Consider the following 288,358-nt stretch of genomic DNA (forward strand, 5'->3'; position numbering starts at 1 on the left):
TTTACATGGATTCTGGGTACTGAACTCAGATCCCAATGCTTGTTCAGCAATCACTCTACTAACTGACCTCCCCGGCCCAGCAATCCCTTTGTTATCCTCCCCCCCCACACACACACACCCAAAAGCATATCATGTCACATCTAGGTAAATATCCTGGTGTTTAGCATGTGACTAAATACATTGATTTTTGAGAATTAGCTGAGGCGTGACCTTCTCTCAAAAACAATGCCTTCTCCAATTGAAACTACAAAGCTGACTGGGTTTCATAAAAGCTAATGACGATACAGATACTGAAGACAGAAGTCAGTGCTAAGGCAAACTAGAATTCCTGAAACCCATGCACAGAGCTGTACTCTGTGTGTGGTTGCAAGACCACAGCTGTCCTGCACACCACACACAGATTAACTCTATAGCTGCAGACACTCCATTCTGCCTATCACACTGGCCTCCCATCCCCAATAGATGCATGCCCTTCAGTTCTGGCCCTCCTGTCCCACTGTGGTTAAGGGAGCCAAAGCAGCGGTGTTGTGAGAAATGCCATGAGTAACCTTATCTATGGGCAGAAGGCTGTGCAAAATACAGCACCTTCCTGCCAGCCCCCTAGGGAAGGTTTCACACTTGGGTTCTGTCACCCTATCTTAATTAAATACACAGGAAATGAAATCGATGAAGACATTTTCCGCTCTCTCATCTGCTAGTAAGAACACCTACTTGGTGCTCTGCAGTAACAGACTGAGAATTTGTTTGAATACAATCAAAAAAACTGACTAGCATGCATCCGTCTGTATGTCTGAAGCGCAATAACCTCACAGTACTCAGTTATTAGGCTGGGCCTAACATACAGGGGACTCTTCTGAACCCCTCTGGCCAGCCATCCCCCCTGGAGTTGGTCCAGCTCCTCCCGACCCAGGCTGATGAAGTCTCAAGTCTGGGAGGAGAGAGAAATCCTTTTCCTGTTGGGCTCCAGTCAAGTTCTTTCAGATAAATGCCTTCTCTCCACAGGCTTTTGGACCCACCGCCATCTTAGTCACTCAGTCTCCTCCTTCTAGAATCTTCCCCTTGCCCGGGTGTATTCTTGGTCTCGCAATCCTGTTCTCAATATGGATTCTCACTTCTTGATGAAAACTCTATTTTTTCTGCCTAGAATCACCCACTCACCTGACTCAGAGAGACATACAAGTTGCATACTATAAAAATATCCTTTGCCATGGCATGTGCATCCTTCATTCCTTCACATTTGGATAAAACAGCAGCACGTGACCATGTGACTAAAGTTCCTATCCCTTGGCTTTGGTCAAATGCCCTTCTTTGTCTATGACTTCCAAGATGAAAAGATTTTCACCAGAGACTTGAACATAACTAGCTGCTGTTACAGCCTTCACCAGAGGTAGTAACTAGCTGTTTTAAAAGCTATTCAGTCTCAACAAGACAGCCACCTTAAATCAGAGTCTGTATCTGCTAGTCACTTAGAAACTGAACTGTATGAACCACTGACGGATTAGAGATTTTACAGCCTCCATCTCAGAGAACAGAGAGAGTGGAGAGAGAACCCTCATCTCTTCTCCATGACTGCTTGGAGGGAGACCTGAGGACATCTGACATCCCTTTCACAGACTGTTAGCTGTTTTCACCTTTACAGTAGGCTGTAATCTGAGTCCCTTGGATGGTCCCACAGAACCACTTATCATTTTCCAAAGCATCCACATCAAGACTGAACCTGGCTGCTGGTACTCCTCCTGCTTTGATCTCCTTCCAAAAAGGGCTCCCGAGAATAACTCTCTAAAATCAACATGAGCTTCAGACCTCGCTCTCTCTGACAACTGGTCACGTGGTGACGATAAAACTCTCAACCAGCAGGCCTCTCACGGGTTCCAAAGCAACACACTGAACAGAGACAGGCAGACAAAGCCAGCTGCAAAAGATACCAAAGGCCTGGCTTCCTCCCAGAGGCCCTGGGTAGAGCAACCACAGCTCAGTGAAGGCTCTGGGTACTCTCTCAGGATTGCCCACTCCAACAGCCTTGGATTTCATGCTCATCACTCTTACATCTTCAAAGAGAAACGGTTTTCACTGGCATAATATGTAGGGACCCAGAGAGAGATTCCTTCTTAAATCTATCCTACAAATCTATCAACTTTGTTCTGACAGTTAAATCAGAACTAAATTGGACAAAGATATCACACAACAGACCAAAGGCTGTGAGTTGAATTAGTTATATACAACCAATTCTCCATCTGGAGCAAATGTCTGATACTGTTTTGATTTTTAATTTTTTTTTATGACTCATCTGTTTTATATGTGTGTAAGTATATCTTGCCTGCATTTATGTATGTACTCCACGTGTGTGCCTGATGCCTATAGCGAGCACAGCTGGTACTGGGTACCCTGGAACTGGTTGTGAGCCACTATGTGGGTGCTGGGAACCAAACCTGGGTTCTATGCAAGAGCAGCAAGTGCTCCCAACTGCTGAGCCACCGCTCCAGCCCCAATTATGTTCTGAAAGGCTTAAGTACTAGGTAAGAACTGTTTAATGTCATGAGGAGCTGGATACATTTGCTGGATAACAGGGCAACCTTCCAAAACACACCTGTGACTCCAGCAGGTGCAGGACTGAGGCAGGAGGATGGTGAATTCTAGGCCAGTGTAGACCACATAATGAGAATCTGTCTCAAAAAAATACTGAGGTGAACTCTGATACATGCTAAGACACATATGAACTTTGAAGACACTAAGCAAAGTGTAGGCCCATCACGAAGGGGCTGACTCATCTTAAGGGAGAGCTATTTAATGTGCATAATGTCTCAGCTGCAGGAGACGTGTGGCACGTGATGCCACCTGTGCATGTAAAGAGAGGAAAACATTGTATTTTAACACAAAATGATTAATTTTAAAAAGTCAGATATTTAAAAGAATCTTAAATTGTCTTGAAAAACAACAATGGTTTAAGAAAACAATCATGATGTAGTTCTAGCTCCCAGATAACAGGCTATTCTTTGAAAGTTCAGACTCGACTCCTTCAATTCCCTGCCCTCAACCTCAAGCCTGGTTACTGGGAAACAACCCATTTCCTCTCCTGTCCCCCCTTCCTCTTTCTAAATCCCCACAAGGAGTCACTATCTTTTCAAGTTTTCTAGCCAACCTGTACGAGTCCTTTGAATTTAAAACTTCCCACAATTCCCCACAGCCATCAGCGTTCTATGTAGGCCCTCTCCAACCTCATTCCTCACGACTTAGCTTGCTGCCACGAGCTCCAAGCTCTATGAGTCCCCACCTCTACAGTTTGTCACATGGTGCCTTGGAAACGCTTCCCTGTTTCTCCCCCATGTGATGAGCAGTGATTTTTCTAGAAGACTCTAGACAAAACTCAGAATGTCTAGACTACCCCAAAAAGTTAACTGCAAACTGCCTGACCATGCTGAGCATGAGGATGCAGTGTACACCTGACCAGGATGGACATGAGGATGCAGTGTACACCTGACCAGGATGGACATGAGGATGCAGTGTACACCTGACCAGGCTGGGCATGAGGATGCAGTGTACATTGACCAGGCTGGGCGTGAGGATGCAGTGTACATTGACCAGGATGGGCATGAGGATGCAGTGTACACCTGACCAGGATGGACGTGAGGATGCAGTATACACCTGACCAAGATGGACATGAGGATGCAGTGTACATTGACCAGGATGGGCATGAGGATGCAGTGTACACCTGACCAGGATGGACGTGAGGATGCAGTGTACACCTGACCAAGATGGACATGAGGATGCAGTGTACACCTGACCAGGCTGGGCATGAGATGCAGTGTACACCTGACCAGGCTGGGCATGAGGATGCAGTGTACATTGACCAGGCTGGGCATGAGGATGCAGTGTACATTGACCAGGATGGGCATGAGGATGCAGTGTACACTGACCAGGATGGACATGAGGATGCAGTGTACACCTGACCAGGATGGACGTGAGGATGCAGTGTACACCTGACCAGGATGGGCATGAGGATGCAGTGTACACTGACCAGGATGGACATGAGGATGCAGTGTACACCTGACCAGGATGGACGTGAGGATGCAGTGTACACCTGACCAGGATGGGCATGAGGATGCAGTGTACACCTGACCAGGATGGGCATGAGGGCACTAGTGTTCACTACATAGCACTGCATCTAGCTTCTGGTTCCCAAACCATCCCTGACACATCTGAACACTTGAGATAAGCAAGTCTGTGTCACTCAACTTCAGTCAACCCCAGACACTTTACATCATGTGCACTCTAGCTCTCCAGTCACACATCTCCAGTCCTCAGTGCCACTGCTATTCTGGTGGTGTGCGCAGGGAGGGAAAACATGCATGCTCTTGTCCACTAACATATTAAATGTAAGGCTGCTCAAATAAGTCAGTCTTACCCCTTTCTTCTAAGGAACTACCAGTTTGGATATCAAATTTTCAAATGAATATTAGTATCAGATGTCCTAGAAGCCCAGTGCTAAGCGTAGTTTCCAGAAGATTCTGGAATCAGAGGGGCTTGGAGGGTGACAATATTTCCTGAGAGTGTAGGTGTAGAGTGTAGGTACTGGGAATGGAATAAATGATCTAAGAAGTTTCTACATCTGCTGAAATCCAAAGAGAGAATTTGTAGAAAAAGAAGCAAGGACAAGAAAAAAAGAAAAGTAACAGGAAAAGGGAGAAAAAAAGTCAATTAACTAGACTTTTTGTCAACTGCCCAAGTACAGTGGTGAAAGCCAGGATGAGGTGTTTATAAATCTACTTAGATCTCCTGAGAAGAACACTCCCGTTCCTCCTTTTCTCTCTGCCTTTCTCTCTCTTACACCATGAACACACGGAAGAAGCTTGGTGTCTATTTAAGGAAAACTAAGAACTACCTCGAGTTTGCAGCCTTTCCATGCCCCCTCTGTCGCTTCTCGCCTGGGCTACGCAGAGGAGGGTCTCTCGGTCCTCCATTTCTGCGGTTTCTTCTCACACTCCTGGCCCTTTCTATCTCTTCCCATGCTTGCCCCCCACGTATGCTGCCATACCAGACTCCATTCCTGTAAGGCTGCCCTACTGATGTAAAGATGATACTGGCCACAATCCGACAATCAGATAGTTTTGTGTTACAAGGAACTTATCCACAAGAGTTCCTTCATCCCAGGGTATACAGACCGCTCTTTAGGAATGATGGTGTATACCTGTAAAGCCAGTGCCAGGGAAATAGGAAACAGGAGGATGAGGTTCAACAAGGCCAACCTCAGCTACAGTGAGTTCATGCCAACCTGGGCTACGTAAGATTCTAACTCAAAACAACAGCGACGACATCATCATCAAACAAAACAAAACTCTTTCATTTGGAACCACGGTAATTACTGCCATTTTGGTTTAGTGTCTCTTACGTATTTAGTAGACCTAAAATCTTGTTCTTGAAAGAAAAACAACAGGAAAATAACCATTACACCACACAGTAGAGGAAATGCAGACACAATTTAGGGGGATCTTGGTGTTTAATCTGTAAACGTCCTTGTTTCTTTCATTTACCCTCAAATCTTTATTGAAACCTTAGAATATGGTACGTCCCATACGAAGACCTACAAACTCTTTTCCTAATGTGAAAACTGATTATGCATTTTATAGATCTACAGGCATAGGAGAGTATTAAGTATGATCTCAATTTACCATTTACATGACAGTCATTTTAATTCTGTTTGTTATGTATAAATTCCAAGTTTAGTTAGCAGAAACTTAAGAGAATCATGCTTAACGTAGGAGGTAAGAAAGAAACAACAGTCTCACATACAGGCATTAAAAAAAACAGTCACCAGGAGGGAGGGGAAAGGCAGAGCAGGGCTGGTGAGATGGCTCGGAGGGTGAAGCCTGAGCATGATCTGACTCACTCAGGAGGTGGAGAGAACCAATGGCCACAAGCTGCTCTCTGACCTCCACGTGTGCTGTGGTGCACGTACTTGAGCACGCAGACAGACATGTAAAAACACATGTCCAGAAGAGTGGAGAACAGTCAGAAGCAGGATGTGGAAGGAAAAAAAAAAAAACAGTAAGAAGGTAAACAGATTTCACTTACAGTTAAAAGGCTCCCGAAAGTTAAGCGAGGCAGAAATCCTCCAGTAGAGGACATCATCCCTGGGATGCACGGAGGTTCTAAAAGGAATCAGGGAGACAGAAGATGTTAAGGTCAAAGAAAGGAACTTCCAGAATGCCAGCCACTTGTCCTCCCAATCTCGCGCAATCTAAAAAATGGAGCATCTGTGCAGATGTGATAATCCAATTTCCAAAGCTGTTCTACTCCACTTAAAAATGCCGTCTCCTTCACAACCCTGCAGGCAAAATGCTTCCATTCTGAACACCGTGCTCTCTCTCTTCAAACCCCAGCACCTGAGGGCTCTGGATGGCTCCAGATTCTCTCCTTCGACAGGAAGCAACTCCTTCTTCCTTCCCCCTCTTGCTGCAGGTCTGTCTGCCTCACTTCTCCAAACTACAGCCCCGCACCCACCCACCCCCAGCCTGGCCCTCAAGGTGGGGTCTCTTTGGTGAGAGGTTTCAATCTGGGTCTTGGCTGTGCATTTTCGACTCCTTAGGAGTCTCCCCTTGAATTCTCAGAACCAAATCGGCTTCTTTCCCGCCCCCCTCCTGTGCCCATTCTGACATGCTTGGTCTCTCTCCTCGTCCTGCTCATCATCCTGAGGCCTCTGTCCTTCCACCTGCCCTGCCTCTCCCCCACCTTCAGGGCCCTCCACTGAATCTATTGTCATCAGTGGCTTGATCACCACACTGGGTAGATCTCACTTCAATTTGTCTTCAGCACTACGACCAGCTTGATCTGCCTCAGATACCATGGGGATGGGGGTGGGAGAGGAGTGTGTTTTTCCCTTTTCAAATGTTAGCCTCACTCCTCCTTTTTAGAACAGACAGGACAGTGTGTAGGTTTCACAATCTGTTCCCAGATTCTTCGACATTCCCCTCTTGAAAATGTGAAACTTAGTTCCCCTGCTCTTGAATGTGGGTTGAACTTACAGCTCGTTTCTAAGGAATAGTGTGGGGCGAGACTCTCAGTGGATGGCTTCCAAAAGGAAGGTCCGAAGGCACTGCAGCACCTGCCTTGTTCCACTGGATCACTCGATCTGGGGGAGAAGCTGCCAGGTCTACGGAGGACACTCCTCTCCGCGGAGAGACTCGGGGAGAAACTGAGGTCGCCACAAGCCACCAGCACCAGAGAGTGCACCACTCTGGAAGAGGACCCTCCAGCCCAACCCAGCATGACGACTGGAACCTAACATTTTGACTTAGTACCAGAAGAGACCCCAGTCCCGAACTGCACCCCGCCCCCCGCCCCAGCACACTGCTAGAGAAAATCAGTGCTGACTGTTAGCTCCAATCTCTGAATTTGAGGGCGATTTGTTACCTTGTCAGGAGACTGATGCCAAGGAAATCAAGCCTCAAGTGTTTCAAAGCCATCTGTCGACCGCTGCCCTGTCCTCATCTCTGCATACAGACACCATTTTAGTCTAGGACGTCACTGTCACTGCCAAGGTGAGGTCAATTTAACCGATGCCACTAGCCCACCAAACTAACTTCAGCACGTTCTTGGGAGGGGGACGATATTAAAACAAGGTCCCATTATGTAGCCCTTGGCGGACCTGGAACTTGCTGTGCAGTCCAAGTTGGCTTTGATCTCAGACACCCACCTGCTCCTGCCCCTTGAGTGCTGGGAGCGAAGGTGCATCACTGGACCCAGCGATACTGTCTCTTGGGCTCAACTCAAGGTCTCTTTACAGGAGAACTCTTCATACTTTCAGATGTCTGTACATGTCACTTCTAGGACTATGGTCCAGTCAGTTAAGGTAGAAGCTGTGGCTTCTGTTACTTCATCATTTGTAGTGCTCTGGCAACTGAACCCCTGCAGGGTCCCACACACTGAGTCACTGAACTGCACCCCCAGCCCCTGCTACCGTATATTACCCATGTTAATGAACACATTCAACTTTTAGGAGTCATTTTTATGGTGTTTTCCTTTAAAAGAGAAGTTTGAAGATCTGGTAGCAATGTACATATGCACTAAAGTTTGCATGACTTCATCGAATGGTTTGAGAGAATAACTTGGCAGCACTTATTACCCCCCAAATCCAGATGGTTTATGAATAAGCAATTCCAATTATAACTGCTTGGAAGAGGGAAAAATTAAAAGTAACATGCATACATCAACAGAGGCAAAGTTAAATTAAATCAGGGCACGGCAGACTACCCTGGATCCATTTTACAAAATAAAATAGGTCAACATGTACTGACCTGCTCGAGAGAATATTAAGTGGAAAAAATGCAAGTTTCATAATAAGAAATGTGTAAAATCCATCAGAGGAAAACTTTAAAACATTCCAGAAAAGGCACAAATGAAGACTTAACCAAATAAGGGCTCTTACTTCCTGACAGAACAAGCTAACATAAAAATGTCAGTTCACTGTAAGTGAATTTATAAAATAAAAGTAATTTCCACAAATATACCAAGTTTCTAAGTGGATGACTGAGAATTTCATGTTGAAAAACAAATAAACAAGACACCCAAGCACTAGAGGGAGGATGGTATATTCTTCCAGGTGGTATAGTCTATCATAAAACCCCGTAACGGAAAGTGTGATGCAGACAGACAGACGGACAGACCAAGGACTTCACACACCCAAGTCAAAAATAGGCTCAGGGAGACATGCAGCTTTGTGCAAATTAAAGGAGACATGAAAATTACTTGACGAAAACTGACTTTTTGTTTTGTTTTGTTTTTTTGAGACAAGGTTTCTCTGTGTAGTTTTGGAGCCTGTCCTGGAACTCACTCTGTAGACCAGGCTGGCCTCGAACTCAGAGATCCGCCTGCCTATGCCTCCCGAGTGCTGACGAAAACTGAATTTTTAAGAAGTAGTGTTAGAAGACTGGAGAGCCATTTGGAGCTAAATAAAATCAGATCCCTACCCCGGACCACACACAAGAATAAGCTCCACATGATCACGGATCTACATGTGCAACAAGGAAGCTGTGCAAGTACTAAAGAGAGAACTGGTACGTTCTTAACCCTGGCGGGAGCAGGCTGCCTCACTAGGACGCAGAGGCAGTAAGTACCAAGACTCATCGGTCTGACTACAGATATACAGTCTTTCAATTTGAGAAGGCAGTATTGTGACTCACACCTGTAATCCCAGTACTCAGAAGACTGAGGCAGGAGGACTGTCAGAGGTTGAGAACAATCTAGGAGTTCCAGGCCAGCCAGGGCTAGACTGAGACCCTGTCTCAAAAGCAAACAAACAAAAAAAATGATTCATCAATCAAACGAAGAGAAAATTTAGTATGGCCAAAATAAAAAACACTGTAAACAAGCACAACAACAATAATAGTAATAAGTATTATTACTATTATTGTTTAGCACATCTAGGAAGACCTCCCTTCCCCTAAAGAGCAATTCTGAAACAGATTAGAAACACTTAAAAAGAATGTGAACACACATACACACACTGAAACAGAAGAGCACACTCTCAACTTCATACATCGTAAGAGAAATGCAGACTGACAGCAAACTGCAACACTATTCCTCAGCTGTCGGACTGAGGGTAGCCTGGCTCTTGGGACACATCTGGGCAGCACTCACACACCTGCTTCCCGGGCTGGGGGTAGCACAGGCGTTCAACAGAAGCATGTCACACAGGAAAGGAAGGACATGAGGACATGGGACCAGGTGTGGGGATGTACATCTCTGTCATCTGCATCCCAGTGCGCTGGAGGTCAGAGCAACAGAAGGCCATCCTGGGATACCTCACTAGATCCTATCTCAGAAACCAAAGGCACAGTCACAGGAGCCAGTTCCAACCGACCTACCGGCCAAATGAGGGGCCCTTGAGTGTAAGAAGAAATGACAACTTATTAAGGCCAATATAAAAACCTGCTAAGTCTAAACTGACATAAATGTGAAAGATCTGTGACAGGAAGCACTTCTTTGGAGAAGACCAATTAATGATTCTTCTTAAAGGTTTACCTTTAAAACCACAAGGTGCTGTCATAAGAATAACTGAGTCAGACCATGAGCATCAATGGGTCACAAAGCTTAGTAGCCAAAGACCCAGAAGCAGGCCAGCAAGATGGTTCAGTGGGTTACAGCACTTGACACCGTCAAGCTTGGCAGCCTGAGGACCACTCCTGTAAGCTGTCCTCTGGCCTCCACACGTCCTGCACATGCGTGAGTTCTCCTCCCAAATAAACATAATAGTTTTTAAATAAATGAAACTTGAAAAAAATTAGACATAGAAGTAATAGGATAGTAATAAAATCTAAAAAAGATTATCCCATGAACTTGTTTTTTATTTGAAAATGGTGGAAATAACTGACTTTAAAAAGAGAGCCAGGTGTTGGTGGCACACACCTTTAATCCCAGCACTTGGAAGGAAAAGGCTGGTGGGTCTCTGTGAGTTCAAGGCCAGCCTCAGCTACAAAGCGAGTTTCGGGACAGCCAGGGCAACACAGAGAAACCCTGTGAGAGAGAGAGGAGCTGGCTTTACCCATGGTATCAAAGTCAACAACCTTATGAGGGTGACACTATGTGATTCCAGCGTGATACAGTGAGGACATAATGTCCCTGGGTGGGACACATCTACCAAAGCACAAAACCTGAGTATCACAGGAGCAAACATCAAACAAACCAACTACAAGGAGACTCTCCACAGTGACTGGCTAGCATTCTGCAAACATGGTAACGCCATCAAAACAACACACAGGCATGGGAGGGGAGGGCAGAGCAGGGGCTGGAGGAGGGGTGTCTCACCCAGAGGGTGCTCCAAAAAGCATATGCAAACAGTTTTATAAGCCTCCTAATAAAAGTTTATTCTTGTGGTGTTACCCTACTCTGGGGATCATGCTTACCTCAGAGACACAGGATGCCAAATCAAAAGCCCATTGCTAAGGCGTGAGACACCTCCCCTCAAATTTGTGGTTGGAGATGTTCCGGAAATACCCAAAACAATATAGACTATTATCATTGCTCTCGGCTGCCTGACAGAACTTGATGGAAGGCCTCACTGTTGAAGACCGTTGCTGAAGATACCACATTCACCTGTCAAAGGACATGGAGAAAGCAAGTGGGTAGTGACCAGGAAGCTTCCTACCTCTAATACTAATTCTCAGAGTACCAGGATGCTGTGCAGATTGCCAGGGGGAAAGTCATCAACAGTCTTACCCAGCTGTGGACTCTGTGAACTGCAAACAGCACTGGACTACAAGACATGCCTATGGATGCAACGGAGGCCCAAATGTTAGGGAGGTGACCTATCGCCTTCTGACCGGACTTAAAGCCCACTCCACAGGAGGAGATACATGCCTGGGAACTACAAGTCTAACCAAGAAGCAGTGGTTGGGGAGCTCACAGGCCCTGGGGGTGAATCTACTATTATTACTTTGCTAAACGGGCAGGGTATCAACCTGCCCTCTCAACTCTTAGCTCTCTGCTTATAGATTAGTACAACCCTGAGGAGCTATGAACAGTTGGAGGCTTCTAGAAGAGAGAGAATCAGTTTCCTTAAAGGGAGTAGCTCCTCGCTGGTCAACTACACTCCAGATGGCCCCACAGTCACAAATGTCAAAGGGTTATTAAATTAGCCCAAAAAAAGGACATGAGGCGAGGGGGGGTGTAGGAAGCGAGGACGGATCTGGGAGAAGTTAAGGGGAAGAATCGGGGATGGCTATGATCAAAATCCACTGTATGAAATTACTTTTAAGATTAATATAAATATTTTTTTAAAAAATAAGCCGGGCGGTGGTGCGCACGCCTTTAATCCCAGCACTCGGGAGGCAGAGTCAGGCGGATCTCTGTGAGTTCGAGGCCAGCCTGGGCTACCAAGTGAGTTCCAGGAGAGGCGCAAAGCTACACAGAGAAACCCTGTCTCGAAAAACCAAAAAAAAAAAAAAAAAAAAAAAAAAAAGAAAAAAAAAGAAAAAGAAAAAGAAAAAGAAAAAGAAAAAATACCTGGTGGATAGCCACACCTGTTTGATTTCCCATCTTTTATTTGTATGTTTCTGTTGTTTTAGTGCGAGCCAGAGAACAGGGAGATGTACAGCACAAAGGTCTTTTGGGTATGACATGGGCATTGTTCGTAAGAACTCACTGGAGCTGTGGATGCTTACCCAGACCCACAAAGATGCAGGCTCTCAACACTGCATCATGGCTAGAGGAGAGGCCGTGGGAGAACACTGCACAGCTCCTCTCCTCTTGTCTTTGTAAGCACGATGCCTACTGGACACTAGGATTAACTGAACACTAATAACACTGGCCTTCAAGAGTAGATGCTCTTAATTAATCATTAACTTTGTGTTAACATGAAAACAAAAAAATCTGGCTGAGTTAATAATGATAATAATGTTAACGTTCATCTTTTATGAAACATATCTCAAAGAGAGTTATTTTAAATGAACATCATTCATCCTACAATTATGATCGCCCTTGGTATCTACATGGGATTGATTCCAAGAGACATCCCATACCTAGATCTGCAGATGCTAATGTCTACTCATCATGTGGCCTAGCATTTGCATATATTCTATGCACATTTTCCAATATACCTTAAATCACCTCTAGACATAAACACCTAATACAATGTACATGGCACATAAACAGGTATTCTGCATTGTTCAGGAAATGACCCAAAGGCTGTATGTATATGTTCAGTATAGATCAGTACAAATGCCAAGATTTTTTTCCCCCAACTATTTCTAACTGCTTGGTTGAAACCATAGATGTGAAACTTTAAAAAAAAAAAATCTATCACTCAAGATAATCACATTGCTATTACATGGAAACGATTAATAGCATAGATATTTAGAACATACTCCTAAGGTTTTCTTTTAACATTCACATAAAATCTGTGAAAACTCAGGTAACTTGTTTTAAAGAAAAACCAAATCCCCACAAAAATGGAAGCACAGTGTACTAGTATATGCCTACAATCACACCACTCTGGAAGCTGAGGCAAGAGGACTAAGATCCCAACCTGGGCTACGTATAAGACCATGCTTAAAAAACCTAAGTGCAGATATTATGCTAAGTGAGTATCCACCTCTACATATTTATTTTCCCATAGATTTTTTAAAGTCACTGTCTTACTTTAGACTTTTTTTAAAAATTCAATTTAATTCTAAGTCCCAAACCATCTTCTCTCTTTGTTCATATTATGGCCAGAATTTTTCATAGACTTCCTAGTTCCTTTCTTACTAACAGTGGTATAAATACATCTTCAAGGTACACACTGAGTTCTATTTGACACTTTCTGGACTTTTCTACCTGAATAAACTCCAAAATTCTCTCTCATCCCTAGAGGACAAAATATCCCTTTCTCCAAGAGGAAGACAAATCCTTCCAGCTTCCTTTGTGCTTTCCCAGGAGATTCCCTGGCTTCCTAAATATCAGCCCCATCACATCTCCCTCTCCCCACAGCAGCTCCACAAAGTATAACCAAAGTATCTACTAAGTTAAGGGGCACAAAGTGCATTTTCCCTATAGACTGCTTTGCCACACAACCTACCCTGATTCATTTATCGAATTCCTACCTCTTAGATAGTAATGGGAAGTAAGGGCTTAATCAAAATTAGTTGAGTAAGTAAGCAGGGTGGAGCACTCATCAGTGGAGTTAGTGACCTTTTAAAAAATAATGGGCTGAGGCATTAAGACTGCAAGGAGTCCATTGGAGGGCAGCCTGGGCTATTTCGTGACAAGGCCTATGTCACAAACAACAAACCACACACAGGGCCTGCTTCCTTTCCACCATATCAAGGCCACAGCAAGAAGGTATCACCATGAACCAGGAAGCTGGTCCTTCATCAGACAAGAATCTTACAGCGTCTTCATCTTGGGCTTCCAGAATGGGGATACACAAATTTTTGCTGCTTATGAGCCCAACCTCAGCCTGTGTGGGACACTGCACATACCAGCAGCCTGGGTGGGTAGCACACCCTTCAGAAAGTAATAATTAAGAAGGCTTCCTCCATTTTCCCTTCATGCCTCTTTCTCATTTCTCTAGGGCAAAAGAGCAGCATCCTGCCAAGCTAGTAAGACCAACAGTGTGCAAGCAACAGACAAGGGCCTCGACGCCCCAGATTCTGCGCTTCTCAGAACCAGTTTCGATCTCAGCTTTTCTCCAACGGTTACTGAAAGCTCCTCTTTCCTATCCCCTTCCAGACCTGTTCCAACTGGCTTCCCTCTGCCCAACTGCCAGGTTCTCCTACTGAGGACCGCAAAACCTATTCTCCTACCCCAAACAAAGCAACTCTGAGTTGGAAACAGCAAAATTCTCATAAATTTATGTAACACTGGTCTCTCAACCCGTTAAAGAATAGAAATTGAAAAGAGCACCTCTCAAAGTCCCAGTGTGAATATTACTGGAGGGCCCCTTCTACCAGATTTAAAATGTGGGAAATCTGCCCTTGAACGTGTACCCACTTCAGTTAGCTGAGATGCCAGACACTAGGCCTGGTGGCACTGATGAGGCTCAATGGAAACTCTACCAAAGTACAACAAGTTGTACCCCAGACCTGGGAAGGACCCTACTCAGTAATTCAGTTCTGAAGAGGTCAAACGGCAATCCACACCTGGTAACCAGGTGATGTCTAAGTCAAAACTACTATAAACTCCAACAGTAGTAGTCTTATGATGCTTGCATTCTATTTCCAAGTCTCCTTAGTTTTTGATAGGAGGAGGTCTATTACCTGTGGTCAGTTACGCCACTAACTAGCTATGTCATTTGAAGTCAACTGTATGATCTAGGACTAACAGAACTGAAGTCTCTTAGCTCTGAAGGTCATTACATCTAGACCATATTCTCATCCTTGACAGTGGTGTTTAACACAGATTTGACTGTCATGTTCTTCATACCAAATACAGTTCAAGCAATTTAAAAACATTACTTGAACCCAAACAACATTTTTGTTCAACAAATTCTTCGTTATAAACAATCCCGAAAGTTTTACTTAAAAGACAACTACAATCCTGGCAGAATGTCTTGAAACATGCTTCTGAGTTCCACTTGGATGTCTCCCGAAGAGAAGTAGACATTTCACATGTACTTTCTGTCCAACACGGAATTAACCTCTATAAACAAATTAAAACTTCAGAAATACTTCCTATTTGTTACTATGCATCAGGATACAACAATCTTAACATTAGAGTCAAAGTTGCCTTTAGCTTTAGAGGGTCCATCAGTTTGGGGGTAAGGATCATGTGGGAACTTCCAAAATGTTTCCAGGCTATGTATGTGTTCTGTGGGATGAAGAATCGAACCCACAGCCTCGTGAATACAAAGCAAACACTCAACCATTTACCTGCAGTCCTAGAAAGAGTAAGTGGGAAAGGCAGATAAACAGAACCCACACAGAAAAATAAGTAGGCATTTGGGAAACTGAGTAAGAAAAAGAGGGAGAGACAGAAAGAATGAGGGGAAAAAGGCCAAAATTGGGTATGCCAGAGCCACAGCGTACCAGCATCCCACAAAACTTTCAAGACACATTCCAAGCTTTTTGTTTGTTTTCTTTTGGGACAGAAAGTGTAACCAAAGAGATCATGTTTACTGGTATGTTTTAGTTAGGCTCCATACTGAAGACTAGGAGGACTCCACTGATGAAAAGTAACTCAAATGTCCACAATTCAAATACACTCGGGGGTTACCTGCAAAGTCTGTGAGCCCACAGGTTCCCAGAGAATCACCTCCCCAAGCTTAGAGCTCTTACTCCAGAAGGGTGCCACGGCATGTTAGCAAGTGTTACATAAACTCACACAATTAAAGGTCTGCCCTTGCAACCAAGTGATACCCTCCAACAATAATAAAATGCAATGAGTGCACAGGCATTTCCAGTCGCCTCTCTGGATGCTGCTGTGGCTTTCCTCAAGAATGCAGGGTGACTTTCTGGTTAACAGCCTGGGATCACTAGGACAGGGAATGTGCCTAGGACATCAGGTCACTACCACGTCCCCAACATAGGAAGGAATACTCCACAGCTGCCATCGGGAGGATCATCAAAGACACTGGAGACTAGGATTCCACACTGCAGTCTGGAATCGCAAATTATTTTTTTGGGTTTTGTGGTGCTGGGGGCTGAACCCAAGGCCCACACTATGCACAAGCTATCCCACTGAGCAGCACCTCCAGGCCTGACCTTGTATTTTTAAAAAATCTCTGGTCTTGAAAAAAAAATCCTGCAAATAATACGAAATGACTAACTAGGACACTGTTTCATTTAGGCGAAGAGGTCCTTGCTGCACCTGGCTCATTAGCTAGTTACAAGGATGGGCGGTTACCGGCAGAGCCCTCGGCTGCTCTTCCAGAATTAACTTAGCACCAGGAAAAATCTCAACTTGGAACTCCCTAAAAGTGGGAGCAAGGAGGGCTTTGGGCATACTTTCCCGTGAAAATAAAAGGAAGATACAAAACACACACACAGTAATGTTCTACAAAGCAAAAGCATAAGATAGAAAGTTCAAAGATGAAATCCAAAAAAGGGCTAGGAATGACCTTTAAAAATGTTTACTTCCTCCTCTCAAACATGAGCATTTTCAGGTAAGAAATGCTTCTGACAAGAGTTTATACACAGCATAAAATTCTGAAAAGGTTAAAAAAGCAAAGCAAAATGAACATAAATAACTCTAAGACAAAGGTGATTCATTAAGCCTTCTTACCACAGCTGTAACTAACCCCAATGGGAAGCACCACCACGCTTTTCAAGCATGGACAGTTATGTGCAGTAGATGTGTGCCACGATCCAAGATCGGCAAGCAGAAACAACTGCCAGTGGCCTTGACCACAGATAGATAAGCAGCCTGGTGTAGTTGTGAACAAAGAGATTCCTTACTGGCAAGAATTCCCCTGAAAATGGGACACAAGCACTCAAGGTCACAAGGCCAGGTCCAAGTTGTGCAAAAGAAAGACCTGGATAGGTTTTTGTTTTTTTTTTATTAAGTGAGTGTACAGGAATAGGTTGTTTTTTTTTTGTTTTTTTTTTTTTTTATTAAGTGAGTGTACAGGAAGTAGCAGAGACGCTAAGCTGGTTCCCAGAAACTCAGAGATTCAAACGCCATCACTGGAAAGGCTGTTTGTCTTTAGAAGCCACCTCCTCCTAGGAGCCAAAAGGCAGCAGAGATCTTCCAAATCCTGCTAGGTAACTTTTCCTGACCGCAGGATTCAACTTTAACTACCAGGACTGCACAGTGTTTAGAGAGTGCCTTCAGGACCCACCCAAACTCCAGGAGGAGAGAGAGGGACAACTGGGTGCGTATTCAAGCAGGGGAAATTATAAAGCTGTCACAATTCTTTTGTGACAGAGCCTGCATTAAATAGAATAAAACTGTGAAAAACTACAAAACTCAAAGAGCTAAATTATGAATGTGGATAATACTAATGACAAATAAATGTAATTAAGTGTTCTCACCATAGCAATAATTAAACTCATTTAAGGAATTCTGGATTCTCTCACCTTGGTCCCTACATCAAGACCCCTCTTCTCCATTATCAGCCATGTGCAATAACCATGCATTCCTGTGAGGGTCTGCAACCTTACCACTGTGCGAATAGGCCCTACTCAGCATCTGAGGGCCAGGAAGTCCTTTGTCCATCCAAACTCTCCCAAAGGAATAGAGAGGGAAGAGAGAGCTTTTCCCAGGGCCCCAGAGCTAACGGGAACAGCAGCAAGCGGAGTAATCAAGCCGAGACGAATCACTGTCAAAAGGACGGTCAGTATTATGCCTCAATGTTCAAACTAAGCTCAGGCACAGCCCAGGAAGAGAAAAGACAGAAAAAGGAAGAGAGTGTGGAGGTAGAATTGTGAAGATCCACACAGCAGTCTTGGCCAACCAGCACTCATCGTGAGATGCTGCATGCCTAGCCGGGACAGAAGCAGAGTTCTCACAGGTTATAGTAAACGAACTGAAAGAAAATGAGACAGATGCTCCCAAATACAGTTCTTTATTAAAAGACAAGAAAAACAGTAACTGTCCTTAACATCTTAACTCTAAAGCATAGGAGGATTTGTTGTTAATGTTTATGGTGATGGTGGTGGTGATGTGTGCATGGATGTGTATCCACAGGTACAGGTGTATGTGCAAGTATACACACAGGCATGTTCCTAGGCCAGAGGTCAGTCTTGGGTGTTCTTCCTGAGGTACTGTCACCATGGTTTTTTTTCTTCCCTTAGAGAGACAGATCTCTCATCAGGACCTAAGACTCACTGACTAGGTAGACTGGCCAGCCAGCAAGGAATCTACCCCAGTGCTAAGATTAGAAAAGTGTTCCATGATGTCTTCCACACGGGTTGGGGGTGAAGTCCTCATGCTGAGCACTTTACCAACCGAGTTATTCCCCCCAGTCTCCAGGGTTTTTTTTTTTTTGAAGTTCTAGAACAGTGGTTCTCAACCTTCCTAACGCTGCAACCCTTTAATACAGTTCGTGTTGTGGTGACCCCAACCATAAAATTATTTTCATTGCTACTTCATAACTGTAATTTTGCTATTGTTATGAATCATGATGTAAATATCTGTTTTCTGATGTTCTTCGGCCCTGTGGAAGGATCAGTTGACCTCCCCCCCAAAGGGGTTGAGACCCACAGGTTGAGAACTGCTGCTCTAGGGTAGGAAGACAAAGAGACACTCAAGGAAGGACTAGGAGAGAGAATCCTGTAGCAGCCCGTGACAACTGACCCTTTGGGTCCCAGCGCTCTCACCCTGTCAACCCCAGCACTTAAAACTGTGTCACAGATCTACCCGCAAAGAGCTAACTGTGTGTGTGGTTTATGCTTCTAATTCCTGCACTTGGGAGGCTGACACCAGAGGACTGCTGTGGAGTTTGAAGGTGGCTTGGCTACATAAGGGAGTTCCAGGGACTCCTGTGCCACAGTGTGAGGTCCTGACTCAAAATAAAATAAGATCTAAAGAGTCAACTGCAAAGAACATGTCCGGGTATCTGAGTCAATAAGTAACTCCATCCCCTTCATCAAACAGGAGAAAAAAGACTGTAGCTCTCAGTGGCATGTCTTTTCAAATACAGATTCAAACCTCTAGCCCTATCTATGAAAGTATAAAATCAATCATGTGCATACTAAATAAACTCCCGGAGTGTAAGTTTCAGTATTTCCTAAGAGCAGTTACAAAACACAGAATTTCAAGATAAAACTAAACCTTGTGCAGAGGAGCCCGTCTGGAGGCCGCAGCCCGCTGTGGCCCACACGAATCCATCAAATGCTCTCCGGAAGAAGCGACAGGCTCGCCTTCCAGAAACCTGGTTTAAACATGCTAACGATTATTAAACCTCATTTAAACATGCCAACGACTAATAAAGCCATCGAGAAGTGTAAGCACTGGTGCTGAGCAGAACTCTGGAAAGAGTCTGAGGTGAGTTAAACAACAGTACATGGGGACAGCTGCAGGAAATAAAGTCACAATCATTTTCTAAGAGAAAATTTTGTGCTGCTATAATTGGTTTTGTTAGTTAGTCTTCAAACGTTCTAAAATCTTAGAAGATCTCATCGTCACTACCAGTCCCCCCTCCCCCCAGGTCCCATCTGATTTCCCTCTCAGGTAAGGTTTTACCTATTTCCCTTGGGGATCGCTGTTCTTTCCCATGAATCCCCTCACGTTAAGATTATGCTGTGAAATCCCAGCTAGGCTCATTGCAGCCTTGGATCACCTCATCATTTGGAATGCCTCCAGACCCCTTGCCTCTTAGAATCCACACCACAGTGCCCCCCAGCACCCCAAGAACACTCCTCTGTCTGCTTTAAGGCAAGTCTCTGTCATCCCTGACCCTTGCTACCAGATACGGGCCCCACAGGCCTCTCGTTTAGAAGTCTCCAAGCTGCAACCGTGTCCACAGTCTGTGAACTATAGACTGAAGGTACTCTGACTTCCTATGTAACCTGCACATATAACATGGGGCCTCTCCTTCACGTAAACATGCTCTCCCCTAAGTCAGCTGTTCTCAGAGGACTTCTACGGCACTGCTATGGCTCTCTAGCACAGACCCAAAGCGATGGCATTTCAACTGGAAAAAATATCGGTGTGTCACAGACCCACTTTCTTCAGTGAGCTCCCAATACTGTTGCAGCTACTCCCCTGCAGCTCTATCTCAAAAGTCAATCTGCAGGGCTGGAGAGGACTCTGGTTAAGAGCACTGCCTGCTCTTCCAGAGGATGGAGGTCCAATTCCAAGCACCTACACGGCAACTCACAACCACCTATATAACTCCAGATGCAGGGCACCCTCTGGCTTGTGACACCCTCTTCTGGCTTCCTCGGGAACTGCATGTACATGGTACACGGACATACGTGCAGGAAAAATACCCATACACATAAAAAAAAAAAAAAAAAAAAGGAAGTTGGTCAGTATCTAATACATTAAAGTTAAACCAGCAGCTTACAATTTTGTCATTTACCATCAGAAATATTTTAGTATTTAGTAGCCCTAGCTCTCCTGAACTCGTTATGTAGGCCAGGCTGGTCTTAAACTCAGTGATTTGCCTACCTCTGCCTCCCAAGTGCTAGGATTAAAGGCATGGGCACTACACCTGGCTATTTTAATGTATCTTTATTGAGAATTCCCTGGCTACTCATGAATATATAATCTGAGTTAGAACAGACCCAAGGTCTTCTGAAAATATGGAATGTGCGCGTGTGTGCGTGTGTGTGTGTGTGTGTGTGTGTAAAATCACAAAGAGTAGACAAAAGTTACATAGTTTAATGTGTGGTCCTCTGTGCATTGCGACCAGCAATCCTGGGAATCTAAGTATGCATTACTGAGCCGACTCTAGGCCTACCTAGTCAGAAGGCATCAAAGCCGAAGATGTATGTTCTAACAAGCCCTCTGTGGTTGGGGAGCCACGGGTCCCAGGTTACCAACTCCATAAAGAACTAGAGCCAATCACTTCTTCATATTTATTTTTGTTTTTGAGGCAGTCTCACAATGTAGGTTTGCCTTGAACTCGTGATCCTCTGCCAGGATGATCACTGGAAACACACTCAGCTTCCTTAAATTCTTAAATGAACTTAATGACCACAGTCATTCACTGTAAACAGTTCCCAGTAGCTCAAAGTGATTCTTTAATGCTATACCTGAATCGAATTAGCTCTATGGGCTCTCATAGGCAAATGCACCTTGATTTTTGCTTTGTCAATCTAACAGCATCACCAGACACTTAGACAAAGGTAAATATAAACTGTCTGTACTAAGTAATTTATACTGAATATCTAAGCAGCAGCCTCCACATGGCTGACCTCTAACACGTCAAGTAACATGGGCTTCCTTTCGTTTGTTTAGTTCGGCATACTTCTGTTGCTATCAGTAGTGTTTGGTTCTGTCGTATTAAGGTTGTGTTTTGGTTTTGTTTCTAAGGCAACAGCAGGAATTACTGGAACACTTGGTTGACAGTTTGAGAAGTTTGCATTTATTTATTATTATTTGTACCCCATCAAAAAGATTCTGCTAGGCATGGTGGCACACACCTTTGATCCCAAAGGGATCCCTCTTGGGAGGCAGAAGCAGGTCAATCAGGTCTATGTGCTGAGCTCCAAGACAGCCAGCCAGGGCTTCACGGTCAGACCCTGTCTCAAATTAAGAAAAAAAAAAAGGAAGGAAAATAAAAAGAGAAAAAAGAATCACCCCAAAATTATTTAAAACCTAAAGAAAGACTAGACAGGAATTCCTCAAGGGAAGGTTGCCTGCCCCCTCCCCATTTCACATTTCACCTTGGAGTATTCCCTATGACTCCCGATTTTGAGTGACAGGTCAGTATTTCCAACTGTGTTGTACTTAATTCTGTAGTAAAACTAGTTTTTACTGTGGGACATACAGTGGGGCAGAGTGACAGGCTGACATCGGGAGTTCTAGAAGCAGCTATGGAATAAAGCAGGCTTAAAACACAGGCATACATTATAGCATCAAGCAGGCTCATCTGATGCACAAGAAAGAAAGAGCGGACTATGTACCATCCCCTGCAAACACTACCACGCACCTCAGCAGCATCGTCAAGCAGCAGCGGCAGCAGCACAGACTCCAACACACCTTCAAGCTCTTGTTCTAACCATGTCTGACACGTCCTAGCCAGTTCTCGTCTATTTCCTAGTAGTTATCTACACCGTTAAACACTTGCTTCTGCTTCTACCTCTACCTTAAATATCTTCTTGGAGAAGTTTCTAACTCTACCTTAAATATCTTCTTGGAGAAGTTTCTAACTGGGTGTTATGAGACTGAAGGGTTATGAAATAGAGTCCACTCCCGTTTTTATACGGAAGTTGTTTTCTCAATGTCACACCATGCTTGTGGCTGTATTTCTGGTCTTCTTTTTAGAATTATTAACAAATACTATTTCATGAGCTAAATTACCTAACTAATGTTCTTCAATGCATGGATTTTATTTTCTTTACTAGAAGTACAGGGACAGTCACAACACAACAGAAATACATACTTCCTTTTCTCTGTATGCATATTCTTCCCAGCCCCCTCCTGACCTGTACACCACATCTTGGGACTATTTTTAATCTGTCATCAAAGAAGGGTGACAGCTCCTGCTCTGAATCTTACGGGAAGGAGATCAAGGTCACACTTCACCAGAACGCCTCGGAAGAACTGTGACGTCAGAGTCCCTGTCCTCGGTCCTTTCTTCCACTCTTTCGCCTGCGCTCTGGGGCTGGAATGACGTGACTAGTAACTTAACAAATATTTGAGCGCTCCTGATGTTAAGCACTGCGCTAAGACCTGGAGACGTAACTGTTAGCAAGACAGATCCTGCTCGGCTCCTTGTAACACATAAAAACAAAACACCTGATTCACCTTGCGAGACACTCGTCTGGTTTATGCACCAATCACTCCCGTCCATTTGTAAATAATCACTCATCATTATAGCTATCCCCAACCTCTCCACTCTGCTCCTGGAAGGGAGAGACCACATAAAGTACAAGAACAGCTTATGTAATAACACACAAGTTCTACAGATGAGGGCCTCACCCAGGTCAGATAAAATGTCACCAGCAAGTACCTATACTCTGGGAATGAGAAGCATTTGTGCCATCGCCCTAGAATTTTCTTTTAAAGGTACACTACCTTAGCCTAGATGTTTGCTTGTTAACATGGTAGACTCCGAGAGAAGCAAATTCTCCATGCAGTCCCATACTGTAGCCACGAGTGGCTATCTACATTTGGATCAACTTCCAAGTTCAGTTCCTGCGTCACACAAGCCACATTTAAGATGTACGTCACTTGAGGGCCTCAATCAGGTTGCAGCTCTGAAAATCGCTTCGTCATCTCAGAAAGGCCTGCAGGGCAGAGGGGCTCTCACACACCTCTGTGTACTAAATCTGAAAATTACAGAGCAATGAAATCTGACGAAGCACCTGGGCCCTACCACAGCACATAAAAGCATATCCCCTGGTAATGGGTGCCATTTCTTTCTCCCCAAGTAAGTGGCAACAGCAGTGAGCTGCTCTCTCAGTATGTATTAGAAAAACCTTTGTCCAAGGGGCCAAAAAAAGGGCAAAGCCGGGAAACAAGTGAAAATCGTTGTCCGTCACTATCATCCTCTCTATTCCATTTACAAGAACGTTCGTGGTGCTGTATTCTGTGTCCTCACACAGTAATGTGCTGGTCATCTGACAGCTCATAGCAGAGGTGGTAAGGATGCTTCAGAATGAGAGGGAGGGAGGGGGCAAAGCAAATATGAGAGAATTTAATGGCGACCACTGCAAAGAATTTAGTGTCAATATGTGCCACCGATACGCTGATTTAAAAAAAAAAATCATTCCTTAACTTTGGAGAGAACAATTTCTTGTTAAAGACACCGAACGTGTAACAAATATGATAAGCTGTGTCTGACGAAGTGAAGCAAAGATGTGCACAAGACGTAATACATTACACTTATTTAAAATAAAATGTTGGGGGCTGGAGAGATGGCTCAGCAGTTGAGAGCACTGGCTGCTGTTCCAGAGGCCCCGAGTTCAATTCCCAGCACCCACATGGTGGCTCACAACTGTCTTTTACCATAGTCACATGGGACCTGACGCCATCTTCATACATGCAAACAAAACACCCACGTAGATAAATAATATTCACTTTTAAGAAAACGTTACTAAAAAGACAACAGGGTAAGTTTCTGAAGGAGTAATCAGAGAAGCAAACAAGCCCTCTTAAAAGAGCTATGCAAGGACCCCCTAAACCAACAGCTCTCAACCTACAGATTGTGACCCTTTCTTGGGGGGGGTGTCAATCGACCCTTTCACAGAGGGTCGCCTAAGACCATCGGAGAACACCGGTATTTACATTACGATTCATAACAGTCGCAAAATTACAGTTCTGAAGTAGCAAGGAAAATAATTTTATGATGAGGGCGTCACAGCATGAGGACCACTGTGCCTAAATGGTCGGACAATGTTGAAAAACTGTCACTCGTGGGGATGGCACCAGGATAGACAGAGAAGGAACACAACCGGAGAACGATTTATCGATTTATCCCAAACCAACGAAGTTCGTGTTTATGTTGCACTGGCCTGGGTGGGTCTTCAAGCTCGGTTCACCAAACTGCAAAGAACATGAACATTAACCTTGACACCTTGACCTCTAATATACTTACCCACGTCCACCACGCCGCAGGCTCTATGCGGGGGCAATCTTTAGTGTGCATATTCACATATTCAGAGTTCTTTAGGACCCAAAAGACAAGGGTGATCATGCAAATGGTCAGGAGAGTATTAGAACTCCGTGTTTAGGGGAAAATCTCAGTTTACTGCGTTGTTATCTCCTCGGAAATCAGCGAGCGTATTTTCCAAACACATAACCGGAACCCCCACCACATCTCAATGTTCCCACCAAGTTTATATAAACGAGAAACAATCAAACCAAGGAGACTTTTGTAAAAAGCAAAGATTCTGTACCCCAGAAAGTGTGTGCTTCCTCCACAATTTTCACGGCCGAACTTCTCAGACACTGTACCCCCCGGGGAGGGCACTTTTGGCCACATCCAAACGGTGACCGTCCTTATTCACGAACACGAGTAGAACACAGACGCCTCTTCTGGACTCTTCTTCAGGTTACACGTATGTTCAACAACAAACATGGAACTACTCCCAGGGATCCACCTGTTAACTTCAAATTGCTAAGAGCCCTCCCCCTTCCTCCAAGGTAAAGTTCTGGAATAGGTACCCTGAAGGCCTTAATGAATTTAGCAAATAGTTCTCCTCCCTTTCAAACAAGGGAACCTGCCCAGGTAAAAGCTTCAAGAAACCCGTGCACACAAACGCAGGCCCTCAGGCTAACATGCACTGCTCCCGGGCTGTTCACAAAGGTCAAGCAGCCCCAAAGTAATGGTTCCCAGTATGTGCTCTGGGATCTGCTCCCCCTGGATATACCAGTGAGGGGGTCCTCACACTCTCACCTCCGCCGGAACCTCCTGTGCTTCCATTTGCCCAAATGTAAAACTGCTACTTCCCCAGGTTACAGCCATGATTGCGCAGTCATCCTGTCTGGCACATAGAGGCCCCATTTAGTGATAGATCGACATGTTAACTATTGGGGCTATTTTTCACTCTTTGGTGCGTAAATATGGATGACTCAACAACTATCTAGTCTCTCAAACTGGCTACCTACGGATTTTCATTCCAACTGCGTCACACTTTACTGGAGAAGGAGGAGGTGAAGAAAATGGCCCTCACTCCTCACTCGATCTGGACTTCAGGTCCCTGGCTATGAGAGTGGGTGTCGGGATGAATCTGAAAGGTCGCGGGTCGGTTATACCGTGCAGCCTGGATGAAGAGCCAGACGGAGACACTCCTGTGGCCAGTGATCACACACCTGTGAGGTCCGTTCGATCCCTCCGCGGCTCCTCCAGCCCTGCGGGGGGGGACAGCTGACTCGCGGGGATGCCGTGACGACGATTCCAAACACTGCTCCAGGGGGACAACCGCGACCGGCCCGACCGGCCCGGCCCCCTCAAGGCCGTCTGCGGACCGTGCAGCGAGGGGCCGCGACCCTTCCCGCGCCCTCCCCCGCGCCGGGGCCGCCAGCGCCCAGCCCCCTCGCGGCCGCGGCACGTGACTCGACACGCGCCAGCTGCACGCGGGCTCCATCAAAACAAAAACAGAGGAGGCGGGACGGGCGGGGGCGCGCGCGCGCGCCCTCGCTCGCTCGCTCGCGCTCGCCACCGGGGCTCGGCCGCCACGGCCGCGCGCCTCCGCCAGGCCCCGGCGGGGGCGGGAGGGCAGAGGGCGCCACCCTGTTTACCGCCGGGCTCGGGCTCGGGCTCGGGCCCGGCGCCGGAAACGGTCTCCCGGGAGCGGGCGCGTGAGTGCGCACCCACCCGCGGCGCGGCCCTGCGTGGGCGGCGAGCGGCCTCGGCGGCTGCGTGTCACCCCCGTCACGACTCGTGCGCTACGCACTTCGCCCCCAAGCCTTCAGCTCCGGCGCTGCTGCGGACCCCCCCCCACCACCACCACCACCTCACGTGGCCGCCTCCTCCCTGACACGCCGCCGTTCCGAGCGGACCCTGGCGCTCGGGAAGCCTGTCCCCACCCCGCCTCGGACGTCACCCTCCTCGGACCACCCAACCCACACCTTCCGCCCCGGGCGCGCGCGGGAGGGGGTAGATGGCTCCAAGCTGTCAGGAGCCTACAGTGTGCCACATGACGAAGCTCGCCCTCGTCCTCGCCACTCACGCAGCAGCCTTGCTGCGAGCTGAAACAGACATATTGGGGGGGGGGGGAGGTGTCTTGACGTTTCCCTATTGATTTTTTACCCCCCCCCATACATAAGCATTAGACTCAGCTCTACCTACGCAGTGGCTTTGCCTCCCCACGGTCTCCTACCAAATCCAAGCGACTTATCAAAATCCAAATGCCCACCCCACACACCTGCTAGCTAACCTGCCTTCTGGAAACCCGAAGCCCCACCCATCCCGCCTGCGGGGGTGGTCCTGGGTTTGGAATGGGGAGGGGGGGAGGTGGAGGCGACACGATCACGGGTAGTCACAGAAAAGAGGGGGGGGACATGCACCCCTGGCCCTCCCACTCCCCATCTCCGGAGCAAGAGGACGCATCCTGCTTCCCTCCGCCAAAATAATCGCCCAAGTCAAAGCGCTGGTTTCCTAGGGGCTGCCTCTTCCCCCGGGAGAACCAAGGCGTCGCATCCCTCCCAATCGCACGCCCCCGGCCCTTACTTGTTGACAGCAGAGGTGGGGGGCGTGGGAGCCATGCGTGAGTTGCCTCCAGGTTCGGGATGTTGGTCTCCGCGGAGTGAAGAGGTGGGATCTCGAAATGGAAACAGTCCTCTCTCTCTCTCTCTCTCTCTCTCTCCCCCCCCACCCCCCGCGCGCCGGTCCCTCCCCTCCTCCTCCTCCTCCTCCTCCTCGTCTGTTTACCTCAAGTTTGAATTTTATCTGCGCAACATTAGCTGGAATGCGGACATTGAAAAAAAAAAACCACTCGCTCTCAACCCGGCAGCAGCTCCGGAGGAGCCATGTGGCATCAAGCCACCGCAAAGGGGAAAAAAAGTGCTCTTAGCAACACAAACATGGCGAAATAGCTCCGACATGCCCGTTTCACGCAGCAGCCCTACCTTCCTTCTCTCGCCCGCCGCCGAGCATCCTGGCCGGCAGCCGCAAGCCCCTTGCGGGGGGCGACGCGGGGCCCCGGGGGAGTGCGAGGGTGGACGTCAGCAGAGTCCACCGGGAAAATAGCTCGGATGACGCGCCAACCCATCTGCCCCACCGAGAGTGCGGGGACACCTTTTTTCACCCCCAAGGTGGGAGTCGAGCACCAAATTCCCGTCCCCCCGTCCTGCCGGGCCCGTTTCCCCCACCCTACAGAACTTACCGATGGTCTGAACATGACGCCGCTCTGCTCGCTGTCTGGTTCCTTCCTCCCGGAGCGAGGAGGAAAATGATGCGCACGTAGATTCCGAGAGCGTAGTCTTCTAGAATTTTCCCAGGATGGTCGCGGGGAGCGGTGGAGGCTCGGAGACAGGTGCGGGGCTGCCGGTTAAAAGTTGCTCTGCGCACGGTGGGCAACAGGGTCCCCGGAGCGGGCCGAGGACCCCCACTCCCTGCCCCCGGCGTCGCCCACTTGTCACGCCAGGCTGCTGCGTGCGCTCGGCTGCGGGAGAGGTGGCGTAGTTTCTTTTTCTCCCACCTCTTCTCACTCACTTGTTTTTGTAGCCGTGGGCTCCCCTAATGCTTTCCTCTCCACAATGTTGTTTCATTATATCATGTCCATCATGTGACACCGGAGAGGCCTCTCTATGGAAACTTAAAGGGGCTCCCACGTGACTGCAGCAGCAGCAACAGCAGCAGGACCGGCGGCGGCGGCGGCGGCCGCAGCGTTTGTACCACCACCCACCGGGAGCCCCGCGCAGCATCCCGAAGGGGCTTGTGGCGCTACAGAAGCCCAGATAAGGGAGCCACTGCATCCGGGAGCTGTGGCGTCGGTGCGTGCGTGGAGCCGGTGCTCATTACACAGCAAACGGAACAGGAGCGTCCTTAAATCCTTTCCTGCAGTCACCAAACCCACGCTCTGTTAAAATGACATTTCGTGGTTCCTACTTTATTTTCTCCAGAGAGCTGTGAGTTTCCTCTCAGGCCTGATTAAATTTTACCAAGTCAAAAAGAAAAGCCAGATTCGCCCCCCCCCCTCAGTGAGCTCACTCGCAGATCGCTGGTAGAATAGAATAGAAATGCCCAAACAATAACAACAAATAGAAGCGGACATTCGTTCCATAATTCCCATCACCACCAGTTTCGGAGCTTTCTGGAATTACATTCCTCCGGTAACTGTTGATGATGCTCTCGAGAGGCAGAATGCAACGCAGTTTTTTCTCTTCCGCAGCTATATTGGGGCTTTGTTGCTGACAACAGTAAAAACTTGTTTGTGTCAGGAAGTGAGGTATGAACCTGTAAGGAAGGTACAGACAAAACCAAAGTGGCAGTTTGGGTACTACTTTTCTGACCACATTCTTTCAAATGGTGACAAGATGACTGCTGTAAAATGCGTGTTTGGTTGGAAACAGGATGATCAGGAAAACATGCTTATCCCTTAATCATACTGTACATGCTACACACTAGAAATTATGTGTACATATCTATGCATGTGTGTGGATAGAAAGCAAGCACGCGCATTTTCATGATATTAGAAACCACCAATTCTGTCCCCGCGGCTAGCATTTAACTTAAGTATTAACGTTTAAAGGCTTATTCGAGTCCAGTGATGTATGAAAACTAACAGTTTGAAGTACTTAGTCTTACTGACTTGGCAGTCTGGGGGCCGGGGGGGGGGGGGGGGGCTGTTCTACTTTGAATTTGCAATTCTCTGTCTCAAAGTTTTATGGATCGTGGAAATATCCTATAGATCTAAAATAAACTACCATTTCTCTGTTGGTTTCCATTTTTATAAGGAAAATCAGATGGGCAGAATTGTGAAAAAGGAAAAAAAAAAAAAAAAAAAAAAACAACTGAGTAACCTGAAGAGTGGGATGGGAGATGATCTATCTACCTTCTGGCCTGGCCTTGTCTTTCTACCTCATCAGTTATAATAAACGATCGCACTAAATCCCTTCCAAGTCTATTAACCACCATTCTTTTGGCCTTCCAACCTCACATCTAATTCTTTCATCCTTTACCCCTCTTTTTCCTGAACCCCCCAGTTCAGGCCCTTTGCTTATGTGCCCAGCTCTGGCCTTCCCAAATACTTAACACCCCCCAACACACCACACCACCACCACCACCACCACCACCACCACCACCACCACCACCACCACCACCACCACCAGCTGGTTCACTTCTCAGCAACTCTACCCCCCTTACCTCTCTTTGACCTCCTTTAATCTCCACAGCGCCTGGCCCTTGACTTCACGGACTCATCTTACCTTTCTTCACCTGAAAGGTTCTGCCCTTTCTTGGGGTCTCCTTTACCCCCTCCTCTCTGGTCCCATCCCTTCTGCTGGCAAGCCCCAGCATTCCTCCACGGCTGGGCCTGGTCAGCTTGAACCTCATTTTGTTGGCTTGCCCGGGGCAGGGAGGGAGTGTGTGGTGCAAAGTGGGGCCAAGACTACCCCTGGACTAGACCCCTGCCTTGCCCCCCTCCGCCCCTCCCAAGCCCTGGTTGCGGCGCTTCCTGGGCGGATGGTTTGGACTTGCTGCGGCAGCTGCGGTTCTGCTGTGTCATGCAAGAAGGAGGCGGCGGCGGCGGCGGCGGCGGCCGGAGCTGGAGGGGGAGGAGGGGAGGAACCTGATCCTCGGTAGCGAAGGGCTGGAGGCAAACACCGAGCTCCCCCTGAGCCGCCCGGGAGCAGGGAGGGCTCTGCTACCCAGAGGGGCCCTCCCCGCGGGGCAGAGGGTAAGTTGGGCGGCGCAGGTGGTCGCCTTGGGAAGGGAGCGCGCAGGGGGGTTAGGTGGGACGGCGGGAGCTCTAGGAGCCACCGGGCCCTAAGGCGTCAAATGGCCAGCTAACAGAGACCCAGGCCATAGAAAAGACGTCCAGCCAGTAGCAGCAAGAATAACTATTTGACTAATGCCCTACAGTTGTCCCAGGTCACACGGTGGGTGGAGTTGTAGATCCCGAACTCAGGACCCAGCTAGAGGCAATGATTCAGGCTTGCAGGAACTTCATCCCAGCAGCCCTGGCGCTGTAGGACACCCTTGAATAGCAAAGGCCAACACACCCCAGGTTCCTGTCGTCTTTCTGGACTTTCTGGGTTGCCTTCTTCAAATCTAGGGGAAAGGATGGGAAACTGGTCCAACCTCACTTTAGCCACGGGGGGAAAAAAAAAAACAAAAACAACCCCGCTCTTGGCCAGTGGCCTTGGACAAGCAGCCTCTGGTGCAATTAAACAATCAATAGGAAAAAGCTTCATTCCCCACCCCCCACCCCCAAGCTCCATCGACCAAGGTAATTCATGGGGCTTAAAGGAGAAAGAATATGTGGTATATTTTGCACTGCCCAAGCCGTCAGTCCGTCTGCCACTACACAAACGCCACCTGTGCACTCCAGGGTTCACCCTGCCTTCAGAGGGGGCTTCTGAGAGACACAACATACTGCAACACGTTCCAAGAGGAGACCACCCTGAACTCCCGACAGACAATTTCACCCGTTTCTCCCCAAGGGAATCGGAAACCTAGACTTGAGAGCAGTGGACTGTAGAGACAGGCTGGGCACCTAGGAACATTTCTCTTTTCACCTGCCTACAATATTATTATTATTATTATTATTATTATTATTATTATTATTATTATTATTATTATTCCTTTCCATGTCCCTCCTGGAAACCTCAAGAAGCACTTTCTGAAACATGTCAGTCGTCCATTTGGAAGGAAGGGGTTGAGGGGATTAACGGAAAGGCTAAGGACTGTCTCAGAAGCACATGCGGTTGCTAGGGAACTCAAGCTCGTCCCGCTCGCTAATCACCAGTGTGGTACAGGGAAATCAAACTGCTCGGGGTGTTATTAAAATGAATGGCATTTGGTTAAAGGCTTCTTTGCTTGTGTTGTAGCATCCTGGATTATTATCGATTGCCTCACACCCACATATCTTGTTTTCCTAATTTGATTTCTGTATTTGCGTCACTGCCAGGGACACTCAGACTAGACCAGTCAGGTTCACTTCCTGTTTCTCAGAACTGGTTTATATTTGGTCTTGTTGCACTAACTGGTAAGACATTATCACGCTGATCCTCTTGGAAAGGAATTTTTGCTTTCCGTTGAAAACAAATTATCCCAATTAAATGCTAATTCTCATGGAAAACGTCATTGCAGGAGGGTTAAGGCACTGCCAGGGTACTTTATTAGCCATTTGAGAAAGCCATTCTTGACATGTAAAGCCAAGAAAAATCCACCCCACCCCACCCCCACCAAGAAAATCTTCATTCCTCAGCTTTGGAACTAAAACAAACTAAAGAAGAGAAAATATTTAAGTATGATATTTCCAAAATGAAGCATAAAAAAAAGTACACATTGAAGCCGGAGGAGTCATTTCGACTAAATAAGGCACAGAATTGAATGCAGGCCAGGCCCAGGAAGGACAAATAAGTATGGATTGGCACTGTGGCCCTAGGAGAACACAGTGTGATTGCAAGGCTACTTTACAAATGGGAAACCCCATCACCTTGTGAACTAAATGTCTCTTTTTCTGATTCCTCTATGTCCCTGATAAGGCAGGCCTTACTTTTTATATTTTTGCTTCCAGCTCCTTCCTCTTTATAACAAGAATATCACCAAGGCAATAACAGAGAGATAAGACTATGTAAATAGGTGGGTTCTGATGGAGCTAATTTGTTTGATGAAAAATAGAGTGCATATGGCATTTGAAGAAAGATACTTCTCCACTTCTGGACACTGGATGAGCCTGGGCAGCCATTTGGGGCCTTTGCATGTTGGTGTCTTTATGGAAGCTTACTAAAAGATCTTGACGTTGCCTTGCGTTTAATTCCTTTTTTTTTTTTTTTTTTTTTTTTTTTTTGCATTCAACCTTTAATACCTAGCTGTAGAGATTGGGATGTGTGTTCACATGACTGATGATTTGGTGGTAGTGGTTGAGTTTTAATGTCAGTTGCCACATGAGTAAGAGCTACCTTGTTTCCTTTGCATTTCTTCTCTCTTTCCCTTGTAGTGGCTCAGAAGCAACAGGCTAAAAAGTACAAAAGTTTGGGAGACTAGGCAAAGGCCTTCCAGTTATTCCAGATGCCGTTAACCCCCAGTGGCTCAATGAGCACAGGGATGGAATGATGAAGGAAGGACTATCCAAAACAGTTATCAACTGGGTTCTGATGGAGCCACACAGTGTTTTAATTAGCAACGGATATAAACATGCCCGGTTGTAATTTAGAATCCCTCCAATTCAAGATATTAAAAAAAAAAATAGTGTGAGGACATGTGAGATTTGTGCTGGAAAGAGAGGTCCTGACTTTGAAACCCAGTTCTGCTGCTCAGTTCATTACTGAGCGCTTGCCGTGGCCCTAGAAATGCAAAGATAAACATAGTCCATGCCCTACAGGATCTTACACTACAGTGAGGAGACAACTGAAAACACAGTTGGTCATGAAATAGTGAGGTGATATCTAAGGAGAGCTGCAGAAGTGTTAAGTGAAGTAAGCCAGGTGTACGAACAAAATAGAGGACAATTTAGACCGGAAAAAAAGAAGAAGAAGAAAAAGAAAAACCGCACGTCAAGTACTTAACTTAGGTAAAAAGGCACACCCAAGGAACTGAGCCTAGAGGATGGTGGCCAGCAATAGAAGATGCTCCACAAATATTTACATTGCATGAATGCATGGCAGAAGTCCTGAAAGATAAATAGACTTTTGTAGCGGTGAAAGGCTCTATCTTTCTAAGAAGTTTGGACTTACTGTAAGGCCGATGGAAAGCTGTTGATTAATTTTTTTTTTAATTTATTTATTATGTATACAGAAGAGGGCGCCAGATCTCATTACAGATGATTGTGAGCCACCATATGGTTGCTGGGAATTGAACTCAGGACCTCTGGAAGAACAGTAGGTGCTCTTAACCTCTGAGCCATCTCTCCAGCCCTTGTTGATTAATTTTTAATATTTATTTATTTAATGTGTATCTGTGTGTACCTGAGTGTATGAGTGTACACCGTATGCATATAGGAGCCAGGACAGGTCAGGAGAGGGTGTGAGATATCCATGGAGCTGGCTAACAGGCAGCTGTGAGCCACCATGTGGGTACTGGGAACCGAACCTGGGTCTTCTGCAAGAGCAGTAAGTGCTCTTAACTGCTGAGCCATCTCTCCAGCCTCTTAAATTGTTTATGTTGATTAATTTTAAGGAATATTCTGACATAATCAAATGGCCACTTTAGAAAGATCACTGCTGTTGGGAGAATTCGTTAGTGAAATAATTTGTTCAGCATCCAAAGGAAAAAAAAAAGAGGGGTGGTGGCCAGGGACATGAACCTCTTATACTAAGACAGCATGAAGAGGAGTCTAGAGAAGGAAAGAGTTCAATAACTAAGACGAATGAGTCTGATTATTGATTTTATCTGTGTGACTGAGACACGGTGGGAGAATTATGGCTTGGGTAAACAGGGTGGTAGAGACATCAGTCACCAAGATAGGGACCCTAGGAAGAAAAGAAGGTCACAGTGAGAAGGAACTAGTTCAATTTTAAACCTACTAGGTTTGAAGTATCCACGGGATATCCAAGTCAGGCTATGTACTACTTACCGGAGGAAGCTGAAACTCAGGAGGCATCTGTGTTAGAGTCATCAGAATAAGGGAGAGTTCACGGTTGTGGATGAATCCCCAAAAGAGAAAGGACAGAGGACAAGAAGGGGGCCTGACATAAGCGCCGTGGAAACGCCATTTTCAAAGGTGAGGAAGGAAGGGTCCTACGGAGATATCTGGGGAAGAAGGAACAAGGAGGTTTAGATGACTGCGTTGGATTGAGGGGCATGTGAGAACAGAGGAAGTTGTGGGAGGAAGTTCTCTCAGGAAGGACTAAAGGGCATGTCAGGGAGAAAATGAAGGTACTGGGAAGAGAGTGTTTGAATTCATGGACTGTAAAGCTACAAGTATATGATAAAAAAATAAAATAAAATAAGGAAATGAGAGAACTCTGGATTCTTCTGGGCTTCTTCAAGTTGTCTAGCATCACCATCCACCAATTACTTGAGCTGAACAAATGTGTAGACCTTCTTGGTTCTTCTGTTTCTCTAACGTGCACATCCAATTCAGGAGGACTTCAAGGCAACTCTACCTCTAACACATTTCCCAAACTTTATCTTTCTGTCTCCTTTGCTACCAACTTAGTCCAAAACAGCATCCTGGCTCTATGCTGTTACTATGGTTTTCTTAAAAAAAAAGAAAAGAAAGAAAGGAAGAAAGAGAGAGAGAAAGAAAAAATGAAAGACAAGAGTCTCACTTACTATGTAGCCTGAGCTGGCTTCAAAGTTGTGATCCTCCTGCCTCAGCCTTTTTTGTGTTGTGATTACAAGTGTGTGCCACCCTCCCAGGTTCTAATGAGTGATTTGTTGTTGTTGTTGTTGTTGTTGTTGTTTTCAAGACAGGGTTTCTCTGTGTAGTTTTGGTGCTTGTCCTGGATCTTGCTCTGTAGAGCAGGCTGGCCTCAAACTCACAGAGATCCATCTGGCCCTGCCTCCTGAGTGCTGGGATTAAAGGCATGGGCCACCACCGCCCAGCTGGGTGATTGTTCTTTTTCTCTTCAGCACAGCTAAACCACTGATTCAAGCCAGGCATCATGAGACATACATCATAGCTTATCATATGGCTTCTCCTCTTAGAATCCTTCCATATCATCTGCTTGCACTTGGAATACAGTCCAGGCTCCTTTCCTGGCCTTTCATGCCCTATGTGGCATCCTAGACTATCTCTCCAGCTCAGTCTCTCAGGTTCCAGACCCACCATGCTTCGGATATTTTCTTTTCAGGGATATTCTTTTGATCCTTCCGTTTTTGTTTGTTTGTTTGTTTTTGTTGTTGTTGTTGTTGTTGTTTTAGAACATCATCTCCTCCAAGAGGGCTTCCTCCACCTGAAGTGTCCTTTCCCATCCCCTTTCTAACCCCGCCCCCTTACTGCGTCTTTCACAGTAACATAATTTAAGTTACCAAAGCCACACTACCTTTTGCTTTATTGCATATAGTTGAGGGCTTCTAAAATGTAAACCCAGTGACCCAAGATTCTTGCCACAAAGTGGGAGCTTAACACTGTCCATTGGGTGTTCATAGAAGGGAAAGAAGAGAGTGACAGATTAGTAGAAATTAGAGATATCAAGAACCACCTTCTAGAAGCAGGTAAGTTCAGGAAGCTGAGGCGGGAGGATCAGGAGTTCAAGGTCAATCTGGGCTATATAGTAAGACTCTTGTCTCGAAAGAAAAGAAAGAAAGAATGGAAGGAAGGAAGGAGGGAAGGAGGGAAGGAGGGAAGGAAACTGGCATCTAGTGTATTGAGGAATGATGGTTGATGAGGAAGCAGTAAGCTTTTAGGGTTTCAGAAGTAGAAGAGTTCCTAGCTGTGTTACCCTGGGCATTAATAAATACTCTGTGCTTCAGTGGGCTGTTAGGGAAATGAAATGAAATGGTATAGGCAGATGATAAAGAGATCCTGTCAAGCTGGTTTAGGAAGTCAGGAATTCTAAGGGTCAATTCATAACCTCCAAATGTGAGATCACTTTTCATATAACTCTTAGTACTTATTATTAGAATAAAAAATTGAGAGCCCTTGAGACGGTTCAGTGATTAAAGTCCCTTCTTCCAAACCTTATGAACTGAGTTTAATCCCTGGTACCCACACACTAGAAAGAGAGAACCACCTCCTGTAAGTCATCCCCTGACCTCCATACACATGCCACAGCACAAATATGGTCCCCTCCCCATGAACATACAAAGTGTAGCAAAAGCATGGCGAATTGTGACTTAAAAAAATAGTCTACAGCCATACAACCCTGAACACGCTCAGCTTTTGTATAATAATAAAAACACCAGGATTTCTGACTGAGCCTAGAAGTTACAATTACTTCAGACAAAATCAAGAACCACCCCTAATTCTGGAAAGTTGGGCAAAGTATATAACAAACAGATTGAAACCAAAATATACAAAAGAAAAGTTAAAGTGTGCTAAAATACTTACCTGCTTTCTCAACATAAGAAGCATGACCATTGCAAATGCAATGAGAAAAATTTTCAAGTATCTGGTTGTCTAGGCAGATGGGGGAAGCAGACGTGTTCTTAGTAATTGGATGAGGAAGTTGGCATGACCTCTGTAGAGGGCATCCTGACAGTGTTTATCACTTTTCAAACATGCAAAGCCTTTGACCTCACAAGTCTACTTTTGTATCTCTACCCAATAGACAGATTCACACATATATTGAAGGATGACTCTTCCAGGACCTTCACCAAAGCATTATTTATAGTCATTAAAGACTGAAGAAGCCACCAAATAGAGAAGTGGTTAAACACAGAACAGTGTGTCGATGGAAGGGAAGGGTAGACACTGCCGGACATATTGATAGGAACCGAGCCCCACAATACATTACTAAGTAATAAAAAAAAATCAGATAAAGAACATGTGTATTTTGCTGCCCCCCCTTTTTTTTTTAAGGGAGATTTACATTTTTTGGTCTGAAACACATTATCAAGGGGAAGATGAAGGTGAACAGGCCAAAAACATGTGTGGAGAGACTATTCTGAAGGGTGTTTCAGAGACGTGTGAGGAAGGATGGCTACCAAGTGAAGACAGTGGCATGAACAAGGGGAGAATAACCAAAGCCCCCAGAGCTGTTTTAAATAGTTTAATGGTAGACAGGACATGGTGAGCCACACAAAAGGAGATGCTGTCATGGTCACAATGGACTTGGGGATTCTTCCCAGATCAGACGTGTGAGCAGAGGCGTCAGTGACTGAGATGAGAACTCTTACAACAGCCACAAGATTGGGGAGACATTGGAAGTTCTGCCCCAGTGAAGATGTCTACTGTAGTAGACCTGGAGACAGGAGTCTGAAGCTCAGATGTACTATAGGAATTGGATTTATGAACTTAGGAGATCGCCTAGGGTGAGCAAAAATAAGATGAAATAAAATAAAATAAAATAAAAATGCGTTCAATATAGAGATTGAATAGAAAAGAAAATTGGCAATGGAGACAGAATCAGAACCCAGAGAAGGAGAACTAAAAGGCTGTAGGGCCCAAGGTACCAAAAGGAGACTGTGTCATGGATTAACTCTCAACACCACCAAAGGTCAAGAATGATTAGCATAGATCAGTAGTCTTCCTCCTAAGTCCTAATGTCTTCAAGAATTAGGATGTCTGCACATTTTTGTATGCCCAGCATCTTACACATAATAAACAACTAGTAAACTTCTGTGAAATGGGAGAGAAACAGGAATCCACAGATAGACAGACAGAGACTGTCGAATTTATGTTTCGATCTCAGGAAATAAACCAGACTGAGGATGAAGCTTAGGAGTAGAACTTACCTACCATGTAGAAAGCCCTGGCTTTGCCTCCCAGCACCACGAAATAAATTCGTAAGTAAATAAATAAATAAGATTCATTTGAGGTTCACCACAAGGAATCTTAGGAAAGAGATAATCCTGTGCACTTTTTATTTGCGAGCTGATAGGCAGATGAATTGCTCATGGGAACCACAATCCTTTATATTAAGTGCCTTCTCAAAACACTCTGATAAGTAATTCCTGTGTCTGGGACACCTTAGTCACTTCTGTATTTCTTTAGGTCCTAGACAACAAAAGGAACAGTCTGTTTTACCCTATCCAGAGTCAGGGGCTCTCATCTGGAAAATCCATTTGGGGTTGCTACAGTTCCAGACGACACTGTAGGCACCTGTAGAAGCCCAGCCTCAGTTTCCTATCAAAGAGAAGAATGACTCTAGGCAGGAAGAATGTTGTCCTCCTAGACACCCCCATAGGCTTCTCAGGCTGCAGAGAAATCAACAGAGAAGCGGAATGGTTTCATTCTGAGAATGTGGATATCTTTGATGGAAGAGTGCTGTGGGCATGGGGTGGACTCAGTTGGAAAAATATTTGTCTAGCTTGCACAGAGCACTGGGTTCAAACCTGAATATCCCACAAAACAAAACAAACTAGAGAGAGCACACTAGAATACAAGCTCTTGGGAAATAGAGACAATACAATCAGATGTTCACGGAACTCTGAGCCAGCTGAGGCTATGTGAGAACCTGTCTTGAAAAAAGAGAAAGAAATAAAGAAAGGAAGGAAGGAAGGAAGGAAGGAGGAGGAGGAGAAGAAGGAGAAGGAGGAGGAGGAGGAGGAGAAGGAGGAGGAGGGGGAGGAGGAGGAGGAGGAGGAGGAGGAGGAGGAGGAGGAGGAGGAGGAGAAGAAGAAGAAGAAGAAGAAGAAGAAGAAGAAGAAGAAGAAGAAGAAGAAGAAGAAGAAGAAGAAGATCATCATCATCATTGGATCAGAAACTTTAGGAACTTGGGGCAGGAGGTAGCCCTTGTTCTTAACTGCCAAGCCCAAGAACCCGATTTTGAATCACAGTGCCTACATTGAGTAGCTCACAACCACAATCACCTATGACTCTACCACCAGGGTATCTGGCACCCTTTTCTAGTCTCTAAGAGCACCTGTACACATGTGGTATACACACACACACACACACACACACACACACACACACACACAAACACACACACCTTACACACCTTAGTGAAAATGAAATAAAAAAAAAAAGAAAAAAGCTTTAGAAACTAATAGAACTAACTTTAACAATATCGAAAGGCCTGTGACATCCTGACATTGTTATGATCGGTGATTAGCAAACTTTCTCTACAAAGGATGAGATAGGAAATAGTTTAGGCTTCTCTGTCTCTGTTCCAAATTCTTAATGCTGCCATTGCAGTGAGAAGCAGACATCACAAATACACGAACAAAGCTGAGCATGGTGTGCATACCCACAATCTCAGCACTTGGCACTCCGGAAGTGAGTAAAGCTGAAAGTCTCAAGTTCAGGGCCGACCTGGGTTGTGGAGCAAGATGGCTGAAGACAGAAAGACTGAAGAAAGGGAGAGGGGAAGGAGGAACTATTGAATAAGCATGGCCATGTTTCAGTGGAACTATTTATGGATAACAAAATTTGGATTTCATACAATCCTCCCATGTCATGAGGTTTTCATTCCTCTTTTAATATTTTTTCCAACCATTTTTTAAACTATGAAAACAATTCTCAGTTTACAGGCCACACAGCAACAGGGTGTGGGCTGCATATGGGCTGCATGGGGAGTAGTTTTGCAACCTCTGGTTTAGATAAGTGTGAACATCTTGTTATGAAAAAGCTGTTCAGCTTTGGGCTTCCCAAAACAATAATTTGCTTCATTTCTAGATCTCTTCACCTTTATTTTCACTTCTCAAATTTGTATGGACATAGATGTCTTTCTGTTGATCTGCACCTGAGTTACTCGGGAACAAAAATTTCCCCCAGGAACAGTAGTCTTTGCGTGTTGCACTCTTCCTTGTAATGTACATGTCAGTGACGGTTGCAGTATTTTAGCCAGCACGTGATAATGGCCCCATAATATTATGATGGGGTTGAAAAATTTTTGTTGCTTAGTGCTGGAGCAGGAGACATTATCAACACAGGTAGGATGATGCTGGTGTCAGTAAGCCTACTACATTTCTGATCATATAAAAGTATAGCAGTACAGTTGTGCAGTGCATAACGCTTGACAGTTACTATAAAGGACTGTGGCATGGGCTATGTGCTTACTGAGCTATACTTTGTGTTACTTCATTATTTCAGAGTATACACCTACCAATAAATATGACTACTGTAAGATAGTGTGCCATTTATACCAGCATCAATCTCATATATCTTTTTCTTATGCTTGATTTAATATAACTTTTCATTTATTGTGCTCTGTGAGCAATAAAGTGTTTTATATATTGTAGTTGGTTTTCTTTTCTTTTTTTTTTTACACTCTTTGGAGGGCCTGCTACCTAGCTTCCAAATAATACACAGGGAGGCCTATTCTTTCTTATAAATGCCCGGCCTTAACTTGGTTAATTTCTAGCCAGTTCTTCTTAACTTATCGCATCTACCTTTTGTCTCTATTTCTGTATATTTTTTCTTTCCTTCGTATTCCATGTCTGGCTGTGTAGCTGGATGGCTGGCCCCTGGAGTCCTTCTTCTCTTGCTCCTAGATCCCACTGCTTGATCTCCCTTCCCAGATCCCTCCTATTTATTCTCTCTGCCTGCCAGCCCTGCCTATCCTTTCTCCTGCCTTGCTATTGGCTGGTCAGCTCTTTATTAGACCAACCAGGTGTTTTGACAGGCAAAGTAACACAGCTTCACAGAGTTAAACAAATGCACCATAAAAGAATGCAACACATCTTTGCATCATTAAACAAATGTTCCACAGCATAAATGAATGTAACATATCTCAAAATAATATTCCACAACAATATATGTGTTTGTGTTATATATGTGTATATATATACATATATAATAGGCATATGTATATTATATTATGTCTACTTTATGTGTATACATACACACATATATACACATATACATACATATATATGTATGTATATATGTATCATGTAACCCAAGTGAATAGTAATCTAGATAATGTAGGCTTTTGTGGGTGCTCTCTGTTTACCAAATAACAAAACCACTCAAGAACATTTCTTGGATCATGTCTCCATCATTAAATGTCTCTTGACTGTTTTATATGATAAGGAATTCTTCCTCATTGACTTTATAAATACATAAAACCAAGATAAAACAGCAACTCTAATCAGTCTTGTGTGTGTGTTAGTTACTTTTCTATTACTGTGATGAGATACCATGACCAAGGCAACTTATAGAAGAAATAGCTTATTGGGGCTTACAATTTCAGACAGTCCATGACCATCATGCCTGGGAGCATGGCAGCAGGCAGGCAAGCCTGGCACTAGAGAAGTAGCAGGAGGCAGAGAGAGAACACACTGGGAATGACCCAAGACTTTTGAAACCTCAAGGTCTGGCCCCCCTCCAGTGACACACCTCCTTCAACAAGGCCACAACCCCTGATCCTTCCCAAACGGTTCTACCAACTGAGAACCAAGCAATCAAACATATGAGCCTATGGGGGCCATTCTCATCTAATCCACCACAGTGTGCTTGTGAGTGTGTGCAGATGTGTGAGAGTGTTACACATGCATATTCAGGTATATGCATATGATTGCACGTGCTTGTAGAGGCCAGAGGTCAACCTCAGGTACTGATCCTCAGGAGCTGTCCAACTTGGGTATTTTTGTTGTTGTTGTTGCGTTTCCAGCTTGTTTTCTTTCTTTCTTTTTTTTTTTTTTTTTTTTTGTTTTGAGACCAGGTCTCTCACTGGTACCTTGTGCTCACCAACAAGCTCTACAGATCTATTTTTCTCCCCTTCCCAGTGGTGGGGTAACAAATTTGTGCCACTACATGCAGATTTTTATATGGGTGTTAGGAATTGTACTTAGGTCCTCATGCTTGTATGCCAAGCATTCTACCAGCTAAGCCATGTCTCCAACTCCCACTAATCATATTGTATGGCCATTGAGGTTGGTTTGGTTTTCTTGAGACAGGGTCTCACTGTGTAACTTTGGCTAGCCTGAAATTCACTATGTAGACCAGGCTGACCTAGAACTCACAGAGATCTATCTGTCTCTGTCTCCTAAGTATTGAGATTAAAGGCATGCACCACCACACCTGGCCCACTAATCATATATATATTTATACATATAATATACATATATATATTATCATATTAGTTCATTAGATTTGACAGCTGCTTTTACGTAGTGCTGTGCTGGGTATCTGGAGATAAAAGAGGCTAGAATGTTGATAGGTAGGTAAGCAGCTACTTAGAAAACCTAGTGGCTGGGAAAAAAAAATCAGTGAGAATTGCCTGGGTTTGTTACTGTTAAATGCATAAAGTGTGTCTTGAGGAGCAACTGAAGGCAGCCAGGGGAGGGGGAAGGTTGAGGTTTGAGCTCTTTTGCATTCCAGCTGTGTGACCTTGGGCTGGTTATATAAGCCATCTGAATTTCAGTTTCCTCATTTCAGACTGGGGATAATAATAACTACCTACGAAGGAGGCTGGGATTAAATAAGTTAGCATATATAAACCTGCTGCTCCCTGGGATCCAGTGAATAATTGGTAAACCGTAGCCGCTGTGGCCGGAGAGCAGCATACGGGTATCCAGCTTATTCACAGAAGCGCGAACAGGCAGGACAGAGTCACCTAGAAGCTACAGAGTCACAGACATGTCTAGAAACCCACAGACCCGATAAGGAACATTTGGGTGAAAATAAAAGCAGAAGTGATAGTGTCACAGAAGCATACAGTAAGGCAGCTGGCCAGCTGTCGTCCTTGGCAACCAGCTGCTGGGCTGTCTGTGAAGCTCCACCTACCTACAGGCCTAGCTCCCCAGCGTCCCCGCTCCAGCGCTCAAATGTCAATTGTAACTGGGTAAAAGGCACATGATGCTTCCTTCCAGCTGGGGCATCTGAAGCCCAGACACTTCAGTGTTCCTCCTATTATGCCCCCCTAATTCTGGACTTCTGCCCTAAGCTCTGTCTCTTCTTCCTCTGGTCCCTGGGTGTTGAATGCCAGTCTTCCCCTGAGCACTAGCCTCTTTCACCATGGCTTAGATGCCTTGTTGATCTCTGCTCTGACCAGCCGCCCTCCACAGGCATCTGTATTCAGCTGCTCACACCCTGCTGTGTCCCACCCCCCCACCCCCACCCCAGACCCATTCCAGGTGTCGCACCCTCAAGGGGCCAACCAGATAGAATAAGGCTGGTCTACTTGATAATAACAGCTTCCTTAGTTTTACCTTGGTGTGGGACAACAGGCTTTTCACAGCCTGGCTTTCTTATTCTAGGCCTCTGTATTTACAACCCATGCCATCTGGAGTACCCCCACCCCAGGGTCGGGGGTTCCTGTCTTCTCTCCCATGGATATGTATTATCAACAGTTTCTAGCATGTCTAGTGAGCCTTTGGTGGCATCATCAATAACGTTTTCCCAATACAGATGACCAAATTAGTGGCATAGGGCCATAACATAGGGGTGATAGCGAACTTGAATTTATTTAGAATCAACTGACAATATCATTCTGCTGAAAAACAAGCATTAAATAAGGTTGGCATAACCTGGATTTAAACTAACTCCCTATTGAAGAGGTGCTATTCTATGCTTAATTCTAACCAGCCAAGAAGAATGTGCTGGTGAAACAGAAGTGACGAACAGTTACTGCTGCACTCTTGAAATGGAGATAGCCAGAGAAGGGGGCTCTGCACTCACCAGCTGACCTGGACAAGATTAAGAGAGCATGCGCCGCATGCCGGGAACCTTTGGCTGGCCAGGAACTAAGAAAGTTCTAGAGGAGTAAAATGTCTGAAGAAGTACCTTTCCATACAATTAATGATTTCAGGTTAATGAAAAGGGAATTGTTAAAAGAAAAAAAAAAAACAAAAAACAAAAAACAAAAACAGTGTTGTTGCTTGTTCAAGTAGCGGTCTGATCAGTTCCTGGTTTTAACAGGTTTGTGCCAAAGGCAGGAGAGAGGGCAGGCGGCACGTTTGCTTAATTTGAAGCTGCGACAAGTTTGCTTTATTTGAAACAAGCCTGCATCCTAAGACCTCAGGTGGGAGGGAGGGATTTAGCTCAATTGGTAGAGTGCTTGCCTAGCCCGTGTGAAACCCTGGGTTCACACTGAATCTGGTGATGCATGTCTGTTACCTCAGCACTCTGGGGGTGCAGATAGGGAGGATCAGAAGTTCAAACAAGTTTGAGGCCAGACTGAGATACATGTGACCCTGCCTCAAAAAAAATTTTTTTAACCCTCAAAGAACCCCAGTCCCCTCAGTAGATGCCTGAAACCATGGAGATTAAGAAACCCTGTGTATACTGTGGCTATTTCCTATGCATACTTGTGATAAAATTTCACTTATAAATTAGGGACAGTAGCTGATATAGCAACGTATTAGACAAGATATTTTTTAAAACATGTACATTGTCTATTTTAGGAATGTTCTAGTTGACATTTTGGGATAACAGTTAGAAGCATAACCACAGGAAAAAAAATTAGATGAATGGAACCACTGTATAAATGGGCCATCTCCAAACGTAGGGTTCAGACCTGTGAGAACAATAATGTACAAGCTAAGGTCCACAGGCAGCTGGAGTCTGGGGAAAGAATTGAAGACAATGAATGGGGTTTTTGTCTGTATGGTGGAATAGACCCAGTGTCTTATGCATGCTAGCGAGTGTCCTGACCCTGAGCTGCATGCATCCTCAGCCCTTTGTTTTGTTTACGTTCACAGTAAAGAATGATGGCGAAGGAGCAATGCTGCTGAATGGGGCAGACTCACGTCGATGAATGAAAACTGGTTCATTCAACTAGCTTCTTCTGGATCCTAAAGTGTAGCTCCTTCCCCTGATACGTTCTCATTCATATTCCCATTCCCCACCTCTTCCTTCTACCCAGGATCTTGTGCTATGGAGCTGAGCCTGACCTGGAACACATGATTCTACCTCAGCACCCCCACTTGTTGGGATTGCGGGGGTGAACCCTGTAGTTACTAGCTGTTTTGCTACATGTTGGTTTGTCAGGCTTTTGTGTTGGACTTTTGAGACAGGATCACACTACGTAGCCTAAGCCAGCCTCAGACTCAAAGCAACCTTTCCACCAGGCTTGGCATTCACTGTTGGTCATTAGACTCAGACCCTTATTCATGGGAATCATGTTTTCTGACACTGACCTATATATACCCCAGGCCACGTTAAAAATATGTCTTTGTGTGTGATCATGTGTGTGTGGGCACATGTGTACAGGTGCGTGTGTGTTTGTATGGAGGATTACTTTTTGAAACCATGTTTCTTCGTCACCTAGGGCTCAGCTCTTGGGCGAGGCTGGATGGCCAGTGAGTACCAGGGACCCACCTGTCTCTGCCTCCCCAGTTCTGGGATTACAAGCACATGGCACCGTGTCTGGCTTTTTAAGACATAGATTCTGGGGATCAAACATAGCTCTTCATGCTAGTGTGGCAAGCGCTGTACCCAGTGGACCATCTCCCAACCCCCTGTGTTCCTAAATGCTGATTATACTCTTACTAGGTGTGCTCAATGTGAAAGTATTTTCTAAGGAGGCTCAATGTCATGAATTGCCTTGCACCCTACTGCAAACTGGCTGTAGAAGGCAGAGGTTTGAAGTCTTGTCATCTAGGTCTGTCGTGACCAATAGCTCCTGGCAGATAAGGGACCTACTTTGTATTCTGAAAGTGGTAGTTCTACCAGTGGCCACCAGAATGTTGGAAAGAATCAGGAGTTTGGAGGTCACATTGAGAAGTAAATCGTCCTGTGAAGGATGAAGAGGCAGTCAAATGGGAACTACTGAGGAATTTTTACAAAGGAGCAAATAGTACAGACATGACTGAAACCAGAAAGCAGACTCTGGTCCAAAATTCTCAAGACCCCCATGTCTTTAAAAAAAAAAAAAATCCCCAAGACAATGAAAAGAGACCATTGCAAGCCATGCCACCTTATGTGTGTGCCACAGAGCAAGAGTGAATGGAGATGGGATGTGTGTTGGAAAGGCCAGGCATGGTGTATGAAGGGGCATTATCTCAGATGGGGTCAGATGATAGTGCCTTACCCTCAGTGGGACACTTTAAACCATGCCTAGCACATCGGAGTATGTGTCACTGTGCCCTGCCTTTGAACAGAATCAACTGGGTGACTGACTTAGAGCCAGCTGTTCCAGGGTCCAACTTACTCAGCTTTGACTGGTCCCATGGAAGGCTCCTCCGGGAAAGTCGTTAGAGGTTTGGAAACACAGAACAGGAAAAGACATTTCGGAGTGGTCAGGTGAAATCCTGGTCAGTACATGCCTATATAAGACAAAGAATGGTCTAAACAGAGAAGAAGGCAGGCAGGAGCCTGAGAGAACTGATTGGAACCATTTGCTGTCAAGCCCATCTTTGGAACCTAGGCTAGGACGACATTTTGACCTTCAGCAGAGAAGGAATTGTTCCAGCTACGAATCACCAGAGCTTTAGAAACCATCATGTACCCAAGTGATTAATAGGCAACACGGCCTTCCAGGGGGAGGACCACATCTTTAGTGTTTACAGTGTTAGTGGCAGTGAAATATGAATCTCTGAGTGGCGTGACACCAGTTTCTATTGCAAAAGAGATCCGGATATACAGATGCATACAGCCTTAGTCATCCTCTTACGTATGCCCTACCCCCACCCTTCCTTGTAGCCCCTGCAGAGCTCTGACTCCTCTTTCTTGCCCAGAGGACAAATCATGTGGCCCAGACTAAGCCAATCAGTGAAAGGTATCCCTTAGTAGCTGATTCGGGCATGGACCTGCGACCGAAGTTTCTCCCACCGAAGAGAAGGTCAGGACTTTTGCTGAGAATGCTGAACTGAGTCCTGGAATTGAAAACAGAAGTGTGAAACTCTGAGAGTTTGGGAACACCGTGGTGGGACCACGAGGGAGAGAGTGTTCAGAAAGGAACCATCACCCGGGTCTAAAATGAAGAGATGACAAGGGAGCTGTGGGGTCCTGCCGACGCCTTCCCTGGCAGAGTGTGTGGTTTACATGTGTAAGGCATTGGGGTCGACCCACAGTACTCGCCCCCCGACCAGTCAGTTAGTGGTAAGAGCCTTTGTGCCTCCTAACACATCAGCAAGAACTTCAAAGTGATATAAGGATATAAGCACATGGATAAAGTCCCAGAGAAATAACTGTACTTATTCTCGATTGTGAGTATAAACCAGTATTATAGGGAGCAATTGAGCATCGCGTGTTTAAAACCTTAGCATATACAGGAAGGCATGGTGGCCCAGACCTGTAATTCGAGCATCTGAGAGGCTGAGACCAGAAGATCACAAGTTCAAGGCCAGCCCGAGTTCTACAGTTAGACCCTACCTGGATGGAAAAAAGGAGGAAGACCCAATACCAACAACAATGAAAACCCTCTTAAAACATATGAACCGTTTACTACATAACATAGGACTTTCATTTCTCAAGACTTTCTCCAAAGAAAATAATCAGACATGCCCACAAAATTGAATGTGGAATATATTATTTGGAGATAACCTAAGAGTCTAAGAGGAACCATTTGATTGTAATGCACTCCTATGAATATAGGCACATGATAAAAGCAGGTTTCAGAAGGTGTCACGACATCACAAAATGTTATCTGGTTACATGTATGTACGTATGTACATATGTATGCACGTATGTATGTATGTATTTCTCTTGAGGCAGGGTCTCTCTATATAGCTCTGGCTGTCCTGAAACTCACTCTGTAGACCAGGCTGGCTTTGAACTCACAGAGATCCATCTGCTTCTGTCTCCCGAGTGCTGGGTAGAAGTGTGTCCCATCAGCCTAGCCTGGCTTGGGTATATATTTTTAAATGTGTTTTCTCAGGGGTTGGGGGAGGGGGACAGACTGGAGAGTTATGCAGTAAAATGTATTTAGTGACAATGCCTTGGTAGTAAGAGTGAGTTCATTTTCTTTATGATTTCTGTACATTCTAGACTGACTTAGTATTTTAAATCTACACGCAAGCTCCTATAATCAGAGAAAGAAAAAGATTTACCAAAAAGAAACTTACTATGAAATGGGAGCCCATGATGAATGAATTTAAATGAGATTTCAATTTCAATGAGATTCAAATTTAAATGAAATCCAAAGCTTCTGATCCATATATGCTACAAAAAGAATTTCCAGCTATGATGTGTTATGAGGAATTTTGCCGAGGGAAGTACCACATCTTGGGATTATGCAACTTGGCTAAAAAAAATTTTTTTTCAGTTTTTTTTGTTTTGTTTTGTTTTCATTTTGTTTTTAGTCTGGGTCATGCTATACAGCCCAGGCTGACCTCAAACTTAAGATACTTCTGTCTCCCGCTTCTCAAGGGCTGAGTTTACATACTTGTCCCATTAGGTCCTGCCAACTTTGCCAATGATTTAAAAAAGAAAAGTGAATTCCAGAACCTCCGGACTGATAAACTAACCACTTAGGAAAAGAAAGTTAGTATCTACATGAACCAGCGGGGGTTTCATTGAAGTTAAGTACTTGTAAAGTACTGTGATTTCCTCATCCCCACATGCTTTAAACCTCAAAACCCTCATTCCAGACCTCCAAGGTAGGTAGTACATTATCCCCTTCAGGCAGAAGCCTTAGATGTCAAGTGCTGGGCGCGTGGTCTTCTCCTCCCTTCCAGTAGCTGAGGCTACTTAGGTGGGGACGATTAGAGGCATGTTTATCATACCTGGCATTGTAGAGAGATTTCTGTGGGATCCTGATGGATGACAGAAAACATTAAGGGACAGTATTATACCATAGCATTAGATGAAGGGATTACACACAAAAATTATAGGTTAATAAAACCTAGTTTACTGAGAGGTTTCAAATTGGTTTCAGTAACAATTGCACTTACTGTGTGCAGAGTTCTATGCTGAAATGCTTTCTATCTGTTCTCATCCCCAGCACGGGAGAAGCAAGTGTTATCTCCATTTTACAGGTGATAAACCAAAGCTCAAGAGTGACATATGTCCATGCTCCTGACCGTGTGTTAGTAAGCATGGGGGTTAAGGCTGAGTCACAGAAAATCGGAGCTCGGCATCCATAATTGATACTTCTATCAATGTATCTTCATTTGGTCCTTGGCTCCAGTAATAGCTCAATTCATTTCTTTTACTAAAAGAAAGGTTTATTTATCTGCGTAACAGCTCAAAATGACACATGCGATTGGAAGAGATGGCCAACAAGAAACCTAGTCTACTGAGCCCTTACACACAGAACCCTCAGAACTGCTCTATCTATAAACAGGGTAGGAATATCTCCCCCACCCCCACTCCTCCTGCCCCACCCCACCCTGCTCTCAGGTGAGTCAGGATCCCAAAAACAAAGCCAGAATTCAAATGTAGATCTGCCTGGCTCTCAAACCCTTGCTACTTTTACTACCAGCTAAATAAACCAATGTGTAAATACAGTATTTAGGGGGTGGGGAGTAAATGTTGCAATTGGCTTTAGAATATTAAATGTATGAAATGTAAGGTTCGGGTTGTTTTTCAACATTTAAAGTGCAGGTAGATCTATTGCTGGGTCTGATGGAGCATGCGGAGGCAGGAAGACTGCAACGGAGGCTAGCAGGGCGCTATAGTGAGTTGCAGGCCAGCCTGGGCGAGAGGGTGAGATTTGGGCTCAAAGATAAACCAAACCTCAAGATCTGAATTGCTTATGAAGCACCTCACGCCAGCAGCGGCTGTCAGAACAGCCCTGTGATTTTTAGTTAGTGTGACAGGAGGAACTATGTCCTGGATGGCGGAGATGCCTGCTTAGGTCTGGACACTGCTTATACCAGCTGGGGACAGTTGTACTTGAGTGCCAAGCTTTCCAAACCACTTTGACATGTAAGGCTACGGATATCTAAAGGAAGCAAGCCGGCTGGCGAACATATACGTTAAACTGGATTATTTCATAAATGTGAAGTGGGGAAACGGGAGGGCCAGTTGAAAACCTTCAGCTAGCAGGGACGGAGCTACATGGAGGATATTTTTACGTTGCGCAAGGGTCGAGAGGAGAAGACAGCTGTGGCTGGAAGGAGGCGGATGCGGGAGGGCAAGTGCAAAGCCAAAATATTATTGCACCTTGCATATTGTTTGGGAGACGTAAGTGCTGAGCTGGATACTTTAAACGTAGCAGGCACTCAAGAAATATACACTGCGCTGAACTGGACTTGCTGGCATGCAAAAACTCAAGGTTGTCTTGTGGCCAGAGGCTAGACAGCTACCTGGTATTCTCAGGTGGGTGTCTTTCCACCTCGCCCAGCTCCTGGTTCTCAAGCTTCTGACACCTCCAGATTCTGGGATTTCAGGCATGCGTCACAGTGACACCTCGCTCTATGCATGCTAGGCAAGCAGTCTTCCAACTGAGCTAGATCTCCAGCCCCTCATCCCGTGTTCTAATTACAAAGCCTATTGTAGTCCTCATCCTATCCAAGGGAGGACTGTTGGTCGCTTTTTTTTCATGGAAGGTCACTTATGTCTCTATTGTAGACCCCACTTGGTCCTTTTCCATGCATCTCTCCAGGAGCTCCTGTCCAGCTTCCTCTTGTGGCTCTTTTTTAACCACTATCTGCATCCTCTTCTTCAGGGTTCTGGCTCACTCACTGTACGCCATCCTCAGGCTGTCTCGGGGATTATGGTGACTTATCTGAACCCTTACATTCATGCCGTACTCTGTCTGTCTTTGTCTGCAAACTTGCTCATTCACACGGGGCATCCTGCAGTCCTCCAAGCTTGGTATGCCGCTAATGGTCTCCTCTGCAGTCGCTCCCTTCCCGAGTTTAACTTTTGTTAGTGTTGCTGACTGCCACCATGGCCTCCTCCACTCTCAAACCTCTATCTGATCAATCTCTGTGTCCTCAGGGCTGCTTCTGAGTCTCCTTTGATCTGGCACTCCCCTGCCGCTGTGGTGATTCGGACCTCGGTTCCGTTTTGAGACTCTTCCAGTGGGCTCCAGTTGGCTTTCCTGGTCCTGTTTTCTCCTTACTCCAGCTCACCCTTTACCACCCCACACGCTGTTACATGTTTCAGTATGAGTGACCACTGCTCTTCTCTCTTCAGGAACTCTTGATGATTACTTACTGTCCTCAGTGTAAACGGAAGCTTCTTAGCTGCGAATCAGACTTCTTCCCATTATAGGGACCACCTACCTCACTACCCCCACTAGCCCACACCAGACTTCATTCTCTTCAGTAAACACCATTCTCTTATTCATACCCCTTTATATTTTTCCTCATCTTGTTCCCCTGACCAAAAAAAAAAAAAAAAAAAAAAAAAACAAGCCTGTTTTGGACAACTCAACTACTCCTTCGATGTCCCATCCAAGCTTTGGCTCACCAGGAGAAAAAGCCTTCTTTGGCTTCTCAGCAGTGAGTTCAGGTGATGTTATGTTGTAAGCTATTACGGCAGCTATTCGGTTTTTTAATTATATATATATATGGGGTCAGATCCATGGCTTGATACTAGGAAAGAGCTCTACCACCTAGGCAATGTCTCCAACCCCTGATATATGGTATTTAAAGCAATAATACCAGGTATGGTGGCTCATGGATATGATTTCGGGAGGCTGATAGAGAATTGCCGTCAGTCTGAGGCTAGCCAGGGCTACATAGTGAGTTACAGGCTGGCTTTGACTGCAGAGTGGCACTTTTCCTCAAAAAGGGAAACAAAGATGTGTTGTGTGTGGGGGTGGGGGGAAGAAGGAGAAGAAAGAAGCTTATCAGAGTGAGACCTTGTTTCAAGAGAGAGAGAGCCAAGGAAGGAAGGAACCAGAGTGAGGTCTTGTCTCAAAAAGAGAGAAAACAGAAAGAGAGGAAGGAAGGAAAGAAAGCCAACAAGCAGTGGGCCTGGTGACAGTTGTGTGGGGACAAAGCCAAAGTGACTTCCAACACAGAGATCGGAAGGGCCCAGCGAGGGCCGGAAAGGGCACAACCAGCCAGGCAGGAAGGAGGACAGGGCTGTGTGGAAGGCAGGCAGCTGTAGAGGGTCTTTCCATAAGAGGAAGTGAGCACAGGTCCCATGATCTTCCAAGAGGCTGCTGGGAAGGTGAGATGACCAAGAATTGGTCTTGGACTTGACGTCACAGAAGTCATTCGACCTTCACAGCCGAGATACTCTGTAGTCTTCACGTCATGTTTTTAGTGGTGTGATCGGGTGAATAGTGCATTCGGTTAGCTTTAAGAGGGAAAATAGATGCTTGTTAAAATGAGTGGCAGGTTCGACAAAGGGAAAAGCTGTTTTGTAGATTGGTCAGGAGCTGACAGGTCAGTGAGGTACTCTGAGACAAGGATGGGGCTGAACGTGTAAACCTTCCCTTGAATGACAATGGAGTCCGGAGTTGGAGTCCAGAGCTTTAGTCCCCGAAGGCTCTCCATGACTTCTTCCCTGAGTATACCATTTTCTTCCCTGGCCGGTTCACTCGGGCCTTCTCACGTGGGAGCTGCTGGGGGAAGAGCCATTGCAGCAGGGATCTGGGCTAGGGTTTTCAGAAACCATTGCTAACACTTCTTGCTAGTATGTGGGGTTGCTGATAAGGCCTGCCAGACTGGCCCTCACCCTTTTCAGGACAGGGCAGCACTAAGCCTGAGTACTCCAGAAGAGGTGGGCAGGAAAAACCTGTCCTGTCCAACTGAGTGTATTTGAACATGTTGTACTTTGAAATATTGCAGTATAAAAGTATTAATTTAATAATGGAGATGGGTTAAGCAACCACCTAGGTTTGATGAATGACGAGACCGGGCTTAATGGTAACTCCCTAGACTTTAGCTGTTATGGAACTGGGAAACTGCAGACCTCGAGGAGACCGGATTGGGGCTGATTTTCTGCCATTCTTTTGTGATATCTCATATGGAGTCTAAGTTCCCAGACGGACTATGGGTACAGATATAGCATATACAGACTACGTTTTCTACGGAGATGACGATGAATTAGACATTTCTCTTTATAGAGTTATTTATGGGTTTGTCTAGTGCCTGGCTCAGATGCTCCTGATACACGATCTCTATAGTTCTCCAGCTGCATACAGTTCTCTGTCTTACTTGTCTGTGTCTTTGCACATCATGTTCCCTGTACCGGGAACAACCACAGCCTCTTCCTGGAATGATCGGCTCTGGGAGGAGGCCATCTTCACCCACTCTGCCACCCAGATCCCCACTCAGTGCTCCCAAAACCACAGCTCCAGTTCCACCCCCACTGCAGTACGCAGCGTTTGTGGAATCTTCCCACACTCTCCCTGGCACATACGTTTCTTGAAGTCTATGATCTTTTACCTGGTTTTACCCTTTGCGTTTAGAATAGCGTTTGTGTGCTCTGAGGAACCAAGTTTGTTTAGAAGTGTGACTGAATAAGTGAGTAAATGAAGTAATACATGGAAGGTATGAAATTGGTACCTCCCAACGGAGACCAATATGATTTAGGTCACACAGGTGGGGTGACACATGCCTGTAATCTCAGGACTAGAAGTTCAAGAGGATGCTTTGCTCCACAGTAAGTTTAAGGCTAGCCTGCTCTACTTCAGAGCTAGTCTGAAAAAAAAAAGAAAGAAAATCGATAATTTTATGTCTCTGCAGAATTTTAATAATACAATGGTACTTCCAAAATTCAGTTAAGATGGCATGACCATTGGCATATAACAGTGTGTGTGTGTGTGTGTGTGTGTGTGTGTGTGTGTGTGTGTGTGTGTCACAGATTACACACTGTGGAGTAAGGTGAAGTCTGGGCTCCTGAAGAGCAGAGCTGGGTGGTGGAGAAACTGATTCATTTAGATCTAGGTTTGTGCAAAAGATTTGATCTGAGGAACTGGAAGTATTTTGTTCCACGTTATTTAACCACGGTATTTTTTCACTTTGAAATTTAAGAATGAAGTAAGCATCTCTAGACATGGTGATTTAAGGCAACAAAACATGAAGAACAAACCAGCCTGGACTCCTTCAAAGTGAAATTCCACTGAACCAGCCCTGCCTGTCACTCCAACCCCCCTGGATTTCTTTTATGCCCAATCTGTAAAATGCTAATGGCCCTTTTTATTGGTTACATTCTAAAAGCATTGTCAGGGTGCTTTAGAGAGTCTAGCTGGTTATGGTGTCTTCTTGGAAGATAAGCATTATACATGAATGAGGTATTATTATTTAGTTTCACCTTTTCGGTCCTATTAAATGAGAATTAGATGAAACCCTGCTTTAAGCAATAGCCAGCAGGTAAATGATTATTGACCTGAGTACAATGAGATTAAGAAGAGATCTCCAGCTGTAACTGTAAGTCAGACTGTCTGTGACCCGATGGATTGGTGTGTGCTGTTCACCACTGTCCTCTGTACTCTGGTCAGGAGCTGAAGTCAGATAAGCCTTTGGGTTCAGGCCTGGAATGCGTTTCAGAGAACCTAGGATGACCTGGAAGGATTATGCTTTGGAAATAACGTTCCCACTAGTGAAGTCACACAGCTAGTTTTCTTGTGGACTTGGGGCCTAAATGAACCATCAAGCCTCTGTTTCCCCTTCAGGCACTTGGGAGAGGCTAGCTGATTCGTGTGGTAGTCTCTGGCTAGTTAGCATTGATTGGTGCCTGTGTGCATGGCTGCGCAGCTTCGGGCCACAGCTTTCCTGTGTTCTTGGAATTCAGGATCATGGTAGCAGGAGAAGGAGTTATGGAAATCCTGCTTGTGGGGTGTAAATGTAAATTTTGCTTCTTATTATTGAAGGTAGGCTGGTGAGTAAAGGCACCAGCCATGCACACCTACTAGCCTGAGTTTAGTTCCTGGGACCCACACTAAGATGGAATTAGAAAACTGACCTCATATCATGAAAGTCTGAGAACACAAAAGGACCAGGGAAGATGCAGAGTAACAGGGCTGCTGGTGAAGAGCACATCTGTGCAGCACAGGTGTGTCTGCCTTGGTGTGTGTGTGTGTGTGTGTGTGTGTGTGTGTATGTGTGTGTGTGTGGCGCATATCTATGCTTCTCTGGTTTTTCCTCTTGCAACGCTTCCTGCCCCTTCCCCTTGCCAAACCCTTTCTTGTGCCTGTCCCCCAGGACTTGGCTCACCTTCACTCCCCAGGACCAACCTTCAGTAGTGCTTGCCGTTGTGGTCATCTGTTTTCCACCTGACCCATTTATTTTGGCTTCTGGATTTTGCTTTCAGAGAGGCTCCCTGCTTGCATAGCTGCTTGGCCAGCTGTGGGGCCAGCTGCCTGTTCCAGATTCCAAGGTGACCAAACTCCTCCCCTCCCTCTTGACTGCTTCCACGATATTAGCCGTGACAATAGGGGAGAGGAAGTGAGCGTGAGGAGCAGATCTGTCCCAGCTGAGGTCATTCCTGTGACGGGCTGTTCAAGAACTCAGATGTGCCTTCATCCATCACAGTGGGCCTTGGACCAGGAAGCTGGCGTGGACCTTTGAGACCTAGAAGGAGGCTATACAAGGAAGATTTGGTTTATTTTACACCTTTAGCCAAATCCAGCATTAGTTAGTAGACTACTCTGACATGCCAGCTTTGTCTCCCCAAAGTCCTGCTGTGAGTCAACTGTGCTAAGGTCCAAGAGGTAGAGATCCCTTTGAAATATTCTCCATCTCATGAAGGTAACCTTCATGAGGGCCCCATCCCCCACTTTGGGGGAGGAAGACTAAGGATATGGTATGTCTTCTTCCCCCTCCAAAGCAAATTTTTGAAATGGTTGGCTGTGTGTGTTGGTTCCGTTCACATCTCAGTTCACACGGAGCTGATTTTCAACAAACTGATTCTGAATTCCTGGTGCATCTGTGGGATCCTTGGTCTTTCATTTTTGATCTCTAAACAGTGTTTGCCTTTGTTGACCCAGCCTACTTGCTGAAATGTGTGTTACCCTCGACATCCCTTACCCTGTTTCTGTGGATGTGCCTTCTTCCTGTTTTGGGGGGAATCCTTTCTCTGCTCAGGCTTTCAGCTTTGGTATTCCTCGGGAGTCTTGACTGGACCTTTTTCTTTTTCCTAACACATCCTTCCAGACTGTCTCATTCACCCTCGTGAATACACTTGTTCTGTGTTGTATTAGTTTGCTTCTCTGTTGCTGTGACAAAACACTGACAAAGAGCAACTTGGGGAGGGAAGGGTTTATTTCAGTTTATAAACCACATGCTTCCTCTGGCTCGCTCAGTTGCCTTTTGTGTGTAGTCCAGGCCCACCTGACTAGGGAAGGCACCGCCCACAGTGGACTGGACCCTGCTACAGCAATGAGCACCAAGAAACTCACCTAAAGACATACCCAAGGGCCAATCTGAGGAAGGCAATTCCTCAACTGAGGTTTCCTGTTCTGAAGTATGTCTAGGTTTGTGTCAAGTTGACAAATTTTAACCAGCAAAGTTGTGTTGATGATTTCTAAACCTGTTTCATCCAGTTTCTAGATCTAGCTGCCTGCCTTTGCTCTGTGAATATCCCTAGGCATCATAAACATGACCAAGGCATGTGTCTCTGCCTCCCCTGCAACGTCTCTATCTCGTCTTCCATATTTTTGTTGTCTTAATGAATGACATCATAGTTCACCCTGTCTATATCCCGGTCTTGACAGCTGCCTCTACAAAATGCCAACATATAATCCACCACACTCTTCAGTAGATTCCATGTTCCCTGGAATATGCGTTGTCAGCTTCTGTGGCACATGGGCCTCTTTGCTTTGCCAAGCTCACCCCGGCGGATCTGGCTGATGTGCTCTGTCTTAGCTGTATTGACGATATCTATATGTATATCTATATGTATATCTATATGTATATCTATATCTATATCTATATGACTCCTCATAGAGAAAGGGGATTTTGAGGAATCAGAAAGACTTGCCGCCCACAGTGGAGCACCTTTGGGCCAAATGTTTGCAAAGAATTTGGAACAGGAGCCGCATGCCACAGAGAGCTGTGCACTAGACCTCTGGCTTCCACACACAGCCCTCTCCTCCATCCTCAGTCCCAGGCTTTCCCAGCCTCTCCCGTGCACTTGTTAAACATTTAGTGTTACTTACCTGTCTTTCTTTTTAGAAAATGCCTGTCTCACTCTAGTAACTTTCTCTCTGCTGTGACCAAATCCCTGACAGCAGGGAAAAGGGGTATAGCCCATCACGGCAGGGAAGGCAAGGCAGGAGGACTGTGAGGCAACCGGTCACATTATGTCCCCAGCCACCAGAGAGAGATGAAGGCTGGTGCTCAGCGGCCTCTCCTTTTTATTCAGTTCAGGATTCCATCCCATGGAATGGTGCCATCTGAATTCAGAGTACATCTTCCCTGTTCAGTTAACCTCTCTGGGAACTCCATCATAAGATGCACCCAGAAGTGTGTTTCCATGGTGATTCTAAATCCAGTCAAGGTGACCGAAGATTAACCATCAAACAAACACTCGAGAAGGTATGCTTCACGGTGGTAGAGAGTTGGTTTTGGTTAGCACTACGTGCTCAATACTTGAAATGGTATATGGAAGACACTCACCCAAAATTTGCTGATTTAATTACCTTTAAAGGTTCTTTTGTTTTTAAGATGCTGAAATGTGCACAGGTCTCTGGGGGGATCTAATACAGGCCTGGTATACGTCCCTGTCCCCCTCGACATTTTTTTTTATTGATGACTAAGATGATAACGTTGACGGCATGCTGAGGAAATTGACGGATGACATTCAAGTAGAGGGTTAGTAACTGAGTGGGTACAGTCAGGATCCCCTCATCCCCAGTGCTGATGGATTGCTGTAGTGAATCATCTGGCACTGTGAAGTTAATGGGTACAAATATCAAGTCCTCAAAGATCCCTGAATCCAATTAAACAGGTACAGAGTGGGCGCGAGATGACTCGCAGGCACGCACGTCAGGAAGATTTAGAGCCTCCTGTTGATTGTAGGTGGTGAGTCAACACCGTGTGATGTCCGTTTCGAAAAAAATCAATCTCCTGTATTAATAGCAATAGAGCATTTGAGACTGGAGCTGACGCTCTAGTGCCCACCAGGGATCAGACCACATTTGCTCTGTTTTATGAATTCTGGGCTCAGACAGAGATACTGATAGACAGAAGCTCATCTGAGAAGAAAACAAAAGAATAACAAAGGTTCTGGTAAGCAGTGTTATTCAGAAACACAGAAAGGATCCAAGGCCATGTGTGAGCACATGTGTGGGTGTAGCAAATGGCATAGGTGACCATCTTCTGAACTCTGAGCTTTGAGAGGGTGTCCTGTGGTAGAGATTAAGTTTCTCCTGGGTAATCTCTATGTCAGATTGAGTGCCAGTAAGTAGTTACAAGCATGTGCATTTCAGCACCTTAGGGATTGATCGGGAATTAGATTTGTGAAGTCATCAAGTGGACAACTACAGGAAGGAATGAAGTCCTTGGATCTTTCTTCTTTATTACCAAACAAAAGGAAATGAACGCAGCCACATGGATGCATCTGAAACAGCATCTCAGTCTGTTTCCCAGGAAGGAAAACAAGAGCTTTGTGGGTAGCCCTCTGATGGCAAGAGGCAGATGTGATGATCCATTACCCCCGGCAAAGGCCTTGAGAATTCTTGCTCAGTTATTTTATTGTCATTTAAATAAGTGTTTGTTGAGTATCTATCCTGGGCCAGGTGCATCCAATGTGTTGAGGAGACAGAGGTGGCTTGGAGGATAAGCTGTTAGTAGTAGGGAGGGCGGGGGGTGGGGGTGGGGTGGGGGTGTAGAGATGGACAGGTAAGTAGATCTTCATGACAGTGCTGTGACATTTAACACAGGAGAAGACTGAGGCGTGAACTTGAAATAACTTTCCTAGAGTAACAAACTTTCAAGGTGGAAAACTGGGGCTCATGCCTGTGCAGTGGACACTAGCAGACACACTTGCCTGCTGCCCTGAGTTGACTTCACCAGCGCGCGCGCGCGCGCGCGCACACACACACACACACACACACACACACACACACACACGAACTGGAGCCCATGTGACTGGGCTCTGAGTCCAAGTTCAGTTTTTATTCACATGGCCTTGTTCCTTGGCTGATGTTGCATCCAAATGGGAAGAAATGGTCGCAGGGGTGCAAACGGGATTCTGTAGATCTTGTATCTATGGTGACTGGGGACCACCATGGTGAAATCTAGGACGTGCTTTAACACAGCCACCAACATGGTGTAGACCTTCTGTGTTTTAAGTGTTCCGGACTTTCAAGAGCAATAGAGTCAGCCTCTTGCCTTGTGTGAGGGGCTGCAGTCTGGGCAGCAGGAGATAAGGCCTGCAACTGCTAGAGACCGGACAGCAGCCTTGTCCCCTGAAGCCTTTTGAGATACGATTTAAATGCTTTTCTAGAAAGAAGAGGATAAAATGTGAAGGTTTGAATAAAACTAGTTACATTGAATACCTTGTAAATTAGCAGAGGAGGAATAGGGAACCTAATTGCTTAAACTGTCTAAGCCTTCTTACAATGAAAAAGAGTTCAGTCCAATATTCTTGTGCCTCCTAATTGAGTTGGGCTGGATCTGTGGCAGATCTGACCGAGAGAGAACGGCTATTAAATGAATGAAGTAGATGACCCCTTCCTCGATAATTACTGCTTATGCTAATGCAGGCTTGACCTATGTGATCAAAGCGATTGTGACTGTAAGCTACCCATCTCCTGTAATTTCTGGAGATTTGGTAATTTTGAAATGGGCTGCAGGCTGGGGTTTCTGCGGTCGGCGGCGGAGCTGCTAAAGGTCAGTGCATTCTTTCCTTCCGGTGGGTGGGACTTGGGCCTGCTTGTCTCCAGGGCTTCGGTTCCTGTTGTCAAGTGTGGGGACCTAGTGGCTTCAGATGGTTTCTTGGCCTTTGGTGGATGTCTGTCTTCTTGGCTTCCAGTCCCTGGAAACGTTTATTCGGCTGGTGGCGAGAGAGTTTCGTCATGCTTTATTTATTTCGGTGGTTCCTATTTCTTTGTAATACCCTTCCATTTAAGTCTGCTTTCGAGTTGTCAACTAATCTGCTTTTATGTCTGCACAAATCCTCCTGTTAGAGCTCTCATGTAACCTTATAGAAGCACTTAGCTATGTGACGCACAGTAGGTGCTACTTCGGATGCCATTGCAGTGTTAGTAGCCAAGAACAGGGGTCTGTTTGGGAAATTAGGCTTAAATGTTTCATTGCATTTAGTATTTAAATAAATTATTTTTAATTACAATGGAGTGGTGTTCTTATAAACATATATATATTTTTTCATTTTATCACTCAGTCAGTAAAACTTGGAAAATTATTTTCTTGCATATTCCATTCTTTAAACCTGAAGGTAAATTGCTTTAAAGAGACTGCATTCCAAGCAAATGGCTTTTCATAAAGCTAAGAGCAAATGAATAGAGTGGGCTCTCCTGGCATTTTGGGATGCATGTCTAATTAGAGCTCTCAGTATTTCAAACCTATAATTTGCTAAAGTTGAGGTTTTTAATTCCAAATGTTGAGCCCACTGGGTCGGAACAAGTGACCCTTGCTGGAAAGACGTCAAAATTCAACTGTCTTGGATTGACTTCCAGCTTGTCACGAAATCAAAAATGTTGTCTATTCCCAGACTTAAAGCTGCATGGGCTCCTTTCATTTGATTAAGATCCAGGCAGAAGGGAAGCAGTTGTCTCCTAAGTGATACTGATACTAGGGTCTGTCTGTAGAAGGAGGCTCCACCTCAGCTGACTCCATCTCCAAACCAGTCAACACTGTATACATCTTCTGAGGGGTAGAGGAGCCCCAGGTAGGGATCAGCCGTACAACAGACTTGATATATTGTCCAGCTCAAGGCTGGGTCCTAGGCACTGAGGACAATGGCAGACATTGTCAGTTGCCATTATTCATAACTTGAAACCGATCATGTCAGACTCGGAATAACTAGATTATTATGTGACCCTGAACAAGCAATTTAATCTGGGTTTTTTGTTTGTTTGTTTGTTTTTTATTGTTTGTGATGCTGGATATTGAACCCAGGGCCTTGTGCATGATAAGCAAGCATCTCATCTCTGAACTGGATCTCCAGCCCTTTAGCCTATTTTCTAATTGTGTAAAAAAGATTTGATTTGATTTTTAGTTACATGTATATACATGGGTCTGTGCCGGTTAATGCATTTGATCAAGTTGGCCAGAAGAGGGAGGTGGATCTCCTGGAGCTGGAATTACAAGTGGTTGTGAGCCGCCTGATGTGGGTGCTGGGAACTGAACTCTGGTCATCTGCAAGAGCAGTACATGCCCTTAATGGCTGATCATAACTTTTTCTAAAGCAATGATTTCACAGGGTTATTGTGTTTATTATTAAATGGTTGGCATTATGTCGGTCCAAGTGTAGATGGGAGTTATGTGAGGAATAGAATAAGTCATGGAAACTCAGACAGGCAGGTGAGCCCACACTAGCATTATCTGCCTCTAGATACTTGTTAACCAGAAAGTTTCACTCTCAGGTGCATGGCTACATCTGCCTCTGCCTTTTTTCCTCAAGTCTACATTCAAACAATATTCTTGTGACCATCTGTCAATAGAGTTCATAACATATTTCATAATGATTTATTTAGGAGAAAAAGATGAGAAAAAAGCAGAGGGAAAATTAGATGAATAAGATGTCTTTATTTCAAAATAATTTCAAAATAGCTGTCCAGTTATCAAAGTATAAAACATTTAGAAGATATAATTGTATATATAATTATTAAATATGCTTATTTTTCAAGGCTATTTGGTTTTACATTTTTTTTATTGGTCTTAGACTGACTGTGATGGTCTCATCAAATGACTAGCACTGGAACATTGTATTGACGACCAATACACTAAAAATATCCGTTAACTACCTCTTTCCTTACCTCTCCTGTCCTTGCCTATGTTTCTGAATGTGATTCAATTTGCTAACTCCTTGCCCTCACTGGGTATTGGATGGATAAGAGGAAAGAGAGGCATTCCCCTGAGGTCTGAAGGAAGGAGTCTCCCAAGCCGTCAGAAGCCAACAAGGTAGTAAGATGCAGGAAGTTTTTGCTAAGAAACCTTCCGACATCTGCAGGCTATCTGATTGAAATCTGAGGTGTGGGATTTCAGTGCAGAGGTGACTTTGGAGGAGAAACTTGGTGCCAACTGGATCTGTTGGTTTTTTTTTTTTTTTTGTGTGTTATGTAAGAAGAAGAAATGTTAACTGTTTACTCTCAGATTGCAAATCTGAGATGATCCCATTACAGCAAACGGCAAAGTCTCTAAACCCCAAACTTTACTTTAGGACTATGTTTTGCATAAACTGTCTTCTGTACTCACTGAAATGAAATATGATTAAATACTGCAGGATTCACTGTGCCCCATTATATTTAAAAAGTACAGGGTCACTGTAATCACTGCATCAGAAGTGAATTCTAGGCAAACTGTAAAAGCAATATTGTTTAATAAAAAAGTCTATCTTTTAAAATACATTTTCATGATTATCAGGAATATGCACAGAGCTGAGGGTACAATTCACTGGTAGAACATGTGCACAGCTTACATGAGACTTTGGGTCAAACCTCCAGCACCACAGAAAAGAAAAAGATGAAGAAAAAACTTGTGCATTGTAAGATATGTAGCTATATGGTGAGTATACAGTCAAACAAAAGGAAAATATGATCACCAAATCCTCACAATCTTATGACACACACATTATCACCATCAACATCTTATTGTATTTCCTTTATCTTTCCCCTTAAAAAAAGTTTCTCAAGGCTGGGCAATGGTTTTAATGCTTTTAATCCCAGCACTTGGGAGGCAGAGGCAGGCAGATCTCTGTGAGTTCAAGGCCAGCCTGGTCTACCAAGTGAGTTCTAGGATAGCCAGGGCTACACAGAGAAACCCTGTCTTGGAAAATTTTTAAAAAGTTAATACTCTGTAATCTAGGATGGCCCAGACCTCACTGGAATCCTCCTACCTCAGCCTCCTGAGTAATCTTAATTACAGGTGTGAGCCACCATGGTCAGGCTTTTTCCCCTTTTAATGGGTATTTATACATACACACAAATAGACTCATGTACACATATCACACACACATTCCAAATTTTTCACTACCTATAAATGTGAGCTCACATTTTATCTTAGAAAATTTAAAACATAAATCCAAGTTAGTAGAGAGCATAATGAACCATTGTGCCTATTAGCCTGTGGCCAGCCTGTCAGAATCCCTGTACTCCCCTGTTTATTTTTCATTATCTATCTGTCCGTCTATTTATCTATCTATCTATCTATCTATCTATCTATCTATCTATTATCTATCTACCTACCTACCTATCTATCTTTGGTTTTACATGACAGGGTTTCTCTGTTTAGCTTTAGAGCCTGTCCTGGAACTTGCTCTGTGGACCAGGCTGGCTTTGAACTCACAGAGATCTGCCTGCCTCTGCCTCCTGAGTGCTGGGATTAAAGGTGTGCACTGCCACCGCCACCACCACCTGGCTCCCCTATTTATTTTTTATATTTGTGGAGCTGGGGATCAAAACTAAGACTTCAGTCATGCTTGGCAAGCATCCTGTCCCTCACCTGAAGTCCCAGCCCTACTCATGTTATTTTGAAGCAAATTCCAGATGTTGTATCATTTTATCCATAAATATTCCAATATGGATCTTTAAAAAAGAGACTTTATGAAACATAATCATTATTAAACTTACATGAACAATTCTTTAAAAGTATTAAATATTCAGCATTCTAATTTTTAGTTGTTTCAGTAATGTTTGAACTTAAAGCAGGACACAAGCGTACGCACGCGCGCGCGCGCACACACACACACACACACACACACACATGCTGAGTAAAGGACTAGAAAGGCACTCATGTCTATTACAGAGGAATAGCTGCACAGGCTGTGGTATCCACATAATGGAGTTCACTGAAGCTGTAACTGGAATTGGGGATGGATATGTATGTGTGTGTGTGTGTGTGTGTGTGTGTGTGTGCGCGTGTGTGTGTGTGTGTGTGTGTGTGTGTGTATACATATATATATTCCATCCGGAGTTGGAGACCAGCTTCAACAACACAATGAGATCATGTCTCAGAACAACAAAAACAATTGGATGGTCTATCCCAACTGACTTTATGCTAAGGACCAACTAACTGAAAAAAACAGTTTTTAACCGTGCTTGGTAATCCTAATGTTAGTGGCAATTGTTAATGTTGCTATTGTGGGTCATGTGAGATAGGCCAAGTAAGTGGGCTCTGTTGCTCAGCAGTTAGAGATAAATATTCAAATTCTGTTCTACTTGGTTCTCCTTGAGACAGGACTCGTACTATGAGGAATGTGATGACCACTCTTATATGTTAACTTGGAATTAACCAAGGGACTAGGTGCACCTGTGAGGGATTTTTTTTTCCTTAATTAAATCATTTGAAATGAGAAGACTCCTTTTTAAACCAGCTCTTTTGAGGTGGGAAGATCCACCTTTAATGTGGGCCACGCCTTCTGCTGTCAGCCTGTACAAAGAACACGGAAGAAGGAAATTTGGGCTCTCTGCCTGTGTGCTCTCACTCTCGCTGGCCAGTCCATTCACTGGCATTAGATCCTCCTCTGCCTCTGCCTCCCAAGTCCTGGGATTAAAGGCATGCACCACACCCAACTCCAGTTCTTTACAGTCATGTATAATGCTGCTCAAAGCATCATCATCATTATAGATGGCATCTTATGTATTCAAGACCGGCCTTGTACTCTGTATAGCCAATGATGCTTGAACTTCTGTGCCTCCTGCCTCCACTTCTACGTGCCACCACATCTGTTTTATGCAGTTCTGGGGATTGAACCCAGGGCTTTGTGCATGTTTGGCAAGCATTCTACCAACTGAGCTACATCTCCAGCCTTGTCTATGGGCTCAGTACATATTTCTTTTAAGTGTAATGAACTAACTCAATGGAAGGAACATTTTTAAGCTCCTGATTAGTATAGTCAAATAGCCCTTCAGAAAGGTCGTGTTACCTGGCACGTGGCAGAGTGGGAGAGAGGCAGGACTCACTGTGTTCTAGACTTGTACACTAACCTGCCTCTGCTCATCTGATGCATTAGCTAGCACTAACCATTGACTTTCTCTGCTTGTCCTTTTTCATTTTCTTACAGAGAAACATTAACAGAATTACAAATACCTTCTGGAAAATTTCCATTGATGGAACATTCTCATGTTTACATTGCGAATTATGTTTCAACAGAGATTAGAAGGGCCATATCAAATTTAATATATTACTTATAGTTAATGTTTCAAATGATTAATGCTTCACTTGTATACATAGCCATCACACAGGTATTAAGGTACTAATTTGCGTAGCTTTTGGTAGCTACCTTTGAGGTTTCTCAAGTTTTTAATTATCACCTTTCCCTTACAGACTCACTGTATGTGCAATGTTTTCCCCAGATGTAGTTTGAGAAGTTAACAAACCCTGTCAACATTACTTTATACCTACATCTCCCTATGAGGGCTATAAAAGCCCAGAGAAGTAGCTAGGAGGCAGAATCACCTCCTGCTGGAGTTGAGAGATTTTAAAGTTCATCTGGCCTCACCCCTCCATTTTATACTTGGGAAAACTAAGGCAAAGGGCAGTTATGTAACTTTATTAAAGTCGGACAGCCTCTTGGAGACAAAAGCCCAAGCCTGATTCAGCGTGGTGTCCTTTCCACGCAGCTTCTCAGAATGAGCAAAACTCCAAAGAAAATCAGGGTTAGGGAACTGGAATTCAGGATTGCCTCCTTTCAAAATTCTAGAGTATCGTTTTTTTCATTAAAAATTTAAAGAAAATGGACCAGTAGCCACAGTAGAAACCCAGGTAAAAGAGCACTTCTGTTGTTTGGAAAGCTAGCCAGTAAGCACAGGGCTTCTGACACTGGGGTTTACAGCAATCTAAATACGCAGCCTCCAGGGCCTTGGGTTTGTACCTGTGGCTGTTGCAATCACGTTGTCTCATTGAGCTTGAACCCAAATCTCCAGCACAAGGAGGTTCTGTGCCTTGCCCAAGAAGCCTTCAACTGAGGATTTGAACCGAGGCTGTCACAGAAACATGGGGCTGCTGTGATTGTCTGCTCTCCACTTCCCTTTCCCTACAGATCCAAAGCTCCTTTAAAAAATCTATTCATTTGAGCTGGGGAGATGGCTCAGTGGGTAAAGCCCTCACCACCCAAATATGAGGACCCGAATTTGAATCCCAGAGCCCCTGTCAGAGCTGGATATGGTCATGTGTGTCGGTCCTCCTAGCAGTCTTTTGATGACATGGGGGGTGGGGTGGGGTAGAGACAGAATTCCCAGAAGCTCGTTAGCCAGTTAGATTGACAAATGCAGAGGCAAACAGTAAGAAACCTTTCCACAAACATGGCGGAAGGTGAGGTTGACCTCTGCCCTCCACATGTATGCCATGGGACCCCACACACACACACCATCCACATATTCACACACACATGCACACGCACACATATCTAGGTGCAAAGATTTTAAAAACATATTCCTTAGCCATGATGGAACTTGGGGCAAAAATTTTAGGGATAGTTTTCAGCCCTTTGTCTGCCACTCGGGGCGTGTGATTTTTTTGTTTTCGTCCCTCATCTGTAACATGGATGAGCTACTGTCTACCTCCAAGGGTGGTTGGAGTTACAAGTACGTAAGATAATGGTGTGGGTTGTTAACAGAGTATCTGACACATGGTAAATATTCAGTAACTGTCACCAGCGGGGCCATTGTCATCGGTGGGGTTATTAATGTCCTCCTAGTCCTGTCGCCATTGGTCTTTCTTTTCCTCCATATTGACCTCTTTTCTTAATGGGAAACTCCTGGAAGGGGTGACACATTTCCCAGGGGGCTGGTGAGTCATCGGTTGTTTTTCTCCGGACAATATTAAACAGAAGCCTATTACAAGGGAGAAGTGGGAGACGCAGATGAGGGGTGAGCAGCCCCCGGAGGTGATTAGGGCGCTCCGCTTCCAGACTAGGCAGGGCGAGTATACAGAATAGCTCTTTGGAGTCGGGGTGCCGGTGGATGGGACTTTATTAGGATTCTAGAGGGCTGAGCAGAAAATGAGAGAATGAGAGCAGCCATTATCTGCAGGCTTTGTGTCCTGTCCAAGGACTCCCAGGCCCCGTGGCCACCTGCTTATCCAGACTGCAGTCTTACAAGCAAGCAACAACCTTCCATAGACAGTTCTGTTTACTGTGCCTGGAAACAGGCCTCATGCCATGGAAAAGTACCTCGCTGTACCCGTAAGCTCCGGACACATATTGCGCAACACGAAAGATCTTATTAAAATGTCTTGTTCCGGCTGGGATGTAGCTCGGTAGTAGAGCATTAACCTAGCAGGTCTCCGGCCGTGGGTTCATCCTCTGGCACCAGAAAAAAAAACTAAAAACGAGTCTTGTTGACCTGTACACACTCTGTCTTGAGCCTGTGTCTAAGAGCCATTCCCGACTAGTCCTTTCGCTGTGCCCAGTGGCAGGCAGTGGCGGCCTCCACTCTCCAGAGTCCTGGCCAGTCACTGATGTGAAGGCCCACTTTCCCCTCCCTCTGGGCGCTCTTCATCTCCTTTCATCTGTCACTTTTCATCATCGGAGAGAGGTGGTAAGCATGAGATCCCATATAGAATGGGACAAAGGGGGTGGCTGGGAGAAAGCAGCATCTCTCTCCCGCCGGGCCTCTCACAGCCTCTCCTTTCTGTTCATCTACTCAGAAAACAGCAAGGGCTAGCTCTTCCCTGTCAGCCACCTCGCTAGGTCTTTTGATGCAAAGGCAAACAGGACAGTCAGATGTGCGTCTTCTGGTAGGAGTTGATGGCCACAGATAAGGGAGCCGAGCAGATGGCTGCAGGGAATTCTGGAAAGTGATAAGTACTGCAAACAGGAAGAAGGAAAAGCCAGGGTCACCAGATCACATTTGAACTAAGAACTGAGGGAAGAACAGGGAAGGGCTGTTGTGAGGAAAGCAGAGAACAGGAGAGCAAGTTCTCCGTGGAATGGGGACCCAGTTTACATGTCCATTAATCCTTATTTATAGAACACTGCGAAAGTGCTTGTCCTAGCCAGGCACTCATCTGAGAGGATTATACATTTCAACCTCCTCCCCAACACAATCTTCACAAGCCCAGACCCTCTTTTTTGTTGTTGTTTGTTTGTTTGTTTTTCGAGACAGGGTTTCTCTGTGTAGCTCTAGTTATCCTGGAACTCACTCTGTAGACTAGGCTGGCCTCGAACTCAGAGATCTGCCTGCCTCTGCCTCCCGAGTACTGGGGTTAAGTCCTTTTCATAAAGGGAAACTGAGGCACAGAAGAAGGAGAGAAGTTGCTAGAAGTCACAAAGCTAGAGAATAGTAAAATCTGGACTCTAACCTGTCTACCTGGCTCTAGAGTCTGTATCCCCACTGCTCGGTAGGAGGACAGTGGGACATGAAGCCAAGTGGGGCTGATTCCCAGGGTGTGATGGAATCACACAGGAGTCTTGTGCAGAGGAACGGCAGGTACCTTTGTTCAGAGATATCTGTCCCATTCCATACATGGATATCCATGCATCTCTGTGTGTCCATGCCCTTAGGTTTGTGCCTGCTTGGTTGTAGTTATGCTTGATTCTAAACTTTGAAACAGTTCTCATTTGTGGGAAAGAAGGGCAGGTTCAATATAAAGTATGCTGTAGTTCAAGATGATATCTTATCAAATAATGTTTTGGTCATGAGTAACCGCTTCTATTTTTAAAGCTCACAAATACTTGCCCATTCTAGGGCTCTGGCAGTACTTGAATGTGTGATTCTGCTTCCTGTGAGCAACAAGTCAACCTTTAGGTTGAACGAGTCATTGGTTTTTAGTTTATTCACAACGTGGAGCTACCACTGCTAGGACCTAATTCCAGAACATTCCTGCCACCAGAAAGAAACCCCTTCTATCTTCTATCTCTATGGGTATGGGTATGTTCATCTCATGTAAGTGGGGTTCCACAGTCTGACCTCTGTGACTGGCCTCTCTCAGTTAGCTTACTTTTCCAGACCCTGTCATGATGTTGCACACATCCATCCTTCATTCCTTTTTGTGGCTGAATACTGTTCCATGTGTGAGCCTACCACATTTGACTTATACATCTGTCAGCCGATATGGTTGTTCAATTTCTGGTCTATTAAGAAGAATGGTGCTATGCACGTGTGTGTGTGTGTGTGTGTGTGTGTGTGTGTGTGTGTGTGTGTAAAACATTTTACAGTTCTCCTGAGTATATACATATATATATATATATATATATATATATATATATATATATATATATACCAATTGCCTGGTGTTGTAATTCTATGTTTAACTTGTGTTTTGCTTTTTTTTTTTTCAATGTCTTATGTAGCCCAGGTTGGCCTTGAACTTGATATATAGCCGAGGCTGGCTTTGAACATCTAGTCCTCCTTCCTCTGCCTCCTGAGTACTGGGATTGCAGACATTAGCTTAACAAGTCAACTTTGGTCACAGTATATTACTTTAGCTCCTCATTATTTGGAAAATGGAAAATGCAAGACCAAATGTCCAGGAGCATCCTGTTGTATGAGGTGCTGGATTAGTAGTGGTGCCTCATTCTTAGGGCTTCATGAGTCAATACCCTGAAAGTCATTGCTGTTTGTGGGATATACTCTCCAGATAGATCTTTCCAAGGCCACCTTTTACGTTTCTTTCCTGTATAACAGATGGCTGTAACTATGAGGAAGTTGCCTCTAAGGTAAGTGAGGGCTCTAAATTGAACAGCCAGCTTTTCCAGGGATTTCTCAGAGCATCATGGACAGTCTGCAGAATCTCTGAGATTATGGAGCCTCCTGAGACTAATGTTAATGCTTGTTTGTGTGTTCATTGTATGCTTAGAACACAGCCAAATGTCTCACAGCTTTTCCCTAGACCTACTCTCCATTTGTTATATGTGGTCCTCAAGGGCTTGAAATGTGTTATGAGAATGAGAGATGCTGTTCGGGGCTGGGATGAGGCTGTTGCTAGAGTGCTTGTCTAGCATGCACAAAGCCTTGGGTTCAATCCTCAGCACCACATTAAGCAGGTGAGGTGGCACTGCCTGTGATCCTAGGATTTGGAAAGTGGAGGAAGGAGGACCAGGAGTTTGAGGTCATCTTCAAAGACTCAGTATGAAATACTGTCATATTTTGTCCATGTTCAGTAAACTATAGGATGAAAATTAAATACACCTGTTTGCTTTCTACTTCTCTTAACCAGCTACTCAAAAACTTGAAATCATATGTGTGGCTCTCATTGTGGCTTATGGTCTGTTTGTACTGGACAGCCCTTGTTCTAGATTATTCCTCCAAGTAATTTGATCAGCTGGACGGTATTATCATTTCTACATTATCGGTGAGGAAATGGAGGCTTTAGAGAGCTTAAGTAAATTGCCTGTGATCACACAGCTGTGGCTTAAGTGCAAATCTGTCTCCAAGCCTCAATTCCTACCCATTATTCTATACCCTTTACCCCCAAGTCCAGAAACACAAGCCTGTCCTACAGAAGCAGCTCTGATGCTTAGTTATGGCAAACAGCTGTTCCAAGTCTCTTGGAAAGCAGAGGGGGAAAGGTCAGGTTCTGCAGAGGAGAACTGAGGAATTACAGAGGAATGTTTCTTAAATACAAACTATAAAGTTTGGGGTCCCACACCCAGGAGAGGAGGGTTACGAAATAACTTCTGAGCTTCCTTTAATGTCCTGTTCCTATCAGGTGCCTCTGCCTGACAGGAATCCTGTGGAGGTTCTCTCAGGGAGATGTATGGAAGTGAGGAGAATCCATGATCCTACTTCATCCTCCCCCTTACCCCACCTCTTGCAGGAACGTCTAAGCCTTTCATTTGAATTTATGAACACCTCGGTGGGACATTCTTCACAGTAATCCTGTCCTCCTCTCAGTTGCTGTACAAGCACACAGAGACTGTGAGGGAAGGAACAGCCATTCCCGTCGTGACCCCCACCCCCACCCTGCCGTCGTCAGCCAGTCTTTAGAGTACAGGGTCACTGTCAGCCGAACCTTCCTCTTCCTGAGGGCATCTCAAGTGTCACTCGTGAAATCTCAGGTCTGCTTCATTAATGAGTAGGGGTGTATAAGGAACCAGATGAACAAGCCATGGAGAGCAAACCAGTATGCATCATTCCTCCATGGTCTCTGTCTGCTTCAGTTCCTGCTTCAGGTTCCTGCCTTGAGCTCCCCCTGTCTTCTCTTGATGATGAACTGTGAGCTTTGAGCTAAAATAAATCCTTTTTGCTCCTAGTTAATTTTGGTCAGCGTTTTATCACTGCAATAAAAAAAAAATAAACTAAGACATGTCCCAAGAGGGACCAGCCTAGAACAGGCTTTCTTTTGGGCCACCAACCAGCTCCCAAATCATGACGTGGAGACTTATTATTAGTTTTGAATGCTCGGCCTTAGCTTAACCTTTATTTTAATCTGTTACTAGTTTTTAAATCTACACCTTAATTTTATTCTCATTTAACATGTACCTGCATATGACATGTTTTGTGAGTGTAATTTACTTGTTTACTTTCAGATTTCAAAGAGGAAGCCCAACCTAGCACACAAGTCCAGAAGCACACTGGCCCTTTAGCTCTGTTTTCCTAGTTTGGAAGTGAGGGAATGACTAGGGTAATTGGGAATGAGACTTGGCCACGGAGCCTCATCCCCCAGTCATAGTCTTAGGGACTAGAAGTCTTACTGGGAGCTATTAAAAAAGGAAGGAAAACTCAAAACACACTTATTTTTTTTCTCTTTTCTTTATTTCCTTGGACTACAAGTTTATACCAAGAAACATGGCGACTTAATGGCTATAAAGTGCAACTCAAAGACCAAACACTCAAAGCTAAAATGTGTCTCGAGGGCTACTGGCCTTTGTTGCTGTTGTTTGCTGTTTACTTTTTAATTCAGATTCTCAGTCAAGTGTTCGCACTGGCTTAATAGCTACATGGAAAATAAATTCCAGCCCTTGGTCCATTGCATTTTTCCTTTTTGCCTAGTCATTCTGACTTAAAATCCCGCAGCTGTTTCCAATGCAGCTCAGCTGAGATGAGAGTGAACCATAGCAAGAAGTCAGAGAGAGGGAAGGCTGTTGGGAAGGGTGCGGAGAGCCCGGAATCAGATGATGTGAGGTCAAGCTCTGATACGACTTAGCAACAAAGCCCTAGGGAATCTGAGTTCCAGGAACATTGACTGGACACCTACTGTGTTCAAGGGACTGGAAATGGGTACTGTCAAAGCTGCAAAGATATGCCCTCCCAACAACAAGAGAAAACCACATAGCTCTTCTAAGAACGTTACTGGAGCCCCCCCCCCCCCCGCCCCAACAACCACCACATTGGCTATGAGTCTCAACGCCCACTTGCATTAAGAAAAAGCAATACAGATAAATGGGGGGAAAAATGAACTTATGCACAGGTTTGGTTATAGCTGGAAAGACAGGCATTCTCAGCCTGCTTACGGCCTTGCTCATAGGCATGTCACAATTTTTACAAAATATGAAACAAAGGCCAGAATGTCTGCTTGTGGAGAGCAGCTTTCTCCCAGCGTCTTCACTTGAAGCGTAGAAATTTTCTCGAGGAATCTTCCTGTTTTAGTGTCATCCAAAAGGAAAGACAGCATATTCACTGAGCTGTGGCTTAGTGTAGCACCAGATATGGTGGTGATAAAGGAACTGAGGAAGACAGAAGTAAGTCAGCATAATTCTAGCCGGGGAGCTGGAGATGGCGTTGAGAAGGAGCTACTTGGAATGGTCCCAGAAGCACGGGTAGGCTTTGTGGGTGGGACTGGGACAGCTTGAGACAGAAGGTACAAGAAGAGGAGACAATGTCAGCAAAGGTGTACAGTAGGAAAGTGCAGAGCTGGTTTGGGAAACTTGTTAGACCGGAAGGCAGCGTGCTTCTGGATAAGAATGGCTGGCGAGTTTTGACCAGTAGATTAGAATTGTGGTAAGGCTCAGATTTCATTTGGAAGACTCTGGACCTTCCTGGTGTTGGAGAACAGGGAAATGGCAGAGATACGGAACAGCCCTGGTTTTTGTCAACGTGGCACAAGCTAGAGTCCTCTGGAAAGAGGAACCTGAATTGAGAAAATGCCTCCATCAGATTGTCCTATAGGCAAGTCCATAGAGGCATTTTCGTGATCAGTGATTAATTTGGGAGGGCCCAGCCCACTGTGGGTGGTGCCACCCCTGGGCAGGTAGTTCTGGGGTGTATAAGGAACCAGATGAACAAACCATGGAGAGCAAACCAGTATGCATCATTCCTCCATGGTCTCTGTCTGCTTTAGTTCCTGCTTCAGGTTCCTGCCTTGAGCTCCCCCTGTCTTCTCTTGATGATGAACTGTGAGCTTTGAGCTAAAATAAATCTTTTCTACTCCTAGTTGATTTTGGTCAGCGTTTTATCACTGCAATAAAAAAATAAACTAAGACATGTCCCAAGAGGACCAGCCTAGAACAGGCTTTCTTTTGGGCCACCAACCAGCTCCCAAATCATGACGTGGAGACTTATTATTAGTTTTGAATGCTCAGCCTTAGCTTAGCTCTCATTTTAATCTGTTTCTCTTTATCTATGTTTTTGCCTCAGGGTTTTTTCTTTCTTTCTTTCTTTCTTTCTTTCTTTCTTTCTTTCTTTCTTTCTTTCTTTCTTTCTTTCTTCCTTCCTTTCTCTCTCTCTCTCTTTCTTTCTTTCTTTCTTTCTTTCTTTTTTCTTTCTGTAAGCTCTACTTTCACTGCTTCTTGTGTCTAGCTGGCTGGTGGCTGCCTGGCTGGCTGGCCCCGGACATCTCCCTCTTTTTCTCGTTCTCTTCATTCTTTTCTCTCATTCTCTTCTCTTCTCCTACTTATTCTGTCTGCCCGCCAGCCCTACCTATCCCTCCTCTGCCAAGCTATTGGCCATTCAGCTCTTTATTAGACCAATCAGGTGCATTAGGCAGGCAAGGTGAAACAGCAACACATCTTTACATAGTTAAACAATTGCAACATAAACAATTTAACACACCTTTACACAGCTGAAGTAATATCTCATAGCATAAATAAATGTAACACATCTTTCCTCGGTTAAAGTAATATTCCTCAGCATAAACAAATGTAACACACCTCACAGTTAAAGTAATTTCCACAACAGTCTCAGGTGGTCTGGTTGGGAGGGGAAAGACTTGTAGATGGCCCAGGATAGTGTTGAAATAGAGTTGGGGTTGTAGGAATGACAGAGGAAAAGTCCGAAAGAAACGGATGGAGGAAGCACTGGCAGGGTGTTGACAGCCACTAGTTTGAGACTGTAGAAGGTTCTGAACACCAGTGAGTCAGAGGATGGAGATGCTGAGATTGTAGGCAGCTTGCCAGGGAAGATGCTGTGTTTGGTTTGAGTGTAGTTAGTCTGTTCTGAATATGCTGGATAACAGAACCATATGAAACATGAGCCAGTTCTGACTTCGCCCTACTCGAGGCTCCTACAGGAGCTCCACAGTGCCTTCTTGTCTTGCTCAGCTCAGAGCAATCTTTACAACGTTTCGTCAAGGCTTCCTTGCCCTAGCTGCTCTTTTCCTTCCGTCCTCACACGGGCCTCGGTGATACTGGTCCTACGTCACGCATCTGCTTAGGGCTCCAGTGCTGTTGCTCACCTGAAACCATCTTTCTTCAGTTCTCAGTACCTTACTCTTTCCTTCCCTTGGCTCTCGTTCAAATGCCATTTATTATTGTTATTGTGGTAGTTGAATGTAATTGTCCCCCATAAGCTCACTGGGAGTGGCACTATTAGGAGATGTGGCTTTGTTGGACTAGGTATGGCTTTGTTGGGGGAAGTGTATCACTGTGGGGGTGGGCTTTGAGTTCTTATATATGTTCAAGCCACTCCCAAGTGTCTCAGAACACTTCCTGTTGCCTGTGGGGTCAAGATATATAGCCTTCCCTACTCCCATCTCCTTCTGCAGCACCATGTCTGTCTGTATGCCACCATGTCCTGCCATGATGATAATGGACTGAACCTCTGAAACTGGAAGACACCCAATTAAATGTTTTCCTTAATGAGAGTTGCCGTGGTCATGGTGTCTCTTCACACCAATAGAGACCCTAAGACAGTTGATGATGATGATGATGATGATGATGATGATGATGCAATTTGGGGGACTGAACCCAGGGTCTTGACTATGATAATCAAGAATTTTGCCACTAAGCTATATACCCAATATTTTATTTATTTTTTAATTATTTCTGTTTATGTTTTTTAATTTTGGGACAAGATCTCACTAAATTGCTCAGGCTATCATTCAGCTTGTGATCCTCCTGCCTCAGTTTCCCTTACAGCCAGGGTTACAGGTGTGTGCCACAATGCACAGCTAAATGCTCCCCTTTTAGAAAGCCCTCCCCAGTCACCTTCTGTAAAACCGTGATGCTGGCTCTCCCTTGCTGCTGTTGCCTCCCTCACCTGCCTACCGTCTGACACAATGTTTATTATCATAGTTTGGAAACTGAAGCTGTAAAAACTACATCTAATTAAATAATCCAGTGTTTTCAAGAGTGCAGCGGGGGCTTGCTCCTCTCACACATCGGTCTTGGGACTGGGCATGATAAACAATTTGGAAAGCAATTTGGCAGCAAGCATGAAGAACTGTAAAATGTTCATGGCCTACAACTTTTTATGTTTTGGAAAAAGTCAGTTCTAAGAAGATCGTCTCAGATCCGGGAAAGAAAGCGTGAAGTTTATAATGTCATGAGCTGGAGAGGTTCAAGACGTCAAAGAACAGAAGATAGTTGAACAAAATGAATTACTCCTCCTTTACTCTCTGATATATTATTCCCTTGTTGGAAGGATGGTTATGAAGATGGTTATGAAGTTATGGTTATGAAGGATGGTTAGCAGCTAGGAAAAGTCTTCCCTAACAATTCTGTATTTAAGAAATGGGATCCATAGTTGCATAGCTATGGTTCAGTTGTCCTTAAATATGCATACAAAAAGATGAAGGATGTAGCATGAATCCTAATTGGTCTTAATCATAAAAACCCAAAGCTAGATATCAGGGTAAATGCTTGAAAGATCAGTAAAGGAGCCAGCCACTAGAGAGACTTCTTACCTCTACTGAATCCTCAGCCTGAAAGAGAGCTGAGCTCCTGTCTCCTCCTTATATTCCTCTCTCTGCCCAGCCATATCACTTCCTGTCTGCACCTCCCTAGTGCTGGGGTTAAAGGTGTGAGGTCCCAAGAGCTGGGATCAAAGGTGTATGCCACCCCTGCCTGGCTCTGTTTCTGTTTTAGACTGGATCAATCTTGTGTAGTCCAGGGTGGCCTTGAACTCACAAACATACTTGGTGATCTCCAAGCCAGTGAGAGTATCTGTCTCAAGAGCAAAAGGTTGCTGATGCCTGAAGAACTGAACCAGAGATTGTCCTCTGGCATACACACACACACACACACACACACACACACAGTGGTGGTTTGAATGAGAATGGTCCTCATAGGCTCATATACAGAATGCTTGATACCCAGTGGGTGAACTGTTTAGAAAGGATTAGGAGATATCGCCTTTTTGGAGGAAGCGTGGCACTGGGGGTGGGCTTTGAGGTTTACCAGTTAGCTCTCTCTAATGGTTGTCTCAGGATGTGAGTTGTCTCAGGATGGAGCTCCCGCTCCAATGCCATGCCTGCCTGCCTGCTGCGATGCTCTCCACCATGATGGTCATGGACTAAACTAACCTCTGAAATTGTACGTCCCCAAACACTTTCTTTTATGGTGTTTTGTCCTAACAGTAGAAATGTAACTAAGACACACGATGAAGAAATTTAACCTAAGTTCTGATAGTAAATGCATGGTTAATTGAATTATGGATTTTTTTCTTAAGTCTTTTGAATTTTCTGTATTTCGGTTATATTCTAAATACAGAAAGTTAATAGATTTTTTTAAGCCAGCCATTTAAAAAGTATTATAATCTGAGGTGCTACACAACTCACTGACACTGCATGACTGAGTCTCCATGGCAGGGGAGTTCCCAGGCCTTTTCTGGAACCTGTCTATAGCATCAAGGGTCAGTGGTGCAGCTGGCCCTATAGCCCATTAGCACCCCCAAGGCTCAGTATCCCTTCATTCCTAACTGCTTCTTCTGCTCTTCCCCATGCCGTTGGCTATGCCCTTCTTACCCTGAAGGTCAACACCAAGGGGCAAGGAAGGCAGAAAGCAAACAACTTATACTTTGCAACTTGACACTTACAAACTAAGCCTCCTCTTTAATGACTCTTTAATTTGTTCTCAGTTTAGCGACTCCTACCCCGTTTAGAGGTTCCCACTTGACGGTTTTCCACAGTGCAGGTTATTGGATAACATATGTGTTTTAGCATGACTAAAGAACTGCAATCATTTGATTTGATTTGATTTTTGAGGATGGGGCCTCCCACGTAACCCAGGCCATCCTTGTACTTGCTTCATAGCTGAGGATCACCTTGAACTTCTGATCTTCCTGCTTCTTCCTCCCAAATGTTGGGACCACAGCATACACCATCATACGAGATTTACACAGTGCTGAGGATACCCAGGGCTTTGTGCATGCGAAGCAAGCACTCTACCAACTGAGCACATCCCCAGGCCTGTTTTTATTTTATTAGAAACAAAACAGGTTTATTGAGTACACTGCAAGGGCCTGCAAGCTGGCCAGTAACAAGGTTGCTGCTTCCAGCCTAAGGTGATTTTAAAAAGAAAAAAAAAATCCAATGGTTACCCACTGAACACTAGGTAAATTCTTGGCCTATATTATGTCCTTTTATTCTTACTAACCAGAAAAATAAGTGTTACACATTGGGAGGAGTAGAGAGGTTAAATAATTTGCCTAAATTCACTTACACAGAAAGTTATCATGGTGAAATTTCAACCCTCATGTTGCTGACCTCCAGGCCTGTGCCCTTAGATGCTTCATCAACTATTAAAATAGGCTGTATTAACTTATTTTATGGACATTGCCCAGGTGAACAAAGATGTAAGTCAACCTAAAACTCACAATCGGTTGATGCCAAGGGCAAGTGTCTGTGTAGCCCAACTCACTTCTCCTTGCTTCAGATTTTCCTGATGGATAACCACTGTCTCAACAACTAGGAGACTTTAGAACGAGCAGGGTTTTTTCTTCAAAGCACTCTGAAACCTTTTCATTTGTGTGCGTGAGAGTATGGGCACACACATCCCATGGTCCATGGATGGAGTCAAGGGGGCAAATTGATTCTTGCCCATTGCAGGAATATAGCAGAATCACTGTATGGGGTAGCTATTAGAGTGATGAGCGGTTTTTACAAGTACTTTGACCTTGAAGAATCCTTGTGGAAAACAGTATTTGTTTTGCTGAAGGGGCTTTGCAGCCATCCCATGACTTTGGTCACAAGACACCTCAGGCACACCTGAGGCTCTTGTGTCATTGTGTATTGTACATGATACATAATAAAGGACTAGAGTCACGGAGGCATGTGATGCTCTCCTTCACTAAGACGTGTAAATTAAGATTAGGAACCTTGGTATGAGGAAATACTTTGGGTAACTTTCAATAAATACGCCCTTATATGGCTGTTCGGAGTTCAGTGCCTCAGAAGAGGCTGGACCTTTCTGCTGCCACATAGGCCTTAGAATTTCATCTTGGGAGTCCCTTCTTTCTTCAACCACTCCTCTACACAGTGCACCCCGACATTTGTCTTCCACCTTGTGGAGTTGTCAACCTGTCTGCTGGCTGTGCACTCCAAGCTGTCTGGCCCTTGAGAGCTTTTGGTGATTTTCCTATCTCTGCCTTCCCCCTCAACAGGAGTGCTGGGACTGCAGATGTGCACTGCCACACCCAGTTTTTTTTTTTTTTTATGTGGGTTTCAGGGATAGGACATGGGTCTCAAGCATGTACACCAAGCACTTTTGCGGGAGGAGCCATATGGCTGGCTGGCTGAACAACTCTAAGTAGGTTAACCGTTTTGGTTATCTGTACTATCCCAAGCACTCGCTGACCAACTAAAATTAATTTCCTCTGCTTTGATTAATAGTCTCCGTTGAGGGATTTAGAAGTTCTCCTCTGGAACAGAAAGCAACTTTTTTTATGAAGTAAAATTCTTAGTTGTTAAATATTAAGTCAGGTCTTTAAAAATGGTTATTTGGACTTTAAGAATTGAGTCTATTAATAGGAGACATGTACGTTATCAAAAGGAATGTTCCCACAAGTTATGACTAACACTCTTTCAGAGGAAATCTCTAACAAAAAGAGATTTTCCATATAACAAGCCATTTATTTCAAGCAACAAAGTTTAATAAAAATCTGAAATAAATTTTTTGTAACAGGAATTGAATAGAATTTCTCGGAAAACATCACTCATAATGGCCACCATTCCAATAGCTCACCAGTGTTCTTGTGTGCCTCTTGTGGCTAAAAGGCTAGGTATTTAGGCCATTTTAGTTCCTGACCCAGGTGTGAGTAGCCAGAGCTGGACCTCCCTCATTAAGAAACATTTTTGGCAGCTTCCTGTGATCCAGATGTTGATATTCATTGTGCATGCTCAGACACAAGTAAATTACACTCGAAAAAACCATAGCTAGACTAAAAGACTAAGACATAGGGTTAAGGAGATGGACCAATTGATAAAGTGCTTGCCTTGCTCTGAGTTCGATCCCAAGAACCCACAGGAAAAAGCCAGTTGTGGTGGTATGTGGTTGTAATCCCAGCACTTGGAGGGTGGAGACAAGAGGAGCTACCGGGCTAGCCTGCTCGGTCTACTTGGTGAGGCCCGGCCCAGTGAGAGACCCTGTCACAAGTAAGAAAGTGGATGGTGACTGAGGAATGGCAGCTGAGGTTGACCTCTGGCCCCCATCCACATGCACACACAGGAGCATGCACACACATATGCCGACGGAAGGGAAAGAGACCGGCAAACCGATGAAGGAGCTGGTGGAGAAACACTGTTAAAGAAAACACCAAGTCTGTTTCATTGGCAGTTTCCATTTTCCTGTCATGCTGGGAGAGTGACATTTTATACAGAAGCTGCGAGTTCAGCTCTCCTCTTTGTGCGAAAGGAAAGATGAAAGACAGTTTGAATAGCTGCCCATGATTAATTCCACTGGAGAACTGGTTCTGTGAGAGGCGAAATGTTGGAAACCTGAAAGGTCTGAGGTGGTGTGTTTTCCTGGATAGTTTGGACTTCCTTCACAGTCCTTCCTTCTCACCCAGCCTGTAAACCTTCCCGGGTGGCTTTGGGAGCTCAGCCGGTGGAGCTGTCCTTGGTCTGAGGAGTCAGAGGAGTCAGATCCTCCAGGATCTCTGACTGTCTGGGGGGGGGGGGGGGTGAGGCTGCTGTGTTTTTCTGGTCTGTCAGACTCCCCTCCCCACCATGGAGAACACATTGGAGTTTGAGCTCATGAAAACCCTCAAACATCTTACCTCTGTTCATTTGAACTTCTCCCCACATTTGAGGAGAGTTTTCCTGCCTTCGATCAGTAAACAGGAACCTGAACTTCGGTTAGTTAGTAAAATCATATCAAATACCTATTTTGTGCATACCACAATTCTAAGTACCACAAAGGATCAAGATAACATCTCGGTCCTCAAGGATTTTGCATGCTGGTGAGAAGACACCCCCACATCAAATAGAAATTAATCAGCCCAAGCACCATACAGAGACAAATCAGAAACCAGCAGAGAGCCGTGGATGCCGAGTGTTTGAGATGGAAGGTGATGAGGAGTGAAGGAGGCTTTGGGGCAGAGAGGAAATTTGAGATAGGCCTTGAGGAAGAGGAGGCTGTCCAGAGTACCGCATATATACAGTCCTGTCGCCTAAAAACAAAGAAACACTACCATGTATATGACTTTATATAACACACATATATGACTTTATATAACACACGTATATGCCTTTAGAGAAGGTATTCTATATTAGAGAAAAAGATCTTGAGGACTGCTTAGCTATTTGTAAGGAGGGCTGTCTTCATTGCTTATCTGTTACTATAACAGAACACCACAAGCTAGGTCGTTTAAAAAGAAAAGATTCAAACAATACAGAAATCCATGTATAGCAACAATGGAAAGTTTGATTCACAGTTCTTGAGGTTCAGAAGCCCAAGAGCACAGGGCCTTGTGGTGCCTCGGACCATGGTTGCAAGGGCACTAGGATGGGATCAAGAGAGCCAAGAAAGCCAGATTTGATTTTCGGACAGCCCACTGTGGCAGAAGTGAACCCAGTGTCCCGAGAACTCACTGATTCCTGAGAGAAGAATGATGATCCATTCAGAAGGTTAGGACCTAAACCCCTTCCTCTAAGTCTCCGTCCAACACTGCTGCCCTGGGCTTAAGATTCAGATCTGTGGACTTTTGGTGAAAACATTGAAACCACAGCAGGTGTGCACATGTATGTATGCGTGTAAAGGTGGGCATGCACACGCGCAGTTGGTATTTGATGGTGGAGGGGCAGGAAAGACTAGAATTTCAGGGTTTTTTGTTTTGTTTTAAATTTCTATTGTTACTGCACATATATTTCTGTGTTGTTTGAATCCTTTTCTGGAGAGGATGCATTCATTCCTAATTTAGTATAATTTTTAAAAAAGTTTATTTAAAAAAATAGTTAAGACTTGGGTTTGTAGTTGTGAAGGAAGAGGTAGAAGAAGGTAGAACAGCTGGGAAAAATGCCTCCAGGTGGCAGCGCCCAGGGTACGTTTGGGGGTAGTGAGCAGCAGAAACAAGGGGCCAGCAGAGAAGGGACGTGGCGGCAGTTTGGTAGCTTGGCACTGGAGAGGAATGGAGTAGAAGACACGGGGGCCTGAGTCTTCTGTTTCTGACCAGGAGTGATGATGGGTCTCGGGAGGTTTGTCGGGAATAATCATCTGGCTGCAACAAGTATTAATTTATAAGCAGGAATACCGAAGTCCCAGCAAATGAGCTAATAAGAAGTAAATGCACTCGTCTTGTGCCCTGGGGAAGGTCCCAATATCCCCTACAGAGAACTGCAGAGTGAAGCCCGTTACTAGACTCATCAGCAAACTAAAAAAACAGAAATGCTGTCAGATACAGTGGTGACCAGCCACTTGTACTTGATCCTTATTATTAATTTCACCATAATCTTTGGGTTATTTGACATCCCTGATGAATGATTGAAATGTAAGAGAGAGCACTCCATCCCCAGTATATGAGAAAAGACTGAGTCAAGTTTGTAAAGCTGAATAACGATGACATGATTTCAAAAATGAGGATCCATAATGTGTCGCTTGTCCTTGTCTTGCATGGAATGACAAATTGACACTTTCTTAAACTTGTACTTATAATTATGGCATGCTACAAACACCATGTGCATATACATTGCAATTTTTTTTTGGTGGTTTTTCAAGACAGGGTTTCTCTGTGTAACAGTCCTGGCTGTCCTGGCATCTACTTTGTAGACCAGGCTGTCCTTGAACTCACGGAGATCCACCTGCCTCTGCCTCTGGAGTGCTGGGATTAAAGGCATGCACCACCACGCACTGCTACAATGAATTTTTTTCATAAACACAGATATTTGTACAACATCACAATGGAACAAAAATCTGTAGCTCCCTGGAGGCAGGAAGTACCTGGCAGACAAGAGTATCCTATGTGACGGGGCAATATCTGGTTGACCCTTGAATCAGGCATCGTGACTCATTCTCAGTGGTGAATTCTGGGTGAGGTAGCTTCCTTCTTGACTAATGAATAAAGAAGGACACTTCAGAGAGTTCTGGGGCTGAGTGAGGTTTAGAAAACACATACTTTGACTCCTGAAATGATCTTGTAACCAGAAACGCTACTTGAAGTAGAAACCAACAGTGGAAATTATTTAATTGGTTTTCACTTCCTTCCTTCTTTGGTTGTCTTAAGGACTTTTAGCCCTCAGTTTCCCCATCAGCTCACACTTCCTGCCACACTACCCCTAGCTGTCTGTACTCTTACAGAGAGACAGATGAAAAAAAAAGTTTTGAGATGGGGGGTCTTACTATATTCCTGATTGGCCTGGAACTTTCTATGTAGACCAGGCTGGCATTGAATTCACAGAAATTTGCCTGCCTCTGCCCCTGGAGTGCTGGGATTAAAGGCGTGCACCATTATGCTAGGCTAGCAGGTAAAACTCTCAATGGGCAGAGCTGAGTGTCCTTGCTTGGTGACAGGAAGACAAGTGGGGACAAGAAAAAAAAATAGAGTAATCTTTCAAAAGCACATGGGAAGAGATTCAGATTCCATAGGTTGCACATTCCCCTTTTTTCCTATTCTTTTCCACCAGTTCAGGGGCCTTCGTGGTATCTCTTCCCATCACAGGACAAGGACAGCAGGAGGTATGTGGCCCCTGTGCAATAGGAGAAGGCAAGGATGCGAGATGACTCTGTACTACCTGCTTTGACACATGCAGGCCTGCCTTATGAAGACACTCTTCACAATAGACAATGATCCTCAGTTTGTTGTCTAAGAATTTTCATGTAGTTTGGGGGCTGGAGGTTAATTGAGAGGTAGAAATTTTGTCTATCAAGAAGCCCTGGTCTAGATTCCCAATACCCCAAAACAAACAAGCCAACAACTAGGTATGGAGCTTGAGAGATGACTCAGCAGGTAAAGCCTGTGGCAAGCAAGCAGAGAGACTGGAAGTCAGATCCCCTGGCATCCGTGGGAGTGCCGGGTAGGCATAGTAGCCCACCTCGAATCCCAGATCCCAGGAAGGCAGAGAAAGGGGATTCCCAGAACAAGCTGGCCAGCTAGACAAGACATATTGATGAGCTCTGAGTTCAGTGGAGAGACCCTACCTCAATGAATAAGTGGAACACAGTCAAGGCTCCCAGGGTCAGTGCCAGCCTTGGGCTTCCACATGTAGGTGTATATATATGCCCTCCAAAACATGTATAATCATACACTTACACACAGAAAAAAACAACAACAGTAAAACAGGTAGGGTGGTGCACATCTGGAAACCTGGCATTTGAGAGGTAGTGCCGGGAGGATTTTGAGTTTAAGGCCAATCTGGGTTCCATAGCATGACCCTGTCTCAAAAACAAAAGTGAGTCTCCATTATCACATCCTTCTCAGAAAGATCTTGATAAGAACTGAGAACTCAATCCAGCAAACACTTACTACTACCAGCCAAGGTGACTAAAGCAGATAGTCCTCATCAGTGGGGCTATAGAAGAACAGGCTAGGCTTCCAGAATAATTCATTCCAGGCGGGCCTCTTCTCCATCTCTCTTCTCACTCTTTAGTTCTTGGTCTCTCTTCTCCATCCTGTTCCCTCCCTGGTAAGTAGGCACTATGTAAATTCTAAAGGGAGTACACTAACATCTGCTGCTGTGCTTGCTAGTGTGTAGGGGGGGGTGTGCGTGCGTGCGTGCGTGCATGGGTATGTGTGTGTGTGTCCCGCCTGTGTGTAAGAGTGGGGAAAAAGGAGAAAAAGCTTTATTCTGACACTCTCCTGTTATGTGAGCTTTTCCATAAATGACACCAGCTTCACCAAACACTAGGGGAAAAAAACATTTTTTTTCTTCTTTACCCTCCTTCTTTCCTCTTCCTCTGTCCCCACCTCCCCTCCCCCTCCCTCCCTCCTTCCCTCCCTCCCTCCCTCCCTCCCTTTCTCTCTAGTTCTTTCTTTCTTTTTTCTTTTTGAGACAGAATCTTGCTATGCAGCCTTGACTGGCCTTGAACTCACAGCAATCCTCCTGCCACAGCCACCCAACTTCTAGGATTACAGGTGTGACTTAGGGGAAAAAAATCTTTATAAGTGCAGAAATTAGTGTGAGAGAACTGAGTTTGCCGTCCCACTTTTTAAAAAAAATTAAACAAGATGCCTTAAGATCAGGCAAAAAAAAATTAAGAATGGCTAGATAGAAAATATTTTGGGCCCCCGCCCCACAAAACAAACAAACAAACAAACAACCCTGAGCCTTTAGCTCATCCGTTCGTGTATCTGCATGTCTGAGACAGCACACACAACTATCCTCAAAGCACAGGCTTCCTGTGAGGAGGCCGCTCCAGCTCCAGGTCCCCAGAAGCAAGGGAACAAACACCCTATTCATCCCTAGATGACATCAGCCAGTTTCTGCCTGGTCAGTGACCTAAAATGAGTTGGGAAACTTACCGTCTTCAGTTCATTGGTGCTCGCCCTCCGAGTTCTGGAGCAAAACTGAGTTTTCAATATAATTGGTATTTTTATTATACTTCATTTGGTCAAGGAACTAAATACTTATTGTAACAGATATATGTTTATAATTTAATTATGTGAAACAAATGATTGAGAGATAGAGTGACTATATAGGATTCTTAATAAATTCCCATTGTCATAAGATAGCGGATTTATTTATGTCTTTACCTTGTCTTTACCCGTCGTTGGTGGTGGTTTCTGAGGCAGGCTCTCACTGTATTGCCCACTCTAACCTGGAATTCCTGGACTCAAGCGACCCTCTTGTCTTAGCCTCCCAGCTAGCTGGGACTGTAGATACATACCAGCACCCCCAGGTGTATTGATCGATTTTTACGTGTTTTACATACTTCAGTATTTACATTTTTGTAATAAAAATGTCGTATGTTCCTCTCTTGGAAGAATGTTGTAAGTTTTTCTCCTTCGAACCAACAGCTTCACTAAGAAGCCCGGTGCTGTGTCCTAGATGATCGCCGTTGGGATAAAATGTTTCTATTTGTGAAGGACTGTGAAGCCTTCTTGTCCTTCGGGCCTTCTTCTCAACTTTTTTTTTTTTTTGTGGATTGTTTCCCTCATGTTAGCTTGCCAGCAATAAGCAAAAATATAGTTGGGACTGTGTCAAAGAAATTCACTGGCCACATTCATCCCTCTTCATCGGGGTTTCTTCAGCAGTGTCCCCATCCAGTGGCTGTGCCAGCCAGCAGAAACAGCTAGTTGTTGTCTGCAATGAAGAATAATTGGAAGCATGGTGCCTGTTTCTTTTCCTGTGAGTAACAATCCATCCATTTAACATTCTTTCGGTGCTCTTGAACTCTGTGGTAGAGCCTGTGTTCCCTGCTCAGTTGGGGCCAATCCGAGAAACGCCGGCCTTCCTGCCTGCTGCTGGCCCTATCCGTGTGGAGCAGTGACGGCCATCCGATGGCCTGGCTATTCTACCCAGAGCTAGTGGCCTGCCACACCAGCGTCAGGCTGGAAAATGCTGGGCTGCGGGGAGTCGTAGTGATAAGAGATAAAGTTAATGGCTATGATATTAATAATTTGTCCTCAATAACTTATGAAACGAGGCACAGAAAGACTGGACAGCTGTCCCCTTTTTTTCCTGGTGCCTGGACCACAGTCTTCATGCATCTTTTCTGGCCAAGGATCTTGATTTTGTAAACATTCCATAAAAGGTTGCATATTCCCATTTTGTATATTGAAATATGGTTTATGTATTGTTTGCTAATCAGAAACGTCTATTCATGTCTCTGTGCAGATAGTGAGCTTTGGAGTCTATAGTCCCGGCCATCCTTGCGTGTTATCTGTGCTGTATTCTAGAGAGTTCAGAAAGGAGGAGTACATCAAAGCCCACCATTGTGATTGTCGGTGCCATCACATACTCCTCATCTTTTGATTTCCTTTTTAATTTTTGTGCTTTGTTTTTAGTGCAAAGAGCTTACAATTTTTTTAACACCTTTTCATGTCTATATTTGTTCCACTGGGATTGGGCTCCCATACCTATACAAAATAATCAAAGAATGGTGGCTTAAGAAATAGCAATGCATTTTTCTCAAACATGAAAGATATTTGGAGATAGCAAGTCCAGGGCTGCTTTAGTGGCTCCTTGATCATCTGAGGGGCAGTTTTCTGTCTTCCTGTTCCGCGCCACCTTTAATAGGTGCCACTTATTTACCACGTCACCGTTGTAAGATGGCACATAGTGCTCCAGCTGTCCCGTATGGATTCCAGACAGGAAGAGAACAAAGAGAAGAACTGTTAATTGGAGAAGTTTCCAGTTCAATTCTACCTCAGCAGGCCCCACCCACTACATCCCTAACCTCAAATTATGTCAGAAGACTGGAGGGCTGGATTGTAGCTCGGGAGTGGAGTGCTTGCCTAGAGTCCACAAGGCCCTCAGTTCAGTCCTCAGTACTGCAAAGAAAAGCAGGGAAGGGGCGAGGTGAGGGACTATTATTCCAAACACATCGACGCCTCCAACTAAACCAAGGCAAATGTGTTTGGTGTGATATCCATCAGGCTCTGCCTTGAACTTCCATCATTTGTTCCTATTAAGTGCGTGTGGCCTTGAATTCCATCATTACCACAGCCCCCACTTTGGAATTGGCTTGGCATATATCTCCCAGACATTTATTTTCTGACTTTTCTAGTCACTTTTTTGAGATAATTTCCAAGTACATATCTTAATGTTTTAGCTCTGTCTCGCAGATCTTTTGAAAGGGAAACTCATTCCAATGCATATTTATTCATGTTCCTTCCTTCTTATGTTTATTAGTTTTTAAAATCTCATTGTTTCTCTTTTCCTTCTTCCTGTTTACTAACTAACATGATCATTTTCCCAGGTGTTTTCTGTGTTACCTGTTAGAGGATTTTTTTTTCTTTCTTCCTTTTTTTTTTTTTTTTTTTTTTTTTTTTTGTCTTGAATAAGTAAATCTAGCCATGTACCTTTGTCTCAGATTCGGCATCAATATGCTGAGGAACAAACATAATGTAGTTTTTTAGCAATGACACCAAAGGTTACTGGAGGCACTTGATAATTAAGGAAGTTCATTGTCCTCATTTCTTTTGATGTCATTCACAGAGAGCTACAGATATCCCACCTCACCCACACTCTTATAAGGAGCTAGACATCCCTGTCTGACCCAGCTAAGAAGTACTGACCTCAATTCTTAGATTCCTGTTCAGGGCTTCCTAATGGAGGAAGAAGTTAAGTTTTTATCCCAGAATTCCAAAATCCGCAGGGAACCATGTTTATAATCCCAGAACTCTGGATGCTGAGGTAAGAGGATTGATAGGAGTTGAAGGCCAGTTTGTGTGAGACCTTGTCTCAAAACAAACCAAAACAAAGCACCCAGCTGAGCATGAATGGTAAGAAGTATTTTTTATTTGTGTTTGGCTTTCTCTGCTGAATGCAGACCGATGATCAGGAACAGTGGGATTCTGGGTGGGACATCTCGTGGCTTGCTGTCTGTATTGGCTTTCCTGATTGAGGAGAGCTTTAATGTGGTTGAACATTCCGGTCCATCACCGCAGGGAAAGGGTTTATGGGTCAGGAGTGGGTGCAAGCTGGCTACATAATGACAGCAGAGAGGCAAAGAGGGGGACCAGCAAGGAGCTGTAGATGGGCTGGAGCCCTCAGAGGCCCATCCCTAGTGGTCTATATCCTCTCACTAGGCTCCACTACCTAAAAAGCCCACAGCCTCCCTAAACACCGCGACCAGCTAGGGTACGAGTGTTAAACACATGACCTTGTGGGGGATATATCACATTCAAACCATTCTACCTTTGCTTTTTTTGTTGTTTGTTGTTCTGGTTTTTTTGTTTGTTTGTTTTGTTTTTTTAGTGTGTCTCTGTGTGTGTGTCTGTGTGTGTTTGTGTGTGTGTGTGACAGAGAGAGACAGAGAGAGAGAGAGACAGAGAGAGAGAAGGACTTACTATGTAGCCTTGACTGGTCTGGAACACACTGTGTAGACCAGGCTAACCTCAAACTAACAGAGATCCACCTGCCTCTGCCTCCTAAGTGCTGGGATTAAAGGCATGCACCACCACTACCTGGCTGTTTTTTTGTTTTGTTTTGTTTTGTTTTGTTTTGTTTTTTCGAGACAGGATTTCTCTGTGTTGTTTTGGTGCCTGTCCTGGATCTTGCTCTGTAGACCAGGCTGGCCTTGAACTCACAGAGATCCACCTGGCTCTGCTTCCTGAGTGCTGGGATTAAAGGCATGTGCCACTGCTGCCCAGCTTTTTTTTTTTTTTTCAGTATTACATTTTGTGTGTGTGCATGTGTGCGCACACACACTTGCCTGAATGTGTATGGGTGTGTGGAGATGAGAAGACAGTTTGTGGGAATCGGGTCTGTTCTTTCCTTTTGCCATCTGAGTCCCAGGGATGGGCATCACATTTGGGAGCCAGCCCCTTTACCTGATGAGTCACTGTGGGCCTTACCCTTGTTCTTCGGGGTTGAAAAGTCTGTGAAAGGTTTGTGGAGCAGTCGCTTTGGGCTCTTTCAGGAGCTTGCAGATGAACTGTAGCTTTATGTTACTCAGGAAAATCACTTATCTTTTTTCTTTGCTTTCTACATTTTGTGAGTGTGATACTTGTGAAGGAAGTCTTTTGTCTCTTGTCTGGTTCCCAATTACACCTTCCACTTCCTGCCACAGCAGTACACTTGTTCCCAACAGCAGTCAAGGATCCTAAAATTAACCAAATGCTTCGAGTGTTACCAGTTAGATAGGAAAGCTGCTGATTTTTTTTTTTAAACTATGGGAACAGTATAAAAGGAGAAACCCAAGTTGTATTAAAGCCATACAGCTTCTACCCAACTTCTCTCTTCTCATTTGTTTTTCTTAAATTGTTTTAGATCTCATATAAGTATGATTTGACTGTAAACTGATGTAGACTTTGGTATATCTTGCAATGCTAATTCTATATGGCAAACTGCACTCTGAGAAAACACTTAGTAATATATGGGAAATAAGTAAATAACCTGTACATACAAGGAACGCTCCACCTTGAAATGCTTGGGTTCTGATATCTGCCCCTAGTGCGCTCACCCTCTATTGGATTGCAGAGGCACAGCTCCGCCCCGCCCCCATAGTATCCACCACTCCCCTAGCATCCACCACTCCCCATATCCCCTGTGTCATTGAGAAGAGAGGGACTAAGAACCAGTTCTGCTGCTGGAAACGTCTGTTTTCCCAACACCACCATCTTCCTCAACAATTCAGGCACAGAGACCATGTGTCATAAGAAGAGAATAATTAATAAATTAGTAAATTTTAAAGCCACCACGTTGCCTTTTAGGTATTTTCCTTTTGGTCTGATTGTGAAGGGAACTTGGCTTCCTACCAGTCTTAGGAGAAGGGAAAGCTTTGAGACTAAGAAAGAAAAGTGTCTCCCGAAAATAGGATAATTAGAGAAAAATAAAGATGTATGAGCTTGCTATCAAGTTTGAACATTAAGATGTATTTTGATATCATGTATGGATACTACTAATATCTGCTAAAACTAAAGCTTCAGGAGCTGAGAATTTATGCTCAGCACGTGCAAGGTCCTAGCCTCGCTCTTGGGTACTAAACACAAAGGCCAGGTGTGGTGGTATATGCCTGGAATCCCATCATTCTAGAGGCATAAAGGGTGAATCAGTGCGAGTTTAGACCAGCCTGGTGTGCAAGGGGAGTTCCAGGCCAGCCAGAGCTACATCGTAAGATGGTCTCAAATACAAAGTAAGGCTTTCGTGATTGGCTTTATGTCTACAGTTGTTGAATGTTTGATGATGAGTTTGGGGTTTTTGTTTGTTTGTTTGTTTACTATTCTTTCTATCTTTGGTGTATTTAACACAGACAGCTGCTTTAGAGTGATTGCTTCCTCTTAAAGGCAGCCCCCTAAAAGGGGCTTTATAAATAAATTCATCAGTATTATTCAAAACTGGCCGAAGTTCGATAACGTTAACAACACATTTCAAACCTGTACACAAATCCAATGGCTCACCCTTTGGTTGAGCTTGGAAGAGACATAGGCTCATAAAGTTTCATAAGTACCATTTGAAAATAAACATCGAAGTATTTCAGTTTGAGATGCTAGTACTTAAGCCGAGTTCGTGGTTCTTTGGCTGTTAGGTTTTTGTCCATTTTATAAAACCTAGATATTTTTACTTTCGTGTTATTTGGTCCCAGAGAACTAGATGGGAAATTAGGTGTGAACTCATCCCTGGAATGAGCTACTTATTTATTTCCTGTGTCTCTTGTTTTTTTGTTTGTTTGTTTGTTTGTTTGTTTGTTTTTGTTTTTTAGCTAAGGGAGAAGAAACCCAGAAACTACACTTAATATTTTCTAAAAGCACTTTGAGAAAGATCCATGTTTGAAAGATTTCTAATGTGTCATCTAGAACTCCGTTATAACGAAGAGTGCCATCTTTGCTAAGAACAAATACAGAACAAAGACTATAAATAAACGACTTGTTCTGAAAAGCCTGGGCCATAGTGTCACCTCTGTGAAATTCCTCACATAAGACATGCCAGTTCTCATTTCCTCCGCTGGCCTGGACTCATGATGATACAGGCTTGGAACTCCTGTGTCCACTGAATGCGCTAAAGCACAAAGATATGCACAGCCTTCCTTAGGGTACCATTTTCATGGTCTGAAAGCAGTACAAGAAAGGTTCTGAAATTGAAGTAGGGTCTGAATGCATTTGTTCCCATGAATCCTGGGTGATTGACGTGACAGTGGCGTGCTTTGTGACTTTTTTTTGGGTTGGTTTGCTTAGATTACAATCAAATAAGGTGAATATGGGGGGCCATGAGGAGGGACATGCACTATCAGGAAGATGTGAAGTGGTTTTACTACTCAAATAAAATTAAATTCTAGGAAATAAAATCCTTAAAGGGGCTGATTGTAGAGAAGAGGGAAGACAATACCTTATCATTAAAAATCAATCAGATATTTACTAAGTGCCTCTCTGAGGATTCCTTACGTTTCAGTCGTTGGTGGTTCTTGGATTACACAATACTTTCACATGCATTATCTTATTTGATCTTCCCAACTGGCAGGGAGGCCAGAGAGGGATCTAAAGACAAGGAAATTGCATCTCAGACTTAAGTGCTCCTGAAGACCTCCACAGAGCCGGAGCAGGGTGTGCGAGCATGGCCCGGGTGGTGGGTACCTCCAAACACTCTGTCCTCTGTCCCTCTGACCTCCACTAAGTACTGTGACATATTGTCTGTACGAAGGAGTCCAAAGGAGTAAGATTATGATCTGGACCCTCAAGGAGTTTATGGTCAGTTGGGAAAATAAAAGTTTGCCAATGAAACAAATAAAAGACTTTTGTTAATCAGGATAACACAGGTTGTAAACACAACAATTGGGTTATTTTAGTTGGAACATAAAGTACAATCAATTCTACCCTGTGCCCTGAAAATGAAAGCGAATCAAATGGATATTTCTAACATTTTCTAGGCAGACCATCAGTGTCTTTGGGAGAAGTTCCTCACTGGGAGGAAAGCCAGCGGGCACAGTCTTGTCCAGGCACATGGGGGCACATGGATATTTGGAGTCCTGGAGTTCTTACTTCCCTCTGCTGTGCTTTGTACTCAGGACTAGGAGCCTGTGGGAGGCCATCCTGGCCGCTGCTCGGCCCTTTAAACCATTAGAGAGGGTCTAGTTTTAGGGAGAGGACACTCTGCAGGGATGTCCAACCTCTTGACATCGTAACACGAGGGTGTCATCTACAAGTGTTGTAGGCCACATCCTTAGCTCTGTCGGATACTGTACAGCCTATAGGACACAGGTTGGACCTGTCTAAGAAGCTGAGTATGGACTTGTTTGTGTTGAAAGGGACTGTGGACGTGAAGGGTCTGCAGAAACTGGTCATTTTCATTTTCTCATGTCCCAGTGCTCAGACCTAACATTTTCCAAGCTTGTCTTTGTCTCAGAAGCAGAATTCCATTCCAAGTATCTGTTCTTTGTCTTTTCAGCAGAGCAGGCCTGGGCCGAGACGGCTGTAGTCCAGTCACTGTGTGTCCCTGCCTTTGTGTGGCTCACTGAGAGAGGTACACTGCCTGGGAGGCCCCATGGGGACTGCCAAAGCTTCAGTGAGCAGCTGGCCATTGTTTTTTTCACAAAAAGTGCCCATGCCTAGCCAGGTTCAGCAGCCTCATAGACAGTTCCAAGTAATCGTCTTCCAGATGCTGATTGGTAAAGTGTCCTTTGGCCGGCATAGGGGTTATACCGTAAGGCTCTGCCTGCTGTCAGGGAGGTCTTAAACAGCCTATGTGGGCTGGGAGGCACCATGCTGAGTAAACATGACAACAGAAAAACTTTTGGAGGTACCATCTGTACCACCACCTCTCCACACTGAGCACTGAGTGCCCAGGTGAGTGCAAGCCTATTGATGATCAGGCCCAAGCGCCCAGCCACGCCCACTGGATCACAAGCCCAAGCATCCAGCCACGCCCACTGGTTCACTCAGGTCCTCAGTTTCATCCCTTGTCTTCCTCCTTGAGGACCGACATGGATTCATGCTGAGTCCCTTCAGCTTTCCTTTCCTCTTGTGGTTGTAAACACAGCCTCTGGAAACAACAGCTCTCTTACACACCAGCTATGCACCCTTGGGAAAGTTACCAGAGAATTCTTGACGCCTTCCATTCCTGATATGTGGCACCATGGTAATATATACCAGCTATATACATGATGACAGCTACCTCAAAAAGTTCCTGACCATGTTCATCCCGATGGAGAGCTGGGGAGAAGGCCTAGATGTGTTCTGTGGTGTTTGTTCTTCCCGTGCGTTCATCTGCGGCCCTTTGGAAGTCTTGCTCTGGATACTGCCTGAGTGGGAAGATAGATGCACTAGGTGCCCTCAGTGGGTGTATAGGATAAATCACTGCATAACTTGTTCGTTCAACAGGTGGGAAGGACTCAGCACGTACTTCGGAACGTGTGCCTGCCTGGAGGAGAGCCTCGGGGATGTGGAAAATTTCAATCCAATGATGCTGTAGAGCATTGCCGGCAGCACACAGTAAGTGCCTAGTGCCATAGAAGCGTTTTCGGCTTTAATTGTTAGGCTGGCAGAGTGAATGCTGAGACCAAGCGTGTGGCCGGAGGTTGAGGGCGAGGAGGTGGAGGTGCTCCTGGGGAAGTCTTCCAAGAGGCAGTATCCTTGAGCTCTAGTCTGATCAGGGAGTAGGCGTTTGCCAGTAAGAGAAGAGGGCTAAGAGTGTTCCAGGCAGAAGGAACATTGTGTGCAGAGTTAGGGAGGCGTGAAACAGCACAATCCACTCGGGGAACTCCGAGCAGGCAAGGAACAAGTGGCGCCCCGTCCTTACCGAGACATGCAGCGTGCATTTGTTAATGAGTATGAGAGGTTAGAGGCTGGGAAATGAAACACTGCTTGATCGTTCTGGCCTGAAGCGTTGACCAAACACCCATCGAGGCTGAAGTGGCTAAGGGGCTCTTAATCTTTTAATTGTTCCATGTAGTACTCGCCCAGTACAATCTCTGTACTGTGTCAACTCTCTCCCTTTCTTTCTTTCTTTCTTTCTTTCTTTCTTTCTTTCTTTCTTTCTTTCTTTCTTTCTTTCTTTCTTTCTTTCTTTCCTTCCTTATTTTAAAAATATATATAATTGAGACAGGGGTTTCATGTATCCCAGACTGGTCTCAAATCCCCTATGTAACCAAAGATAACCTTGACTTCTTCTTGTCCTCCCAAGTGCTGAGATTACAGGCATGTGCTAGCCATGCCCAGTTTTATGTTGTGATGAGGCTCCAAGCTTGGGCTTTGTGGGTGCTAGGCGAGCATTCTATCCACTGAGCCACATCCCAGCCCCTTCTTGTCTTCTGCTGTGAGTAAACTAGTTGTCTCCCTTTCCCCCCAGAGTGATGGAGATGGAATACAATGAAGCCGCTAGGATCCCAGAATGGGTACTAATGCTTTTGTGGGTAACACATTTATCAGATAAAAGGTCAGCAAAACCTGGTCTAAGGACCAGACCCAGTGCCCTGCCTGGGGCTGGATGACCCAGGATACTGTCAGTTGGGACATTTCATCCCTGCTGCACACAATCAGTCATCCTCCCACGGGTTGGCTTACGCTCAGCCGGCAGTGGCAGGTTCAAGAGAGAAAGTGGAAGTGCACACTTGAGGCTCAGCTTGGATTCGGCACAGTTACTTCTGTTACATTCCGGTAGCCGGCGAGAGGCAAAAGGCCAGCCTGGGTTGGAAGGGTCTGGAAATCACCTCCAGTTCTTGATTAGAGCTGCTGCAGACAGCAGGGAGACTGGAGGGGCAGAGTCAGGGCCGTGTTTGAAATTATAAGCAATCATAATCTAAAGCAGCATGCATTCCAACCAGGGATTTTTTTTTTTTAAAAAAAAGCCATCTCTGTGGTCTCCAGTGGAAAGATGTATTCATCATACATGTCTATTCAGTCCCACCCACAGCTATGAATCATCAGTGTCTTCCACTGAGTCGACCATTATCCTCCAGCACATGACAGGTACAGAGGAGGAGTAAAATGAGACGTGCCGTGCGAGACCCAGACCCACATTCAGATACCACCTGATGGATTTCACCAGGGAACCGGGCTCAATTTTAACCCATTAAAGGTATAAAGCAAACCATTATCACAGATGCACCCAGTGACTGAACTGAACAGCATTTGGGACTAATGTCTAAACAGACCTACACTAAATATTCTTGCTTCATCGTTCCATGCCCCACTACTGTTACAGGTGCTATTAAAATTGGCCACTGATGCATCTATATATAAATGTGACTGAACTGACAGCCACAGGAGAGCACTTTACCCATCAGCTGTTTGATGGCTCCCCCCCCCCCCCGTTAAGCTCTCTCTCTCTCTCTCTCTCTGTGTGTGTGTGTGTATGTACATGTTTGTGGGGTACATGTGCATTTGTGGGAGGATCAGAGGTAGACATCAAATATCTTTCACAACCACTCCCCACCTTATTTTTTTTTTTTTTTTTTTTTTTTGGTTTTTCGAGACAGGGTTTCTCTGTGTAGCTTTGCGCCTTTCCTGGAACTCGCTTTGGAGACCAGGCTGGCCTCGAACTCACAGAGATCCGCCTGGCTCTGCCTCCCGAGTGCTGGGATTAAAGGCGTGCGCCACCACCGCCCGGCATCCACCTTATTTTTTGAGACAAAGTGTCTCAGAACTTGAAACTTACCAGTTTAGCTGGATGGGCCGGCCAGTGAGCTCCAGGCCCCCTCCCGTCTCTGCCTCCCCACCACTGAGATTGCAGATGCATGCCATCATGCCAGACTTTAAAAGGGTACTGGGCATCCAATCCCAGGTCCTGGTACTCGCCACAGCAAGCATCCAACTGAGCCACCTTCCTAACTCATTTTCCTCTTCAGTTTTTCAAGACAGGGTATCATCACGTAGGCCCGTCAGCTTCAAACTTGTGGCAGGAGCTGCCATGAGATATTTTGTTTTTCAAGTTTATTGCCAGAAAATTTTCACTGTTATCAAACTTGTCTCAATAAGTAATGCATAGTATAAACAACAACAAGGATATCAAAAACCTCCCACAGCAGTCCTTTCCCTGATACCGGGGGATGTCAGAAGACAGAACTCATAGGTGGTACCTGTTTCCTAAGACTATCTTGAAAAGTGAAAAACAAAAACACAACTTCCAAACAATTCAAACAAAAACCACACGGCTTAGGTTTGAAAATATTCTTTCTGTTCCGACGCCCCTCAGGGTCCTTGGGCATCTGTAGGATGCTGACGTCTTGACACCAACTTCCATGGAGTTGCTGCTGTTAGAGATCTGTAGGAGCAGCGTCCGTGGGTGGAAGGAACATGCCAGATCTCAGGGAACTATTAGATGCCTGTTGACTCAGGCGGCAGGACCAGCTGTGAATGGGAATGTATTTTTACGTAGCTTCAGTGGAAAGGAACAGGGCTGTTGATGTTAGTGCCAAGGTGGGGACGGAACCTGCTGAGTTATTTGTGGATGATTTGGTTTATGGAGGATGGGAAGACAGGGCTGTCTTGGGAGGTACAGCTGAAGACTCTAAGCTCAGAAGTTAACTCTGGGCATAATGGCACATGCACTTGGGAGGTGGTGGAGGAGGAGGATCAGGAGTTCAAGGCCAGCCTGGGCAATGTGAGACACTGTCTCAAAATAAAAAGAAGAAGAAAAAAAAGATGTTTATTTGGGCAGGTCATTTAAAGATGGAATGGTAAATCTACCAGGTAGTGTTTTCAAAATTAGACCCCAACAAATGTTTATTTCTTTCATGTTTCTGTATCTCCCACCCACCTTAGGAATGTCAAAAAAAAAAAAAAAAAAAAGTCCTGCCAGCCAGCTGCCCCTGGAAAGAAGTCAAGTAGGATAAACTTCCTGTTGAGGGTGAAGGCACAGGGGCTGTCACTTCTGCAGCCCCTCCCTCCTCCCAGCTCCCAGGCTTCACTAAGATATCCCTTCCTGCCTTCGGAGGAAGCCTGTGTGTTCTCTCAGAGCTACCTTGGCATTCCTTGATGTCTTAGAGCAGCAGATGACCCCGGCTGAGCGAGACAGTCAGCAGAACAGCAGCTCTCGATGCTGCCTTTGGAAATTTCCATTCTTTGCTTGCAGCTCTGAAAAAAAAAAAAAAATCTAAAGAGCCCAGTAGCTGGGAAATTTCCACAATGGAAAATTTTAACATATTCTTTAGCTCTAAACTATGCAGGTTTATAGACATTATTTTTTTCCCTTCTGGTGATTTCCTTCTTTAACAATAATTTATGAACATGGTACCACTAGAGCTGTGGGAACAGGAGGGCAAGATGACCTAGGGGGTGGGCATAGCTTGCTTAGCAGGAGGCTGTGCCATATAAACGTGTGACCACTCACTGCACAGAAGCACAGATCACCGTGAGGCCCACTGGGTGGGACCTCATCCAAAGTAGAGCTAGCCTTGCCCAGGAGCACTGCAGGGAAATCTGTGTTAGAACCTTGAAGTGGAAAGTGCATGGATACAACTTGGGAACCTGACATGGTGAGTCATGTTACCAGCAAAAGCAAACTCAAGCAGATCCTTTGGACCACCGCTTCCCGAACCTAAATGGGAGCTGTAGGCTCTGATGCAGTAGGTTGAGGGTGGGCTCTCACCTGCGTTGCTGACTGATGCTGATCTCCAGGTGATGCTGAGGCTGCCCTTCTGAGGACCACAGGGTGAGGCATAGCAAGACCTTTGTCAGCATGCAGCCAGTCCCCTGGTGGCTGAACACTGCCAGAGGGTGGCTGGAGGTGAGCTCAAGTTACACAGCGGAGGTCTCAGAACGGAACTCAAAGTCCTCTGGAGAGATGTTCCACATCAGTCTGGATAAAGGGGCTCTGTTGGAATGTAGGGATGCACAGAGTGGCCAGAAGCCTTGGCTTGGAGAATTCTAGAAATCAGGACCTTTCCAGAGAAACCCGTGTTAAGCTGGTGATGATTCCTAAGCTGGGTCTAGGAGTATGGGAGAATGGCCAGTGAGCCAATCCTTAACACTAAGGGAAGGCTGTTAACCAGCATCTTGTGAAGAGAGGCATCCAGAGGGGCAGTTACTGCCATTGTTGTTCGCTATTACTGAAATAAAAGTTAAAAGGGAATTGGAGATTTTCTTAGCATCTATCTCACCATAAGAAGGGAGAGAGGGAGGGAGGGAAGGACGGAGGGAGGGAGGGGGGAGGAGGGGGAGGGGAAGGGAGGTAGCACCATTAATCTAGGATGTTCCTGCCTCATGATCTGTGATGTGTCTGCTCTGTGCATTTTTTTTTAAAGCAACACTTGTCCTATTTTTCACTTTCTGTTCCGTTGCGTTTAGGGTAGTTTATTAGTCCTTACTTTCCAAACTTTTCCAATGAAAGTTACACAGAGGACTGTGTGGAAGGAAAGGTGGAGGTCTGAGGTGACAGGCATGCAAATGTGACTAAAATCAGAGTGCAGTAATTGTGAGACAGATTTGATGACATGTCTCCCCTACTGTGCTCACACCATGACTTTGGGGATGGCTTAGAGATTTGAACATCTGCAGATTGGTGGATGATTTCTTCTAAGGATGCTTTTACCCTGAAGCAAGGTATGACTCAGCTAGAAAGGACATCCTGATGGCTTCGGTAGAGGAGACCAGATTGGTTTCCTTAGCACGAGGCTTGATGAGTCATTATTCACCTAAGAACTCTCTTAGGACCTGCAGTCAATCAATTTGCTTGATCCCTGTAAAGTCACATTTTTTATTTAAGGGAGTGCTTTTGTTTTATGCTTAGGTGAGAGTCACAGAACAACATTCACCATTTTAAAGGCAGCAATACACAGGCCTTTAGTGTCTTTGTGACATTATACAACTTCCCCTTGTATCCAGTTCCCAAACGTTTTTATCACCCCCAAAGGGAAGCCTCGTAGCCCTTAGGCTGATACTGCCTGGTGCTCACTCCCTCCCTCCTTCCGCAACGTGGCCACCACCGGTTTACTTTCTGTCTCTGTGGTTCCCAGGCTGGAGAGTTCACATAAGTGAATTCCAGCCATACGTAGCCCTTGGCTAACTCGAGTCTCCTTAAGAATAAACATTATGGTTATAAGGAAATCTACCACTATTGAGTGCTTATAACATGAGGCATGGAACTGTTACAACAAGTAGACACCATATTATACAAAGGAGGAAATTGGGATTCAGAGGGTTGCCTGAGGCCCATTCCTTTTGGCCAAGCAGGGAGAGACTTCCCTGGCCAGGCCCACTTTTCACTACTGCTCTTCCCAGTCGCTGTAGCTACAGCTCAGCTTCATTTCTCTTCTTGCAGACAGATGGGTAGACATTGCTTCTCAAGTTTAACAACTTCACAGAGCCTTCACTCACATTCTGAATGCAGCGTTAGTTGCTTACAGCTGCTTTTTCTCCAGCAGTGCAGCGAGTCCAGGCCAACTCTTCTGAAGAGCTCATTAAAACTGCTAAAATAAAGTCTTAGAAGCAGGTGCATTCATTAGCAGAAAATGCAGACGATTATGTTAATATCACATTCAGGTGACAAATTTAAAGGCATCAGAATCATGGAGGATAAAAGGCTTTTTTCGAGGCTCGGGTTACCGTCTTTCTTTGTGGGGCTCTTTGCTCGGGGAAGCATGTGACTGACTACAGCTGTCCAAAGTGGGGGACCTTCAGCGTTAGTTCACAAAAATAAAGCTGTTCTGTGACATCATGTTTCCTTTTATGATTTCTTGGGTCTCTAGTTATGAGAAGAAAGATGAGGAGTTGCCCTCATCTACTGCTGGGTCTAGCCCTCCCTTGATAACTTACTGTCCACTGGGCCCAAGGAAGGGAGGCGGCTGAAGAGATGATTCAGCTGTGTCGACAGGCTGGGAGATAGCACAGTAGCATGTTTCCACACATTTCCACACACGAGATCCTGGGTCCCTGGACTGGAAGAGTAAATCATTGTAGGCAATGGTTTTCAGTTTGGACCAAAAAGGATTTTTACTTTGCTCTTTTTTTTTTTTTTTCATTCAAAAAAACAAAACAAAAAAAAAAGTGAGCATGAAATAAGACAGTCTAATGTTTTATTTTGAGGTGTGCATATTTTTGTATTTGCCAAATTTTCTTTTGTTTTTTGTTTTTCGAGACGGGGTTTCTCTGTGTAGTTTTGATGCCTTGTCCTGGATCTCTCTCTGTAGACCAGGCTGGCCTCGAACTCACAGAGATCCGCCTGGCTCTGCCTCCTGAGTGCTGGGATTAAAGGTGTGCGCCACCACCGCCCAGCTGTATTTCCCAAATTTTCTATAATGAATTTTCAATTTTGAAATAAAAAATTACTTATTAACTTATAGTTTTTAAGTATTTAAAAATTACAAAGGAATACTTTGCCTTTCTTCCATCAATTGAATGTTCCTAGAAAATTGGAATAATATTTTGAGATATGAAAGCTGGACAAGAAAAGCTCCCAATTCCTTCCCTCTTCTCAACGTTAGGATATTTGTGGTCGTGTTGGTTTTCCCTTTGGAAAGGAAGGAGAAACAAATATGACTGGATATCAAGTTACTTAATAAAAAAATAATTGTGCAATAGATTACTGGATTTTATCAGGTAAGTGGACATATTCTGATAGGGATGCACCTGTCACTTGGAAAGGGGAAAAGGCTAAGAGACTTTTACAGGACACATGGACTTTATTTTAAAATTTTTAAGTTATACACTCACTCTGGGAAGGAAGCCTTTGACTAGTTACTCTCTCTCTCTCTCTCTCTCTCTCTCTCTCTCTCTCTCACACACACACACACACACACACACACACACACACACACACACATTGCTTAAAATGACTGTTTCTGACTGTAGAACGTAAATACTGAAGCTACAACACACTTACAGGGCATGTTTACAGACTGTGTGTGTGTGTGTGGTGTATGTGTGTGTGCACACTTGTGCATGCCCGCACATGATCGACAGTAACAAGCTGAGAGACTGCTTGTGTGTATGGTAATCCTGTCTTTCCCTTCATTCCTCTTCCTGTCTCCTTTTTCTTCCCCTGTACATTTCTGCTCCTCTCTTTCTTCACCGCCCGCATGGGTGGGTGGGTGAGTGAATATATACAGTATGTCGCGTACAGTAGTCCCTTCTCATACACAGGATGGGCTCTAGTGGTCAGTAGATTATGGTGGTATTGTGTTCCCCAAAATATTGTGCACCCTAATAAACTTATCTGGGGTCAGAGACAGAACAGCCACTAGATACAAAGGCTGGAAAATGGTGGCACTCACACCTTTAATCCTAGCACTCCAGAGGTAGAAATCCCTCTGGATCTCTGTGAGTTCAAGGCCACATTGGAAATGGCCAGGCATGGTGACACACGCCTTTAATCCCAGAAAGCGAGCCTTTAATCCCAGGGAGTGGTGGTAGAAAGCAGAAAGGTATATAAGGCGTGAGGACCAGAAACTAGAAGCATTTTGGCTGGTTAAGCTTTCAGGCTTCTAGCACCACAGTTCAGCTGAGAGCCATTTGGATATGAGGACACAGAAGCTTCCAGTCTGAGGAAACAGGATCAGCTGAGAAGTTGGCCAGGTGAGGTTAGCTGTGGCTTGTTCTGTCTCTCTGACCATCCAGCATTTCACCCCAATAACTGGACTCAGGCTTGATTTTATTAATAAGAACTGTTAAGATTCATGCTACAGTAGATGCCTGAAACCGTAGGACCAAGACCCATAATTTAATTCCCTTTCTGTCATGACTAAGCACTTCCTGTATGGGACAGCCATAACTGTCACAGTTTGGGATTGATAACAAAGCTAGCACACAGAGATTTCCTTTTTGTTTTCTACCATTTTATAGATAGATTTGTTTTTCCTGGAGGTCTCCAAAACCTCAGCATCTACTTTTTTCTTTCCTTAGCAAGTTAAGAAAGTCCACCTCTTCACTTAGAGGAAATCCTTTATGTCATCAGCACCATTATGCCTTGAAGCCATTAGTAAGTCAACTAAGGGTTACTTCAAAGAATCACTTTGATCTAGTGACAGTTAACATGCTAGCCACGGTGGCTGCTAAGTGTCTCACGTGCCACTTACAGTGTGGATGCACTGGGCAAAGGGATAATGCACATCTCAGGAGGGCATGGCGTGAACTCTCATCCTACTTCTCAGAACGGCATGCAATTTAAAATTTGTAATTTTTTCCTCTCTAGAACTGTCCATTTCATATTTTAAGACCAAGGATTCTGTGAGTAGCTGAAACCTAAAGAAAAGAAAACAGTTGTATACATGCAGGCATGCACACAGTCTTTCTGGTTAGGCATGCTCTAGATGAATCCCCACTCCCAGCTGCCACGCTCAGTGTGATTCACAGGGACTTCGCTGATGCAGCTCCTTCACTGCTGGACAGCTCCGCATCGCCTAGGAGCGCTTTCCCGCCCACCTCTCCTCCTTGGTTTAATTCTCAGAGCTGGCACTCTCACAGAAGCCTCTGATTCTACACAAAACGAGGATGGTGGCCAGTGGAGACTCGTACCACTCCAGTATGATGCAGCGTAAGAAGGGCAATCAGAGTTCAGAGCACAGACTCTGAAGATGAAGAGGAGAGGTCAACTCAAGTCCCTTTTCATGGACGTGTGTCCTCCAGAGCCATGCAGCCTGACTTTGAAACTTTGCCCACGACAAAAACTCATCCTATTTTTTTAACCTTGCTTTATTTAGGTGGACCATTAAAGCACACATACCATTATAAATACAGTGAGAAAAGAAGGAGGAAGAAGAGGAGGAGGAAGGGGAGGAGGAGGACCCTAATACTACCCGGTCTCAAGGAAGTATACCCCCTTAGGGTCCCTGAGAAAAGCGAAGAAGCTGAGTCATTTATTTGGCTAAAGGAGACTTATATTCCATTGGTCCAAGTTGCCCACCTCCAAGCCTGAGTATCTGAGCATCGTCCAGATGTCTTCCGGATTCATCCTTTTACCCCTCTAACTCACCTGTGCAACAAAAGAAATTCTGAGATTAGTTCATGCAGGGACCCTGTCTTAAATGACAGTCCAAGGCTTTCAAGAACTATTTAAGTTGAGCAAGCACCGTGTCCCCAAGTTCCCTAAATACTGTATACTGTGCTCCTCCTTTTAGAAGAATGTGGAAAGTTAAGCAGTATTTTGAAACAACTGGTTACAACAACACCAAGAACGCAGATAGCAGAGGAAAAGCTGCAGAGGTCAAGTGCCCTGAGCAATCAGCCAGACGTCCCATCCTTGCCCTTTGGCTACATAGGAGATTCTTGTAAAAGGAGTCACAGGATGGGAGTAGTGGTGAGATTTTGAGAAGCAAATTTGGGTGATGAGTTAGGAGAGGAGCAAAGACCGAACTGGGGTGTTGGCTAAGTGGGTAGATTCAGAGGACTTTAGATGATTATTATTTAATGTCTTGTAAAGACTTCCATACACTGAAGAGCACAGAGAAAACAGGAAGCTGCTACCTTCCATCACCCAAAGATGGCGGATGTTAGGGGAACATCATGTCACATCTAGAAATGAAAGCGGGCAGGAGACAGTGCGGCAGTGCTAGGGTGGAGGTCAGAGTTCAGCCTTTGGGAGTCAGTTCTCTCCTACCTTGCCGGTCCGAGGAATTGAACTGAGGTCATCAGGCTGGTGCAGCAAGCACTTTTACTTGCTACACCATTTTGTCAGCTCATTTATTTATTAGTTTGTTTGTTTGTTGACACAGGGTCTTGCCATGTAGCTGAAGCTAGCCTAGAATTCGCTAAGTAACCAGATTGGCTTTGAATGTGAAATTCTCCTGTCTCAGTCTCCTGAGTGCTAGGGTAGTTTAGAATTTTTAAAAGTGGCATACATTTGGGCTGTTATGTTTGGCTTTACTGATAGTCCTATAAGGAAACCCAAAACCTGACTTTTAAAAAACTCACCTGAAAGCTATGATAGGAAGGCAATTAATTAGAATTAATTAGAATTCTCAGTTGATAAGCAATTATAAAACTGAATTCAATAAACCTTGGGAATATTTGAATTTTCTTCTGTACACACATTTTCTAGTCCTTAGTTCAGCTCCTCTGTTCTGAATCATATCGCAGTAAGAGAGGGATGTTTCCTACTGTCTGCAGTTCAGAAAGCAGCTGTAAACCGGGACTTTTGACCATGTTAAATAATGCAAGCTGCTGCCCAGCTTGTGCATATAGTCGGGTCACTCTGGTTACTTGGACATCTCTTTTGATTGGTCAGTGCCTAGCTGTAGCAGTTATTAAACACTCCAGACTTATCCTTGGAATAGAAAATAGAAGGAAATCCAGATTTTGTCTTTTTTATTGTAAATAAAAGGAGGCCACAATGATGGCCCATTTTTACAAGCTACAACACTTTTCTGTGTGTGAAGGGTCTGCACGCATGCGTGTGCACATGTATGAGTGCACATGCATGTGGTTAAGTCGGAGGCTTCCAGTGGGTGTCTTCCTTGGTTCCTCTCTGCTTTAGCTTTTCGAACATGCTCTCTCTCACTGAACCTGGAACTCACTGATCCAGTTACACTGGCTGGCCAGTAAGCCTCAGGGGGCCTCCTGCCTCCATCTCCCCACTCCTGGGGTTACAGGCACTCACTGCCACACCCAGATTTTTATGGCGGCTGGGAATCTGAACTCCACCAGCTGAACTGCCTCCTCTGTGCCCAGTTGCACACTTTTTCTGAAAATATTAGATGTTTTCCCAAGTCAGGTTCTACTGAGTGTCACCATTTTGCTGCTCCGAACCCAGCATCTCATCAATGATAGACAAGCTCTCCCAGTGAGCTGCCTCAGGCCAAATGTTATTCTTTTAAATTTTGAATTTTTGGTATTTAAAATGTGCATCATTTTTAAATCCTGCTTATTTACTAAGGGCCCCCATCCTCTGTAAGATTGCTTTTGTTATGTAGCGCTGAAATGATTTTCTTTACTTATTCCTTTAGGAGAAGCAAAGAGAACACTCATCTCTGCTCCTAAGCAAGCTTTACTAAATTCGCATTAGGCAAAAATCTGACTGGAAAATTCCCAAGCTTTGCTTCTTCGTGTTGCAAATACCAAGAACCCTGTGGTCTCTGTGCTGTGTGTTATATTCAGAGAACATTAATGCTAATCCAAATGGTTGATTATTCCAGGTATTTGTGTTTGAGATTTGTATGGTAGTTCTCCCATCATTTGTATTGGATGAGTACTAATACACAATTACAGGCCATTTCCTGACTTACTCATCAACTTACATACAGGTCAAATAGGCCGAAGAAGAAAGCCACTGTCTCCTGGGTAACCCACAGAGCACAGTGAAGGTAATTGCTTCATCAAAATTACAGATATCCCAGTAACAATGACTGTTTGTTTCACTGACATTAGAATATTAGACTACCTCACCATTTTTTTCTGAAAAAAGATGTGTTAAATAATTTTAGTAAAGTAATGGTTTCATTTTTAATTAATCCCAAACTAAAAGTGGTTATATAACTAATCTCTTATTAGTGGTACTTGGGCCATAGTTTGAATCTGAAATCCACCCCCAGGCCCCCCCCCTCATGTTTTGATTGCTTGTCTCTCAGCTGGTGGTACCATTAAGGTAAGTTGGAGAACTTGCAGGAAGTGAGACTGAACTACCTGAGATAGGCCTGGGGGTGGGCCTTTGAGAGTGATAGCCTGGCCCCTGGTTGTAGCATGTTCTTTGCTTCCTGAAGGATCTCTCTCCTCTCCATGCTCCTGTTGCCACAGTCCCAACTCCTCCACTGCCTCCACAATAGGCTGAAGCCCTCCAAAACCATGAGCCAAAATAAAGCCCCCTATGCCAGACATGCCAGACACAAGTCTGTAATCCGGCTTGGGAGGCTGAGGCGGGAGGGTTGCCAGGTTTCCTGCCAGCCTGGGCTATGTAGGTCCAGACAAAACTGGGATACCATGTGAGTCTCTCTGTCTCTCAAACCACAGAATGACTTAGCTTAATTTCAGAAGGAGAGGCTGGGAAGATGACTCAGCAGTTAAGAACCCCGGCTGCTTTTCCAAAGGACCTAGGTTTGATTCTCAGAACGAATGTGGTGGCTCCCAACAACCTGTTCTCTATTCCCAGGCCATCTGACCCCTTCTGGCTTCTGAGGGAGACAAGGCATGCATGTGATATATTGACATACATTCAGGCAAATACCCATACATGTAAAATAAACAAACAAATACACAAAATTAGGAAAAAATAATTTGAAAAGGAAAGGAAGGAGAGGGAAAGGGAGAGAAGGGAGGGCGGAAGGGAGGGAGGGAGGCCAGAAGGAAGAAATGAAGGGAAGGAATCCGTGCTCTTTCGGTCGTCTCTGTCAGAGTCTGGTGAAGCTATGCAAACATAACGAATGCACATGGTACATACTAAGCAACCAATGCTTGGCTTAACCTGTTACTATATATAAGGAGCAGGAGCCACATCATATATAAAATGTTAAGGCTGTGCTTTAAAATCCTGCTCCCTCATTCTCCTAAATTTGTCAAGTGATAATCTCAGTTTTTTAATGGTTGAAATTTCAAACTTTGTTCAAAATCACTAATTTGATGCTTTAAGGAACAGACTAATTTGAATAAATTCAAAGTGACTAGGGTCTTAGGGTGAAAGTCATTTACCATGTGGACCACCACCAATTAATCAATTCATTGATCAGGCAGTCAATAAGTCCTCTATTCCAGCTAATACAGCTAGTACAAGGCTTCTTGGCCCTGCACTATTGACTTTGGGACTGGATAATTCTCTGCTGTTGGAAGTCTGTGTTTTGCATTATCGGGTGGCTAGCTGCATCCTTTAGGTACCAATGGCACTTCCCCCTCCAGTTCTGATAATCAAAAATGTCTCCAGCTGTTACCAGAGTTCTCCAAGGGAAGGAGGGGATTGGCACCTCCCCCAACCCGAGAGCTGGGGTGTACATCTTGCCTTTTTACTAGGTTGGGAAGACTGGAGGGGCTCAGACCCAGTCTGATTCATCACTCTATCACCCCTTCTCCACCAACTAACTTTAGTCTCTGGCACAGAAATGCTTCTTGAATGTTCTGAAAAGAACAAAATATCTCCAGGGTTCCTCTGCTGTCGTCAGCCCGGCACCAGCAGCTCAGAACAGGAATAAGGCAACCTGGATGACTCATCTAACATTTGGAGTGTTTGTGTGTGCACAAGAGACACGTGCACATGCGTGCAGAACCCCGAGAACAACCTCAGGTGTTATTCCTCAAGCTCTGCCCACCTTACTTATTTCCTTAATTACTTATCTCTCTTAAAAATTGTTTGTTTTGAGATGGCATGTCTTACTGGCCTGAAATTCACCAAGTACAGTAGGCAGGCTGGCCAGTGAGCTCCTGGGAGTCACAGGCCATCACACCCAGCTTCCCAGCCTTTTAAAACTTGAATTCTGTGGCTCATAGTGCTTCCAAGGCTGGCGTTTTATCACATGAGGTATCTCCCCATCTCCTTTCTAAGATTTTTACTATTTGACTAATCCGTCTATATTGTTTTATATCTGGGTTCGTAGAAGGCTCACCTACGTTTGAGTCATGTTTTGTGTAATGCTACTTTATCTAGAGGTGACACCAATCACTCTGGCCACCACTATTTATAATGGAAGCACTCAAGTCCTAGAAACATTCTTGGGCAGGAGTGGGAGGCATTTTAATCTCAGTCAGATTGCCTTCCTTGATTAAAAGAAACTCATAGACGTAGTTTATTAATGTGAAATCTGAAGTTCATATTCCTTCTTGTCATGTGAGATGTAGGATGTCTCAACAGCTCTTCGGTGATCTAAGTTAGTAATGATGCCTTACTTTGTATTCCTGGAAATTGCCAGAAGGCTTTAAAGGAAGAGGGAGAAAAAAAAGAGTGAGGAAACTTTCCCTGTGGGCAGTTGGGGAAAACAAAAATATTTTTGTGCTGTGGAGGTTTCTCAGGAAAGGAGGGTTGGCCAGCAAGTGGCTGCATCTGAGCAAGGGGAATTTCCACATTTGGGAAAACATGGTCGTAATTAATGACTTAGGGGAGCCAAGAAAGTGGACCTTGTTGGCAAAATATCATCTTTAATGGCCAAGTCATTGTCAACTGATAGGACCAGAAAATAAGGTTGTTTTAGAATGAAATCTTTATTTGTGGACGGTTGCCTGTAAGTCCTTTCTCTTGTGAGTCTAGTAAGAACTCCTGTCCTTGCAGTGGGCTTCTAGGATGGCTAATGGCTTCTTATCTCTAGTTTTGAACATGAAGTTTGGATCTAGCCAGTAGGATTGTATGTGTTCGAACAGAGATGATTATAGAAACTCTGGGGCAAGTGTAGGGAATGAGATTGCCTCCTCACAGAGCAGCCATTGTTAACTGAGTCATTGTTTCCATGACTCAGGCCTTGTGCTGAGAACATTGAAAAGTTACCTGGATTTGGCTTGAGTAAACCATAACTTGGGGAATTGGTGTTACTTGCCTAGGATCATGCTGTTTTCACCTCCACGCTTGCAGCCAGCTCTTCCTGTATGGAAAGCCAACCCCTGCGTTGGAGTGCTCTCGCTCTGGGTACAACCTTTTGCTCTTGAACCGCCATCCTGTTCTCTTCCCCACATAGCTTTGTTTAAACTACATCTGCTCTTGAATTGTGCTCAGCAGAGTGTCCATGGTTACCTCTCATCTCCTGGAGGAGAAATCAGCTAGCAGGTTCAGTAGCACACCCTTCTCCGTCTACTTAGAGAGGAATATATGTGCTCAGAATGTTTGTGACCTGTTTTGAGTCTTTCCTTCGTCTCAGTGATCAGTCTTATTAAAATGTGTATGATCCCCCTTGCCTCTTCTCTCATGATTTTTTTTTTCAAGATCAGAAATAGCTTGCCAGATTTCAACAGAATTTTCCAAGGAGAAGGTCATTTTTCAGAAAGGGAATAAAGCTTAAAAAGAAAAAAAAATCTCTGAATTTGAAATGTAGATGCAATATCTGGTACAACACCGATAAATTCCACAGATCATTTTGTGAATTGGAAGAGCTGCAGGTTAAATTACATCCTCCCTGAAGTAACAGTTCCCTGCCTTTGACCCGTATGACGCGCCTTCTAAAGTTAGCTCTGTCCTGCAACTGTTAGAAGTGTGCCAAAGCAAACGTAACTAGGGTTAAAGCGTCTAATTGTTCTTGATCGAGCCTCAGTGGGCATTGTAATTAATAGGAACATCACAGTCTTCAGCAATAACTTACTACGTTTCTTTTCAGTCACACTTGCAACGTGCCCATTAAAGCTTAACATCGCCTTTGGGATGGTTCTTAGGAACGGCCAGGTGGTGCTGACTTCATTTCAAGCTGGAGGAAGCTGAGGGGATGTATTTGTTTTCTACTGCTGTGGGACAAATTACCACAGATTTGAGAGATTGGAACGACACCCCAGGTATTCAGTGGACTTCACTATTCCATAGGTCCTAGGAATCAAGGTAGCCTTGGCTGGATTCTCTGCTTAAGGTTCCAAAGGTAGAAAGCAAGATATCATTTAGGTTTGGCTTTCATCTGGATGCCCTGGGGAAGAAAAACTGCTTGTACTGTCAGTTGCTCCTAGAGACCCTGGTATTCCTTGTCCTTGATGTTTCCATCTTCACGGCCAGCAAGCACCCTCACATCTTTCCCCCATGTGGACTCTCAGCTTGCTTTTCTACCAGCTGAGAAAAATGGTTCCTTTAAAGGACTTGCCTATTAGCCTGGGCCTACTTGGGTAATCTCCATTGGTTCAAGTAAACTCCTTCGAGACGAAAATCCCTCAACAGCAAGTCCCTAGATTTCAGTTTCTTTCACTGGCTAACCCTTCTAGGGCAGCCATCTTCACGGTTTCGCCTACTGTGGTAAAAATGGTCATCCAGTAAACCTGAGAATCAGTCTGGAAACAGGCTCTTGGTAGGGCTGAATCAAAGAGTTTATTTTATTTTATTCCCTTCATTATTTAGTTTTTAAACATACATATAGGTCTTATTTTTAAATGCATATGTATTTGGGGGTCTGCACCCTGATACTTTGCTACAATACACCATAAAAGAAACCTTTTGATAAGCACGCTGTGCTTCAAGGACTTGTGGATTTCTAAGAGTTAGAGACGAGGGTTAGGGTTGAAGCAGGGTGTCTCGTATGGAGAGGGGAACATGGTGCTGAAGAAGTACAGTTGGTGTAAAGAAGGGACAGAGGCTATGATTTTGATGAACCCAGAGCAGTAGTTCATTCCTGTTTTTTTAATTATATTCACTGAAGGTCTTAGGAGATGGTAATTCTTTTGTTATTTTCATGTTTTTGTTTGTCTTTTGCAGTACTAGGAATTGAACACAGAGCCTTGAACATGCTTGGCAAGTGCCCTATTGCTGGATTCCAGCTCCAGCCAATTTGTTACATCCTATGAACAATCCTAGTTCAAACATAAAGTGATTTTGTGTGTGCGAGCATGTGTGCACATGTGTGTGCTTTTTGAGTGACACTTGATTTTTCTTTTCTAAATACGGTGTGTTTTGGATATGTTGAATAAGCTTTACTGGGATGTTATGCCCCTACAGTGGTTATGAACGTCCCCCATTTTAATTTCCACATGCTATTACCTGTAGGTTACTAGAGGTCTACAGTGCAGGGTAGGTGTGTGGGCCCCACTAACTACTGATCTAAAAGTTTGAGCCCACAGTAGGCCGTCTAAGAAATGGGAAGGCCAGGAAAAGGCTAAGAAGATCATAGAAAGGGAGAAAGATGCCATATTCATTTTGTTGGTCTTTTCATTATTTTTGCTGGGAGAACTATTCAATGAACCTTTTCTATTTTAGTTAAGGAAGAGGAGATAGCTTTGGCCTTTGGAAAGAACAAATGTAAAAATATGAAAAATGTAAGAAAAAGGGAAAGCATTTCAGAGGCTAAAGATTCCTATCTTCTCTTGAGAACATTTAGGTTTTCTTCTTTCTGAAATTATGGCCAAAAATGCAGGGAGGGAGGACATTTCCCAGATGTTTCTTTCGGATTCTCCCAGATGTTCAGAAAATGGCGAAAATGCAGTCAGGCTGTCGCAGGGAGAAAGTTCAGCTGCTTTAGAAGACATTTAATAACGGTATTGAGTAACAGAACTTAGAGCACAAGTGATGTGTGCAGCTTTGGAAGAGAGGGCATGGGGAAAGATGCAGGGTCCGAGATATCAGTGTTGCAGTCAGTGATAATTTTATTGAGATATCCTAAAGCAACACACATTCTGTGTCTTTTAATTAAGTCATTTTTCTCCATAATGGATCATTCCAAGGATGCTTATAATACGTTACAGATGTTACGTGTACTCCCAAAGTTTGCACTTTAAAATCTCACCCTTCGTTCATTCATTCATTCATTCATTCATTCATAAACATCTGTGAGACCTTAGCATCATTTAAGTACCAGGAACACAGCAGTGAAAACAACAGATAAAGCCCCTGTTCACCGGAAGCTCATGTACTAAGATGAGGGGCTAGAAAACAAAGACATCCTTACTTTTCAGTGCAGGCTCCATGAGGAGGCGTGTTCTACATTCATTTCTGCCGCTGTGGCAAATGACCTGGTAGAAAGCAGCACACAGGAGGAAAGGGTTTATTTGACAATTCCAAGTCCGTCACTCTGGGGCCAGTCAAGACCGGAACTCAAGCGGTTAGTCACATTGACAGTCAAGAGCTAAGTGAGGACAAACACATCCTTGGACATTGAGAGATGGCTCAGCACTTGCTGAGCTTCCAGAGGACCTCAGTTTTGTTCCCAGTCCCAAACCCGGCCGCTCACAATGGCCTGTAACTCTAGCTGCAGGGACACTGAAACCTTCTCCCTGGAGTAAGGAGCAGAGCCTGTTAATTCCTTCCCAGTAGCCGTCCCTCTCTCCCTCCTTACTAGCAGAGCCCTGGCTTGCTTCGAATGACAGTACATCTAGCACCAAGTGATGAATCACAGTGGTATGATTCAGTCATAAAAATCCCATCCTCTTTTGATAGATACTCAATTTCCCCATCTTCTTTGCAGCTAAGGGAGTCTTATTCCTAGCTAATGAGATCTGAGGGAAAGCCTTTGGGGATACATGGAGCTGTCTGGAGTTCCATTACAACTCTTGGAACCGTGGTAGACGTCCTGATTTTAAGACAAAAGGCATGAAAATTAAAGATCAACACGTTAAGGATGGCAAGATAGAAAGAATCCCTGTGTCCTAAATAGTATGGTTGAGTGGTTGGAGCAATACCATTAATCATTTATTGATCTGCAGTCTTACATAACTCCAGGCAAGCCTTGAACTTGCTGTGTACTTGAGGATTGAGGATGAGTGAGGGCTTTGGCTCCTCCTGCCTTTCCCTCTCTAGTGTTAGGGTTCTGCACTGTCACTGTCCTGGTCATATGCGATGCTGGGGATCGAATCCAGGGCTTTGTGCATTCTAGACAAGCACTCTGTCCACTAAGCTACATTCCAGCCAAACATCTTGTTTATTAAAAATAATTAAAAAGTTAACCTCCCTTTTGGCCCATTATTTTATCTGATACAAGAAGTTTAAGAAAACAAACAAGAATTATCCTTTGACCATGCCAGTTTTGAGATGCCCTTTAGATATTTATGTGGAAGTAACTGTCCCGTGATTTACCTTGCACAATGGAATAAAAGTTCTAGACCCTTTAAATCTACACATAGAGACATGTAGCCTATGCTTATAATACTAGAATGAACTTGCAAATGTCAAGGTGAGCAGATTGCAGTGGTCATAAAGTCTCCAAATTAGAAGCTGGACATTTGTGTGTATAACTGACTCTTGGGAGATGGAAAGATGGCTCAGTGGTTAAGCACACAAACTGCTCTTGCAGAAAGACCCAAGTTCAGTTCCAAACTGAATGAGTCAGCTCACAACCACTTGTAACTCCAGCTCAAAGGAATCCAATACCTCTGTTTTCCCTGGGTGCCTGTATTCACCTGTACATACCCCCACACACACAGGCGGACATGCACACACACATAATTAAAAAATAAAAATACTTTTAAGCAACTGAATCCCCTAAAAACCAACCCCTCTGGTATGCTTAGGTTAGCAAGGTTGAAGTTAAAGCAGGAAACACAGTCAGGCTGCAATGGCAGAGAAAGCTCAGTCTGAGGGCCAGGAAGGTCCCTGTATTTCCAGTGACCTTCACCTTGCTGGTACAACAACACTGTCCCAGAGAACTCATTTCTGTTAGGATACTTCCTTACCTATGTTGCACAGCATTCATGTACTGCTGCGTCTCTCCCATTACATAACAAACAGCCTTGTGAAAATTCCTCACTAGCTTACCAAGGAACCTAAAGTACGCCAAATGGAGCTTTTAGCACAGTTTCTTCTTGCTGATAAAAATCACCATCCACAACCCGATTGCACCTGTCTCCATTAGAGCTCTTACCCAGGGTTGCGTTCTCAGTTTTGGTCATTACGTCTGCTGACACTAGAGCTTTTTCCCCTAAACAGTTTCTCTGTATACCAGATGGTTTTGACTCCATCTGCAGAAAATAACAAGTGGGGGGCTGTTGAGGGGTTTTGTTTGGTGGGGAGTGATTTTTTTTTGCCCGTGGCTTCTTACAAATAGCTATTGATGTGTGTGTGTGTGTGTGTGTGTGTGTGTGTGTGTGTGTGTGTGTGTGTGTACAAGTAACCAAGTCTAAAATATTGGCTTTTCAGGGTAAATATCCTTGTACTCTGCCCATCCTGTGAGTCTATGTTCTCCTCGGGTCCACTGGCTTGGCGTTTTCTGCTTTCTCATTCTCCCAGCTTATCAGTGGGGTGTGGGGTGGGGCCCTACGCCTTTCACTTTGTCTTTCCCTATTTATTCCAACCAGCTCTTGTATTTGTTAAGCACTGTTTTGGATCTGCATTAATTTTAAGTCCCTGAGGAGCACTGTGTTCCCAAACATTGTATTCTGCACTCTCATGCTCAGATCACTTTGTGTGACGCCAGACACCTCCTGGGATCCCAGGAAATGTTGTTTCTTTTTTAAAAAGATGGGCAATTACTCTCAGATGCCCATAAAATATCTTTCCTGGTTGAGTTCCTCATGCCTTTCTTTTAGCTTCACTGACTTAGGACAAAATATTGGCTAATAGACCCTGAGCCTGTGAGGGGACTTGCTAGTCTCTATGTATTTCTGCATAAGCAAGAATGAATATTGACTAGTCTTCTGGGAAAGAAACAGTGAAAAGCATTGGAACAGGAGAGCTCGTGGCTGTAAATGTGAGTTGCTGAGGATATGACAGCCCTGTCTCACCAAGTAGGCCTCAGTGCCTCACTGTGGGAAGCTGTTCTTTACCAGAGAATGGCCTTCCAGACAGATCCCTTTCCGCTAGCGGCATCTGCTGCAGGTAGGAGGAGGAGCTTCTGTCCGAATACCCAGCCAGCTGTGTCCACATTTCCCTTCACTCTGCTCCCCAGCTCTATCCATAACACTTGCACGTCTTCCTGCAAAGCAGAGTTGAGCTTGCCTCGGAATTCCGCCGGGGCAGAATAGGACCATGGACAGTGGTCCGGCTGCTAGGCCCCAGTCTGCGGGAAAGCCAGTTTTCCCCAAGCCAAGAAACTCTGGAAGAGGGTCTTTGCACAGGCGTGCTCTGTTTCCAGAGAGGCCACTTCTCTTACTCTCTTCCTTTGGGATAAGATTCTTCCAGAAGCCTGGACTCCCTACACTAAACTTGTGAGTCACACACACACACACACACACACACACACACACACACACACACACCTCATTTTTGCAAATGTAACTCCTAAAATGTTTAAATATATCTTTATTATGAAACATCTCAAACAAGCATTAAACGCTTTATCAGACATCTGCACTTAAAACACCCACCCGTACAGATCTTAGTATTTGAATTATTTGTGGGTCTGTTGTAAGAAGTCTTTAAGTATTGTTGAAGTTCCTTCCTATCTCAATCTCTTTCCTCCTCTCTCCCCAAAAGTAACTGTTATCTTGAAGTTGTTATAAATCATAAGTCATTCCCATGTATGCATTTATACTCTCATTATATGGATGTATTGATAAACAGTATATATACAGTACTGCTTTGTTTATAGAGTATAAAATATAAAATATATCATCATCATGTCCTTTTTATTCATCATCAGTTTTTAGATTCCATATTGCAGCCCAAAGAATAAACTCCTTTCTTACAACTGCTGTAAATCCGAGCCTCATTTGACTTCCTTCCAGTTACTCTATTCTCTTACTTCAAGAACTGGTGGGTTATTTTTTAGTTTACTGTTCGCTCTAGCAAACAAGGCTGCAGTTAACGTTTGTTGAGGAGCAATCCGCCAATCAGTATCCCTCCCTTCCTTCCCCTAGAATCCTGGAGCACCGCTGCTTCCCGTGTGTGACAACAAGCGTTGTCTTCAAACACTGGTAGGTGTTTCCTCGGGAGCACAACCACTTTGGCTGAGATTCACTAATACAGGCGGTGGACCCAAGAGTTGGGGCTACTGGGTCTCAGCATTGACTGTCGTGGAAGTTTTGATTTTGGTTTCCCGAGAGTTCTGCTTATCTATGTCTTTTAAATATCAGATATATTCAGAACTAAAGATTTTGTTGCCAATTTATAGATATGAATGGTGACATTTAAAGTTTTGTTTTACCCGAGTTTCTATTGAGAGAGAACATTTCCTTGTGTGTTTGGTCTTTAGGCTTCTCCTTCTTCTGGGATTTGTCTATCCAAATCTTTCAACAATTTTCTTTCTAGTTTTTTTTTAAATTGCTCTCTAAGATCATTATAGTTTTCAATACTAGCATGTTGATGGGAAAATACCTAAGTTTATCTTATTTACTTTGGTAATGACATCCTTTTAATTTTTATTTATTTATTTATTTTTCTATTATCAGCTTGATACAGTACAAATTCGTATCCTAATAGTGAAATGTTTCATTGAGGTCTGCCCAGTAACTGAGTAATTGACATCCTTTTATTTTGAATTGCTGAAATACAGTAGTACTGTCTTTCATGTTTTATACTTTTGTGCTTTATTTGATTTCTTTCCCATCCCAAGTGTGTAAAGATAATCTATAGTTTTTCCAAGGACTACATAACTTTAGTGTTCACGTTTAAGTCTTTCAATCAAGTTAAGCTGTTATGGGGTAAAATAGTATATACATATACAATTATTCCAACACATACCTATTCAATAGTTCACTTTTTTTCAATTCTGACTTCTTGTGCCATCTCTGATTTTAAATTTTGATATTTGGTAGAACATTGTCCAGACTTATATTTTTCTTCAATTTCTTGGCTATCATGGTAGACTATCTGGCCAACAGATGGCATCTCTTTCGACTTTCTAACTGGGAATCCCCATTGTTCTCAGGCATCTGTGGACCCTGAACCCATGCTGTGTAGTCTAAATCCATCGCATAGGATGGGTTCAATATCTTTCCAATGAGAACTAGATGGAATTATGTTAAAGTAAAAGTGGAGGAGGTTGGGAAGGGTCCTCTTATTTTAAAAAGTACATAGGAAAGAGACTTACACTTCCTATCTTTGTATAAAATTGGAGGGAAATACCAAGCCTGACACTGTCGCAGACGTCTTCCCACTGCAGGAGACGCCCTGGAAGCTGGCTCACTGAGACTGCCTGAATAAAAAGGTCCCAGGCCCTTATGATGTCATCATGGGACTGCAGTAACCAATGTTGGGTCTCTAGTGAGCTGAAATGATAAATTTCTCACTGCTGAAGTCACTTTATGTTGTATATTCTGTTATTTGCAGCTACTGTTTGAACTTTTATTTTTAAATTATATTTCTTTATCGTGTGTGTGTGTGTGTGTGTGTGTGTGTGTGTGTGTGTGTGTGTGTGTAGGTCAGAGGACTATTTTCAGGGGATGTTTTTCTTCTTCTCCCATGTGGCTCCCAGAGATTGCACTCGATTTGTCAGGTTGTTTTGTGACGAGTGCCTTACCATACTGAGCCGTCTTGCCCACCCCTGAGCTTATGTTCTAGATGTGGATTTTGTGATCATTGACATGTTTCCAATCAGATTGAATTTTTTTTTCAGTGTACATTGAAAGTAAATGTTGACTTGAGGAGACCTAACTCCTCACGGTAATGAATGTTCTGATTCATGAGCATCTTTAATATTCAATGTTTCTGTAGAACCTTTTGCATTTGGGGAGAGAGGGTGACACTAAGATTGGATCTTGTTATGTCGCCTCTTCCCTCTCAGCCTCCTGAGTGTTAGGATTGCAGGTGTTCTGAGCCTGCTTGGCTTTCTTCGTAGACAGTTAGAATACCCAAATGAGGAGAATTAATATTTCCGTTGCCATTCTGGGATAGCAGATAGATGCAGTCATAGGGATGTGTTGATTGTAATTTTCTGTCTTGTGTATCCCTAGTGGGAGGCTCACCAGCAGACGTCAGGCAACCTTCCGGGCTCTTTAACAAGCCTGTGTGGGTGGGGCTCTCAATCTAGCTCATATTGTTAATCACCAGACCTGGCTTTCCACCCATTCTCCTCTGATATCCTCCACCAGCTTTCAGACCCTCAGGCTACTCAGGGCTCTGTCTTCAGCCTCATTCTTCACTCTGCATTTCTGGCCCATAGAAAAATTTTATATAATGGACCAATTTTTTTCTTTTGTATTTTAATAACGGTTATGATGTGGATACAGTTGGTATGTATCCTCCGGGGGTTTGTGTGCTGAAATTTAACCCTCATTTTTGAGATATTAACAGAGTAGAAATTTAATTTAACTGCAATGTTTAGAAGTGGAGCCTTTGACAGGGATTAGATAAGGTCATCCATGTGGAGCCCTGGGACTAACACTGGTGGCTTTATAAGGGGGAGAAAAACCAACCAGGAAAGACAGACAGACAGACAGACAGACAGACAGACACACACACACACACACACACACCCCTTGTCTCTTGCTATATGACATCTTGTGCTCCTCTGGGAGTCTGACAACAAGCAAGGTGATGATCAGATGCAGGCTCTTCAACCTCAGAACCACCTCAACCCTAAGCTACATGAACTTTGATTCTTTATAAAGTGATTGAGCCTCACACATTTTTTTTTCTATAGTAAGGCAAACACAAGAACCACTGCCTTGTGTTAGGAGCCGAGCAGGCTTAGGTATAGAAACCTGAATTCGACCGTGCCTTTTGAAAAGGAATAGAGAAGTAGCTTCAGCCACTGCTGAAACTTGCCACAGTAATTATCACCAAAGACAGTGCTGCTGTGGTGGTTTGAAAGAGAATATCCTCCATGGGCACATGTACTCGAACATTTGGTCTCCAGTTGGTGGCACTGTTTGGGGAGATGGTGTGGCTTTGCTGGAGGAAGTACATCACTGTGGATGGGCTTTGAGAATTCAGTCTCATTCTATTTCTGGTTTGCTCTGTGTGTGTGTGTGTGTGTGTGTGTGTGTGTGTGTGTGTGTGTGTGTGTATGCTCTCCCTCTCCTTTCTTCCCCCTCTGTCTCTTTCTCTCTCTCTCTCTCCCTTCCCACTCCCTCTCTCCCTGTCTTTGTCTCTGTCTGTCTGTCTGTCTGTCTGTCTCTTTCCTTCATGTTTGTGGTTGAAGAGTGGTCCTTCAGCTTCGAGCTCCTGCTGCCATGCCTGCTGGCCATGATGGATGGATTCTTAACCCTCCGGAACTGTAAGCCCAAACAAACTCTATAAAGTTGCTTATAGCCATGGTACTTTATCACAGCAACAGAGCAGTAACTATGTAGCTTCTCAGAATTTTCCCAGTGTCCTTCAGGTCCTGGTGCTTTCTGAACACTAATGTTATTGCATTTGTCATCTGGCTAATGGAGAACAGTAGGAAATGCTATTTTCTACACCCGAGACAATGGAGGCCTCTTGCCTAATTGTAGTGGAGAATGACCACAGAGCTATGGTTCTGTGAGTTCTCCCAGACCTGAGGCTTGGCCTTGTTCATCCTGTGCCTTGAAGAAAGTGATGCTCTGTGAAAGCTTTTAAGCTGAGCCAACCACGTTTCAAGTCCACACCTAGCTTCCTTCAGACAAGATCCCATGGACCAAGGAGACTCCTGGTGAGTGTCTTCCAGGTCTGTGCAGTATCATGACCTAAGGAACAGAAAGAGGTAAGAGTGACAGGTGCTAATTTTTGACGAAGTGGGTAGGAAGGAATTGTCAGTGGTAGTTCATCTAGAAAGTGAATTTTGATTGAGGTCTAGATATTTTCTGTACTACTCTCTTTATATAAACTTAGTATGTAAATATAATCAAAATAGCAGTCATTAACATTGCAAAACTTATTTATTAAAATATGTAAAGCAGACAGCTGCAATGGTGGTGACGAACAAGCATAAAAATATTTTGTTTAACAGATTTTTTTTGAACTCCTACTATGTGCTCACACAGTACAGGAAGTAGACCTAAAAGGGTAAATAACACAGATCTCTGTACAGTTAAAAATTGGTGGACTGGGAAGATGGCTCAGCAGTTAGAGCACTGGCTGCTCTTTCAGAGGACCTAGATTCTATTCCCAGCACCCACATGGCTGCTCACAACCTCTTGTCACTCCAGTTCCAGGGACTCTGATGTCTACACTAGACACATATGTGGTACACAAACATACATACAGGCTACACACCCACACACATGAAATGATAATAATGATAATAATAATAATAATAATAATAATAATAATAATATTGAATTGGGCCTATGGGGAGTATAAAATTTGAAAGAGTATTCGTTTAGGGGGTAGAAGAGCGGTACAGTTGCTAAAAGCAGGCTCTGCTCTTGGAGCGGCCCTGAATTCACTTTCCAGCACCCAGATCAGGCTTCTCACAACTGCTGAAAATTCCAGCTCTCAGCTGTGCGGTAGTGGCACAAGTTCTTTAATCCCAGAACTCAAAAGCTGAGGCAGGTGGATCTCTGTGAGTTTTAGGCCAGCCTAGTCTACAAAAGTGAGTTCCAGGACAGCCAGTAATATTAAACAGAGAAACCTTTTCTCACAAAACAAACAAACAAACAAAATCCACTTCTCTTCTGACTGACTTAGGTACTGCACTCACACGCACATATCCCCCATGTGTGTACTCATACACACTCACACAGTCAAAAAAATCAAATAAAATCTTTTTCAGAATTGCTGTTCCCTTAGCTGGGCCTGGTGGTTGACATGACCATGGCCACAGTGCTTTGAGATGGGGCCTTTTGGTAGGTGGTCAAGAATAGGCTTACTACCGTGGAGCCCTGGTGACTGAACAGAGTGGGCTGGCTTTCTAAGAAGAGAGAGACCAGAAAACACACACATACCTTAGGTTATCATCAGATGCAGGCTCTTTGACTCCCAGAACTATAAGCCAAATGAATCTCTTTTCTTCATAAAGGTACCCAGCCTTGTGTATTTCATTAAAGCAATGCAAGCAAGGCCCATACAACAGCCATTACTTTGAGTTTAGAACAAGTGTTTCTAGGATGTAGGACAATACCTTGATCAGAAATATGAATTCATGTTGAAGCTGTAGGATTATGAGTCCAAGCCCAGCCTAGGCTACATTGTAAGAGCTGATCAGGAGGAAGAGGAAACAGATAAGAAGAGAAGGAAGGTAAATGTCAAGAGATGTTGTATGCCCATGTTCTTCGCAGCATTATGCGCTGTAGCCAAGAGGTGGAAGCTCCCTGTGTCCACCAGTAGAAGAACGGAGAAGTAAACAAGGTGTACATAGGATGTGACATCATTCAGCTTTAATACAGAAGGGGAACTCTGACCATTAGGATGTGGATGGACCTTGAGAACATTGTGCTGAGTGAAACAAGCTAATCACAGGAAAGAGAAGTTACTCTACACTTTCACTTATATGAGTGCCTAAAATAAATTCATGGAGCTGGAAAGTGAACCTTAGTTGCCAAAACCTTGCGGATGAGTGAAATGGGAGTCATTTAATGGGTGTATAGAGTTTCAGTTTTGCAAGAAGGAAAATTCATAGAGATCGGCTATGTAACAGTGACGAATAATATTTGACCACAAGATTTCAGTTTAAAAAATATAGAGTGTAGGCTTCCTGCAGGCAGGGGTCTGTGGTGTTCACAGTCAGTTTTCTAGCATCTAACAGAGAGACGGCTTGATGCGTAGTCGGTACTTGACTAATATTTTACCTGCCTTTGGCTTCTCCTCCCCCACTCAACATCCCTTGCAGCAGGACAAGGGCCAAATGGCTCTGGGAGCCAGTTCAGCAAACAAAGGCTCCTCTCTCAGGGCACAGAGGGGAAGAATTTCAAATATTTGTGATTTGATATTTGTCCTGGTCAGAGCAACTCTTCTTTACTCCTCAGTTATGCTCCTCGGAGCTCAGTTGGCATTTCAGCGTCCTAAAGATAGATCCCGTCTCTACTTCCTAAAGCAAAATAGAACTGCAATGGACTTTGTAAGAAAATAAAAAAAAGTGGAAGGAAGGCTGCGAGATGAAATCATGATTAGGCTGCTGGGCTCTGCCTGCAGCCCCACACAGGAGGAGGGTGAGGTAATTAGCGTGTATCTGCGGTTCCGTGCTTGTCTTTGTCCCTTCACGGGCTCTGTCTCCTTCTCTTGTGCTTTTTTTTTCCCCCACTTGGCCAAAAATAGAGAGACACAAAAAAGTTTTCTTGTACTTTCTTTGGCTTTTCTATTTTTTTTCCCTGATGTGTTTGGTTTCCTCTTGCATTGGTCCTTCCTTCCTTTTTTTTAAACACCTGCTGACATCGTGGCTCCCCCATCCACACCCCCTTTCTCAATATGGTTGTGCTCCATTTTGGAACCCTAGCTTGGTGCAGGGTGTCCGGGAGGGGCAGCATTGAGGGATGTATCGGTGGGATTCCAGTAGAAGGATTACTGTTTCCAGTGCAGGCATAGGGTGGGTCTTCTTGTCAGCCTCTGCTTGTTCTGGGTCCTGCATGTCTATGTCATTAGAATTCAGAATGGAACCTCTCTGAGGGCAAAAAGTATCAGAGGTCTTTGTCTCTTCATACTGTTGTGGGAACCAACTGAAGACCCTGACCACCATAGAACCAACCACACTCTTCAAGGCCTGTCAACTCGGTCATGTTACTTTTTAGATCTCACACTCCCCATCCCTTTCTAGTTTAATTTTGGTTGCTGTGATAAATAACCCGACAAAAAACAGTTTAGGGGAGAAAGGGTTTGTTTCTGCTCACAGTGCCAGGTGATAATCCATCACAGCAAGGAAGTCAGGCTAGCAGGAACTTAAAACAGCTGGTCATATCACATCCACAGTCGAAAGCAGAGAGAAATGAATGCATGCACGATTGCTTGCTTGTGATCAGCTCAACTTCTCCACTCTCACACAGCTCAAGACCTCCTGCCTAGGGATTGGTGCTGCCCACAGTGGACTGGTACCTCCCACACCATTTAACTTCAAAGACCATACCCATGGATGTGCGCATTGGACAACCCAACATAAGCAGCCCTTCACTGAGACCCTCTTCCAGATGATTCTAGTCTGAATCCCACCATCCAGACCTATGTAGCAGGCACCACTCTAAGCATTTTTACATATTATTAACACATTTGATTCTTTAGTAACTCAGGCCTGGGGAAGGGGGTTCAGTTCCACAGTTAATGTCACACAGCCTGGTTCCTGAGTCCACACTTTTAACCATTGTTCTTGGCTGCTTCTGCTTTGGATATAGTTCCCTCGATTTCCTTTGGCGATTTCATGCCTGTTACACACACACACACACACACACACACACACACACACACATATTTTTAATGTATTAGTGCTCTGTCTGTATGTATGCCTGCATGCCAGAAGAGGGCCCCAGATCTCATTATAGATGGTTGTGAACTGCCATGTGATTGCTGGGAATTGAACTCAGGACCTTTGGAAGGGCAGCCAGTGCTTTTAACCGCTCAGCCATCTCTCTAGGCCCCCTCATGTCTAGTTCTATGAAGTGTCTCCACCAATGTATAACATCTCATGTTGGGCAACAAGTATATCTCTCAGCCTTTCAGGCAGCACTTGGCACATCCATTAGCAGTTATATCCATAAGGCTCCACCCTGCAGAAGACATAGAATCTGACCTTTCTTTCCAGGAGCCGGAGAATGAGGAAACAGTTTTTAACACACAAACTTGAAGAACCAAAATTTCGGCCATGGTGTTAGCATCCTTGCATGAAGTACCCTGCCCCCGCGTAAACAGAGACATTCCCCTGAGGTCTGTCACCAGCCAGGATGAGTTTGCAAGGAGCCATCCAGGCTCTTGGGAACAGGGTCATGAATTTTTTAGATGATTGGCTGGAGTCAAGAGAGTGGTTTAGAGCTGCAGGACAGACCTTCCGGTGATGGTAGCACACTGGTCTGGAAAGAAGCCCATGACCTTGGCCTGTTTACCCTGGAAGACCATAACCAGGGCCTTGGACATCACGAGGTGCTAGCTAATCCCCTGACTCTACCTGTGTTCCTCTGGCTGGGCCCCAGATGGCTTTCCCTGGCGAGAAGAGGGAGGCGAGAAGGGACTTCCAGAAAGTCAGGAAGACCTTGGGCTGCTGCTCCCCTTACTCACTCTGGTATCTCATTGTCACACAAAGATTTAACTCCTCACCTCAGTCTGCTTCCTACTAGCAGTTCCCAGGGCCTCCGCCCACCTAGACCTTCCTCCCACAAGACTCTGGTGTCAGACTGGCTAGCACAAGCAGAAAGTGAATCCTGCGAAGAAATCAGCTGATAACATCTGAGTTAAGGCTTGTCTTCTGCATGATGCATGAGCATCTTCACAGAGACAGCAAAACCAAGAGGCTTAAAAACCAGGGCAATGGCATCTAGGAGTAGAGTCGGGCTCCTTGCTGTGCAGCAATTTGACTAGTGCCTGGGTGATTTGGGGCTGCTCTAACAAAACACTGTAGTCTGGGTGACTTATAATCTACAAAACGTGTTTTTCATGCTTCTGGAGGGTGGAGTTCAATATCAAGGCACTGGCAGGTTCCATATCTGGTGAGGGCCAGCTCTCTGGTTCACAGGCAGCTGGGGACAGACAATGGGGAGAGAAGGCGGCCCTCTGGGCCTGTTTTATTAAAGGCACTAACCCCTTTCACGAGAGCTCTGGCCTCATAACGTGGTAATATTACCATCTAAAGGCCCTTCTGCAAATGCCTCTACATTTTCCAACACATGAATGGGGGAGGAAGGGTTGCATTTTCTCCATAGCAACTGGTATCCCGTAACCCTCTTCACATTCTTTTTATTTTGTTTTGGTTTTCTGGTTTTTGGGGACAGGATCTTGCTATGTACCCTTGGCTGGCCTAGAACTCAAGATGTGAAACCAGGCTGGCCTCAGACTCTAGAGATCTGCCTGCCTCTGCCTCCCAAGTGCTGGGATTAAAGGTGTGGGCCACCGTGCCTTGCTCCTCAAGTTCTTGCTTCTAAAACTGGGCCTGGTTGACCAGGCCCACCAGAGACCTGGAATTCAAAGTAAAACTTCAACTTTAAGGCTGTAGCTTTGCATCTCTGCCCTGGCTGGTATGATTCACCCAGATCAAACATGCAGATGAGTTCTCTTTAGACACTAGCCAGGTTGAGTATACCCTAGACCACTAGGCTGCTCATCGAGGCTCTCAGAGGGCCTTCACCGGGAAAAGCTGCTTGCCCTCTGGGGGAGGAGAGTCTCTCCCATAGCTGCTGACTCTTCAGGTCAATGCACTCTTGACCCAGGAAGGAGACAAAGGTGTGTGTTAGGTCCTGAGGCCAGAGCCCTCAGGAATGAGGTTAGAGCCTTTACTCAAAAAGGCCCTGAGTTGCCACACCCCCTCTCCTCAAACCAGAGTTCAGTAAGAAAATGGCTGCCCGTGAACCAGAGGAAAACCCAGAGCACCTTGGGATTTGGGTAGATGGAAGGGGTCCCCAGAATCAGGAGAAAGGGGCTGTTCTTAGCCTAGGCAAAAGGAAGACGGGCAGGCTCAGAGCTGTGGTTGTGAGGCGGCTTGGGGAACCCTGGAATGGTGACAAGGTTTCAGAAAGCACCTTCACCAGCCTGCCCCCTTGCCCTACCCCAGGCTTCTCTGTGCCGCTTCTGGAGACCAGCCACCAAGGGACACCTTTTACTCTCAGACCTCTGCGGTTCTTCCTCGACCCCTTGCTCAAGATACTCCTCTCTTCCCTCCCTCAGGCCCAGACTGCTGGCATCTGACTCGCGTCCTGTGCAGGCTGCCATGTCTGGCTTTCCTGGGTTTATAATTGCCTCTGGTTAAAGTTTAAATAGATGGGTTTCAGCCCAAGAGAAAAATGTAAACAAGCCGTTTGTGCCGGCTCGGGCAGCTGGCTTTCAGGGCTCCTGAATTCTGCACTATGGGAAATTCACTTTGCTTTTCCCTAGCCCGGGGACTGAGCCTCCGCCGCCGCCGCCACGGGGTTTTCAGAGCGCTGAGTGCCTCTCCGAAGCCATTGAAGCCAGGAGAGGCTTTTAGAGGCCCCGCACTTTTCCCTTTTAACTCAATTAAGCCATCAGGATCCTGTTCCCACTCTAGCGAGTGGGTCTGGTACGCTGAGGTGAGAACAGGGCAGCAATCTGCCCTGGGCTGCCCGCCCAACAGGAAGGAAGGGAAGGGACTGTCATTTCCCAGCTGGGATTTTTTTTTTTTTTCTCTGAGGGGAGGAGGGGTTGAATTTGCTGCCTTGGGGTTTTTGGTGGATGGGAATGACCTCCAGTCAGGAAAATGGGGCCATTCTTGGCTGAGGAAGATGTCTGGATTTGGCTGTCTTTCCTCAGAAGTAAGCAGGTCTTTGTCTTTTTGTCAAGGCTTTGTTGGTCCTGGTGGTTTTTGTCTTAAGAATACCGACGTCTTATATTTCTCTGCTTTGTGAGTCTGTGTACTGGAGTCAGAATGGATTCAGCAATGCTTCGGGGTACTTTAATCAAGGCTTTAATTGGATCATTGCCTTCTCTACTCAAAAACCTTCAGTAAGTCCCATTTCTAGTTCCAACGCTTCTGCGGAAGCTGCTGTGGTCTGGCTCCCCCCCACCCCCACCCCCCATCCCCCTTCACCTTCAACTGTCCCAGCCCCAAGCTGAACTCGGCTGAACTGGCTTGAACCCTTCCACCCTACAGCATCACCCATTCCCTTCTGCAGCGTGGCAGTGCCCGAGCTGGCACCCGCGCGGCTGCCTCCCCGTGTTCTGTAGAGCTTCCCGCACTCCCCGCGAGGGCAGTGGGCCCTTCCTCCGGTTCCTGCCATGCAGCCTTGCCCGTCTGTTTCCCCAAACACTGTTTGATTGTATCAGGCAGCCAGTGTCTGTGTGTCAACTTCTCAGCCTTTATGATACTTGGTCCTCTGAGTGGAGGAGCGCTTTTCCATCCCTCCCACCCTGTCCAGTGTCAGATGTGGACCCAAAGTGTCCAGTAAATATTCAGTCTTTGGGGGACTGGAGTCCCCACTCAGGCCCTTACACATGCCGAATAAGCACAGTGCCACTGAGCTGCACCCCAGCCCAACATTCGTCTTTTTTTTCCAGCCCCTCTGAAGAGCTGTCTGTGTCCTAAAAATGCCTCTTGGAGTTGGGCTTGGGGACACATGCTTGTAACAAGCAAACAAAAATCCAAACCCCCAGACAAACAAGCAAGCCAACAGAAACTAGCTCTTGGGAGTAACACAAGAGTCAGGGTTCAAGTCTTCGTTCCCCGAGTGTCGGACTGCTTCCTAATTCTGATCCTTGCAACTGCTCCTTTCTCCGTGTGGAAAAAGAAGACAATAAAACCATTTACGGTTTGGGGGGTAAATTAAAACTGAGATCTTTCAAGCAAAGAATTGAGCCCTTTTCAGAGGCACGGCCTCACAGTGAGGAGCTGGCATCCAGGCCTGTGCTCCTGTTGCCCGAGGGGCCGATGCAAAAGACAGCTCCAGCTATACGGCGCTGCCCACGCTGCCCACAGGGAAGTGGCCTGGCCGAAGTGAGCAGCGTTCCCCCCCCCCGCCCCCCCAGATCTGCCAACACTGTGAGCAGTCTGCTGGCCTGGCCATCCCGGCCTGTGTGAAGGGTGGAGGTCATCTGACCCAGATTTATGCTGTCACACAGTCCATCTCCAGAGCCCTGGTGGCCTGGTACCAGAAATAGGTGGACAAGGTTTGGAAGAAGAAGATCAAAGACATCCTCATCCAGCATGACAGGACCTTGCTGGAGCTGACCTTGGTCAGTGTGAACCCAGTTTTCAGGCCCTGGTGCCTGTGCTCACTACCAGAAATCTTACCCACAAGCCCACCATGAGGATCAGGGTGCACCTTTGTAATAAGCACGCTGGGGTTTTAATGTGATAAGAGGAGGAGGAGGAGGAGGAGGGGGAGGAGGACACAGTTCCCTCCCGTCTTTACCTTCTCTTTATCCTCAGACCTCTTAAATATTGAAACATTTTCCTCTGAGATACAGATCTTACCCATCAATTTAAAGGCTACATGGTGCATTTTCCCACTTGCCAGCATGATCGTCCTCTGTATAAGTGCTCTTGCAAGGTTTTGAGAGACGCTTTTATTTATTTTTATTATTTATTTGTTTGTTTGCTTATTTTTGAGACGGGACCTCACTGTGTAGCCTCGCTGGTCTGGAGCCTGCCACGTAGTCCAGGTTGACCTTGAACTCACAGTGAACTCACAGCCTGCCTCAGATTCCGGAGTGCTGGGATTAAAGGTGTGTGCCATCATTCCCGACTCCTCTAGTGGGTAGCATTGGCCCTATGTATTCGTCACTCGAAGACACGTGGGCGAGAATGCGGAGGCACAAGGCAGCACTCCCCATTGCCTTCAGCTCCTGGTATGAGGTCAGTTCTTCTCTGCCAGTCTCAGAAGGGATGCCAATGAGGATACCCTTGTCTCTCTCCTTCCACCAAAGTCAGTTGCTTTTTCCCATGAGAGGGGCACATGGGTTCCACTTACTCTTTAGTACAGGTTAATACTCACGTGGAGCAGTTACTAAGATAAAGCTGAAGCAGCCAGTGTCTATGCTTCTGAAAGTTTCGGTCTAATGACTTGTTGCCAGAAGGAAGAGGAAATATCTAAACCAGGATTGCAGGAGGCAAAGGCAGAGACAGTGGTGTCTTGGGTAAAGCTCCAGAGAGTGGTGACCGCGCTGAGCCTGAGGAACAAGTGCATGGCCGTCAGTAGTCAGAACTCTCCAGGTAGTGCAGCCCAACTGCTCGCTCTTCTGCTCTTACATGACAGACAGCTTGAAGCCTTTGCCTCGGTCACCTTTAACCTGTACACCCAGCTTCTCCTCGGGCCAAGATCCCTAAGGGTTCCCAGCTTCCTTCACATCCGTTCTGATCACAGAATCGATGTTAGGGGCCACTGCTTTCATCCACAGGGATAGCTGGAGTGTGAGCTCCCAGTGGGAGGGTGGAAGAGTCAAGGTGTGTGTGTGTGTGTGTGTGTGTGTGTGTGTGACAGACAGACAGACAGACTCTGATTGAGAGCCTCTGGGTGAGCGTCCGTTTGGATGGGGCAGTAGATGTTTGTGTGCAGGTATTGCCACAGGAGGCAGAAGTGGAGCCTCCAGAGAAGGAAGCAGCAGCTATGTGCCTCACGGGCCAACTGCAGACAAGGGGAGCCTGACACGATCCCCGGCCAAAGCAAAACCAGAGCAGGAAGTTGCATCATGAGAGGAAGACTGCCAGTGTCACGTTGAAGGGACACAAATGTCACAAAACAAAATGTGTGAGTCTTACTTTGCCCGGACACACACTGTTACAATAGTTTCTTCTTTACAGCGATGTGAGGTTATTGAAATCATATTTGACAAAGCAAATAAGAACACTGAAAAGCAGAGATGGGAGATTGCCACTAGTTTAAGAGTTACACACACCATATTTTGTTAATTTGTATCAGCAACTCATTACAACTTAGCTCTATCCCTTAGTGTAAATGTTTTATTCTCCAGAACTTAGAAATATTAAAAACGGGTTATGAAATTATGAAAAACATTTAAAAGGATGAATTATTAGCATACACTGAGAAATTCTAACAAATATATTTTAATGATAGTGGTGTGACTCAAGACAGCAAGAAAGAGAGATCCCATGGGTGTTATTATGTTTTTTCATTTTGGTTCAAGTAGAAATGGTAGTCTCTTTACTAAAAAGAAGTAAATAGTTCATTTTCCCTTTGATTAGATCAGTGGTTCTCAACTTTCCTGATGCTGCAACCCTTTAATACAGTTCCTCACGTTGTGGTGACCCCCAACCACGAAATTATTTTTGTTGCTACTTCATAACTGTAATTTTGCTACCTTTAGAAATCATAATGTAATTATCTGATATGTAGGATATCTGATATTCGACCCCTGTGAAATTGTCATTCACCCCCACAAAGGGGTTGGGACTCACAGTTTGAGATGGATTAGATTCTTGTAACTACACACAGGAAAAGATTATAGGATTGTCTTTTAGGTGAGACAATTTTATAAAAGGTTGATGTAGCATTTGAATATACTTGGCATCTGGACCTATTGGCATTCTGTCACCTTCCTAGACTTGGAACGGCTTCAGATGATTAGCACATTTACCAGTATCACAAAGAGTTAAACGTATGTTGAGATTTTGGCAGTGAAGGAGGCAAGTTGTGGTACTTTGGCTACAGTGCAAACAGTGTTTCCCCGTTGGATACATTTTCAGCAAGAGTAACTGGGAAAGAGCTTGGGTGGACAGTGGAGAGAAAATCAGTCAGGCATGGAAGAGCAGACAGTGAGGAAGAAGGGGAACACTAAGGGACTCTTGCTTTCTCCATGTGGTGGGTATTCCGTTGATAATTACTGAAGGAAGAAATGAATGGATTGGGTAAAGGAGAAAGTATGAATGAATACCCAACTCAGAGCTTAGGTCTGGTTTCACAAGGGGGTTATGTCATTTTCACTATGACATTGCATTGGCAGTCTATAAAGATGTACAGTTTTCAGAAGTGTTAAGTGTGAAACATATTTATTTTTATTTTATATATGTATAAGCACTTTGCCAGTGTGTGTGTGTGTGTGTGTGTGTGTGTGTGTGTGTGTGTGTGTGTCTGTGTGTCTGTATGTGCCTGGTGCCCTCAGAAACCAGAAGAGGGTGTTGGATCTCTGGAATTGGAGTTATAGACTGTTGTAAGCCAATAGGTAGGTTCTGGGAACAGAACCTGTGTCCTCTAAAGAGCAGGAAACGACAACAATAACAACAACTGGGCTGGAGAAATGGCATTGCTTTATTAGCAGTTACTAGCAAGCTCTGCTCTTGCAAGGGGACGCTCCCCAGCACTGACATGATACCTCTCAGCTGCCTGCAACTCCAGCGCCAGGAGACATAGCACCTCTGGCCTCCTTGGGAACTTATACTCAAGAGCACAGAGCTCTTGCCCCGCATGTATATGTAACTTAAAGTAAAATAATAAATAAAAAAACCCAAGTTGCTAAAGATTTGGTTTAGATTTTGTTTGTTTCTTAGATTTTTTTTTCAAAAGTGTAAATTTGGTCTTACTTTAGGAACATAAAATTATGCATTAGGAAGAAATTGGTTTGCTCAAAATTATTAATTATTCAGAATTATAACTTATTCAAATGAATAAATCTAATATCTTTTTCATTTTAAAATCACAACTGATGAGTAGCTGCTGAACTTTAAGACACAAGATCAAATTTGACTTTTGTGTACTGAGAAGAAACCAGCAAAGACTTAGGGAAGGTACTGGAAACATGGCACAAACAGCATAACTAGAACGTTATCTTTTTTTCCTAGATCTATGACCCTCCATACACCATTTCCAGAAAATAATCCCAGGGAGAAAGGTGCAGAGGAAAAGGAGGAAGAAAACCCCAAACATTTATTGACTTTTTTTTTCTTAAGAACTTACATTTTTGGGAAGGCACAAATGTCACCACACCACAACATTTGCCCATTTCTCTCCTTTCTGGACTTATGTATCTCCAGAGGCCTTCCATCTGGATGTCTAGCTGGCCCTCTGTATCCATGGATCCTGCATCCTCGGAGTCAACCAACAGTGTTGAAGATACTGGGGAGATGGGGTGCATATATCCTTAACATTCATTGTAGATGTAACCGTCTTTTTAAATAAGAAACACAGAGCCGATTGCAGAGTTAAAAAGCCCAAGAGGTCAGAGCAATAGCTAAGAGCTAAAAACCTTACCCTTCACTGCTGCTGCTGTCCTCCTCAGCCAGAGAACTACTTCCTGTGTGTCTGTCTTCTTATAGACTTTCTGTTCTGCCTTCTCATTGGTTGTAAACCTAACCACATGACCTCCTCATCCCTGCCCATCTATACAGACCTCCAGATCTTCTATGGTTGGTATTGAGATTAAAGGCGTATGTCTCTATGCTGGTGGTATCCTTGAACACACAGAGATCTGCCTGTCATGTGATCGGGATTAAGGGCGTGTGCTACCACTGCCAGACTTCTGCTATGGCTTGCTATTACCTCTGATCCCCAGGCAACTTTATTTATTAACATACAAATAAAATCACATTTCAGTACAAATAAAATATCACCATAATTCATAGATTTTTTTCTTATTATTCCTGGATTGGACAGTCCAGCATAACAACAGTGTCACAGCATTTATATGGTGTGAGGTATTACAAAGTATCTAAAGAGGATTTAAACTATGAGGGAAGACATGCTTAGGATGTGTGCACACAGCTTGCCATTCTGTAGAAGGACTTGAACACCATCATGCTTTGGTCTCCCAAGGAGATCCCATAACTACCCCCCTGTGGATACTGGGGCCATTGCTATAGATCTGAAGCCTTGCTCTGAGAAGCTACAGGAGCTCCCTGACCCAGCTCATGCTCCAGGAAGCTCATCTTTTTCTGATGATGTTCCCAAGGAACGGGAAGAGAGAAGGTGAACTCAGAGATTCTCAGCTCCACTTTACATTGTAAATCTATAACTCTTTCCTTCAATGACTAGCTGGCCATTCTTAAATCGTGCTCTTCTGGGCCGAAGAGCGTAGCATCCCTGTCCCTGGAGATACAAAGGAACTTTGCTCTTTGCCCAAAATACCTCTCTTTCCCAGAGCGATTTCCCCTCCTCTGAGAAATGCTGTCGTGTGTCAGGATGCACTGCCCTTGAACTAGACAGCTTTCTCTACTTCTTTATCTGTCTAAATAAAGCTAACCTACATTTGCTGTCTAATTCATTCGGAGGCTTGCTGCTGCTATTTAAAGTACCCCTCAAGGCCCCTGAGAAAAACAAGATGCTTTATCTCCTGTAAGGAACTTAAGTTTGGCTGGTCATTTAAGGAATTCAAGAATCTTAAGAATCCATTCAGCCTTCTCCGATTCGGACACGAAGAACAAAGGAACTCTTCGGGTTTTTGGTTCCGAGCAGCTTTCATTGACTTGTACAGGGCTGGGATGAGTGGACAGAAAAAAGAGGGAGTTGAAAAGTAAGTGTGTGTGTGTGTGTGTGTGTGTGTGTGTGTGTGTGTGTGTGTGTGTGTGCTTGTCTCCAAGTTTCATGAAGTCTAACTTTCTGAAGATTAATCTGTCATTTTTCATTGTGGCCTCTGATGACTGATTGGGTCACTGTGGGTTTATTTACCCCCTCTGGGAACAACTGTGAAACTTTAAAGCCAGCTGCCCTCTCAGGGTACTGAATTTGAGTATTTGGTCTGTTGCGACCTCTCCTTTCAGACTTCATGGGCCGTTTCATTAGCGAACCCTGTATCCTTCATGTCCCAGAAAAGCAAATGGTGTGGAAATGGCTGCAGAACAGGACTCCACGGTGCATTTATGAAGGACTGGGCTCAGAGGCTCCAGATTTGCCGTTTGTTTCTTCACATCCAGATTTATGGGGTCTGTTGGCTTGCCTTGTGGGAGGGCGAGCGGGTACAACTCGGTTGTCGTAGCCATTAGTGCCCTGCTGCTACCTTCAGAGCCAGCTTATTATCAGCATCCACTTATCCAGCCAGGATGCTGTGACGTCCATTGCAGAGAGTGAGTCAGAAGCCACAAGCTAACAGGTCTATTCCTTCCCTCTGTCACCTAGGAAACCAACTCATCATCCACAGGAAATGCAGGCCCCGATGGGGAGTGTGCCCAGATCAGGTTAGAAAACTGGCAAGGAGGTTTTCAAAAGAGGTCAAATAATAATGTGCAGAATGTTGGTCTGAGGTGGGAAGTGGATCCAGCCTCAGAAGCGTAGATTGGGGCGGGGGCGCGCGGCTGTTCCACAGAAACAGCAAGAGAAATTAATCAGCTAAAAGCAAGCAAGATGTCTGCTTTATAAGAACTTGACCAAGGGCAAGAGATATACAGACATGATCTCATGCCCCCAGAAAACAGCAACTTTTGGCCCAGTAGCTGAGGGTCTTTGGAGGTGGGTATGCTTATACTGTAGGTGAAACGAGAAGGAGAAATTGGCAATGCACCCGATTAGGTGCTCTGTAGTTTAAAATCCCACAACGTGATCGTTATTCCTTGAGTTTAAAAACTGTGGGCAATATATTCCCCAGTTCTACCTTTCCAGGAGCCACACACTAGTGTCCCCTATGCTTTGCCACTGTTAGCTGGTGCTGTGTTTGTCCTGACTTTATACCAGTGATCCATTGTCTCTAGCATATCCTTCGGGTTGATCACAGTATCCAGACACCAGTGGGGATCAGTTTAACGTGGCTGAGAAAACTGACCTGTACAGCTTCATGTTCTTCAATAAGCTTGTTTCTAGGCAGATTTACACTCCCATTGCTCTGTGGGTGAGAGATCCTACATCAGGTTCATGCCTTCTCCCGTAATTTCCTGTTCTACACACAAAGGATTTCTGAGTGGGAAGCAAACCTCAATAATCATGTGGCCCAGCCACCTCATTTTTCATACCAGAGAGGTGAAGTGACTTGTCTAGGATGCGTAGTGACGTGGTGTGTAGGCTGGTGGCAGGGGACTTCTTCCTGAGGTAGAGATGGAAGGCTCAGATGGATCTGCAGGCGACATAGCTTTCTCTGAGACTGTTAAAATTAGTGAGCTACTTTGATTAATGTATAAAGTCCTAATTAGGAGGGACAGGTGGTCTGCCATGGGCTGCGTGGTGCATGCCAAGAGTATGATGCTATATCCTGAGTACTAGCTGAACAGGGAACAGTGACAGCCCCCAGTGTGTCTAGTGGAGGGCAAATCAGTGTTAAGAGTTTCAGTTGCTGCAGTCTTGGAAGAGTTGACGGACGTAAGACTATTTAGCCTGGAGCCTGGAGGATTTGTTATGGGAGAGGTGGGAGGAGGCATTGTCAAGCAGTTGAAGGGCTGTCTTGAAGACAGCTTGGATTTATTCTGTGCACCTGAGAAGATGGTAAGAAAGTGGTATGAGTTAGGAGGTGGTGGCTGGGCAGTGGTGGTGCATGCCTTTAATCCCAGCCCTTGGGAGGCAGAGGGCAAGCAGATCTCTGTGAGTTCGAGGCCAGCCTGGTCTACAGAGCAAGTTCTAAGGCAGCTAGGATTGTTACACAGAGAAACCCTGTCTCGAAAACAAACAAACAAGAAGTTTGAGGGTGGTAGAGTTTAGGAGTTTAGTTCCATATTAATAATTCTCTAATATTTCAAGCTGATGAAGTATGCTTGATCAAAGGAAAAAGCTATGGGGTAAGGATGTGGAGGATTTGCTGAATACCCTCTGTATGTCAGTTGTTCTGAGTACTAAGGATACGAACATGAGTGATAGCCACTTCTTGCAAGGAATTCGTAGTCCAGCGGAAGCTTACTGGGGATCCCGGGAATCTAGAATGCTCGGAAGAGACTCACACAGACAGCAGGTGCTTTGTGTTTGCTGGGTGAATGAAGACAATACTCGCTGCAGCAGTATACCTAAAAAACAAAAACAAAAACCAACGATCTCCTGGTTCAAACCCATGGGAAGGTTCTCTTGCTATGTAACATCCAAGATGTGTCGCACTGTTTCTAGGAATAGTTCAAAGACCCAGGGCCTTCTGTCTTGTGCTTCTGCCGTCTAAGTGTCCAGCTTGCAGAGTCACCCTCGGCATTACCTCGGCTGGCAAGTAGGGAGAACATGGAGTATTGGGGTTCTGGGTTTGGGCTAGACCTAGAAGTGATGCTCCTGTACTCTGCTCATAGTTATCTGCCGGAATTTGGTCCTGTGTCCGCACCTAGCCAAGAGGAAAATTAAAATACAACCTTGGGTGTGTGTGTGTAGCTCAGTAGTCGAGTGTGTGCTCTACATGCTCAAGGCTCTGTGATCTGTCCCCAGTAGCAACAGCAGCAGCGGCAACAATGCACACACAGGGCGAGGCTGGGCACACAATATATTCCCCAGCAAAAAGGGAAACAGGCTTTGATGCCTGAGTGACAGACCCTTTACAGTAGCCAATTCTGAGATTCTCTGACTATGGTGACAGAGCCAAGATAAGACCGGGGGAGGGGTCTGGGTTCTCCATTTTATCTATTTGTTTGCTTATTTTCTTTATATTATATTCAGTTAATTCCTTGCTTGACTAATTCAAGTCATAAGAGTTTATGGTATATACTATATTTTGTTATATGTATACATTGTAGAAAGGCTAAATCAGGCTAGTTAACATATATTCCCTCATATAATTATATTTTTTCCAGTGGTGAGACATTTTTAAAATGTTCATATTTAAGAGCAATGTCATCATGTCTCATGTTTACAGTGTGTCTTCCCATGGGAGGTCTTCTACTCAAGGTGTATTCAGGGACGTGCATTTGACTTTGCTTTGTGGTGGTGTGAATTGAATAGAGGGTCTGGCCTACGCTACAAACGTGCTCTATCATGGAGCGTCAGCCTCAGCCTTCAAGATACATTATTAGGTTGAAAAACGTGAGGTAGAAATGAAGCCGACTTCATGTATGAACAGGGAAGTGCTGTCTGTTTGGATTTGTTTGCATATACAAAACACAGGAAAGATATGCAAGAAACCATGGCGACCAGGCTGAGGGCTGAGGGAGGATGGCAGCATCGCTGGGAAGGAAGGCTCGTGTATTCATTTAAATATTTTCTTCTTATCTATTTATAAAAATGCATAATTAAAAATATCTCATCCTGTTGCAGAAGAGTGTTCCACGGACTGACCTCTTTTTGTTTTCAAATGAAGAGGAGCCAAGAACAGGACGCTTGGGAAGGTGAGCTGCATAGAACGCATAAGGCTGAGGTAAAAATCGTGTTGGCTGTAGAGGCTTTCTTGTTATAACAAGTCTGTCCTTGGCTAATTAGAGCTTTCGACAAAAAGCAAAAGAACATTAGAGCAGCGACCCGGCTTTATGTGGGATCATCTAGAAGTTTCTGAGTGCTTTTATATTGAACCTCTTTGTTGATTTTCATAACATTCCTGTCTTAGCTTTCCTCTACTGAAACAAAATACCTAAGATAATTAGCTTATAAAGAGAGAAGGTTTATTTTGGCTCATCATTGTAGAGGTTCTAGCTGGCCCCCTGTCTTTGGGCCTGGGGTGAGACAGACCCTGTGGTCGGAGTGAGTGACAGAGCGAAACTGTCTACCTCATGTCCTGGAAGCAAATAGAAAGAGGGGTGAAGTTCCCACAATCCCTTCTGAGGGCATGCCCTTAGTGATCCAAGGATCTTCCCTGAGACCCTGTCTGACAAGGATTTTACCACCCTGCACTACCTCTATGTTGGGACCAATCTTATCATTTAGATACTTGGGAGTGTCTAATGGATACTATATATATAGGGAACTATAGCAATCCCTAGTAACCATTAAAACTGAAGTGAATTTCTTGTTTGGTAAGGTATTTTTAAGACCAGGATATGAGCTTGTCTACAAATTCATGCTTGGCGTATCAGCCAATCCTTTTTATTTCAGGGTAGTATCATCATTGGAAGAATGGGATAAAAATGCTTGGTGTGTCATAGTATTTCCCCAAATATTTTCTCAGTAAATCTTTCCATTAGCTGTGCACATTAATCTGGACTAGTATTTTCTCAGCTTTAGAGATGAAACACAATGGTGACCACTATAAATAAAGAAACAAGATCCATGAAAACTGGGAAAGTAGGACTTTTGATATAGAGTGCACTGTTACTCATCCCTAGTTGAAAGACAGATACTTCAACAGAAAAATGGCCAAGAGTATAAGTGGGGGTGGGATCATACAAAGAGACCATAGTGACAATCCAATAAACTTTTAGAAGCATTTTTTTTTCTCCTCAAAATGGAGATAAAGGCAAAAAACATCCTTAGTTAATTGACATAAGTCCATGGGCCATTTGAATGGAGTATTGATATGTTTCTGGGAGAGATATTAGTCAGCATAATCTCAAGGTTAATAAGAAACATTAAAATGTTAAACATAATCTGTACTTCTGCTAATTATTCTGATAAAAGTATGTAGTGATTTATCACAAGTGACATTATTTTTCTGAGTCCAGCAAAAGATGGGTCAGATGATATAGAAAGGAAATAGAATGCCCAACTATTGCTTTAAAAAAAAATAAAGAAGAAGAAGCCAGGTGGTAGTGGTGTAATGGTGCATGTCTTTAATTCCAGCACTTGGGAAGCAGGCAGATCTCTGAGTTCGAGGCCAGTCTGGTCTACAGAATGAGTCCAGAACAGCCAGGGATACACAGAGAAACCCTGTCTTGAAAAACAAAACAAAACAAACAAAACAAAAAAGACGAGGAGCTGGGGAGATAGCTTCGTCTATGCAGCACTTCCTATCTAGACTTGCGGATCCTCTCCTGTTTAACTCCCATGTGGAAAGGCAGCCATGGAGGCATGTGTTTGTCAAACCCTATGATGGGGAGGCAGAGACTGGCGGTCCCTGGGGCTTGCCGGCTAGCCATCTTAGCCTAATTGTCAAGGCCCAGGTCCCAGTGAGAGACCTTGTCTCCAAAATCGGGGTGGACAGCTCCTGAAGAACTGTACCTGAGGCTGACCTCCGGCTGCCACAGGCACGTGCCCAAAAATCATGGTAAAGAACTGTGCGAAGAGAAAGAAAAGCATGACTTAGTAAAGTAGGCAGGGATGTGGATGTGCTTTATGAGTCAGCGAACTCTGAAAGACTGTTAGTAAGTCAGCTGCCAGGAGTGATTTAAGTTCCGGAAGCCATGTTGGTTCCTTGAGAGCTTTACGTCCGGGCTACAGGAGAACTTCAAGGCTGTGGATCTAAGTGGCCTTGGCCCTACAGAGCCACCCTGGTGTTCAGCAAATGTTTCAGAAGGATCTTTAAACACATCTGGCTTCCAAATGCTTGCATGGAATTTCAGCCCTCACCTGAATTCATATTTAGATTTCAGGTATTCAGTGTGGTTACTCGTTTCTTGGTGAGACATTCAAATGTGTTTCCATTTCTTAGATGGCTTTTCCTCATTTTTGCAGACTACTGGTCATCACATAGGCCCACCAGCATTTCCCACATGTCTTCAGTCTCTCGTCTTTCAGGATGAGCCCAATACTCCGTGGTAGAGCCCCTGGGTTCGATCACCAGTGGAGGAGATAAGTGAACCGTTTCTCCTTACCCACATGCAGCTTTGACGACTTTTCTCACGATTTCGATCTATTTTTCACCAGAATAAGCCTCTTCTTATCAGCACATCCAATGCTCTCCAGCGCTTTCCCAATTATCAGACAGATGGGGTTAGAATGTTACAAAACACCCAGCACTAAATACAGGCAACATGTCGGTGACGAAAAAGTAGTTAGCCAGGGCTGAAATTAACAACAGCCGACACTGCTACTGCCTGCTGGAGGCCAGGGAAGCTGAAATTCATGGCTTTTTTTTTTTTCCTTTTTGTGGAAGGGGACAGGGTTGCCAAGCTGCCAAGAATTTCTCCTGCCTTTGCTCATGATGCTCTGCTGAAGTACATTTGAGACATCAACCATCAAATTACATATAAATATGTAATCAACTAAAGTTATTTTTAGTCAGCTCAGTGGGCTTACATTGACTGAACGGGCTGAGGCTGCGGGTTTGAACCTACAGGGCTTATTTAACACATGAAGAAAATTCATCACCTAGATAGTCTGTCCCTGCAATCGAGCATGTCATGAACATGTGATCTTCAGGAGACCTAGCTATATACTGTGTAGAAGGCAGCCGTATCATTCTAGGTACAACCTCCCTAGGGCAATGCAAGTACCAACCTTCATAACAACGACCTTGGACTCTTCCATCTCAGAACCTCAATTAGCCATTCACCAAAGAGAAGATGCCTTAGTCATATGTTTAGAACATTTTTTTAAATGTATTTATAAGCACAGGTTGGATCACAATGTTCTCAAATGTAAAATACTTTTAAAAAAATCAAAAGAGGCCTTTTCCTCCCCCCAATGGAGAGTATTAGAAAACTAGAGGGAGGTATCTGATTCAGCTCACTGCCTGGGGACCTAATGACAATTAATTCCTATTGAGTGTGTGCCCTGAGATTTGCTGAGCTCAGGTCAGCATAGGATGCTCCATAGCTCTCCAAGCACTGAATGCTATAGATTCACAACCTAGCTTCCGAGGAAGAAAAGCAGAAAAGCAGCTCCCTATGTCCCTCTGTTTGAGGATCTGCCTCCCCCCGCCCCCCCTCCAGTCTAGAGCCCCAAGTAGTTCTGTAAAACAAGCAAACAAAACAACAATGACAACAACAAAACCCCACCATGTCCCTGGCCTCCTCACTCAGGTTTGCAGGGCTCCCTTGAGGTCTGTCCCCCACTGCTTCCCTCTCCCAGGCCTCTGAGTCAGCCTGTGAGTCACCTCACTCATTAGCCCAACTCAGAACGCCTCTCCATCCCCGGATCTCTTTTGTTTCCTTGCATCTAACAGCTTTCCTGGCAGCCCCCAAAATCCAGAGGCAGCCTTGAAGCTGGAGGGTGGGTTTCTACCGAGACGGTCTGCTCAGTGAAGAGAGACTGCTGGCAGACATGGAGGAGAATTAAGATGGAGACGGTGATGTGCACACTGTGGCTTTGGAGGGACGTCAGTGACCAGATTTAGCATCTGCGTCTCTGTCTGCTTATAGGACGGCACAAAGGTCACTGAATCTTGGTGCAACCCCCGCCCTCACCTTCTTTCTTTTTCAGACAGGGTGTCATTATGTAGCCCTGGCTGCTCCGGAACTTGCTATAGAGACCAGGCTGGTCTCAAGCTCACGGAGATTTGCCTGTCTCTGCCTCCCAAGTGCTGGGTCAGAGGGAGAGCCAGCCACACCCAGCTGCCCTTCCTTCCTCTCTAGTCTTTTTGCCTCCTCTCCTCCCACCCTTCCTTCTAGACACAAGCCCTCGGATGGTACCAGGAGGAAGCTTATGGACTGTTCCGGAGACAGACAGGAAGGGAGCAATCAGTGTCCTTAGGCCATGTGTACTCTTTTATCCAGTCTTTTCAGGTCTGTCTGTCCATCTCAATTCTCTCGACTGTACATCCCCCAATGCTTTCCCTCTTGTGGGAGGTAAACAGGCAAGGCTGGATGAGAGATGGAGTCATCCCTGGTGATGCCTCCTGGGTCTATCAAGACGCCCAGTGAAAGGATGTTAATAAGAACTCTAAATTCACTTGTAGGAACAGCAGCACCGTGGCACCGTTATTAATTCATTAATCATAAAGCCCTTTGTAAAGTGGGGAACATTCGACTTGGCTGAGTGTGACACTTTTCATTAAATTCAACGATTTAGTTTTGAAAGGCTCCTCAGAGACCACCTGCACTTCCCATCCTACGGCGATTACAAAGCACCTGTGAGGAACGAGCCTGTGTGGCTGCCCTGTGACTCCCAGTCACCTCAGAGGCTGGCTGTGATGCAGATTCCAGTTCAAGAGGCCAGGTGGAAGGTTGTCTTCTGCACATCTGTAAGTTCCCTGGAGGTCCCACTAGCCCAGGGATCACACGTGGATAGAAGGCTATCTTCTGCACATCTGTAAGTTCCCTGGAGGTCCCAGTAGCCCAGGGATCACATGTGGATAGAAGGTTGTCTTCTGCACATCTGTAAGTTCCCTGGAGGTCCCACTAGCCCAGGGATCACATGGGGCGTGACAAGACTCCAGGGGCTCTGAAGAAAAGGTGCAAGACTTACTGTCCCCAGGAATCAGCCTGCAGCTTAGGGACTCTGCCCTCCACATTCCTCCTCCTCAGCTGATGATATTTGTCCTCAAGGCCCAGGCAGTACCGGACATTCTTCCAGATCTCTTTCCTAGCATCACTCCCAGTGGAGGGTGTTAACAACGCAAGATTTATGTTTGGTATTAGTACAAGAAACAGGCCTCATAGATTTTCAGCCTTGACTGTGAGGTCTCATCTAGCTCAAATTACCAGGAAGCTTAGAATTCACATTTAGGCAGAACCTGAAATAAATAAACTGTTTGTTTGATTGTTACAGGGATCCCCACTTATTATTTGATAGGTCAATCTTTTGCTGATTTTTTCTACTGGGTCTTTTGCCTTTTAATTATTGACTTAGGATAACTCTTTATTATAATAATAAAGAGAATAAAGTCTTCCATATATATCTTTATTAAATTTGGAGTTTGGAAACTTAGCCTGTAGGCAAACATTAATTTTCTTGTTAATTTAGTCAGGCATCGTGACACACACTCATAGCTGCAATATTCATGAAGCTGAGGCGAGAATGATGGGTAATCTGAGGCTAGCCTTGGCTACACAGTGAATTCTAGGCCTACCTGGACCACAGCGTGAGCCCCTGTCTTGGGAACAATGTCTTCTTGCTAATCCTCTATTGCAATGCACTTCCGTCTCTGTGAACGGAAGTATTCAAGAGGACTACATGTTGCGGGGAACTGCTAAGCAGAAAGAGAAAGTACAAGTGCTGAACAAACACACACCATGCTCAGTTTGCTCTCAGAGCTTATATTAATCCAATAGCTTTATCGAGCCTTGTGCCAGGCTCAGGTGACTGATGTTGACAAATTCCGGTTTTGTTTTGTTCTGTGCTTAGTTTGTTTTTGGTTAAGCAAATGTTTGTCAGGCAATTGCAAGGACTCTCTGTAGTGTCCTCGGTCCTGGTTGTTCTGAGAATCACAGGGGAAAGTTTGAGGCTGTGCATGAAGAGCTTTCTCTGTGTAGATGAGCCCATGATGTGTGCCAGGCTTTGGCCTCCTCCACCGTCTCTCGCTCAGCCTTCAGCAGATGTACTCATCTCCCATTCTCCCACTCCTAACCATCTAAGCATGAAACCCCCGTAGCACCGAGGCAAGATGGCTGGGTGTCTCCTTATCCTCTCCGTGTGCTCGCATCTCTCTTGGGAAGCTAGGCTTGTTAAAGTTCACACATACGAAACCTCCTTTTTCAGTATTGGAGATCGAACCTGGGACCTCATGCCTGTTAGGTAAACTCTCTACCACTGACCACATCCAGCCCTCTTTTTTTACTTTTTGTTTTCTTTCTGTGTGTGTCTACGTATGTGCACATGTATATGTAGGTGTGGGTGTATGTGCACACGTATATGTAGGTGTGGGTGCGTGCGTGCATGAGAAGGGCAGAGGTCATGGTGGGTATCTTCTATCACTCCCCACCTAATTCTTTCACTGAATCTGGAGCTCACCAATTTGGCTAGACTGGCTGATCAGCAAAACTCAGGGATCCCCCTGTTTCAGCACCCCCAGTGTTGGGGTTATAGGCACATCGCTGAACCTGGCTTTTTATGTGGGTGTTAGGGATCCAAACTCAGAGTCTTATGTTAATGAGCACTATCCATGGAGCCGTCTTAACTCATTTTACTCTTTACTTTGAAACAATCTCATTAAGTTGCCAGAGTTGGATTTCAGCCCACTTTATAGCCGAGGCTGACTTTGAACTCGCCATCATCCTGCTTCAGCCTCCTGAGTAGCTGGAACTCTAGGTTTGTCGTCAGGCCTGGCTCTGTTTTATAGTACAAGCTCTACGCCTACTTGTATCATCATTTAGACTGACCAGTTTTTGCTTCAACTTGACTAGGAATTTTGTACCACTCTCCCGTCTATGGTTTTTAATGCATTTATGTTATCTCTACCACTGTCAGGGAATATCGGAAGATAATATTTTTTTTTTTTTTTGCCTCTGATGGATTTGGGGGTTTCGATAGAGTCAAAGGAAGGAACATCTAATGGCAAAATTGATCAACTCCCCAGGTAGAGAGTGTCCCCACCCCTTACTGCTACCCCGTTACCCTCTCTGCACACAAATCTGCCTTACAGCTCCTGCCACTGAGTGAACGTAAAATGAACAAGTCAATATTATTGAATCCCGTGCATTTGCCAAACACCGTGCTAAGTGCCTTCACATACATTTTCTCGTTTAATGGCTCCTTTGCTTACTGACTGCAGTGGACAAAGTGGAACTGGGCCTGTGCCTGCTCCTCCCCCTCTCTGTCTGAGCTAGCCTTCCGCTCACACTGAAACAAAATCCGTTCTTTCTGCATCTCATCCAGGTCTACGGCCCAAAGTTGGCCTCTCATTTCTAGAAGACCAAAGCTGCGATGATTTAGGAGAAAGTGAGTAGATGGGGGCTGAAGGGTGCCTGCTGCCTCACGCCACATCGTGTGCCCATGTGGCTGGGCCCCTGCCTCTGGCTTCTTTCCTAGATCAACTATCGGACTCGGGGGGACAAGGGTCGTCATCCACTCACCCCTCGCTTCGATTGCTGTCTGAACATATGTTACTTACCACTACCGCTAACCCCAAGCCCCCTGACAGAACAAACTCAAACAAGACCAAACAGTCCTGTCTCCTGGAGACACTGGACAGGTCGTATCCATCCCTCAGACGGCTGGCTGTTTTCTCCTCTCACTGTGATTCAGATCTTGGATTCCCCTAGGAAAGCGTTGCCTGGGTGAAGTTGTACCACCAGCAAGAAAGGAATCTTCTGGGACTCCGGGAGAAAGCTTCCTCCTTATCTCAGCTCTTAGGAATGGCTCTCCAGCTGCTGCCATAGCCATATGGGCCCAGCCCCAAGGCTGCTGCAGACCTCCCAGGTGTCTTAGAAAGAAGGAGGCAACCAGTGGTGTAGCCAGAGCTGAGCGGAGGCAGTGACCCATTTACAGAAGTATCCCAAAACACAGTGGCCAGCAGCCTGTGCTACAGTGCCTTGGCATGTGGCTAAGGTGCAGCCGGCCTAGGCTGGTGGAGTATAGAGCTACAGAGCCAAAGGAGACCCTGAAACAGGGCCCGTGTGCCGTCAGCGTGGGGTGACATTGTTATTCCAGAGGCTCCTGCCATTCTCCCTTTGTGCAGCAGGCATCTGAGTAACTGGTGGGCACTGAGCTGGAGGTGGGCACACATCTTGCCCTCCACAGCAGAAAGGCAAGTAGGAAACTGTGGGAGAGACACTTGAAACTTAAAGAAACTCATGCCGGGCGGTGGTGGCACACACCTTTAATCCCAGCACTCGGGAGGCAGAGCCAGGCGGATCTCTGTGAGTTCGAGGCCAACCTGGGCTACAGAGTTCCAGGAAAGGCACAAAGCTGTACAGAGAAACCCTGTCTCAAAAGAAAAAAAGAAAAAAAAACTTAAACTCAAAACTGTATAGTGGAGAGCACAGTCCTCCAAAATGTGTGAGAGATTGTACAAAAGGGTGCTACAATGGTTTCTGTTAACAACTTGACACAATGTACAACCATCTGGGAGGAGTCTCAATGAGGGATTGCCCAGATCCGTGCAGTGGTTTGAATGAGGATATTCCCCCATAGGCTCAGATGTTTGAATACTTGGTCCCCAGTTGGTGGTGCTGTTTGGGAGGCTTAGGAGGTGTGGATCTTATGTCCTGGAGGTCGGCGTTGAGAGCATAATATACTCATGTCATTTACGGTTCATTCTCTCTGCTTGCTGCTTGTTGTTTGAGATGGGAGCTATTCCTGCTGCCATGTCTGCCACCTGCCACCAAGATGCCTGCCATGAGGGACTCTTATGCCTCTGGAGTCTTACGATCAAGTAAATTCTTCTCTAACTTGCCTTGATCATGGCGGGTTTTTTTAACTTAAAAAAACAATTGTCTCTATTTTATGTGCATTGATGTTTTGCCTGCATGTATGTCTGTGTGAGGGTGTCAGATCCCCTGCAATTAGAGTTACAGACAATTGTGAGATGCCATGTGGGTGCTGGGAATTGAACCCCGTGTAGAAGAGCAGCCAGTGCTCTCAATCACTGAGCCATCCTTCCAGCCCCCATCGTGGTGTTTTAATCACAGCAACAGAAAAGTAACTAACACAATCAGGTTGGCCAGTGGGTATGTTTGTGACAGGCTTTTCCTAAGTGCATTCAGGAGGGGGAGACCCACCCTGAATGTGAGCAATGCTGTTCCCTGGGTTTGGGTCCTGGACAGAATAAACAGGGAGGGAGCTGAGCACAAGTAAGCAAGCATGGCTCAATTCTTTCTCTGCTCTTGACTGTGGATGTAATGAGTTGACTGCCTTAAGTTCCTGCCTCGAATCCACTGCAATGATACACTGTAACCTGGACCTGTGCGCCAGAATGAACCTCTTCTCCCTTACGTTGCTTTTTGGTCAAGGTAGTTCATCCCAGCAGCAGAAATGGAATCAGGACATGCAAGAAGAGGACACACCATGGAGCCAGGAGCAGGAAGCAGTGCCAAGGGGCAAAGGCCAGGGAGAAGCACAGAAGATGAGCAGCTGCCGTCAGAGAGGATGAGAGAGGACGTGTCTGGGAGGTGAGCCGGGTCAGTCCATAATGGTATGCTCTTGCTTGTCTTTTACAAGGTCTGAAGTCTATCTGAGGGAAGTGGGAGCCACTAACTGTCCTAGGATGAGGGAAGGACATTAACAGATGTTTGTTCTCTTAGCCCATGAGAGGGGTGGTGTGTGTGTGTGTGTGTGTGTGTGTGTGTGTGTGTGTGTGTGTGTGCATTTCCCCATCCATACTCTAGGGTCACATGTACCACACAGCTTCATTCCCAGCTCTATATCTGGCTTTTAATCAAACAAACTTTATACAAATGTCTATGGGAAAAGTGTGAGTTACTCTTTTTATTTCCCATTAATAATATTTTGGGTTTTTTAAATAAATTTTAAAAAGAAATGAATACTTCAAAAAATAGGCTTCATCCTGACTCTGGCTTTCCCAGCAGACATAATCAGAATCCTAAAGGAAGTCATAAGTTAATTATAATTAATAATAAATTATAATTATAATTAAATTATAATTAATAATAAAGTTAGGACTCTGTTCATAGTCAATCTTATTTCTATAATACCTAACATACAATGTCCAGCCCATAGTTTGTGGAGTACTCAAGCGGTCTCCCTTTTACATAGAATTATATAGGAATTAACATACACAGGAGAAAAAAAAAATCCATGATAGGTATAATCAAATTCTGACATTTTAATTCTAATATCTTATTTTTAACTGATTTTAATTGGCATGTAATAATTGCTTATATTTATGGGGTAGAGTGCGATGACTCAATCCATATATGCAGTGTGCATTGATCAAATCAGCAGGATCGGCCTTTCCCTCTCATTGGACATCTGTCACGTCCTGTGCTCAGAGCCTGCAAACGCCTCTCTTCTCGCTCTTTATAAAGTATGGAGTAACTTGCTGTAAACTGTGTCCGGCCTGTTGTGCTATCATTCCTTTCTAACTGGCATGCATTACTCAGTCTCCCTCTATCCTGCCTCTCCTACCCTCCAAAGCCTCTTTCTATGACGTTACTATGTTCGTTTTTGGAAAGTGGTTGTAAGATGGAGACTGTATGCACCGTACTATTAGGACCAGTGTGGAGAATTTTGCAGTCCTGAGACAAGGAACCGATGCCGGCCCAGGCAACACCAGAGGCAACAGGAATGCAGACAGGAGGGTCTGAGAGGTACAAAGCTGTTGCTTCAGGTGGGGGCGGCAGGCATTCTGATGACTCTAGGTTTGATAGGTGGGGGCAACAGCAAGAAAGGAAGACCTGTTGGGAGGAGCCTGGGGCAGAAACCCTTCCATTCCCTTGAGGACCACCTGGATGCCAGTGGAGCTGGGGGCTTTCTGGTGCAATGCAAAAGAGGCTTGATGAGGTCCCAGACCCTGGCGGCTAGAAAAGATGAGGCTCCTAACACCTGCCTGGTTGCTAAGACTGAGTCTGTGTGGAACCCAGGCTGCAAATGAGAGGTCTTCGGTACCTGCAGCCAAGCAGGGCCTGACAAGCTGTTTCCATGGAGACACAGAGCTGTGTGCAGACGTAGGCGGGTTGATCCATTCCAGAGCCTTGGGTCACAAGGCTGTAGCGGGCTAACAGGAAAAAGGCATGATTGATCAGGAAAGGATGTTCAAAACTATTGGCAGCTAATTGAGGTTGTGTTGTCATAATTCTAGATTAAGTCTAACAAATCAGCATCCTGCTAGCTACCACTTAGCGAGAGCACAAGGAAGCAGACACCAATTCAGGCTAACTCCAAATGTGCAGACACCCATCCCAGGCCATTCTGCATCCTTGAGCTCTTAAGCAGCTACATCTCTCTTCCAACTGTCTGAGACATAGGCAGCGATTGGGGGAAGTTAATCTCCTTTTCATTTGTCATAGGAATGGCAAAAATATGCCGGAAGCCTAAGCCTGGCTCTTGAAAAACTCAAATGCTGGCAAAGCCCCAAGCTGGATGTTGGGAAGCATTTTGAGAACTACTGTTCACAGACAGCCAGCAGCTTCCAGCACTCAGGAGATGGAGGCCAGGTGATTAGTGATTCAAAGACTGCTGCAGCTACATGAAAGCTTATCTCGAAACAAAAACTAACAAAAGAAAGCCAGCAGCAGTGAAGCCCCGAATGTGTGGTGTGTATATGTGTATGTCTTGAAATAGACATAGCATGGAGCTTACCACTGGACACTTTTAAGTGTACAATTTGATGACATAAAGTACATGCCTGATCTTGGACTGGAGATGTAGGTCATTGGTACAGCATGTGCTTAGAATACACCTGCCATGGGTTCCAAGTAGTACTTTTTTTTCAAGTATGCTTACAATCTTATGCATCCATTATCACCATCTACTTCCAAAATTTTATTTTGATTAAGCAACAACTCCCCATTAGATTTTGCTTTTGTTAATTTTGTGTTGTTATAACAAAATACCAGAGGTAGGGTACACTGTAAAGGAGAAAGGTTTATTTATCAGGAGTCTAGGGATTCAAGAGTATGATCCTGCCATCTGCCTGGTCTGTTGAGGACCTCATGGTAGATGGCTTCACAACAGTGGATGTGCATGTCGAGGAGGTCACATGGCAAGGTGGGATTCATTAACCCAGCATCAATCTGCATATAGGGGCAGAGCCTCCACATCCTGATTATTTTTCACCAGCCTCTACTACCTCATCACCACCACACTGGGGACCTAGGCTCCAGTATATGAATGACCTTCTGGGGGACTTCAAGATATTAAACAATGAGACTGTGCCCCAGAGTTTCTGCCGGCAGAGTGATGGTTAATCTTAATTGTCAGCTTGGTGGAATTTAAAATCACCATGGCACATCTGTGAGAGATTATCTAGACCAGCTCTACTGAGAGGGGAAGATCCACCCCAAAGGTGGGTGATACCATTCCGTGGGCTGGGATCATCTCAGACTGAACACTAAAGAGTAAGCAAACTGGACACGGGCATCCATCTCCCTCTGCATCCTGACTGTGGCTGCAATGTGACCAGCCACCTCAAGCACCTGCTGCCGTGCCTTGCCATCATCAAGGACCGTATACCCTTTGGAACTATGAACAAAAATAAGCCCCTCCTTCCTTCAGTTGCTTTTGGCGGGTGTTTGCTCACGGTGCTGAGACAGCCCGTTGCCAGTGAGAAAACTGGGTGGAGCTTGTTTTGGTCGGTTGCTGTCGTTGTTCACATGGGGGGTGGTGGCATGAAGGTCCTCATGAGCTTGTTAGACCTTCTCTCTGGGAGGAGGTCAATGTCAACTTCTTGAGCTGGTAGAACTGACTCCTCCTGACCTGCAAGTGTTCCCATGGCCGAGAGCAGTGCTAAGAAGTCAGCGTGAATTACGTCAGGGCCAGGACCTCTTTACAGAGATCTTGTTAGAGGAAAGCCTTCTTCCCAAATTAGTGCGACAGAATCATGGGAAGAACTAACTATTCAGGGACCAGCTTCAATTTAAGTGAGAGAAAAAAACATTCACGTTTGAGAGATTATGTTTTTTATAATATTTTTAATTTATTCTTTGAGAATTTCATACAGGTATACGATGTGTTTTGAGCATATCCATCCCAGTACCCCCCTCCAAATCCCCTTAGGACTTCCCAGCAGGCCCCCCTGCTGACTACATATTCTTTCCTTTTTTTCTTAATAACCCACTGAGTCCAATTACTGTTGTCCCTACGCATACATTTCTGAGGATCAAAAAGAGCAGATTGTGCATCTTTTCACCATGGAAAAATTGACAGTTGTGCTAAGTAATTCATGTTTGCCAGTTCAATTTGGCTACTTTGCGATGTGTATATATTACAAAAATTATGTTCTACATAATAAATATTTGTAATTGTTCATTTAGGTACTAACTGTATTTTTACCTTAAATTTTTTGATAATTTCATAGATGAGTGCTGAATCTACATCATTTCCACCCTACCTCTCTCACCTCCAATGTCTCCCATGTCCCTACCCCCTCTCAAATTCACGACCTATTCTTCTTTATTATTGTTACATATATATAACTATATATATATATTGCTATGCACAATACATAAACATGCATATATAAAACTTACTGAGTCCGTTTAGTGTTGCTCATATACACATGTGTTTAAGACCAACCACTTGGGATTGGATGACTTATCAGGTGATGAGACATTATTGTGACGTAGAACAGTAGATACTACTAGACATAGAATCTGAAATTTCCTAACCTCCTTTCATAATTAAAACCTCCCAGCTTTGTGACTTTGCTTATTTGTCCAACCACAGGGTCAGTGTGTTTAGAACATTGTCTTATTTTCTGTTCTTGTTGCTGTGATGAAATGCCCTGTCAAAAGCAACCTTAGGGAGCAGGGCTTCTTCTGGCTCTCTGTTCAAGGGAACAGTCCGTCATGGCGGGGAAGCCAAACAGCGGGAACTTGACGCAGCTGGTTGTATCCTATTAATAATTAGAAGGGGATGTTGAGGAATGCTTGTGCTCAGTTCCATTTCCTCATTTCATTCATTCCAGGACCCAGCCCAGGGAACAGTACCATCCACAGTGGCCAGGTCTTCCCACCTCAATTAATCTAATCAACAGTGTCTCCCACCGGCATGCCCAGAAGGCCACGTTCCGGGTGATTCTAGAGCTCAGCATGCTGACAGTTGGCATGAACCTCCACAGTCATCTGGGCCAAGGCTCAGTCTGTAGCTCCTCTGCATAGCAATCCCTGAAGTTGGAGCACACATCTCAAGGATATCTGCTCATAACAAAGGCGAAGGCGAGAGGAGGAACAGCGTTGATTTGGTGAAAATTTTTTCTACTGTAAATCCAATCTAACTCTCATACCGTGTTTTGGGGAACTTAGTAAGAAGTACTCTAATAAACCATTCCTGGGAACTCAACTCAGAGGAGACCGACTGCTTTATGTACCATCCCTCCAAAAACCAGGGAGAAGTCTAGGGATTAGTAGGTCTTCTGGTTTGTTTTGGTCACTATCTGTGGTATTCTGTGCAGTTCTTAGAGCATGTCCATGAAGTTTTCATTTGGTCTGGAATGATCAAGCAGTACTTTATCTCCAAATTCGCCTCCATTTCTCAGAGCCTGAACCCTGGAGGGAAGCTCAGAAAAACATGATTAGCAGTCAAGACAATGTTTATAGCTATTAGGATCCTATTAGAAAGCGATTTCCAGAATGATGCTGTGAGGAGCCCTACAGTCCCCTGTCAACAAAACATTCATATTGTAAAAACAATCATTCAAAGTCTCTGGAAAGCTTCCTAAGGGTATACAGCAAATGCTCGTTTATTAAGAAAATCTACTAAATTTCAGTAAGGGAGGGAACTTATGGCATCTAAACCCCCAAGCTGCTCCCTTGCTCCCACCCCTCTCCAGCCTAGGTTGTTGTGACCGGAGCTCCACCCTGCCCAGGAAGGCGGGGCTCTCAAGACAGTCAAGGCCTACAGTATCCCCATCTTGCCACGTCGATGTTGTAGGTGCTAAATTCCACCGCACTCCCTAAAAAAGTGCAGCCAAAAGGTGGGAGGACTTCATTTCTGTCCAAGCCTCCACTTAGATATGGTAGACTCATAAAACCGGGGACCAATAGCATCCACACTATTTCGAATGTGACAGGGCCTCCACACAGAGGCCGCTGCTCCCACTCAGTGCTCTTTTTGTGAAGCAGACACATCGGTCCAAGAGAAGCGGGAAACTGACAGTGCCCCATGTCCAAGAGGGGAGCCCTAGAGATTCCGTGTAAGGAAAGGGGCCAGTTCTGAGAACAGAGAGCGCTGATGAAAAGATACTGTGTTTTGGAAGAGGGCGTGGAGTTCACACTGAAGTCAGTCCTTGTGAACAATGGAGACTTGGGTAATAAGCAGTGAAGAGGAAACGTGGTTCCATGAGAGAAACAGACAAACTTTAGGTTGGTTGGTTTACTAGAGAATACCCGGGAAAGAAAGAACCAAGAAGAGCCCTCTGGGCTCAGGACAGATCTTGAAGACTGACCTCAGATACCACTGTGAAGATGCTTCCGTGGAACTGGATCGGTGTGGAGCAATGTATGCCCCAGAGCACCGTGGAGAAGAATAGTGCAATTAGATGGCATGGTGTGAGCCTAACAGGAAGGGGTCATGTCACCAGAGGCAGAAAACTTGAAGGAAAGCAGCAGAGAAAGAGGGAGGGATGGACAGACAGTCAGGTTTCCTGGAAGCACCGCCATCCCGGAGTGACTGTGCAGGTGACCGAATGTGTATGTACTGAACCTTCTAAGGGTAACACCAGCTGCTCCACTTGACACGTACATATGAGCAACAGCAGATGGGAAAAAGGACTCTCACCGAGTATATGGATGATTATAAGCCTTCCATCTAGAGAATCAGCAATCAGCATTGTTAGAAAACACTATTGGAAACACCCTATTGGCAATAAGAAAAACAAAGTAGAATATATGTCTCATATACAGGGAGGTAAACAGGAGTCAGTGGCAACTGCTTAGGAGGTAGCCTGGATGTCAGACTTAAAGACTTCAAGGCAGATGTTCAAAGAACAGAGGAAAGCATGCTTACGGAAGAAAGGGGTGCATGAAGAAATGTCCCACTAGCTAGGAATTGTCAGTGTAAATGGAGAGACAGAAATGACTTAAAATAATGGGAATTCTAGAGTTGAAAGTATAGTAACTGAAGTAAAAAAGTTCACTAGGAGTGCTCAGCCGTCGATTTGTACTAGAAGAATAATCAGCAGATTTATTTATTTATTTATTTATTTATTTATTTATTTATTTATTTTCAAACTGGGTCTCACTATGCAGCTGTGGCTGCAACTCCCTCTGTAGACCAGGCTGGCCTTGAACTCACAGAGATCTGTCTGTCTCTGCCTTGTGCATGCTAGGATTAAAGGGGAATGTGCCACAGTAGCCAGCAAGTCTGCGGATTTGAAGATAGAGGTTATTTGATCTCAAGATCAGACAGAGTGAAGAAATATGAAAAAGAGCCTCAGACAAATGTGGAATTACTCAAGAGACAGAATGCCTGAACGGAGTATGTGAACTTGTTCTAACTTAATAGAATCCCAAGAATGTTGACTAGGAAGGGAAAAAACAGGAATTACTCTTCATGGGTCGAGTTATTGTCTGGAAATCGTGGCGATGGTTGCACAATGTTGTCCGTGTGCTTCATGCCACTGAATTGTATGGTTAAAATGAGAAACTGCATTATGTACAATTTTTAAATAATCGTGGTGAATATATCAACATATGCACACCAGGAGCAAGGATTTAGTGAGATAATGGGCACCAAACACCTGAAATGGTTTGAAATACATTGGTCTACTTATCTAAGAACAACTTCTACACCTAGATACACCAAAGTAAAAGTGTTGACAGAGAATGAGAAGAATGGTGATAGCAACAAGATAAAGCAATAACAAAAGCAAAGCAAAACAAACAGGCTGAGGGTGTGTCACGGTGAAAGAGTGTTTACCTAGCATGCATGAGGCCCTGGGTTCAATCCCCCACACCACAAACAAACAACAACAAACACACGCAACAACAAGAAAGACACAGGCAAAAACATTGTGTACAAAAGAACCCAAATACGATAAACAACAGACTTCTCCACATAAACAGTGGATGCCAGGAGACAGTGGGAGATATATTCACAATGCTAGAAGAGACAAAGAGGGCACTTGTGTCCAGTAGAACCACCACTCAAAACAGAAGCAGAGGAGGAAGGTCTCAGGCAGATCTGTGAGGATGGAGGTAGAGGAAAAGGTCAAACGACCTTCCAGATGCCTTGAGTAAGAATGTTGCAGGTTCTTTGCCAATCGCTGATCCGTTGCAGTGTCCAAACTTTTGACACTGTGACATGACGTTGTCATCTATAAATATGTTGGACTGCTTTCATAGCTATCCAGGGACACATGAGGACATGCTAGTGTTAGAGGAATCTGCACATTTCAAGATTTCAAATAGAATTTTTAACCCAGAAAGAAATTGTGTAATTACTAAAGCGAGTTGTGCTTTATATCAAAGTTATAGCTGTTTGTGTAAAATGAAATGCTTTGCAGATTTTTATCAGTGTGGGATAGAGAAAGCCATCAGTTACAATTCCCAGAGACTTCTTCTAATGGCAATATGTGTGGTGAGTTTTTCCTTTCCTTCTCTTCTGTTCTGAGATCACAGCTAGCCATGAAAGAGGATAAGGATGGAAGTGAGCTGCGTGGCCTCCAGGAAGAGACGTGACCTAGTGACTTGCTTGCAGTATATTGATTCTTAAAAGGAAAATGATCTGCAGTGTGCCTTGGGTGAAACAGTTCTGATCCCTCTCTGTTAGTTCCCAGAAATGCAGCTGTCTGATCTTTCATGTCATCATGCTCAACCCTTGAAGGAAGTTGGGGATAGGTAAGGAGCTATTCCAGCTAAAGGCAGCAGCAACTCTACCTACAGACTCCCTACACAGGATACTGTTGCGCTGGAACTTTCTCTCTACTCTTTAACTTCCCTCTGTGATTTTTAAATGAATGTAAATCTTATGCAGACTTACACTGTGATGCCCACCACTATCTGGATTGTCATGAGCAGGCTCTGTCCTTTGCTGCTTCCCCCTGCACAATCCTAGTGTGGTTAGAAAGAGGCAGAATTATGACACAAACACACAGTATCTATCATGGAAATCGAATGATTGCAAACTTTTGCAACATAGTCTTCATTTTCCTCTTTTCTGAAGGGAGATAAGATTATTCATTGTTTAAATAGAATTTATAGGTAGTCTGAATATTTCAACATTTACTTCTGAAATATAAGCATGTTTTTTGTGAGGCAAACACAGTTCCACAATCATGCCTAACAAGAGCCACAAAAGTTTTAACATTATTAACTATTTATCCACATTTTAAATTTCCTTATTTGTCCCCTAAAATGTTGTTTTAAAACTGTGGTAAGTTGTACACAGTGTAAAGCATTCTGTTTTAACCATACAATTCAGTGGCATTAAGCACATTGACAACACTGTACAACCATCGCCACGATTTCCAGACAATAACTCGACCATCAAGAGTCATTCCCGCTTCCTCTCCCGCCCCTCCAAATGTCTTGTGATTCTGTTTAATTCAAACAAGATCTCATACTTCATTCAGGCATTCTGTTTATTAAGACTTTTTCTCTCTAGCATTGTCTCCTCGATCTATGGTCACATGCTCTGCGTTCTCATGACATCAGCTTTTTGTTGTCTGATTATTCCATGGAATATCCTGTGCTCTATATTATTCAATTGCTTCTTTATGCTATTATTGAACTTGTTCTTCTCTGTGTTTCTTGTAAACTGGAAGTTAGATCCAAAGGCTTGGTAAGAGTCAGGTACACTCTTGGGTAAAGTTCTCATGGATAATTCTGCATGCTTCCTACTGCATCATTTGAAGCCAGACATAATGTCTGATTGTCCCACAATTGGTGAGGCTAATATGGAGTCAGGGGTTAAGGAGACAGTCTCCTATTAAATAAAGTTTAAAAGACGAGAATTGATTATTGAACTTCTAGAAAGAATTACCCCTGCCTTAAATACTCATGTCATGTTGCCTAGCACGTAGGGCATAGTCTTCATCTTAGAGAGTGGAGGTGGAGGAGCTGGATGTGCAGATACGGACCCGGACTCTCAGCATTTGAGATGTGGAAGTAGGAGAATCAGGAGTCTAAGAAAACGCCCCAGCTATGAGAGAACCTGCCTAAAAAACAAACAACCAACCAACCACAGAAGGCAGAGGAGGAGGAGATCAAAGGATGGAGGCAAAGACAGAGACAGAAATATATACACGGAGAGAGAGACTAGCCTGTTTATGGAGTGGATGCCATGCTGAAGCTCTAGTTTATCCCAATGGGTAGCTGGCTAATCAGCACAGAATGAAATATGAGCTCTGGAAGAGACGATGTGTTCTTTGGGCCCCAGAAGGTTCTCCCAGCCTGGTCATTAACCAGAATTTCACCATAGGCAATTTTTTTCCCTGACTCTTAACTAATGACAGAACACTTTGGAAATTCAGATATTGGAGAATTGTTTTTACAATGTTCTAAAGTAAGTTGTGTGTGTGTGTGTGTGTGTGTGTGTGTGTGTGTTGACAAATCACTTTAAGTTCCAACATTTAAGAATTAAGGAAGAACATAGATTTGGACAGCAGTAAATAGATCTTTGGTTGTTTGCTGTGCAGCACAGATTTTAGAACAGGGGAAGCTGATTTCTTCTTCTGTGCTCCTCTCTTGACTTTTAGCTGCTATGGACTGAAGAGCCAACTCACTGAAGACTCACAAAATTAAGTTAAAGAATTTCATTGTTATTTTTAAACTAAGAATTTGAACCTCTCTGAAAAAAATAAGTTAATTTTAATCTCCAAATAAATACTTTGTTTTAGAGCAGTTAAATCCTGTGTCGGCTAGCCTCTGCCCAAGGTTGCCCTGGATTTCTGGGTCCCCAGAGGGCTTTTTGGTTCCTATTGTCTATTTATGTTCATTTTTTGTTTTGGTTATGTTGTTTTTCATCGAGGTGGTTGTTGTGAATTCTCTGCTCAGAGAACCAGAGTTTAACCTCAGGATGCTGTTAGATTTGTGTTTTTGATTTTGCAGCTAAAATTAAGTCATAGACCTTCTTTCCATTTCTTGTTTAACTTTTAACGACTCTAGAGTCAACCAGTTACCAACCAGATAGGAAAGGTGATTTTTAAAAAATCTCTTTGAGGGACTAATTCCTTGACAATAGCACCCCTGAGAGACCTGCATGGCCACACATCCCATGTCTCTTTAGGATTGCCAGTTGTTTGGAGACAAAGAGCCCACAGGGTTCATCACCAAGGCCCAGTACTCTACAGTCTGCTCACTGCCTTTGCTCACTCCTTTTCTTTTTTTTTCCTCCCCTGTCCTTCTCCCTTTCCATGGGTAGCATGGGCTGGCATGCTCCTCCGATTCTCCCGATTTCCACCAGCAAACTTGTTTTCTCAAAGGACCCTTCTGCTTCACATCAGCCTGTGGTTATGACACTCCGTGGAATCAAAGGAGTGGAGGACTCCCAGGGGAGGACAGGCCGTGCCTGGGTCTAGGTGCTGAACTCCCTGCTGGCCACCTTCCACCCGTTTGGAACTGCCAGCTGCAGTTTCTAGGCCAGGTTCTCCAGACTCTCAGAGTTCTGTGGGGATTATATCAGAAGCACCTGAACTACATCCAGTACTTTAAAATGCCTGGGAAATGTTACATATCACCCCCAACAAAGCCTGAAGAGATTGACTAGAATAATGAAAAACGTCATCCTTCGGTGGGGAGGGGTAGGAAGTCGTGGGGAGAACACGTCAGATAGGTCACTGCAAAGACCAGAGCCTGTACAAAGAAACTCCGATTGCCGTGCCATCAAGTGTAGACAGAGTATACAGGGCTGGGATTGGTACCATAGGCCAGCGATCCCAGCACTAGGAAAGCTCAATTGGGACGAACTTGAGTTCAAGGCCAGATTGAAGCTATTTAGTGAGACCCTGTCTGGAAAAAAAAAAATAAGATGGAGGCTGTAGCTCAGTTGGTAGAGCATTTACCTGGTATGCACGAAGCCTTGGGTTCCATTGCCAGCATTGCATACTGGGCATAATGGCACATGCTGGAAGTCCCAGCACTTGAGAGATGGCAGCAGGAGGATTAGAAGCTCAAGTTTATCCTTAGCTACAAGTTCAAGGCTACCCCAGGTGGCATGAGACTGCCTCAAATAATCAAACCAAAAGAAAACCACCATCACCAAATAATAATTAATAATAATAATAACAAAGTAAGTATAAAAGAAAGAATATAGATGTAAAAATGAGGCCAACTAGAATTTAGTTTTCAGTAAGATGTGGACAGTTTACCTTCCCTCTCTGAACCTCAGTTTATTCATCTATAAAATAAGGCTGATACTTTCTATTTTGTGATGATTTTAACTAATGTGTATTATTCATCAATTCAATGCCTACAATAATAAAACCTTATTTTTTCATAAATGTAGTTTATTTATAGATAAAAATCTGTACTTAAACCTCTTGCATGTGTGGTGGGGTGTGTGTGAATCTGATCATTGAAAACAGAAGTTGGAAAAGACATAGGCTGTACATGGCCACATCGGTCTCCCTTAAGATTCTGTCAAGCCAGGTGTAGTGGTACTTAACAGTGATCCTAACACTGAAGAGGTTGAGGCAAGACACCTCAGTTCAAGGCCACTGTTAAGTACATAACAAAACCCTGTATCAAAATAAAATTTATTTTTAAATTTCATGTCTAGGCGCAAGGTTCCAACTAGGAAATATATAAGGAAGCCCATACTCTCTGTGCTGACACAAGACCTTATTGCTGTGGATATTGCTCTGTATGCTGTGAATGTGTTGCTCTGATTGGTTAATAAATAAAATGCTGATCGGCCAGTAGCCAGGCAGGAAGTATAGTCGGGACAAGCAGAGAAAGAGAATTCTGGAAAGAGTCAGGAGTCGCCAGCCAGACACAGAGGAAGCAAGATGTGAAGACAGAACTGAGAAAAGGTACCAAGCCACATGGCTGAACATAAATAAGAATTATGGGTTAATTTAAATGTAAGAGCTAGTCAGTGGTAGGCCTGAGCTAATGGCTGAGCAGTTCAATTAATATAAGCGTCTGTGTGTTTACTTGGGTCCAAGCGGCTGCAGGACCTGCAGGTGAGAGAGATTTGTCCTGACCATGGGCCAGGTGGGACACAGGAAAACTTCAGCTACACCTTATGCTAGGGAAGACAGTTCTCCTGACCACACTGCATTTGCTGAAGCTCACCTATTCCACAACTTGATCCCTTTGTGTGTTTTCTGGTATTGTAACATTTATTTATTATTGTGTGTGAGTGTGCATGACATGGGTATGTGCTGTGCTGTCAATGAGGAAATCAGGACAACTAAGTGGAGTTGATTTTTTTCCTTCTACCTTTACGTGGGTTCTGGGGACCCAGCTCAGGTTGGGAGGCTTGTGCAGACAATGCTTTTATCCACTGAATCATCTTGTTACCACCTACCACCCGCCAGCCCTGAGTTAAGACAAGCTTTTAGTTTACAGCCCAGGCCGGCCTTGAACTCACTGCATTCACTCCTCCTGCATCAGCCTGTCAGGTGCTGGAATTATATACATGAGCCTCCAGCTCTCTCCATGATGTTGACACAGCCCGGGCGGTGAGCCACCTGGCTATGTACAGAGACTTGGGATTTGGAGTAGGAAGAAAACAGGATGGAGATGAAGTCCATGGAAAAGATGCCACAAGAGAGGAACATTGGCGCTTAAGTTTTCAGCCTCGGAACACCAAGCCACAGACCTATTTTCCCAGAGGAACCGTGCATTGTCCCCCTCTATCTCAGTCCCAAGGGACTGTCCTAAGTATCTCCCCAATGCCCTTTCACCCCCAGTCACAGCCGTCTCAATGTTCGTCCCTTTCTCTAGACTCACTTGAGAGTTACCACCTTTCCCACAGTGGCCCAGGTTAACAATGAGGAGCCAGGAGCTCTCTAGCATCCTCTGGAACTCTAGTCATGGCCCCTACTAGATGTTTGGTAGAGCGTCATTACAGAGATGACTCCTGGACTCCAGCTTTCAGCATAGTGTTCAATGGTGCAGGCCAGATGGATTTGGAGCATGTATTCTGATTGAAGCCGAATTTATCCTTTATTATTTGAAAGACTCTAACAAGTTTGTTTTTTAATCTTTTCCATCAGCACATTATTATTTATTGTTCTTAATACCTTGAGGCTACTTGAAGACAGTCTTAAATTTCAAAGTTGGTAAGTAAACAAATGTTTCCTAATAACATCTTCAGGCAAGCACCCAAAGGTCTCATTTTCAACATGATGTTTGGGTCCCCCTAATTGTCCTTTAGGATTGTGCCTAACCACATTTATAATCACTTAAAAAATAGACTCTTAGACACAAAGTTGCTTCACAATTTATTTGTTCTTCTTAATCACCATATTCAGACAAAATGAAAAACAAAGGCAAGTAGGTTAAAATCCGGCATTATTTGAACTCTAAATATATGAAATCACAGAGGCTGTGTGGAGGATTCACATGATAGCTGTTCAGAGATCATTTCTCACCGGTCCTGAGAGGAGAAGTATGTTCAGAGGGGCAGTTAGTGGGTTAGGTAGAGAAACACAGGTAGTCTGTATGGTCCCACGGGGATGTCCACGGCTTCCAGTTTTACTCCTGAGTCTGCTAGAAACTGAGATGTTTAATGCTGAGGTTGGTACTGAATACCTTCTTTTAGAAAAAAAAAAGAGATTTATTTTATGTGTATGAGTGTTTTGATTGCATGTATGTAAATGCACTGTGTGCATGCCTGGTGCCATGGAGGCCTGAGGGTGCCAGAAGACCCCCTGAAAAGGGAGTTATAGATGATTGTAAACTACCATGTGGGTGTCCCCAAGTCTTCTGCAAGAGCAGCAAGTGCTCCTAGCTCAAGGCAACTCCCTAACCCCTGGAGGTCTTCTTCATTTATCTTGATCATCTGAGACTCCAGAAAAGTACTTCTCTCTCTTCCTACTGTGACCAAGAGGAAAGCTGGGAAATAGGGTCAACTAGGCAAATTATGGCAACTGATCCTTAAATCTCAGTGAGTTGACCCGGTACAACTGTACCATTCTTCTCACAGTCCAGAGCACACTTAGAAGAGGAGGTGTGTGACACGGGATCACAAAGCCATCTAGTAATTCTGGTACACAGGCTTCTTCCAAACTGTGACCCTGTCATCCCCAAGGTTCCCTCCATTCAGCCAATAGGACAGAAATCCTTCAGAAAATACTGCATAGGAAGCTTGATAGTGACAGAGTGAGGAGACAGGTAGCCATTAGCATTTAGTCACAAAAATGTGGCCAGTGGTGCTCAACTTCTAGAGAGGTTAGGAAGGATGGGCTAGAGCTTTATGCCCATCTCACACCAGTTTCTGCCACAGAGGATCCCTCAAGGCAAGCATATAGTCTTGTCCTGTGTCACTAAAAATGTACAAAGTAAGTGTGCTACCATTTTTGATTCAGTCACCCCTAGATCTTCCACTTGGCACTTAGTTATTTTAGGGGAAAAAATCTGTCCTTCAGCATCAGTATCTATCTCATGATTCCCATGAATCAGTTCACATAGGAACTTGCTTGTTTTTACATAGGCCTCTCTAGAGTCTCCGGATACCTGGACGAAGACGATGTAGAGGTGTGGACTGTAAACTGCTCTTGAGCTTGCTCCTTGCCTGCCTTACCTGATGGTTCCCGTGCTAACACTGGCTTGGGATCTGCATGAAGCCACATAGATTATATAACAAAACTATTACATAAGACCTATGAGATTATAATTATGTTATAAGCATTTAAAAAATTACTTTCATACCTGTGTTAGTCCATTGGGGCTGCCAACACAAAACACTGTAAGTTGAGTGGTTTGTACACAGTGGACATTTGTGTCTCACCATTTTGGAAGCAGGAAAACCAGCAGCTTTGGTATCTGCTGAAGGCTGCTTTCTGGTTCATGGATGAAACCTTCTCACTGGGCCCACATGTGGTCCAAGAGGTGAGAGGGTCCCTTTGGGAACATTGTTTTTTTTTTTTTTTTTTTTTTTTTTTTCTATTATCAGCTTGATACAGTACAAATTCTTATCCTAATAGTGAAATGTTTCACTGAAGCTTGCCCAAAGCTTGAGTAAACCCAAAATTTATTATACGCCACAGTCATCCCAGGGTCTCTTTGGGGACTTTTTTATGGGCTCTGGGCCTGTGAGCTAATCACTTCCTTGAGTCCCATTTCTAAATCATTTTAAGGATTAGGTTTTGATGTATGAATTTGAGGGAGACATAAACCTTCAGGCCATTGTGACGCCTCTTCAAAAAAATATTTTAACAGTGTTTGGAAGGCTTTTGATAGGAAGTTTGTGAGTTTGAGGCTGGTCTGAACTCCAGAAGCCATATCTCCACTCAAAAAAGAAAAGTTTTTGTTTTTTAATCAATCAACGTGCTTTTTGTAGTTGTCATGGTTCCGTAATCGTCTGCAACCTTTCTTCCTGTGTCCCTCATTAACCAGTTTACAAAGGCTATTTCATAGTCCAGCCGTGGTAGAGACATTATTTCTCCCCATTCACTCGAATTGCGGCTTTAGCTTTCTCAAGTAATGTTGTTCATTTCTTGTACAATGATATGGACTGTGAGCCGACATGGACAGGTCGTGGTGTCCACCAGGAGCTGTTTTTCCAGTGTTGGTGACTTTATGCTGGTCAGACTAGACTTTTCTTTTCTAATCAGGTTATACCTTTGTGTGACTTAACGGGGTTAAGAGTATAGTCTTCGTGAATGTGTACGTTCATTTCTTTATGCATTTAGCCATTCCAAAATATTTATTGATTACCTTTTGTAGACAGTGTGTTAGGTACTGGAGACAGGACAAATAATAGTAGGTATAAGGTCTTTGTCCTATGGAGCTTATTAGAAAAACATATTCTAAATAAATAATAATGCTAAATATTAACTATAATTGTTATGCTTATATGGCAAACTTATTTTCTTCCTAAACTTGAATAATATTGAATCATAAAACTAGCTTTTTCCCTTAGAGTAATTATTCATTGCTTCTTCTAGTCATTTAAACCATTCATTCATTCATTCATTCATTCAATCAATATAAAACTACTTATCAAGATCTTTGCTAAGTTTTCAGAATACAAACATGAAATGACAAGATTTCCATCTTCGAGGGTCACAGTATGGATTTCCCGTACTGTTTTCTGGTTGCTGTGCCAGGGTTTCCTGACTGAAGAGACTTAAGGAAGGAAGGGTTTGTCTGACTGACAGTTCAAGGGTTAGTCCATCATGGCGGAGGAGGAATGGCAGCAGAGGCATGAGGCAGCAGGTGGATCGCATCTGCAGTCAGGAACGGCAACGGTGTGTGTGTGTTCTCCTGTCTAATTCTGCTGCTCCTTGACACCGGCTGGTGGGATGGTGCTGCCCACATTTAGGGCAGATCTCCCACTTTAGTTAAACCTTTCTGGAAACATCATCAGAGACATGTCCAGAAATTTGTCTCCTGGATAATTTAGTCAAGTTGACAGTGAGGATTAATTATCACACATGTCCATAATGCTGACACTTGGATGGCAGAGGCAGGAGGATTACAAGTTTGAAGCTACATAGTGAGTTCCAGACTAGCCTGGGCTTACCTAGAGAACCTGATTTAAGAAAGGATGGAGGGAGGGAGGGGGAGAGGGAGGAAGGACGAAAGGGAGTCACAGCCTATCTGGTTAACAGACTGTCCTGCATGTCACACAGAACGGTGTGACCAGTGTCATAATGGAGAAGGGTACACAGCATAGTGGGACTAGGAAAATGAGGCCTTCCACCTGTCCAAACAAGGAAATGTCTGAAGGAAGCAGCACGTGGACCCGTGTTTGAGGTGAATGAGCCCTTCCTCAGGACACGAGGCAGGAACGGCTTGAGATGTGTTCTCCTCCCCACTCCCGACGTATGACATGGAAGGGAAGTTGGGAAGGAGCCTAAATTGTCAATTTCCCACACTCGGCGAGGCCGGGAGGTCAGGTCTCACTAAAGGAGTGTGAGCAGAAATGGTGTGTTGCATCATGTCCTCGCCAGGGTTGTCATGAGCTGGGAATGAAGAACTCGGAAGCTTTAAGGATGGCAGAGCTGTAAAACGGAAGGAACCTGGAGGGACCGTTACAGAATACAGAAACCGCCTTCTGTTTTGTTAATCCTGGTACATTACAGCTTGCTTATTATAGCAGCAAGCTCTGCTATCATTAGTACAAGACATCCAAGCAAAGAGAGCAGTGTAAGCAAGCAGTTGGAAGAGTGTCTGACGCATGGCGCATGCTCAGTGTTACACCAAGGGCGTTGTGAGGAAGCCGAAACAGTGTAGTGGTGCCAGAGCCTAAAGTAGGTGGGTGACTGGTAGGCGTGAGGGTGGTATGGCGGGATAGATAGCCATGTCCTGATCACCAGGAACTCTGAACACCATCCTGGAGAATGTACCTTTAATCAAGTGCAAGGGAAACCACTGAGGAGTGTAAAAAGGAGAGTGGCATGGCTTTTGGAATAGTAGAATCTCTGTGGAACACTCTAGAACCTGCCTGGATTTTCATCCAACGAAAGGTCCTGATCCAAAGATGAACAACAACAAGATTTTAGAACCAGAAAGCAGCGTAGTCTGGTCAAGGCCATTTTAACAAATCAGGCCCGGAAGTACCTTTGCCAAGATCGCCCAGCTAACCGCGGCAGAGCAGGGCCTGGAAGGAGAACCGCCTTGTCACCGGCCCTACGCGTCCGGTGGCTCCTCCCACTGTGCCACAGCGCTCGCTCCGAAGCCGAAGCCGTGGAGACCAGCTGCTGTGCCTGCATATTCGGTTCCCTAATGAAGGCGTTAGGGATTTGGAGGCAGGGTATTTTCCGTGGAAGGTCGTCTTTTCTCTAATTCCTCATCTGGCCTGAACCACTATTTTGGAAAAGTGCCATTTTTCAACATCAGATTTCCCTGGGGGACAATCAGGGATGTGCCGAGTGGCCTGCGGGGTGCCCTTGTACTTTCTGAGTTTTTGTTGGGAGGATGAGAGCAAAGTGGCAGTGGTTTGAGATCCTGTAAACACTGCCTGGTCCCTTGGCAGCCGGGTATCTGCTGGCTCACGCAAAAGGGCTGTGGTTCAGCTGGCCCGCTGACCACCTTTAGGGGTCAGAGTCAAACGTCTTCTTCGCTTGTCTGTTTAAAAGGTCAGCCAGCTAAATTATACTATCATTTTCTGTTCATCAGCTCACTGCCTCTGGCTTTTATGTATGGTTAGATTAATCCATTATTCGTTTAAATTATTTTCAGTCATATGCAGTAGGACATATATTTGTTTTCAATGGCAAGCCGGAGTTAAGGGACCGCCATCCTGATGCCAGCCTCAGAGAATAAGGACACGTGGTCTGATGTAAGTAGGACAGGCTGGGACTGAACTGTTTTACAGCTGGGGTGCCAGAGCTCAGGCTGAGGAGCAAATTGAGGTAACAGAGGAACGTAATTGGTCAAAGCCTCAGACAGACAAGTGTGGTGTCTCACACGGAATCCCAGTACTCGGGAGGTAGAGGATCACCATGAGTTAGAGTCTAGCCTGAGCTACATCATGTGAGTTCCAGGCCAGCCTAGGCTACAGAGTAAGATTCTGTCTCAAAGGGAGAAAATGTCTCTGCGATGTTAGGGGGAAATATAGTTCCTAAATGTTTAGTGTTTTCTAATCTATACTTTTATAACCATTGTCTTCTTGTCTTTCCTGGCACTGTCTTTGCCCTCCTGGCTTGTTGCTCAGTTGAAAGCATGGTTGGTTGGTAATGAAGATGTGGCATGATGAGGTATTAAGGAAGGTAGATAGGGTTGTTGTCTGGGTCCCTGAGAAGTGCATCAGTGGCTCTTAAGCACTGAGAAGTGTTTGGTTTTTCAAATTAGACAGATGCTTGCTACTCACTATGAGACCTTAGGCACATTTCTTAATTTATCTGAGCGTTTGTTTCCTTATTTGTGATTGGGGAAAATAACCCCTGGGGTTGTGAGGTGAGATGGATTGAGAGATGCCCAAAAGATGAGAAAAGCAAGCCTCTGGGGATGTCGGTGAGGGAGTTTCCAGAGGCGGTTTAGATGAGGAGGATGCCGACCAAATCTAGTGGTTTCACCCACTGAGCTTCCATTCTGAATGGATTATTAAGTGGTGGAACTATGGGAGGTGGCGCCCTGTTGGGAAAAGTGAGTTGCTGTGGATGTGCCTCTGAAGGTCCTAGCCGCCTCCTGTTATTTCTCTCTGCTTCCTGGCTGTTACAAGGTGATCAGGTTTTCTTCTCCACCTTCTTCCTCTGTGCTGTTCTGCCTCACCAGGCTCAGAAACAAGAGAATCAGTCGAGCATGAGCTGAGACCTTTGAAACAGCAAGCGAACGAGCCATTCTTTGCTCAAGTGGTTTCTTGGGTGGTGTGTCTCAGCGATAAGAATGCTCACACGGAAACATTAAATGCACCAGCACATGAAAGTCCCTTCTCGGTGGGAACAGAGTAGGCTCCTAAGTCATTTCCTTCTTGAGATACTGAGAAGATCTCATTCATAACATTTCTTCCCCTGAGCTCCAAAGAGTGAGCAGATGAAGACCAAAACTTCTTTCTTAGTCAGTTCCAGTTGTGATAAGGACACGTCAAAGACCAGGTATGTAGCCGGGTGGTGGTAGTGCATACCTTTAAACCCAGCACTTGGGAGGCAGAGCCAGGCGGATCTCTGTGAGTTCGAGGCCAGCCTGGTCTACAGAGTGAGATCCAGGACAAGGCACCAAAACTACACAGAGAAACCCTGTCTTGAAAAAACAATAAACAAACAAACAAACAAATAAATAAAAAGATCAGGTGTGTAATAAATATATTCTTGTTTCTCAAAATTGCAACCACTAGAAGTTCAAATCAGGGCACTAGCACAGTCGGGGTCTGGTGAGGATCCATCCAGAACCTTCCAGGACACTAAGTGCTGGCTTCCCATGATACCTTTTCATGGAATGAAAGAGTGAGAAAGTTTCCTATAGAGCCTTTTTTTTTTTCAGGGCACAAACCCCACTCATGAGGGCTCTGCTCTCACAACGTAACCACTTGCTGTGGACCCAGTCTCCTAATACCATCTGCGGTGGTGTGAGTGAGAATGTTTCCTACAGGCTCACATATTTGAACACTTGCCACCAAGTTGGTGCTGCTGTTTGGAGAGGTTACAGAGCTTTTAGGAGGTGGAAGAAGTATATCATTGGGGGTAGACTTTGGGGTTTAGAGCCTCACGCCTTTTACTGTTCCCTCCCCTTCTTTCCTCTGTGTTGATAAGACGTGATAAGCCAACTTCCTGCTCCTATGTCCATGCCATGCCTTCCCAACCATAATGCGCTCTTTCTCCCTCTGGAACCAAAAGCCAAAAGAAACTCTTCGTTAAGTTGCTTTTGGTCTTGATATTTTATCACAACAACAAAAAGTAACTGGCAATCTATCCCTCGGCTGGGGGAAATAAGGGTGGCATGAGAGTAGCATATCCACCCACAGGTTTGGGAGGGAGGTGTTATTCAGCTCATACCAACTTTGATGATTGATGGAGATGAACCGTGAGGTCTAATAGGAATGCCATGTTTCACCGTCAGGTAGACAAGCTCCATCACAAGTAACATTTGATCAAGAAAGGCTTGTGCAAGCTGAGGTTGGAAGCTGGGTTAGGAAGAGGACTGTGCTTTGGCGAAGAGCTAAGTGATAGTCTTACTGTGAGCAGACTTCCAATGAGAGGAAGGAAGATAGAGGTGGGCTAAGCATGGCCTGTGTGTTCTTCAGCATGGCATCAGTCTGATGCAGCTACTCATCTACAAGAGGAGGAACAAGAAGGAAGGTAGGAGGAGCCAGGAGAGTCACACCACAGAGAAGAAAACTCCCGAAGCATTTCTCCCAGTATTTCCCTCTCCTGTGCCCTTTGTTTCCTGCTTATGACTTTGCAGCCACTCTGCTCATGAGAACCAGAGGTGCCAGGGCAGCTTCGGGGTACAAAAGGGCTGGGAGCAAGGTGTATGGCAAGGGTGAAAAGGTTGCGTTGGTCATTGGTTAAGAAAAGCGTAGACAGCTTGAATCTGGAAAGCAGAGTGTAAGTTCAGAAGCAGAGCTCAGAGGTCTGAAGGGAGGAGGAACTGTCAGAGACCTATTCCAAATAGGAGTTGGAATCCCCAGTCATGGAAGCAGGGAGACGGGGCCACAGGTTTCAGATGGCTTTGGAGCTGACTTAGGAGATCTGGAGCCTGTATCTCTTGGAGATGGCACTCATCTGTGGCACTGGGTTCTATTACACTCTGCTCCAGCTTCCAATCTTTAAAACATAAGCCTATTTTGCGATCATAAAGCTCACACATGCTCACCATGAAAAATTCAGAAATGCAGAGGGAATATAAAGAAGAAATGACCTGTAATCTCACTGCACAGGAAAGCTAATGTTAGCATCGACTATGATTCTAGTCAGCCTTCCTCCTATGCATATGATTACATACATAAGGTGATTCTGTCTATACGGTTTAATTTTGCATGCTGGTTTGTTTTTTTTTACTTAAATGATAATATAATCATTTCCCCATGTTATTAAGAGTCCTCTGTAATTAAGCATCATTTAAAATGACATTTTCCCCTGGTTTTAAGCACATCTGGACCAATTTCTACCAATTAATGAAAATCCCTAGAGAGACCTTTTTTGGGGCTGGTGAATAGGGTATTCCCAAAGGTGAGGGCTTCTCAGGGGCCTGTGAATGATAACACACTGTGAAGGACTTCCTCTCTCAAAGATTTCTCATATTACCAACCACTGATACCAGGGAGGATCAGAGGATGACAGCCAGCACCTTTACTGTGAAAAGCAAAAATAGCCTAAGCCTGTGCATGTGTGAAGCCTGGGTTTACCTCCAGCATTGGGGGAAGAATGATATGCCTTTCCTGTCTACACATCACTGTTTGATACTTGAAAGAACCACTGTGTTAGTCCAGAGGGCTGCCATAACAAAACTCCACAGACTGGGTAGTTTAAATAACAGCAATTCTTCATGGTTCTGGAAGCTGCCAGTGTAAGGCCAATGTGTCAGCAAGTTGGTTTCTGACTGAGTTTTTTCCTTAGGCTGCACACAGCTACCTTCTTGCTGAATCCCCACATGGTCTCTCCTGATTTGTTTATTTGGGAGTGCTGGGAGTCTGACCCGGGTCCCTGAACAGGTAAGTCAAGTGCTTTACCATCAAGCTCAGCCCTGGCCCTGAATATCCTCGTGCTGGATGAGACCCCACCCTAAGGCCTTCATTTTAACTACACTATCTCTTGAAAGCCCTTATCTGCAAATACTGTTGTTTTCTGAGACACTGGGGGTTAGGACTTCCACATGCATTAGCTTGGGGGTACATAAGTCAGCCCTTAACCACAGCTCTTCAGTGAAATACGAGTTCTTGGGGGCTCTAGGTTTGAGGAACCCCAGCCATGACAGCTGCTGGTAAACAAACACTCACCTCCCAGAAAACAGTGCCATCAGCACTGACAGTCACCGCTGTCAGGAATCTGCACTTTCCCGGCATCCAACAAGTCACCAGCTGCGCAGGCACCGATTGCCTGAAAGACAGGAGGCCTCAGTCCTCAGGGAAATTCATGAAATCGCTCTGGGACTGTGGCCCAGGAGGGCAAGGAAAGATCTGCCGAGGTCCGAGGGAAGAGTCCTCTAAAGACGTTCTCTCGAAAGCCAGGCTGCTCAAAGGGTGCCTTTACTGCATTTTTGTGTGTATTTTTCTGTATCTAGACTCTAGTGCTCGGCATCTTTTTATATGTGGTCATTTATTATGGAGAATTTGCAGTTGCATCTCAAAGGTACTTTTTTTTTTTTTTTGCTCCCTCCCCAAAAGGACATTCTGAAATTTAAAAGTGAGGCCCCCTCAGGCATTCACCCCCTTCCCACCAAATTCTAAAACGTTTGAAGACAACGATAGTAGGTGGTATTCCCTTTTTCGAAACAGTCCAAGTTTCTTACCCACGTACCCCGCAGTCCCAGCCGATGGAATGCAGGTGGTAGAAGCGAGCTGCATCCATGTGGGGCAGTTTCGTTCACCCTCTTTCTTTTCCCTCTCCATGCTTTAGATCACATCTGCTTCCTCGGTGCTGGTCTCTGACTGAAGACAATGGGGCAGCGCCGCCACCGCAGCAGACTTCTGGTGGACAAGAGGCGTGAGTGACTCGTCAGCTGTTATTGTAAGCCGCGGAGGTTTTCAGGGTCACTTGTTCCTGGAGCATAACCATAATTTTCCTGTTGGATTTGCCACTCCAACCTATCATTCTTCCACAAAAGTCAGTAAAAGATGGCTTTCTGAGACTCTGCCTGACTTTTAATGAGAGCGACTGCAAAGGTACACGCCTCAGTGTGGGTGCTGACCGGTAGGTAAAGTCACTTGTCATCTGCGTGACCTGCTTCCACACACCACCGCACCCCTCACCTGCTTCACAGTCCTGCTTCACTGGCTTCATACCCCGGCTCTTTGAAGCCAACTAGGAAGGTCAAACATCAAGTGGCTATTGTATTTGTACTGAATGGGCATTCACTAAGTTCTTGTGAACTACTGAACATGTGGGGGAAGTTATTACATTATTATCAATAATAGATCTGCCCATTCTTTCTTTTACTTGAGGAGCATTGTTATTTAGTATCCTTCTCTCTCTTTTTCCTTCATTGCTTTCTTTATAATAATTGTATTGGTAATCCCAATAACAATTACAGCTATTGGTCTGGGATGTAACTCAATGGTAGAGAATATTTTTAGGTACATTGTACCATACACTCAATTTCCAGACCCCCAAGCTCCCTAAAAGAAAGGAAAAATGTAATAACTATAGCTATTATTTATTGACTTCATTTAAAGAAAAACCAAATCCTAGGGGCCTAGACTGCAAAGCTTGTCCACCCTCCAAGAAGGGACTCAATCATTCATTTTCCAGTGAAAATAGCTCATTTCAGGTGACTGTTATCATCACGTGGACCGTCTTAATCATAGGTGAACGGTGGTGCTGGAGACCGTGACAATAGTGACAATTCACGCTTATCGAATGTCTGTAATGAGCTGGGTCTTTGCACACACTGTTACTAGGGCTGAGTGCGGGCGTTACTATGCTGTTTTGTCACTAGAAAATGAAGATTTAGAGATTAAGGGAGCTTGGTGATTAGCCACCCTCCGTTCATGCTCCATACAGCAAACATTACTGAGTGCTTACGGCATGTCAGGAACCACCACTGACATAGTGGCGGCTATAACTGACTCAGGGAAGGTCCCCGTTCTCACAGAGCTTGTTCTCCGGGGAGAGAGACGAACAAGGCACCAGTAAACGAAAAGACAAGATGATTTCAGGTAGCGACTAATGCTACAAGGAAAAGAAGACAGGGTTACTGACCATTGTATTAGTCACTTTTCTATTGCTGTAAAAACCCACCATGACCAAGGCATCTTAAAAAAGAAAACATTTAATTGGCCTTTATGGTTTCCGAGGATTGGCGCCCATAATGGTGCAACAAAGGCTTGGCAGCAGGTAGAGCTAGCAACTCAGAGCTCACATCTTGGCCTGCAAGCAGGAGGCAGAGAACACACTGGGAATGGCACTAGGTTTTGAAACCTCAAAGCCTACCCCCAGTGACATACTTCCTTCAGCAAGGCCACGCCTCCTACTCCTCCCCATACAGCCCCCAACTAAAAAGCAAATATTCAAGTACCCAGGACTTATGGGGGACATCTCATTTAAGCCACCACAATAATGATAAGCAGGAATGGGGACAATCACCCAATGGATGAAGAAGGGTGAAGGAGACCTAAATAATGAGAAGCTGACTGTAATGGTTTGAATGAGAATGTCCCTAGAGGCTCAGATGTTTGAACACTTGGTCCCCTAAGCTGGCGGCACTGCTAGGGTAGGTTTAGGGGGTGTGGCCTTGCTGGAGGAAGTATGTCACTGGGTGTGTGGGGTGTGTGTGTGTGAGAGATTTCAAAGCCACACACCATTCCAAGTTTGTGCTCTCTGCTTCCTGCTTATAGTTGGAGGTAGGAGCTCTCAGCTGTTCCTGCATCCATGTTGGCCATCTGCTGCTATGATTCCCTCATAGGAGTCGTATCACTTTGGAACTGCGAACCCAAGGAAACTGTCCTCTATAAGTTACCTTGGTCATAGTGTTTTATCATAGCAATAGAAAAAAAGTAGCTAATACCGTCACAGTACAAATACTTAGTGAAACAGCAAATGCCAAGGTCCCAAGGGAAAGGAACTTGCTGATATATTCAGCAACAGTAACTGAGCTAGAACGCAAAGCTGGGTTATCTGGTTTTTACTTCTTTTAGAGCTATTGAGGTATTATTTTACATACCGTAAAAGCTACCTATTTAAATATATAGCTCATTGTTTTAGAAGTACGTCAGCTGGTATGTCCACCTCAACTATCCAATTCAAGAAAATTTCTGGTACCCTTAAGAAGCCTGTAGCCACAAATGTCATATCTCATTCCTAATTCCTACTCTCAGGGAACCACTAATCTACTGCCTGCCTCTCAGGATTTGCACATCGTGAATATATTACATGAATGGATCCTAACGTGTGATCTTTTGTGACCAGTTTCTTTCATTTAGCATAGTGTTTTCATGGTTTCCCCCATATTGTAGCACTTACCAGTAGGTATGTCTGTTTTTACATGGTTATAACAGATTTTATCTGTTCTTCAGTTTATAAACATGGGTTGCTTTTACTTTTTTTTGTCCATTATACATAATGCTGTTATGAACATTTATGTACAAGTATTTGTACATAATACAAACATACACATTTTCATTTCTCTTGGTATAGTTATGTCTAGGAAAGAATTGTCCAGTAGCTGTGTAGTTCAGCGTTTTGAAGAACTGTCATGTAGGTTTTCAAAGTCACCATATCAGTCTACGTACACAGTAGCATTATATGAAGGTTTCAGTTTCTTTGCATTCTCACTAACCATGGGCATTCTTGTGGGTGTGAAGATTGTGTCTGAGGTTTTGACTTGTGTCTTCCTAATGACTAATGGTGCTGATCATCTGTCTGCATACATGGGGGCCATTTGTATCTATTTTTCTGATAAATGTTTATTCAGATTTCTTGCTGATATTTTCATTTTTTTTTTCCCCTGAGGCAAGGTTTCTCTATATACCAGACCAGGCTGGCCTTTGAACTCACAGAGATCTCCCTGCCTCTGCCTCCCAAGTGCTAGGATTAAAGGCATGTGCCACCACTGCCTGGCTCATTGGGTTATTTTTTATTTTTATTTTTATTTTTTTTTTGGTTTTTTGAGACAGGGTTTCTCTGTGTAGCTTTGGTGACTGTCCTGGATCTCACTCTGTAGCCCAGGCTGGCCTCGAACTCACAGAGATCCGCCTGCCTCTGCCTCCCGAGTGCTGGGATTAAAGGCATGCGCCACCACTGCCCGGCTATTTTTTTTATAATAGAGTTTTGATAGGTTTTATGCACTATGGATATAAGGTCCTTGTCGGATGCCTGCAAGGCTTATCTTCTTTTTTCATTCTTTTTTTTCTTTTTTCTTTTCATTTTTGATTTTTCGAGACAGGGTTTCTTTGTGTAGCCTTGGAGCCTGTCCTGGAACTCACTCTGTAGACCAGGCTGGCCTCAAACTCACAGAGATCCGCCTGTTTCTGCCTCCCGAGTGCTGGGATTGTTTCTGCCTCCCGAGTGCTGGGATTGTTTCTGCCTCCCGAGTGCTGGGATTAAAGCGTGTGCCACCACACCTGGGCCTGCCCTTTTATTTTCTTGATGGTGTCCTTTGAAACACAAAAGTTTGTTAAAATTATTCTTTGTATGTATATATGTGGGAATATACCATGGTGCACACATGGAGGTCAGAGGACAACTTTTGGGAATTAGTTCTCTTTGTCCACTGTGGATGGGTTCTGAGAATTGAAGTGAGGTCATTAGGCTTACACACCTATAAAGTCTGTTTATTTTTGCCCCCCTGAGCTATCTCACTGGCCCATGAAACAGAAATTTTTTTACTTTTAAAATCCATTGGTCTATTTTTTTAAACTTTCGACACTTTGGTTTTGGATTTCCTTTTTGCAAGATTTTGCAAAGATTTTTGCAAAGATTTTTGCAGACTCGCTTGCACCTTTGTTCTAGGAGATGTTTATTTATTTGGCTGTGGATGGAGCCCAGGGCCTCCCACGTGCTAGACACGTGTTCTGCCATTGAGTTGTATCTCTGTCCCAGGAAGGATTTTCACTTTTATGCCAGACATAGTAGCACACACCTGTAATCTCAACACTCAGAAGGCAGAGACAGGAGGATCGCCACAAGTTCAGATCTGGTCTGTCCCACATAGCAAGTTCCAAGCCAGCCAGGCTACAGGCTACATAGTAAGACCCTGTATTAAATAATAATAAGTAAGTAAATAAATAAATAAATAAAATAGAGCTGGGCATGCCTTTAATCCCAGCACTCGGGAGGCAGAGGCAGGCGGATCTCTGTGATTTTGAGGCCAGCCTGGTCTGCAGAGTGAGTTTCAGGACAGGCTCCAAAGCTACACAAAGAAACCCTGTCTCGGGGAAAAAAAAAAAAAGAAAGAATGAAAAGAAAAAAGAAAAAGAAAAAAATAGAAAGAAAAAAGTATAGTTTTAATTCTTACATTTAGGTCAATGATTCACTGTGAATTAGTAATTTATTAATTTTTAATTAGAGTACAAAATAATGAGTTTCATTGTGACATTTTGACACATACACACTGTACTTTGCATAGTATGTTTGGGAGGAGTAGAGTGCAAGCCCCGCTTTACTCTTTTGCATGTAGATAATTAGCTGTCCCAGCACCATTTTTTGGAAAAATAGTTTTAGCTGAGCCCACACCACAAATCCTATAATCCCAGCTAATTGGGAGGCTGAGGCAGGAGAATTACAAGGTCAAGACCAGCCCAGGATACAGAATGAGCTCGCAGCCAGCATGGTTAATTTATTAAGACCTCATGTCCAAATAGACAGTGAGAGCTGAGGAGCAAGGGAACAGCTCAGTGGTAGAGTGATTACCTGGTGTATATGAGGTTCAGACCCCAGTGCCAAAGCCAAACAAACAAGCAAAACCCAACAAATTTCCTCTATTAAGTCGTTTTGGCACCTTGCCTAAAATTGACTGTAACGTGTTGGTTTATCTCGATACCATCAATTTTTTGCTGGTTTCTATAGGTACTCTCATACCTTGTGTCAGATTATGTAGGTTTTGAAACTGGGAAATACTCATCTTCCATCTTTGTTCTTTTTCAAGGTTATTGTGCCTGTTCTGAGCTATACTTCCATATGACTTTTATAACCAGCTTGTCAATTTCTGCGAAATAAAAGATGTTGAAATTTTGATAGGAGTTGCAGCAGATGTCATTGCTAGCTTATAACAATACAATTGATTTTGCACATTTATTTCGTATCTTTACCATATTTCTGAACTTGATGTACTCTTCACTATGATTCATTGCTCTTACTCACTGAGGCACCGTGTTAGACACTGTAGAAAATACAAAGATGGTCTAAGATGCTTATAGCACAGGTTAAACTTACTGGGTTCAACAGTAGCCATGTTAGGAACAAACAGGAAGTGCGTAATTGCCAAATGAGTATTACAGAAAGTTAGAATTAGGAAAAGACAATTCAAGGCTGGAGAATTCTGGAAGAGACTGAGTAGGAAGGATGTGAGGGAGGGTTCAAGACTTGCTGTGCCCTCCTGCTCTTCTGTCTGCCTCCCTTTCTCCTTTCTTTTTTTGCTTTATTTTCCCCTGCCCAGTTTCTTTGAAAACACTGATAGAACCTAGCCAGAGATGGCTGCCATTCCTTAAAACTGGCTGATCATCAGAATTTCTTGGAAAGCCTTTTAAAATATAGATCCCAGTCTCCCCGACACAGAGCTGCTGTGTCATGCTCTCAGATAATGGGGCACGGACAACTGCATTAACGTTTTTATCTGATTTTCTGCCAACGTTGGGAGTTTCTGGGTATGGTTATAATTATATCCACATGCGGTCCAGCATCTTTCCTCATCCCACTGTACCTCTGATTCTTTCTAGGACACTCAAGTCCCGAAGGTCACAGGGCACCTGGATAAGTGAGTCTGTGTGGTTTCTCCACTAACAAAAACCACATAGATCACACACGTTTCTAAGAGGGTTCATTAGTGTCTATGTTTATGGAGATGATTCCATATCTAAAACAAACATTCAGATGGGTGGTGGTGCTCAAGCCTATAATCCCAGCACTCAGGAGGCAGAGCCAGGCGGATCTCTGTGAGTTCGAGGCCAGCCTGGGCTACAGAGTGAGTTCCAGGACAGGCTCCAAAGCTACACAGAGAAACCCTGTCTCAAAAAACAAACGAACAAACAAACAAACGAACCATTCATCTCTCATAAGTAAGAGTTCAAAGGACCTCATCAGAACCTTTTGCTGTACTGACTATGATCCTCAGAATCACTTGTAGAGTCTATATCCACTATCCAGGAATCTTTCTGAAATTTTATTTCTTTATTTATTAGACAGGGATTATCATGTTACTCTGGCTGGTCTGGAGCTCACTATGTAGACCAGACTGGTGTTTAACTCACAAAGATCCATTTAACTCTGCCTTCCAAGTGCTAGGATGAAAGGTGTGTGCCACAACTCCATAACTCCTCTCTCTCTCTCTCTCTCTCTCTCTCTCTCTCTCTCTCTCACACACACACACACACACACACACACACACACACACACACAGAGTCTATATATCCATATCTGTATAGATATAGATCATATGTAGTTTTTGCTTTTGTTTTTGTTTTTCCAGACATGGTTTCTTTTTGCAGCCCTGGCTGTCCTGGAACTCACTCTGTAGACCAGGTTTGGCCTTGAATTCAGAGATCTACCTGCCTTTGCCTCCCTAGTGCCCTTTTAATATTTTTAAATAAAGCAAGTATCTGGTTTTCAAAGTCCTTTGCATCTCAACTTTCCCCAGAAGCAATCAATTACTTAAAGATGCTTTAAACTACACAAAATACTAGTTTGGAGTGTCAAGCATGTATGTAAGTAGCATATGTATTTCCCTACAGCCCTTTTCTCACCATTATGACTGAGATTTATGTATATGACGCTAATAGAACTAACCTGTTCCTTATAACATGGTAATTTTATACTATGGAGCACTGAAAGACTATTACTCTGTTACATAATTACTTTAGACTCTAGTCTCCCGTAAGTAGAAGTTCATCAGGTCAAGAGTTTTGCTGTTGGCTTGTCTTGGTTTGGTGTTTTTTTGTTTTTTTGTTTTTTTGTTTTGGTTGAGATTTTGAGTTTTCATGTCACCTGAGACACATGTAGGAATTTGGAGTATAAATTGGGGTGGACATTGCCAGGAAATGGATATGCACTTTTGACTTTACCAGATTGCTTTCGAGGTTACTCTGCACAGTAGCTGAACCAATTTCTCTCTCTCATCAATGATTTACGAGAATGTCTCTTGCTCCACATTGAGAACCAATACCATTAAGTTTTTAAAGTCAGCATCATGCTGGAGAGATGGCTCAGTGGGCAAAGGAGCTTGCCGCCAAGCCTAACAACCTGAGTTTGATGCCCCAGACACACATAACGAGAAGACCGACTTCCTCAAGTTGTCCTCTGACCTCTACACTTGTGCTGTGGCCCCCACACACTAAATAAATAAATACATGTAAAATGTTTTTAAAGTATTAGGAAGTAAGCATCTACCTGGGCCTTACTCTCGGGTTCCAGTAGGGCAGTTTAAGAATAAGGCTGGGAACAAGCTTCGGATGATTTTGAAGGCCTGAGGTCTTCTCTGCTCTGAATAGGCATCTGTACAGCCATCTGACACATTGACACATGAGTGTCAGTGACTTTTACGGCACTGTGACAGTAACATATCTGACGGCATCAACTTAGGGGAGGAGAGTTTTATGTTTCAGGCAACATGGTCTACTATGGAGGGGAGACCATGGCCTTGCGGTTGGCTGGTCTTTTTGAAGATTATTCACATTGTGGCTGACCAGGAGGCAAAGAACTCAATAGGAAAGGGAGCTAGGCTGTAACCTTCAAAACGTCACCCTCAATGACTCACCTCTGCCAGTCACAGTTCAACAATCCCACAGAACAGCGCCACCAGCTGGCACCAAGTGTTAACTCATGAACCACGAGAACCGGTTCACATTGAAACTGTTACAGTGAGACTTCTCTGTGTTTGGTTAGACACATCCATGTTGGCTGTGCTTGGATCATTTAAGAAAGAAAGTGTGCTCAACAAACCTTGCAGATATATCTTTCTTTGTCTTTCCCTTTTCAGTTTTATTTTTTCAATTTGAGACAGGTGGTGTGGAAATTGCAATCCTCCTGCCTCGGCTGTTCAAGAGCTAGAATTATGGTTGTGCAGCACCAGGCCCTGCACTGCAGATGCATTTGAACAAGACAGTAGGATGTGATTTACCAGTCCACTGGGTGGTACTTAAAGCCCTACCTCTGCCAGCTACGCTGATAGGAGGTGGTCCCTTTCTGGAAGCTCTAGATACGCGTCAATGCTTAGGGCAGGGTGCATGTCAGAGATGCCTGCCAGCCCGCTGAGTGATGTCACTGTGTGGCTTTTTCAAAGCCCTGAGGAATCTGAGAGGCAAGTGAGAGGAATGATGCATGAAAACAAAAGGCAGTGGAAAGAGTGACCAGCCAGCAGGCTCCGGCAGGCTAGAACGCTCTGTCCTTGTTATTACTGCTTCATGAAAATGCCGAGGGCCTTCTGGCAGGGTCTGCAAGGTAGAGGCTTCCTGGGAAAAACAAGGAAGAGAGATGCAGAGTGGGAGGCTAGGATGCTGTTTCCCACCTCCCTGCTTCCCCATGGATGTACCACGGGGAGAATGGGGACCCCTGTGCCCTTCAGTAGGTGTCTGCTGGCCTTTCCTCTGTCCTGGCTGCTTTCCCGAGAGGTTTTTTCCTCCCACTCAGAAGCAGCAAGCTCTGGTCTCAGAGGCCTAGCCAGGCTTGTCTGGGAGGGAGGCTGCTGGGTGGTTTCTGCTCTCCTAGAGGGATCTGAAGGTCAGCAAAGGGAGGAAGCAGGGCCCTCATTCCTGGTCCGGGCATGCTTGTCACAAAGCGGTGTCTGTGGTTGGGGTGTCATTCGCTCCTGCTTGCTTCTGAGCTCAGAGGACCCGTGGTAACATTCTAGGGCAGCCTCGGTTCAGTTTTCAGAAAAAGGGAAAGGAAGAGCGTCCATTTCTACTCCTTGGGTGAATTCTGGACTCACCAGAAGTCAACCTCCACAATCCTTCCTCAGAGTCTCCTTTCTTCGTCCTATAAAATACCTGATTTCAAAGAAGGGACTTAGCCCACATTCTCTTTTTGTTTTAAAAAGTGGTTATGAGGACAATGAATAAAAATAGGCCTTTGCGGATACAATAGGACTGAACAGGGTGTGGTTTGCTTGGCAACGGCACAGGCAGTTGTTTCTTTTGGTCTTGGAATGCTACAGACTTTGCCTCTGCCTGATGAAATCCTAAATAACCAGCTTCAAAGGGGCTCCTCGGGAGTGAGACTCCTGTCTCTAGAGTTAATCATTCCCTTCTTTCTGATCCCCTCGCATTTCGCTCTTATGAAAAGGATTCATTAGGCCGGTGTGTGAGTGTGTGAGTGTGTGTGTGAGTGTGTGTGTGTCAGTGAAGGGCTTGCTGCACAAGTGTGAGGACCTGAATTTGAATCTCCAGTGACCCACATAGAAAGTTGCCCTGATGGTGTGCACCTATAATCCCAGCACTGTAGAAGCAGAGACAGGAAGATCCGTGGGACTTGCCAGTCTAGCTCTGGGACCACACACACACACACACACACACACACACACACACACGCACGCACGCACGCACGCACACGTATTCATCATATTTTGTGATAATTGCTTCCTTGCCATTGTGCCTTATTGCATTTCCTCAGCATCTATAGACTCGGCATCATAGTTCTTTAATAAATGTTTATTATATGAGTCATAGTTCCTTGGTGCTTGTATTTCAGTCTCAGGTTTTTCTTTTTGTTTGCTTGCTTATTCGCTGATTTTTTTTTTTTCAGTGCCCAGGGGCAGGTAGAATGCCCAGGGCCTCAAACACGCCAGGCGAATACTCTACCTTCGTACTGTACCCTCAGCCCGCTTCTGTTTCCTAATCCCTGGCCTCTTCTTCCTTGGGGTGAACCACTGGCAGTTTTGGTTCAGTATGGAATAGAGGGCTCACTCAAATGAAATGTAATTTTTTTTTTCCTGAGGAATTGTTCTAGTAGGAATAGTGTTTCAGATCTATCATTTCTGTTACAGGTGCAGGAATTGTTTTCAGGAAACACTGCCATCATCACCACCGAGAGGCAAGTTAGTGGTTGTTATTTTCCATTTACGGATGGGCAAATGGAAGCCTTCTTTCTCATTTACCAATTACTCCGCTCAAAGAAATGTCTGAGGAGTTTTATGGGCTCCCAAGGTATGAAAGACAGGTTCTTGCTCTGAAGAAGGTCATACTCCTATTTGAATGTAGAGACGTTTGCACGTGAACGCAACTGTGATTCAGGAGCCTAGGATGTGAAGTGTGGGAAGGGTCCTAGCAGATATTCCAAATGGACTATGAAAGGTGAAAGAGCGTTGTCCAGCCCCCAGGATTGTGGGTGTCAGCGTGCCATTTGAGATGAAGAGAGTCCGTGCTGTTTGTTGTTCATTTGGCCTCTGTTGGTTTCTTGCGACTACTGTAACAGATTAGTACAAACCGGTTGACTTACAACGACAGAATTGGATTTCCTCACAGCTCTAGAGGCCCCAAGTCTGACATGAAGGTTTGGGCGGGGTCAGCATCTCTTGAGGCTTGAGGGGAGGGGAGATAATCTGTCCCTCGCTTCTTCCAGTTACTGATAGCCTCAGGCCTTCTTTGGCTCCTGGCCACTCCAGTCCAAGCTGTTTCTGTGGTCACATGGCCTCCTTGTCTACTGTGGTACAATTCCCCTGCTGCTGCTACTGCCTTGTAAGAATGTGTGTGGCTGCACTGAGGACCCACCCAGAAATGTGGGATGAGCCTCTCCTCTCGTGATCCTCAATTGCAGTCTTATCTTTTGTCACAGGATGTAGTAAGTACCCTTGGGTTCTGGAGATAGGCAGTGGACATTTATGGGGTGGGGAACAGGGAACCACCATACTGTTCTCTGCCCTGGGCTGTATTAGATAACCTGTTATTCCCATGCTATGCCACCTGGGTTCCATTGCCCTCTGGCTAACCCTTGGGCTTTCCAATGGGAGATATTAGGAAGGATCAGAGAGTAGGAGGAAGACACTGAGGTTTCTCTCTTCTTTCTTTAGCAGAGTGTTTGTGATGCTCTCGGGAAAACCATGTTCTCGACAGTTCCTGTTCTTTCAGGCTTCCATTCCCCCTTCTCTGCAGCCCTGGCTTCCTCCACTGCTAACCTGTGAGTGCCTAACACCCTAACCACCCATCACTCTGCCTCCTGTCATGTGAAAATGTCCGAACCACCTTGTTTTCAAAGTCTCAGTTGACTGTGTCTTCAGGTTCCTGCCATGATCTGGGTTGATAGAAATCTCAAGAGGTGACATTTTCATTTCTAGAACAGAGCTAAACTCAGGGTACCACGAGCTAAGCTGAAGCAATGACCAGTGGGCACTGGATCTGGCATACAGCTCAGCTGTCCCTGTGGGCCCTCCGGTAGTGAAGTGCTGTTTCTGTACCCTACTGATGTCTTGCTGTCGTGCCTCATACCTCTGGTGGCCTTGCTTCATGGAACTTTCTATTATTATTTTTTTTTCTGCCTTTCAGCCTCTATTACCCAATGGTGTCTGCTGCCCCCTGACCGTGGCCATCCTCTTCCGTGTACCGTTTAGGTTCTGCCCACAACAACAGCTGACTCCCTCGAGTACATCTCATACCCTGTTCCTTAAAGGGGTCTAATTGGCTTGGTCAACAACAGTTTACGGACGACCTGGAGCACCAGGCTTCTGCTGTTGTTACAGAGCCGCCAGAGAGTGGTTTTAGGAGGCATCATTTTCCGAACAGTGAGAGTTACTACAGGTTTTTGAACATGGTGGAGCAAGACAAAATTAGTCTTAGGACTACTCACTTGCTGGCAACAGTCAGTGTGAAAACAAAGATAAATTAAAAAGCAACTCTAATAGTCTAAATGAGAATAATGGGCACCCAAACCTGGGCAAGGGGAAGGCTCCTGTGAGACACTCAGGAAAGGAGGTATGCAAGAGCGAGGCCAGTTTGAGTTCCTGGCTTTGAATTTTTTGTTTCTTTTTCTTTTTCTTTTTGCTTTCTTTTTTCTTTTTCTTTTTTTCTTTTTTTGTACCAAGGACTCTTTCAATAGTTTTCCTTTCTTTTCAAACAAACTGCGCATCTTTATGGGAAATACGCAAATATCACTAGGTGTCCTGATAATGACAGTATGATTTTTAAAGATTTGTTTTTATCTTTGTGTGTGTGTGTGTGTGTGTGTGTGTGTGTGTGTGTGTGTGTGTGTAGGACATTATTATTTTGGAACACACTCAAGAGAATGCAAGAAGCAGTGGTCCTACAAAGAGAAAGAACTTGAACTTGAATATTTTATTTAGTTCAGGTTTCCTAGACAAACAGAACTCAAACTAAACACAATGCCATGTTTTATTTAGGAGATGCAATCCCGGGGCAGTGAGTGTGAGAGGAAAGGGGGAGCAAGAAGACGACAGATGTTCTGCCAGAGGGTGCTTGAGCAATCCACACAAAGACTGTCTGCCTCCTCGAGTGGCCTTGCAGAATATTACTGTGCTAGATAGAGGATGAACCCATACCTCAGGTAAGCTCCTGGGAGGGGGAGACCAGGAAGCCATCTTCCTGGGGCCTTCCCCTCTCCTGTTTATCAGTGATCAAAGTTCATCCCACGTCACCTCCCACTGTTAGCTTCTTAGGGAGCCACAACCATACTCTTGGTTGAGGAGCACAGAGACGCTAGACACCTGCACCAGTACCTGCTGAGCCTGGTCCCTCAGGGCAAGCAGGGCAGGGCGGGAGGGGAAGCAGCTCTGGGTTGCAGGACTGTATGGGCTATAAATGGAGCGAATCACAGGCAGTCATGGCGAGACAGAATAAGCAACGGAAAGTTGGGGGGATAATAGAAAGGGACTCTGGCGAGCCCCTGAGTCATGCCTGATACCCCGGGAGAGGAAGACGAGGTAGAAAATGCAGTTATGTTCAACAGGCACTTCGGAACTCAGAACTGGAACCACTCCAGAGAGACAGTCTTTTGAGGGCTCCAGAAACAATAGCACTTTATAGTCCATATCTGATTAATCCTAGACAGCATTGACTAATGAGGTAGGAACGTGGGCTCTGGAGCCAGGCAGAGATGTGCTTAAGTTCCCCTGTGTGTGCAGTGGGCAGTTTACTCACCCTCTCTAAGCCTTAGTTTCCTCCCCTTTACATGTAGATGGTCCTGACAGTCAGTTCATGCTGGAGAGCATTTGCCTATGCTCAGTCTACAGTGGATGCTAACTAAACCACAGCTTCGCTGTCCCTTAACCTCACTCTTGGATGGTTGTGTGACTTCACCAATATTCTCCTACCCAGACAAACTCTCCTGGGCAGTTCCTAAGTGTCTCCTGCATAGGATGAGGTTTTCTAGCTTGAGTCCTTCAATTATTTTCAAGGGCAAGTGCCTCCCTTGGGGTCATGTGGTCATGGAGTCCCATGAAGGCTAGTAGCTCCCTTCAAGGGACACATCAGGCCCTAAGAAAGCAGCATGCTAACCCACCCCATTGGTATACAGACAGGACATATCTGAAATAGCCATCTGCTCTTTACGCCTTCGAAGTGGGAAGGCATCTGGGTGCTTTCAAAAGACACAGAAAATACAGGGGCCACATAAGGAAAAACGTCCTTGTAAGACTTTAAAGGCTCTTTTTTAATGGATATCAGTGTGTGCCTGTGTAGGTCTGTACACCATGGGCATGCAAGTGTCCACAGAGGCTAGAAGAGGGGGTCTGGTTCTCTGGAGTGATAGGCAGTTGTGAAACCTTGATATGGGTGGTGGGGACCCAACATGGATCTTCTGCAAGGGCAGTATGTGTTCTTAAGCACTGAGATACCTTCCCAGCCCTAAAACTTTAAAAGGTGATGGGAGGATGGTTGCTAATTATTAAACATCATCCAGACTTTTATTCCAATATCACACCCCCCTTCAATTTTATAGACAGGATCTCACTATATAGCCCTGGCTAACATGGAATTCGCTATGTAGATCAGGGTGACATTGAACTCATAGAGATCCACCTGCTTCTGCTTCCAAATGCTGAGATTAAAGACATGAACCACCACGCCATGCCCAATATCACCCTTTAAGTGACTGCCAGTCCTAATTTAAAATTACAGTGACCTATCCCTACTTTAAATTGTTTTGTCATTAGCCCTTAACTTTTTTGCATATAATTTACAAATTTGTTGCTTTTTCATCCATCTATCCCAAATAGAGTGAAAAAAATATTCATTTTAATCTCTGATGTACCCCAGGTGCCTAGAACATGTCATGAAACAGTGATCCTTAATACCATAATCATGAACCTCCTATTAAGATTTGGGTTAAAAATTAAATGAATTAGGAGCTGACAAGATAGCTTAGTGGTTAGGAGCATGCTCTTGCATAGGACCTACATTCAGTTCCTAGCACAAATGATAAGCAATTCACACTTGCCTGTAACTCCGACTCCAGAAGATCTGAGGCCCTTACATGGTGGACATAAATACCTTCTCTCTCTCTCTCTCTCTCTCTCTCTCTCTCTCTCTGTCTCTCTCTCTGTCTCTCTCTCTCTCTCTAATCCATCCGTTTATCTATCTATCTATCCATCCATCCATCTATCTATCCAACTATCTATCTATCAATGGAATGCATGTATAACAATGACCTATAAGATTATATGGTTTAGTGACATGGCAGCCATCCGAGCTTGTGTAAGAAGACTCTGCAATAGTCTCATAAGGATGAGATTGCTTCTCTACCCTGTCTTAGAACATATCCCTTTGTTATTTGTGGAAGGAATGATCACACTGTTTGGGGGTGAACAAAGTTGGAGTCGGCTTGGAGATTAATTCCCAAAGAGCTTCCTGATAGGCATGTGAGGTGCTATGTGTTCCCAGAAGTTGAATGGTCATAACCACCCTCCTACAATATTGCTTAAGTGATTCATCAGCAAACTCTTTGTTCCCCAAATATCTCTAAAGTTAATCTTCAACTGAAATGTATGTCAAATTATCTGAATTAATGACTGTGATCAACTCCTGATTAACTGCTCGTGAACTCTGTGACAACATGAATTATCCATCATGACCCAGGAGTCCTAACCTATCATCAGGATATATACAGAACTAATAACATCTACTCTAGATCAGGTAGGCAGCTATGTTCAACCTATGAGGCCAGTTGCTCATCTTCAGCATGGTACAGATAAGTAAATGAAGTTGACAGAGGCCCCAGATCCAGAATCAAATAGACGGTACAGATTTCAAACCCTCCATTCCCAAAGGCTATGGTTTTTCTAGTATCTCCTTTTAAGCCTCCGATTTTTCCTTCTTAATATGTAGCAATGCTATTTATGTGCAGAGATGCTGTGACAATTAAATATATGTAAAGCAGAATTCTCAGCAGATGACAGCATTCACTGTGGCTGTACTTTAGGAATGATAATGAGTCTTTTCCCTTGGGGAACAATCATGAGACCTCTCCGGGGAGAAAAACAAGAGCCCTGACTTAGTGGATGACAGAAATAGAGTCTATAGAGGTGGGTGTGTTGGAATAATCATGTCTAAACATCCAACTTTGAAACAAGTTGAAACCCTTACTTAGGAGTTGACCAAACAGATACGATCACCTAACTAACCATGGACTTTCAGCCTCCAAAACTATGAAGCAAATAAACTTCATTGTAAAGTATCCAACCTCCTGTATCTTGTTATTGCAACAGAAAACGAATTAATGCAAGGCCAGAAGCACCCCATAATCAAAAATATCTGTGGATACTGCTAACTGTCCATCTTGGGACACTGGACTAGAGAAAAAGAATCAAAGGCGATGTAAGGTCTTAGCAGGGGCTGGGGGATCTAGCTCATTTGGTGGGGTGCTTGCCTAACATGCTCAAAGCCCTGGCTTCCGTCCCCAGCAGGACACAGACTGGGGATGGCAGTGCACATCTGCAAAGCACTCAAGGGGTGGAAGTAGGAGGATGAGGAGTCCCAGGTCATCCTTGGCTACACAGGGGGTTCACGGTCAGCCTGGGCTACAGAGGACCTCATCAAAGAGAGAAAGCAAGCAAGACAAGGAAAGAAGAAAGAAAGAAAAGAGAGAAAAAGGAACAAAGATTGATCTTTGGGAAAAGGGGAAAATGTTGTAGAAATTCTTATATGAACTTAAAGATATTATTAAATCATTGTTAATTTTCCCAAGTCTGAAATGGTATTATAGTGATATTGAATGTCCTTATTCTTTGAAGACGTATGCTGGATTATTTTGTTTTATTTTTATATTATTTATATATTAAATTTATATATTTTCTATTATATATTAATATATAATTAATATATTTATAATATATTAAATTAAAATTTCAATATTCAACTTATTTTCAAACGCTTCAATGGATAAAAATGTCGACTCATAGGAAGAGATAAAACAAGGATGAAAAGAATATACACAATAGCTGAACAGAGATGAAAGCTATGGGTCATTCACTATATTTTTTTCAAACTTTGTGGAGTTTAGAATCTTCCAAATAAAAAGCTGGGGTTGGGGGAGTCATCTCTACTTCATGACTCCTTACTAATCTAATAACAGTACAAGGAGCAGGCTGCCTTAAATGAATCTGAGTTCCCCTTTGGAGTTGCCTGAACAATGAGTTAGCTCAAACCATGTGTATGGCACTAGACTGAGGCAGGGGGTGGCCTGGGGCCGAGTGTAGAGGCCTGGAGAACTGTGCACAAACTCAGCTTCCCATGAGGCCACTGGCTTCCTGTTCCTTGTGTGGCATCCCACCCAAAGTCTAGGTGCTGGGTGATAGAGTGCCTTGGAGCCCCCACAGCTGCATCAACTACTTCCTCATTCCCAAGCCTCTCCAAAGAGTCCCAGCCCGCTGGTTCTCTTTGCAGACCCCTCCATTTCCTAAGGGAGAGAGGCTGCCCTCGTTGTGTACGATAATAAACATAGTCTTGTCTCCTCTGCTCAGGTCAGACCATGGTTCCCTCTTGCTTTCTGCCTCGACGCTGCCTCTGAAATCTAACACTGGGCAGGGTATGTTGGTTTTCCAGGCACCTCTGGTAAACAAGCCCCAAAATCCAGGATGCCCAGGGCCAACATAGTCTGATTATCCCTTTCCCTAAGGAGGCGGCTCTCATTCCTGTGCATATAAAAGAGAGAGAAAGTGGGGGGAGGGGTGTAGCACGAATCTTAACAGGTCTTATTAATAAAAACAAACCTGGAGCTGGGTATTGGGGTGAATGCTGGAAGATCAGAGAAGCAGAACAAGCCACAGCTACCTCACCTTGCCAATTCCTTAGCTGATCCTGTTTCCTCAGACTGGAAACCTCCGAGTCCTTATCCAAACGGATCTCAGCTGAACTGCTTCTCAAAAGCCTGAATGCTTAACCAGCCTAGTTCCTGGTTTTCACGCCTTATATACCTTTCTGCTTTCTGCCCTCACTTCTTGGGATTAAAGGCTCACTTCTTGGCATTAAAGGTGTGAGTCACCATGCCTGGCTGTTTCCAGTGTGGTTTTAAACTCACAGAGCTCACTTCTTGGCATTAAAGGCGTGAGTCACCATGCCTGGCTGTTTCCAGTGTGGCTTTAAACTCACAGAGATCCAGATGGATCTCTGCCTCCCAAGTGATAGGATTAAAGGCATGTGCGCCACCATTTTCTGGCCTCTATATCTAGTGGCTCTTCTGTTCTCTGACCTCAGATAAGTTTATTAGGGTACACATATTTTGGGGAACACAATATCACCACAGGGGAGAGCAGGGAGATGTCCTTTAAATGGGACATAAAACATTCTCTAGCCAGATAGTTATCCAAGGAACTATGGAGGATAGGGTCTCTTTTAATGACACTGGCTTTGTAAATTTTTTCTTTCCACAATAAAACCCAATTGCTTGGTTTTGTGTGTGTGTGTGTGTGTGTGTGTGTGTGTGTGTGTGTGTGAGCAGGGAGGCCAGAGGCTAGTCTTCTTTGATGACTCCCACTTACCTTTTTGAGGCAGGGTCTCTCACTGAACCTGGTGCTCACTGGCTAAATTGGCGGGCTATGAGCTACAGGGATCTATGATGCCCATCTCCATCCCCCTAGTGCTCAGGTGACAGATGTATGCAACCATTCCCAGCTTTTTCATGTCACTTCTGGGGATTCAAAGTGAAGTCCTCATGCTTCTACGGTAGGCACCGAGCCATGGCCCCAGCTCCATATTTATTGAGACAGGGTCCTGATATGTGGTCCACATTAGCCTTGAATTCACAGCAGCTCTCCTGCCTTAGCCTCCTAGATTCTGGAATTACTGACATATGCTGCATACTCAGAATAATTTCTTACTTTGTACCATGTGACACAGTAGAATTCGAATCAAACTATACTGTGAAGAGACCCGACTACAAGACAACTAACATTTAAAACACACTCAAATTAAGAAACCAGAAAGGAAAAATGCTGATAAATGAATTTATGTAACGCATTTAAAACTTTTATATGGTGAAAATGAATATAATGACAGCAAGAGCAGCAGCAGCAGAGAAACACTGTAAACAGAGCCAAAGACAAATGGACAGAAGGAGAAATTATTGGCAATCCAACAGAAAAAGTGCTTATGCATTATGCAGGGAGATCTTAATTTTATAATGTTATCAAAAAACAAAAGGAACAGAAAAATGGGCAAAGAATGTGAACAAATACTTCACATACTAAAAATAAGAATGGTGTTGGATGTGGTGGATCTTACCTTTAATCCCAGTACTCTGGGGAGGTAGAGGCAGGCTGCAGATCTCTCTGAGTTCCAGGTTGGTCAGGGCTACATAATGAGAACCTGTCTCACAAAACAACAACCACCACCAACCAAACAAAAAGTAGGAATGGTCAAAATTACTTGGGAAAAATGTTCAGCTTCATGAGTGTTTAGAAAAATGCAAACCATGACAGCATGCCCATGTTTCTCTGAGTGACCGATGTTTAAAGTTCAGAAAAATTTGGTGTTTAGCAAAGTTATAGTAAATGTAGACTGCTGATGGAAACTGAATCAGGACATGTGGGGAGGTTACAGTTTGGAAGCGTTTAATTGCGTGTGTGTTGCTGGGTTTGAACCTAGGACCTTGCACATGCTGGGCAAGGAAATGTTGTCACTGATTGACAGTTCTGCTTCCTCATCTTAAATGTACATATATTACGATCCAGCAACTTCTCTGAAGTAATTTATTCTATGGATAAAGTCACAACAGAGGTTCCTATAGACATGACTGTAAGGTTATTCATGGAAGCATTATTTCTAATAATAACAGTATAAAGTGGAAAGAATTTAAATGTCCATTAATTAGGCAATGGTTGGCTTTATGGCACATTAGTGCCTAAAAGATCTCTGTATGCTGACATGAAATTTTGCTGATTTATTATTCGATATAGCACACAAGATACTGTATATTTCCATAATCTACTCTGCATAAAAACACTGTATGCATTCGATGTCCTTATATGGAAAATATAGGCCAAGAAATAATTCTCGGTGTTTTAAAACTTGTGATAAAGGCAAGAAGGGAATTTTTTTCTTTCTATACAAAACCATTTTGGAATTTCCATTTATTTTCATCATTGTCTTACTTTTACAATTAACAATATGCAAATTTTACCTCAAAACAACTTTCAAAATGTCCATCACTGCCCCTTCTGATGCTGTTGTGGGAAATGTTCGGACTACTGAAGCGAGATAAGGCTGCATGCTGGCTAAATTGCTTTTAGCTGGGAGTGCAAATATGGAAATATACTGAGCAACTGTGATGAGGAAGATGATTCTTAGCACCTAAGAAGGCTGCAGCAGAGCAGCTGGCAAGTTCCTGAAGCAGCTTGAGGTCATTCACCCTTCTCGCCTGGCTCAGGCCCAGCCTCCAGCAAGACTTGGATTCGGAAAGCCTAAGTGGCCCAGCGAGAGAAAAGCAATGTGATAAGAAATTTTCTTTCTCCTCTTTCTTTCTCTGTCTCTGGAGGTTCTTCAAGAATATGAAATTAGAGATATAACCACAATTCAAAGCTACTGGGATATGAGGAAATTTTGAGGAGGCGACTGGATGATTCTCATTCTTTGTAAATGTACCATGCTTGTGCTTGGCTGGTCCTCTTCAAAGCATCCGGGGTATTGTCAGGTTCAAAGCCCCCTTCCTCTAAAATGGTAGTGCTGGTGACACTGTCCTAAAAAGGAGGACTTTGCTTGGGTAAACTGAAGGATTGTGAGCAAGCCTAAAGGTATGTGTTCACTAGAAAAGCAGATCTCTTAGGGAGGTTTCTGTGTGCCAGGAACTTTGCCCCTTAACGTTCTCCCAAAGGTCAGCTACTTCAGGCAAAGGTATCTAGTTCCGGGTCAATCCTGACAGCCTGTGTTAGCTCGGATCCCCATTCTGCTGACTATCATATACAATCTGCTTGTTTCCCCACCATTTTGCTTTTCTCTCTGCCTTGGCAGTTTGATCCCTCAATAAATCTTTCTTTCTGCCTATGGAGTGGCCCAGTTCAGCACTTTCTCTGTGCCATCTCTTATAGGCATTAATCCGTGAGGATGGCCTCTATCAGGGGACGGTTTCTGTTCTCAGTGAAGTGGCACATTTAGTTCCTGGTGCAATGTCACTTAATTTCTATTAGTCATTTCACAGCTGTATCTTGGGAGGAGCAAAATCTGAACTACTTCGGGCTGATTTCACAAGGAAGCTGAAAACATGCCTTCACAGTTCCTGTTTGTAATTTTTAAGCCAATAAAGCACGTCTGTCTTGGTGGATGTTTCTTTCTGAACAGTTTTAGTTGTCTGCAGATCTGTCTACCTGGCTTCCCCTTGGCTCCAAAACCTCAGTTTGTGGCCATCCTGTCACAGGTGGATGGACGCCAGGCTACCCACCGTTGTTTGTTATTAAATTGGTGATGCAATTTTTGTTTGGCAGTTTATGACTCTAAGGTTATTCAAGGATGCTGTTTAAAAATACAAATGAACTATCAAGCGAGACATCAGAGCAGATCATAGGTTTGTTATTTTTTAGGCTGTTCAGGGACAGTAGACGAATGCACAAATTTGTTATTGTAGATTGTTATGAATCCCGAAGATGCACATACGGGGATCATTATTGTAGATTGGCTTGTGACAGCTGGCCCTGATTTACTTATTTCCTCAAGAAGACACTTTGAACAATTATTGAAATGCCTCCCCTCTGTAATTACAATAATAATGATGATTTTGCAACTGAATATGCAATTCAGGGCGTACACACTCAACTGTTTTTAGCTTCTCTTTTTACATTGATGTCAGCTGCTGTCTCGGATTATGAAGAACTGAGAAGGACTTTCCAAGCAAGGGTCAATGAGCTACATGAACAAAGTCATCTGTGGCCAATCCAGGAAATCACTGAAATAATAATTATTACAGTTAGTACTTAAGGAAGAAGCTAACTATAAGCAAGGTTTTTTTCCCCTCCCTTTGGGAGTCTTTGGGGAGAAAAATCTATTTTTAGTACTTATCTGCTCTTAAAAATAAAGTATCTTGTTGAATAATAAAATTATAAATGTGTGACAGTGCTCCCCCACCCCATACTTTCTAATGAAGGAGCTTCAAGGGGAAAAGATGATGAAAGAGAACAAAGATTTCTGTACTGTGGGGCAGAGAAAAGATCAGAGGAGGAGGAGCTGCAGAAAGGCTCGAGGACCAGACCGGATGAGGGACTTGAGTTCCAGGCCTTTCTGGGCGACGTAGTGAGACACAGTCAAAAAGAACATAAGGAAATACATAAATCAGCAAATAGGGAAAAATTAAACAAACAAGCCAGAAAGGAGAAGCCAAGATCTCGATTAGATTTTTTATTAAGTGGTTGCGATTAGATTTTTTTATTAAGTGGTGGCACACTCCTTTAATCCCAGCACTCGAGAGGCAGAGGTAGGAGAATCTCTGTGAGCTGAAGACTGCCTGGTCTACAGAGTGTGAGTTCCAGGACAGCCAGGGCTACACAGAGAAACCCTGTCTCAAACTAACCGCCCCCCCCAAAGACTTAGATTGATGTGTTTTTTGTTTTTGTTTTTGTTTTGTTTTGTTTTTCTTTTTAAAGCATGTGATGGTTAGTGTCATTAACTTGAGAAAAGTCTAGAGTCACCTGGGAGATGGGCCTCTGAGCATGCCTGGCAGGGACTGTCACTCTGTGGGGCGACCCTTTGCTATGCGTAGTACCATCCCTAACTGAATCCTGGACTTAGGGAGATGAGCACCGGGCAGGCAGGCCCTCACTGATCTCTCCTGACTGCAGATGTCACGTGATCAGCTGCTTTCAGCTGCTGCCCCCTTGAACTGTGAGCTAAAATAAACCCTTTCTTCCTCAAGTTGCTTTGGCCAGAATATTTTACCACAGCAATGGTAAAAGAAACAGGTGGGTGAGGCGTGGGGGCACAAACTTCAATCTCAGCACTCTGAAGGCAGAGGCAGGCAGATCTGTGAATGCAAGGCCGGCCCGCCTGGTCAGTGCAGTAAGTTCCAGGCCACCCAAAACTACACAGGAAGACTATGTAAATAGTAATAATAAAAGGATACACAGAGAAAGCATATGTCTTCGGAATCAGTACATCCCAAGTCAAGCTGGATAAAGTGAAGCCAGAGGTCAGAGGTTCTGAACCTTTATCCTGTCTATTTAGTATATGGTGTCACTTTAAGTTGGCTGTGGCACTGGGGAGAAGAGGTTATTAGAGCATTATTTATAAATATACAAGAACATAAATCACAATTTTCAGGGACCAGCAAGATGGCTCGGCAGGTAAAGGCAGTTACTGCCAAGCACCCCCGCCCCAGCACTCACATATGCCACATGGACCCACAAAATAAGTAATTTAAAAAAATTAACAACACAATAAAGTCTTTTACAAAAATTTGCATTTGAGGGTGGGCAAGAGGACTCATTGGTAAAGGTGCTTGCTGCCAAGTGTAGTGGGTAGCCATTCCAGCTTTGGTCTGGAAGTTCCAACCCCCATTGAGGCTTTGGTAACTGTCATGCCTACAAGGCGGGGCCAAGCAAGGGCCCTGAAGATCTGAGATCAGGATGCACCACGCTGTCTTCCTGCTTGGACCCTGGATGCTAGAGGTAGACCAAGGAGAGTCCTCCAGAGAACACCGCCAGACTGCGCTGCGTCTTTCCTAGAACACACCACCTACCTATCCCTTCATTTGTAAGTTACGCCATTAAATAAATCTCCCTTTTAACTACGTGGAGTGGCCTTAATAATTTCACCAATAGCCAAGCTTGATGACCTGAGTTCAATCCTCAGGACCCAAGACGGAAGGAAAGAACAAACTCTCACAAGTCACCCTAGGGCATGAGATGATTGAACTGGATTCCCAGGACACCTAGTATCTTTTTGACATTGAATGCCAACTCAGCTGAGACTGACCTGGGATCTGGTAGAACCAGGAGACATGGACTACTTCCCCTTGGTTCACTGCGTGCCACTGTCGGGGACATTCTGTGTCATCCTGGACATCCCCGTGTCCCCTTGTTCTCTGAGTTGCCCTCTGGGTTCTCCTCTCTAATGTGCAGCTGTCTGGAATTATTTTTTACTGCCAGGTTTCCTGTCATGGTCACTCCACAGTTTACTGTTCATATGTGTGTGTGTGTGTGTGTGTGTGTGTGTGTGTGTGTATACACACTGACACTGGCTTTCTGGAGGCAATGCTCTTAATCCAAAAGAGATTTTAATATGGCACCTTTTGTATGAAAGAGGAAGAGTTGTCTTGACAGACTCATGGAGGCCAATTTCTATGGAACTATGGGCTTACTTCTAGATGATTCTACTCTATCAATACCCATCATTAGGAAATATGACATTTGGTCTGTGGCCTTACACAAACAAGACTATTGCCATCACCAACACTACCACTAATACTGAATTTTTTTTCTAATATCAACCATTTCTGAACAGACTCTTACATAAATCGGGTGTACTCTCTGTACCCATGGGAGAGGATGGGTAAATGCCTACTTCAATGACGAGATGGAAGTTTAAGTAACAAAACAAGGGAATTAGAGCCAACTAGATGAAACGGGAAATGAGAAGAACTAGTTGTGCCTGGTTTTCACAAAGCCCGTCCTGTGGGGGAGTGGGGAGGAAAGGATAGAATGAGTCTGACTTCAAAGCTCCTTAATCTTGGACGTTTCAACCAGGAAGGTTGGGATACGATGTTTCTGAGCCAATTCACCCTGCCCCCAGCCCCCAAAGCCTTTTGGTTCTAAATACACTAGGAATCAGTGTTAATTGCTTTTTTGAAATATCGTTTTGTCGGCTTCATTTGGATGTGGTAATTTGCAAAGCAATCTCCAGCAGTTGACAGTTCATCCATAGCTGTGTGGCATCCAGACATTTCCTGGGACTTCTGCCCACCTCCTATGCAGCTGGCAGTGTCTGCCAGACCAGGATATGTGCTCAGCTGGGATTAACTTGGAACCAAGTAGCGCTTTGTTGTGTCTAAGATTTGTTTAAATTCTGCAAGGGTGAAGGGCAGTCCTACTTAATCCAAATAATAAAAGTGAAATTTAAAAATTAGGACTGAGGATATAGCTTAGTTGGGTAAAGTGCTTGTTGCTCAAGCATGAGGAACTGAATTCAATCTCCAGTGGCCAAGTACAAGAGTCTGGAGTGGTTGTGTGCTCTTTTAATCCCAGCACTAGAGTGGTGGGAACAGGTAGGTCCCTATGGGTTGCTGGCCAGCTAGCCTAACCTCCTTGGTGAGCTCCAGGTCAGCGAGAGATCCTGTCTCAAAAAGATAAAGTGAACGACTTGTGAGGTTGACCTCTGGCTTTCACAGACACATGCACATTTGTGCACGCCCACCCCCTACAAATTAAAAACCAGTAGATGCTCGAAGATCACCTTAGTCCACAAAAGGTTGATAGGAATTGCAGCTCTGACAGGTTCAAGGACAAGGTCAGTAAGTAGGCTGGTGGCTGAGAGCCCAGGTCAAGAATCTATATTCTTTGCGTGGTGCCCTCTAGATTTATGCTTGTGGGGCTGTGAGTTTCAGTTCCTGGTTGTTTCTTTCTGAAGCTCTTTCCTTTTGGCTGGAGACTTTCTCAGCCTCCTTCACACATGCTTCAAGGTCACAGCCTAGACCGAAATGTTTACAGAAAAAGCTAGGCACTTATAAAGGGGACTCTGTGCCAGCTCCTACACTCCCAGTGCCTGGCTCCAAACAAACTCAGCAAACCAAGGAAGGGATAAAGTGGTCTCTGGAAGCAGGAATGTCTAGGTTGGAATGCCAATGGGAAAGCAGAGGCATTCTGCCCGAGTTCCCCAGCGGCTGACACTGAGGTGGCGGCTGCTGCTGCCACCTCCTGGGAGCAGACAGACCTGAATGGCACACCTGAAGCCCAAGTCCGGGTTCACCAGTGACTTGGCCAAAGGTCCTGCTGGGTGGGCGAAGGGCTGAAATATTTTTGACTTAAGAAACAAACAAATAACCCCAAACTAATTACCCACTTACTCAACAACAAGAAAATCACATCCGTCTTTTTTGCATTTCTTTTGTTCTTTTTTTGACAGCATTTTGCTTAAAGAAATGATTTCAGGGCTAGGGAACGCAGCTGTGGTAGAAAGAGCTTGTCTAGTATGCCTGAGGCCTAGAATTCTACCCTCTGCTCTGGAAAAAAAATGAAGATTTCATAACTTGTTAGGTTTTTTGTTTGTTTGTTTATGGGGGGGCGGTGTTCAAGATAGGATTTCTCTGTGTAACAGCTATGGCTGTCCTGGAACTCACTTTGTAGACCAGGCTGGCCTTGAACACCTGTCTCTGCCTCAGGAGTGCTGGGATTAAAGGCATGCGCCACCATAGCCTGGAATCATAATTGTTAGTTTTAGGAATATATCAAAGATTCTTCTACTTAGCTCTCTGAATCCTGAGTCCTGGAGTGATGGTGAGAATGCACACCCATGGGATTTTTACAATAGACAGGGTACATACAAGTTCGGTGATTCTTGATGTCCGAGCATCTCAGTGTACTGGCTGGGCTGTTCTGAGAGTTGAGATAGTAACGGAAGCTCCTAGTATTCAAGAAATGTTCAATGGGGTGAGTTCATGCTTCCAGTCTCTCTGGGGACTTTCTTAATATCTTAGTTTCTTTTCCTGTTGTTGTGATAAAACAAACAAACAAACAAACAAACAAACAAACAAAACCAACCAAACAACAACAACAAAGTCCAAAACCCTAACAAAAGCAACTCAAGGGGGAAAGGGCTTATTTCAGCTCACAGTGCCAGGGTACAGTCCATCCTGGCAGAGAAAGTGAGGCAGCTGGACACACTAGACCCAGAGTCAGAAAGCAAAGGAAGATGAACATTAGTGCCCAGCTCACTTCATCCAATTCAGAACCTACCCAGGTAATGGTCTCCCTGACAGTTGAAAAGGGTCTTCTGCAGCTGGAGAGCTAGCTCATTGGCTAAGAACACTTGTTACTCTTGCAGAGAATCCAGATTCAGTTCCCAGAATCTATACAGTAGCTCATAATCATCTGTAATTCCTGTTCCTGAGGACCCAAACTCTTGTCCCCATAGGCTTATGACCATCTTATAAAGCAAAGTGCATGCATCTCAACATCAAAAGTCCCCATAGCCCAGTGGTTCTCAACCTCCCTAAAGCTGAGACCCTTTAATACAGCTCCTCATGTTGTGGTGACCCCCAACCACAAAATTATCTTCATTGCTACTTCATAATTGTAATTTTGCAACAGTTATGAATCATAATGAAAATAATTTATATGTAGGATATCTGGTATGTGACACTGTGACCCTAAAGGGGTCCTGACTCCCAGGTTGAGAATCACTGCCATAGCCAATAACAGTTACAAAGTCTCTTAACTGTGAGTTCCTATAAAATAAAAAACAAGTTACATGTTTTCAACATAAAATGGCATATAGTAAACATTTCCATTCCAAAAAAGAAGAATAGGGGCATAGGAATGATTGGAACAAAGTGAGACCAAAATCCAGTAGGGCAAACCCCAAATCCCACAGCTTTGTATAGCATCAGAGGCTTGTAATATAATCAGCTGGGCTCCAAATGGCTTGGCTGGCCCAGCTCCAGCTCTGTGCCTGTAACACACATAGTCTCTCTTCACTCACGCTGTCAGTTCTCCTTGGCGGACAGCCCATGGTCCTAGCATCTCTGATGCCCCATGGTCACCACAGCCCCATGGGTGTCACCTTTACAGCTTCATGCACCGGCCTCTCAGGGCCTCCTTGTAGGGACTCTGACTCTGCCACACATTTCCTGGCCTCAGTGGTTCTTTGATACCACAGATCAGGACTCCATGACTGTGTCTAAGTTTTCATTTTTAATGACTTCAAAATCAGTGCCATGGTAGCATGGATGATGTTGCCAGATTCTGTTGCCAGTTCCTGATGCAGCCAGGCCCCCTTGTACCACAGCCATAGCAATGTCCATATGCATTCTAGGCTGATGTTGGTGAAACCCTCATGGTACGGAGCCTCTGGTGGGTGGGATCTTGCTCTCAGGGTACTTTTCCCATTCTCCCAGTGCAGTACAGGAGGCTTCTCTTCAGTAGTGCTGCTCTACTTAATAATTACAGTTGTTCCCTCATCACTAGCCTGAATTCTTTCCTCACTTAAAGTTTCCTCTGCTAAACAAATTAGTCCATTAGCTTTAAAGTCAACTTCATTCAAGTTCTCGGGATATGGGCAAAATGAAGCCAGATTTTTAGTCAAAATATCACATGAATGGTCCTTGGACCAGTTCCTGGTGGGATCTGGCCTCCACTGTCTGCATTTTTTCAGCGCTCTTGTATTTTTAAGCCCCTATCAGAACAACCCATTAAGCTTCGTTTCCAGCCTTCCAGGGCTTTTCTAGTCCCAAGTGCCAAACTCTTCCACATTCCTCCCATAAACCAATTCCAAAGGCCTAAGAGCTGTGTGGTCAGGTTGGTACCGATTATCTATCTTAATTTGTTTTCCTGTTCCTGTGATAAAATACCCTGACAAAAGCAACTCAGGGGAGAAAAGGCTTATTTTAGCTCACAGATCATAGGTACATAAGACAGCATGATCTTGAGGTAGCTGGTCACGTTACATCTACAGTCAGAAAGCAGAGAACTAGGAATGCCAGCACCCTGCCTGCTTTATTCATTGTATACAGTTTAGAATCTCCCACCTAGGGAACAGTCTGCCACATCAATCAACCTAATCAGAATAATTTCTCACAGACGTTCTCAGAAGCTCACCTTAACCTAGGTTAGCGCTCACATTTCTCATGAAATGCATAGGAAAAATCAGGGGTGGGGTTCTAGATGCGCATCTGCAAATAGCTCAGTTGTATAAATGTCTTAGGTGCCATAGCAGCTAACATCATTGGGCATTAGTGTTCTCATCTGTTGAATACTACTGTAAAAGGACATTTTTCATGTATATCAGAGCTTGCTTAGAAGACAGCAAATTGAATAATTTGTCATGTTTCACTTGTTCTAATCATCAAAATCTGTTAGAGACCATGAACTCTGAGTGGCCCTGGTGAACTAAAGCAAGAACCTACCTCATGGGCCTTTATGTCAAGATTGTTTTCCTTAACTGATGAATTATTGTGTTGTGGGATATTTGTACACTGTGTGAAGATGTGCCACTGTGATTGGTTTAATAAAGAGCTGAATGGTCAATAGCTAGGCAGGAAGAGGTTAGGCAGGACTTCTGGGGACAGAGAAGATGCCAGAAAAAAGAAAGATGGAGTTGCCAGCCAGACACAGAGAGGACACAGGAGGTGCAAGATGGAAGAGAGGTAATGCCTTGTGATAGAACGTAGACTAACAAAAATAGGGGTTAATTTAAGTTAAAGTGCTAGAGGGACAAGCCTAAACTAAGGCTAAGCTTTCATAATTAATAAGAAGTCTCTGTGTCATTATTTGGGAGCTGGCAGTACAGAGAAAGACTTGCTACATTCTTGGACTTATTTTAATCAACTATGTAGAGCACTGAGTATATTCTAGTCTATTTCAAGTATGTTTTAATCCTTTGCTATGGTGTGAATGTTATATCCCTTCCAACATTCATGTTGAAACTTAACCCCCAATTAAGAGATGGGGCTTTTAGGAGATCAATAAGCGTAGAGGGCTTCACTTTCAAAAATGGGATTAGTACTCTCATAAAAAGGTTGCAGGGAACTAGCTAGGCTCCTTTTTTCTCCTCTCCCACTATGTTCTGATATAACACTTCTTCCCTCCAGAAGACATACGCCATCTTAGAAGCAGAAAGACAGGCTTTCAGTAGACACTGAACCTGTATGCCTCTTGATCTTGAGCTGTCAGAAACTGGGAGAAATAAATTTCTTGATAAATTACCCTGTCTCAAGTATTTTGTCACAGCAGTGTATAACTTACCACGAATAACTACAAAACCCCTTCCTTAACAGCAAGGAAGTGCCTTTTGCCCTCAGCTAACTGGTAAGTTCCTTTGCAGGAAAGCAGACTCGGCTGTGTTTGTGTTCCTTTGCCTCTCTTGTGGTCGTTAGTACTATTACTAGGCAACATTTGATATTTGAAAATACTTCATAGTTTATTAAAATCATTCCCAATTATCAACTCATTTGGGAAGAATGGTGATATGATCAAACAGGATGGATAGGCTTTTGAAAAAAAAAAAAGGGGGGTCTTCATGTATCACCGAACAGTGGAACCTCCTTGAATAAAGCATTGTATCAGTCAATGCTTTGTCTGGACTTTTTGTTTGTTTGTTTGTTTGTTTTTTGTTTTTCGAGCCAGGGTTTCTCTATATAACAGCTCTGGCTGTCCTGGACCAGGCTGCCCTGGAACACACAGAGATCAACCTGCCTCTGCCTCCCAAGTGGATTAAAGGAGTGTGCCACCAGTGCCTGGCTTAAGCCTGCCTTTTATAGTGATTGGCTCCTCCTCATTATACAGACATTAGCTCAAATATTATCTTCCTAGGGAACCTGGCTGATCTAAGAACAACTCTGGATTAGTCTCTTTTTAGCATTTAGCACAGACTAAAATGATCTAGATGACTTATATGTGTTGGCCAAATAGAGAATGTTAGCTTCATGAAGTGGGGCCTGGTCTGGCTCCTCTGTTCACCATTGTCTCCCTAGCATCTGGGACAACCTGGGGCATCATAGCTTCCCTCAGTAAGTCTTTCTTTCAGGGAGGGAGGGAGGGAGGGAGGGAGGGGAGAGAGAGAGAGAGAGAGAGAGAGAGAGAGAGAGAGAGAGAGAGAGAGAGAGAGAGAGAGAGAGCTGCTAGCAAGTGAGACTTATTTGAGAAATATACCACAGAGCCCTCTGGGGGATAAGAAGAATGGGTAACTAACGCTGTGTGTTACCATAGCACTGCTGATCTCTGAAAACCGATGATCCTCATGCTCCATGATGGCACAATAGGCCCCATCTGTGAAGGACAATGGTACAGGGTGACTGCTGGCTGCTGTCAATTCCCAGGCCTTCCTTGTGCATCTCTACAAACAACCCCACCACCTAAAGTCATGGCCGAAAGGCAGAAGAAAGTAAAGATGGACCCCTAGAAGTTTAGCTGTTAGTAATCTTCTGCAGAGTCTGCAATTTCTTGGGTTTCCAACTTTATTTTAACATTTCTATGAATTTTGGGCTGAGTATCAATACATCTGTTTGTATTTCTATTAACATAAGGATACTTTACATTTTTCATCATTTGTGAAATTTGTGTTATAGGAAAGCCATGCTCTCCTAGTTCTTTATACTGTGCTTGGCCATCATACCTAAGGGACACATATTTACAGTGTTTTGACACTCTTTCCTCTGCAGTACATTTGCCTCTAATTGAAACTCTCTTTTAGCACTATTTATTCATTCTTCAATAAGCACTTACTGAACATCTCCTATGTATACATGGAGACTGCAAAATATAGCTGCCACTGTGAACTGGATATGCATGGCTCCTACCATAATGGGAGTTACCTTTTACAGGACAGAGAAATACAAAAGAAACAGAAGCATATTGTGATGATTTTTAAGCTAAGGAGGAGGAACTCAGGGAAATGTAGAAAATGTCAAGTAATTCTTTTTTCCCCCGAGACAGGGTTTCTCTGTGTAGCTTTGGAGCCTGTCCTGGAACTCACTCTGTAGACTAGGCTGACCTTGAACTCCCAGAGATCTGCCTGCCTTTGCCTCCAGAGTGCTGGGATTAAAGGCGCATGCCACCATCACTCAGCTAAGTAATCTTAAAATAGATGATGAGGAAAGATTTTTCCAAGATAAAATAATCTGAAGAACAGAGTTAGCCAGGTAAAATATGGGGTGCAGAGATATTTCAGGCCAGGAACAGACTACACCTTGGAGACAGAGAGGATGCACACCACATAAGTAGGGATTTGGAATGCTTGTCTAGTGAGGCCAGAATAGAGTGCTGAGGAGGACTTGGGGGATAAAGGAAAGCAGAAAAAGGAGAGAGCCCTAGCACATGCTGGAGGGATAATGAAGGGCCCCTTGTTAAGCCATTTCTAGTAGAGGGGTATAGAAAGTCACAGAAGAGCGGGGTGTGGTAATCCCAGTACTCAAGAGAAGGAGAGGCAAGAGGTCCTCTGCAGATTGGAAGCCAGTCAGGTCAGATCTTAGTAGGTAGATTGTGTCGTGAAAACAACAACAATCACAACAACTTCCCCTCCCTACCAAAAAAACAGTTACAGGCAAGTTTAACACTTAAAAAAAAAAAAAAAAGAAAGAAAGAAAAGAAAGAAAGTTTAACACTTAAGAAGAATTGTTGTTTTTTTTTTTTTCTTTTCGTTTTTTGTTTTTCAAGACAAGGTTTCTCTGTGTAGTTTTTGGTGCTTGTTCTGGATCTTGCTTTGTAGACCAGGCTGGCCTCAAATTCACAGAGATCCACCGCCCAGCAAGAAGATTGGTTTTAAACCTGGGGTGGGGGTGGAAGAAGCCCACTGGGCCACAAAGCTACATGAAGAGCTACAGGCAGCGGAGGAAAGCTGGAAGCTGGAGAGGTGGCCCTCCCTAGGGAAGAGCACACCAATTGGTTGTCCAGTGTGAAATGGTCAGCCCTGAAAACATACATATAGGAATATTATATGGACTTAACAGGTTATACTTGGGAATAAATATTTATATACGAGTACATATATGCATGTAATAACAATTAATAAAAAAAGAGGCCATGAATTTGAAGGAGAGCAGGGGAGGGTATATGGGAGGCTAGAAGGGAAAATGTTGTAATTAAATTACAATCTCAAAAAGAAGACTTGATTGATACCTGTTTTTCACAAAGTTTGGTCAGGAACTATACAATTCTATGCCTGGAAAAATAAAAAAGGACTTATTAAGATTGAGGTAAGAAGAAGCATTAGCAAATTGTGGGTCCTCAAACTAACTGGAGTGAATTCCCATCTCATCTCCCTTTCAGAGACAACCTTTTCCCCCATGCTAATCTCTCTGTAGCTGACTTCCTCAATCTCGGGTGGTTTTCTAACTCAAGTTTCTGGTTTAGAGCGTTTGCTCCAGATCCCACCCTTTCCCAGCAGACTCACACACTTAAAGCACAAGGAACCTTAAAGACGATTCTACTTGAGGCCTAGCTGATGTTTCAGATGGTTTCCTATTAGAGGCCAATACAAAAATCCCCCCAGTGGAAATGAATCTAACAAAGAACTGGAGAGAGCTGATGGGCAGGTTAATGATCATAACCAAAGAGAGTATAACTATTGGGGTCATCCGATCATTTATTGAGATGCTCTTTGCTTGAGGTTTTTCATCCTCTGCTTGACATAATGATACTATCCACGCTTTCAGGAGACCAACCTCTTAGGCAAGGAGTGACACAATTTTGATAATGTCAATGGTTAAGCAAAGACATAAATATTTATGACCCTGAGAAATAGGTACTAGGTGGGAGCATTATCTAACTTTGCCACATATGTAGACTAGGTGTTCCTTTTATGATAAGAAGCTGCCCTTCTGGTTTTCTGAACAGCAGTGTGTGTGTTGCAGGGAGGTCAGGGCGCCAGGGTACTCACTATTCCTTCTGAAGAGGATATGGTCTTTTCTCAAGCATTTTTCTCTTTCCAAACGTTTGGGCTAGATTTATGTTAAAATCAAAAGCAAGCAGATTTACCAACTGAAACGCACAGCTTCCCAACTCTAAGGACATTTTCCCTGGTATGTGGGTTACTGTCATTTCTGGAAAAAAAAAAAAACGATGCCACAGGAATATTATTAGGAGAGGGCTCACAAGAAATGTTTACGGTGAAGGACATTAGAGATTGAACACACTAGCTTTTCCTTTTCTTGCCTCCACCTGACCCTGGAACACGGTGACAAGGACATTTTAACCTCAGGACAAGCCCAGAGACAAAGGCCATACATTATTATTGCACTTCAATTCTCCTCACCGCTCCTTCCTAAAAGGATGCATAAACAGGCTAGGGCCGTGGTTTTCAAAGTCGGAAAAGGTTTTCCCTTTCCAAAGCGGATGTCATTTTCCCTTCCTGTTCTATAACCAGGATTTTTTTTTTTTTTTTTTAATTTTCCAATATGTTCTTGGCTTTGTCTTTACCTGCGCTTGTAAGAAAAGTCCTCTGTGCCACTCCTCTTCCAGCCCCACAGGAAAGCCTTCTCGGGAGGGTCAGCTAGGAAAGGACAGCGTGGGAAACCGGAGGAAGCGGCCGCCAACCTGCCAGTCCCCGCCCAGCGCGGTTGGCTTCATGGTGCGGCCCCTTTAAGAGCAGGCCCCGTCCCCGCCCTCCTCCTGGAGGGGCCGGCGGTCGGCGGCGGCCGCTACGGTGCTGACAAGATGGCGGCTGGCGGGGCTGTTGCTGCGGCGCCCGAGTGCCGGCTTCTGCCCTACGCGCTGCACAAGTGGAGCTCCTTCTCCTCCACCTACCTTCCCGAGTAAGTGCGGGGCCCCGCGCTCGAGCTGTCGGCCCGGCCCGGCGGGAGCGCGGTCGGGCCGAGCGTGCCGTGGAGGGGAGCGGAGCCGAGAGGCCCAGGCGGGGCCTGTGAGGGGAACGCGCGGCCTCCGGAGCCGAGCGGCCCGGTGCGGCGGCCGAGAGCTCCGGGCCTGGCGGGCCGAGGCCAGGGTGAGGGCCCGGGAGCGAGCTCGGGGCGGCGGCGGGGCGGGCCTGCGCCGCGGGAGTTGAGGTGGAGCGTGGGGCTCGGGGTCCGGCCGCGGGCGAGCCGCCCCCGCCGTCGGAGGCGGCCAGGGCGTCGGGGGCCCGGGTCCTTCCCGTGCGGCTCGGCGGCCGTGCAGCCCCGGAGTTCCGGAGCCCGCATCAGAAGTGCCTAGCGCGGCACCGGTGGCGTGAGAAGTTACGGAGTCCATCTGCATCCTGGCAGGAACTTGGAGGACTGGCAAAGGGGTGTCCTTGCTTTGGGGGCTGGAAGTTCTGAAAAAGATAGGGAAGGAGGGCAGGTCTGGAGGAGTGCTTGCTCGTCCTGGGGAACCACCATCTCAGCAGAAATGGCTTTAGGGACAAAACAAGGAACTGACGGATTGCTATGTGGCTCTACGAATAAAAGACTACGTCTCGGGAGTGTCCTGAACAATGGTTCTTTTTTCCATTTGTATTTTTGAAATTCCTCACATTGGTCCAGATTTAATTTCTCAAGTCGGGCAGGGACTCTCCAAGTGAAGCTGCCTGTAAAAGACTCTCCCGTGACTGCCAGCCTGCCCTCCTATTCACCAGGTCAAGGGTTGGCACTGAGACATTGTAGCTGTGGCCCGGTGAAGGCTGCTGACCTGTGGCCTCATCTGGCCGGTTGTGGCCTGGTGGTGGCTGGTACATGGCCACATCCCCGATTGATGTTGGAACCCGACTTTTAATTTGAGGGTGAGCTAGATAAACACTAACCTTGAGTTGAAGTTGACATGTGGCTGTAGGTGCCTGAACCCCTGTTTTTGTTTGCTTTTTGTTTTGGCCAACTCTTGTTTGACTCCGAGGCTGTTTAACATTTTTCTGTGTCTAGGTTAGAGTTGGTGGTGTTTCTCCACCTCCAATGACTTTTTTCTTTCTCTGATCTTGACTTACTGATTAGGTTGTCTTGCCATTCCTTTAAGCTTGTTGTGTAAGGCACGAGATTTGGATACTCCAAGTCCCATTAGAATTACCTGTTGAATGGGCACGTTAAGGAAGAAAGCATTTCTAAACAGAGTCGATCTGGTGGGATAGTGGCTTTAATCAGACTCGATTTGGAGTGGACAGAACTTACTGTTGCAGTTAAAATGGAACTGGGAGAAAATCCATTGCTGTAGGTTTCTTAAGGCCATTGAGGAAATAGTATGTAATATACATATATAACTTGTACTCTCATTTAGTGTATCTTGTTTAATCCCAATGGCAATGTAGAAATACAGACTAGTTTTTATTTTAAAGCACTGTAGAATTCAGTAATCTGAAAGTTTTCCTTTGAAGGAGAGAGTTGAGTGTTAGGGGGCTTGAGTTTGAGACTCTTGTCAGGCAAGTTGGTGTGTGTCTGCCTTAATTGTGAAATTCTTGGTTCTGAATTTATGCTAGCAAGTATGGCTGTTATAACTTTGTATGACAGGAAGTTTAAGAATTTTTTCTTTTTTATCTAAAATCACCTCTAATGGGGTAAGATAGTAAAAGGTACTATGTAATGTCTTAAGCAGGTGTGATTTTTTTTTTTTTTTTTTAGGTTTAGACAGCCATTTGTTGAAATTGTTTACAAAACAGCAAATATTTATTGACAGAAATCTAGGCATTTTGGGGTGGTGGTAGTAATTACAAAAAATGGTGAGTACTTATACCTTTCATTTGCCAATCTTTATTATGAATACTTCAAGTGTTTTAGCTCATTTAATTCTTAACAGTCTTTTAAATAATCTCAAAAAGCTGGGCCTGGTAGGAGATGCCTGTAATGCAAGCTCTTAGGAAGCAGAAGCAGGAGAATCAGAAGTTTACAGTCATCCTCAGCTACAGAGAAAAGTTAAGGTTAGCTTGGGCTATATGAGACCTGTGTTGTCCCTCTTTGCTCCCCCAAATCTCCATTTTCCAGATGTGGAAACAGTCATGGAGAGGTCATCCACCTAGGTGAGGCCAGAGTTTGAATCCAGAGACTCTGACTCCAGTCTGTTATCCTAACCAGTGTGTTTTCGTTACCGCTTCCATACAGGTGTTTGTGTGAGCAGTCATAGATGGGAAAGAGTTCTTCTGTTAAGGGCGTTTGTGTTTTAGTTGTTTAAAGACATGCAAAAGGCTAGAGAGACCACTCAGTCAGTGTTTTCTGTGCAAACTTGAGGACCTGAGTTCAAATCCTACATAGACAGGTTTGTATGACGAACCTATAACCCCATTGCTTTTGGTGGGCTAGAGACTGGAAGACCTATGGGGCTAACTGGGTACCAACCTACTTCTAGGTTTGGTGAGAGACCCTGACTTAAAGGAACAAGGTGGAGAGTGATAGAGTAGGATACCATATCTACTCCCGGTCTCTGTGGCACACACGCACTTATCTGTACACATAGGTGCACATATACCACATATGCCTAGAACTGCCCCACCCCACCCCACCCCATGAAGTTATGAAAAGAATTCCAATTGCAGAGTTGTTCCTAGAAAACCATTTCTAAATGTTAAAATAAGTCTAGTTCAAGATAACACCTTTAACATTGGCCTTTTATTTTTCAGTGTGCTTAAATTAATTTATCTGTATTGTACTTTTTTTTCTGAAATTTATACCTAATTTGGGAATTAAGGGAGGTATGTGTAAGTGATCATTGATAGAATTGAACATGCTAACATGTAAAAACATTTTATAATGATCCCTACTCTTAGGTGTTTATTGTTGTAGGTTGTGATGATGTTGGCTATAGTTATTCACTGTCCCCGAGATGCTTTTTTCATATAGTTTTGTTTAATTTCAGGCTCAAACCTGCAATGAGTTTCCTATGTTCTGCAGATGAGGAAGCTGAGATCAATATATAAGATACTTGTCCACACCATACAGCTTTCCAGAGGCTTGGAAAGCTCTTACTTAAACCCACTATACACTGACTACCAATAACAAGCAGTTACTGAGTGTCTTCCATTCTCTATCAAGCAGTTAGATGTATTCCTAGACTTAGTCTTTGCCCAAGCACCAAGGTGAATGTGATACATACTTGACAGCTAGGGAGCCTGAGATTTAGAGGTTACCTTGCTCAGGTCAGAGGAGGACTCTGATCCTGGGCTCTCTGACTTCCCTAACAAGCTCCTTTAGTTGCTTCAGTATGCAATGTGACTGTGCTGTGCCTGCAGATAGATTGACTCTAAAGTCAGAACAGTGAGGGGGTATTTATGTTGGTAGTTATGGTTTTGCTGTGAAACCTGGGTCTTTAAAACTGACTTTACATTTTTGATAATTCCATTGATGGGAAATGATTCTCAAATTTATTTTATTATTGAATAAATAAAAAGAACGCTATTTATTTAAATAGGGTTTTGCTTATGATGAAATAAATGTTACCCATTAAGATTTATCCATCTTTAAAATACATAGAAAGGATAGTCACTTTAATCTTCATATGGAATTGATTTGAATGGTCTGAAACCTGCCCCTATGAAGTTGCTGAGTAGCAACTAAGTGAGATACCCTAGCATAATATATTTTGGATTGGCAGGTAATGAGGATTGGAAAATGAGGCTGTTTAGTTTTAATGTATATGTTGAAGATTGTAGGATTTTCTGTTTGTACAGATTAGCAGCCCTTAGGTTTAGGTATAAGTTCTTTACCATTTATCCACATTATCCAGATTTCACTTTCATTTCTTCTTTGGCTAGAATGTTGTCTTTTCATTTTTTGTTCCACTTAGTGGGTTATGTATCTATTGACTAGGCTGGTCTTCAGCCTCAGTGTCCTGTGTGTGTCACATGCCTGGCTTTATTGCTTAACGTTGAACATTGGGAATCTTCTGTTTACTTTCTTCTGTTTTGTTTTCTGTCTGTCTTATCTTTATTTTTCTTTTTTTTTAGAGACAAGGTCTCACTAAGTATCTTTCGATGGCTGGCCTGGAATGCATTATTTAGACCAGGCTGGCCTTGAACTCAAAGATCCACCTGCCTCTGGCTCCTGAGTGCTGGGATTAAAAATGTATCACCATACACTTGAAAAGATTTTATTCTGTTGCAGACTATCTTCTTTGTATGTTTAGAAAGTCAAGTATGTGAATTATGCTGTTCAAATATTCTATAATCTATTAAGGTTTTTTTTTTTTTTAAACTAAGTTTTATTATTTTGTGTGTTTGCATGATGTGTGTGCCATGACCTGCATGGAGGTCAGGACAACTGTGGAGTCCATTCCCTCCCTGAGCTTTATGTGGATTCTTGAGATCAATCTCAGGTCACTAGACTAGCGCTGCAGACGACTTTAAATGCTGGCCGTCTTGCTGCCTTGCCTCTTTTTTTTTTTTCTTAGAGCGTAGGTGATTGAACCAGGCCTTGTGTGTGGTAGGCAAGTACTCTTTCATTGAGCTATATTCCCAGCTTTACTGATTTTCAAATTTCTTCTCCCTTTTCATTCAGAGAGGTGTACCTCAGGGTAATTCTGTGATTATAAATCTGCATTTTTCCTTTTATTTCTTCAAGAACCGTATGTTTTGAAGTTATGTTACTAGATGCATACAAACTAACAGCTTTGGTCCTTAGCTGGGGCGGGGGGGGGGGGGGGGGGCGGGGGGAACGACGACGACGACAAAATAACAAACTTATAGCTTTATCTCTCTAGCAAATTGGGCCTTTGAATATAACATGCCCCTTTATCTCTAATAATACTTGGTGCTTCCTGCCCTTAAAATCTACTTGGTGTGGTTCCATCTGCATGATTTGAACTGTTGTTTGTTGGGTATAAGCTTTACTTAGGTTTTCCTCGGTGATGCTGGTAATTGCAACCCAAGACTTGATGTGTGCTAGGCAGCTACTTGTCCAGCCCTCCTCTTACTCTTACTGTGCATGTTTTATGTTTTTGTATTTGAGGTCTTTCTTTTTAACAATACACAGGTTTTTCAAAATTAAATTTATTCATTCATTCATTTATTCACTTAGAGAGAGAGAGAGAGAGAGAGAATTTGTGTACACATAACATAGCACATGTGTGGAGGTCAGAGGACAAATTTCAAGAGTTGGTTCTTTTTATCCACCATGTAGATTCCAGGGATTAAAACCAGGTCATCAGCCTTGGTGGCAAGTATCTTTATCCACTGAGCCATCTTGCTGTCCCAAGATTTAAGTATTTTATTTACTATTAAATTAGAGCTAGCTCAGATTTTTCATTCCTCCTGCATACTAAAAAGATGATATTGTGCTGGTGGTGGTGGTGCATGTCTTTAATCCCAGCACTGGGGAGACAGAGTCAGGCGCATCTCTGTGAGTTCAAGGCCAGCCTGGGCTAGAGAGTGAGTTCCAGGACAGGCGCAAAGCTACAGAGAAACCCTGTCTCGATACAAACAAACAAAACAAAACAGAAAAAGATTGTATTGCATACCTCTTTCTGTGATTGCAGACCTGTGTCTATCTTAGCATTGTTTTGAACATCGTCTTACTAACAGTTATTTAGTTGTGTTTTACTTTTGGTTTTATTGATCTATAAATCTCTTTTGAGACTTATTTTTTGTGAAGTCTAGAATTGAAAATTTAATCTTTTTTATAAATATATGATTTTATATTAGTTTTTAACTAAAACATTTATGGGAATATGTTAAAGCATGTTTAGTGTCAATCTTTTGGCTTATGACTGTTAGTATGTAATACTTTAAGAATATCCTTACATTCGTTTACTATGACTACTATATCTTATTAAGATTGTAACTGTGGTGATCTGATTGAGAATGGCTCTCATAGGCTTTTATAGTTGAATGTTTGGTTCCCAGTTGGTGAACTGTTTAGGAAGGATTAGGAGGTGTGGCTTTGTTGGAGGAGGTATGTCACTGGGGGTGGGCTTCCATGGCAGACCCAGTTTCTTTCTCTGCCTCCAACTTGTAGATAAGATGTAGCACCATGCTTGCCTGCCTGCTGCCATGCTCCCTACCATTGATGGTCATCGACTCACCCTCTGAAACTGTAAGCAAGCCCCCAGTTAAATACTTTTATAAGTTGCGTTGGTTATGGTGTCTCTCCACAGCAATAGAAAAGTAACAAAGATGGGTACTTAATATTAGCACACCTTGTGTTTGTTGTAAAAGAAATGGACTTGATAAAGAAAACTGCATAGTTACTTTTAGCACCTTTAGGTATGATGCCCTTCCTTTTCCTTTCATTGTCCACTTCCCCCCTTCCCATTTTGATTTAGGTGGTTTCCATTAGAAGAATCTTAAGACTTAACTCGTATTCTTCAAATGTCACTTAAAATACTGTTTTACTAGGACATCCTGTCTGCCCTATTCTTCCTCCATAACTCTGTCACAAATCTCCCACCTCTGTGGTTGAATACTTGATAACAGTATGTACCTGTCAGATAGATCATGTATTACAGTTTTCAGCCATTTACCTATTTGTATGGTTACTTTTTTTTTTTTTTTTTTTTGAGACAGGGTTTCTCTGTGTATCTTTGCACCTTTCCTGGAACTCACTCTGTAGCCCAGGCTGGCCTCGAACTCACAGAGGTCCTCCTGGCTCTGCCTCCTGAATGCTGGGATTAAAGGCATGCGCCACCACTGCCTGGCTTGTATGGTTACTTTTAATAGCTGTTCCCTTCAACTGGACCATGAGCTTCATAGGGAGTAAGTAATGCTCCCCCATCATTGTATCTGAGCATAATATTTATTAATGAATAGATGAGTGAATTAACTAGCCATTTTAATCTCTTTCTAAGTTTTATTTTGGTTTGGGGGTTGAGTATCATGTTGACATGTTCAAAATAGAAAATAATTTATTTTAAATGTTTTAAGTTGTTTTTAGCAAAGTCTGAGAGTATCTTAAATGAAATGAGCAAGGATATGTTTGGAAGGAGTTAGGATAGTGTGTTTCTTATCTGTATCTTTGAGACTTATATAACGAAATTATTTAAAATTTTTATAGGCAGTATTTCTAATAAGACCTTGAATTTCTAGTTCAGTTTAATGCAGAATTTGATTTGCCTAATAATAGTTTAGAGGATACTACCAACATTTTGATTAATTTTTAGGATATGGTTTCTTCTGGTTCCTTGATTATAAGTATTTTTAGCTTTTTATATAATATTGTTATTAACATATAATTTATGTACAGTACATTTTAGCTACTTAAAGTAATCAAATCAGTAAGTTTTAATATATTCAGAGATAAATGTGACTATTATTGGAGTCATTTTACAACTTCTTTGGAGTCTTTATAAAGAACCCTTAGCTGCCCTTCTGTCAGTAAGCAGTTACTAAAGTACTCTCTGTCTCTATAGATTTGTCTGTTGCAGGTTCTCCATGTAGATGGGATGATGAAATACATTCCAATGTGATTGGCTTCTACTTGGGGTACTGTTTTTAAAGTTCATACATACTGTATCATGTGTCAGTGCCATATCCACTTTCTGACTGTAATATGAATGTGTAAAGATGGGCTGGAGAGATGGCTCAGTGGTTAAGAGCACTGGCTGTTCTTTCAGAGGACCTGGGTTCAGTTCCCAGTACCCATGTGGTAGCTCACAACTGTCTATAACTCCAGTTCCAGGGGATCTGGCACCTTCACACCAAAGCACATAAAACAAAATTAAATGAATGTATAAAGATGCATTACATGTTGTGTATTCATTACTTGATGGGCATTTGGACTATATATACTATTTGGACTTAGGAAGAATGCTTCCATGAACATTGTTTATGTGAAGAATTTTTTGTGTGAACTTTAATGTTTTCGTTTCTTTTGCACGTGTACCTAGGAGTAGGATTTCTGGGGTTAACTATTTGAGGGACTGTTTGATTTTTTTTATCAGTTCTCCCCCCTCCTTTCCTATTGAAGAAGTGCCTAGAAAGCTATTCGATAGCTATTTTATAATAGTTTATCTAAAGCTATTAAAATAACTTAATAAAGGAAAGCCCTATATTGAAAATGACCATATGGGATTACCTTGCTGTTAACTCAGTTGCACTAATTTTTATGGCAGGATAGTATTATATCTTCCTTTTTTTGTTGTTGTTGAGAATATGTATGTTTATATTTACTCCATACTTTCATCCTTGAATATATTTGCCTCTGTCTATTTTTGTGCATACTTTCCATGTACACATATATACATACACACAATTTGTGCTTAGAAAATTGATTGAAAATTGACTAAGAATTATATTATTTAAGGCTGGGCATGATGGCACCCACCTTTAATCCCAGCACTCATGAAGCAGAGGTAAATCTCTGTGAGTTTGAGGCCAGCTTGGTCTATATAGTTACTTTCAGGTCTATATAGTGACCAGTCAGGGCGACATAGAGAAACCCTGTCTCAAAACAAACAACCAAACACAAACAAAAATTATATTGTTCATATATGAATATGAATAAGCTATTTTTTGGAAAGGATTAAACATGTTTTTGAACTCTCTGCATATAAACTGAGGGATAGATTTTTAAAGAGCTGAAAATAACTTCTAATTTCTCCCAGAGCTTAGAATTTTGGATAGTTGAAAATTCATACATCTATGTCTTTAGCATTTGTTGAAGTCTTGATTTTCAACAGGCTGTGATACTCTGGGTGATGGATTAAAAACATTTAAAAATATTTTATTGCTATATTACAGCATTTGAGTTGCATTTTCAGGTTTCTGGCTATCTTTACCACAAAGTATAGGGTGCTTCACTGATTTCTGGGTAATACTTGAGCCTGTTTGAAGGTAAGAGGTGAGTTACACACCTGATTATGCTGTAGCCACCATTGTTCAATAGAATGGCTTAGTTGAAGGGAGTAAAGGCTAAGTTCAGAGTTTCAGTTGGATTGATATTGGTAGGCTTTCATAGTTTTATTTTCCATACTTCGTTATATAATACAGGGAGTGACACAAGTATAATAAAATTGCAAAAATGAATACTGAACTATAATATGGCAGTCTGTGGAAAATAAAATTGTTACCAGGGGATTTTGGGGTCTTTGCATCTTGGACAGAGAATTGAACAGGACACAAAAAGGGAGAGATGAAAATATAAATTTATTAAAAGTAAGAGTAAAAGCATAGAGTGCACAGCACAGAATGGCAGCAGGCTTAAGCAAGCATGTGACTCAAGTGCCATGTCTTAGTTTAGAATTTTTATTGCTGTGAAGAGACATCATGACCATAGCAACTATTATGAGGAAAACATTTAATTGCAGTGGCTTGCTTATAGTTTCAGAGGTTTAGTCCCTTATCATCATGATAGGGAGCATGGTGGTATGCAGGCAGGTGTGGTGCTGGAGCTGAGAGTGCTAAATCTTGCAGGCAACCGGAAGTCAACTGAGACATTGGGTGGTATCCTGAGCATAGGAATCCTCAAAGCCTGCCCGTACAGTGACACACTTCCTCCAACAAGGCAATGCCCACTCCAGCAAAGCCACAACTTCTAATAGTGCCACTCCTTTTAGGGGCCATTTTCTTTCAAACCAGCTCATTCTACTCCCTGGCCCCCAAAGGCTTATAGCTATATCATAGTGCCCACCCCCCAAAAAAGCATTCAGTCCAACTTCAAAAGCCCTCATAGTCAATAACAGTCCCAAACTTGTTTCAAAGTTGAAAGTCTCTTCTGAGACTTATGCAGTCTCTTAACTGCAATCCCCTGTAAAATCAAAATCAAAAAGCAAATCATATACTTCCAGGCTATAATGGCACAGGATATATATTACCATTTCAAAACATAAGGAAGAGAGCATAGTGAGGAAATACTGGACCAAAGGAAGACCAAAAACTAGCTGGGCAAATTCCAAAGTTTACATCTCTGTGTCTGATGTCAAAACAAATCTCCAACTCACTTCAGGTTTGACTGTAACACACTTCTTTCTCTTGGGCTGGTCCCACTCCCTGTTAGCACCTCTTCTTGGCAGGTATTTCATGACTCTGGCCTCTCTAACATCTTGGGGTCTCCAAGGCAATCCAGGCTTCAACTTAACAGCTTCAAACAGTGGCCTCGCTACTAAGCCTCCATTCAGGTACACCCCTGACACATGCCTGGCCTCAGCAGCTTTATTCCATAATTCCTTTCTTCTATCCTTAATTCTAAAGCCAGAACCATTTGCCAAAGCTGCTAAGTTCTGCTGCTTGCTAGGGTTGGAACATAGCTCCCTTGTTCAATTACATCTTCCCCAGCTTTCTGCCTAAGCTTGGCTGTACTGAAACTCACTCTGTAGACCAGGCTAGCCTCAAACTGAGAGATCTGACAGCCTCTGCCTCCCGAGTGCTGGGATTAAAGCTGTGCCTCACCACAATGGCTCTAAGCTTTTCCTTAGTTTCTTTCCACAAGTTGGAAAATTAGCTGGGTGGGATCTTGCCCTGAGGTTACCATTCCCATTATTCCATTTTTTTTTTTTTTTTGGGTTTTTCGAGACAGGGTTTCTCTGTGTAGCTTTGCGCCTTTCCTGGGACTCACTTGGTAGCCCAGGCTGGCCTCGAATTCACAGAGATCCGCCTGCCTCTGCCTCCCGAGTGCTGGGATTAAAGGCATGCGCCACCACCGCCCGGCCCCTTTATTCCATTTCTTAATCCATTTATTTCCTTGAACACAGGATTTAGCTGCATTCCACTTCCTGGTACTTCCTCTTAAAATTTATATTTTGTAATTTACCCTGTTCAGCTTGCTCCTTTTCATTATAAATTTTTATTAGAGTTACTATTAATATCTACATGACAGAGTCTATACTAGGCTATATTGAGATTTCTTTTGCCAATGGAATTAACCCAAAACTCCCTTTAGCCACAGGTAGACTCTTTGGACAAGGGCAAAGCAGCCACTTTTCTTCACCAAAATATCACAAGAATGATCTCTAGGCAACATACTAAAATTCTCCTCCTTTGAAACCTCTTGATATAGCCCTGACAGTTCAAATAACTCTTAGCAGCTCTGTCTTCCATGCTTCTTCTCGTATGGCCCATTAAGCAGTGCTTAAAGCATTCCACTGCTTTCATAACCCAAACTCCCAAAGTCCAAATTCCTCCAAACACACACATGGTCAAGCCTATCACAGTAATACCTTAGTCCCTGGTACCAACTTCTGTCTTAGTTAGGGTTTCTATTGCTGTGAAGAGACACCATGACCACAACAGCTATTATAAAGAAAACATTTAATTGCAGTGGCTTTCTTATAGTGTTAGAGGTTCAGTCCATTATCATCACAGTGGGACATGGCGGAGTATAGGTAGACATGGTTCTGGAGGTGAGAGTGCTACGTCTTGCAGGCAACAGGAAGTCAACTGAGACATTGGGTGGTATCCTGAGCATAGGAATCCTCAAAGCCCTCCCTCACAGTGACACACTTCCTCTAACAAGGCCATACCCACTCCAACAAGGCCACACCTCCTAATAGTGTCATTCCCTTTGGGGGCCATTTCAAACCACCACACGCCAGGAGTTCTTTTTTGGGAGTCCTTTTTATGAATCTAGGTGGAGGGAGGTGGCAACCCCTGGTGGGAGTAGGGGGGGACTGGGGGAGTTCTTACCCTGACTGATGAATGGGCTGCTGTATAAGTTTGGGTGATCTGCATGTGCTGTATGGCTCATAATTTTAACCTTGAATATATGTGGGATGGTAAACAAGAATTTTTCCTGACAGGTCATCACAAGGACAAGATGGCTGCACTTGATCCAGTGCCAGTCTAAGCTGGCCTTTTTTGTTTCTTTCTACCACAGTGTGCCTGACCATAAATTACCCCCTGGGGAGGAAGTGCCAGGTGCTGCCTTAATGAGAAGGGGCAGACAAAAATATTTTTTATGAGGAGATGCTTTAAATCACTGTCCTCAGATTTGTCTGTCTCAAAATCTTTGGCTTGTTAAGACCATCCTAGCACATATGCCTTGAACTATTCTTAATTTTAAAGATTTATTTATTTTTTTTATATCTCTGTGTGTGATTATGTGACACGTGTACTGGTACTGGCACTATTAGAACACAGAAGAGGGCCTCAGATCTTCTGGAGCTGGAGTTACAGGGCAGTTGTATGTCACCAGACATGGGTGCAGGAAACCAAACTCGGGTACTCTGGAAGAGCAGCAAGCACTTTTTAGCCACAGACTCATCTCTCTAGCCCTTAAACTATTATTTACTGTGGAGAGATTGACGACTCAGTTGTCTGAAAGTTGAGCAAGGATGTTGGTTATTCACCTATAATAAACTTGACTTCAAAGTCATCTTACTGAATCGCTCACTTCTATATAATTTGAAGGTAAGTAAAGCACTCTGAATTCATGCACTCTATCTGTAACGTGATGTGCCATATGACCCTCTTCATGGTTGATGAGGAAAGCATGAATATTTTAGATGCCTCAGGAAATTACTCCTGTCTTTTGAAGGTTTGTTACAATAAACTAATAGGAGAAAAGGCCTACTATTTTATTAATATGCAAAAGGGAAAAGTCAACTCTTGGGGAAAACCATTGTGATTACTTACTACCCCAGCATGATAGATGTACTTCTTTTGCTATAAAGAAGGAAGAAATGGGGAATGTCAATCATTTTAGGAAAATAGTAATGATTTGTAGTGGAACTCAGTGGGTTTGGAGAACATACTGTGGCCTGTGGCAAAGTCTGCTGGGCCTGCAGAACAGACGGTGGTTTGTAAATCTTTACAGGACTAAAATAAAGGGCAAGTGGTGTTTGAAAAGTGTGCCTAGGTATGTGGACAGAGTTCAGTCTTGTCCCTGTGATAAGAGTTTAGTCTTCTCTAACTAGTGAGAGACTGTGCTCTTGGTCACAGAGGCTGTCCTGGGAATGTGTTTTCAGTGGGTGTAGCATGGGATTAGTTTAAGTAGGATTGGCCTCTCATTAGTGCAGTTTAAGTTACTGTGCTCTTTAGCGGGAGGGCAGCTAGTGCTAGAATAAAGAGACATGAGTGAGAAGTGCAGTGTGGACAGGACACTGAACGAGGAGGGCTTCCTGGTATCAGTAATTCTAGATCAGTCAGTCGTTTTCTCAAGGATTTTTTCTTTTTTTTTTTTTTTGGTTTTTCGAGACAGGGTTTCTCTGTGTAGCTTTGCGCCTTTCCTGGAACTCACTTGGTAGCCCAGGCTGGCCTCGAACTCACAGAGATCCGCCTGGCTCTGCCTCCCGAGTGCTGGGATTAAAGGCGTGCGCCACCAAAGGATTTTTTCTATCCTTGTACAATGTGAGGGGTTTAGGAGTTTATGATCTTTTGCAAAGGTGGCATAGAGTTGATAGAAAAAGTTACTGTTTTTTAGGTTAGCATGCACTGCTATGGGTTTCGTTTTGGCTCCCGTATACATGTGTGTCATTACACTTTGATTACATTTATTACTCCTCACTACCCTTTCCTGGACTCTCTCCTACCTCCAGTTGCTACCTTTCTTCCAGTGCACCTTACTTCTGCTTTCCCATTATAGTTCATTGCTCTCTACATCACATCTCCTTTAAAAAGTTTTAAAGTAATTTTTAAAAGATAGGCACCTGCACCCCAGTAACTCAATAAGTTGAATTATTGCCCAGAAAATATAGTTTGAGGATTTGATAAAGTCAGAATTTGATTGTGATTACTTTAGTAAAGTTATTTACATATAAATGAACCTTTTAGGGTGGCTTTATTAACCTTTGTGTATATACTGTTATTTTGTCTATTATGGGAGAATGTATATACTAAAAACAGTAAGCCTTTCTTAGGTCATGTCCTTATTTAATCATTTTTGCTTTAGGTTGAAGTAGGGGTAGTTCTTAGTGTTGAAATATATTCTGAAGAGCCAATTATTTACTTTCTATAAAGACTGATAATTGAGGAGAGATGACTCAGAGGTTAAAAGCACCAGCTGCTCTTCCAGAGGTCCTGAGTTCAATTCTCAGCAACTACATGGTGGCTCACAGCCATCTATAGTGAGATCTGGTGCCTTCTTCTGGCATGCAGGCAGAACACTTGTATACATAGTAAATGAATAGATCTTTTAAAAAAAAAGATTTGTTTTAATTGTGTGTGGGTGTGTGGATGTGTGCACCTGTATGCAAATGCCCTTGTATGTGTATCTGTTTGTGGGTGTGTGCATCTTTATGCAAGTGCTCTCAGAATCCAGAGGCATCAGATCCTTCTGGAGCTGCTTTATAGGCAGTTGTGGGCTGCCTGACATTGGTGCTGGGAACCAAGTTCAGGTCCTCTGCAAGAGCAGTATTCACTCTTAACTCATGAGCCATGTCTTTAGCCCTGTAATTTAAGCTTTTTGGGATATCTACTAAATGAAAACTTTTTATATGAATATTTATTGGGTTTTCTTGGTATTTATTTGTTTGCATTGTTATTGTTGTTGAGACGCCAAGCCATATGAAGTGATTTTTCAGTTTGGTTTTTGACCAGTGAGAGTTTCCTCCTCTGTCCTCTGCATCGGAATGTTTATTTTCTCTCAGTGGCATGTTTTTCCCAGTGGTTGCTCTGTTTGCTCGTGTGGAGAATGTATGTTCATTTGTGTCTCTAGGGTGCTTTGAATCCTTAGAGATAATTATTACAGGCTCAAACATGCTCAACTCCATGGTGATAATAAGCCAAACCAAGTTTTCCTTTGTGTGATGGTAAATAGGCACTATAGTGATCTCCTATTTGCAAGGTCATAACATTCCAAAATGCTCAGTCTCTATTTGTACTTACCTATTTCTCTTCTGGTATTTCTTAAATTAAGTTGTTTCATTCCTAAGTACTTCACTATGCATGAAGAAGGGCGCACTGCATTAATTATCTTTTGCCTCAGTAACAGTCTGCCACAAACTACAGCTTAAAACAACGCATTTGTTACATAATAGTTAAATATCAAGTTTGGGCATGGTTTAGAAGGATCTTCTGCTCCAAGTCTCTTAGAAGGCTCCAGTCAAGGTGCTGGCTACAGTTTTTCTGAAGATTGAGTAGGGAAAAATTTACTCTAGGTTTCTGTAGTTGAGTTTCTTTTGTGCTGTTGGTCAGAGACTACCAAATAGGCTTCTGACATGTTCTTCTTCACCAGAACCAGCGAGGGAGAGCCTGTTAGTAAGGTCCAAGTCACGTTTATGTATCCGAGGTTTAGAAATGACACCACATCACCATTGCTTTGTTCTGTTGGTTGGAAATAAGTCGCTAGGCCATCCTACACTAGGGACAGATTATATGAAAGTGTGAATACCAAGACGTAGAAATCATTTGCAGCCTTCTCCAAATTGCTGTTCTAGAGATGTTTTCTCCTTATGATTTCATTGATGTGACTTAATAGATTGAGCAGTGATGCTTTAATAACAGCAGATGTTGCTTCCATGTCCAGCTTTCTCTTTTCATTGTTTGAATCAGAATCTAAACACTCGTATTGTTATGTCCCTTTAAAATCCTTTTATCAAGAAGCGTTTTCCCGCCGGGTGGTGGCGGCGGCGGCGGCGGCGGCGGCGGCGGGGCAGTGGTGGCACACGCCTTTAATCCCAGCACTCGGGAGGCAGAGCCAGGCAGATCTCTGTGAGTTCGAGTCCAGCCTGGACTACCAAGTGAGTCCCAGGAAAGGCGCAAAGCTACACAGAGAAACCCTGTCTCGAAAAACCAAAAAAAAAAAAAAAAAAAAAAAAAAAAAGCGTTTTCCCTTCCTTCTATTTTTCTTCAATCCACTGATTTTTTAAAATTTATGTTTTATTTTTAAGACAGAGTTTTCATGTATCCAAGGCTGTCCCCGAACTTCATTATGTACCAAAGATGACCTGGAACTTATGATCCTTTTGCTCTCACCTTTGAATTGCTAGGAACACAGGTGTTTACTACTGTGTCTGGTTTATTGGTGTTAAGAATTGAACTCAGGGCTTTGTACATGATAGCTAGGCAAGTACTCTACCAACTTGAGCTATCCCAAGATTTACCAACTGATATTTTTGAGGAAACTGTGTTATTTGCCTGAATAGACTTCCATATTCATATATATCTAGTTGCTTTTCATAGTAGCATTTAACTACTTTCTCTAGTTTTTTTTTTTTCTTTTTTTTTCTTTTTCGAGACAGGGTTTCTCTGTATAGCTTTGCGCTTTTCCTGGATCTCGCTCTGTAGACCAGGCTGGCCTCGAACTCACAAAGATCCGCCTGCCTCTGCCTCCCGAGTGCTGGGATTAAAGGCGTGCGCCACCACCGCCCGGCTACTTTCTCTAGTTTTAAACAATACTGAGAATTATATTCTGAATCATTTTTTTTAAAGGCTACTCTCTAGGTGATGTAATGTACTTTGTATTGTTAGTATTTCAGGCTGCATAGTCTAATGGTAATTTCCAATAAGATTTCCCATTGGCCTTTCATTAATAGTATTAATATTCAGTGATAATCATTGTCAGAATAAAAATGTTTAACAAGGCATGAAAATTGGATATATATAATTCTTATATTATTTTCACATTTGTTAGTTGCAATTTCCCCCCTCCCCTTCCTTTGTACTGGTCATCAAATGCAGGCCCTCACTACAGATGCTAGTTGGCTTTTATGCATAGAAATTACCCTCAATGGTAAGAGTTTTTAGTTACTGAAATACAGTCAACTGGAAAGTGAGATAAGTGCTTAATTCTTTCTTTCTTTTTTTTTTTTTTTTTTTTTTGGTTTTTCGAGACAGGGTTTCTCTGTGTAGCTTTGCGCCTTTCCTGGAACTCACTTGGTAGCCCAGGCTGGCCTCGAACTCACAGAGATCTGCCTGGCTCTGCCTCCCGAGTGCTGGGATTAAAGGCGTGCGCCACCACCGCCCGGCAATTCTTTCTTTTTAATGACTAATTGCAGAATAATGAATTAAGTTGGGTATTTCGCTGGGTATGTAGTTGATTTTGTTTTTAAAGAAAACCTTTGGTCACTAGGCTGTTTATATATCTACTGTATTATATTTATTTTTATGTATAAGGATATTTAGCCTGCATGTATGTCTATGCTCCAAGTGCCTACCTGATGCTTGGGGAGGCCAGATCTCCTGGTACTGGAATTACAGACAGTTATGACCTGCCATGTGGGTATGGGGAACCAAACCCAGGTCCTCTGGAAGAGCAACCAGTGCTCTTAACTACTGAGCATCTCTCCAGCCCCTCTAATATATTTTAAACAGCTTTAGTAGTTATTACATTTGATGCCATTTTGTTAACGTTTTTGAACAATAGGAACCTCTTCAAGTCTTATTTCCATGTTCCTTGACTTGACCCCATTATTATTTTGAATTTTTTTGACAGAGGAAGTGTTTCCTTTAGATACATTAGTAAGAGAGTGATATTTAGAATGTATTACTGGAAACGAGAAAAATTTGTTGCTAGCACATTGTCTTTTCTTAAACCTCTCTAGGATATATAGACAGGAAGTAATTTTTAAAGAGAAAATAATGTGCAGTTTAGACTAATTTTAGACTAATTTGATTTGCCAGATTATGATTTCTTTCATTTTACATTTGTTACTTAAAATTTTTTTAAAAATAATTTAATACTTTTTTGTGTATGTATGTGTGCCTGTATGGTTTTATGTGCCAAGTGCATGCTGGTACAGAGGTTAGAAGAGGCATTGATCCCTTGGAACTGGTGTTAAGAACTGGTTGTGAGCCCCTGTGGGGTGTGGGAACTGAACCTGGGTCCTCTGAAAGAATCAAAAGCACTCTTAGCTCTCTGGCCTCCATCTTTTACTTTTTAATGTTGGTAATTTTTCCTAATAGCATTAGTAGAATTACTACTTTATCATTTCACTATTGGGTGCACACAGTGTGTCTTCAAATACAATTTCCAGAGAAGGGTATCAGTATTGTTAAGTGAAGTTCAACATTTCTTTGCAAGCCCTCCCCCAGAGTATTCAACTGAAGGTGATTAAAAAACGTTGTTTCTATTGTCAGTTAAATAAATGCTTTTAAAAATAATTTCTTATGATTATATCACTAACTTGATACCCAGTTATATTAGTTTTCTTCTATTTGAGGCCTTTTTTTTTTCATTTGGAGACAGTTGTTTTAGTTTATTTTCAGTTTTTAGGGATTATTTTGTTCCTTTTTGATTTTTTTGTAGTATGTAAAAATATTTCCATGGTTTCCAATTAAGTAACAATTTTAGTTCTATTTTATTTTTACGTATATGAGCATTTTGCCTGCATGTATGTCTGTGTGCCATGTGCTTACTTGTGGAGGTGGGACGAGGGAGTTGGATCCCTTGGAACTGAAGTTACGGATGGTTTTGAGACACCACGTGGGGACTTGGGAACCCGATCTGGGTCCTCTCCAAGAACAATATGTACTTTTATTCTAGGAGCCATCTGTCCAGCTCCTTGGGTTTCAAATTTTAAACTACATCTTCATTTCTGTCCCTTCAGCACTTTTTATTCCTTCTAATTTGAGTAGCCACTTTTATTAGTTTTTGGTTAATGCAAATACAAGCAATTACATGTGTATCTGTTCATTTAAATGTACTGTAGTTTGGTCTTCATCCACTGAAGGATGTCTAGATTGTTTCCAGTTTAGATTAGTAGAAGTGAAGCTGCTTTAAACACTTGGATGTTGGTTTTATTTGGACAACAGTTTTTATTTCCTTTGAATCGGTGTTTAAGAGTCTAGTTATTGAATCATGTAAAAAATACTTTTGTAAGAAACTAATAGACACCTAGAATGACTGTACCATAAAATATTCCAGTTTCTGTGAGTTCTTTTTATTCTTGTTGCATTTTATTTGTCTATATTTATTGTTATTATTATCATTTGTGTGTGTGTGTGTGTGTCTGTCTGTCTGTCTGTCTGTCTATACACATGTATGTGGCAACAACCGAGAGTCAGTTCTCTCCAACCATGTGGGTCTTGGGGATTGAATTCAGGTCGTCACCCATTGAGCCATGTCAGCGTCCACAGTTTCTCTGAATTCATAATAGCCTTTGCTGCTGTCATTGGTTATAATTTTAGCTGTTCTTATAGACATGTATGATAACTGATTGTGGATGTTTGTAATGGCTAATGGTGATGCACATGTTTTTATTTATGTGTTTATCTGCCCCCTGTATGTACCCAATGAAATGTTATTCATGTCTTGCCTGTTTTCTGATTGAATTGTTTGCTTTTCTTTTTTTTAAACCTAATCGTTATGAATACTTGGATGCCCTACATGTAAGTCCTTTTAAAAATATATAAATAGGTTCTCTCAGACTGTATCTTGTCATTTTATCTTTTCAACAGAATCTTTCTCAGAGCAAAATTTTAATTTTTCTATGGCCTGATTTTTGCTTTTATAGATTTTTGTTTTTTGTGTAAGAACTTGGCTGGGATTTAGAGACAGAAGAATTGTATATTGTGGATAGTAATATAACTAGTGTATAGCTGTTATGGAAAACAATACAGAGGGAGGTCTCTCAAAAAACTTTGCAGTCCAGCAGCCTCACCCCTGGGTGTATAAAAGTCATTACATCAAAGAGATACCCACATACCTGTTTATTGCAGCACTATTCACAGGGACCAGAATTATAGTCAGCCAAGATGTCATCAGCAGATGAATGGATTTTATATTTATTTATTTATTTGGAGACCAGACTGGCCTCGAACTCACAGAGATCCACCTGCCTCCGCCTCCCGAGTGCTGGGATTAAAGGCGTGCACCACCACCGCCCGGCGAGAATGGATTTTAAAAAGAGGTATATGGAGGCTGAGATGGCTCATTGGTTAAGAACACTTGATGCTCTTGCAGAGGACCGGAGTTTTATTCCCAGCACCCACATGGCTCACGGTCATCTATAACTTGAGTCTCAAGGGTTCTAATGCCCTCTTCTGACCTCCAAGGCACCCAAACACAAATGTCATTCACACACAGATAGACACCTGTACACACAGATTTTTTAAAAGATGTGTGGGGGTTGGGGTGGAGAGATACTGTAAACTATAAAAAGGATGAAATCCTGCCATTGCAGCAACATGACTGAAGCTGGAGGGCATTATGCTAAGTAAAATCAGTTAGGTGCAGAGAGACAAATATTGTAGAAGCTAAAGCCATTAATCAAACAGTAGTAGATGGTAGTGTGACATTTAATAGAGGCTAGGAAGAGAAAGCAGTCAGAGGGTAGGATAAGCAGTACCCAGATCAGTTGCTGTAGTTCTCATATGTTACAAAAATGAGGAACTAATCCAAAGCAATTAACTGTACATTTCAAAATGACTGGAAAGAAAGAGTTGGCTTCCCAAGATCATAGGCATGATAGTATTTGAGGGGATAGAAGGGCTGAATACTCTGGTTTGATCATTATATATTGTATTTGTATGTAGACTTGATTTATAAAGTTGTGGTCACATAAGTTGAGTACAAATACTATATGTTAATTGAAATAATAGAAACTCTGGAGCTGGAAAGATGGCTCAGTGGTCAAGGAGAGCACTTGCTACTCTAAGAGGACCCGTGTTCCATTTCCAGCACTCATATTTGATGACGCACAACTACCTGGAACTCCAGCTGCAGAGGATCTCGCACGCACGCACGCACACACGCACATGAGTCTAATCTCCCCCTCCCCCGCAAAAAAAACCCAAAACCACAAAAAAAAAAACAAAAACAAAAAAAAAAAACCCAAGCTTCTAGAGGTTTGTCTTTTTTTATTTTTTTAAGGTAGCCAGGCTGACTTCAATCTTTTCCCTAGTTCTCATTTTTGGTTTGATTTTTACTGTAATTTTTGTTTTATTTTTTATTTTTTGTCATATTCATGCTTACATTTCTTTTCTCTCCTAGCTTCTTAGGGTAGAAGCTTAGGTGATTCATTTTAAAATGTTTCTGATTTTTCTAATGTGTATTTAACACTTATAAGTTTTTTTTTTATTTTTATCTATTTCAAAATATTTCTGTGTTTATTCTGAGGCTTCTTTGATTTGTGTATTATTTGGAACTGTGTTGTTTATGCCAAATATTTAAGATTTTCCAGCTGTCTTCTATGAATGATTGTAATTAATTCCACTGGGGTCTGTGAGCATGCTGTGTATAAGTTTCTGTTCTTTTGTTACTAAAGTGTATTTTTCTGTCTTAGTGAGTGTTCTTGTGTGAGCATAGGGAGAATACACTTGGTGGTGGTGAGGTGTTCTATAGGTGTCAGTTAGATCCAGTTGATGGATGGTGCTTATCAGTTCAGTGCTGTTCTCAAGTTCTGCCTGCTGAATCTGTCAACCTCAGAAAGAGGGAGGTTGATTTCTCCAATTTTAATAGTGCTTTTTGCAGTGCTGACATTTTTTCCCTCAAGTATTTTGACACTTTTTGTTTGTTTGTTTGGTGCAGTCACATTAAGGATTGTTCTGTCTTCTTGAAGAATTGACACATTTTCATTAATGCCCCTCTACTTAGTAAACCTGATATGGATATGGCTATTTCACCTTCTGTTTAAAACATGTTGCACCTTCATCTGTTTCTTTATATTCACCCATGTTCTTGATATTTATGTGGGTTTTTCGTAGATGGTATATTTGAGCAGTTGTTTTTTTTTTTCTCAGCCATTCCAGCATTCTCTTTTAATTGGTTTATTTAAACCTTTCACATATAAAGTGATTATTGATACAATTAGGTTTATATCTGCCATATTTGCAACTGGTTGCTATTCATACACATGTTTCTTGCATCTTTTCTTCTGTCTCTGATTTGAAATTAGCTTCCAATGTGGCTTTCCCTCTTTTATGTATTAATTACATTCCTTTTGCATATTTATAGTGCTTGTTTTGATAGAAGAGTATATTTTGACTTACAGTTCTAGAGGGTTAGTGCCCACAACGGCTGGGACAGCACGGAAGCAGGTGGCAGGAACAGGAAGCTGCAAGCTCACACTTGAACTGTAATCACGAAGCAGAGAGAACAACTGGAAGCAGGCATGCCTTTGTACTCTCCTCCTCCAGTGACATGCTTCCTCCAGCAAGGCTGCACCACCTCAGCCTTCCCAAGCAGTGCCAGCAGCTGAACCAAGTGTTGACATGCCTGAGACTGTGGGGGCATTTCTCATTCAGACCATCACAGTGCTTGTCCTAGAGTTTGTAAAATATGTTTATGACAAATCTAACTCCAACTTTAAATAATATTATACAGCTTATCAGTGGTATAGATACTGATTTTCAGAATACATTTTATTCCTCTCTTAATATGACTGTATCAGCATGCCACAGGTTGGGTGGTTTGTAATTGCTGTGGGATGGTCTGTATGTCAAATTGCTCTGATTGGTCAATAAATAAAACACTGATTGGCCAGTGGCTAGGCAGGAAGTATAGGCAGGACTAACAGAGGAGAAAAGAAAGAACAGGAAGGCAGAAGGAGTCACTGCCAGCCGCCGCCAGGACAAGCAGCATGTGAAGATGCTGGTAAGCCATGAGCCATGTGGCAAGGTATAGATTTATAGAAATGGATTAATTTAAGATATAAGAACAGTTAGCAAGAAGCCTGCCACGGCCATACAGTTTGTAAGCAATATAAGTCTCTGTGTTTACTTGGTTGGGTCTGAGCGGCTGTGGGACTGGCGGGTAACAAAGATTTGTCCTGACTGTGGGCAAGGCAGGAAAACTCTAGCTACGTGTAATAAACAGAAATTTATTGGATTTATTGGATTACAGTTCTAGAAGCTGAGCCATCCAAGATTCAGGAGCCAACACCTGGTACAAAAGTCTTTGACTGTCTGAAACATCTCATGGCAGAAGGGTAGAGATAGAAGGCTGGTCACAAACTATCCTTTCTAAATGAACTCAGTCTTGATATGCAGAATGTATAATGAGATTAATATAGTCAGGAGTCTGTTTTTATGACCACTCATCTCTGGAAGTTATTAAAAATTGAAAAAAAATCTTTTATTTATTCTTTAACAATTTCATACATGTATACAAGTGACCTTACCCACCACAACCCCTCAGCATGCCAACATGTTCCCAATATGTTCCTTCCTATCTTCATGCGCTCTCCTTTTTTTAAAGCACCCACTGAGTCTGGTTAGTGCTACCTGTTAGAATACAGACTGATCTTGTTGGCTTGATCTTGTGCATTTGGTCATAACTGCAGGGAGTTCATGAGTGCTGTAGGCACGTCATGCCCAGAAGACTGCATTTCACAGCTCTTTACTTCATCCTTCAATTTGTACATTCTTTCTACCCTCTCTTCACTGTCTTGCTGGACCTTGGGAGAATAGGGTTGATATTATAGATGTCCTATTTAGGGTTGAGTACTTAACAGTCACCTTTTCTGAGCACTTTGACCTAGTTATGAGTCTTTGCATTAATTGCTCCTCAACTGTAGAAGCAGCTTCTCTCATCAGGGTTGAGAGCAGCACTCATCTATGGGCATAAACAAATATCTAGAAGGCAGTTTGACTGAATATCCATTTAGTAGAACAACAGTAACATGCTGCTCCCAGGGCCTGTGACCTCCAGAATCATGGACTTTTGACCAGGTTTATAGTGCCAGGCATGGATTCCCTTCTATGGAGCAGGCCTTAGTTCCAACCAAAACGTGATTGGTTACTCCCATAATCTTCATGCCACTATTGCATTGGTGGGCACTTCTTACGGTAACATCTGGTATATTCACTGTTGGATAGTACCATTGATGACTTGACTCTCCCACCTGCCTGCATGGCACCTTCCAACATATGAAAATTAGCCATCTGGGAGGAAGTGTTCAGGTCAATTCCAGTTTGATTTCTGTTTGTCCTACAATCAAAATGTATTGTGTCTTCAGCAGTAGGATATTTAAAATCTGGTTCTTGTGGGTAATCAAGAGCAGTGGCAATAGCCTGAATTGTTTTGGTGGAGGAGGTGCCTTCTTGATGAAAAGCTCATAAGGTAGTAGCCCACTCCCGGCACTAAGATTTTCATCTAATAACCTGTCTTCTGGGGAAAGATTACCCACCCATGCAGGGAACCTGTGTCCAAATCCCTTTACAGTTTTTTTAAGGGCTTACAGTAGTGGAGGATATTTAATACATCCTTAGTTTGGTTAACCCCATTTCTTCCTTCATCCATCCACAGTGACCATCCCCACTAAACCTTTAACTCTGCTTTGAAATCACATATCAAGATTGGTCCTTTTTTCCCCTCTCCGCTTTAACACTTGAAATAGTTCCCTTCCTTACCTGTAGATTTCTTGATGAGAAGTGTAGTAGCTCTTACCTTTGTTTCTCTGTAGATGAGTTCTCCCAACTTTGTGACTTTTTTTTCCCTTGACTTCTCTGTGTTTTGAGTTTTCTGCTATTTGAATATGATGTGCATATGTGCTAGTTTTTATCAGCTTGGCACAAACCTAGTCTCACTCCCCTGAGAAGAGGGAACCCCAATTGAGAATTTGCTCCCATCAGATTGGTCTATGGACATGTCTGCGGGGCATTTTCTTGATTAATGATTGATTCTCACTGCAGGCAAGTGATCCTGGGTTGTATGAAAAAGCAAAGTAGCTTTGCAAGCTGTGGAGAACAAGCCAGTCTGTGCATTTCCTCTGTGGTTCTTGCCTCTGTCCCTGCTTAAGTTCTTGATCTGACTTTCCTTAAAGATGAACTATGTCATCACCGTGTCCCCCCTCACCCCCCATTTATTTTTGGTTATGATATGTATCACAGCATTAGAGAAACCTAACCAATTATAGCCCAGATGTAGATTCTTTTTCTTCCCAGTTTTTTCTTGTCTTTTTCTTTCTACCCCCCCCCCCCCCAAGTCTTTTTTGGTTTTGTCTCATCTTCCTGGATTGGTGGTTTGATGTCTGTTACTGACTTCTGAAATTCCTCAGTCACTGTATTGCCTTAAATATTTCTACTGCTCCTCTCTTTCTTTTCTTACAGCTATGCGTGTGCCGTAGCCCTTGGATTTCTTACCGCCTTTGGACACCTTCACTCCTTTTCAGTCTGGGGATTTTCTGTTAGAAGAATTTCAAGCTCAGATTCTTTGTTTAATGTTACCTACCTATCCTGTTTAGTATTTACTTATTTCTTTAGAACTCTTAAATAACTATAATAATAGTTAATTTAAAAATGTCCCTTATCTGATAATTCTAAAACCTGTATTACCTCAGTCTGGTTCTAATATGTTGTCTATTCAAACTTTAAAAAGGTTTTTTAGGACTCTTCTTCCTCTCCACTGCCCTATTTTCCTCTCTTCTCCCCTCCCCTCTCCTCCCAGTCATGATCTTCTGCAGCCCAGGCTAGCCCTAAGTTTGTAATCTTGTGTTGGCCTCTTAAGTGTTGGGGTTACAGGTTTTTGCTTTTCTGTAACAGGTAATCCCAAGGAGTTAACTAAGAGCCTCTGTACAGTATCTTTCCTCCTGAAATCTAATTTTAAGTGACCAACTTAACTTCCAGCTAATATTTGAGGTACTCAACAAGAATAACATCCAACCTTTCCTTTCCACCTCCAACCCCCCCCCCCTTTTTTTTTTTTAGTTAGAACTATACTGCCTACATTTGTTTGTTTTGAGGCAGAGTCTCTCTCAGTGTAGTTCTGGCTGTCCTGGAACTCATGTAGATCAGGCTGGCCTAGAATTCACAGAGATTCCTGCCTCTGCCTCCCAAGTGCTAGGATGAAGGCCTGTGTCACCAGGCTGGAATCCTGTCTACATCTTTGCAGTGAACATTTGCATTGTTATGTCAAATCCTCATGGTTGGTTTAGTTTTCTAATTCGTTTTAGTTTTCAAGTCGTTTCAGGATATGCATAGTTTGTTCTTCAGTGGGTTTTCAAGAGAAAAATATATTGGTAAATATATCTTTATATTTAAAATATAAATATAACAACATAAATACATGTATGTTTTAAATATATCTTTAAAAGTAGAAAGACAGTTTGACTATGAATCCCTAAGCTTATATTTTTTGTGTGTCTTAAATTTTTCTGATTTATTATATTTGGGTCTAAAATAAAGTTGTCATAAAGCCTTGTGATGTTTGATATTTTTACCTGCATGCTAAAGGCTCTAAAACAAACAACAAAGACAAGCAGGGCACAGTTTGAGTACTCCTCTATTCCTAGGGGCAGGTGGGTATCTGATTCCTTGGTTAGCCTGGTCTACATAGAGAATTCCAGGCCAGCCAGGGCTACATAGACACTGTCTCAAACAAACCAACCAACCAGTAGCCTGTGTGGCACCTTCTTGGTACGTTTCCCTAGCATGCTGTGTATTCTTGTACTATGGATTCAAGTTTAATTTAGGAAGATTTGCTTGAAGCATGACTTGAACTATTTACTGCTTTGCCTGCTTTGTATGTGTTTGATTATTTCCATTTACTTTCTAACCTGTTTTTCTCTTTTGTTTGTTTGTTTTTTCAAGACAGGGCTTCTCTATATAAGTGTTCTGGAACTTGCTTTGTCGACCAGGCTATCCTCAAACTCGCAGAGATCTGCATGCCTAGGCCTCCCAAGTGCTAGAATTAAAGGCATGCACCACCACTGCCTGGCATTTCTGGACTTTTTTTGAGAGGATACTTTTGGGGAGACATTTTTATAATTTAGTTTTAAGGTTTTTTGTTTGTTTGCTTTTTTTTTTTCTTTCTGAAAACAAATCCAAAAAACAAGTTTTCTCCCCCATTTATGACTCTTACTGGTTCTTCCTATTGTCTGGCTATACTTTTCTGAGATGTTTCAATTTTGACTTCTTTTTTAAAATTTATGTTTATTTGTGTATATGGGTGTTTTGCCTACGTGTATGTTGGTGCACCGCTTTTGGGTAGTGCCTGTGGAGACCAGAAGAGGACTGGCGTTAGCAATGGTTGTGAGCTGCTCTGTGGCCCAGGTCCTCTTGAGAGCAGCCTGTCTGGACGGTTAGGCGAGCCCTCCAGCCCCAGGTTTGCTGCCGTTCTCTTAATTTCCTTTGGGTCTTTTCAAAATGCTAAGGAACATTTTTCATCTTCATTTTACTTGATTGCTCCGAAGATTTTATTATATGTTAGATTACTATTTTTCTTCCAGTGTCTTCTGGTAGGTTTTTATTTCATTCTCTTGTTTTTCCCTGGTAGAGAAGGAAAAATTGTCTGAGGAAGGAATGGGCAAGTGTTGTTTTGAGCTTTGGGATTCAAGGCCTACCTCTAAGTTACAAAGTATTTTTACAAACTGTTACTGTTTGGAAATGAACAGTACAGCATTTCTTTCAAGCCCTTCCCTTTCTTTGTCTTTGTCTTTGTGTTCTGGAGAGGACTCTGTTAGTATTTGCAGTTGTGGTGGTTTGAAGGCCGTGTCACTTGGACCTCTGCCTACTGAGTCCTCCTTGTTTTTGCTTTCATAGGTTGTTGTGTTTTTCCTGTTCTCTGAACGTTCCTTTTCTGGGTATGTCTTTGTCTTTCTCAGAGTTAGAGACTATTGGAAATCCAGGATCAGCACGTGAATGTGGTCCAATTCCCTTGGAAATGTCCTGTGTTTATCTATGTCTTGGAGCCTGTGAAGGACGTTGTCTGACTTTATCCAGTTCTCAGATTTTTGCTGTTGCCAGGATTTGAACTTGTTCATTTCTTTGTGAAGGATAGACTTTACCTTTGTTTTTATGTAAGTGGCTTCTTTCTAATTAATGTAATTAGTATTTTTCCATAGGGGTGTGTGTGTGTGTGTGTGTGTGTGTGTGTGTGTGTGTGTGTGTGTATGTATGTAAGTTTTAGACCCCATTTGAGGACTTATTTTTTTTTTAAGCACTTACTGTAGGCAGATGTTTCTGTCCCTCCATCCTGCTCCCAAATAAACACACAGAGACTTCTTAGTAATTGTGAAAGCCCAGCCAATAGCTTAGGCTTGTTCCTGATTAGCCCTTAGAACTTAAATTAACCCATTTCTGGTCATCTGTGTGTTGCCACATGACTCATGGCTTTTACCTCTTTTCTTGCATGCCTGTTCTCTCTCTTCTGCTGGGAACTTCGCCAGTCTTCCCAGAGTTCTCTCTGTCTGGCTCTCCTGCCTATACCTCCTGCCTAGCTAATGGCCATTAGCTTTTTAGTAAACCAATCAGAAGGTGCCTTGCTGAGGACACATCTTCACAGTGTACAAAGGGATTATTCAACAACAGTTTATAACAGTGTATGATTATCTTCTTTATATCTCTACTTGTTTATTGTGTTATCATCTGAATGAGAAATGAAGACCTGTCCATCTTATGTACTCCTGTATACTTGGAACCTAGTACATTGTCTTGCCCAAGGCAGGACTCGGTGTATATTTGTGGAATAAACAATTCTGGCATATGGTAGACTCCTCAGTATGCTACCACCTTAATTGCCAAGTATTTGGAAGTGAGTCTAAACGTCTACAGCAGCAAGTATTTGATTTAGGTTAAAGCTGTAGGCTCTACTTTTGATAGCTGGAAATATTAAAAATTGACAAGGTTTGGGCCTTAGTTTGCATTATGAGTTAAAAGTGTTTTATTGTATACCTGTGTTTCAATGAACTTATGCTATTAAAAACAGATTGTAAAGCTGGGCAGTGGTGGTGCACACCTTTAATCCCTGCACTCGGGAGGCAGAGGCAGGCGGATCTCTGAGTTCGAGGCCAGCTTGGTCTACAGAGTAAGTCTCAGGACAGGCTCCAAAGCTACACAGAGAAACCCTGTCTCAGAAAACAACAGATTGTGATCTCATTGTCCACAGATATCCATTTTTCTTTTGTTATGGCATTTATTACCTTAAAAATGTTCATTGGTAATGGAAGCTCTACCCATTGATTGTGTGTAACTGTTTATAAAAGAAATACAGCATCTTTATTCCTTGATTTCCATACTACTTTTTATTTCAAATTCTAGCTCACTGGCTTTCAGATGTATGTAGTGTACTTTGGTCAGTCACCCCCCCTTTCCTCCTCACCAAATTACTCTCTTCTACTTTCAGCCCTTTTCCAATTCTAAGTTCTACATATGAGAGAAAATGTGCATGTCTGTCTTTGTGAGTATGGTTTATTTTACTCTGTGTGTTGAAAATGTATTTTGGGGGGATAGTGGCTCATGGTTTGTGAGCCTCGTACTTGGAAGGCTTATGTTGAAGAATTCCTAGGAATTCAAGCTCAATCTAGGCTACAGAGAAGTTTTCTGTTTCAAAACCAACCAGCCAACCGTCACTGTACGTGTTTGTGGGATGCAGTGTATTTCAGTACAGGTGTACAGTGTGCAATGCTTAATCATAGGACTTGCCGTGCCTGTCAGCTCAGACGTCGTCTATCGTTTCTTGTTGTTGGCAACATCCAAAATTCCAGTGATTTTTAATAGTAGGTGTTGTAATCAGTAGTTGTCCTACTCTGCTGTTTTGAACGTTAGGTGGTATTCTTCCTAACAAAGTACATCCTGTACCTGTTAACCATGCTCTCTGCATCCTTCATTTCTCCACAGTCCTCATAAGCCCTGGTAACTACTGTTTTCTTCTTCTTTGAGGTGAACTTGTTTTCTGTGTGCTGTTGTATAGGATGAAGATTATGCATGGTAGCCTGAATGAAGGATGTGAAAGCTCCATATATGATTTCAGTTATTTCTTGATTTCTTACATGTATAAACAGTGTTTGTCCTTTACTTACTGCTATGTAGTGAACAATTTCCAATGATTAATTAAAGTTAGGTTTTTGTGTATATAATGGTTACTCGGTGTTGCATAACATAAACATGTCATATTTTTCCTAATCTCAGTTGTTAGGCTTCTTACAAATTGCTGTTAAATTGTGCTATGATGAACGTGGATGATTAATACCTTCTAGATTGTTTTGTAGGTTAAGTTCCAAGAAGTGGAATAATTCTTTGAATTTGTAGTATGTGATTAAATGCCCTGTGTAGTCAGACTCCATGGATTTAAATCCTTATTTAGATGTATATACTTGGGCCAATCCATTTTTCTGTGTTCAGTTTCTAAATCAATACTTTTAAAGAATATAGTTTACCATAGAAAGCAGTCAGAATACTTAGATACCAGAGCATCATGGCTGTAGTTTTTGTCATTTTCATTTTATAGCTAACGTGTTTGAATTGTTTTTGATATAGAGTATGCTAGAATTGTGTCATGAAAAGTTCTATTAGTTTGCATAGCTACTGCAAAACAGAGTATCATTTTGCAAAGCTTTAGTTGATGTTTTAATTCAGAAATATATGTTTTTGATGATGTGGCCTCAGATTTTAAGGACAGATGCATGCCTTTGAATCCTCAGTATTTGGTTAATACTGATTTTATGTGTTTGGGTTTTTGCCTGTTGTTATGTGATTATTTATATTTAAGTAATTTAAATATTTAGATTTTTATTTACCTTTTATATTTTATGTTTTCTGTATCTGTTCTAATTGATTGCCTCTTAATTTAGTTTGAATTCTTTTTTTACATTCATAGAATGTGTATATGAAGGTAGTTCTCATGGGACTGGAGAAATGGATCCGTGGTTAAAGAACACTTGTTTCTTTTGTAGTGGACCTGGGTTCAGTTCTCAGCACCCATATGGTAGCTAACAACCATCTGTAACTCTAGTTCTGTGGCTCGGATGTTCTTTTCTGTCCTCTGTGAGCACCAGATACACACATGGTGTGCATACATACATGTACACAAACACCCAGACATATCAGATAAAAATAAGTTTTTTAAGCCGGGTGGTGGTGGCGTATGCCTTTAATCCCAGCACTTGGGAGGCAGAGGCAGGCAAATCTCTCTGAGTTTGAGGCCAGCTTCAGCTACAGAGTGAATTCCAGGAAAGTCTCCAAAGCTACACAGAGAAACCCTGTTTCAAAAAAAAAAAAAAAAAAAAAAAAAAACCTGTTTTTTTTTTTTTAAAGTTATTCACTTGTTATAATAAATCTATTATTTGTGGTAGTATAAATATATAATTCATTTGCTCATTTATTAAACACTTTTCTCTGCCAGGTATACAGCTAATATTCTAAAAATATACTTTTTATTTTTAGAATAATTACAGACTGCAGAAAAGCTGCAAAGATTATTTCCCTTAAGCAGTTTCTCCTACTGCTAACATTTATTATTTCCATGATAAATTTGTCCCAACAAAGATACAAACATTGGTATGTTACTACTAACTAAACTTTACATTGTATTTAGACCTCACTACTTTCCCCAGAAATGTTTCTTACTCATCCAGTGTCTCATTCAAGAAGCAGCATTACGTTTAGTTGCCTTGTTTCCTTTCTCTTCCTGATAAGTGACAGTGTGTTGTCTTCCTTTTTTGTTGGTATTATTTTTGTTTGTTTGTTGCTTTCTAAACTTTTAAAGATTTATTTATTTTGTTTTATGTGTGTTGTGTTTTGTTCACATGTATGTCTGTGTAGCTGGAGTTTTCTCTCCGGGGCCCGGCAGTCCGACAGCCCACTTATAAAATAAACACACAGACGCTTATATTATTTACAAACTGTATGGCTGTGGCAGGCTTCTTGCTAACTGTTCTTATATCTTAAATTAACCCATTTCTATAAATCTATACCTTGCCACATGGCTCGTGGCTTACCGACATCTTCACATGCTGCTTGTCATGGCGGCAGCTGGCAGCGTCTCCTGACTCAGCCTTCCACTTCCCAGAATTCTCCTCTCTCATTGTCCCGCCTATACTTCCTGCCTGGCCACTGGCCAAATAGTGTTTTATTTATACAGAACGATATCCACAGCATGTCTGTGTACTACATGTGTGTCTAGTGCCTGTGAGCATGTGAGCTCCCCTGAGCTGGGGTCATGGATGGTTGTGAGCCTCCATGTGGATGCTGACAACTGAACACTGGTCCTCTGCAAGAACAAGTTCTTTCAATCACCAAGCCATCTCTCCATCCTTGTTTATTTTTCACTTAGTGTTTGGAAGAATGCTAGTCATGTATTTTATTCAGTTTCTCAATTTGGGTTTGTGAGATGTTTTTCTTGTGGTTGTATTAGGGTTATTTTTAGTGGTATGGACTCTGGGTATTATTTTATACTTCTTGTTATAGCCTCATGCTACAGCCTTTATTTTGTTTCTATTCTTTTCCAGCTTCTTTTATACTTCTAGGTTGACTCTTTCTTGACCCAGTATTCCTTCTGTACTACTTTTTTTTTTTTTTTTAATTAAAAACATATGTGAGTGCTCCATCAGCTTTGTGCCAGAAGAGGGCATCAGATCCCCACTATAGATGGTTGTGAACCACCATACAGTTGCTGGGAATTGACTTCAAGACCTCTGGAAGAGCAGCCAGTGCTCTTAACCTAAGCTGAGCCGTCTCTCCATCCCCTCTGTATTTCTTTTTATGGTTTATATGCTATTCTCTTTCAAATTGCAAATTGTATAACCTTGTGTTAGTTTCAATAGTTTTATAATGGTGGATTCTTCCCCTTTTTGCCCATTGATTTTCACTCACTATTTTAATCACTCACTTCTTTTTTCTTTTCTTTATTCCAGGAACATTTTAGTGGATAAACCAAATGATCAATCTTCCAGATGGTCTTCAGAGAGCAACTATCCTCCCCAGGTAAGATTACATGTAGCACCTGAGACTGCTTAAAAGTCAGACTAGAAGGGCACTTGCTCACTTGGTATCAGTTATTTAGCTAGAACCCGTTGAGAGTTCGTTGATTTTGTCTTCGTGATGATGAGCTACATTTTCTTTTTGGTCTGTTAATTTTTTTTTATAGGTTAAAACAATGTGGGATTTGATGAGACACTTTTGAAAATTTAAATTCTGATTTATTTTTATATATTATTAAGGATGCAGAATTAAGCTGTTTTTGTTTTGTTCTTTTTAAAAAAAATCTTATGAGGAAAATGTTAGAGAACTGACTAGAATGTTGGAACGTGTTTTGATCTGAGCCAAAGTTATGTTACATTCAAATCATTCTGCAGATATTTAAGGAAATGTTAGTAAGTTGAACTTTGACTGAGGGGCCTTTGAGAAAAGTCAGCATAGTTCATTACATTATTATCCTTGTAATCTTTTATTAAAAATTACATTTCTCATTTATTTATTTATGTATGTGTGTGTTGAATGTGAGTGCATATGTGCATGTGGAGATGTGAGGAGGAATTATGGGAGCAGTTCTCTCCTTCTATCACATGGCTTTTGCAAACACCTTTACCTTCTAAGCCATCTCGCTGGCTCAGTTTGCTGTGTTAAAATAGCATACTTAGAAGGTGTTATGGCCATGAACCATGCTTTTTTTCCTTGCTAAGTAGTGCTGTCATTAAAAAGGATCATTCTTTCATTATACACTTTCAGTGTATAATGCTTAGGGTGTAGTAGGTACATTTACAGTGCCTATATCCTTGAAGGTGTAATAAAGTAGGTGGGTAAACTTAATGAAGTAGAATTCATGGGAGCTTAGTTTTGTTGCTGTACCTATTTGGGTCATTTGAAACACTGTGCCACTATATTATGTTCTTAGACCAAAGATTGTATTTTTATTTACTTTGTCATTATTACCGAAATTATGATAATAAATTTTACTATGAAGTTCCCATTCAACTATATTTTAAAGGTAGCATTTAATATTTTTTCTATATTTCTTTCTCATTCATTAAAAAATTATTTAGTAAGTACTCAAGAGTTATCAAGTTAAGTATTGGTAGTAGAGCTGTGAAATATTTTTCTCTGTTCTTGATGAATCAAAAAAAAAAAACCTGATTCAGTTAACATTCCATCTATTGAGTCCGTAGGATAGAAGTAACCTATAGCTTTTGTAGTTAATTAAGATTAATTTAATTTTGAAATTAATAACATGTAATCAATTTGTCTTAGTTGTAATTATGACCCAAATCTGAGATTCCTTGTGGCCAATCTCAAAGGACATGAACAATCTAGTTTTATTTATTGGATAGAATAGGCACAATTTTGGTGTATAGATAGTGAGAAGTTCTGTGCTCTTAGTGGTTGTTGGCTACAAAGTTTGTTATGACTGCATGTGTGCTTAAGGTTTATGAAAGCTAGGACCCTAAAACAACTCACACTGAGGATGAGGATGAGACAGAAGAAATCCTTGGCTCTGGGGACAGTAGGAGAAGCTGCAGAACTACTGTACAGGACAAGATGAAGAAATCCCATCTGTGAGAGCTCATGGCGGAGTGGTGGTCTTGGTTATATTTGGCATGACTAAATTTCCAGAACCCCGAGAAGTTAGAGAGTGTGGTTACAAGTGACAATATATGGCCAGTGCTTTAGGGAGACATGGGGTCTCTGGGGCTGGTTCTCTTAATGCCTAGGCCTCAAGTAGTCTCCACAAATCTACTGAAGGAAAGTGAGTGGTATGCACTTGGCAAGAACCAGAAATCCAGTACCTATAAGTAAAAAGTAGTAGAAACCTGCAAAAACTTGAGATGTGGAATTCAAAGTACTAAATGACCCTGGAATTACAGCAGCCAATCATATTTAGATAATGAAAAGATACTTGCAAGGAATAGGAAATTTTAAGACATAATCTAGTTGACTTGTGAAAGAAGCAATTGAAACATCTATAAATGATAATCATAATAACAAATCCATTTGACCAGTCTTTCCATTAAAGATAAACTTCAAGTTGATTCTGAATCATCTATAAAGATTAAGTATAGCATGAATGAAAGCCTATCAATGCTTTAGGATAGTATTTTACTTTTTTTTTTCAAATCAAATCAAATACATTTTATAGTGTTTGTTAATGCTACCATAGAAAATACGTTTTTTGAGAGGACTTATGAATACTCTGGGGCTGTTTAAAATGTAGATGCAGTTACAGGTGTCTTAATTGCTTTAAGATTACTTCATAACATTTCTACTGCAATTTTATGTTTCTTTCAAAGTAGTTTTAAGGAAATATATGATTATTGAATATTGCTATTTACTTTGGAGGCCTAAAGGTAACTGAAGTAGATTAACAAACAGCTAGCTTTTTTTCTTCTTCCTTCTCTCTCTCTCTCTCTCTCTCTCTCCCTCCCCCTCCCTCCCTCCCTCCCTCCCTCTCCCCTCCCTTCCCCCTGCGCCTCTTTCTTATAACCTCTTCTGATCAAAAAACCATAGTGATTACCCACTGCTGCTGGGATGGAGATGTATAGCGGGGAATGTTTTAGCTTTTTACACAAACTCAGATTCTTCTTCAGTTTGGTGAACCATGACACAACTATAATAGCAATGGGTCATTTGCCAAGGAAGGAAGGAAATGTAAGTTTGTGAAAGAGCCATTGGTTATATTGTATAATATCGCTTTATGTATATATTTCTTTCCTTTGTGTTCTTTGAGACAAGGTTTTACCATGTAGTACAGGCTGGCCTGAAATTTGCAGTTCACCTGTTGTTCAGAGTCCTGAGTGTGTGCCACTATGCCTTGACTATAATACAGTTTTAATGGCTATAATTTGCAACCAGTAAAATGCGTGGGCCTTAGTGTATAGCATACCCAGTTTGAGCAATGCATATGCCAATATAATTTATAACCCTGTCAACCTATAAAATATTTCCATGACTTTAGTTAGCTCCATTCTGCCTTTTTATCAGAGAATCTCTAATTGTCCCACCGTCCACCCAGAGGGAAGCACTAGTAGGGTCTTGCCATTGCTTAGTCTCACCGGTCCTAAAATGTCTGTGAGTGGACTCAGAGCAAGCGCGAGCATGAATGCGTGTGCTCTTGGATGGACTCTTAGTACGTGGTTTTTCTGCTTGGAAAGCTTTTACTAGTTATCTGTGTTGTCATGTGCTTTAGCATCCCTTTATATTCGACGATGCTGTTTTATCATGTGTGTGTACAGCAGTTTGTTTATTCTCCTTTTTATGTACATGTGGGTTTTTTCAGTTTTGAGTAATTATGAATAAATCTTACGTAACATTCCTCTCTAAGATTAAAGGATAATTCATGTTTTCATTTATTTTGAACAAATATTTAAATATATAACTGTAAGTAGTTCTAAGTCAGGGATATTTTGTGTGAAATTATTAAAGTTGTTGCTTTACAGCCTCATACAGTGTGCTGACACACATTTAAGCTTAGTAATTGTTGTTGGTATGAAGTATTTTTAATTTATAATTCATGGGTGAGTGATGATGTTAAGCATTCCCCCTCCATTCACTTACTAGCTGTTTGTTTAGGATTTTTCAGGGGGAGATCAGGGAGGGTCCTAGGGATTGACTCCAGGGCCTCACATATGCTAGGCAAGTCTTCTAACACTGCATTACACCTCCCCGGCCCTGTTTAGTTTTTTAATGAATTATTTTACCCATTAAAAAAAAAAAGAATATTGTTTTCTCTTTGAGCATTGAGCTCTGGAGGTTGTTTATATATCTTGTACACGAATCCTTTTTCAGGTTTCCTTTTATCTGTGGCTTGCCAATTCATTTTCTTAGCATTGTCTTTTTTTTCATCTTTTAACAGTTACTGTTATTTTGTATTTTGGGTGTATTTTTAGTGTACATTTTAGTAAGTTTTATTGTACACCCTTAAGTGTGAGTGTAAACTTAAGATATATTTAAGATATAAACATATCTGTTACCTCCAGAAGTTTCCCTTGTACCATTTTTAATCCACCCACCTCATCTGTTTCTAGACATCCACTGATCTGTGTTCTTTCACTGTACATTGCATTTTTAGTTTTTAAAGTTTTCATTTTATCCTGTTCTTGCTCATATTTCTTCCTTTCTTCCTTCCTTCCTTCCTTCCTTCCTTCCTCCCTTCCTCCCTTCCTCCCTTCCTCCCTTCCTCCCTTCCTCCCTTCCTCCCTTCCTTCCTACCTTTTTCTTTTCTTTTCTTTCTTTTTTTGAAACAGGGTCTGGTGTATAGACTAGGTTGGTTTGGAACTCATTATGTAGCTCAGGTTGGTCTTCCACTTAATGCTACTGCTTCAGTCTCCCAAGTCCTAGAATTACAGACATGAACCAACATGCCAGAATGTTATATAAACAGCATAATGTGTGTCTTTGTTTGGCTTATTTGAGTCAAAGTAATTACTTTAAGATTAATCTTGGAAGCACACCTGTGAGCTCAGAGACTGTATGATACCTCCTGGAACTGGGGTTACCTCAGGTACTTCACCCATAAATTGACACCGCTTATCTCCGTGACTAAATTTGCATACTCCTAGCTGAACCAAGACCAGCTAAGGCAAGGGAACACTGAACACGGAACCAAATACTCATTCAGTGCAGGAATGGCAGAAACTCATTCCAAAAGTTAGGCCCCTACTTACAGAGACTTCTGGGTATCACCAAAGCAGAACTAGACCCTGATCTGCATCCAGAGTCAGAGCCAAAACAAGATTCAGACCCAGGTACTGATCCAAAATAGTCCTCAGATACAGAGTGCGTAGGAAGGAGACTCCTAGAGAAAGTGCCAGCGTAAGACAGCTTTCTGAGAACTAGGAAGGGAGTGTAAGAGGTGCCAAATGAAGTCTACCCCTGGGGAGAGTGTCTGTTGTTGTAGTTGGTTGTTACTTCAGAAGAGGACTGAGGATAGATTGGATACCTTGAACAATATTTTAACAGAGGAAAGTGACACCTCAACCATGCTGCCACCTAGTCCTTCCCCAGACTGCAGATAGTACATTGAAAAATGAAAAGTAACAAATCAGCAGTAACAACCAACAAATTCCTAATGGGTAAGTTCCAGTGCAAAACCAATAGGTAACATGAAAAATTAGTACCATTTGCAACCCCCAAGTTACAACCCCAGCATAGTGGCCACCAGTGAGAAAGAGCTAACCTAATCTGAAGAGGTAAAGCTTCCTTCCTGTACTACAGTGATGATCTACCTAGCAAGACATGCCTGCTGGTACAGTAGTAGCCCAAAAGTCATGAGAGTAATCCTTAGAAAGAAAGATTCCTGATTGGGTTTAAGGCCTGCTCCACAGGTATGGCATCATTATCCTTTGGCTAGGTAGGTTATAGACCCAAAGAGAGACTATTGCTATTACTCTGCTAAATGGACGTAGTGTTACATTGACTCCTGATGACTTCTCTCTTCAGAGAAGATGCTTCTTATACTCAGTGGTGATAAACCCAGAGACCTACAATGGTTAAGGTGCAGAGAGTAAGAGACTGAAAAATGTTCAGCCCTGAATGGGAGGAACATTTGTAGAACACCCCTTCTTTCAAGGCTCAGGAGTCATTTGGGAAGAGGGGAGAGAAAGATTTTAAGAGCCGGAGGCAGTGGGTAACTGAAAGGAAGCAGAGTCTCTGGGCACAGCAGGGAGGTTGCATATAGGAGCTCACAGCCGTTCTAACAGATTTCAAAAGACCTGTTAGACTCTGGCCAGACCAGTCACCACATGGGGATGGAGGTGGGCATGGAGTCCCACTTGTAACTAAGGAGCTGTTGGCAGTTGATAGCTGCTGGGAGAGGAACAGTCATTTTTCTTTAAGGGTGTGGCCCCTGGTAGGTGGACCATCCTCTAGTAAAGGCCACACATCCTAGAGTATATACACAGCATGTTGTATTGGATGAGTTTTTAAAAAGAAGATACGAGTTGGGTAGGTAAGGATGGGTCTAGGAAAAGTAGAAGTATGTGACTATGATAAAAATACATTGTACAAAATTCTCAAAGAACTAATAAAAAACAAGAAAACTTACAAAATTTTCTATTGTTGGAGATCTATCCAACAAGAAGACATTACAGTTTTAAACATTTAGACATATGCACTGAGCATGGGTGCACCCAGTTTCATAAATCACACTTTGCTAGGTACGAAGACACAGCTTGACCCCAACACAGTAGTAGTGGGTGATTCATTACCCTCCACTATCAACTTTTTTTTATGGTTTTTCGAGACAGAGTTTCTCTGTGAGCTCTGGCTTTGTAGACCAGGCTGGCCTTGAACTCACAGAGATCTGCCTGCCTGCCTCTGCCTCCTGACTGCTGGGATTAAAAGTGTATGCCACCACTGCCCAGCCACTCTATCAATTTTGAGTTCATGTCAAAAAGTAAACTAAAGCATCTGGATTATGACATCATGGATCAAAAAGAACTTAACAGATATCTACAGAACATTCTCTCCTAAAACTGCAGAATGTGCATTCTTCTCAGCAGCCCATGGAACTTTGTCTAAAAGTTTCTATTAGGACATAGAAGAAATCTGAACAATTATGGGAAAATAGAAATAAGTCCTTGTATTCTATCTGATGACAGTGAATAAAACTACAAAACAACAGTTAGAACGACTGTAGAACATATACAGACATATGGAAGTCTAACAACACATTACCAAAAAGAAATAAAAACAGTTTCAAAATCAAAAGAAAATGAAACACAATGTACCAAAGTCGATGGGATAGAATAAAAGTCGTCCTAAGAAAGAAGATTGGAACTCTTAGTGCCTACATTAAGTAATCAGAAAGACCTCCTAATTTAATGCTACATCTTGGGGTTGTAGAAAAATAAAAACAAACTAACTCCCCTGTCTTAGTCAGGGTTTCTGTTGCTGCTTCAAAACACCATGACCAAAAAGCAAGTTGGGGAGGAAAGGGTTTATTTGGCTTACACTTCTAGGTAATAGTCTTATCATTGGAGGAAGTCAGGACAAGAACTCAAGCAGGGCAGGAACCTGGAGGTAGGAGCTGATGCAGAGGCCATGGAGGGGTGCTGCTTACTGGTTTGCTTCCCCTGGCTTGCTCAGCCTGCTTTCTATAGAACCCAGGACCACCAGCTCAGGGATGACACCACCCACCATGGGCTAGCTGGATCTCATCAAGGCATTTCCTCAACTAAGCTCTTTCCTCTCTAACAAATCCATCTAGCTTGTGTCAAGTTGACATGCAAAACCACCCAGTACACCCCAAAATCAGTAGATAAAAAGAAATGCTTAAGAACATAGACACAGCCGGGCGGTGGTGGTGCACGCCTTTAATCCTAGCACTGAGGAGGCAGAGTTTGAGGCCAGCCTGGGCTACAGAGTGAGTTCCAGGAAAGGCACAAAGCTACACAGAGAAACCCTGTCTTGCAAAACAACAAGAAAAGAACATGGACACATGGCTCAGGAGGTAAGAGCACTTGTTGTGCAAGCTTGAAGCCCTGAGTTTAGATCTCTGCACTCACTTATGGTCCTGTGTGCATATTAATTGTGACCTTGCCTCAAAACAATAAGGTGGAAAACCATAGAGGAGGTCACCTGACACCTTTTTTTTTTTTTTTTTTTTTAGCTTCTATACACTACCTTCCCATACACACAAAAATAAATAAATAAAAAGGCAAATGCCGGGCGTAGATGGTGCACACCTTTAATCCCAGTACTCGGGAGACAGAAGCAGGTGGATTTCTGCGACCAGCCTGGTGTACAGAGTGAGATCCAAGACAGGCTCCAAAGCTACATAGAGAAACCCTGTCTCCAAACAAATAGACAAACAAAGTTTAGGGAAGAAACTAATGAGAAACAAAAAACAAAAAATGGTACAAAAAAATTACTGAAACAGAGAGTTGATTTTTGAAAGGATAAACAAGATCTAAACTCAGACAAAATGACCAGAAAAGATAAACCAAATTAAAAAAATTGGAGAATGGAAAGGAATACTTTAAAAAACATATGCTCACTGGGTGTTATAACATATACCTTTAACCCAGCACTCAGTGGGAGGCAGAGGCAGGCAGAGCTCTAAGGCTAAGACCAGCCTGGTCTACATAGTGAGATCCCATTTCAGAACCAATGTGTGTGTGTGTGTGTGTGTGTGTGTGTGTGTGTGTGTGTGTTTTCTCTACTAAATTGGAAAATCTAAAAAGAATGATGCATTTCTGGGTTCATATAATCTACCAAAATTGAACTATGATGAAATAATTTAAACACTTTTGTAACAAGCAGTGAGATTAAAGTAGTAATAAAAAAAAAAAAAAACCTGAAAAAAACTAGAAAAGTACAGTCCTAGTTGGATTCACTGGTGAGTTTTTACTAGACCTCCAAAGAACTGAAAGTAATTCTTATGAAACTCTTTCATAAAGTAGGAAATGAAGAAACACTACCAAACTCTTTATTAAAGGCATTATTACTCTGATATCAAAATCATATAAACACATGCAATTAGATCAGTCTCCCTGATACATATAACTGCAAAATTTCTCAGCAAAGTACTCACAAACTGAGTATAGGTGCACATAACAAAGATCATCATGATGATCAGGTTGACTTTAGTCCAGCAATGCTGGGAGAGTTCAACATACAGAAATCAATGTATGTAATATGTTATATGAATGGACTCAGTGACAGAAATCACACGATCATCTCATCTTTTCATGATCAAAATCCTGAAGTGGGAGCTGGATAGATAGATAGCTCAACAGTTAAGAGCATTAGCTGCACTTACAGAGGATCTGGGCTCAATTCCCAGCACCCATGTGGCAATTCACAGCCTTCTGTAATTCCAGTTCTAGGGGTCCATCACCCTCTTCTGGCTTTCACTGGCACCAGGCACACTTTAGTGCACACATATGCATGCAGGCAAAACACCCATAAATGTTTTTTAAAAACCCCAGAGGAACTGGGAATAGAAGGAACACATCTCAGTGTTTGAAGACTGTGTACAACAGACCTATAGCCAACTTTATACTAAGTGGGGCAGAACTCAAAACATTTCCACTAAAATTAAAGAACAAGATAAGGGTGTCCATTTTCACCTCTTAGTCAATATAGTACTGGAATTCTTAGCTAGAGGGTAAGACAGGAGAAACAAAAGGCATACGAATAGGAAAGTTTTGAAGATGATCAGATTCTATACATAAGATCCTACAGACGGGACCAGAAAACTTTTGAGTGCTGACAAACACTTTGAGCAAAGTGGCAGGCTACACAATGAGTAGTCTTCTTTTGTACCAGTAACACGATGAGAAAAGAATAAAAGAGACAGTCCTGTTCACAGTCCGCACCATGATCTTAAACTTAATCTAACCAAGGATGGGAAAGACGTGGAAAAGTTGAAGAATTCAAGAGAGAAATTGAAAAAGACACTAGAAGGTGAAAAGCCCCCTATGCTCATGGACTGGAAGAATTGTGGAAATGGCCATCTTAACAAAGATAGTCTACAAGATTGAATGGAATCCCAGTCAAAAGGCCAACACCATACTTCATGGAAATATAAAAAGCAATCTTAAAATTTATTTGGAAACACAAAAGTCTTCAGATACCCAAATCAATCCTGTCCTCCCCACACCCAATAAAGAAGGAAAGAAAGTAATCAAGCAAGCAGAGGTATCACCATACCTGATTTCAAGGTGTGTTACAGATCCAAAACTAAGCCCAGTACTGGCAGTCAGAAATACAAATTGGTGGAACAGAATAGAACATCTGGATATAAGTCCCTGCAGCTACAGCCACCTGGGTTTTGACAAATGCTAAAAATAGTCATTGTAGAAAAGACAGCCTCTTTAACAACTGATGTTGAGAAAATTGGGTATCTGATGTGAAACTTGATGATATGCACTCTTGATGTTATACCTGAGAATCCCTAGTCAAAGCTAATGCCCTAAAGATTTACTCGTGTGCCTTTTGTGGAGTGCATCCAAGTTTTACTCTAAATTACACCTAAATATTTTATTCTAAGAAACGAATTCTGGTAAGTTTTGATTAATTTTAAGTGTATAATAAGATACATATATATCATATAAATAAAATGAGATTTCAATCTGTCAACTTCATTCCATGGAAGTGGGCGGTTGCTATTTTTGCATTTTAATCTTGCTTCTTTGTTTTTTTCTAGTCCGGTTATGTCTTTAGTATCATTCACTGATTAGAATTTACATCACTTAGGCTTCTTTCAGTCTGTTTCACCATTCAGAAGAATGTAGTTGTTGACCTCAGTTGAGTAAAGAATAGTAACAGTCATTGTAGGGGTGTTGTATAATTATTCCTTAGCTTTAAGACAAAATAAAACAAAATAAAAACATCTTCCAGCCTTCCATCCTAAGATGGAACTTATGAGTCTGTTAACTGTCAAAACTTACAATATCTAAAGTTTGTTATATGTTTTATGCAGAGGGTATAGTTTTGTTGTTTCTTCTTTCTTTTTCCCCCAGTACTTGATTCTGAAGCTTGAAAGGCCTGCTATAGTTCAGAATATTACATTTGGAAAATATGAGAAAACCCATGTCTGCAATTTGAAGAAATTCAAAGTCTTTGGTGGAATGAATGAAGAAAATATGACAGAGCTGTTGTCTAGGTGGGTTTGCTTGTGGGGATGGAAGGGCTGTCTTTGGAGCATCCTGCAGGCTTAGTCTATTTTCTTCATAGGTGAATCTGTGTGCCCTTTCCAAGAAAGTAAAGAAAGAACACTTCTCTGGTTTTATTCCTAGTGTCTTTGTTAACACTGTGTCTTAAGTTGGTTTTTATTTTTTTTTTAACTACCAGGTACTAGTTAAAATTGTTAAATAATGAAGAAAGAATCAAATGTTTGTTTCTTTTTTCCCTACTCATAATTTTGATCTCTCAATAACTTTCTAATGAAAATCTCTGGGTTCAGTCCCTAACACTTCCAGAGCAAACCACCCATTTGAGGTGGGAGGGCAAAAACCATGCTATTGGAAAACATAAACCTTACTCAAAATGTGAATTGTCTAATCCAAAATGGTATTCTAAGATTTTACTGTTAGAGATGAAAAGGAGAAGGTTCAGTAAATGAAAACAAAACAAAATGTGACAGCATGTAGCACACAGTGTCTGCCTTTTGGAAAGAGCTTAGAGTTCTAAAACAGTTAAATCCCAGCATGATGAAAAGTCATATAGCCAGTGGAAAGAAAAAAGATTTTAGAATGTATTTGTGACATGGTTATCCTGTTAAGAAAACACTGAAGTAAATACTAGTTATGTGCTGTGATTTAAGTCCTAGAAGTATTTTAGGGAGTAAGGTAGTTGGATGGTAAGGGGTTTTCCTATAAATACTTGTATCAATCTTGGTTAAACGAGAGGTGATATGGGTTACTGTTTATTTAGGTTAAAGGAGATGCTATTAAATCAGCAGACCAACATTGATTTTGAAAATTTGTAAATGTGTAGCCAGAAGTTTTCCTGTGTCCTGTCCGGTCCTGCTGCCCCACAGCCACATATAAAATAATCACTCAGAGGCTTATATTAATTACAGACTATATGGCCTATGACTTCAGCTTCTGACTAACTCTCTCATCTTAAATTAACCCATTCCTGTTAATCTATATATTGCCACATGGCCATGACATTACCGTCTGCTGGCATCTTGTTGCTCCTTCTGCAGCACCTGGTGTCTCTCTCGACTCCACCCTTCTATATCTCTGCTTGGACTTCCCACCTGGCTGTAAGCTTTCATGCCATAGGCCAAAACAGATTTATTTATTATCCAATGGGAACCACACATACATATTCACAGCATACAGAAAGACATCCCACAGCATGAATGATAAAAAGATAATTAAGAAATGTAATTCTTTGACAAATTCTAATATTTAGAAATGTAATTCTTTGACAAATTCTAATATTTGGCTTTGTCAAACTTGTTAGATAAGACTGAATTGTTTTTAATTCCTTTCCTACTACTTGAAAATCTTTCATATTAAATTATACATTAAAGATAGTCACACATTTCCATACAGCTAGCCACATTCTCTAGTTAATATATAACATTCTTCATTAGCTTTTGTGTAGTTTTAAAAAACACAGCAGTATTGCAATTGATTTGGATGTGCATATTTTGACTTACGTTTTCGTGTTCAGTTATTTGTTTATATTGTCTTGAATATACAGTATTATCATTGGCTTAAAGCTTAACATCTGAGTATAAGATTAGAGTGTCTTAGTGTGTTTACTAAATTATAAAATCATGTTTGATAATACGAAGTTTTTTTTTCTTCCCCAACCCCCAACAGTGGCTTGAAGAATGATTATAACAAAGAGACATTTACCTTGAAACATAAAATTGATGAACAGATGTTCCCTTGTCGATTCATTAAAATTGGTAAGGTTTTAGTGTTTTTTAATTAAAAACAATTTTTTAATATCTTTTGTTCATAGACTCTAGTGTATGGACCAGGTTCTCTAGGTCCCTGTGTTTTAGGGTTTTTTAATAGGAGCGTTGCTGCACTGGTTAGTTTGTACACTGGCTTTGACTGCTTTTTGTGCCCCAAAGGCAGAGGGGAATGGTTTAAAGAGATCACATAGCCCATCAAGCTGAAAAGATTTCTGTTGGCCCTTTACAGAAATGTTTGCTGACTGTTGCTTTATGAATCCATTAGTAAGTGACAGCTGTTTAGTAAGGTTATTTTTCCAAGTGTTTTCTCTTTTGAAAGGGTTCTTACAAGATTTTATGGGATGTAGTGATCTGATTGCCTTAATTATTCATGGAGGTTTGTCATTTATTTATTCTAGAACTATCAGCTAAAACCAAACACTGATGAGTTTTTCAAGACACTGTAATGTGGTCATTGGCTTTTGTTCTTGTATATTTCACCTTTTACGTGAAATGCTGGTTAAACTTGTCAATCTCATGGTTCAGCAATGATATGCAAACCACAGTTCACAATACTGTCTTTAAGGCATATATTTATCAGCAAGTGTTTTAGCTTATGAAAGTGCTTACAATACATTCTTCAGGCTAGGCTTCTTAGGGTCTTCTGTGTTCCTTTAGATTTAGTATTTAGAGGGCAGGGATGTTAAGGTCTGAGCCTTTGGATTTCTATCTCTGCCTCACACCTTTAGCACTATTATATTAGAATTGGAACCAAAGAAGTCATATTTGTTATTGAAGAACAATAATTAATTCCAGAATCCCACATTTTGATTTTTGAGAAATTTTTTTTTGTAATAATAGTGTTCAAGAGTAGACACAAAAGGAATAGTTGAGACCCTCAGGACTGTGATAGGAAGTTTTGTATTTATTCAAGTCACAACAAAGCCTTGCTTTATTAAAGCTGTTGAAGCACTTGTATTGTAGTTCAATTTCTTCTGTGTACCTAGTAGTTGAAAAGAAATATTGGGTAGCCAGTCAAGTCTTTTAAAATTGCAGATAGGCAGCCATGTCATCTTCAAGTAACTAGATGTTTTCTTACTATAATCTTTTTTTTAATTAGATTTTTTTTTTTACTCTATACATATGTTTTGCCTTCATGTATGTATGTGCACCATGTATTATGTGCCTAGTGCATGAGGAGCACAGAAGAGGGCATTGGATCCCCTGGAACTGGAATTAAGGATGTTTGTGAGCTGCTGTGTTGGAGCTGGGAACTGAACCCGGGTCCTCTGGAAGAGCAGCAAGTGCTCTTAACTGTCTGCCGAGCCATCTCTCCATCCCCCCAACCATCCCCCATTGTACTGGTTAAGACGCCTAGTGTGATATCGATTAGTAGAGAAATTGGCTTCTTTGTCTCATTCTGACTTGAATAAGAGTACTTAATATTTGCTCAGGTTTAATGATGAAGGCTTAAGATGATTTTTTTTAAAGTAATTGAGCACATTTTTTTCCTTTTAGTTTTGTTTAGGTGGTAAATTGCATCACTGTATCTTTTTATTGAATCATGTTGTACTCCTTGAAAGAAGTCTTTTTTTTTTTTTAATAAAGAAAACTTATGCGTTTTTTTTTTTTTTTTATTGTTATTGCATCTTTCCCCTATTATTTGGGTATGTCCTCATAGTTGAGATTGACTTCTTTCATAGTTGAGATTGGGTATTTTTTCTTTGGCTTTGTTTTCAGGATTATATATTGATAAATAATTGAAGTTTTAGTCTATACTTGGATACAATATTATTATCAGCTGTGTGTAGGATCAGTAACCTCTGTTACATTATCTATTTTGGATTTTATTAATGATGACTTTGAAGTTATATCACAGTTTTTACTTACTAAAAAATATCATGATGGTTTCAGTCAGATTTGTTTTTTAGAATCACAAGCCGTCTTTTAAAAGTTGAACACTCATTTGTTTCTATGATGCATGGTTTTTGTTGTTGCTGTTTTGAGACGGAGTTTCACTATGTCGGAACTCTTGTTCCTCCTGCCATAGCCTCCTGAGGACTGAAAGTGCAGGTGTGTGGCATGTGTGCAGAAATTTTGATGAGTAAATCCATATAGACTTAAACATTAGTAGTTTTACTTTGCTGAAACTTATTTGAAATATATTAATTTTTCCCTCTTTTTGCTTTTCCTCCTTAAAGTTCCACTTTTGTCCTGGGGGCCCAGCTTTAATTTTAGCATCTGGTATGTTGAACTTAGTGGCATTGATGATCCTGATATAGTGCAGCCCTGTCTGAACTGGTACAGCAAGGTAGGCCTGTGCTTTAAAATTAGATTCTGATACCTAGTGAGGGAGAAATGTACCAATTTCTTATTGTGACCAATATGAAATGTTGGGAATAATAGTAAAAGTTAGGATTAATCAGCTAACATTTTAAGACATTGTAGTGGTCAGCTGCTCAGCACTCCTAACTCATTTAAATCATTACCATTTTAGGAGATGGAATTGCCAATCTTTGCTATTTCATAGATAAGGAAATGGAGCAGAGAGGCTCACACAGTTGTAAAGTGCTTGAGCCAGATGTTGGACTCAGGCAGTAGGGCTCTACAGTTTGCTGTTACTTTATTCTATTTGCTTAGCCCTCAATTTTACTTTTACTTTAAAGTGATATGAATATTTTGAATACAGTTTTTACAGGGTTACTTTTACAATCTGATAGAAAGTTAATATTTGAACATGATTAAAATGCCTAAAGTCAACAGGCTAGCCAAATGTCACTCTTTAATAAAATTGATGTTATATAGATAATTAATAATAAATCTATTTTTGAGGCCCAAGGTGGGGGATAAAATTAGTGGGGATACGGAATCATTCTGGTTACTTAATGAGGTTGCATATTGATAATTATATTGTATAAGCAATAGGGATTTGATAACCCTTTATGAAGAAGTGAGGTAACTATAAACTGGCTGTTTTTCAAGTCTTTTGGGGTCTTATTTTCCTGTCTTATTCCAGGGTAATGTTTATAGGGAAATCATTTTTTTTAATTGTCATGCATTGTTTCTATATAATTTTACTTTCTTTTTATTATAAAGCAATATAGTTAGAAAATTTGAGGTAATTCCATCACGTATTTTTAACCTGTTTGCTTTTCAATTATTCTTCTGAGCTTGTATTTATTTCTGGCATTCACCCTGTTAAAGAAAATAGTTTGTAAATTGAGTGCTCACTTTCAAAAGGCATGCTCTCTTTCTCTTAGCACCTGTATTGTGATGTTATTAGTCAATGTCCTGAGAATTGCAAAATGTATAGCCTTAAGGGGTTTTTAATATAGAATATGCTGCCTTTTGGCCTCCCCCTGCCCCCTCGAAGTTTGAATTGTGTCTGGTTTGATCTCCTTGGGTAACATACTTATAATCTTGGGCAAATTGGTACAGTAGCATTGAGCTCCAGTTTTACTACTTGACAGGTGAAAGAAAATAATGGTAACTAATGAACGGGATTAAATATGGTGCTTGGTAAATAGTAGATGCTCAATTTAATTGTTTTTATTGTTATTGTTTCCTACAGTGGCAGCTAAGCAGATCTCTTTCCCCCCCGACTTTTCTTGTGTTCTAGTAGTACCGCGAACAAGAAGCCATTCGCCTTTGCCTGAAACACTTCAGACAACACAACTACACAGAGGCTTTTGAGTCCCTGCAGAAGAAAACCAAGATTGCCCTGGAGCACCCGATGTTGACAGACATGCACGACAAACTGGTGTTGAAGGGCGACTTTGATGCTTGCGAAGAGTTGATTGAAAAAGCTGTGAATGGTAAGACGCTTAGAACCTTGGATTATTAGGAATTTAATTTCGGTATTTACAGGAAACTTTCAAAAAGAATCTATGCTGCTTACTCAGCTATTACTCCTTTCTGTTTTTCCTGTGTTGTTACTACATAAAGTTTGTTAGCTTCTTGGAGTAGGGAATTCTTTTATGTAAGATAGGTTTATAATATCACAGAATTTTAAAAAAGAGTAGAAACACATTTGAGTTTGTTTACCTATATTAAATTGTCATTCTGGGAAACTAAGCATTTAACTAACAGTAAGTCAAGTGAGAAACAATTTTTTGGTGTTATGGTCTGTTATCAATGACTTGTTCTTTTAAGTAATTTTTTTCAGTGGCCAATATTCTCTCTCTCTCTTATTTTTGACAGGGTTTCTCTGAGTAGCCCTGACTGTCCTGGAACTCATTTTGTAGACCAGGCTGGCCTCAAACTCAAGATCCACCTGCCTTTGCCTCCCGAGTGCTATAATTAAAGGTGTGTGCCACTGCCACCCAGCTCCAATATTCTTTTTTTTATTTTTTTGAGAGGGAGTGGTTTCGACACAGGGTTTCTCTGTGTAGTTTTGGTGCCTGTCCTGGATCTCACTCTGTAGACCAGGCTGGCCTCGAACTCACAGAGATCTGCTTGGCTCTGCTTCCCGAGTGCTGGGATTAAAGGCGTGCGCCACTACCGCCCAGCCCAATATTCATCTTTTTAATAGTGTGATTTGGATAGGAGGGGGCTGTATGTATATTGAAAAAGTATTAGTAAATGTAACAGACAAGGAAATTTGCATTAAAATGTTTTTCTTTGTAATGTGAATGATACTGCTACATAATCCTTGATTTTCTTATAGAATTGCTGACTTTCTTAAGTGGCCTATAATTTGGCTTTCAACACGTGTATATAACATAATGAGTTACTTTGAGTTTGAATATTTAAGGTCTCATAGTTATATGAAGTAAAAAGAGGGCTCTGTTATCCCTTAGTGAATGGGAACTTTCTGTTATCTTTTTCTCCTTTTTGTTCTTCTACAGTGGTTTTCATAGTGACAAAGAACATTGTAGATACTGAATATGAAGCTTGTGGAGGGCTGGGGTGTGGCTTGTTGGTAGAATACTTGCTTAGCATACACAGAGCCATGGAACTTCAGCATTGCATGAACTAGGCCTGGTAACCCAGCAGTGGGGAGAGTTGAGGCAGGAGGATCAGTAGTTCAGAGTCATCTGCAGCTACACAGCAAGTTTCAGACTAGCCTGAGCTATGTGAGACTCTGTCTCAACAAACAAATTTGTAGGGTTGAATTCAGTATATCTTTTCATACAAAGAATAAGGAATAATAATGTAATTTTGGCCTTTTCTTCCTTATATTTTATTATCCCTGTTATTATCCATTGTTACTAGGTGCTTACATTATTCAGATATTGTATTGGGTATTTTAACTAAGGAAACCAGAACTCATACTTTTTTATTTTATAAACTTATCCTAAAATCAATTGCTTCCAGCTCTATTGTAAGATACATTGGCGAAATTACCTCCAAGCCTTGTACATGGTTGTTATTTATTTAATTGATGATTCATACTTACAAGTGAAGTTTTGAAACTGAGTATACTTTAGGAACACTGATAATAATTCCATATCAAACTATTAAAATGCTACCAATGAAAGTACATAAATATGTCTCCATTTCTAAAAGTTAATTCTATCTTTTTCTCATCTCAGTATGAGGGAAGTATATAGGTGATTTTATGATTTTGGGTTGGCTTCTTTCACATCTTTTCCACCAAGGCATCTAATTTTGTTGTGTTAGTGATAGAAAGCAACAGCACCCACCATGTGTAATGTCATTGGCTGTAAGGCTAATGGTCGTCACATTTTAAAGTCTCTCTTCAGTTGTATGCCCCGTGGTTAGGAGCAAGCGTGCAAGTCTCTTGACTCTAGTTTCTTGTGCTTCTGACTCTAGAAAGGGAGCCTGGTTTAGCAAAAGTGATCATAACTGAAACTTAATACCACATCATCTTCTTACTGCTAAGGGCTGTCCATTGCCTTGGAACACTTAGTAACTATTCCTTTCAGGGTTGTTCACTTTGCTGCTGACTTTGCTGTTGATGATTTGTTGAACAAATAAGGAAAAGAACAGTGCAGAACTTTTTGGCTTCTCTTCCACTGAAAATGTAGATGAGGCCAAGAAGTTCTTGCTCACTGAATAGGAAAGTAGGACACTGAAGCATCTTTTATCAAGCTCCTTACAGTGGAGCAAACCAAACCTTCTTTCAGTGTTTTTAATGTTCTCATTAATACAATCTTAAGTGTGATCTTCATTGGAGTATGTCTTCTTTTTTCTAACACCTGTCTAAAACTTTCATGTGTGAATAAGACTAAACTTTTTAAAAAACAGACAAGGTTATTTTAGAGGTTCACACACACACACACACACACACACACACACACTGACAGTATAAGCTATACATACTTGGAATGTATACTTTGGTATATGTTTTTTTTTGGTTTTTTTTTTTTTTTTTTTTTTTTTTTTTTGGTTTTTTTGAGACAGGGTTTCTCTGTGTAGCTTTGCGCCTTTCCTGGAGCTCACTTGGTAGCCCAGGCTGGCCTCGAACTCACAGAGATCCGCCTGGCTCTGCCTCCCGAGTGCTGGGATTAAAGGCGTGCGCCACCACCGCCCGGCTGGTATATGTTGACATATATGTGTGTGTGCCCACATGCCTGACACCACCACCACTACCACTATACTTTTATAGTAACAAACATTGACAATTCCTAAATTTTTCTTACATTGTTTTGTAATCTAGCCCTCGTTCATTGTTTTCACTCCATCCTTAGGCAACTATTTACTTACTTTCTGTCGCTATAGATGAGTTTGCATTTCTATAACTTTATGTGAACAGATTCTATTCTTTTTCTTTTTTTTAAAGATTTATTTATTATGTATACAGTGTTCTGTCTGCACATATCCTTGCAGGCCAGAAGAGGGCACCAGATCTCTTTACAGATGGTTGTGAGCCACCATGTGGTTGCTGGGAATTGAACTTAGAACCTTTGGAATAACAAGCAATGCTCTTAACCTCTGAGCCATCTCTCCAGCCCCCCAGATTCTATTCTTGGACTTCTTTCAGTTGGCTTAACTGTTTGGAATTTCATCTAGGTTGTTGCACCCATCGATATTCGTTTTCTAATTGCTAAGTAGTGCATGATATAGATATACTAGTTTACTTCTACATTCATCTATTGGTAGACATTTGGATTATTCACACTTGTGGGCTATTGCAAGTAACCATTGCTGAACGTTTGTATATAAGTCTTTGTGTGGAAACACACTTTTACTTTTTAAGGTAGATACTTAGGAATAGAGTTACTGTGTGTCATGTTGTATGTATAGTTTAACTTTTTAAACTGTCAGTTCTTCAGCATTGCTGTTTTATATTCACACAATAGTGAATAAAAATTTCAGTTGTGTGACAATAATTAAGATGAGGTCATGAAATTGAGAGTGAGTAGGGAGGGCATGGGAGAAGTTGGAGGGGAAGAATGGTTGGTGGAAATGATGTAAATACAGTACTCATGTTTGAAATTCTAAAATTAAACAACAAATGTAAAAAAAAAAAAAAAAAAAAAAAAGGCCAGTTGGCCAATTGTTACACATCCTTGCCCATATGTTGTAACATCTATCAATAGTTTTAATATTGACTATTCTGATATATGTATTATTGTGGGGATTAACAAGGCAACTCCATGTAGTTAAAAAGGAGGTTTATTTTGGGGTAACTTACAGCCAGTAAAGGAGTTGGTCACAGGATCCGGGAGAGGTGAGGTGTAGTCCAGCAGGGTTCTCTGAAGAATTCATCCATCATCCAGGATCATGAACCAAGAGCCCAAAACAACTGGATCTTGAATCTTAAGGGCTCCCATCTTGGCCCCGCCCCAGGGGCAGGTCATAGGTAGGCGTGGCTGTTACCAGAGGCCTCACTAGGGGTAGTACTTCCAGGTCAAAGCTGGAACACCTACCCACTACATATGTATGTATTTTCTGGTTTTAATTTGTACTTTGGTAGTAACTAATGATTATAATAGGAACGTTTCTCTGGTCCTGTCAGGACCCTGCAGTCCTGTGGCCTGCTTATAAAATAATCTTTTAGAAGCTTATATTAATTATAACTGCTTGGCCATTAGCTCAGGCTTATTACTGACTAGGTTTTATATTTAAATTAACACATAATTTTTATCTATGTTTAGCCATGTGGCTTGGTACCTTTTTTAGTTTTGTCTTGTCATTTTGTTTTTTCATTGTAGACGAATTTCTAAACAGTCTTAATAAATAAAAACACGGAGCCAAATATAGGGGTGAAAGCCTTAGAGAGATCAGGGAAATAGAGAAAGCTACTAGCCAACCTTACCTCACCAACTCTGCAGCTTCCAAAGAGAGCTTCTTCCTGTAAATGATGCTTAGCATATTTTCATAGACTTATTTTTATCTTTGTGTCTTCATTGCTGAAGCATTTGTTTGTATCTTTTGCCCATTTTTTTTAGTGAATTTTTTTCCTGTGTCTGCATTTTAAGACCTTTTTCTACCTGGAGACAAGTTGTTTATTAGATATTTTTGGTTGTGAGCCTAGCCTTTAATGGCTGAGCCATCTCTCCAGCCCTATTAGAGATATATAAGGGATTTGAAAACATATTCTTTCAGTATAGGGGAGACAAAATTCTAATGGGATATGATTTAAAATGTCATAATGAAACCTATTTTATGCAGTTAATATATGCTAATAAAAAGAGAAAATAAGAAAATATATTTTCACAGGATTGGTGGTACAGACCTGTAATCTCTGTACTTAGTGGATGGAGGCAGGGCAGATGGAAAGTCAATTAGAGGTCAGTCTAAGAAACATAAGATCCTGTCTTAAAATAAACAAAAATAAAATAAAACAGCCTGGACAAATAGAAAGAAAATAGAATCTATAGTCTATGGCTTATCTTTCCATCTTCTTACTGTGTATTTGAACATCAGAAGTTTTACCTGTGGTTCTGTCTGTCTCTTGATAATTAATTACCATGCTCTTGATGTTAAATCTGAGCAAGATCAGAACTTCTTGTTTTCTTCCAAGAGTTTTAGTTAAGGTTTACATTTATGGTTGTGATTGACTTTGAGTTAATTTTTGTGTGTTGTACCAGGTAGGAATCTAATCATTTGTTTGACAATGTAGTATGTTTCACCAGTATCACACCGGCTTGATTACTCAAGCTTAATAGTAAGTCTTCAGATCCAGTAGTATTAAGTCCGGCACTGTTCTGTTTCAAGACTATTTTGACTGTTCTGGGTGGTCTGAATTGTCCTGTGAATTTTAGAATCTGCTTGTCAGTGTCTAAAAAAATGTCTACTATGTTTTTTTTTAGTTTATAGTATAGTCATAGGTCAACTTGGCAAGAATTGAAATCTTCATGTTCAGTGTTTTATTTAAACATGGTTTATGCTCTCCATTTTTACAATTCTTTTAACATTTATTTCACTGTCTTTAGTTTTTAGTAGCTGAGTCATATATATATATATATATATATATATATATATATATATATATATATATATATATATATTGGTTGTCCCATAGTATTTCATGTTTTATATTCCTATTACAAATACTATTTTTAAAATTCCGTTTCTAATTGTTAACTGCTAGTGTATATGAATAAGTCAGGTATTTTTATGTTGGTTTTCTACTCTTCAGCCTTGCTAAATTCCCTTCTCTTGGTAGCTGCTTGAGAGATTCAGGAGAATGTTTAGTCATGCTGTCACTTTTGGAAGATCCCTTTCATGTTTCATCCAGTCCTGATAGTTTTCTTTTTTTTTCTTACTGTATTAGCTCAGACTTTCCATAGAATAGTAAGCAGTGTGGAGACAGTAGATATCTTTGCTTTGTAAAGTAGTCATCGAGTAAAATGTTAGTTATAGTTTTTTCATAGGCATCTTATCAGAGTGAGGAAATCTAGTTTGTTATGTCTTTATCAGAAATAGATACTGTTTTTTATCAAATAGTTTCCTGTGTCTTTTGAGATGGTGAAAGGATTTGCTGCTTTTAACTGGTCAGATCTTAAATTATAGTAATTTTCAGTTTTCAATTCAACTTTGCAATACTATGAAAATCCCTGTTTGATACTCATTTGTTACATTTGATTTACAAAATTTTATTGAGTGTTCTTACTCATAGTTGAACATTTGGATACTGGCCTGCAACTTTGTTATAAGTGTGTACCTTGTTCTGGTGTGTGGGTACTTCTGGCCTTTATAGAAAGAGTGAGGTGAGAATGAGTCTCTCTTTAATAAACATTTTCTGAAAATGTTTGTATAGAATTAATAGTACCATGGTGAACTTTAAAAAGGATGAATGGTAGAAAGTGGGCCTGAAGTTAATTTTGTGGAGACTTGTAAATTTTACACTTATTACTGTTAATAGATAAAGGGCTGTTTGTATTCTGTGTTCTTGAGGGAGTATTAGTAGTTTATGCATTTTGAGGAATATTTAAGTTGCCAAATTTATCAGTATAAAGTTATTCATAGTTTTTTTTTTTAATTTTTCCTTTTTGAGTCTTTATGTCATGACTTACTCTTTATGGTTTCTTTTTCTTCTCCTTAATTTGTTCTTCCTTTTTTCCTTTTTTCTTCATTCTCTGAGACAAAGTCTTTTTATGAAGCCTTGACTGACTTGTAACTTGTTTTATAGTGTAGGCTGGCTTTGAACTTGGCAATCCACCTGCCTCTGCCTTCCTAGTGCTAGAATTCCCTTTTTTCCTAGATTCTTATCACGACTATTGAAGCCACTGGTTTACTGTTCTTTTGTAGATACTTCCAGCATTTGGTGTTAAAATTTTCCTTTTCAGTGCTGCTTTAGTTGCTGCTCACAAATCTTGTTACACTGTATTCATTTTTGCTCAGTTTGCACTTAAGGTAAAAGAGGCTTGTTTCTCTCTTTCTAGCCCCCTTTCCTTTCTCTGTTATGGTAAGTCTTTGAGCTGAGGTATCTAATAGAAGGTTGAAGGTATAATGGTAGCATATATTCTGGTGTAGTTCATATTCTCAAAAGCAAATCTGTTTATCATCCCCTCAGAAAACATGGGAGAAACATTTGCTGAGTACATCTGTTCTTGATAGAGGATGGCAAACTAGAGATCGAAATTCCTTCAGTCGGAAAAATGTCTACAGAAACGGAATGATTAAATTACACATAACGTTCTCACATATTCTATTTCGTGTGATATTTCAGAGGGCCTTGCATCAGATTCCCAAATGGCTAAGAATACTATATTAACAAACAAATACTGAATTGTATTGCTTTTTCTAACATTTCTGATAATGAATTTTTCTTGTCGTTAATGTAGGAAATCAGTTACTAATTTTTCTAATTTTAAGCTAACTTTTTATTTCTCAGATATACAAACTTGGTCATCATGTATTTCTTTGAGTTTGTCATAGATTTAGACTGGTTAATGTTTACCTTGAATTCTTCCAGTTGTTTTTATTAGTAAGAAGAACAAATAACATTTCTTCCCTTTATATTTCTTTCAGGTTTAGGCTCTAATTTCACCTAGTGAACTCGGAGGTTAATCTCTTCTTTCTGTGATAAGATTTGAATTGTTTTTTGCTTTTTTACCTGGAAGAGCTTGGAGTTAGGTAATCTGTCTTGAAATGGTCTGGTGGGAACATTCTGCCTATCTGTTTATGAAATGGCCTGGTGGGAGCACTCTGCCTATCTGTTCATGAAATGGCCTGGTGGGAGCACTCTGCCTATCTGTTCATGAAATGGCCTGGTGGGAGCACTCTGCCTATCTGTTCATGAAATGGCCTGGTGGGAGCACTCTGCCTATCTGTTCATGAAATGGCCTGGTGGGAGCACTCTGCCTATCTGTTCATTTTGTCTTAACAGTTGAGGTCTCATCAGGGTTGTTGCTTCAGCTGTAATCACTTACATTATTGTTAGGAATTGTCTATTAACGTGTTACTTTTAAAACTTAGGGAGATAAAGGTCTCTTTAATATCTTAAACTACTTAATGTTTGCAGGATTTCCTGGGATATTTCTTTTTGTTCTTTATATTGGTTAGTTATAAATTGTTCTTCTTTTAAATCCCATCACTGTCACCAGAACAGTCATTTAGAAATAACTAATTTCTGTTATTTTCTTTTGTTGTTGTTGTTGTTTTTTGTTTTTCGAGACAGGGTTTCTCTGTGTAGCTTTGCCCCTTTCCTGGAACTCACTCTGTAGACCAGGCTGGCCTCGAACTCACAGAGATCTGCCTGGCTCTGCCTCCCAAGTGCTGGGATTAAAGGCATGCGCCACCACCGCCCGGCTTCTTTTCTTTTTCTTTTTCTTTTCCCTGACAGGGTTTCTCTGTGTTAACAGCCTTGGTTGTTCTGGAACTCGCTCTGTAGACCAGATTGACCTTTGCCTCCTGAGTGCTGGATTAAGGGCCTATGCCATTACACTTTCTCTCTCTCTCTCTCTCTCTCTCTCTCTCTCTCTCTCTCTCTCTCTCTCTCTCTCTCTCTCTCTGTGTGTGTGTGTGTGTGTGTGTGTGTGTGTGTGTGTGTGTGTGGTTTTTATTGTTATTTTGAGACAGGGTCTCACAATATGTAGCCTTAACTGGCCTAGAACTTGCTATGTACACAAGACTGGTCTTGAACTCACAGAGATCCTTCTGCTTGGTCTCCTGAGTGCTGGGATTGAAAGCGTGCACCACCAAGCCTAGCCTTTGTATCTTTTTTATAACATCTTTGGATGGATGCCTAGCTAATCATCAGATATTAAAATTTTCTCACATGCAGTAAGGATATAAACATTATGTCTACTTAATTGTTGTCTGGTTCACTATTTTCATTATGTAATGAAATGGCTCTTTGGTGAGTTATAATTTTATAGAAATATAATTTTTTAACTTTCAAATACATTTCTTTTTTGATGATTGTCTTCATTACTGACCTCTAATGGAATTGCATAGTGGTCAGATTCGTGTGCTACGTGATTACCAGTCTTTTCAGACTTAGACTTGTAATATAGCCAGGTTTATTCAGTTTTTAGAAATATTGGCAGTTGTTGGGGGGGCAGTATTCTATATATATCCAGCAGGTCAGGCTTGCTACCTGTGTGCTAGCATATTGTACAAATCTTTATCAGTAGTTCCTGAGAAGAATGTGTCTTAACACTCTTCCATGTAAGTTTGAATTGCATGTCTCTTTATGGTTCTGATTTTCTTCCCATATTTTTTTGCTATGTTTTTAGTTACACATCTTAATTTTTTTATTTTAAATTTTACTATGTGTTGTTAACCCACTTTCATATAGTATTTGCACGACATATCTTTCTTGTTATTTTAAAAAACAGTAGTATTTATTGTTAACTGTGGTCTCATTTGTTGTTAAATGTGGCCCAGGCTGCTTTGTAGTTGAGGATGACTTGGAACCTCTGGTCCTCTTGCCCCATCTTCCGAGAGTTTAGGTTACGAAGGGTTGCTAAAATGCCCGGTGTGATGTGGTTCTGGAGATTGAAGCCAGGACTTTGTACATGTTAGGCAAGCACTTTAGTCCCTTTCAGTCTTTAGTTTCAACCTTAAAAAAAATGATTTATTTATTTTCTATGTGTACAGTGTTTTGCCTGCATGTATGCTTGGACACCAGAAGAGGGCACCAAATTTAATTATACATAGTTGTGAACCACCATGTAGTGGCTGGGAGTTGAACTCGGGACCTTTGAGAGAACAGTCAGTGCTCTTAACCACTGAGCCATCTCTCCAGCCCTAGTCTGAACTTTTCTAAATCCTGTTTTAAAGAAGTAACTCTTACAAATGTTATTTCTTTTTTTATTAATTTGTGTGTGTGTGGTGTGTGTACATGTGTGAGTGCAGATGCATATGTCTATGTGCACACATGCAGAGGCCAGAGGATGATGATGATGAGTGTGCTCCTTTGTCATCCTCTCACCTTACTCTTGAGACAGAGTCTCTCACTCAACCTGAAGCTCACTTTTCGGTAAGGCTGCCCAAGTGGCCAGCCTTGTCCTGAGGTCTTCGTGTCTTTGTCCCTTGCCGCCGTGGGGTTATAGGCGCTCACAGCTGGGCCCAGCTTACCATTTTACTTTCTAGGCTTTGTTATGCTCTTTATTTCTTCTTTGTCCTTGTCATCTCTTGCTTTTCAATATTGTCAGTTTTCCCTTTGTTTACTTGGCTCTAATGTATTCCACAATATATTTCTTTCTTTTTCTTTCTTTCTTTCTTTCTTTCTTTCTTTCTTTCTTTCTTTCTTTCTTTCTTTCTTTCTTTCTTTCTTTTTTTTTTTTTTTTTTTTTTTTTTTTTTTTTTTTTCCAGACAGGGTTTCTCTGTGTTGTTTTGGTTCCTGTCCTGGATCTTGCTCTGTAGACCAGGCTGGCCTTGAACTCAGAGATGCTCCTGGCTCTGCCTTCCGAGTGCTGGCATTAAAGGCATGCGCCACCACTTCCCGACCCACAATATATTTCTGATAAAAATTACGACAAGTATACAGTTAAAAAATTTTTTATCACCTTTTTTGTCTTCTAATACATGGATTATAAGTGGAGTTTCCATTTTATTTACTCATAACTCATATATTCATTGTTATTTATGATGGCATAGTTGAGGCCCTGTAAATATTGCTTCATTTTATACAGAGTTCATGAATTTCCCCCTATCTTTACTGATTTCCTTCTCTCTATTAGTGTGTATTTTGGTCTTACATCTAAGATTTTATTTCCTTTGCCTTAAAGCACAGCCTTTAAACTCTTACAATAAAGAGGGTGGGGTTTTTTTTGTTGTTCGTCTGAAACATTTGTCTCCTAAAGATGGACATTTTATGTTGGATGTCGAACTTTTGGCTAGCAATTTTTCTCCTCTTCCTCCTTTTTTTTTGAGACAGGGTTTTTCTGCACAGCCCTAGCTATCCTGGAACTCACTCTGTAGACCAGGCTGGCCTCAATCAGATCCACCTGCCTCGGCCTCCCGAGTGCTGGGATTAAAGGCGTGTGCCACCACCACTACCACCACTACCACCACTACCACCACTACCACCCCCAGCTAGCAATTATTCTTTCAAACGTATTTTGATTATTATTCCACTGTTAACTGGCACCATTGTTATTGTTGAGAAAAGTGTTATTTTTCTGTCTGTTTCTTTGGAAGGAATCTGTTGTTTTTCTTGGGCTGTTTAAGTAGTCCGCCTTCCTTTTAGCTTGTTTTGTAGCGTGTCTTCGTTACAGTGCTGAACTCTTCAGCCTGTTAAAATTGTGTGGTATGTTTTACTCTTCATTTCATTTGTCTCACTTTCTTACTTCTGTTAAGCTTGACGTTGTGTTTCATTTCCATGCTTCTTTGAACTCTTTGTCCCTTTCAGTTGTTGGTATCACTGGGGTCTCCTCAACCCTTGAGCTTCATCTCTGCAGTGTCTCGGGCACTTCTTTTCCTCTCAACCTGGACGATTCATGGTTTCTGGTTTTGGCTGTCGTACTGTTTCTATTTATTTATCATGTCTACTTCTCAACAGTCATGTCGATTTGGTGCTCAGGTCTTACACCAAAACTTGCTTACTTTCTTACATTCATGGTTTTATTTTTATTTTTTATTCACCTGTTGCACTGCATCCCTCGTTCCTTTTCTGCATCTTAGCGTGACATGTGTGTTGGTTCTTACTAATCTAAGTGGTTTTAGTAATCTCCAGATGTGCTGGCTATGGTGGGTGGCGCCTGCCTTTAATCTTGGCACTCAGGAGGCAGAGAACAAAAGGAAACAAACTGGTCTGGATAGAGCAGGTTTCTCCTGGCTGATTTTAAGGCGCTTCTTAAGCTCAGAGGCCAGAGCTGTTGTCGAGTAGCAAATTTCCTTACTCTTCTTCCCTGGGAATTCTGTTTATTCTCAGCAGTGCTCAAGAATGCAAGAGCTATGTTCTCTTCCCATATGACCACCAATATGCTTCTTAAAACATGACTTCTTCCCAGAAGTCCCTCTCACTGCCTCTCACTGTGCCTTCATGCCTTTGTTTTTCCCGTATTCTCTGTGCTGTTTACTTTTCTTTCCATTATCCATTTCCAACTCATTCTCCAAGACTAGTTCTTTCCAGATAGCTTCTTTTATTCTTTGCTTAGTATTCTCTCCTTCCCCTAACTCTTATTTGATTGAATGCTATATTTCTCATTTGGTGCATAAAAAAGATTAATAGTTTTCTACCAAATATAGTTCCAAACACTATATCATCATCACCATTGTCGATGTTATTGCTGCCGCCACCACCACCACAACGTGTGTTTGGAGTTTTACAATGGACCTTGTATTTTTAAGTTCCTTCATATGAACTCCGTAATTGTCATACCTGCTTTCTGAGGTATGTGTGGTATTATCATTGTCTCTATTAAATGAGGAGAATGATTAATTTGCTATGACTGCATAACTAGTCAGTAACAGAGCTAATATTTGGGCTTCCATAGTCTGGTACCGGTATCAATACTTTTAATAAGCTATGCTTTACTGCTATAAATTTTTACTAGTTCAAGGTTCTAGTTAGCTTTCTGTAAGCTAGCTACTTTATGTATTTCTGTTACTAAAATATAACCTAAAGTAGGGAATTATTTATTTTGACTCTCAGTTTCAAGACATTTTAGTTTACAGTCCTTGACTGTGTGGATTCTGGGCCTGTAGTGATGTACAATATCATGGTAGTGGAAACGTGGTAGAAGCTACTTACCTCATGGCTTGACAGGAAGGAGAGAGTAGAATGGACTAGGTATAACTTTCAGAGGGACATTTCTAGTGATCTACTTCCTCTGCCTATGCTTTACTTCCTACAGTTTCTATATCCTCTGCTGTCTTAGGGTTTTAATTGCTGTGATAAAACACCATGACCAAAAGCAGTTTGGGGAGTATGTTAGTCTGGATTCTCTAGAGGAACAGACCGGATAGAATGAATCCCCCCCCCCCCCTCTCTCTCTCTCTCTCTATATATATATATATATATATATATAGAGAGAGAGAGAGAGAGAGAGATATTTATTGGCATGGTTTTCAGGCTGTGGTTTAGCTAATCCAATAATGGCTGCCTATGAACAGAAGTTCCAAGAGTCCAGTAGTAGTTTAGTACACAAAGCTGGATGTCTCAGCTGGTCTTCAGTTTATAACAAAATATATATATTCAGTATATACAAAGAAGTAGGCTCTAATGCCAGTGAAGGGTGGACTTGTTAGCAAGAGCGAGAGCAAGCAGGTAAAGAGAGACATTTCCTTCTTCCATGTCCTTTGTATAGGCTGCCTGCTGAAGGTGTGGTTCAGGTTAAAGTAGATCTTCACACTGAAAAAGATCTGGATTAAAGGTTTATCTTCCCACCTGAAAGACCCAGATTAGAAGTAAGCCTTCCCACTTCAAATTATTTAATTAAGGAAAAAAAAATCCCTCACGAGTGTGCGTAGTCATTTGGGTTTTAGTTAATTCTGTATGTAGTTAAGTTGACAATCAAGAATAGCCATCACAGGGAGGAAAGGGTTTATTTCACCCTACACTTCCAGGTAACAGTCCATCATCAGAGGAAATCTGGGCAGGGACTCAAAGCAGGAGTCTGGAGGCAGGAGTTGAAGCAGAAGGGCATAGAGGAATGCTATTTACTGGCTTACTTACTCATGGTTTGCTCAGACTGTTTTCGAAATTATGGCACCCAGGACCACCAGTCCAGGGGTGGCACCATCTACAATGGTCTGGACCCTCCCCCATCAGTCATTAGTTAAGAAAATGCACTACATACTTGCCTACAGGCCAACCTTAGGGAGGCATTTTTTCAGTTGAGAGTCCCTCTTCCCAAATGACTCTTGTTTCACGTTGGCATAAAACTAGCTAGCACATTCCTTAATAGTGCCACCACTATTAGACTGCCAAAATGAATAATTTTGTAAAATGTTTTTGAATGACCCAAAAGGAATATATGCTCTATAAGCTAGATAGTTGAGTATTTCTTTGAATGTAATCTATTTGGATGAGAAACCAAATTTGAGAATAGGTAGTATTGGTATAATGATGTTCTAGGGTTTGTTTTGATCATTGGTGATGTTTAAACATTTTTCTTTTAATAAAAAAGCTTCCTGAGTCTCATTTTTAACTATGTATTTTTAAAGCATTTCTGCTGTTGAAAAAAAATTCTGTGTGCCCAGTGAAGACTTTATTAAGTGTGTTTATTTAATATAGTCATAGTCACAGAACAAATGAAATGTGTTAAAGCTGAGGACTTAAGTTAACTAGTTTGAAAATTATTAGCAACTTATTAGTGTGCTTTTTTCTGAGTGATATTTTAATTTCTTTAAGATATTCTGCTTTTGTTGGACTTCTAGTTTCCTGTTTCAGGTTTTTGTCTGGAAATAGACTTACTGAAATATTAGTAACTGTTTGACTTCCTCCTAAAACTGATGTGATTTTTTTAAATAAGCATCTTTAAATTCCTCATTGAAATTTTGTCTCCAGTCCGGAGAGGTGGATCAGCTGGCAAGTGCTTGTCTACCGTGCTCAAGCCCTGGGCTTTATCCCAGCACTCGATACGATACACTGAGGAAGGCACGTGTAATATCATAGTCCTTCACAGGCAGAGGATCAGAAGCTCAGGGTCATACTCTGCTAAACAGTGAGTTTGAGACCAGACAGGGACACATGGAATTCTGTCCACAAGGGGAAGGGTGAAAGGAGGAGAGGGGACAGGGAAAGAAAATATATGCTAATTTTAAAAAATTACAGAAAATGGGAAAAGACATGGTGTACACACTTTTAATCTCAGCACCCAGGAGGCAGAGACAGGTTGATCTCTGTCAATTCTAGGCTAGCCTCCTCTACATAGTGAGTTCTAGGCCAGCCAAGTCTACATAGTGAGATCGTGTCTCAAAAAACAAACAGAAAAGTAAAATTTACTATGTTCCTATTGTAGTTTTTTTTTGCTTTTTACTTTGTCTTTTTCCACCTTCAGTTTTCTGTATATATTTACGTCATCCTCCCTAGGCTCTCCTGTTAAGTAGAGTTAATAATTCAGCGTCAGTTTTCCCTTCCTCCTTGTTTAACCAAGCCTTCTTAGTCTTCACCAGTGAGCCCGCCAGGACCACTGGCCCACAAGCCACACAGACTCTGTGTTCCCACCCCCTCTCTCTGTGGGAGCACTGAGATTACAGGTGTGCCTCACCGCTCCGCCTTTACATGGGTTCTGGTGACTCAAGCTTCGTCCTCACGCTCTAGGGCAAGTACTCTACCCACTGAGCCAGCTCCACAGGCTAATCTAGTTCTGAATGAATAATTTTACATTCTTTTTAAGTTTTCAAAGGCGTTTTAGAACTTCTGTGTCTCCCTTTCAAAGACTTATGGTTAATTTGTTGTTGTTGTTGTTTTATTTTTCTATCATCATTACTACAGTGAACAGGAGCCCAACACTGTCTGGAAGGGGAGAAAAAAATTCCCAAATTCTATGATATTGGAGGTTTTGGTCAGGAAGGCTGAATAAAGCAAGACTCCAAAATTATGGAATTATGTAATAGACACATTCATTAAATTAAATTGTGCTGCATATGTAGCATGAATCTAAAGAGTTTTATTAACAAAATCAAACCTGAGGCCAGTTATTGGGGTGAACACTGGAAGATCAGAGAGACAGAACAAACCACAGCTAACCTCACCTGGCCAACTTCTCAGCTGGTCTTGTTTCCTCAGACTGGAAGCCTCTGTGTCCTCATCTGAATGGCTCTCAGCTGAACTGTGCTTCTCGAAAGCCTGAAGCTTAACCAACTAAAAGCTTAACCAGCCAAATGCTTCTAGTTTCTGGTCCTCACGCCTTATATATACCTTTCTGCTTTCTACCATCACTCCCTGGGATTAAAGGCGTGAGTCACTGTGCTTGGCTATATCCTTGAACACATGGATTTCTGCCTCTGGAATGCTGGGATTAAAGGCGTGTGCTACCACTGCCTAACCTTTATGTTTAATATTGTGGCTGTTCTGTCTCTGACCCCAGATAAGTTTATTGGGGTGCACAATATTTTGGGGAACACAATAACACCACATGCATATACTTCTCCTTCCTATAACAATGAAAATGTAAGTGCTGACTTCTAGGTGTGTAAGGACTTGGAGGTGAGACAGAATCTTGAACTGTAGCCCAGGAAGGCCTGCAACTTGCTACATAGCCCCACCTGGCCTCGTTCTTAAGGCTGTCCTCCTGCTTCAGCCTCCAGAGTGCAAGGATTAACTTATAACCACCACATCCAGCTTGGGTGCTGATTTATAAAGGAACTTTCTTTTCCCACTAATTTTATAAGGTTACAAAGGCAAAGAGGAAGAAATTCAATGATTATATAGGGTTGTTTACAACTGCTTCTTGATTAACCCAGAAAAGAAAGAGATTAGGAAGGTTGTTTAGATTCCAAGTATGCAAGTTATAGAAAAGAGACATTTTACAGCATTTTGAACACGTCTTTGTTTCCCGTGACACAGGAAAATCCTCGTTCAGATAGAAGTCAGGATCAAAGGACAGAATTTGTGAGAGAATGAGCACATTGTCAGGTATCTATTTGGATACATGTAAAAGAAAACTCTAGCTTGGTAAGGAGAATGTCACTACTACATGTCTTCACGAGAAGTTCAGGGCTGAGGTAGCTTTCCTGGCTGCTTGACCCAGTCATCTAGTTTCTTTAGCTTTCTTTGCTGTCATTGCTGTAGACTTGACTCTTTCCCTAGCTCTACAAATAGAAGTTAGTAGTTGTACACGTTATATACTGCATATGTATATGAAAATGTGTCCAGAAGATAAAAGCCTCTTCTTTTCTTGTTTGTATGTCTGTTTAGAAGCGATGAAACTTTGCTTACAAGTCCTCTAGAAGATTTTTCTGTTTTGTTATCTAGAATTTGATTCTATACATCGTTCGTAAACTAGTGACAGACATGGGTGTAGGGTGTGATAATCATTTGGAGTAGAGTAGATGTGTGGGGGAAGTACAGTCTCCATATAATTATGGTAAGTAATGTAATAACTCCTCCGGAAGTAGATGAAAAGTTTACTGAGAAGAAAAGCAAAGTGGGATCCGAGTCCCAGCTCCACTACCTAAGATATGTGTGCGTTTGATAAAGTTCCTTAATTCTCTAAATATGTACTTCCCATCTTAGAAGAGGAGCTCCAAATCCTCTTAGGGTTGTTTTTAGACTTAAACGAACTAAAACAAAACAGATTTTAACATTTGGCAGCATCAATAAGTACAGTTCTGTTGCTGCTGGCAGTACTTTTATCTGTCACTTTGTACGCAAAGAAAACAGGAATTTACATTTTAAAGAGTTTTCTCTTTCTCTGAGGTTGTAATATAAAGTGCCTATACCAAAGTTGTTGGTGGTCATGTCCTTATTTAGGCTGTTTTTGTTTTGTTTTGTTTTTTGTAATCTGGAAACAAAATCTATGAACTCTTAAGGGCTCTTCATGGGGAAGACATTGGAATTCAAGAATCTATTCATTATAAGGGATAAAGATTTTAAAAGTAGTAAATAAAATAGAGAATAGTGGTGAGAAATCACCAGAAAGCAAATATTCTAACTGGCTTTGATTATTCTTTCTTTTCCCATTTGTATTTATATTGATGCCAAAAATGATTTTTAAGGTGTACATGGCCGTGCTTCAGTGAAATAAAACATACATTCAGATTATTTATTAACTATTTTCTGCTGCTTCTGGTTTCCAGCCTTAAATTGTCATCTTAACTTTTTTCTCTCAGAGCTTTCCTTCTTTCGGGGTCTTTGTTGAGGTTACATATTTCTTCATGAGTGCAGTAGTAGCTTTATAGTGACTCATGTAGTCATCGTGGGAACCTAAGTTTAATATGGGCTGCTGCTAATGCAGTGTTTCTGTTGTGTCAACTAATAATTTACTTTTTTTTTTTTTTTTTTTTTTTTTGGTTTTTTGAGACAGAGTTTCTCTGTGTAGTTTTGCCGCTTTTCTGGAACTAGCTCTGTAGACCAGGCTGGCCTCGAACTCACAGAGATCCGCCTGGCTCTGCCTCCTGAGTGCTGGGATTAAAGGCGTGCGCCACCATCTCCCGGCAGTTTACTATTTATATTTGGATATCATACTGGGAGGTTGAAGAGGCAGCTGAGATATAACTCTTTTTTTTTTTATACTTGCAGACGGCTTGTTCAATCAGTATATCAGTCAGCAGGAGTATAAGCCGCGGTGGAGTCAGATCATTCCTAAGAGCACCAAAGGTGAGTTGCACTGTCTGGCTTGTTCTGTTTCTTCTTTACAGTCTGTTTTCATTAGATGGCCCAAGCATCCTCCTACTCTGTTAATAAAGAGCAGGTATTTGATAGAGAACATAGGTTCCTTATCTAGGTAGCAGAGAGGATTATTATCATAATTTTTTTTTCCTGAGGCTAGGGATTGAACTCAGCCTTGTACATGCTAGGTAAGCACTCTTACCAGTGAGCTATAGTCCCAGCCCTAGTTTATTGTATTTAGATTATCTTTTAAATTCTTGTTTCATCACTGTGACAAAATGTTGCACAAGGTTGTTCGTTCTTTACATAGAATGCTGTTACAAACTACTTTCATAGAGGTGTGTAAAATAATAGGCACGCTGTGGTGCCACCATATGTGTTCCTGGAAAACCAAGTTCTACAAAATCGCTACTAAACATAGCAGGACCTTTGAGAATAAGAGGGACGGGTGATGAACTTTAATAGAATTGCTATGTCAGTTCTATTAAAACACAGTACAGTTGAAGCTAAAAGGCACTTCATTTGAATATCAGAGTGCCTCAGTGACCACATCTGATGCTTCCTTCTTGGAGACACAGACCCTAGGGAGCATTTATTTCTAATAGGGACTTGTTTGTTTTCAAAACTCAAAATCTGATTCAGAATTTAGTCTTCTTCATTAACACATTATTTTTGTATGAGCAGATTTTTGTCTCTTTATTGTATGCATTCACTTTTGCCAGATAGAAGCATGGTTTTACTGCACGTGCTTACATTGAAGGAAGATGGTTCTCGAGGTATTCAGTTGGTTTTTGTGGTCTTCATATGTCTCCAAGGCTTTCTCTTCACTTGTGAGAAAGTTTTCATAGCATTACTCATTAATATGTGCCAAAAATTCCTCCTGAACTTATATAAGCTCTGTTGTGTGAACATACTCCCACTTACATAGTTCTGTGTATGGTGACTTATTCAAAGACACATGTATTTGAAAATAGATTAAATACACAAAACACATGGTAGAAATTAATATTTTAGTGTTATGCTAATTTATTCTTGAAAAAGCAGTACAGACTGACAGGAGAGAAGAGAAGGGCAAGCCCTCAGTGATGATGGTCAGCAGGATCTGATGGGTATCTAGCTGTGAGGAAGGAAAAAGACTTGTCAGTACAATGGTTTGACTCTGTGCCCTGTTTCTGTGTATAATCATGTGCTTCATAATGATGATCCCATGAGCTTTTAATTGAGCCACACATTCCTATCTAGTGTTGGTACTGAACCTTTTTCTGTGATTAGCTATTCTGAAAAATAGAGGCATTGTAGCTGGCTGAAGTACTTAGTAGTAACATGTTTTGCCATATGGCTAGGCGTGCAATAGGCAGTCCCATGTCGATTTCTGTAAATACACTCTCTGGCGTTTACGCCAAGACAGAATCGCCTAACAATGCATTTCTCAGAAGGTATTCCTCATCAGTAAGTAACTCATGACTGTATAAAAATTGATATTTCAGTTATTTTATAGTACTCCTGTAAAACTCCTGTGCACAGTTAGATGGTAACTTTTACATACAAAAATCAGGGAAGTTCATTTGCCAAACTAATTTATTTCTACTAATGGGAGATTTATGATGAAAACCTTAGGCTTCCTGGTTTATAGCAAATGTGATATTGGAATCCTGTAATCTTAGGGCTGAGAGGAGCATAACTCAGTGGTTGAATACTTGCTTATCACTTGTGAGGACCTTATCACTTGTGGGGTTTGTTCCTCAGCACAAATGCACACACACCATTTTCTAGAATCCTGTAACTTTTTCAGTATTTGAAACAAAGGTATTTCTTCCTTTATTCTTCCTTTTACTAATTATAATATTTTGAAGGAGTACGTGTGGAGTATTTGTTACTATCCTTTATAGACTTACAAGTGAGGTTACTCCTCTAGAATTGTAAGTTTTATTATATCTTTATAGAAAATACTTTTTCTTCTTCAGGTGATGGAGAGGATAACCGACCAGGAATGAGAGGGGGCCATCAGATGGTTATTGATGTTCAGACAGGTGAGTCACGCTAGCAGTGGCCCAGTAGAATTCTAGAGCTAAAGTGTGCATGGAGTTCAGCAGTAAATTCAGGCAGTCCATGCCAAAATTCATCATTGGCCTGCATTTATAATACTTCATAAGAGTGGACACGCTTCTCTTTCCATGTATGGTAAAGGTTAAATGTTATTTATTAAACCAAATAGCAAAGAGGACAGCGTTGACTGCATACTATCTGAACGTCGACACTGGGAGAGCAGGCTGCTGTACAGCTGACTGTAGACACCCTAAGAGACGTATCCTTCACATAATTTCACTTTATACAACTTTACTCTGACCATGCCAGGATTTGCTCAAGCAGCATTTTACTTCTCTGAGAGTATTTACACCATTTTGTTACTTTGTTGTGCTGACTCAGTACTTCAGGAATAAAAATATTTCTTTTGTAGATTCATATTATTTTATAAGTAATTAGAAAAATATGATATACTAAAGCTTGACTATTTTCAAAAATTGGTATTAATAAGAATTGAATATTTTACTTGAAACTAAGTGTTAGATATATATTTATAACAACTTTTAGAATTTGAGAATACTATTAGAGTATCTTTGGAAAAGTTTTCTTTCAAGGTATAGGATTTTGTTTTCTAGTCTGTTCCCCTTCTCACAAATACTATCCTGTCCTACATAAGTAGGCTTGAATATGATATAGCCTTTTAGGCATTAGTTTTCCTATTTCAGAGTAACAAGCATGCCTATGTTTGTTTGTTAAAGGGGCAATTCTGTACATAAATTATTTTCTTGCAAAAATATACTAAGGGAAATTGTTTAGAAAAGCCTCTTTAATTTCCAGCAAAATGCACTTCACCCCAGGATGAGATGTCCTGACACTTAAAGGCCACGTTCAACAGGCCCGAGTTTCAGGGTCCTTATTACTATGCTGTCTGTGAGAAAGAGACCGTGCATGATGGGGAAAAAACACATGGGGAAAAAAAGATCATTTAAATAAAGATAATGTATGGGATTTTTAGGAGGAAAACAAACATTCAAGTGATAGACAAATGTCATGACAGAACTTAGTATGACCAATGTGACTGAGGTTCAAGTTAGCAGAGATCCTTCTTTAGAAGCTCAGAAGATGAAGGTATAGACATCTTTCCTACCGTATGGAAACCGTTTTATGCAATAGGAACAATTTCAGCAGGTTCACTGTGGCCCACGGCCACATTGCCATTCCTGTTTGTCTAACTGTAGGAATTCTAGTTTTAAGAAGAGTAGTGGGAATGATGGTTACAGTCATGTGATTTTAATCTTGTGTGTGTGTATTTTACACACACACACACACACACACACACACACACACACACGTGCGCGCGCGCCTGTGTGTCCTCATGTTTGTGTGTGTGCTCCCATGCATGTGTTTTTGCATATTTATGCATATGAATGTGGAGACAGAGGTTGACATTGAATGTTGTCAATCTCTCTCCCCAGTGCTGGGATTGCTTCTGCATAGCTGCATCTGGCTGATTTATGTGGGTGTTGGGATCAAACTCAGGTCCTTGTGTTTATATGACAAGCCCTTTACTGGCTGGGCCATCTCCTAGCTCCTGATGTTAATTTCTTTATGATGGCTTCTCTACTTATAACCCCCAACCCCGTTACTTTGTGAAAATGTAAAATACTGCACTGAATAAGAATGGCGATTCTAGAAGAGATGCCTTCAATTTTCCCCCATTCAGCATGATATCTGCTATCAGTTTGTTATACACATACTTTATTATTTTCAGGCATGATTCTTCTGTTCCTGATTTTTTTAGGGCTTTTTTTTATGAGATGTGTTGAATTTTCTCAGATACCTTTTCTGTATCTTATGATCCTGTGATTTTTGCCCCCTTGATGTTATTTATATGTTGTATTATATTTATTAATTTGCATGTGTTGATACATCCTTATATCCTCGGAATGAAACCAACATGATCAATGGTATATAGTCTCAGTGTAATGTTTGCAAGACTTATTAAGGATTCTTACATGTATATTCATCTAGGATATACGTCTCTGTTCTTTTTGTTATGTCTTTATGTTATCATGATAATACTGGCTTTATAGAGTGAGTTTAGAAACAGTCTTTTTTTTTTCCTGTTTTATGGGATAGTTTGAAGAACATTGCTCTTGGTTCTGTAAATGTCTTGTTAAATTCTACAGTGAAGCTGTCTAGTCCTATGATTATTCCTCTAGTGTGGTCAGAGATGCATGTTCTAATAGGAGATGGAAGTAAGCTGTCCTTCCTAGCTAGCAGTGTAGTAGTCTCGATGTAGTTTTCCTCTGTTGTTGTAGGTGTGTGAATGTCCAGAGCAGTAGTTCTTCAGCCTGTTTGGAGTCTGTTCCTCATTGAGGTTTCTCCTAGTCTCAGAGTTTCTATGTGTTTACTGAGGTTTGAGCAGGGCTGGATGGAGTGGAACATGGTGCTGTCTCATAGCTGTACCAGGCATTTTCATCAGCAGTAGAGTGTCTACTCAGATACAACAGCTGTCGTGAGCCTTTCCCAGTATGGCATAAAAAGGAGAAAACAAAAGAACCACAAAGAGCAGTCAGTTGGGTACAGAAAGAAATGAAAAGCCAAGCACAAGCATAATGGTGAATTATGGAAAACTAAGTAAATTTTATTTTGGCTTATTTAATGTATGTCAAAGCATTTGTTGCTTCCCAGTGTTTCCTATATCTTGTTTTCTTAAACATTAAGGCTAATAGCTCCTAAATTTCATTTCCCTTTTCAGTCAGTAGTTGTTTGTTTGCTTAATGCCGTTTCCCTGTCAGATCCAAGGATAGAATAACCATAAACATGCACAGTGGCTTAAATTTTACTGTTCAGTTGCCCAAACTTCTCCCGTCATACAGGAATCATACTGGACCATACCTTGGTAGAAGACGAATGTGGTACTTTGGCCTACTGTACTGTGTGTTAGTTTTATTGATTGTCGTCCCTGAACCTGACGCCTCTCCTCTTAATAGACTTTAATTGTGAATTTGGGTTTCAGCTGTGGTTTAGGTAAAACAGTTGTGTGGAGATTTTGTTTCAACATGGATTGTCTTGTGTTAAGTTATTCTTCCTATGTAATTATTACTGAATTTTGGGGGAAGACTCAGGAAATACCATACCCATTATTTGATAGCTGCAGAAGAAGATGTTGGGGATTTGTCATTTAGAAGCTCTAATCTCTAAGTTTCTGAACCTTGAACTACCTCTATAGCAATTACATTAAAGTGCTTTTCAAAAGAAAACAAAAATGTGTATCTGTTTTCCTTGAAGTTTTTAATGAAGTGGATAAAGAGTAATCTGGGTTTTTAATTGCTATCAAACTTTCATGTGGTTATACTTCTGCTTCTGTTTTGTTGTGTGTATGGTTCCTGTTTGGGCATGAGTGTCAAGATATGCCTAGAGAGGTCCAGGGACAACTTCGTATAGCCAGGTGAACGCGGGTCATCAGGATTTACCCACTGAGCCATCTCACTGGCTCTGTCTTCTTGATTCTTGATTTGTGTCTGATTTTTTGACTTTCTCTGTTAGCACATATTTGATACAGTCTGTAGTTTCAAAATGACAGACTTGTTTAATTATGAATAGTGTGCCATCTTGTGGAGGTTTATGCAATCGGCAGTCTGATTTACTCAAGAGTAGAGTGGTAGAAACTGCAGTTGAACACTTCAAGTAAAAAAGCCCATTTTAGTTTACAAAATGTGTGCAAATGGTGTAAAAGGTGTGCAAATGATGTAAAAGGACAAATTCTTTCCTGTGTTAATTATCTCTCTTATTTTTAATCCATGTACAATGTGTAAATTGTGCTGCTGGGAATAAGTAGATCCATGGCTTATTAGGTTCTGATACCAAATAATATATTTTTTGTACCAAGGAATAATAATTGAATTGTAATATTTATGGAGTAATGATTGATTGATTGATGATTATCTCATGTGGTCTTTTAAATAAAATTGGCTTGACATTTTGAAAATAGGCTACTACTAACTTTATTACCACCAATCTCTGTCATTCCCCATGTCTTCCTTTTTAGTTAGTTCTACAGCAAGTTCAGATTCTAATGCCTCTGCTTAACGTTGTTTATAGTTCCTTCAGTGTCTGTGGAATTAAGTTTGAACCCTGGTAATTGAACCTTGACCGTGATCTAGTCACTGTCTGTCTTTTACTTCCTGTCTGCCTACTACCTTTGTGTCCTGATTTTATATACATTTTCTGTAATTTACTTATTCACCACACAATTTAACAACTTTGCATACAATGTATAATTTTAGTTTTCACTGTATCTTTAGGAAAGATAAGCATATCACATTTCAGAGCTTAGGAAACTAGTGGTTAAGGTTACAGAGTCAAGATTGAGGCTACAATATGCCTGACTTTGGAGTGTATGGCTTTTCAAACACTTTGGTTGTGTTCTGTCTCTGTACCTTTGTTATTTTACTTTGCTGCTTTTCTGTCCCACATTCTACTTTACTAGAACACAAAGCCACATTCTGACCCCAGGACAGAGACTAGTCTTACCACAAATCTGCCAAGTTCTCAGCCACGTGTGTTCTCCCCTTTAGAACACCTGTTGTGCTTTTGCCTTTGTATGGCACTTGGGTCTGTTCTGCATTGTGGTGACTTATGTCCCCTTTTAGAGTTGTGGCTAGATTGTAAGTTCTTCAAGGACAAGGGACTATTCATCTTTCTTTTCATTTCCTACAGTGGTTTGTGAGTTCAAATCAGTGCTTAAAACTTATCAGATAGATATTGCTGAAGAGCTAGGACAAATGCAGAGCTGTGTTAGTCTATATTCCTTTAAGGGGGGAAAATGGAAAGAAAAGGTTGCTGCTTGAGGAAGATGATGTTGCCTAGGATATACAGGCGTGTTGTCATAGGACTTGTTGTGGGGGGGCATGGGTTTCCAGGAAACCAGCTTTCCTCTTTCTTTTCTTTTTTTTCTTTTTCTTTTTCCTCTTTCTTTTCTATACTGTACTTCTCACCACAGTTCTCTCTAGATAACTTCATAGTTTAAGTCTTTATGCCTTTTATGGTTTAATGACACTTCTTGGTATTTGTTTCTAGATGGTTTATCTTTATGAGACTTAAATGATGAGGAATTGAATTAAAATTTTTGGTTGCACCTTTTTTATTCAGGTACATCAAAAGAATAAGTTTCTACAAAATTCATTTAGTTGTACTTTTGCTTCAGTTGGACCACAGAGCTTCCATGGACAGGAATGACATCTTTGTTTAATTCTTTTGGGATGCTTGCCCTGTGCCAGATTTTCTTTTGCTCAGCTATCAATGAGGCTGTTGTGGAAATGTGGGTTTTCTTTGCTGTGAGAGTTTATGCGTACAAAGAGACCTGCTTTTCAGAAAGAACATTGAGAACTCAGAGCCCAAGAGGAAGGGTTATTAAAGTTAATGAACCAGGGTAACCTTATCCAGAGAGTGCCCAGAAGTACTATAAAACAAAAGGTCAATTGCTATTGCTATTTTAGTTAGATGGGCCTCCCTCTACAAGCTTCAGAAATTAACAGGGTTAACTGCTGTTATAGTGAGGTCTTGGCAAATAATCTTAAGCCAGATGAAAATTCTTTGTTCTTTTTCCTGTAAAATTATGTATCTGGACATTACTGTATATATACCATCTGGGAAACAATGTTATTCAACTAATGATAATGGATTGTTTTATCGTTATGAAATAAGACAGAGTTTTAGTACTCTAAAATAATTGCCATTATTTCATATTTTTACAGTGCCAAAGGGATTCTAGGTTTTGGTTAGTTTGGAGTCTAGTACGGTAATACTATTGTTACTGTGTCTGAGGTAGTTAGGAACTGAAAGGTAGCTCAAATTTTATTTGTTTGTTTTTCCTTTTTTTTAATAGAAATGTTCATTTTTGACAACTTGTATAACTTAAATCTGAGGGACCTCTAAACAGAGTTTTGTAAATAAAAAAACAAAGACTGAGGAAGAATAAGTGGCTTATGCTTGATCACTCTTTATTAATTTCTTACCACTGTTACTAGATACCTGAGAAAAATAACTTAGGGGAGAAAGTATTTTGGTTCATGGTTTTAGAGGTTTTTAGTCCATTATGGCAGGGATGGCATAAAAGAATGGGTTGCATCATGGTGGCAAGGAAGCAGAGAGCACAAGGAAGAAAGAGAGGAAGGGAGAGAGGAAGGGAGGGTGTAGCTGGAAGTTTTTCTGTGTCCCAGTGGTCAGGACAAATCTCTCCCACTTGTGTCCCCCAAGTAAGCACACAGAGGCTTATATTAATTATAACTGCTTGGCCATTAGCTCAGGCTTATTACTGACAGGCTCTTACACTTAAATTAACCCATAATTCTTAATCTGTGTTTAGCCAGTAGCTTGGTACCTTTTCTCAGTTCTGCCTTGACATCTTGCTTCCTCTGTGTCTGGCTGGCAACTCCTGACTCAGCCCTTCCTCTTCCCAGAACTCTCCTCGGCTGCTCGCCCTGCCTATACTTCCTGCCTGGCTACTGGCCAATCAGTGTTTTGTTTATCAGCCAATCAGAGCAACACATATTCACAGCATACAGAACATATCCACAGCAGGAGGGAGGGAGAGAGGGAGGGAAGTCGGAGAAAAAGAGAAGATACTGCCCTTAAGAACGCTCTTCCAGCTATGCCCCCTTCTTAAAGTTCACAGAACCTACCAAAGTAGTGCTTCTATCTGTGACTGAGCCTCTAAGATTGAGCCTGTAGGGGACAGAAGTTCAAATCCCAAATCTCTGCTAAGAGTCAAGGCAAGCTCTTAAAGGTAAGCCTCTTTAAAATAAGTTAGATATACTTTAAACATAAAATGAACATGATAGACATTTCCATTCCAAAATGAAAGAATGGAGGCATGGAAATGAAATCTGTAGCTCTTGTCCAGTATCCGGGGTATGTGATCGTATGCTACAAGAAAGAGACATGTTTTTTAGAAATACATTGAGAGCCCAGCTCTGAAAGGGATTGCTTTCCCACCATTTGATGGTTCCAGCCCACAAGGCCTCTCTTTAAGGCTAGCTTTTCTTGTTGGCCTGCAGCATTCCTCAGTATACATTCTATGTTCCTGAAATCTCTTAACTTCCTGGGTGTTTATTTGTGTCTTTGGATTCATTCCCACAGCTTCCTGCTTTTTCCTCTCAGGCACCGGATGGACACATTGTCTCACTTCTCAGCCTGACTTTGAAGTCTGAGTAGAAACCCTCACGACTCTGACTTTAGCATTCTATATGTCTGCAAAAACGACGAAGTCTGCTGCTACCTGAGGTGGACTCAGTGCCTGGGTAGCTCAGCATGGTTAAATAATCTTTGGGAAAATAACTTGATACGGGGTGAGGTCAGAGTGTCCTAGAAGCACTGATTTCTCAATGGAAAGTCTTCTAATGTGTTTACTCTTTGCATTGGGTGTTAATCGGGCCAATTCCTGAGATGCTCCCATGTCACCTTTCCTGTTGTTTCATTGAAAAGAAACTGGCTTCCTTTTTAATGGTCTAAGCGGTTCAGAAACCATGTCTTCCTTAGTTTTAAATGTGTATAGAGTTTTTCTAAACCAAGTTTTTCAAATCATTCTATCTGCCTTTCGCTTCCAATTTTCTCTGTAAACTTGGTGAAGACCATGGTCTTCTGATCTTCTGAGCTCCCACTGGAATTGCCATCTAAGCTCCACCTCTAGCATCCTTGGTTTCCTCTAGCTGGTTTCTCTGAACTTTTCTAAACTCTTTGTGCAAACCAGTTCCAAAGAACCATATGGCCGTGGTTAGTCACCAGCGACAGCTTAGCTCTAGTATCAAATGTCTGTATTAGCAAGGCTTCTTGTCACTGTGGCAAAACAATTTAGGCTTACATTTTTAGAGGATTTTCATCTACCAGTGTAGGAAGGGGTTGGCAGAATTGCTCACACCATTGTGGCCAAGAGAGAGGACAAGAGGCCAGGACAGCATATTGTCTCAAAGGATACACTCCTAGTGACCTACCTCTTACAGCTAAGGCCTCCTTCTAAGATTTCTAGAAACTTCAAAATGATACCACCAGCTAGGAGCAAACCTTCCAGGATAGCCTTTGGGAGGCATTTCCTTTTCAGACCATAGTATCCAGTTAGCACTAGAACTAAATCTTCCTCCAGTGGGTTTTTCTTCTTCTGACAGCAATGAAGCATTTGTGAACATTTTACTCAGAAAATTTGCTTAAAATTTTAAGTTATATGAAAACATGACAGCCCAGCTGTGAATGGAAAGGGGTTTCGTAATGTAACAGTATTTTCATGTGTAGTTTTGAATTGTATATCTTTAAGATTAGTCACACTTTAGATGATAACTGCCATGTATATAGTCTTAAAACACACACTTGTAATCAGTAGGCATAACATATTTACAAAGGGGGAAATATTTAACAAAAGGAAAGGCATTGTATAGAGAAGGATCTATGATATAATATTATGTATAAAGATTCACTGCTCACTGAGGCAAATAATTTTGTCACAGTGGTAAAGTTTATCAATGCAGTAGACATTTTAGAGTGACAAGAAATTCATTTCTCAAAGTATTAGGTTAATCTTTGAAAAGGAAGTTTATTACAACATATTTGGGAAAATATTAACCCAATATTCATGGGACTGTCATTGTTTTATATCAGTTTATTCTTAACTTTCAGCTAGTTTTAACCATTATTTGGCAATAGGAAGACATCACCTTTAATGTTATCCTTTCTCATTGCACCCCCCCCCCAGTAACAGCTACATGTCTTCATGTAATCCTTTAAATTTTGAGTTTTTATACTTTTAAATAGTTCTGTCAGCCTTTAGTAGCTAAAATGTGGTCCAACAGACCAATTCTTAAACTGACTGCACCGGGTTCATATGGGAGACTTTAAAAATACAAACTCTTTAGCCGCTAAAGAATTTTGGAATCAGAATCTTGGGGAGCATGGCCTACTGATCTGATTTTTAAATAAATTTCTCAAAATATGGTTCTGCAGTAGTCTTTCCATATACTTAGGTTTAACAGCTGAAGTACATTTTTGAAAGCGACAAGTTTAAAGATAATACTGTAAGAAATATGGAAAGTACCTTCTTGAATGTTCTTTGAAACAATTGAGTGAGTCTGGTGCCTTAACCCTTGTCCCTACGGCTTTTTTTTAATACATACTTTTTTGATTTTCATAGAGACTGTTTATTTGTTTGGTGGCTGGGATGGAACACAAGATCTTGCTGACTTCTGGGCATACAGTGTGAAGGAGAACCAGTGGACATGTATCTCTAGAGACACTGAGAAAGAGGCAAGTTCCTAGTCTTTTCATTCATCTGTATCACAGTAGGAGCATGGAATACACTTCTGCATGCTTGTTTTCTTCTCGGATGTTTCACAACAGTGGTAGTATAAAAGCATTTTGAAGTAAGAAAATCAACTGGATTCAACAACTCTTGCATTTGAATTTCTATCCCTGGCCCATCAGTTAAATAGCAATATTTTTGTTTTGAATTTTAAGCTACTTCACCTTAGAAATGTAACCGTATAATATCTTTTCATGCCTCGGCACTCTGCTCTCGTTTTCAGCATTCACACACACACACACACACACACCCATGCACTGGTGAGGATGGAACCTGGCCTCAAAGTGCAGTATCACTGAGCTAGTCTAGCCCCCACCGTCGTATTGTATTTCCTCTGGAAAAGCATGCTTTGGATGTTTTAGCTCTGCACTGTCTAGGTTTTTAAAATATGTTTGTTTGTTATTGTTTTGCCGGCATGCATGTATTTGCATCACATGCATGTCTGGAGCCTGCAGAGGTCTTAAGAGGTCATTGGATCCCCAGGAACTAGAGTTGTGGATGGTTGTGAGCCACTACGTGAGTTCTGGGAACTGAATCCAGGTTCTCTGCAAGAGCACCAAGTGCTCTTAACTGCTGAGCCATCTCTCCAGCCCTTTGTCTCATTTGTCCATTTTGTCTCTATTTTGACCCTTCAGTGTTTCACTGTTTCATTATACAGTCATGTGCTGCATAATAGTTTATAACCATTGATAGTCCCATGCCCATGTGGTGGGCTCATAAGATATTGTGTAGGGCTATTATAGACATATTTGTTTATATAGAGACAGTATAGAATGTTGGCACATGATGAGATTGCCTAACAATGCATTTCTCAGAATTAATCCTCATCATTAAGCTATACATGTCAGTTTTCATAAGTGATATTTATTTTAATTAAAATAGTATCTATACATATATTTGTGTTTGTGCCTATATATGTATAAATGAAGCATTTCTATAATGAAAATAGCTTTGATTTATGGATTTGAATTAAATAATTACATGGTTATATGCAGGGGAAAAGCAAATATTATTCATCTTTCCCCCAAAATTGTTGTAGATGTATTCTCCATCTAAGCTATTTCAGAATGTAGGTTGGAAAAAAAAAAGCAAGCAAAAGAGAAAAAGACCTAAGTCAAACCCACTTATTTTTGTTTAGGGAGGCAGATTAAAAAGATCTGGAGATGTACCTTCAGTCTTTGTTATTTTGCCTTTTTTTTTCTAGAGCTGAGGATCGAACCCAGGGCCTTGCGCTTGCTAGGCAAGCTCTCTACCACTGAGCTAAATCCCCAATCCCTCCTTCAGTCTTTGAAAATTGAGTTCTTTCTTACTCAGTCTGCTCCAAGGATTAGTCATTTAGGTAGCACTTATTTTTTCCGTAAGACCTTGAAATTCTGATTTCTTTTTCTAATCCCAGGTACATAAAAATGATCTTCCATTTCCAGTGTTGAAGTATCATTTTTTGAAATGGTTATTTCTGTCCTCAACAAAAACAAAGACATATCTAAAATCAGTTAATTTATTTATTCTCAGCTATTTTAAATTGAGTTAGTTACATCTTTAACTATTCTCCCAGTAAGCCTAGGGTTCATCTTAAAATCTTCCGTATTCATTGATTGTATCAAATTTATGCCAAAGGTCCATTGATGTCAATACTGCATTTCAAATGTCCTTTCATCTCTATTCCTTTTCATGCTATTTTTTTCTCTGTCTCTCCTTCCCCTCTTCACTCCCTACTCTACCCAACTTAGGAAATTGCCTAGACTGGCCTTGCTTTGTGATACTTCTTCATCTTCCTGGAATTACAAAAATGCATGCCCATCTTAGGAGTTGCCTTAAGTTTGAGTCCAGCTAGGTGTACATGGGAAGTTCCAAGTTAACCTCTGCCACACACCCAGACCCTGCCTCTAAACAAGTAAACAAAATTAGTAAATGAATAGTCTTTTGGTTTTTTCGAGACAGGGTTCTCTGTGTAGTTTTTTGGTGCCTGTCCTGGATCTCACTCTGTAGACCAGGCTGGCCTCGAACTCACAGAGATCTGCCCGACTCTGCCGCCTGAGTGCTGGGATTAAAGGCATGTGCCACCGCTGCCCGTCATGAATGATCTTTTAGAAACATCTAGCTTTGATCCCTGTTGAGTTATCTTTAACATTAGTCATTCATAGAACTTTAATGTTGTATAGTAGTAAGCATTTCTTTGCTTGTGAGGCAGTAGGTTGGCTGGGTCATTCTGTTAGTAGGAGCACTCATTTGGGAGACAGCTGTTGGCTAGTTTAAGGTTGCTTCAGCTGAGACTACAAGGGTGTGCTTTACCTAATCGTTTGCCAGTCTGTAGGCTACCTGGGACTTGTTCTTAGAGCAAGGGCAAATGTTGTGGGATATTTGTACACTGTGTGAAGATGTGTCACTGTGATTGGTTTAATAAAGAGCTGAATGGCCAATAGCTAGGCAGGAAGAGGTTAGGCAGGACTTCTGGGGACAGAGAAGATGCCAGAAAAAAGAAAGATGGAGTTGCCAGCCAGACACAGAGGACACAGGAGGTGCAAGATGGAAGAGAGGTAATGCCTTGTGATAGAACGTAGACTAACAAAAATAGGGGTTAATTTAAGTTAAAGTGCTAGAGGGACAAGCCTAAACTAAGGCTAAGCTTTCATAATTAATAAGAAGTCTCTGTGTCATTATTTGTGAATGAGCTGGTGGCCCAAAAGAAAGTCCAATTACAGGCAGGGCTGCCAGGGGATGAAATGGCCATGAACACTCCACCAAGTTTGTTTCTGTCTCATTTGTCAAAGGGAGTCAGATAACTTAAGTTCAGAGTCCATGTATGGTGGGATGTTAAAAGGTATCCATATAAGAAAGTATGGGGGAAAGGCCAAAACAATAATAAAACAATGTATCTATCCCAGTTTCTTTAATTTAGTGACAGTACCAGTTCTCATGCAGCCATATACCCTGACTGTGTGTGACGACCAACCGCACTGACCATTTCTGCAATTTTACAATGTCTTCGCCTGTCTCATTTGCCAATGTTTTCCCCGTGTTCTCAGTGAGATCTCCCATCTCCAGCTTCAGCCTATATGTTCTTTAACGTTTAATTGAGACTTCCCTTGTTCAATATAGCCTTTCTGAAGCTCTCTGAGCAGAATTTAAACCTCCTTTAATGCACCCACCTTCACCTGAAACTGGTTTGTTTTCCCACCTAGAGTCTGAATTCCTGATAGGCATGAAGCATATTATTTAGAGTTTATGTATTTTAAAGAAGTAATAGATATGTTTATTCTTTTGTAAGTGATCAGATAAGGTGAATTAAATAAAAAGATGGTATTGGAGTAAAGCAAAGGAATGATAAATACAAAATTCAGGAGATTGGGTTCCCAGATGTGAGGTTTTATGAGTAGTACTGATGTTTTGTGTTTTTGAGACATTGTCTCACTAGGTTGGGCAGACTGGCCTCAAATTCAGGGCTGTGCTTGTTTCCCTTCTTCTGGCTTTACGTATTCTGTGCCAAGATTACAGGCATGCGTCACTGTGCCCAGCTCATTTGATTATTTTTTATACTATATATATACATTGTAATATGAAAAATGAAGTTGAAAATCACAGTGATTATTTTTATGAGAACATTTTCTGTTACTTTGAAGATAATAAAATATTTCAGTATTGGAGCTCAGGTTTATTATAGTTTGTTCCGTCATATAGATGCCTGTGGTGATTTGAGTAAAAATGGTCTCCATATGCTAATATATTTGAATGCTTAGTCATCAGGGCATAGCACTGTCTGAGAAGGATTAGAAGGATTAGGAAGCATGGCCTTGTTGGAGGAAATATGTCACTGGTGGTGGACTTTGGGGTTTTAAAAGCCCATGCCATCTGCAGAGTCGTTGTCTCTCTGTCTCTTCTTTCTCTCTGCCTGTGGGTCAGGATGTAGTTCTCACCTACCTCTCCAGCACCTATCTACATGCTGCCATGCTTCCCTCCATGATAATAATGGACTAAACCTCTGAAACTGTAAGCAAGCTCTCTGATTAAATGCTTTTTTCTTGTAAAAGTTGCCTTGGTCATGCTGTCTCTTCACAGCAGTAGAACAGTGACTAAGACAATGCCTAAAAATCTTCAATTGGTCTATCTGTGAATGGTAGGTAATATTGCCCTAGTTTAATAGCCCATTGTTCCTAATATTGTGCAGTTACAGTTTTTTGTACCAGTAAGTATAGATATTGGTTGTTATTGATGATGTCTCAAGGTGTGCATTTTAAAAGCATGATATATAATCAAGAAGCAAAAATTGATTTAATTACTTGAATTTATTTAGACATATGTCTAGTAAAACATTTAGAGATCAAAAGCTAATAGCCTGAGCTCTTAAGGAGAAAATAATTGTTTATGTAGCTAGGCAAGTACATTTTTATTGTTTTGAGTTGTTCTTTAAAGTAGTTAATAATAAAAGAAAGCTAGAATGAAATTATGAAAGGCTACGGATGTTGTTCAGTAGTAGAGTACTTGCCTTGTGCAAGAGCCTGGGTTTCTTGGCACTATAAGTATGTACAAAGAAAAGCATTTTTACTAAACCTGATTCACCTTCAGTATTTTTATAGCAAGAGATGTCTTCTTAGGAAAGGCCAAGATGTAGCTTTTCATAAGGGAGTGCTAGGAAATGTCTTTTATACATACATTCATATACATACACACACACACACACACACACACACTTAATTTGTGTCTCTTGTTTTGTTAAACAGCTCTGACTTCATCCCTAGGATTATTGAGCAATAAGAAATTAGACAGGGCTCTTCTTACTGGATTTTACTTGTGTTAGTGATTTTTCAAATCTTAGGGTAGGTAGTAGGATTCCTTTGTGTATGTTAAAAAAAAAAAGCTTACTGGTGTTTTTTTAATTTATTTGGGTTATGCTTATTGAAAGTCACTGTGTCAGAAATACCTTTAAAATTAATTAATTTACAAAAACAGTTGTATGTATGTGGTGGTATTGTGTTTCCCGAAATATTGTGCACCCTAATAAACTTATCTGGGGTCAGAGACAGAACAGCCACAATATTAAACATAGAGGATAGGCAGTGGTAGCACACGCCTTTAATCCCAGCACTTGGGAGGCAGAGCTAGGCAGAAATCCATGTGTTCAAGGATACAGCCAAGCATGGTGACTCATGCCTTTAATCCCAGAAAGCAAGACTTTAATCCCAGGGAGTGATGGTAGGAAGCAGAAAGGTATATAAGGCATGAGGACCAGAAACTAGAAGCATTTTGGCTGGTTAAGTTTTTAGGTTTTGAGCAGCACAGTTCAGCTGAGAGCCATTGGGATGAGGACATAGAAGTTTCCAGTCTGAAGAAACAAGACCAGCTGAGAAGTTGGTCAGGTGAGGTTAGCTGTGGCTTGTTCTATCTCTCTGATCTTCCAGTGTTCACCCCAATATCTGGCCCGGATTTGTTTTTATTAATAAGACTCTCTAAGATTCATGCTACATATGTATTTTTGTTACGATAACTGTTTTCAAAATTGGCATTGTTTTAGATTTTTAGAGATATTGATAATGACTAGGTTAGTCAAGGACAGCTAGATTCTATTTATATATTTACTCTCTTAGGACATGTTTTACATGAAAAAAAAAATAAAGAAAATTGGACCATATATAGGTGTACCTGGGGCAAGAGAATGAATCTTTATCAACCTTTCCAGGCAACTGCATATTGCTTTTTTGATCTCATGTCCCAAATAGACAAATGTTTGTTTTGTAATGGTAGTTTGTCATGTAGACCATATCACATAGCTCTTTGTATTTGCTGTGTTAAAATCCATTGGCCTGTTTGCTCATTGAATGGATTTTATAAAACCTGTACATGATTTTTCACTTATGTGTTGGTCATTTGAAAAATACTGATTCACTTCTAAATGTTGGCATATTTTAATATATGATATCCCAAAACACATTTGTTCTTATCACTCTCAGTCTCAACAGAAAAGTCTTGAACATTGAGAAGGTGTCAAAATCAATGGCAGCCTCACAATTCTGATTGTTTCTTAACATATGTTGTATTATTAGCAACAGATTTATTTCCATTTTGCTTCAATTTTAATACTTTTTTAAATTTTGAGACAATGTCTATCTTTATCATAATTTTTGAATAAATATACTATTTGGATTTTTTTTGTTGTTTTCTGAGACAGGGTCTCACTAATGTAGGTGTGGCTGTCCTGGAACTCACTATGTAGTCCAGTCTGGCCTCGAACTCACAGAAGTCTGCTTGCATCTGCTTCCTGAGTGCTTGGATTAAAGGCATGTGCCACTATGCCCAGCTGAATAGACATACTTTGAGTAGTTGTAATTGTTCTCCCTATATAGTCCATGAAAAAAACCTCTGCATGAACTTGGAACTCCAGAAACTACACAAATGCTTTTTGAGACAACCATTCTACACAAAATGACCTTGTTTTATACTTTTAAAATCTCTAATGTTTGATGTAATAGAAGATAGTGGAAATAGTTGAATCACATCTACTCTGCATTCAGACTTTTAGTGTGCAAAAAGTAATGTAGCCTCTGGGAACTTTTGCCTGTGTTCATAGAGAATGAGAATGAAGAGACAAATGTTTAAGTGTTTTCATAAAAGAACTTTGACCCTATAGACTGCCTGAAGGAACCAGAGAGAGGCATTCATTTGTATTATGCCATTTTCCTGAACCCGCTTACTATAGTTAAGTGGATATGTATGGCTAAAGACCTCATTTACTCTTTCTCTTCTTTTCCTCTTAACTTCTGTGTTTTC

At 42.6% G+C, this 288,358-nt stretch overlaps 1 protein-coding gene, 2 long non-coding RNA genes and 1 other non-coding gene across 6 annotated transcripts in view; 2 read left to right on the forward strand and 2 right to left on the reverse strand.

The window, feature by feature from the left end:
* Positions 1 to 30,233: 30,233 nt before the first annotated feature.
* LOC131906773 (uncharacterized) lies at positions 30,234 to 169,406 on the forward strand. Of its 3 annotated transcripts, XR_009378197.1 has the most exons (9): positions 30,234 to 30,365; positions 93,490 to 93,600; positions 136,015 to 136,085; positions 145,398 to 145,556; positions 159,227 to 159,292; positions 164,361 to 164,460; positions 166,677 to 166,915; positions 168,176 to 168,270; positions 169,175 to 169,406. It is a non-coding gene; the product is annotated as an uncharacterized LOC131906773 (long non-coding RNA). The 3 variants fall into 3 exon arrangements; XR_009378196.1 differs by lacking the exons at positions 30,234 to 30,365; positions 93,490 to 93,600; positions 136,015 to 136,085; positions 145,398 to 145,556; positions 159,227 to 159,292 and adding exons at positions 162,782 to 163,001; positions 165,396 to 165,715; XR_009378195.1 differs by lacking the exons at positions 30,234 to 30,365; positions 93,490 to 93,600; positions 136,015 to 136,085; positions 145,398 to 145,556; positions 159,227 to 159,292 and adding an exon at positions 162,842 to 163,001.
* Positions 169,407 to 188,916: 19,510 nt separating this feature from the next.
* Positions 188,917 to 202,480, reverse strand: LOC131906774 (uncharacterized). The gene is made up of 4 exons (XR_009378198.1): positions 202,372 to 202,480; positions 201,612 to 201,654; positions 199,699 to 199,763; positions 188,917 to 190,738 (listed from the first exon to the last, which is right to left on the reverse strand). It is a non-coding gene; the product is annotated as an uncharacterized LOC131906774 (long non-coding RNA).
* Positions 202,481 to 203,094: 614 nt separating this feature from the next.
* Positions 203,095 to 288,358, forward strand: part of Mkln1 (muskelin 1) — a 123,474-nt gene continuing 38,210 nt past the window's right edge. Inside the window, exons 1-9 of the mRNA XM_059257014.1 lie at positions 203,095 to 203,245; positions 235,692 to 235,761; positions 246,237 to 246,379; positions 248,055 to 248,143; positions 250,336 to 250,445; positions 251,757 to 251,949; positions 270,130 to 270,207; positions 272,184 to 272,249; positions 281,429 to 281,541. Of these exons, the coding sequence (XP_059112997.1) occupies positions 203,148 to 203,245; positions 235,692 to 235,761; positions 246,237 to 246,379; positions 248,055 to 248,143; positions 250,336 to 250,445; positions 251,757 to 251,949; positions 270,130 to 270,207; positions 272,184 to 272,249; positions 281,429 to 281,541 (960 nt within the window). The 5' untranslated portion in view covers positions 203,095 to 203,147. The remainder of the gene's footprint in view (positions 203,246 to 235,691; positions 235,762 to 246,236; positions 246,380 to 248,054; positions 248,144 to 250,335; positions 250,446 to 251,756; positions 251,950 to 270,129; positions 270,208 to 272,183; positions 272,250 to 281,428; positions 281,542 to 288,358) is intronic.
* On the reverse strand, positions 272,266 to 272,350 carry LOC131907547 (small nucleolar RNA SNORD45). The gene has a single exon (XR_009378450.1). It is a non-coding gene; the product is annotated as a small nucleolar RNA SNORD45 (small nucleolar RNA).

The sequence above is a fragment of the Peromyscus eremicus genome, chromosome 3 (genome assembly GCF_949786415.1).
Source record: "Peromyscus eremicus chromosome 3, PerEre_H2_v1, whole genome shotgun sequence".
In the NCBI taxonomy this organism is placed as follows: Eukaryota; Metazoa; Chordata; class Mammalia; order Rodentia; family Cricetidae; genus Peromyscus; species Peromyscus eremicus.